Source organism: Paramormyrops kingsleyae, chromosome 24 (genome assembly GCF_048594095.1).
Source record: "Paramormyrops kingsleyae isolate MSU_618 chromosome 24, PKINGS_0.4, whole genome shotgun sequence".
Classification (NCBI taxonomy): domain Eukaryota; kingdom Metazoa; phylum Chordata; class Actinopteri; order Osteoglossiformes; family Mormyridae; genus Paramormyrops; species Paramormyrops kingsleyae.
Window position 1 is genome coordinate 13,411,866 of NC_132820.1, and position 224,209 is coordinate 13,636,074.

General features: G+C 48.0%; 24 protein-coding genes across 62 annotated transcripts; 11 read left to right on the plus strand and 13 right to left on the minus strand.

Moving 5' to 3' along the window:
- Positions 1–18,313: 18,313 nt before the first annotated feature.
- Positions 18,314–40,440, minus strand: LOC111850649 (forkhead box protein O1-A-like). Its single transcript, XM_023824768.2, has 3 exons — positions 38,796–40,440; positions 22,882–23,073; positions 18,314–22,668 (listed from the first exon to the last, which is right to left on the minus strand). Exons 1-3 carry the CDS (start codon positions 39,378–39,380, stop codon positions 21,517–21,519), a joined length of 1,929 nt encoding a protein of 642 aa, XP_023680536.2. The 5' UTR covers positions 39,381–40,440; the 3' UTR covers positions 18,314–21,516.
- Positions 40,441–43,501: 3,061 nt separating this feature from the next.
- Positions 43,502–48,867, minus strand: mrps31 (mitochondrial ribosomal protein S31). The gene is made up of 7 exons (XM_023824712.2): positions 48,686–48,867; positions 47,771–48,094; positions 46,830–46,988; positions 45,786–45,938; positions 45,429–45,496; positions 45,185–45,328; positions 43,502–44,555 (listed from the first exon to the last, which is right to left on the minus strand). The coding sequence occupies exons 1-7, from the start codon at positions 48,865–48,867 to the stop codon at positions 44,320–44,322; spliced, it is 1,266 nt and encodes a 421-aa protein (XP_023680480.2). The 3' UTR covers positions 43,502–44,319.
- An 18-nt stretch (positions 48,868–48,885) lies between these two features.
- Positions 48,886–54,382, plus strand: LOC111850630 (mitochondrial ornithine transporter 1-like). 17 transcript variants are annotated; one of them, XM_023824726.2, is made up of 8 exons: positions 48,886–48,963; positions 49,036–49,079; positions 51,144–51,249; positions 51,383–51,653; positions 51,981–52,118; positions 52,220–52,395; positions 52,562–52,720; positions 52,802–54,382. In XM_023824726.2, the coding sequence occupies exons 3-8, from the start codon at positions 51,195–51,197 to the stop codon at positions 52,921–52,923; spliced, it is 921 nt and encodes a 306-aa protein (XP_023680494.1). In that variant the 5' UTR covers positions 48,886–48,963; positions 49,036–49,079; positions 51,144–51,194; the 3' UTR covers positions 52,924–54,382. The 17 variants fall into 17 exon arrangements, 16 of the variants coding, with proteins under 16 accessions (XP_023680494.1, XP_023680485.1, XP_023680484.1 ...); XR_011985123.1 differs by having other exon boundaries at positions 48,915–49,079; positions 52,802–52,988; positions 53,069–54,382; XM_023824717.2 differs by adding an exon at positions 50,566–50,624 and having other exon boundaries at positions 48,915–49,234.
- Positions 54,383–54,525: 143 nt separating this feature from the next.
- Positions 54,526–57,066, minus strand: LOC111850632 (transmembrane 4 L6 family member 5-like). Of its 2 annotated transcripts, XM_023824735.2 has the most exons (6): positions 56,777–57,066; positions 56,272–56,628; positions 55,973–56,038; positions 55,673–55,806; positions 55,226–55,439; positions 54,526–54,860 (listed from the first exon to the last, which is right to left on the minus strand). In XM_023824735.2, exons 2-5 carry the CDS (start codon positions 56,464–56,466, stop codon positions 55,244–55,246), a joined length of 591 nt encoding a protein of 196 aa, XP_023680503.2. In that variant the 5' UTR covers positions 56,467–56,628; positions 56,777–57,066; the 3' UTR covers positions 54,526–54,860; positions 55,226–55,243. The 2 variants fall into 2 exon arrangements, with proteins under 2 accessions (XP_023680503.2, XP_023680502.2); XM_023824734.2 differs by lacking the exon at positions 56,777–57,066 and having other exon boundaries at positions 56,272–56,766.
- Positions 57,067–57,423: 357 nt separating this feature from the next.
- On the plus strand, positions 57,424–62,843 carry LOC111850631 (mannose-P-dolichol utilization defect 1 protein-like). Of its 3 annotated transcripts, none has more exons than XM_023824732.2 (7): positions 57,424–57,652; positions 59,342–59,407; positions 59,677–59,809; positions 60,276–60,361; positions 60,773–60,891; positions 60,978–61,088; positions 61,165–62,843. In XM_023824732.2, exons 1-7 carry the CDS (start codon positions 57,637–57,639, stop codon positions 61,285–61,287), a joined length of 654 nt encoding a protein of 217 aa, XP_023680500.2. In that variant the 5' UTR covers positions 57,424–57,636; the 3' UTR covers positions 61,288–62,843. The 3 variants fall into 3 exon arrangements, with proteins under 3 accessions (XP_023680500.2, XP_023680499.2, XP_023680498.2); XM_023824730.2 differs by lacking the exon at positions 57,424–57,652 and adding an exon at positions 57,882–58,162; XM_023824731.2 differs by lacking the exons at positions 57,424–57,652; positions 60,773–60,891 and adding an exon at positions 57,881–58,162.
- A 4,443-nt stretch (positions 62,844–67,286) lies between these two features.
- On the minus strand, positions 67,287–72,199 carry LOC111850598 (transcription factor Sox-19a-like). The gene is made up of 2 exons (XM_023824643.2): positions 69,199–72,199; positions 67,287–68,441 (listed from the first exon to the last, which is right to left on the minus strand). The coding sequence occupies exons 1-2, from the start codon at positions 69,825–69,827 to the stop codon at positions 68,195–68,197; spliced, it is 876 nt and encodes a 291-aa protein (XP_023680411.2). The 5' UTR covers positions 69,828–72,199; the 3' UTR covers positions 67,287–68,194.
- Positions 72,200–73,347: 1,148 nt separating this feature from the next.
- LOC111850651 (eukaryotic initiation factor 4A-I-like) lies at positions 73,348–80,024 on the minus strand. Its single transcript, XM_023824774.2, has 11 exons — positions 79,882–80,024; positions 78,713–78,761; positions 78,380–78,512; positions 77,983–78,122; positions 76,989–77,157; positions 76,758–76,867; positions 75,972–76,115; positions 75,408–75,545; positions 75,043–75,132; positions 74,635–74,714; positions 73,348–74,479 (listed from the first exon to the last, which is right to left on the minus strand). Exons 1-11 carry the CDS (start codon positions 79,902–79,904, stop codon positions 74,335–74,337), a joined length of 1,221 nt encoding a protein of 406 aa, XP_023680542.1. The 5' UTR covers positions 79,905–80,024; the 3' UTR covers positions 73,348–74,334.
- A 2,708-nt stretch (positions 80,025–82,732) lies between these two features.
- Positions 82,733–89,292, minus strand: LOC111850650 (sentrin-specific protease 3-like). Of its 3 annotated transcripts, none has more exons than XM_023824773.2 (11): positions 89,127–89,292; positions 88,133–88,654; positions 87,801–87,914; positions 87,447–87,558; positions 86,717–86,864; positions 86,419–86,466; positions 85,941–86,018; positions 85,710–85,847; positions 85,520–85,603; positions 84,656–84,706; positions 82,733–83,364 (listed from the first exon to the last, which is right to left on the minus strand). In XM_023824773.2, the coding sequence occupies exons 2-11, from the start codon at positions 88,608–88,610 to the stop codon at positions 83,254–83,256; spliced, it is 1,362 nt and encodes a 453-aa protein (XP_023680541.2). In that variant the 5' UTR covers positions 88,611–88,654; positions 89,127–89,292; the 3' UTR covers positions 82,733–83,253. The 3 variants fall into 3 exon arrangements, with proteins under 3 accessions (XP_023680541.2, XP_023680537.2, XP_023680540.2); XM_023824769.2 differs by having other exon boundaries at positions 87,801–87,965; XM_023824772.2 differs by lacking the exon at positions 89,127–89,292 and adding an exon at positions 88,839–88,951 and having other exon boundaries at positions 87,801–87,965.
- A 422-nt stretch (positions 89,293–89,714) lies between these two features.
- On the minus strand, positions 89,715–94,263 carry plscr3a (phospholipid scramblase 3a). Its single transcript, XM_023824779.2, has 7 exons — positions 94,120–94,263; positions 92,951–93,032; positions 92,500–92,542; positions 92,107–92,327; positions 91,267–91,428; positions 90,864–91,025; positions 89,715–90,668 (listed from the first exon to the last, which is right to left on the minus strand). Exons 2-7 carry the CDS (start codon positions 93,005–93,007, stop codon positions 90,606–90,608), a joined length of 708 nt encoding a protein of 235 aa, XP_023680547.2. The 5' UTR covers positions 93,008–93,032; positions 94,120–94,263; the 3' UTR covers positions 89,715–90,605.
- A 126-nt stretch (positions 94,264–94,389) lies between these two features.
- LOC111850653 (PHD finger protein 23B-like) lies at positions 94,390–100,421 on the minus strand. The gene is made up of 5 exons (XM_023824778.2): positions 99,295–100,421; positions 98,482–98,513; positions 97,799–97,891; positions 97,142–97,706; positions 94,390–96,663 (listed from the first exon to the last, which is right to left on the minus strand). Exons 1-5 carry the CDS (start codon positions 99,320–99,322, stop codon positions 96,461–96,463), a joined length of 921 nt encoding a protein of 306 aa, XP_023680546.2. The 5' UTR covers positions 99,323–100,421; the 3' UTR covers positions 94,390–96,460.
- A 57-nt stretch (positions 100,422–100,478) lies between these two features.
- Positions 100,479–105,564, plus strand: LOC111850652 (CTD nuclear envelope phosphatase 1A-like). Of its 3 annotated transcripts, none has more exons than XM_023824777.2 (9): positions 100,479–100,964; positions 101,239–101,575; positions 102,606–102,672; positions 103,006–103,124; positions 103,652–103,723; positions 104,244–104,360; positions 104,474–104,585; positions 104,722–104,806; positions 104,919–105,564. In XM_023824777.2, the coding sequence occupies exons 2-9, from the start codon at positions 101,243–101,245 to the stop codon at positions 104,977–104,979; spliced, it is 966 nt and encodes a 321-aa protein (XP_023680545.1). In that variant the 5' UTR covers positions 100,479–100,964; positions 101,239–101,242; the 3' UTR covers positions 104,980–105,564. The 3 variants fall into 3 exon arrangements, with proteins under 3 accessions (XP_023680545.1, XP_023680544.1, XP_023680543.1); XM_023824776.2 differs by having other exon boundaries at positions 100,479–100,959; XM_023824775.2 differs by having other exon boundaries at positions 100,479–101,575.
- A 6,679-nt stretch (positions 105,565–112,243) lies between these two features.
- On the plus strand, positions 112,244–114,508 carry LOC111850628 (gamma-aminobutyric acid receptor-associated protein). The gene is made up of 4 exons (XM_023824711.2): positions 112,244–112,484; positions 113,188–113,266; positions 113,623–113,741; positions 113,836–114,508. Exons 1-4 carry the CDS (start codon positions 112,395–112,397, stop codon positions 113,914–113,916), a joined length of 369 nt encoding a protein of 122 aa, XP_023680479.1. The 5' UTR covers positions 112,244–112,394; the 3' UTR covers positions 113,917–114,508.
- Positions 114,509–117,856: 3,348 nt separating this feature from the next.
- LOC111850625 (G protein pathway suppressor 2-like) lies at positions 117,857–123,417 on the plus strand. Of its 5 annotated transcripts, none has more exons than XM_023824707.2 (12): positions 117,860–118,368; positions 118,646–118,760; positions 118,980–119,089; positions 119,183–119,295; positions 119,881–119,960; positions 120,411–120,490; positions 120,576–120,735; positions 120,828–120,911; positions 121,161–121,237; positions 121,470–121,538; positions 121,630–121,713; positions 122,789–123,417. In XM_023824707.2, exons 2-12 carry the CDS (start codon positions 118,667–118,669, stop codon positions 122,879–122,881), a joined length of 1,044 nt encoding a protein of 347 aa, XP_023680475.1. In that variant the 5' UTR covers positions 117,860–118,368; positions 118,646–118,666; the 3' UTR covers positions 122,882–123,417. The 5 variants fall into 5 exon arrangements, with proteins under 5 accessions (XP_072562503.1, XP_072562504.1, XP_072562502.1 ...); XM_023824704.2 differs by having other exon boundaries at positions 117,861–118,368; positions 121,443–121,538; XM_072706402.1 differs by having other exon boundaries at positions 117,857–118,223; positions 121,161–121,538.
- Positions 123,418–125,000: 1,583 nt separating this feature from the next.
- LOC111850627 (eukaryotic translation initiation factor 5A-1-like) lies at positions 125,001–129,104 on the minus strand. The gene is made up of 6 exons (XM_023824708.2): positions 128,663–129,104; positions 127,079–127,253; positions 126,872–126,976; positions 126,607–126,738; positions 126,449–126,513; positions 125,001–125,637 (listed from the first exon to the last, which is right to left on the minus strand). Exons 2-5 carry the CDS (start codon positions 127,244–127,246, stop codon positions 126,451–126,453), a joined length of 468 nt encoding a protein of 155 aa, XP_023680476.1. The 5' UTR covers positions 127,247–127,253; positions 128,663–129,104; the 3' UTR covers positions 125,001–125,637; positions 126,449–126,450.
- A 2,637-nt stretch (positions 129,105–131,741) lies between these two features.
- On the plus strand, positions 131,742–144,108 carry tp53 (tumor protein p53). 5 transcript variants are annotated; one of them, XM_023824699.2, is made up of 11 exons: positions 131,742–132,201; positions 138,628–138,762; positions 139,058–139,100; positions 139,712–139,882; positions 141,971–142,157; positions 142,490–142,602; positions 142,775–142,884; positions 142,963–143,099; positions 143,400–143,494; positions 143,587–143,690; positions 143,787–144,108. In XM_023824699.2, exons 2-11 carry the CDS (start codon positions 138,668–138,670, stop codon positions 143,884–143,886), a joined length of 1,155 nt encoding a protein of 384 aa, XP_023680467.1. In that variant the 5' UTR covers positions 131,742–132,201; positions 138,628–138,667; the 3' UTR covers positions 143,887–144,108. The 5 variants fall into 5 exon arrangements, with proteins under 5 accessions (XP_023680467.1, XP_023680464.1, XP_023680465.1 ...); XM_023824696.2 differs by lacking the exon at positions 131,742–132,201 and adding an exon at positions 132,416–132,908; XM_023824697.2 differs by lacking the exon at positions 131,742–132,201 and adding an exon at positions 136,898–137,620.
- Positions 144,109–144,225: 117 nt separating this feature from the next.
- LOC111850624 (butyrophilin subfamily 3 member A1) lies at positions 144,226–151,950 on the minus strand. Its single transcript, XM_023824703.2, has 11 exons — positions 151,429–151,950; positions 150,743–150,795; positions 150,238–150,359; positions 149,949–150,029; positions 148,467–148,589; positions 148,213–148,341; positions 147,991–148,119; positions 147,067–147,118; positions 146,796–146,822; positions 146,678–146,704; positions 144,226–146,439 (listed from the first exon to the last, which is right to left on the minus strand). The coding sequence occupies exons 2-11, from the start codon at positions 150,786–150,788 to the stop codon at positions 145,907–145,909; spliced, it is 1,269 nt and encodes a 422-aa protein (XP_023680471.2). The 5' UTR covers positions 150,789–150,795; positions 151,429–151,950; the 3' UTR covers positions 144,226–145,906.
- Positions 151,951–156,249: 4,299 nt separating this feature from the next.
- On the minus strand, positions 156,250–162,500 carry LOC111850660 (macrophage-capping protein-like). The gene is made up of 9 exons (XM_023824792.2): positions 162,342–162,500; positions 160,223–160,416; positions 159,916–160,070; positions 159,551–159,712; positions 158,906–159,055; positions 158,414–158,500; positions 158,206–158,338; positions 157,376–157,467; positions 156,250–156,680 (listed from the first exon to the last, which is right to left on the minus strand). Exons 2-9 carry the CDS (start codon positions 160,413–160,415, stop codon positions 156,615–156,617), a joined length of 1,038 nt encoding a protein of 345 aa, XP_023680560.1. The 5' UTR covers position 160,416; positions 162,342–162,500; the 3' UTR covers positions 156,250–156,614.
- A 1,635-nt stretch (positions 162,501–164,135) lies between these two features.
- Positions 164,136–171,873, plus strand: LOC111850615 (sex hormone-binding globulin-like). 4 transcript variants are annotated; one of them, XM_023824672.2, is made up of 9 exons: positions 164,136–164,377; positions 166,833–166,995; positions 168,042–168,139; positions 168,868–169,057; positions 169,223–169,390; positions 169,574–169,733; positions 170,187–170,347; positions 170,880–171,087; positions 171,490–171,873. In XM_023824672.2, exons 2-9 carry the CDS (start codon positions 166,897–166,899, stop codon positions 171,645–171,647), a joined length of 1,242 nt encoding a protein of 413 aa, XP_023680440.2. In that variant the 5' UTR covers positions 164,136–164,377; positions 166,833–166,896; the 3' UTR covers positions 171,648–171,873. The 4 variants fall into 4 exon arrangements, with proteins under 4 accessions (XP_023680440.2, XP_023680439.2, XP_023680438.2 ...); XM_023824671.2 differs by lacking the exon at positions 164,136–164,377 and adding an exon at positions 166,282–166,726; XM_023824670.2 differs by lacking the exon at positions 164,136–164,377 and adding an exon at positions 166,283–166,362.
- Positions 171,874–176,045: 4,172 nt separating this feature from the next.
- Positions 176,046–178,930, plus strand: slc25a35 (solute carrier family 25 member 35). Of its 2 annotated transcripts, none has more exons than XM_023824661.2 (5): positions 176,046–176,677; positions 176,933–176,998; positions 177,111–177,263; positions 177,592–177,726; positions 177,979–178,930. In XM_023824661.2, exons 1-5 carry the CDS (start codon positions 176,306–176,308, stop codon positions 178,147–178,149), a joined length of 897 nt encoding a protein of 298 aa, XP_023680429.1. In that variant the 5' UTR covers positions 176,046–176,305; the 3' UTR covers positions 178,150–178,930. The 2 variants fall into 2 exon arrangements, with proteins under 2 accessions (XP_023680429.1, XP_023680430.2); XM_023824662.2 differs by having other exon boundaries at positions 177,603–177,726; positions 177,979–178,118.
- A 1,156-nt stretch (positions 178,931–180,086) lies between these two features.
- Positions 180,087–183,308, minus strand: rangrf (RAN guanine nucleotide release factor). 2 transcript variants are annotated; one of them, XM_023824652.2, is made up of 6 exons: positions 183,224–183,308; positions 182,768–182,871; positions 182,459–182,575; positions 182,146–182,308; positions 181,568–181,662; positions 180,087–181,191 (listed from the first exon to the last, which is right to left on the minus strand). In XM_023824652.2, the coding sequence occupies exons 2-6, from the start codon at positions 182,833–182,835 to the stop codon at positions 181,074–181,076; spliced, it is 561 nt and encodes a 186-aa protein (XP_023680420.1). In that variant the 5' UTR covers positions 182,836–182,871; positions 183,224–183,308; the 3' UTR covers positions 180,087–181,073. The 2 variants fall into 2 exon arrangements, with proteins under 2 accessions (XP_023680420.1, XP_023680421.1); XM_023824653.2 differs by having other exon boundaries at positions 183,180–183,266.
- Positions 183,309–185,938: 2,630 nt separating this feature from the next.
- grk1b (G protein-coupled receptor kinase 1 b) lies at positions 185,939–191,836 on the plus strand. The gene is made up of 7 exons (XM_023824764.2): positions 185,939–186,637; positions 188,771–188,898; positions 189,749–189,906; positions 190,007–190,090; positions 190,503–190,627; positions 191,029–191,230; positions 191,328–191,836. The coding sequence occupies exons 1-7, from the start codon at positions 185,939–185,941 to the stop codon at positions 191,609–191,611; spliced, it is 1,680 nt and encodes a 559-aa protein (XP_023680532.2). The 3' UTR covers positions 191,612–191,836.
- A 1,863-nt stretch (positions 191,837–193,699) lies between these two features.
- On the plus strand, positions 193,700–203,777 carry arhgef15a (Rho guanine nucleotide exchange factor (GEF) 15). The gene is made up of 16 exons (XM_072706505.1): positions 193,700–193,819; positions 194,542–194,941; positions 196,143–196,286; positions 196,411–196,447; positions 196,615–196,673; positions 196,903–197,108; positions 197,445–197,605; positions 198,049–198,201; positions 199,168–199,297; positions 200,145–200,219; positions 200,671–200,763; positions 200,917–201,071; positions 201,179–201,349; positions 201,448–201,530; positions 201,633–201,737; positions 203,277–203,777. Exons 2-16 carry the CDS (start codon positions 194,641–194,643, stop codon positions 203,531–203,533), a joined length of 2,130 nt encoding a protein of 709 aa, XP_072562606.1. The 5' UTR covers positions 193,700–193,819; positions 194,542–194,640; the 3' UTR covers positions 203,534–203,777.
- A 635-nt stretch (positions 203,778–204,412) lies between these two features.
- On the minus strand, positions 204,413–210,177 carry LOC111850655 (uncharacterized). Of its 3 annotated transcripts, none has more exons than XM_023824783.2 (18): positions 210,052–210,177; positions 209,514–209,566; positions 209,200–209,279; positions 208,984–209,108; positions 208,546–208,686; positions 208,348–208,416; positions 207,949–208,146; positions 207,745–207,841; positions 207,359–207,576; positions 206,916–207,069; positions 206,510–206,718; positions 206,311–206,428; positions 206,022–206,227; positions 205,814–205,931; positions 205,327–205,496; positions 205,051–205,148; positions 204,814–204,956; positions 204,413–204,606 (listed from the first exon to the last, which is right to left on the minus strand). In XM_023824783.2, the coding sequence occupies exons 3-18, from the start codon at positions 209,219–209,221 to the stop codon at positions 204,566–204,568; spliced, it is 2,127 nt and encodes a 708-aa protein (XP_023680551.2). In that variant the 5' UTR covers positions 209,222–209,279; positions 209,514–209,566; positions 210,052–210,177; the 3' UTR covers positions 204,413–204,565. The 3 variants fall into 3 exon arrangements, with proteins under 3 accessions (XP_023680551.2, XP_023680549.2, XP_023680550.2); XM_023824781.2 differs by having other exon boundaries at positions 209,200–209,289; XM_023824782.2 differs by lacking the exon at positions 210,052–210,177 and adding an exon at positions 209,646–209,847 and having other exon boundaries at positions 209,200–209,289.
- LOC111850656 (mitochondrial fission 1 protein-like) lies at positions 210,118–213,301 on the plus strand. The gene is made up of 5 exons (XM_023824784.2): positions 210,118–210,258; positions 210,578–210,710; positions 210,936–211,012; positions 211,314–211,419; positions 211,814–213,301. The coding sequence occupies exons 1-5, from the start codon at positions 210,214–210,216 to the stop codon at positions 211,909–211,911; spliced, it is 459 nt and encodes a 152-aa protein (XP_023680552.1). The 5' UTR covers positions 210,118–210,213; the 3' UTR covers positions 211,912–213,301.
- Positions 213,302–224,209: the final 10,908 nt, after the last annotated feature.

A 224,209-nucleotide genomic window follows, 5' to 3' on the forward strand; every position in this document is an offset into this window, starting at 1 on the left:
CTCCCAACGGCGTGCAGGGGTCCTGTCTGGTGGTCCCTGAAGACCGGCTTGGGAAACACTGACATAAGGTGCAATGTTTGGTGATTTATGCTAATTTAAATAAATTTTCAGAAACGACTGGCTCACAAAAGCCTCCCCAGGCTATAACAGCACAGTGGCTCCTTCTGGGGGCCATTCATGGCTCCCCCGGTCAGTTGGTTGACGCGTCCCGGTCCGCAAGTCACTCTCACCATGATCCCCTGTCACCAACACAGTCCCGCAGCTCTAATTTCCGGAGAGCTCTTGGAGGATTATGGCACGTAATCGGCTACAGTGTTTCGCGTAAACGTCACGTGACAGAGAACCGGCATGACGCTCCTCTCACAGAGGTCTGCATAGTGGTCTTGTGGGAGTCAGGACGTTCCCCAGTCACACAGAGCAACGATGACACGGCTGTCATTAGCCAGGACCCAAGGCCTGCGGCAGTCAATTAAATTGGCTTTGTTCCACTGTCGAGAGGGAGGGAAACACACTGAGAGTCACTCCTCAGTCTAAAACGGCAGGCTTCTTCAAGTCTGTGGGGCCACCTGAAATTGACTGGTTATTTTCAGCAATGGCAACATCATCACCCTTTCCTCCTATCGACAGTTAGCTTTCTTACACGGCAACATTTGACTGCAGGGGGAAAAGAGAGCGGGGCCAATGGGACAGTCTGGAATCCGGCATAGGTGCGGAAAAACCAGTACAGTGAGGGTGAAAATGAGAAATCAAATGAGCAACTCTTTAAGTGGTCTCTCAAGGAGGATGTTGTGCAGGGAAAATGAATTTACTTGTGGATCTCTGCACATGGGACAGCATCCCGTACATCTGGGTACCGCAGGCAGACCACTGTAAAGTTTCAAAGGCTGTAGGTTAATTAAGCCCCAAAGTTAGAGGGAGGGGACACTGTAAAGTATTACACTTGAACTGTCTTTGTGAAATGTTGCATAAGTGGGTCACAAAAACTGCATGTTATACAAGTCGTTTTGGATCTAAGTGCTTGTAAAACCAAACGGAATGATGTAATAGATAGAATTAATTGTCCCTGCTATGTCCATTACTCTTAATGCCTAGATGATGAAAGGATTGTTAAAAATAATAAAGAAATTCTGTTCCTCTCCCACGACAAACCATTAGCTAATTGCGTTACAATCTGATATTCTGCCCTAGGCTTTTCTGACAAACAAAACTGAAATTAGAACAGCGAGGACGCTGTCACGGGTTGCACTCAAAACAGAGAATAAACAAAATTACGGCGCTCTGCCACTTGGGATGGACGATTTAGCCGTTACTGATTTGGCCAATGTGGGATCAGTAGTGTTTCCAGCTGAGGAGAAAGAATTCAAGACCAGAACCCACTGCTGGCTGATCTGAAAAATCTTGAGAAAACTGAGTTATTTTATTCCCTGGGGATAATTAATTGAAGCGCTGTCGCTACGTTACAATCACGGAGTCCAGCGTCGCCAAAAACACCTTCCGTACGCGACCCATTTGAAATATAAGGCAACAACATCCCGAGCATGCAGCTACATCTCTAATAAAGGGTAAATACATCTCCTGCTCGAATAAAAGCAAATAATTCATTAAAATCACGGTACGTTTAAAATTGCTGCCCGTCCGGCTTAAATTAAAGGCACATTGCTGACGTCATCTATTTGCTGCGGACACGTCGAAAATCAAGCAAAGATAAATATGAAGGTAGATGCAAGCAATGATTTTTGTAATCGAAAAAATATGGTCCTCTCACTAAAATACTTAAAGTCGTATTTTTAGATGGAATATGGAAGAAGGCTGCTTTTGGGGGGTGGGGGGGGGGTGCGTGTCGCTCTCTCCCAGAATAGTTGGTACTGTATCTCCCCAGTTCCATCAGTCAGGGGTCCCCCCTCACTTTCGCCTGTAGTTCCGCCCCCCGCCACCACTTTTTTCAAAACTCCTGCAGCGGAGACGATGCTGGATCAGGGAAACCTGTGGGAGACTGCACGCTGATCTTCTCTAAATCCCGATAAGTGGAACGTTAACCTGCCCCCGAGTGTCACATGACATCAGCCCCTCCACCTTAATGTCTGTTATACGCAGCTCCATTCACAGGCACTTGAGCAAGTCTGGGAAAAACTAATAACCTTTAGCAGGGAATATAGCTTTTTATCTTCCTCCAGTTTTTTCTGGATGGCTGAAATAATGATGTAAGGATTCAATGCCTAAAAATACCCGTTTGTGAACCATATATAAAACTGCATAATTAATGGTATGGTCTCATACAGTTTTACATCCTTTCTGAGGAGGTTAAGGTAGCTATCAGATCTCTGACACATTAACGGGCTCCTATTTAAGCTTAATACAAGGCGTAAATAACATGAATGTTCCACCCGGGAACGTTAAACACTAAATGAGTGACTTGATATTCCGGGCGCTCCCCGCATCAGCGCTTTACACACCGCCGGCTGTTTTTTAAACGTTTATTTTAGCTCTGTGTGTTTTTTGTTTTTCGCCTCTGCTCTTCCTGGAAAAGGTTTTTCAGACGTAGCGGATCCGCCGTGCCTGCGCATCCAGCGGCCCCGATCGCGCACACAGATCCCGGTACCGCGTTAATTCTGTTTGCCTGTCGTCCTGGAAACGGGCCGAGGATCCACAACCGGGGCCCTCGGGCAACGAGCAGGGGATCGGCGGGATGCACTGAGCGTTTCACTCAACGGTACAGCATCAGCGCCCCTGGTACCAACTACGAGCCTGGGTTTTTTAACCACAATGCCACCTTCTGGTTTGATTTTATCCCAACACCACCTCTTTAACACGTTGAAGTGTGAGTTATGTGTCTTTAATGCCCGTTTTGTACAGCATGATTGTACAGATGTTATTAATTAAAGGCACGGAGCAAGTCTATAAAAAATAACCTAGCCAGGCATAGAGAAGCTTTTTGTCTTCATCGATTTTTTTGTGGATGGCCCAAATAATAATGTAAGGATATACAAAACTGCATAATTAAAGGTATGGTTCTACACAGTTCATTAATTAAACACAGTATTCTGCCATGGTCACTATGCAGAAAACTCAATAAAGTGTGTCGGCAAATAAGAAAATCTTCATCTTGGATTCTTGTATATAAAAATGTACTTTAATATTTTCTGTTGGGATTTAACATAAAATAAACATGCTACTGTTCGATTAACCAGAATAATAAATACTTTTCCTTTCACAGTGCACATCTTATTGACTTCGTAGGATAAGTGAGCCTTGCTGGATTAAAAAAAAATGATATAGTCTTACCATTAATCCCGCTAATTGCCACAGAGCTTTGGGAGTCCGCGCGGGTCTTATCATGTATGTACACTCAAGTGCCACATTTAAACAGCACAAATTTTAACTCAAACACGTTTACACACTTGGTGAGGGCCTTAATCGCCATCGTTGATGACACTCTTAAAACTTCCCCCAGAGTATAATGATGCACAGTTTGGTTTGACCTGAGACAGATTCGCTGATTCCCGCGATGTTCTGCACACTCGAACTGTCAGCCTGGGCTGCCGTTTCTGACTCATCTTCCGTACCCCTTTCATTACAACCTCCTGAGTTTCAGGGGTATAAAAGCACAGAACTCGTGCTAATAATGGTTTGCTAATTAAGGGCTTTTTCCCTCTTTCTTCAGGCTTTATTAAAAGGCAGAGAGAAAATGACGCTTTTAACGTCACCCACCCTTTATCATCTCTTGTCTCTCCCTTCCTGCCAGTTACTCACAGAAATCCTCCCAATTATGGCCCTTCATTTGGCCCAAGCACCTGACGGTCGATTCTAATCCGATTCCTCTCTTTCATTCTCCTAACCCACTTACTTATTGAAACGCCGTGTTTTTTTTAGACCTCGTCGTGACGCGAGGCTCTGAGACGCAGAATGAGTATCTGTCCTGGGGGGTGTGCGGCTGACCGGGTTCCCCACGCTGAGAACAACATGTCCTATACACAGCTGGCCAGAACCTTCCTCTCGAGCCCTCAAGGGGGCGCTTTCTGCCCCCGGGGCTGACATCAGGCTTGCCCGGGCCTGTCAGAGCTCCTCCCCCCCATTGCCACGAGGCCTGTTGCTTTCCAGACTTCACATGAGGTATAAAACAGGATAATTATTCCACTGGTCACGAATCCCCATTTAGCGTGCTCGCTAGTGCCCCCTGTGGGTACACTACACAATCTGTAACTTCCGCAGAGTGACACCCACGGCGACAGGTGGAGGAAGCTTCTTTTTCCCAGCATCTTCTCCGCTCTGTTGCACAGGCCACTGACACATAACGTTGCATACGATGTTCCCGCAACGCTGCATTACAGCGCATCCTCACCGCCCCTGCCTGCATCCACACCGCACGGCACGGCGCAACTCTGTCCACTCTACATCACATGTGATTAACGGTCTTTAGGAGACGCGTTGCAGGAGGGGGGGTGGCAGTGCGGGCGGGGATTACGCTAACGACTTCATTGCTGTTAATACACTCTGCGCGGTAATCACGGTAATTCACAGTCATTAAGGCTCGCTTGATAATTGTGGCAATCATCCCTGTGAGCTGCAGTATGAATAATAATTGTACTTGCAGGGCTCTCCGCGTGCATCCCAGAGAGTCTGAAGCTTAAATGGGGGGGGGGGGGGGCTGGAGGAGGACGGTTGCAGCTTCGGGGCCTCTCTGTCCCTCTGCCGCTCCACTGCCATAGGTGTGTTTGTGCGCTCTGTCTCCATAGTAACCCAGGCGTCGATGCGACCGCCCTCTCGAGCAGGAAGGGGGCGCCGGAGAGAGACGTGTCATCCTGATGTGTCGCTGTGATTTCGCTGGCTTCTCCACCTGTGGATTCCCCCCCCCCCCATGAGCACATTAACGACCGGCTTCAGCCATTACTCACGGCACCGCAAGGCTGCCTCTCCACGGCACGGATAAGGGCGTATTTTTCGGCCTGATAATGATCACCTCGCAATTTGTCGTCGATCCCTCCTGTCTCGTACGGAGCACACGGTTGGCACACGTGTGGAGCGTCCTCACACGGAACACGGAACGTGTGTCACTCACTCGGCTCAGATGACGAGACCCGTTCCCACCCTGGCTTCTGGCCCAGTCAGGAGACTTTCCTTTCGTTCTTGAATCTCAGGCAGACACTCCAATTCCCCCTTAAAATGATACCATTCGAATCCCGACATTCCAAAAAGCAACTGAGCACCTCATGGATAAGCGGTCCCAGTGCGTCCATGCCTGGCTGAGAAGGCCGTGAGGAGCAGAGGTACCCTCACCTCCAGAAAGGAGAACAACATATGGGCAAAAATAAAAACAGATCGCCCCCTAGTGGCCGGGGGGCGTCATACAGCCACTTTGGCATGCCTGCCTGCTGACAGACCCCCCAGGAGCACCAACGCAGCACCTTGGAGTGAGTCCCCGGGCTCCAGCACGTGTGTCAAACACGGGGTGGGGGGGGGGGAGGTTGCTTAGCTCACATGCTACTCGTAAACGTGCTGTCACCCAAGGCAACCCCACCGTTCGTGAGTCCTCACCTGCCTTCACAGATTAATCACATTTAAAAAGGCTTTACGGCTGTTATATTTCCTGCCTCCTTTCAGCAATGTTTATTCAGTCACATCTGGAGCCCCGTCAGTACGTAGCCTGCGTGCGAGGACCCCGGCGCCTCCGCATGGGGGTGGCTGGGATTATGCCGGAATGCTACTCTCGTTTTTTGCACACATCGGGGACTAAACCAGCATCCTGGATGGAATTCTGGGATCAGGCCATTCATGGAGGCTGTTCTTCCGTCCCCCGGATGGAGGGGGGAGGGGGGGGTGGAGGCGCTGTGGGACGTGCTTAGGGGGTAGGTGGGAGCGGGGGGCCACGTGCGGCAGGTGGTGGGAGCTGACTTGACAGCAATTAGATGCGCTAATCTTTGACGAGGCTCGCGGGAATATCGCCATTAGCAAGCCCCAAGGAGTCCGACTCCCCCGCCCCACTGCGCCAGTGCTTCTCTCATGCATCACTGCGGCTTCATTAGGCTCACTGCTTAACTAGCAGCAATGCGCCCCCCCCCCCCACCCCCAGACCCCCTCCCCTGTCCATCTCACCTCTCAGTCTCACATTCATTTATTTACATTTTACCAACAACCCCAATGAGATAAAACACCCCAGAGATGCAGACGTCCAAAGATGTGAGTTAAACTTCACGCCTGACCTCGAAACGTCTGACTGCTGCTTCTCTGGGTCCCCGGAGTCGCCGTTTTACACATTCTGGCTGCGTTTCGGGTACAACAGCACGGCTCCCAGCTGAGATTCTGGTTGGACTGTGTCACTGGCCCGCCTGCACATTCACACGCCCACCGCAGCAGAGTCAGAGAAAGGTCAAGTTCACCATGATCAGGAAGCACCAAATATGTCAAGCAGAAGATCCATAAAGCTGGTGCTGATCTCACTGGAGACACACCTGGAGGCCGTTAAAATCACCAGCGGAATGTGTCTGAAGAGGGGATTAAGCTGCTTGGTTTTCTTAGTTTTGCAGGAAAAAATATTGGCCGAGAACAATAAGAATGCTGCTTACGTCGCTAACAAGGAACGTAAATCGCTAAACACCTCTGACATGATCACGCCAGGCGTCCCAGACGAACACGTGAGGGAAATATCAGCCAGAGATACCACCAATCAGATCCCTCTCCCCACCTACAGCCATAAGCACGCAACGGGACATCTAAGCGTGTCACTTCCTGTCAGGGGATTCCGCCCGATTGTTTTGCTCCTTTCCTTTGTAACTGACTTACATCGACTTCCTTTTGTCGACGCCAGGTCGCCATGGCGACCAAACACACATTCCTCGTGCGGATTCAGTTCCACCATGTTATTTTAGCTGTCCAGGGCGGGGGCGCACAGGGTGTGGGGGGGGGGGGGGCTTACAGAATATGGCATAGTAATGGAGTTTGTTTTGGCACCTGCTCAGGTGACTTCATTGCACATACGCTCGAAAACACGAGGGCTTACGTGTTCCTCTAAATGTCATGAAGTTTCCGAACACCGTCCACTAATATGACAGCAACAACAATACAGCGCACTTTCTCCTGATGACTCACAGTGTGTGTTGCTCATTGCCACATCCCAGCTTTAAGTTTTACATCCCAGCCAGGACCCTACTCACGTGGGGGGGGGGGGCTCATCAGCCCAGGGTGGCCTAATCCTAACTGGTTAACTTGTGAATGCTTCCCAGTTGTCCTGTGGTCACCATAGCAGCAGAGCCAGGGGATAGTGGGTGTGATGATGTCAGACTGAGCTCCTGTTTGCGCCCCCTGTCTGCCTGTCATTGGTGTTGCTGCCCTTTTGCTTATGTTTTCCCCTGTCACTGTAATACCCCCCCCCCCCCCCACATTGCGCTCTCGCCCGCAATTGTCACTGCATAGCGACCTGATTGAAGGAGGGGCCCTCGCCACATCAGCATCCGGGAACCGGCGTTTCACATTTGTCCCTCCCTCCAAACTGGATTAACATCACCCCCCCCCCCCCCAGACCATCGTTAAACAGGCAGCACCCCCCCCCTCCCCCACCTGGGGCGTGAGCACCGGTGCCACTCGCCGCTTAGTGGCCCACTGCGCCTAATGGGCCACAGCGTCTCAGCATGGCGTGGGGGGGGTCTGTGAGGGGGGGGGCAGCATGCCATAATGCATGAGTCCGGTGGGGGCACAGGCACAGAGAATTAGCCAGGGAGCCTACTGAAGATCTTCTAATTTGCCCTGCCATGTGCGAAGGCATGTACGTCCGGCCTGGGGTCGGCACTGCTCATTACTCCCCTGGGGGGGGGGAGCAGCAGCGGGGAGATGGGGAGGGAGCTCAGACAAACAGTTAAAGGCACCGGAATGATGTTAAGCCCTGTTACCAGGGACATGTGAAAATGATGGACCGGACCCCCCCCCCCCATCCCAGCTGTAGGCTTGGAACCAAAGACAAGGGACCCAGAGGGATGGGTGGAGGAGACAGGTCATGTGACACTCTCACCCACAGCTGTACCTGACCATATGACACTGGGTTGTGATTTTGTCCACGATGCTTGAACCCACATCCTCTGCTGCCTTTCCTGGTGTCCCCGTGCTGGTGCCAATCCGTCCCAGTTTGGGGGGGTTTCACAAGGACCCCTGCACGCGTTCACAACGCCACAGCGCAGCAGAGACGCCCAGCTCTTGGAAACCTGATATTACATCCCTGGAAACGAGAGCTAATTAACGAGTTTACAGCCAAAAGCTCCAGCTCCCCCTTGCCCCCACTAAATGGCTTCCCTCTACACTCAGGTGCTCAATTTAAGCAAGATTAATTGACTGTGAAACAGGCAGCATCTGGTAATCTCTTTATTAGCCTGTGATCGTGAAGCGACGGTGACCAGCTATCACTCCATGGGCCCCGCCCCCCTTTCGGGAAACCATGGCAGCCCTCGGCAGTGCATTCTGGGTAAACTCACCTGCAGACTATTTTCATGTGATCAGAGATCATACCTTTGGGTCTGAGTAGTTCAAAATGAGCATAGAATGGCAGAAAACCATTTCAAAGCACAGATAGGTCAACCATAGCGCACACCCCCCACCCCACTGTGATGATGATGAGGAGGAGTGACCCACTTTACTGCTGGGAAGGTGCAGCCATGGGCTCTAAGCAAACAAGAGACGCTACAAAGCCACCGCATATCACGATGTCCGACACCCCCTTCTACTGTTCTTGTCGCCACGGTTACCCAGTGAGCCATCTCTCGCTAAGCCAGAGACTTTACCCTCAACTGGGGCCCGTTGTCACGGCAGCATCATCAGTATCAGCCAGCTGTCTCGGGCTCGCTCCCGCTTCAGCCTTCATGCGCTCAATTGCGTTTCCTTCCTCTAGTCATTTTGCTGCCAAAAAAAGGCAGATGTCTTGACCAACCAATCAAAAGAAAGACTATTGCTCAAACCAGTGACAGATGGATTACAGACCATTTGACTGGCTGCTGGTGTCAGAATGGAGAGTCCAGCTTTAAAGACAACCCCTCTTTGGATTGGCTGATTTAGGATATCTCAATGGATTTGATTGGTCAGACTTTGTCTATGTCAAAAGCATAGAGAGACTTATTATTATCCCTAAATTAATGAAAAGCACGAAGACCTAAACAATTGCAAAGATGTGACCGTGGGTCTCGTTCTCTGTGTTTGACCGCGTGATTCCTGGCCAATCACGGCACTCCCTCCCCATTAGGCATTAGGCAATCCGCTGGAATGTTGTGATCATTCCGAGAAACTGAAGGTGTTACCTCGGCCCCCCGCTATCAAATCTGGAGGAATAAACGGCAATAATTAAGGCTGAAATACGTGAGGTCACCCTGATTAATTAAAAACAGAAACAGCTCTTCATCCACTCTGCCTTTGGTGTGTTTATATTATAAAAGGACGGCAGTTTATGGCTGAAACAGGATGGAAGGGAATCTCACGGAGAGCAGAAAGAGTGAGAGGAGGATGGGGGCGAGGACAGAGATGAGGATGAAGACAGGGATGAGGATGAAGACAGGGATGAGGATGAAGACAGAGATGAGGATGAAGACGGGGATGAGGATGAAGACAGGGATGAGGATGAAGACAGAGATGAGGATGAAGACGGGGATGAGGATGTGATTATCTGCTCTGAACAATCACAGAGGTATCAACAACCCCCCCCATCTCGGCGTCAGTGGTCAGCTCACAGACAGGGCTCTTTCTCTTGTTTTCTGAAGGGTGTCAGATAAGTACGATCGAACAACAGCCCCCACCTCCACCCCTCCCCCAAGGCAATATGCTCCAAGCCCATGAAGAGAGAGAATGTCAGAGCATCACAGGGCACAGACACACACACACACAGACTGTGGGCCATTTAAAGACACCAAGTCAAACACCACATGTTGGAGTCAAACCCACAACACTGGAGTCGTGAGGCTACAAAAGCTTCCCACTGAGCCAGCGTGGCGCCCCCCTAGCGCCCCCTAGCGTCCAAAGTGTATTTAATTGCCTTCCACAGTGGAGTTCTATCTCTCTTGGATACTATTTACTTCTCAAAGATGCCCACAGACAGCGCACCAGAAGGTTGTTTGGACACGGCAGTTGCCATATTGAATTAAAAAGAGAAAGTTTATCTACTGCCATGGGAGAATCTTACTTTGAAGAAACTTCCCCATCCTCCTAATAAAGGCTGTGGCTTAAAGCAGCCACAGGTATGGATTATGCAGCAGACAGGGAGCTCAGCCTTCAAAGCCTGGAAGATCCTGGCGTGTTTGGGCAAGACCGCCATAGATCACGCCAGCCCCTCACATGCCCGCTTTCAGCTGGGGGGTCATATGACCACCCACCGCTAGCGTGTCAGAAGCAGCAGCCACGTTTCATTGATGAGGAATGACTCATGTGAGCCTCAGCGTAAACACTGGTCCCGAATCACCCTTATGGAGGGTTTGTTTATTGCAACTAATGTCAGTAAAAGCGAGCGGGATAGAATGACCCAGAGCCTGAGGATGGACAATGCAAGTCAGACACTCAGGATAGCAAGTCAGTCGGCTTTAATTCAGCCTTAATTAAATGTTAGCTCAGCTATAGCGTTCCTGCTGGGGCCCCAATCTTCATCCTCATCCTCATCTTCATCAATCTGTTTAACCATTCAAATCTGAATGCTGGAGGATCAATCAGCATTTTCAGAGGAAAATGGCCGCAGGGCAGCTCAGCAGGTTATGCTCGGGCCGGCCTGTGCTTCCCGGATTGTTTTGGGGAGCCTTTTGCGCATACTTCTTCAGTTCCAAGTTCCGTGTTGCGGTCGGGGGCCCGTGACGGCTCCAGCGTGACGGCCCAGAGGCGTCACGCGTTTCCGCTTCCTCCCCAAAACCCAGCAACCTCGTGCTCAAGGGAACCTCTTCAGGAAGCGCTGTGTCATCACTCAACGAGATGGCCAATTATGAAACAATGCGACGCCACTCTGGCGAATTCTCCCCAACACACCCATCCCCCCTCCCCCCCCCCCCCCGAACCCCTCTGCAAACTTTACAAACATGTAAACATGGCATGGGACAGCGATCAGACGCTATGTGAATATAAACCAGCTCCAGTGATGAGAGATGATGTCTCTTCTGAACTAAACAAGCTGCACAGTTGCTCCAGTCGGACGTAAGATGGGGAGAAGTGTTTATATGTGAAGGACATCGAACTGAACGTCACCGCTGTGCAGTTAGCGTCGTGCTATGAACCACACACATTAATGCAACATTACTCGTATGCAAGACCACTGCCTTTACTACGGACCTCAACCCAGCCGCTGTGCCAATGTGCTTTGGGGAGTTCCTTCTGGTTACCTAGGAAACTAAAAACTCTCTTTTTTTTGATGCATTTGATTACCGTGCTTAGTGATTCCAATTTTAATGTGATAAAACACGAACCTTTACTTTAGATGTTCTTTTTTTTAACCTGGGTCTTAAACCCCCAAAGCTGCCTTACCAAGTGGTAAGAGATGTCTGTTTAGATTGGGGGGGGGGTGGGGGGTTAATACTTCCTGTGGCTGGCGTGGTTTTTGAGACTTAAGCTGTGTGTTTGGGGTGACAGAGAAATCAGTACACAGACAACAGGGAACTTTTATGTGGAGGTGTTTGGTGTTTGGTTTGGTGTTTGGTGGAGCCGTCACACTCCAATATGGGAGAAGCAAGCCCACTGACCGTGAGGTTCTGACCATAAAACACTGACTGTGAAGCACTGACTGTGCAGCACTGATGGTAATGCACTGACTGTGAAGCACTGACTGTGCAGCACTGATGGTAATGCACTGACTGTGAAGCACTGACTGTGCAGCACTGATGGTAATGCACTGACTGTGAAGCACTGACTGTGCAGCACTGATGGTAATGCACTGACTGTGAAGCACTGACTGTGCAGCACTGATGGTAATGCACTGACTGTGAAGCACTGACTGTGCAGCACTGATGGTAATGCACTGATTGAAGCACTGAGCATGCTGGTGCCTCTTAAAGTTTTTGTCGACCTTGAAAAAAAATGCATGCAGAACTTACACAAAAAGAGAAAACCTGATCCTGCCTGTAGCTGCCACGAGACATCCGGAACATTCCTGTTCCTCAAAGAGACTTTAAATAAACAGCATGATCTGTACGTGCCCCCCAGAAAACCACAAAGAAAGGCTGGGAGGAGGCTGGCACGAGGTAGTGGGGAGGGGGGGTGGATTTCAATACATTTCCTTAAAAAACCAGCCAGCAAACTGCTACCAGAGGCACCAAAGATAAACGCTGTGTGCTCATGACGGGGGGGCGGGGGGATTTCAGAGCTCACACGGGGACAAGCGCACGCGAATTCCCACTGCTGGCCACCGCTCGCGTGCTTCCCCTTCCGGCGCCTTCTGTCCGGTGCGTTCTTCCCTCCTCCTCCCCGCCTCTCCCCTCTTCCGTCCCGCCGTTTCGAAACACCACCACCCCCCCCCCCCCCCCCCGCCCACCCCTGTGCCTGTGAGCATGCTCTGCCATTTCAGCATTACAAACATATAAAAAAGCCTCACCAATCACACAGGGTCACACAAGTTCACAACACGCTGATTCCTGCTGCTTTTCTATTCCCATTCCCAGGTAATCCATCTCCGGGGGGGGTGAGGTGGGGGGCTTGGACTCATGGCTGGGAGGCTGCCAGCAAACCGTCCCCCCCAGATTCGAGACGCATGTACGGCGCCTCTCCAGCAGACTGTTAAACTGCAGTAACAGGCTTGCACCGTGAAACAGGTTCGCATTAAAACCATCTGCGGGGCATCCAGAGTGATTCAGCGACTCCACAGGAAAGGCTAAGCATGCAGGGGAGCCTGCAGGACACAGACGGGGCATTGGCACGCCACCTACCCCCCCGCACCAAGAGAGCGAGGGCGTCCCGGGAAGGAGGGAGCAGCGCTGCTGTCTGCATGTCCTCAGCTAACCCTGGCCGAGGCAGCGAAAACTGCACAGGCCACCGCAAGCTGCCAAAATGAAAGCCAGATGTGGCTCTGTGGGTGGGAAGGAGGGAGGGAGAGGGAGGGAGAGGGAGCACAGGCAAACCCACAGCACACTCGGTACGCCCCTGTTCAAATGCTGGGGGGGGGGCACGGCTGCTTCCTGTATGCCCGCGTCCCGCATGTCCACTTCCGGAACGTTCAGTTCCTGCGTGTCCACGTTCCGAAATGCCCACTTCCCGTGTGTCAACTTCCTGAACGCTCACTTCCTGAGTGTCCACTTCCTGAATGTTCACTTTCTGCATGTCCATGTTCTGCAATGCCACTTCCCGCGTGTCAAATTCCTGAACGCTCACTTCCTGCATGCCCACTTCCTGTATACCCACTTTCTGCCTGTACAATACCTGAATGCTCACTTCCTGCATGCCCACTTCCTGTATACCCACTTTCTGCCTGTACAATACCTGAATGCTCACTTCCTGCATGCCCACTTCCTGTATACCCACTTTCTGCCTGTACAATACCTGAATGCTCACTTCCTGCATGCCCACTTCCTGTATACCCACTTTCTGCCTGTACAATACCTGAATGCTCACTTCCTGCATGCCCACTTCCTGTATACCCACTTTCTGCCTGTACAATACCTGAATGCTCAGTTCCTTCGTGTGTACATTCTGCAGTGCCAGCTTCCTGTGTGTAAACTCATTAAAGGCTCTCTTCCTGTATGTCTAGTTCCTGCATGTCCACTTCCTGTGCACCCACTTCCTGTGTGTCCACTTCCTGTGCACCCACTTCCTGTGTGTCCACTTCCTGTGCACCCACTTCCTGTGTGTCCACTTCCTGTGCACCCACTTCCTGTGTGTCCACTTCCTGCGTGTCCACTTCCTGTGCACCCACTTCCTGCGTGTCCACTTCCTGTGCACCCACTTCCTGTGTGTCCACTCCCTGTGTGTCCACTTTTTGTGTGAGAAAAAGCTGAGAGAGCTAGTGTGGCTCAACAGGGTGGCATCACACAGGAAGTTAAAGAGTGGCTTTTGCCAAACTGCACGCAAGCGGCATGCGTCACAGGAAGCACACCTCGCGTCCCACTACACACTCCAACTGCAGGTGAGAAGCCCAGTAAATCAGAGATTTTCAGTGGTTTCACACTCTTAGTGGAGCACAATGATCCCTCCAGTTAATCTAGTTTAACATGCCTCACAGTGGTGGGACGTATATCTATAGATGTATAGTGTAGTGTTGCAGCAGAACGTAAGACATTATAGAAGTTTCAGAGAGAATAGAAGTGCATATCTTTGTTTTATCCAGGCCATAATCCCAGCAGAACCCTCAGGCTGGGGCCTTCTCGTGTTGCCCATCATGCTCACCCATCCCCCCCCCCCCCCCCCCAACACCAACTTTCATAACCCCGCCCTGTTTCAGAATGACAGGCATGTCTGTTGGGACCATCACAGGCTCTGTGACACGCTCAGCAAAAAGCCCCGACATTCAGAGATGCCCTGGTTATAAGATCGCCGGGAGATCAGTGGTTTAGATATCAGGTAGGGAGGCGGTGTGGGGTGTTCTGACTAACCAGAATTTCAACCGAATTTCATGCCTTACACTGTATGTTATACATTTTTGATAGAAGGAACATTTTACACAGGCACACACACACACACACACACACACAGACACTGGCTGTATTCAGTGTCTTCCACGTCTGCCCCCCTCCCCACTGCCATCCTGATTATGTAGGCCACGCTGGGACCTCCCCTTACGTTTCCTCGCTATGTTCTCCTTCGCGGTGTTCTGCATTACCATGCCTTGGGGTTTCCCAGCATGCTGCGGTACTCAGAGCACTTCTGCCACTTCCCCACTCACACACACCACTCACGGGTATTTCTGCAGTACATCCTACCCAGCATGCTCTTCCCGCGTGTCTCACTCTCTCTCACCCCCCCCCCCCCACCCCGAGTCCACCCTGAGATGTTTGTTACCATGGTTGTGTCCCCCCAAAGCCCACCTGGGTCTCCCAGGGGAGGTGGGGGCAGGAGGGCTACCCTGGCTAGGGCTCTTACTCGCCTACCTCATCTTCCTCAACTCCTGCAGCTGCATCTCACAGACTGGTCATGTGACCAGGTGTAAATAACACTCATATTTACCATGTTTAATCCATGCCTGTCCTGGTACAGGCATATGGAAGTGGATTTACTGTCCGTCGAGGTTGTCGGAAATTCTGTCCTCTTAATGATGCGTCAGTAACTCCTTACACCCCAGGAAAGAGGTGAGAAGGTGCAACTAAGCAGAGAGCGGGTTGTGGAAGGGGCATCATAGTGCAGATGTCCTTAAATGGCACACACACCCCAAGATGAGCGTGTGCTGGGTTTAATTCACCTGCCTTGCTAACGAACATCCCCGTCCTCATGTGGAACGTGGCAACAACAGACGAATCAGGAGAGCGACACTTCTCTGCCAGGAAGCAGACTACCAGGGGACCGGACCACACATCCCCTGACCCCCAGCTCCAAGGCACGTATGTCCATATCACGAGGGATCGGATCCGAGTGGAATCGACACGGAAGAGAACCGGAAGGTGTTCATGAATCTCCGTGAGATGCGCTGTTTCCGTGATGATGCCCAAGCATTTTTGTGACACTCTGTGTCTCTGTAGCGCAGCCAATGCATTTTTGAGACACTGTGTTTTTGTAATGCAGCCAGTGTGTCTTTGAGACGTCATGTTTCTGTGACAGCCGGTGTGTCTTTGAGACGCCATGTTTCTGTGACACAGCCGGTGTGTCTTTGAGACGCCATGTTTCTGTGACAGCCGGTGTGTCTTTGAGACGCCATGTTTCTGTGACAGCCGGTGTGTCTTTGAGACGTCATGTTTCTGTGACAGCCGGTGTGTCTTTGAGAGGTCATGTTTCTGTGACAGCCGGTGTGTCTTTGAGACGTCATGTTTCTGTGACACAGCCGGTGTGTCTTTGAGACGTCATGTTTCTGTGACAGCCGGTGTGTCTTTGAGACGCCATGTTTCTGTGACAGCCGGTGTGTCTTTGAGACGTCATGTTTCTGTGACACAGCCGGTGTGTCTTTGAGACGCCATGTTTCTGTGACAGCCGGTGTGTCTTTGAGACGTCATGTTTCTGTGACAGCCGGTGTGTCTTTGAGACGCCATGTTTCTGTGACACAGCCGGTGTGTCTTTGAGACGCCATGTTTCTGTGACAGCCGGTATGTCTTTGAGACGCCATGTTTCTGTGACAGCCGGTGTGTCTTTGAGACGTCATGTTTCTGTGACACAGCCGGTGTGTCTTTGAGACGCCATGTTTCTGTGACAGCCGGTGTGTCTTTGAGACGTCATGTTTCTGTGACAGCCGGTGTGTCTTTGAGAGGTCATGCTTCTGTGACACGGCCGGTGTCTCTTTGAGACGCCATGTTTCTGTGACAGCCGGTGTGTCTTTGAGACGCCATGTTTCTGTGACACGGCCGGTGTGTCTTTGAGACGTCATGTTTCTGTGACACGGCCGGTGTGTCTTTGAGACGCCATGTTTCTGTGACACGGCCGGTGTGTCTTTGAGACGCCATGTTTCTGTGACACGGCCGGTGTGTCTTTGAGACGCCATGTTTCTGTGACACGGCCGGTGTGTCTTTCAGACGCCATGTTTCTGTGACACGGCCGGTGTGTCTTTGAGACGTCATGTTTCTGTGACACGGCCGGTGTGTCTTTGAGACGTCATGTTTCTGTGACACGGCCGGTGTGTCTTTGAGACGCCATGTTTCTGTGACACGGCCGGTGTGTCTTTGAGACGCCATGTTTCTGTGACAGCCAGTGTGTCTTTCAGACATCATGTTTCTGTGACACAGCCAGTGCATTTTCCCTTCTTTCCATCATTCGTGACATGTGCACAGAATCATAATCAGGTTTTGGGGTGGACTGATCTGAGCTTTGGAAAAACATTCTCAGGAGTGAACTCGTCATCCTCACACGACCCCACTGCAGCCCCCCTGATTCCCCCCACACTCAGTGAGCTGCATTCCCAGGCGGCTTGCCTGCGCTGGGGGCCCACCAGGGAGGGCTGCGATCCCCGCCACTCCCCAGTCTGCCTGTCCAGGCCAGGCCTGAGAATAAAACAACACTGTGGCTGCTTCCCAGAGTCTCCATCGGACAAAAATATCCCTTAAACACATCAACTTCTGACTCTGGCATTGTGAACGCTTCAGGTTTCTGTGGTTACATGATGCCCCCCACCTACTGTAGGTGTCAGGCAGGATGACCATGTGTGGCACGTTCTGATTGGGCGCCCTAAGGCCCACTTCTGATGTCTCGAGACCAGATGCCCCCCCCCCCACACACACACTGGGACTGGGCCCAAATGAGAAATTAGAGGATAACCCAGAGAACTAAAGAGAGGAATGTTGTGAAAGCTGCAATCACATTGTCCAAGACGGGACTGCAAATCACATGGGGGGAGCCATGGCAGGAGCTGGGGGAGGTGTGACCAGCATCTGTGTCGGGGTGGGAGATTCAAACCAGAAAGCAAGAAGATCTGTGGCAAGAAAGTGACAAAAAGGGTAACAGACAGAACTTCACAGTGGATATACTGAACTACTACCATGCATTTTTGAGTAATAAGCTCTAACTTGGATTTAAAGTGAAAAAGAACCAAAGGATGAAATGCGACAAAAATTATTCAGGAAGGTGAGTTTTGTGAGCAAGTCGAACCTCGTGCCTCAATGAAGGCTGACTGGCAAAGTTCAAAAGTTCAGCTAAAGGGTTTTTAATAGGGTGAACAAGGTGGGGGTGCTCTTTGGGTACGGGGTTCTGCTGTCAGAGCTTTGGGTTTTACACTAATGAGGTGCCCAGGTGCCGAGTGGGAGGCTGATGGTCTGTCTGCCCTACAACATCCTCCTCTGCTCACTGGCTGTAATGGATGGATGAGTGAAAGATTCAGCTGTAAGCATGTTTCAGGCAGAACACAAATCTGTAACCTGCCCCAGTGGGATGGAGGGAGGGGGCATCAGTGAGGGCAGGGGTGTCCTGGGGGAGTCACGGACACCCCCATCTTCAGAGCGATAATTACGTTGCCTTTTGCACAGAGCCCAGGAAATGTCTACAGAAACAATTGATCCGACCTCAGGGGGGGGGGGGGGGGGGGGGCATGGGCGCTTCATCTCACCCAGTTGTAACTGGCCCCCATCTCTGCCATCACCTCCGGGGATGTCCCCAGTGTGGGTGTGTCTGAAACGTCAACATCATTTTCATCATCACTGGAGCTCATGAGGGCTTCCTGACCAACCCTGGGACAAAGGCCAACCCCCCCCCCCCCCCCCCCCCAAAAACAGTGAAATGTATAACACACGACGATAATGAGACAGACACTGTAAGCCACATTTTCTATAACATCATTTATGTACACGTATAGCTGCATACAGCAATGGCAGGAAAGGGGATCCTAGCACACGTTTTACACCATTTCTGGGAGTGTGTGTGATTCGTGAGTGTGAGAGTCTCTGCTTTGAGAAATCTGTCAGGCACTTCCGAAGTTCCAGAATGTCCTAAAGCCTCCGTGTTGAGTCACCCGTCCGAGATTTCGCATCACTCTCGGGGGCGTGGCATTCTTCTCTACGGAGCGCCAAAGAGTCCAAAAGGAGCGAACAAGATCAAAAATGCCGACGTATCCTGGTACACAGGTGGGAAATGTATACAGTATACCACATGTAGGAACAGGCGTATTCCAACAAATTTACAGGCGGATAGCAAAGCTAGAATTACTCTCTGTACACGAGTTAAGAAACTTCTTTCTTCAATGCTCTCTATCAATGGAGAGGTACAGAATAGAAGTGAAGTATCTAAAGTTTTTGTTAAAAAGATTAATGTTGTTCCAGCAAGGAGGAAACTTGAGCACCTCTCACTGACATAAAGCAGTAACTTCATCTGTCATTTTGTGTAAACTAACGTAAATATAAAGAAAACAGTGTCAGTTAACCAAAAAAAAACAAAAAACACAGAACATTTAATCATGGTATCATCTCAAATCTAAATACTTCATCTTTTTCTCATATAATGATTTTTAAAAATTTGTGACGTTAAACATCCATGGTTCTATAGTACAGCATAAGCTTAAAACAAGAATGCATAGTTGGGATCATAAGCACAATTCACAAAAATAACAATCACCTACAGTTTTCTGAGAACATGGATCTGATTGGCTTACTGCAGTAACTACCTGCTGCTGACTGGCTTATTATAATTGACTGGCCACACCCACACTCAAGCCCCGCCCACCCACCGGCTAATGCGGGTCTTACTCTATAGGGATATAAGATTCACACACTAAATCTCTCGTTCCCAAGAGAAAGGGGCTTTTCCTAACAGTAAAAACCGTTAAACCTGCAAGGACATGATGGATAAGCAGATAAACGGCTATATTCACGTATCAAGCAGAAATATTAGCTGATACGAACAGTAACTGATCCCTTCAAAACGTGTCGGTTTACATACAGGTAATGAATGAGGAGTTATGTGTGTTGGGGGGGGGGGTTGGGCACACTGGGGGGATCCGTGTCCGTCCTGGATGAGGGGACCGGAATCGCGAAGCGGCGATATGTTTACCGGACTCTTTCTTATCCATGAGCATCACACATTATGTGTTATTTAGAAAAAAAATAATAAAAAGACACAGAACAAAAGTAACACTTGAAAAATGCGATATACAAGCTGCAATTAGATTAGGTAACACTTTCCGGTATTTAGCGTTCCAGGCACAAAACGCTGCCGCTGCCTCTCCATTCAGGACAAAGAGTCGGACTTTTAAATCCATTACGAGCCTCGCATTACCCTTGCCTGCACCCACATCCCATAATGCACGTTGTGTAAGCGCTACACCGCCCACCTGAAAGTCAGGGGGGAGACAGGAGTATGGAAAAGGAGCATTTCTCTGAGCTATACCGAAAATGACACCCCATCTACAATCGACTAAGAATGGGCCTTATGGTGAATAGCGAAAGGGGAGTCCGTCTTCATGTCTGCCTCTCCGCACTGATTTGTGTCACGAGTCGGGCAGCTGCTCTGAGAGGGAGCCCGTGAATCGCCGGGCAAGGGCCAGGAGCTAACTAGGGTCACGACCCCGCACCTCAAAAACCAATTCAGATGATCAACAGGTACGCCGACCAACCAGCTGCAGCTGGCCTGATCAAACCAACACTGCTTCAAAACCATTGCAGAAAACAGTGTATATTCATATATACACACCTCCCTCATATAGCCAGGACCTAAAGGGGCGAGGAAACAATTATTATTATCAAATCTAATGAAATCCCAAGAGAGGAAAAGGTTCTGAAAAGGATGGAAAACACAGCTGAATGACTGCGGCCTGGAGACGACGTCGTCCTGTCCGGTGTGGACCACAGGGGCAATCGAGGGCCATCCGGCAAGTTAGCCACACGAATGGCCTGTGTGGCACGAGGAACAGACTATGATTTCAAGCTCCTGATTTGCATACATTTTTATATTTGCACTGATATCTGAGCACCACCCATATAGTGCAACATCTCAGCCCCTCTGCTGTTCACAAGTCCGGTTCCTTAATGGCTGCGCCACCTACTGCTCTCTGACTGTTATGACTTACATATTGAGTATGCTTACATATTATATACAGAATTGCAAAATTAAATACAGAAAAAAAGAAAGGTAAATAAGAATTTGACATTTTTAGCAATTAAAAAATATATTCATTATATGCATATTTACAGTAAATGTAGCAAGTTATACACTGCGTGTGACAGACCTCCAAATGTCACAGCAAACATCAATCCTGTATAAACTTTAAATCAAATCCAGTTTTCTAAAAGAAGCAACTGCAATTAGTTTTTTTTTTTTTGCTCCAATTTCATAAACTCGCTGTACATGATAAAAAAAATATCCTGGATGCTGTACACCTTTTGTCAGTTAAAAATCGATAAATACGAGGGTCATGGAACAAACCATAATTAAGAAAATGAGGCAGTGACCTTGAGCTGGTGTGTGTCTGTGTGTGTCCGTTAATGAATGCCCACCTGCACCCGTGTATCTATCTGTGTGTCTGTGCATCTGCAGCTGAGCTCGTGATATCGGAGAGGCACTTGTTGCACGCCGAAAAGTGCTCTGTGGCATAAATAAACCCCCTGGTGATGCTGCCGGGTGGGAAAGGGGAGGGGGAGGGGCAGCTTTATCTCAAGTGGCCTGAATCATGCACGATGGGAAAGTCTCTCCCACTGCCAGATCGGACAGGAGTAGGATGGGGGGAATTTTTCCTTCTGTTTTGAACAAAGATGCATGTAGACTGTGGACCATGATCCACTTCCTGATGCACGTGACGTATTTATTCTTCTGGTTGCACCTGCACATTAAAGGGGCAGGCGCGTTAAAGGGGCAGGCGCGTTAAAGGGGCAGGCGCGTTAAAGGGGCAGGCGAGTTAAAAGGGCAGGTGAGTTAAAGGGGCGTGCGCCAAATCCCAGAGCCAGTTGAACATGAATAGACCCCTTACTAAGAATTACACTGTAGGGGGCACAACAGCTGACATACACGCAGCTGACATACTCGTGGCACCCGCTAGCCCGACACCCAGCTGTGCGTGGTGGTCTTGACGCCGTGCGGGAAGCCCTGCGGCGCCGCCATGCCGTCGAAGTTGAAATCCAGTGACTCGCCGTCCATGAGCGCGTCGTGCAGCACAGACTCCATGTCGCACTCGAAGCGCTCCACGAACATGCCGTCCAGGTCGCTGGGCAGCCTCTCGTGGGGGTGGGGATGCACATGGGGGTGGTGCTGGTGGTGCTGGTGGTGGGGAGGCAGCAGGCCTGGCCGGGCGTAGCCGTTACTGCCTACGCCGCTGTACCCAGCCAGCAGGCCTGCAGGGGGCGCCGTGTGGGGGTGGACCAGCTGGGGGTGCTGCTTCCTGTGGGCCAGTGGGTGGGGGTGGGGGTGGGGGCCACAGCCATTCAGGGCCACTGAGGTGGGGGGGCCCTGCCCATGAACAGTGTGAGGGTGGGGGTTCTGTACCTGGCTACCGTAGCCCGGATGGAGACGCCCCCCTCCGCTGGCGCCAGATGGCTGCGTCACCACTGTATCCACCGACGGGACGAGGTCGCCGCTTCGGGGGTCCCCATCCGCTGCCAGCAGCTCCTTGAGGAGCCCCGGCGAGCAGTACTGGTTCAGGAAGGAGCCGTAGGCCTGCTTAGGCTCCGCCAGCGCCGCCGCCTGGCCGTACAGGCACTTACGGTAGTCCTGTGTAGGCAGGGGTGCCCTGCTGGGGGTGCTGTAGACCGGGTAGCCAGAGGCAGCGGCCTGCATCATCGGCGAGGGGGAGGAATGGGCGGGGCCTCCGCCGGCACCCACCCCGACCCCTGGCGGTGCTTTGGGAGACACCAGGTTGAGGTTATCCAGCAGGTTATCCATGATGTCCTCGGAGCCATGGGGACCCAGCGAGCCCGTCACCTCCGACAGGCTGGGCAGCGTGGCACCCATCTTGGGCCCGGGACCGGCCGTGTAGCCCAGATGCACCTCGCCACCGTCGGCCAGCTCGTCCGGCTCGGCCAGGAAGGGCGAGAGGCGGCCGCTCAGCGTGCTGGCGTTGGAGCTGGTGCGCGGCCGGAAGGTGGTCCACGCCTCGAAGTCGTCGGCGCTGTGCGAGTTGGGGCTGCCGGGCCACTTGGAGAAGGGCGGGGCCGGGCTGTCGGGGCCCCCGTCACGGCCCTGGTGGGACACCTGTAGCAGGGAGGGTGGGGTTAGGCCTCGGGGTTGGCGGCATGACCACCGAGAGTGTGGAGCACCATGCGAGCACGCAAGCCCACAGGAAGGCGACGGCTAAGTAGGGTGTTAATGCCACAGAGCAAAGGATGCTGGGTAAGGAAGGGTGTGTTACAGGTGGAGGTGCGGGGGGAGGAAGGGAAGGGGACAGGAGATGGCGAAGGGGCGGACCTTCTTCTTGGCGGCGCGCCCGCGGCTCTTGGCAAACTTGCTGTTGTTGTCCATGGATGCGGCACGCCGGCGGGGCGACTTGCCGCTCTTGCCACCCTCTGGGTTCAGCATCCACCAGGAGCTCTTGCCCGTGCCCTCGTTCTGGACGCGCACGAAGCGGCTGTGCAGCGACAGGTTGTGCCGGATGGAGTTCTGGATGGGGAGGGGAGAGAAGCGACCCATCAGACCTGAAGAGACCCCGAACCAAAACCGAAGGCTGACGAGGCTGGATTTCAAAGCCGCTATTCTCGACAGGCCGACGACACTGGCGGCAAACGAAAACAGCGAGAGACAGCGAACGAGGAGGAAACCAAGGCCGCCAGGAAAGGATCTGCTCGTGAGACACGGTGGAAACGCTGCAGGCGACTCTCTAAAGTTGCTGAGAACACCACAAATAAAATCTGCTAGGGGCTAAAGTTCCCTGGCCTGTTTCCCCCACAGCACCCCCTAACCACCAGACCCCGCCACTTTCACGTGTCGCTTTTATCTCCACTCATTTATCCAGCTTTATCATACTCCTCAATCTCTTTCCTTTCTAGGGGTCAGGGAACGACCTTTTTCAAATTTCACCAGTTTTTCCACGTCCCCTGGGGAAAAAAACTGAAAAGCGTGAACTATTAACCCGTGAAGTGCGAACAGCTAGTCTGCAGCCTGCCAGCCCCGTGGGCAAAGCAGAAACTCTGACACACTGAGGAAAAACCCTCCCTTGTGGGACTGTCACTGGTATTTCTGTGCATCGCTGTGTTTGCAGATTGGTCGGTGAGATTCACCGTGTGTCCTTAAAGAAGTACACAATGCAATCCACACAAAACAAACACTGTCTTTAGAAATTTTCTCCTGTGTTAAATACTAGATCTCTTTGTTTTTGTGAGACAACTCCCCCCCCCCCCCACTTCCCACTGAGGTTCTCGCCTCACAATCAGGGCAGCCCAGCCCCACCCTTCCTAAATCTGTTATCTACAGTAAAAGCGCAGCCAGCGCTGTGTGGGTGTTTTTCTGTTACATCACTCTCACACATGGTGACCCCTCCCCTCGACCAATATCAGCCAATCAGCTATTACCGATGTAGGTCAGGGTGCTCCAAACCATGCCCCCTCCCATGAATTAATGGAGTGTCACACACTCGTAGATGGTGTCAGAAAAAGGAGAAAAGAAAAGAGAGGACAGAAGAAAGTGTGCATTTCAATATCTGCCCCCGACCTCCTTGCAAACACACACAGCACATGCCCCCCCCCCCCCCCCAATACATCTAAGGGCATAAAAATAGAAAGACATGGAAAGCAGCTCCACTGTAAAAAACAGCCTTCAAAACCAGGAAAGCAACTGACAAAACTGCTGCCCCTCCCATTCTGCAAAGATTGCAGGTTGGGGGTAATAAGGCGGGAACCCCACGTCGGATCGGGGGGGTAATAACGCGGGAACCCCACGTCGGATCGGGGGTAAAAACGCGGGAACCCCACGTCGGATCGGGGATAATAACGCGGGAACCCCACGTCGGATCGGGGGTAATAACGCGGGAACCCCACGTCGGATCGGGGGTAAAAACGCGGGAACCCCACGTCGGCACAGTGACTCATGGCCGGGACGCCTGGGCACTGAGTCACCCGCCTCCCCGAGGCTGACTCACTCACTCGCAGCTGGGTTCTTGGGTTCGTGGGGCTGGTCCGGTCCCACTATTCGGGTAGGACACTTCGGAAGCAGCAGCTGAGATTTAGCCGGTGCTGTGAGTCACCAGGGGGTGCTTGACCAATCAAGGTTAAGACCCAGGACACTTATAGGCTAAGATGTCAATTTAACAGTCCAACTGCATTGGAGGCAGAAGAGTCATCTTGCAGTGAGCGGTTAAGGGCTGGAGCTGAGGGACAGTAAGAATGCAGGGCGAGACCTCGAGCACCAGAGGGCACCGTCACGCCCTGGAGGTATCAAATACCCCCTCCACCGCTACCCCAAATCAGGCACATCCAGCTGAACCAGGCCATGCCGAGTGCAGCGTCACACACAGGCCAACCAGGGAACTGCAAAGGAGCAAGGATCAGCCAAGAAGGCCACAGCACCTCCTGCTGGTGGGCAGCACAATGATGCTCATCTTTAATGAGCACAGAGGACAAACATGGCCTCCAGGTGGCGCTGCTGAAAGCTGCCTGAACCAAACTGAACTGAATAAAGGTCGAAGAAAAGATCACTCCCCCATTCCCTCCACCAACAAGTGAAGTTAGGGGAAAGAAACATGGAAAGGAGGAGAGAGGGGAGGGGACAGAGAGAGAGAGAGAGAGAGAGAGGGAGAGAAGGAGGAACAGAGGAAAGTCATGATGGATGGAGGCTGGAGGAGAGGCAATGCTATAGGATGAGGACAGAGCTGGCTGACAGCACAGTGTAGAGCCCAATCATGCCCATCCTCCCTCCCCCGCAGCAGGGGGGGGGGGGTGGCAGGCAGGGCAGGGAGGAGGGTCCGTCTAGACTAGCTCTTTCCAGAGGGGGAAAACAGGAAAAAGTGACTATTTGAAAAAAAAATACATTAATTAAAAAAACAAAAAAGCACCAAGCAGGGAAATTCCCGATGTAGCGATGGGGGGGTGGGGGGGGGGTGAGCCGCGATGCTAGGGAAGGCGCAGAGCCAGACCGCCAGCAGGCCCTCGGGAAATGGCGGGGGGGGGAACGTACACATACCGCATTGAAAAATTCGAAACACACCTATACATCCCCGTCCAAAGGGAGCAGCACCCCCATCCCTCTGACCTCCCCCCCCTCACAGGGCCCCCTGCAGGGCTTCATACCCAGAATCCAGACCAGGCCCTCAGGCTCAGCCCCCCCACATTTTTGGTGCTTTTCCATCCCCACCTACTGACGCTCATCAGCTGCGAGACCGTGAGTCCTCCACAGGCACAGGGGGCAGCAGAGAGCACAGGTGTAGGAGGGACACATTAAGATACATAATCACAGTCCTTACACTGTACTAATGTCCCCTGAGTATGCAGTTCCCCCCCCTTACCAGTGGGTGGCGGCCACACAGCTTTGAAGCCCTTTGGTGACACCCTCCCTCCCCCCCCGAACATCCCCAGAGGTAGTATCTGGTGTGGGGGAGCTTGAGGCCATATTCACATCAAATTAGCCCCCCAACGTACGCCATAATGGTAAAGGGGGGGGGGGGATGGATCACTACCAGTATCCAAGGGCCAATGCCTTTCACTCTCTCTCTCTCTCTCTCTCTCTCCCACCCTCTCCCTCGGTGCCCTGCTCTCACCACCCAGCAGACTGAGGTGCAGGAAGAGCGTCCTGTGAGGGTGGCAGAGAAATCGGCTCTAAAACAAAAAAATCAGATACGGATTAAAAAAAAAGACAGAGAAAAGAAAAGAAAAAAACATGCAGACATAAAGTGCGCGGCGGGGGGATCAGTGTGTGTATCTTTATAGAAGAGATTGAGTTTGTAGGAGGAGAAGATCCTGGGACAGACGGAGCAACACTGCGAGCGACCAGGACAGGAGCAAGAAAGCAAAACCTGCCGTGCAGGAAGCAGGAAGACTGCAGCCGGAGCGGATGCATGCAGCACGGCACTGAAGTGACGGTGCAGCCTAGCCGCTCCCCCCCCTCGGATTTCTGTTTGACGAGTCGCGCCTGAGCATCTCGCTAAAAGGTCGCCCAAAACCACAAACGTGCACCTCTGCACCATCGCGGGGATCCCCGCCCCCCTGCCTCCCCACACCCCTCGACGTCCAAGTGAAAAGCTGATGCCACGGAGCGGGAGAGCGCTGGACTAAGCTTTACGCGCCTAAAGCAGTTCGGAAACACCGAACCGCGAGGAAGAGGAGGAGGATGGGCAGTGAATGAGGAGGGGCCAGGTAACGAGGAGGAGAAGGACGACGAGCAGCGAATGAGGAGGGGTGAGACAGCGAGGAAGAGGAGGGGCCGGACAGCGAGGAAGAGGAGAGGCTGGACAGCAAGGAAGAAGAGGGACTGGACAGGGAAGAGGAGGAGGGGGCGGACAGCGACTCATGGGCCCACACGGCCCCCTGGGGTGACGCACACATCCCGCAGGGCCACGCACTGCATTGCAATCGCCGTGGCGACAGGCCTCGTGAGTCAGAGCTGACGCGGCATGATGTTGGAGCAGCTCGGGCTGGACGAGGCAGAAACGCAGAAGGATGCAGACGTTGCCCATGCTGCTGGCTGCCACCATCGCCGTCACAGACCCCCTCTCTGAGACACACCCCGCGGGGGACCCCGGATTGAGCAGGACCCCCTCCCATCATAAGTGTACAGGTCCCCCTGTTTCTCACACCCCCTCCCCCACCCCGTGACCCCTCCCTGGACCTGGCAAATGGCCGGCACCATGCACACGCGACAGGGATCTACCGCCAAAACCGCAACCGATCGCTAAATCCTCAGGCCCCCCCAGGGAGGAGCAGCCGTAAACACAGCTGTGGGTGTGTGGCAGATGGGGCGTGCAGGGCCCTCCAACCGCCACAAACAGGAGGCTGGAAGTCTAAGGCATGCTGGGTAGGACAGGGGTCACCTCAGGTCTCCTGCAGGGGGCGTCTCTGCCCCCCCCCCACAGCGCGGCGGCTCCCTGCGGCCACGGCGACCTCTGACACGTACAACACTGCAGCTGGGAGGAGCGCAATCACGCACAGACACAGACACACACTGAGGACCCAGTGAGGAACACTGGAACGGTGAATCTTCACAGATACCAGCACAGATACAGTGTGGGTGCGGCAGGGGGGGGGGGGGTAACCGCGTCCCACAGCGAGCTTCCTGCAATGCCTTTATTGTTTTTCTACGCTTCACGCACCTGCGCAGGTCACATGACTCACAGAGAAGCCACACGAGCCAGTCAGCTAATTGCCCCTCCCCCCCAAGACGCATTCGGCTCAAGTTCCACATGTTTTGATAGGGTATGGCTACCAGCCGAGGTAGAATCATAGAAAATGAACAGAGGAAAAGAGATGGGGGGCAGTGCCATCTGTGTATTAAAAGAGGATAAAATCAAAACTCAACAATACGGCAACATCAAGACAGGTGCTTGCCAGCGCCCCCTAGGTGGCATCAGAGAACTGCAGGCTGCAGGCTCACTGACTCATGCTGATCTGCCATTTCTGTGGTGCTCCAGCATGCTAAGATCCAGGATGTGACCGTGCAGTTCAACCCTAGAAGACTGATTAGTGAGCAAATCTCGCCATTTACGTGGACAAAATGTAGACTTACAGACCCGCTAACCAGGTTAATTCCTTCCACACATTGTCCCACAGTACAGACACACAGACACACACAGATTATCATCATGGGGACTCTCCATTCATTTCTATGGGCAAAACCCTAATCCCAACATGGCAACCTTAACCATAAGAAACCAAACAAAAGACTTTCGGCATTTTTAGTTTTTTTTTCATGGCATTCACAGATGGCTGTATCTGTATAATGTAATCTATACATGGGCACGCACAGACACACACACACACACACACACACACGCGCAGAAACAGAGCAGTGACTGTGTCAGAGGGATTGAGGAAGTCTGATTGTCACCGTAACCCGGGGACGGGGTCGCGGGGGGGGGGACACAGACGCTGGCACGGACATGGCAGCGAATCAAAACGATCGGATCCCGCAGGGACAGGTGCTCACCCCCAAGTGGCCAGCAGGGGGAGCACAGGCCAGTTCCTCAGGTCAGCATGCCCAAGGGGCAGCCCTTTCAGAGGGCATGGATTCTGAGTGAATCCGGGTCAGCTGAAGCCGGTAAGGATGGCAGAAAGAGAATGAAACGGGCCATGGAGGGCTTAACCCTCCCCCCTCTTTTTTCTCTCTCCATCTCGCTCCCTCCATCCCTCTCTGCAGCTTTTCCCCGACTCGTGCCAAGCGGGCTGCGACCGTCGTAATGACCCCGGCTGCGTTTCAGCCCTCGCTGAGATTTGGCCGGGCCTGTGTATGTTCGATCCCGGGGTCATCGGCCAGGGGCCCACAGCTCGCGCTGTTAGCTGACTTCCTGCGTCATTGTGTCCGCGCAGGAAGTCCTGGCTGGTGCTGATAGTGATTCCCCCCCCACCTGCCAGCAGACTGGAGCCCCCACGTAAGCACTGCAGGGGAGGGGGGGGGGCGAGAAATTTTTTCACTTCCTAATCAAAAGACAAAAAAAAAAAAACATGCTGAAAAAATACATGGGGCTGTGGAAGCCATCCTGTGCCCCCACTGCACTGTGCTGCGATGCCGAGCTGGCTACTCTCCTGTTCCTGTATGTCGCCGCCCTGGAGGACAGGAGGAGAAGTTACAAATGAAAAGCAAAAATGAAAATGAAGCTGACTGAGACCAGAGCCACGTGCAAAAAGACCCAGACCACACGCAAATTAATGGGAATAACAGGGAGTTTTTGGAGGTGGGGGGCCGCCGTGTGATGAAAGAGATCACAGCCGTCCCGGGCACACAGAGCCGCCACCCGGCGACAGGAAGTACCTGTGGTGTGACCTTTCCCTCTCGCCCAATGAGGTAGGATGAGGTAGGGCACGTGGCTTCATCTGGGGGGGGGGGGGGTCTGGCCGTGCAAAGGGGGTCACGAGGCCACCGCTTCCGCACCTACAGAGTGCGGCCAGTCAGTCGGAGCGAGGCGCACACACGCAGAGACACACAGATTTATGTCACTGATTCTCAGCGGCAGGAAGTTGTCAGTGAGCCCAGGTGAGAGGCAGCAGGGCGGTGAGGAAGAGCCCCACCCAAGATGAAGATGGAGACAGGAAATGGGGGGGGGGGGGGTCCTATGTGGGTTACCCTAGATGCACTCTGGCTGCGAGTATCTGTGTACATGCAGGGCTGTGCTGAACCTCACACAGCGACAGGCACAAGCTGCCTCAGACCAGCTCGCCCGTGACCTCTGACCCCGAGTCCCACCCTTTCTGCCTTTCTGGTCCCCCCTTCATGATGCCGTCACCCCCCCCCCCCCAAATCTGCCCACACCCACCCCTGCTGGCACACCCCACGCCAAATGCAGGGACACAGAGGTAATAAATCAGCGAATCATCCATCCAACTATCCATCCAGATTCAGTTTTGTCTGCATACTTCCCTCCTCAGCCAGGTGCCGATGTAACAGCGGGTGACTCAGGATCCCACTGACATGGAGGCTACATGAACCCCGATAACGACAGACTGGGGGCGACAGCGCCGCTCCGTTTACGGCGTCGGGCCGCCTAAGTTCAGCTGAAGTATGAAGGAGATTAAAAACAAAACAGCCAGCAAAGGCGCCACCGCTATAATGTGGTAAAGATGCAGCTCGAAACAGACCGTTTTTAGGGTGTGAGGAGTGGCAGATTGCGTGGGAGAGATGAAGAGAGATAGAGAGGGAGAGAGAAAGAGAGAGAGAGAGAGAGAAAGAGAGAGAGAGACCCAGTGAACCAGGAGGGGCTGTTGCAGAATGTGGCCGTAACTACAGAAAGTCAGTAGTGGCAAAATTTCCCTCCACTTTTGCATCAGCGCAGCCTGAGAGTGACAACAGGAAGTGACATCACAGATCACTGCCAGCTCTATGTGCCAGCTCTAGGCCCCAGAGAAGTGTAATGGCTCAGAGACAAAGATGAGGAGATGGACGAAACCCTGATGAAAGCGAGGCAAAGCCTGGCGTGATTTCACAGATTTTTTCGCTACTATTGCAGAAATAACAGCGGTAAAAACACTTGGGAATCTATTTATGTAACACATGTGTAAGGTTATGTGAAGGAAAAGTCACACATTATCATGAATCAGATGGCATGTGGATTTTGTGCTTTTGCTAAGTTCTACTTTAACTAGCCTTTTTTTTTTTTTTTTACAAACCATAATTTTAAATTCAATTTACATCTGAATGATCAGTACATAAGCTCACCGTCTGTGTGCTGACAGACTGCATTAAGGAGTTAAGGAGGTAAGACTTCCTGCAGGTGCAGGCCCCGCCCATCCAGCAGGAGGCCCCGCCCACAGGGCGGATGGGGGCGTGGGGGCTCACAGGTCACAGTCCATTGAGAAAAACAGCGAGTTCCAGTAAGAAGTCGTTCGAAGGTGCCGCTGTCACGGCAACGGCCGGGTGTGGGGGGGGGGACAAACGGGCAGAACTCCCAGCTGGCTCGGGGGTAAACAGAGGGGGCACAGGAGGGCCACATGTAGAATCTGTAAACAAATGGGGGGTGGGGGCTGTCGTTGTTGAATCCCCCCCCCAGAGGTGCAGTGCCAACAGCAGGGTGTAACAGCACCCGTGTAACCATGGAAACACCGAAGGTCACACGCTTTGTGACACTAGGTATGGAGGCCGCAATCAAATGACCCCGCCGCCATCGGAACCAAACCCGCCGCCATCGGAACCAAACCCGCCGCCATCGGAACCGAACCCGCCGCCATCGGAACCGAACCCGCGGCCATCGGAACCGAACCCGCCGCCATCGGAACCGCACTCCCGGCCCCCTCCAGGTGACAGGAAGCAGAGTCACCATCAAGGGCGTTGAAGTTTCTAGGCTGATGTCCCAGACGGGGGGGGGGATCGCAGGGGGAACTCTACTGTACTGGCCATCAAACCCGGAAAAACAGCTGACAAGCATTGTGACCTCGCCCCCCCCAGGCTGCACAGCGCCCTCCGCACGGCAGCGTCTCCCCAGGCATGGGGAATCCCACTCCGTCTGCGCAGAGCCGAGACGGAAAGCGGCATGGCACTCCGCTCCGGGATCGTGGGCAGACGCGAGGCTGCCGGGCGGCGCATTCCTGCGGCGTGACTCCCCCCCCCCCCCCCATGCATGTGTGTGTGTGTGCGTGCGCTGTAATTCCCCGCCAGCCTGCCAGCCACTGTGGTTAATCATTCCAGGGCACAGATTGCGCAACCGCCCCAATGCTGCCAACAGCTGCGGTTACACGCTGCCATCCGCCATAGTGTGGGGGGGTGGGCACTCGAAACGTGGCTCAGAACAGTACTCACACCCCAGCGCCGGTGGCACCGTGCCCGTCCAAACACATGCCCCGCGTCCTGCCCCCTGTCAGTGGAGTGGGGCCCCCATCAGCGCCTGACACTGTGGGGGGGGGGGGTGCCCCCCTCTGGGCTTCCCTGTGTTTTACAGGGAGGGGACACTAGCAGACAGCTCTGTTTTCCAGCCGCAGGGCAGGAAGTTTATCATGGCTCACTTTGGGGGGGGGCGGGGGGGGGGTTGTTTTTACAGGAAAGAGCAAAAATAACCTCTGATTTTCCCCTGGGAGCCGACATGACACAATTTCAGCCCCCCCCCCCCCCACCCCATTTTCTATCTGTTTTTATCTGCAGATGGATGCATTTCTGACATGCCGAGGTGGCATGTCAGGCAGCACAAATTCCCTGTGGTTAGCGGTGGGGGGGGGGGGACTAGGCTGAGGCGGCGGGGGGAGGGAGCCGGCTGTAGCACCGGGCCGAGGACTGGGCCTTGAGGGACCCCCCATGCCTGCCGGGGACAGCCGGACCAGCAATAGCAGGGCTGCTTTGGCCGGGGGGGCCCAATGAAACCGGCAGGCGGCATTCATATCAGACGAGGGAATAAACCCCATGATGGTGGGGTAAGAAGGCCGATGCAGTCTAAGTGCAGGGCGTGGGGGCGGCAGAGCTGCAGAGCGGCCAGGCAGCTCACGCGTCACTTCTGGTCCCCCCCCCCCCCGCCGCCCTTGAAGGTTAATCCCAGGAAATGGCCCCCCCTACTCGTCGAATGTCACTGTAGCCGGTGTCGTGCTCATCGGGATCACAGGGTGTCGTATCCAACCGATGCCCCTCTGCTGGAGTCTTGGGAGGGGGGGAGATGACCGAGGCTAATTACTGATGCCGACCTACAATTCAGCCCCCCCCCCCCCAAGCCGGAGGTTCCCCTGGAGGGGCGGCAGCCTACCCCCCAGCCCCCATTACCCCCATTCTGGAAATGCCTTTCTGGGGAGATCAAGTGCATGTCAGCCAGTCTGAGCTGCCCCCTCCCCCCAAAAAAGCAGAAAAAGCGAAACACAACAGAAGCTGATGCTCTTGTCCAGCACTGAAGGGGGGGGGGGGGGGGGGTTGTCCGCTGCGGAAATGTGGGAGGCGGCGAATGCAGGAAGTGTGTTCACAGCCCTGGAATGGAGGATGTGTGATGTATTTCCCTGCTGCCCCCCCCCCCCAAAAAAAAGAGAGTGTTTTGGTCGGCCTCCTGTTATTGTCCAGTGGGCGAGGAGCCTCTCAACTAACTTTTGAGCATAAAAATAACCCACACCCTGCCCCCCCCCCACCTCATGGAAAGAGCGATGAGTTCTCAAAGAATTTAGGCACGCTGGCATGCCCCCCCTCCCCATGACGTCATATACCTCGTAAGCAAATGGCCTGCCCCCCCCCTTGCTGTTTACCAACACATACAAAGGTGCAGGCCTCACTCAACGGAGAGGCGACGTAATTGTGGGATTTTGTGTCTACAGCCGTTCCCTGCTTCAGGAAGGAGCAAAACAAAATGTTTCAATCAGAACCCCCCCTCTCCCGAGCCAAATTCAAGGGGGGGGGGCATATTTTAAACCGACCTTTTTGGATCTGGGCACAGTTTGTCCCCTCTTTCTCAGAGTATATGTGCATGTGTCCATCTGTCTCTCTCCGTCTGTGTGCGTGGAGCGGGGGAGGCGGGGGGGGTTAATAACAAGGCTCGGGTTGTATCCATGGATCACCGGACGCCCAACCCGCCCCCCCCCCCACCGCCCGCCACGGAGTTCCGCTGAATCACAGGCGGTGCAGACTTTGGCCCACAGCGTTCCCATTCCAGTAAACGTTTTTTTTTTCTTGTTACACAACTCTGTGAGAGTGTCGCCTCGGTTGAACTCAAAACACATACACATCGGCTCGCGCCGCAGCACGCGAGCTGGGGGGGGGGGCGGGGAGAGGGGGCAGGAGCACCAGGCCCACAGGCGCACTGATGAAAATAATACCCACCCCCCTCCTGGAGGCCAGCGTGCCAGACTGTGACGCTCTGCACTAGAATCCCGCCCATGGTACCGTGGTGAGTCTGCGAAATTCCACTTTGATCCCGGAAAGATCCCGGAAAGATCCAGGCAGATCTGAGCAGCTTTAGGAGGGGGGGAGCGGCCAGTGGGATATAGCCGGGATGCTTGGCGTTCCTGGGACAGCGTAGCTACACCCCACACACTGAAAAACACCCTCCCCCCCAACCACCAGACATACCACCCCTTATACTGCATGTACTGCTGGGCCAGATCAATAAGATGAAAGCTGAACCCAACTGGTCTGAGAAAGACAGACAGGCAGGGACAGAAACACAGACAGAGGGACAGACAGAACGACAGAGACAGACAGAGAAACACAGACAGAGAGACAGACAGAACGACAGAGACAGACAGGGAAACACAGACAGAGAGACAGACAGAACGACAGAGACTGACAAACACAGACAGAGGGAGAGACAGAACGACAGAGACAGATAGAGGAACACAGACAGAGAGACAGACAGAAAGACAAAGACACTGACAGACAGACAGCAAACCACCACAGTACGAGCCGAGACAGAAATCAACAGCCACGCATGACTAAGGGACCTAAACAAAGCCTGACCCAAGAGCGACCCAGAGGAGAAATGACAACAAATACGTGAGTCAGTGGAGTGGGAACGTGGTGCGGCACAGCGCAGCTGACCGGGGCGTGAGCTGAGACACACCCAGCAGTCCGGTGCGTCACACACGGCAACAAGCTGTTTACTGAGGGGGGGCGATGGCTGTCCCAATCCGGGGTCTGAACCGACAACCTCACGGTCCTGAGTCAATCCTGCATCCTGTCCTATGTCTCTGGGGGGGTCACACAGGCTGTCAAGTGGTACCTGGGAGGGGACAAGCTAGCTGTCACCCCCGGCTGGCCCATGTCACACCACTCTGCTCGCTCTCTAGCACCCCCTGCAGGGGATTTGAATTGGTCCTGATGCTCAAGAAATGTTTGTTTGGGGCCAGGGGGGCGACCCGCATATCGCTTGTCCCCAGAAGGCAGGAGAAGGATTGATCGGGGACTTCAAAGCCACCCCCCCCCCCCCCATCAGGTGACAGAGTTCATGGGGGGGAATCAAAGCTGATCTTTAAATATTTACCACAGACATGGGACATACACAAAGGACAGAAACAGAGGACAGACACGTACCAGTGCAGAGCCACCGTCACCATGAATCCAAACACGGCATCTCTGTGGATGTGAGCGGATCTGTGTGTGTGTGTGTGTGTGTGAATGAGTGTGTGTGTGTGTGTGTGAATGAGTGTGTGTGTGTACATGCTGTGCTGTGGATTTGTCCTTTTGGGTCCAAAACTGCTGAGCGAAAACCTTTTGCCAGCTCCGGGCTCTGTGGTGAACACCCACCTCACAATCCCCCCCAACCTGTCCAAGCACTGTATTCAAAAGCCCCCTCCCCCACTCGCCAGTGGCATGGTTCTCATGCTGCCGCGTGAGACTGATTACATCACCAGGATGACCCCCCCCCCCCCCCGCCAGGGAGGGAACCCCCTGCCTTGGTTACAGTCCTGGTTCCTGGGGCCATTACCTTCCAGTCAATTAGCCAGCAGGTTCAATCCGGCGGGGAAAACAGGCAGCACTGCCAGGGCCTCAACGATCAGGGGCAAAGTGCAGGAGCGGCACAGTGATTACTGCTAAGGCACAACCGCACACAGAATACACACACACCATACATACACCATACACACACCATACATACCATACACACACCATACACACACCATACACACACCATACACACACCATACATACCATACACACAGCATATACACGCAGACATCATACACACATACATAGCCAGGAAGAAGAAGGGCACCAGGACCCCCTGTGCCCTAAGCGAGGACGTCCTTTACCTTTAAGACATCCCTGTGACACACACACACACACACACAAAGCCTGCCCCCTCCAAGGCCAAGGAAAGAGGCAGTATGCCACCCAGGATGGGCACTGTGCCAATGAGGTCACCCTGGAACCAGTGGGAGGGAGCGGGGGGGGGGGGGGGGGGGGGGCGGGCACTAGCGACTAACACAGTCGCCCCCCCCCCCGCACGTGCTGGCCAGACCCAGACCTGCTTAGCAAGTTGTAAGACAGCAATCCAGCGCGGGCTCACATTACGGGTCACGTGACGGCGTCATGACGTCAGCGTATGCGGGGGGGCGCAGAGACTCCCTCTCACCTCCTGCCAAGGGCCAGGACAGGGAGGGAGGAGGGGGGGGGGGAGTGAAGGAATGGGGCATTTTACACCCGACACATGATCTGGGGCCAAGGGTCAAAGGCAGGCAGGCTCCTTCCTGTTGTCCCAGTAACCATGGAAACTGTGGGAACCCCGCCCCCCCCCCAAGACTTCCCTGGGAAGCCTCCGGCACCTGCAAGATTCACCGGCCTGATTACACCCCCCCCCCCACCCACATCCCCGTCGTCAAGGACGCTGGCACCTTGTTACCCACAGTGACAGACAGCGGAATCCCGCCCAACCCACTGGGGATGCAGACACTACCGGGACGGCAGAACATCCCACAACCGGCAGGAATGCAGCCCCGTGACGTCAGGCCGCGCGCGCAGACCGTGACACAGCGCCTTGCTAATTACCCATAATCCCACAGCTATTTTCAGACGCGGCTCGCTGTCACGCTCCCCCATCATGAGGAACGGCATCACAGGGGGAGTCGGGGGGGGAGGGGTCAAAAAGAACGTTGATGGAGGGAGACTTACCTGAGGAGGCAGCCAGTGCCCCCCAGGCCCTGTAATTGTCCTCTAAGTCACGAAGTCACCCAGACACCCAAGGGGCCAGTAGGGATCTTCAGGATACCTTTTAAATCCCGAAACGAGTGGTCATATGATTACAGGTGGCTGCGAATAAACCCCTGGCCTCTAACTCCTACCTGCCAATTAAAGCTCACCATGGAACACTCTGACCCCGCACTGCTAAGCACGGCGACCGGGATGCGCTGCAGCTTCGGCATTTTTCGGGCCGGAAGGTGGCGATAAAAGCCGAGCGCGCGTCGTGTTTAAACGCCGCCGCGTCCTCGTGAAGGGCGCGTGACTCAAAGCGAACTTTCGAAAAATGAGTGCGCCGTGGGACGGCGAGCGGCACGCGACGCCCTGCGCGTGGGAGGGGAGTCGCCCCCTTTCCGCCACGGGGGGCGCGCGGCTCCCACGGAACCAGCCGGCACCCGGCGCGCTAATCGAGCCTAATTGGTTTCATAATGGATTCCTGCCCACGTTTAAGTGTTTTCACTTCCACCCCAGACGTGTTTATCTCTATCCAAGCTGGCTGGAGTTCCTGCTCCATCAAAAATTTCAGCTACATATATTGTAATTGTTGCATCAATTCGGCAATAATCCAGCAGCGGAGACCGGGGGGCGTGTTAGGGCGCCGCAGGCAGGGTGCAGGCTGGGGACAGTGGCACTTCATCGCTCGCCCCGCTGGTTTTTCGCCGGCCGGAAAACCCCTTGTTCAAAAAACGCCAGGCAGCCGTCCCTCCCCAAATAATAATCTGATTGGGGGGGGGGGAAATCAGTATTTTCGGTTCTGAGCCACTTTTGCCAGATGCCAGTTTAATGAAACACATCCTCCGTACAAAGCCCGGCAATTCAAACCGGTTTAGCAGTTTTTTTTTTTTTTTTAGTAAACCACACACCGACATGAACACCCCACTTACGCGTCTAACCCCAACCCCGCTCCCCTCTGACACATCTGTGTTTCCGCTGAGATTCAAGTGCATGTACCTCCTTCATGCTCCCATCTTACACTTAACACGTTTAACTGCGCCGGCATCTTTAACAGTTCGCACGGCTGGGAGCCGGCCGTCCACACGGGACCTTAGGCGGGAACACAACGCACTCAATCCCCGCCTCCCTGCCTCCTGCTCCGGCGTTTAATGTTTAACCGTGTAAATAATACGGCAAATATAAACCCGCCGGTTCAGCGCCGAACTATGGCTCATTTAGTCCCCAGAGTCCGGCACCAAACCTTTTTAACTAAACCTACAACCTGAAATACTGAAGCTTTTATTGTGTAGCTTAAACATTTTGAAGCTATGTCTAAATCCCATATTCATTTTCACTCGTGGACATTTTTTGCAAAAAGTAGATAATGTGCGTTTTTTTCTTATTGCCATTACTTTCCAGACAAGAAGACGAGGCACTGAGCAGCGTTCAATGCACCCGTGAGGTCCCGTTATACAAGCGCTTCAGTTGGGTTTGTGGTCTCTTAAGCCTCCGGTGCCCAGCATGTGCCCACCGAACTGCACAGGGGAGCGAACCCCTCTACAGAAAGCAGAGAGAAAATAGTAAATTACACTTTTCGAGTGCTTACAGATAATGAGTAAATCGTAATCGATAGATCGGAGCGATCGTGCGCAATTACGCGGTATCTGCAGTGCACAGCTGCCCGTACCACATGGTCACCCCCCCATCTGTGTCCCAGTCCCAGACCACCCCCCTCATCCAAGCCCAAAGCCACTTATTTCAGCTGCAATAAGCTCAAGTCGAATCGTGTACGTGTCTGTTGAGTTTTGATATAAACACGCGCATGTTTCCAATACCATGCTTGCACATATATATAAATACGGCGTTTTAATGCAACAAAAAATAGATCATCACCTTTGCACACATGCAGAAAAAATATTAGGATGCGACCTGTTATCTGTGCTGTTTTGCAAATAAGCAGAAAAACCACAAATCCGATCCCCCAAAGAGCAGCATTTTCTAAAATAACTTGTTAACCAGGTGTCTGGCAGTGTTCACTTACGGCTGACACTTGTATGTTTTTTAGTCATCCGCATCTAAATCTGGGTGGTTAAAAATGCACTTAATAACGGGGGGAGGGGAGACTGGATGCAAATACTGAAGCTGTGAAGCGCACCGGCGGCCGTTAGATGAGCGGCTCTCACCTTCCAGCCGGCCGAGCTGTTGCTGTCCCCCTTGTCCTTAAAGTAAGGGACACTCTTCACCATCCAGTCGTAGATCTGCGACAGCGTGAGTCGCTTCTCCGGAGAGCTCTCGATGGCCTTGGTGATCAGGTCGGCGTATGACATATTTCCCCAGGCATTGCGGCGGGACGAGCTGCTCTTCCTCTGCGCGGCGGCAGCCACAGAGGAAGCCGAGCCGACTGGGGAGGACAGCACCGGCACCTGTTGCTGGTGCGGGACCTGGGGACCCTGGTGCTGCTGTTGATGCTGATGGGTGTGCTGGTGAATGCAGTTTTGCTCCTGGCACTGGTAATCATTGCACAAGGAGAGAGGCTTCTGCTCCGGGTAATCTTCGGTCTCTTCCAGCAAGCTGAGGTTGTTGATGTAATCGACGGTGCCCCCCGGCTCCTGCTTGACGGACGGGGCCGGTGAGGATGTGTTAGATCCGCCGGCCGGGTCAATGAACTCCGGCCGAGGAAGCGGCCAGGTGCAGGAACGGGGCCGCGAAAGTGGCTCGAACTCCGGGTCGATCTCGACGAGCTGCGGCTGCAGCGGGGCTTCTGCCATCTTAATAGCAAATGCAACGGACAGCCAGAAGTCGCATAGATCTCCGAAGTCGCACCAAAAAAAAAAACAAGCAATAAAGTAATAATAATAATAAAAAAGATCAGGGAAGGGAATAGGAAAGTTCGTCACTTCATAAACTTCTACATGGAGCTTTTAGTCACAGTACAAAATGAAACGACGCGCCGGTAAACTTCAGGACGCCTCAGCGGATCCCCCTGCGTCTTCCGGCAACCGCTCACTGGCGTTTGCCGGTCCCGGGTTCGGCGGTGCGCGGTCCGAATTGTGCGCGTCCCCCGCAGTGGCAGCGTGCCGAATGTCAGCCGGAGGCTCGGCACCGCGGGGTGACTGGGATCACCGCGAGCCGCGCGGCCCCGCCCCCACCCCTGACGGACAGGCGCGCCAGCCAATAGCGTGCGAGCATCTACAAGGTAAACACCGATGTTCCACTTTTCCACCCCCCCTTTTTTTCTTTCTTTCATTACTACTCTGACTGTCCCACATTTCTCAGATATTTTCTTTTGCCGCTAATAACTAACTTGTGTCGGGGCCGTAAGTGACTCTTTGAACGTCCGCGGGGGTTGTTTTGTCGGAAAGAGATGGAGCGGATGATTTAAAAGTTACAAAACTGGGAGGTGGGGGGTTTTCTAAACGAGAAGAAAAAAACCTGAAGCGTGCTAATACTGGTTGTGTAATATGTTAACCGTGTTAGTAAACACTCGCTAAAAAGTCTTTAAATGTTGAATCTAGGAATTCCAGAATAATTTGGATAATAAATGTAATTTAAAAAAAACTCAGTACTTTGTCTTCCAACAACGATCCTCCCCAGCGGAACATGCGTTATTCTTATTTTGAAGTGACACGTACAGCTATCGGAGGGACTGCGATTCAGTTTGTTCCCGTTCTCCAATAATGCTGATCGCCTGTAGTGTCAGTTTCAATCTGAATGTCTGCTTTAAAACGGAGAACACGGGAAGAAATGGGCCTGTCTTATTCCACATATTCCTGTAATTGACTGATAAATTTTAGGTATAAACGAAAGCTAATGGTGTGTGAAAGGACTGACACCGAAACAGCTGAGAGGAAATCAGGCGTTTTAAGACAATGGTCTAAAAGATTATTAACAGAAAAATGTCGACACGATTCCTGCAGTCTGTGTAATGTGTAATAGTTGCCATATTGTACCTGAGTTGTTAAGAAACGAAGCTCTTTAACTCTCCACACTCACCAAAAGTGGTGGAACGGTTTGTTTATACATGAGTTGAAATGACGGGATAAGACAGAGTAAGTGACACTTGGAAATAAATGGGATCAAAACCAAAATGCAAATACTTTTAGTTTGGGTGTCTGCCCGCAAGTATTTTATAGACAGTCTGCTTTCTGTGCCAGAAGAAGGTTGAGTTGGAAGGGTAATTTCTGACCATCCCACAGGCGTGTCTAGGTGTGGCGCTCCGAGTGACCCATTGTAGTTTGCGTGGACCGCAGTGTTTATTACTTGTGGACATTATGATTTTGGTGTGTACCTACAATATCTTTATAAGCGCTTATAGGGTTACCCTTAAATGCCGCCCCCCCCCTCCGGGAGTCTGGAGCAGGGACATCCAATGGAGAGGGATTTAAAAATGCGTCGCTTGTGGACAATTTTAGGAATTGTCTATAAAACTCACTGCCGAGCCAGACAGTCGTTGCATTATAGTCAAATTACTGCTACGGGAAAACAACTTTGCTTTCAGTTTTGTGCGGTCAGCCAGTACAGTGTATACCATTCTAATCCGCACTAGGCCGTTTTACTGGTTTGTTTTTAGACTACGACTCTATGGAAATTGTAGACCTATTTTTACCTTCACGTTCACCGGCATGAGTGACAGACCTTTCATGTAAAGCAAACTGTTCCGTGTAAGGCAAAGATAAACCGACTGTATAGTATTCAAAAAATCCTGAGTAACTTTTGCAAATGACAGGGTTGACTTTAACGCGTCCAGGGTGTAGGCTATTTTACGTTGCCTGGTTTAGTGTTAAGACGTTAGCTGCTTTGAAAAACGTATTTCACCGTTTCGAAACTGCAGCGAACACGTGACCAACAAATCCAATGCCAAGCATGAACCCATTAAAAAACTACAAAACAGGTAACTGCCTTGTTTTTTGGTTAATTGTGTTTAATCGTGCGCTCTTGGCAGCATTTTTTCAGTCTAATAAAAGACAGATGTATATACCATCTGAATCCAGCTAAGCAAGAAAAGCAAATAGGCCTAAGTCAATCTTTCATTTATTCCAAGTGCAACCAGCATATTTTAACTCATCCAAAATGAGGGAAAGACGCTACTTCTAACATTTCTAATATTATTTTACCCGCCTTAAAAAATCTTTACTCGCTGTGTGCGCTTGTTCCTATAAAAATCATCATCCGGCTCAGATTATATATAAACGCTCAGTCTGAAAGGCCCCATACAAGCCAGCGCGGGTGGGGTGGATGCGTGCTATCAATTAACACGAAGTTACCCCACCAAGCGCTGCTCTCAAGGTATCACCTCCTCCATCAGTTTGATGGAGATCCTATGGCTTTGATTGATAAATATTCCTTAAAACTATGGCAAAGCCAGCAACGAGTACGAGTTCGTCGGCTCATCTGCGAGCCGCGCAGCACCTGAGTCGTCACCGGCGCCGCCGGCTCTTCAGCGCCCCCTGGTTTAAAAAAAGCACATTGTACCAAAATACTCCGCGCTTCATCTCTATCGCCGCGGTGGCTGCGTCGTTTTGATATTTACGCTTAACGGGCGAACAGCGTTAGTCGTATATCACACGCCGTTTATTCTCGTGAAGGAATTTGCTGAGACTTCTTTAGGTCTTCTACTTTTATGCTCGGCGTCACAAAGCACCTTAGGTGAAGGAATAAAAAAGGAAGTTGTTGGCCAGGCAATATTACAAATGACCCGGCATGTTCCACAACTTACTACTATTACAAACTGTCTGCGAGGTTATTACGAGCAGATAAGAACACATGTCTAGACTGTCTAGAGAGCACTGTCTATGTTGTCATTGCGCATCAGCTCTGCAATTACTCCAGATCTCTTAATAAAAGCCTTCATCCGTAACAATTTCTGTCCATAGCGGCTCCCAAAGTCACCTTCATATTTTAGCAGTCGTCTGTGCACTCCAGACAAGTTTTACCGTGCCAGAGACTCGTTTGGTAACGTTGCCAAAAATACAATGTCAAAAACACGTGTTAACTGACCGGTGCGGAAGTGCTGATTATACCATCAATTCTTGGACACCACTGCCACCTTCTGGCAAATTTGTGAAACAATTACCTCGGGGGAAAATCCTGTTCAAATGTTTAATCACGTTTCACAGACCTCGATTAGTGACTTGTTGTTGATGCGGGTATCTCCGCATGTAGGGAGAGGAGATCGCAAACACAATGCGAGTTAATATAATAACTGGTGACTTCACACTAGAGTAGGAAGGCTTGGCGGACGCACAAGCGAGTTTTCTCGCTGTCAACAAAAAGCACTTAACCAATGCACCCTTTGAATGTGCAGGTATTTAATCTACCCTTTAAATACTCAGATTTGATGTTCTTTTCAGTTAAGTTGTTTTTCGGAAAACAGAGTCATCAGTGTGGAAATGGACAGAGAGGCCCTCTTACAGGTAAAAGGCGCATTAGGGGTAAGTAATGGCGCACGCGAGCATACCCGCTTCACGCTCCTGCATGGGCAATTTGCCGCTGCCATTGTATCCTCCCCAGCCACCGGCAGAAAACATCCATCAGCTGGCTAACGGTGCTGAGAAAAAAATCCCAACCGCTTTGCGCAAGAACTTATTCTTATTAAGAAGTTAGTGTCTGACTTTTTAAGTCTGATGTCCACCTCCCATTTCCGGTAATGGAAAAGTCACGCGATGTTTTTAGACACTCTAAAATGAAGTATTTATAACACAAATGTGACTGAATGCAAACATGCAACACTTTACCTGTTAGGCCTATCTGATGACAGTATCGTATCTGACATATCCGGCATATAAACCCCATAAAGAATGCCCACAACCTTTGCGCCATGTTGTACACTACAGAAAACACGCCCACGAACACTACAATAACATCTAAAAATCAGGTACTGCGTTCAAGGTACTTTGTATGTTTCGTATTTATTCGTTCTTGCTCCCCTTTATATGATTACAAGTTGGTGAAACACTACGAGATGAAGTTAAGTACTTTAACCTGGGAATAACACTCATCCACGCTATGAACGTTCATGTAACGATATTCGGTCAGTACAGCCAAAAGGCTAGTATTGAATATTGTTGTTTTAAGTTGACACGTTGCCACACATAGAAAGGATGAAGGCGATACATTTCACCGTCAACAGTCTCCGACAAGGCCACAAATATAAAACAAGCGGCAATGCCTCCTAATCAGACTGAAGTGTCAGTAATACATTGCAAAAGTGCTCAAACTTCTCGTCTCTCACTACTTTTCCCATGATTCAGTCTGGTGATATTTTATTCCTCCGTGTTTTCGCGGTTACATACAAACCTAATCCGCTTCCCAGGATGAAGTGACGTGGCCAGCCCGCTAGGGGGCAGTATAATACATCACACCCATTTTATTTACTTTCGGGGGGTTAAACCGGGCAGTGATTGGCAGCACATTATTATCTCTCTCTCTTTGGGTTTCCAAGCCTAATTCCACCCATCTGTAGTTAAAGGTTGCTGAGCAGATTTTTTTGTTTTTTGAGGGAGGGACCATTACCACAAATGGAACCAGAAGGAGGCTCTTTTGAGTGCTGGATGGTCTGTTTACTCTGCTTAATGAGCACATTACTTGGGTCTCTGTCAGGCTCTGAGGAATTAAGGCACCCATTCCTGTGCCGCTGTGTACATCCTGTAGATCTCTGGCATGGACCTGGGGCCCTCCGCCCTGGCAGGCCAATCCGCGGACTGGCACTCAGTTCTGCAAGGCCCCGGCCTCGCTCAGGATGTCCTCTTTGGCCCGGAAGTAATCGCGGAACCAGGCGATGTGTTGGACCTTCTGGTTCACCGTAACGTAGGGGTTCTTGGCCAGGCCCAACACTACCAGCTCCATGAAGTGGCGCACGGGGCCCCGCTTAGGGAAGCCGTCCTCAAGGTGGCGCTCCAGGAAGACATGCTCGTGGAAGGGCACGTGTGCCTCCTCCTCCAGGCCTGAAGGGGGCAGCAGATAGTATACTGGTTACAGAACTACACTAGAAGGCAAGTTGCTTCAGAGAAAAGGGCCGAGCTGCTTAAAATGAACATTGCTGTTTCTCAATATGCATACTTGACTGTACTTTTGTTCTTGGGTACCTGTTTTACATCATCATCCATTAGTAAAGATCAGTTCCAATACAAATAACAGAAGTACAGTGGATGGTAAAAAAATCCCTGGATGTTGGTCTTCATCCGGCCCAAATATGAAGGATGCACTGGGTTGCATCTTCACCAAATGATAATAACCCCTATGATTCACTGCATCTTAAGTTTGTTCTTGGAAGGCAAATTAGCCAGACCGCCCTGGCCAAGACCGCCCTTGCCAAGACCACAAGTACAGTCTTTGTGTTCTTGGTATTGAAAAACACCCCAATGTTTGACTCATTAGAAGAATGAGTAATTCAGGTCCAGAGAGTAAAAGTTCAGACCAAGATTTTGTTTCAATCAACCAGTTGAGCATAAAGAATCACAGTCACTGACTGGTTGAAACAAAATCCCGGCCTGGACTTTTACTCTCTGGGCCTGAATTACTCGACTCTGTGTACCATTGCCGTTTAGCCAGATCAAACTGGACTTAAACTCACCCGCCTCGTTGTCAATGGGGTACCTCCACAGCTTGCCCTCCTTCGTCCACTGGATCATCTCCTCGAACCCGTTCCGGGGCACCGCCTTCACGGCCGCCGCGATCGCATTAGCGAGCTCCAGGTCCCACAGGGTGAGGGTGGGGGCTGTGGGCGTGAGGAGAGGAGAAACACAGGGAGTCACAGGGCGCCCCGAGACAGGGGTGGGGAGGCATAGCGCAATCGCCCACGAGGCGGCCTCCATTACCGGCCACGGCGTCCTGCCCCGCCGTCTTACTGAAGATGTTCAGCCTCTTCCCTGTGAGCTGGCTCCTCCTATAGGTGGGAAGGACAAAACGAACACGAATAATATTACTCATCCACGTTCTGCATGGTCGGCACCAGTTTGCATGAATTCTCTTCTTTGGCGATACGGTTCCAGTGGCTGATCAATATTGCTGATGTAACTTTGACATTACACCACAGACTCAAAGATACATCAGCAATCAACTGAATCTTGGTCCGGACTCTTACTCTCTGGACTTGAATTACCCAAAACTGTCAGCAATGTACTTGGGGAGATTAAGAACCCCCTCCACACACAAATGGGGGCCCTACTTCTTACCTTTTCCTCTCTCCATCCGGCCCACCTCCCACACCCCTTGCCTGGGCGTGTCTCTGTGCCGCACCGTCATCCTCGTCATCATCAAGAGCGCGTCGCGCCCCCTGCTGGTTGGGGTGACCGCGTCGTCCCACTTTCATGTTAGCGATGATATTTCTGGAGAAGGACAAAAGGAGACAAATTGAGCCTCATTGGACTAATGCAGCCCTTTCCAACGTTGCTGAGGTTGTATTTTGAGAGGATCTGGCTGATCTGGACTGAAACTTCAGCTATGGCAGTTATACAGAACCAGTCAAAAGCCCGAACATGACGACTGCTGACCCTTTATTTTTCAACAAAAAATTACCCTAAGCATGATGGTGACACAAGTACTGTACTATTTTGTGAACAAGGAAAAAGACTGAGTGCTGTGACAGATGACCTGCCCCTGACCTAAACCCTACACAGCTGGTTTGGGATGGAGCTGGATCAAAAAGTAAGAGCAAGGTAGCCAACTTCTGCCAAGAACTTGCAGAAATTCCTTCAGGACTGTTGGAGAAGCATTCTAGGTGGCTATTCCCAGTTAGCTAGATAACTTAAGCCAAATGTGAAAACTGTCCAATAGGAAAAGAGGTGTGACATTCCTATTGGACAATACATTTGGCTTAAGTGTTCTGGCTAAAGAAGAAAATCTGCTTTGTGGTATACCCTCAGGTGGCTACATCTGGAAACTGGCTGAAAGAAAGCCAAGAGCCTGTAATGCTGTCATCGAAGCAAAAGAGAGCTATTTTGAAGAGTTTAAAATTTAAGGAAATTTTGAGATGCGGAACACTTCTCTTGGTTGGTGCAATATTTGACATATATTACTTCATTGCCTCCAGGACTTTTGCTAAAGATGAACAGCTAAAATAGAGACACATGCATTAAAAGCAGGTGTGTCCAAACTATTGACTAGAACTGTACATCAGGTACTAATTAAGTTAATAAAGGTAGCTGAAGGTCATTTACACCATAATAGCAAACACTAGTCACTCCTTAACTGCCACGCCACCTGCTAGCCGCACTCACCCAAGCGTGCGTCCGTCGGCCCTTTGGCCAGCCTGGGCCTGGACTACGGCCTCATGCTTCCTCAGCTGCTGCAGGAGCTCTGACTCCACCCGGCTGCCGTCGGGCAAGGAGGCGGCCGCTGCTGACGCCGCCGCGACCAGCGCTGGGTTCAGGGTGTCCCTGGAATGACAGTCAAGGTCAGCTGGGGTCAGCTGGGGCCACAGCCCTGCACCTGAATGCCAACAGGTCTCCAATTTTACCTTTACATTCACTTATCTGCGTTTTTATTCAAAGCCATGTGTAGCAGGAGAAAGGGTTATAATTTACAGCACCCTCCACAATTATTGGGACCCCTTGTAAAGATTTGTAAAAAAAAAAGGGTTAGAAAAAAATCCACACTGAAAAAAAATGAGAAAAAGCCGACCCCTGGCCTCTGTTACCTCATGTTTGCACCCCAGTTAATAAGATGTATTGGATTACAGCTTGAAGGTTCCTATGCACTCCAATCAACTCGAGGACCCTCAATTTACATGGGAAACATGCTTCAGTTACGTTACGTTCACTATAATTTCTAGGGATGCCAAAAATTGTGGCGCGTGTGTTTTTTGTTGAAAATCATGTTTTCTTGATGAAGAAGTTTTTCTTTGAATAAATTTAATTTCAATGGAAATTTAATTTCATCTCAGTGTGAGATGAAGCTACTGGAGGTGGGCTTTTTTCCAACCCTTTTACAAGGGGTGCCAATAATTGTGGAGGGTGCTGTATGTTCACTCCCAGGGATTTGAACCCACAACCTTTGAGTTGTTATAGCAATGCTCTGGTTGTTGAGCTACAGGACCTATATAAAAATCTAATTAATTTTTATCCAGCATCCTCTTCATGCCAAGCATGCAGGCATAAATATAAGTCTGCAGTACGTGTTCATGCCACAGGAGGGCGTGTAGAGCCCCCTTCCCAGTCACCTCTTGCCTCCCGCTGCTGTGGCCTCCTGGAACATGCTGATGGTGCTCTCCATCTCCCCAGGCCTCGGCTCCGGCCGCTTCTGCACTGGGCCTGGCGCCGCCGCCATTGGCCTGGCTCTCCTCTTGGTGGTCACCTGCACCTTCATATCCCCAAGAAGAGCCAGCAGCTTCTCCTTCCCTGACCTCCCTGTCTGAGGTGAGGTCTCCTCAGCTCTCTCCTCCTGTGCCTTCTCCTTTGTCTTGAGAGGAGGGGGCTCATCTTTGATTTCACTGCACAAGACAGACCCAGTGCTCAGGCCCCGGTACCCACAAGGGGCAGCAGCTCTGAAAGGACACAAAACATCGTAAAGGATTCGTAACCAGACAGAGTAGATGTGACGCAGTTTTCAAACACGGTTCATATTTCATTTTAATTTAGCGGTTCAAATGTTTAACATATATTAAGCAACACTACAAGGATTGCTTAATATACGCAAAGACGATAACTGAATGCAATTTAGAATTTATGAGTTTCACAGCCTTCTGATTTTGTAGAGACAATCTAATCCAGGTGCCCACTAGCAGATCAGCAAATAACTAATTATGAAAATTTCTTGAAAGTTATGTAAGAATAGCCTTACTTATAGTCAAAACGGCGTATTTTAGCATGCTACAGAATTATGATTTCATCGTGAACAATGGAGATATGCTATCAGAATGGAAACAACGCGACACCGCAGTAACAATCTCCATGTGGTTTATTTGTAGACCATGGTGAGCCCAGGAACCTGCGAATTCAGATTCTAGACTGTCGTTATTGCTTCACTTTTGTTTAAATTGCTCAAACACCATAAAAGAGAGTAGCTGCAGGTTGTTCGATAAAGCGAAGGTGAACGTGCAAACCTTCTCCGGAAAGACACAATATCATTCGTTTACCTGAAAATGCGAGGCGTCGCTGCTGAAATACACTTTGGGGAATATATACACGCATCCTGAGGAAAAACAACGGGTTGTTGAAAGTGGGATAAAGACAAAAATACTCTCCTGTACATCGCAAACGCATAAAGTGGTCTACAATGTCGTGCGGACACGCAAGTTACACATCCGTCGCAACACATAAGTACGTCCGACCAGAAGATCGTCTCTCCGCACTTGTGTTCCGCGTTTTCGTTAATAGTTTGATATTTGATATTAAAGAGTTTCGAGGTTTGAAAGTACGTTAATCCACACGAATCAGTTATTAAGTATTCTGAAAATATATGTAACGTCTATTTCTCATATTACAGAAGGCGTGGGACATTAATTAATCTGAACTCCTTTAGGTTATTGGGTGAGTTTTATAGACTGCGTATATGTTTTGCGTTTTCTTGAGTTATTCTTAGACATGCGAGAGTGAATTTATATGTCATAACTAAAAGACACAGACCTCCTGACTCCATAGGATCGCGAACACATTACAAAGACTGCTTAGGTCACTGAACGACGGTAAATTAGATTTTGAATTGCTTATTATCTTTGTTTGTTTGTTTGTTTGTTTTTGCTTGTTTATTTATTTTTGGATAATCGTGTGTAGTATTTGAGTGCTTATCTGAATCAGTGATTAATCAGCAATGTAACACGTTTATAGGAGTCACCATATTTACTTCTAATCATATAACAAGTTTAGCAGGTGCCATAAACTATCTAGACTGATATAACAATAATGTAAGAAGAAAATTAGAGGATGAACATACTGCCGTTTCTGTAATAAAACAGTCCGATGGCAAGGAATAACGTCGGTATCCAGATATCGGATTTGTCATGAAAATAGCCTACGTATACCCTATAACTATTTATGAAATTATCAACATAGATTATATGCTACATTAATGATATACATCAACATATTTTGACCATTTCATCAATCATCTTTCTATAATTTGATGACGTCATGCGGCTTGTTTTCACTGTCCTCTGATACACGTGGAGTAGGCTCACCAGTAGGTTTTCAGTAAATTTAACAGTACTTGTTCTGCGACAAAGAAAATAGATAGTAACTCCCTTTAGCTGACGGAGTTAAAGCGACCGCATGCATCCTGCCCTACTCCAGATGATGCGAGTTACCTTCGGAGTTCATCCTGGTAATCAATAGCCTGAAACTCCAACTTAAACTCTTTCCGATGCTTTCATGAAGGTTTAGGACTTGAGGTAAGTTGACTGAAAATGTGGAATTCTGAGGCAGCGCAGCCAGCAAAAAAAATGCCAGTTATATTTGTATCTCTGTAATTTAATCGGCATTCACCTAGCCATACTTTGTACTGATACACGCGCGACGTAACCCATTGTACTGAACTTTAAATAATTGATGATTGTAGACATACAACTGAAGCATAAAAGATAAATATTTAATTTGGTTACAAAATATGAATTCGATCACTATTGGAAGTAATGGACATTGATGAATTAGTTTAAGACAAGAAGGATGAATGGCTGGAAAGGGTTTGCTCTTGTCGTGAGTGATGTTGGTCTCGGAATTCCTCGCGCGAGCGCTCTGCGTGCCCGACTGGCGTGGCGCCGGCTAGGAGTGCTAGTTTAAACGGAAAGTGTCTCTTTTCTCTCCAGATAAGACACCAAGTTACAGACTAGCTTTATATTCGTACAAAATGTCAATATTGATATCTCAGCATGGGAAGAGATGTAGGGACATCTTGTGCAAACTGTCTAGAAGAGTCCTAGAAGAAGGAGTGGCGTAATTAAGCAACAGCATTAACTGGGAAAACATTAGTGAAATACTGATTGCTGAAATTGTCGAAATAAAGCATCTTATGTGGTCTAAGGAAATGAAACAATCAAAATGAATTAAACAAGGCATCGTCATCGAGAAGACATTAAGCCGGTCAGTGTAACTCGCCGACACGTTTCCAACTGGAGAACCGGTTCGGACGCGGACGCTCTTTGCAGTGACGTGTCGCGTTCTTACGTTCTCATTAACTCCGCCCCCGCATGCTTCTTTGTATCAAGTCTTTGTCCCAGTCATTGATACATTGTTGCTTCATATAAAAACGATTTATAAACGATACAAATTCATTGTTGAAATATATACAATATAAGGAAGGTGTAACACCCTTGTTCCTCGGCAGAGATTTCATACCCACTGAGAAGCACTAGGGGAAGTGAACGTTAATTGCTGAATACCTGATTCTGGTTCATTACCTGTTAATGCTTTTGATACTTCACATCAGGCTATAGCTATACACATGTATTTTGGAATGCAGATTTTCATAACTTAAAAATGCCTCAGTATTAGTAGTTATAATTAAGTGAGACAAGACGCCTTAGCAAGACCTGTATGCAGCCAATAAGAAGGTGCATAGGACCCTGTTACTTGACCTCTGACCTACCGTATTTTATCTAGTAGACAGAGACACGTAGACCCTTGGGAAGGAACCTGCTAGTCCCCGTTTCCATGGCGCCACACCCGGCCGTCCAGGCGGCTATTGACCTCTCCGCCGGAGCCATAGGTAACGTGACTCGAGTAACATCTTCACCTGGGCGTCTGTATCAGGACATCCGGCCGTTCAGAACCGCGCCGAGTTCTGCTCTGGCATAGGTGAGACCCGCAGTCCCGCTCACAGCGATCTCCCCTCGCCACAGGCGGTGCAGCTTGTGTGTTCAGCGGCCAGCCTCTGGACACGGCCAAGGTGAAGATGCAGACCTTTCCTTCGCTGTACCGTGGCTTCCTGCACTGCTTCCTGTCCACCTACAAGCAGGAGGGGCTGCGGGGGCTGTACCAGGGCACTGCTCCCGCACTCTTGGCCAACGTCGGCGAGAACGCTGTGCTCTTCATGGGCTACGGCGTCTGCCAGGAGGTGGTGCGGCTGGTGTGGAGGGGCGGGGCTGAGGGCGGGGCCAGCTCAGAGCTCAGGTGAGGGCCCCTCACCCTGGAATCAGCTTAATTAGCAGCATGAATTTCAGTTCTTAATGCTCCCTTTTTGGCATTTTAAGGTTCCTGGTACAGCTAGTGTGCTGGAAAGCTCAGTAAAATCTCTCTCTCGCCTCTTGTCCCCGTCGGTTTCTCTATCCTTCTTTTCCTTGTCTCTTCCTATCTCTATCTCTACCTATTCCACTTTCCCCTCCTGTCTTTCTCTGTTTTGCACTCTCTTGCTCTCTCCGTATCTATCTCTCTCTGTTTTTCTCCCTGTCTCTCCCTCTCTCTTGGTCTCTCTCTTTCTCTCTCTCTCTCCTCCACCAGCGATACCCAGAAGGCCTGTGCCGGCTCAGTTGCCTCCATCTTCTCCTCGCTGGTCCTGTGCCCCACGGAGCTGCTGAAATGCCGCCTGCAGGCCATGCACGAGATGGCAACCCTGGGCAAGGTCCCCACCAGGCAGAGGTGTGTTTGGGGACAGTGTGGCCGCCGTTCTCGAACACTCATCTTCCGGGGCTCATAGCTCGCAGCAGATTGAAACGTTCCCGCTGCTTTGTTGTTACCAGCACGCTGTGGTCTGTGGTGCGGGACGTGATGCGGAAAGACGGGCCCCTGGGCTTTTTCCAGGGCCTCACCAGTACCATCGCCAGGGAGGTGCCGGGATACTTTTGCTTCTTCGGGGCCTATGAGCTGAGCCGGACCTCATTCGCCCGTTACCTGGGCACGGGCAAGGATGACATTGGTACCCCTCTGACACACAGACACACACACTGCACTAGCTTCTGGATTCCACTTCATACATCACTGAGTCTGTCCAGGAGGGCAAATTATTATGGGAAGGCTGCGCTGAGATTATCTTTATTAATGGCATGTTTCTTGTTCCTTGTGCGTCACGTGTTCCTGGCCAGGTGTGGTTCCCATAATGCTCAGTGGCGGATGCGGGGGCTCCTGTCTCTGGCTGGTGGTGTACCCCATGGACTGTGTCAAATCCCGCATCCAGGTGCTGTCCATGACGGGCCGGCAGGCAGGTTTCCTCAAGACCCTGGTGGACATCGTCCGGGTCGAAGGTGAGGATCTGGCGGCGGGGCGGGTTGTGTGCATCAGCACCCCTGTATGGTTACTGACTCTTCCCCCCCCCATCTATCCAGGTGTCTGCGTGCTCTACTCCGGCCTCACGCCCACCCTGATCCGCACCTTCCCCGCCAACGGCACACTCTTCCTGGCCTACGAAGCCTGCCGCGGCCTGATGATGAGCCGCTTTGGCAACTGAGCGCGCCATACCTGCAGCTTCTTGATTGGCTGCCTGCCTGGCCTTCGTGCTCCGCCCCCTTGGACCTGGGTTCCAACTGAGCGCGCCATACCTGCTGCTTCTTGATTGGCTGCCTGCTTGGCCTTAGTGCTCCGCCCCCTTGGACCTGGGTTCCAACCTGCCGGCCATCCTGCTGATCCCCTGCCCACCCGCCCACATCTGGGTGTCCATCACCTCCACCCTGAACATTATTTAAGCCACCCTGTCTCAGAACGTGGCACTCGGAACATTCTGGAAACATGTCTGCCCACAGGAGGACTTTCATTTTGCAACTTCACTACCTCTTTGTGGAAGGGACGTCTGTGTGGATCAAGGGGTCTTCTGCAGAGGTTAGAATTTCTGGAAACATGGTTTGCAACCCAAACGATTTTTATTTAAACAGCAGGGTCAGCCCACAGCAAAACTGAGCAAAGTTCCTGTTTCATCTCATGAGCTTACTAGCTGGTAGTATTTATTCAGGGATATGTTTTATGGATGTGCATTAGTCAGTTTGAACTCACTCCAGTAATCCCCTACTTGAGCACTTTCATTTGGAAGAGTTGATGTCTAATGGCTTATAAATGAACTATAATTCTCACTGTAACAAGGTCAGACTCAGGACAGCTGTTTACATCTGAGCTAAGCAGCCCAGATCTCATCATCACACACCAGGTTCATCCATCTTCTGACCATTCATCCAGTACTGGGTGGTAGGGAGCCGATCCCAGGAAGTGCCGCCCATCAGAGGGACACCTGCAAACAGCACAGGCCGTGTAGATACACCAAGCCAGCTGACTGGGTGTCCTTAGGGTGTGGAAGGATGCTGGAGAACTTGGGAGGAACTCGCAGAATACAGGGAGCACAACGCTCACCCCACACAACCTGGGTAGAACATGCAAGCTCAACATGAGGAGAACACACAAACCCCAAACAACAGGTGGAGATCACGCAGACTCCCCACAACACGGGAAGAACATGCAAACTTCACACAACACTAGGAAACATACAATCTTCACACAACACGGGGAGAACATGCAAACTTCACACAACACTAGGAGAACACATTAACTCTACACAAGGAGAACTTGCAAAGCCCTCTCAACACGAAGAGAATGCGCAAACTCAACACAACACAGGGAGGAGAGAAGGTTACCCACAGCTCTGTCCACTTCAGATTTTATTTAAAAATGAGCTCCTAAGGATGAAAGAGGATGTTCCTCCTCCACGTTCAAATAACCAACCCCTCACTTCCCAGGGTGACTGCTGTGAGAGACGCCTTTTGCTGATAACCAAAATTTATCAACACACATCCTAGCATTAGTATTCGTTTCAGTGTAAAATGGATTCTCATGAAGGTGTTTCACCCTCCAATTCCTCCTTATTCTGCCATGGGGATTCGATTATTTACCCTTTTCTATCAGAATAAAGGTTACAGATTTTACAGGTGCTTTTCCCTCTTAATTTGTCATGTATAACATGCTTCAGATGTTAAATGTCTTTTAAAGTGATTCCTTTGGAGGGGGGTTAGGGTGAAGGCAGAACGTCTGTAAATGAGGGTTTCGAAATGACGAGCCGAGAGCAAGCCAACGATAAAACATGGTTTTATTCTGTAAACAAAAACAATGCATGAAACAACCATGACGCACGATGAGGTCACACCAGGCTGAGAGCAAGGTGGAGGAATGGTGATGGATGGATGGATGGAATCGTTTCTGCTGCTGGGGGGGTGAGTTAGTTCTAATGTGAGAGCATGACATCATGGCAAAGAAAGCTGTGCAGATATTAGACCGCTGAAGCAGAAAGCCATTAACTCCATTCCAGTAACACCCTTAAGTGGAGGTTTACTGAAGAAACCAGGGAACTTCTCTGGTCCTGAGTGGACGCTATGGAGGAGATACGTCCCACCGCAGAGCCAGGAGCTGAGGAGAGAAGATACAGGATCTCAGGGCGCGGATCATAGCCGGAGGGCCGGTTCCTCGCAAGCGCACAGCAACCCCCCTCCACCACCCTCTCTGTGCACGGATTTCCGTTTCATTTTAATGGCTTTACACCCATCGCTGTTACACATCAGTATGATGTGAACTTCAGCCACATCTATACACTAGTCATTTTCCTTCCTGGCTTCCTGATACACATGGAGATCTTACACAGCTGTTTCAATGATAGATGTGGTCACTTCCAGCTGGGTTTGGCTTTTGAACCGCTAGTTTGGGGGGGAAACCCTGCTGCCACAATACTCAGAATTCTCTCTCGGCGACACGTCGGAGCGCGTTTAGGAGCTTACGGATGCCTACGGGGCGCCTCACAGCACCCCTTTCCTCAGGCACGTCCCGAACAGGCACCCGAAAAGCCCGTTGACCATCTGGAAGCCGCAGAGCAGCAGCTCTAGGATGCTGGCCCCCAGGAGGATGGAGAAGAGCCCCAGGTTGAACTCCACCACGTTACTGGGCTCCCTGCACAAGCTCCAGAGATTCCTGTTGTTCAGGTAGCTGTCCTGCCTGGAGCGAAGGGAACAGCGAGAGAGGTGTGTGCTACAGCTTTACATTTATGTACTTATGTTGCTATAGAGACAGGTGATTTACGGGAGAAATTAAGGTTAGGTAATAAGGAGGCTATGTGTGTGCGTGCGAGTACTAATGTGTCAGTGTAAGTGTGTAACTGAGTGAAAGGCTGTCACATATTTTTCTTGTCTAGGCACCCTTGCCACCCCTCAACCAGACTCCGACCGTACCTGTCTTTGAAAGGCGTGCCCCACAGGATAAGTCCACGACAGGTGGGACCATTGACGATGCCGAGCACCGCCACGGTGAGACTGTAGAGGGCGCCAATCACCCCGATGGCGGCCAACGCGATGGACAGGAACATCTGCACGAAATGGGCGAGACGCCTTCAAAATGTCACGCATCAGCTATTAGGACGCAGCCGCGTGTGACGCGAGCGGGAGGGTCTGGTGGCGGCCGATTCAGCAAAAACACGGCAGGTCACTGGGGACAAGCAGGGTGGGGCTGAGCCCCGGCGGGAGCTTGCTCACCCCGCAGCGATTGGCGAACAGCCCCATGGTTCCAGTGCTGTGGATGTGGATCGCTGGGATCAGCACCTGGAATTAACGGAGCGGCGGAAATGACTATGGATACGAAAACCACAAAAACCACTCGCAGTCCTGTCTGTCTGGGCATCATCGGGCATGGACCCTGGGGACATGCCCCATCATTTATTTACTTTCTGCCACCGTTATTTTCAAATCTCTACAGAAAGTATTTTACTCCTCCCATAAGTGGCCAGTCTGAGTACCCTGCCCCCCCTCCCCCCCCACCTGAGAACGGGACTCACCAGGATGCCCCCTCCGACGAGACCCCCCATGTATTTCACTTCCTGGGTGATGCGGGGGCCGTAGCCATCTTTCTCCTCCGTCACATACTTGGTCTTCCCGTCGGGGAAGAAGAGGATAATGTTGCAGAGGATGGAGATGATGGCCAGGGGGATGAGCGCCCCCCCGATGCAGCGCGCACACTTCCCCGTGCACATGGTGGCAGGATCCGCTCGGCGGTCGGGCTCCGATCTTCCCCTGCGTTTCCACGCTCCGCTGTTCACTGCCAGTTAGGTTTCCCTGGATTTCCGAGCTCTACAGCCAGCGGTCCTACACCTCCTACAGACGGTCTGATCGTTTCTGTCGACTTCTACCACTGTCTGTGGCGGCGTATGAGGGTGAGAGGAGGGGAGGGGAGAGGAAGTGACACTCAGTTATTCAAGGGAGGGGCCCACATTCTGAAAACACAGAGAGCGACTTCAGTCCCGATGGTGGTAGAATGACTTGAAAATAAATGGGCAAACAGACCCGAATGTACGGCTCTGCTCCGTGCCAGCTGTCCTGGGTCGTGTCGTCACTTGTGAGCCTCCACTCCTCTCTTCTTCCGTCTTCCTGGTAATCAGGAATGTGGCCGGCAAGCATTTCCAGCACAATGACACCCATTTAGATCCAATTAGCCTCAAAATGGGGCCTTTTCTCCGCATAATTGCTCCACGCTGGCCCTGAACTCCCCCGAGACGATCCGGTTATCCTTAATGAAATCTGGCATTGTCGGCAGGGCATGCCAAACGCGGTCAACACATGCCCGACGTCTGCTCCTGCGCTGCATGGCAAAATGCCAGCCTCCCACTCACCTAGAGGGAAGGGTCTCGTTCCTCATGGACTCTGCCCTACCCTTCTGCCTGCTCAGTCTGCTGTAAACGCCTTTGGGTTCTCACAAAGCACTTTATAAATGAAATGCACCATTATAATTATTAGTCCATACATCAGATAACGGTAGAGATCTGGGAGAGGCTGCATTCATCACAGAGGAATGTTTCTGCAGAAGTTTGCAGGCGCCCTGCCTCTGCCCCCCTCCCCCCTCCATTGCTGGCTCTCTGGCTTCCTGTTTGTACAGAATGTAATCTCCCATGATCACCTGACCAAGGAAACCATCAACCCCACCCCCGCTCCAAATGTCTATTGTGACACCGAGGCTGCCACCCACACAGGGAAACAGCCAATCAGAATTGTCATACCCCCACCACTGAACCACTGATTCATGGGGTCCAGTTGTGTAACATTCTGTGGATCACTGTGAGGTCTCAACGGATAAATAATTTTCCTAGTTTGGTCTTCGTATTTGACCTTAACAACAGCATGATCAGACATCCAGACCCTGGCAGGACATGGCCAACTGTAATGGTAGCATCTGTTTTCTTTATGGGTTTTGTATAATAAACACCAACAGGGGAAACTACAGCCAGCTTGGTCCATCCAAAAGGCTACTTTAACACAGTCCAGCATAAGCTACATTTCTTCACAGTCGCATCTCACATATATCCTAAACATATTCGTACAGACCAGTCCCCACAACCCAGGACACGGTTTGTAGAGGTTCTGCTTATTTGACGTGTGTTTTCTTTTAAAAAGAAAAAAAATGGGTTGTACTTTTCCCCTCTGCAGTCCCTCCACCAAGTGTTTGCATTCGTAAAAGCTGGGATCTGCTTTCGCAAGGACTTTTATCTATTCCGTTACACTCATATGTTTGTCCATATCTTGTTTGTAACATAAAGCAGGTCTTTCGGTGTCCGATCTCTCAGCTGCGACGTGTTCCAGTCTCCTAAATGGATGCAATGAAATCGTTCCTGTTGGCCTACTTTATCCCCGAGAAATGCTACGATGAGTTTTTCGTAAGGCTGCAACTGTTTCACGGTGAGGTATTTAGTGAGCAAGTCGGGGGAAAATCGCTCGAAATCACTGCAATACTAATGTATTAAACTATTTACGATAGCGCTTTTTTAACTTGCGTGAGTCTGGGAGAAAAACGCGTGTTTTCCAAACTGTGTGAGATATAAAGAGTGGAAACGATGGGAATTACGTATTATTTTTGTTACAACCTTTGCTTTAAACCCCCAACGGTACTGCATGCTCGTGCCCGTGTTCAGTAGTAAGGCTTACATTTATTATTTTGTAGCCTTGGATCAGGTTTAGGAAATCATTAACCGGTATCAGTCCCTGAACTTCCCGGGAGGGGGGCTGACCTTCGATTGATCTGTACGCACAGCTGGGCGGAGTTCCGATAGTGTTTTACGGCGCATTCCTTGGGAATTGGCCGGAGTCGGTCGCCTTTCCCGTTCCCCCTGTTTGAATGTCATTAACTTTACTGACAGCAGGTAATACGGTTTCTACAGGCCGCGAAACCAAAACTGTCGGTCTCCAAGGGAGTGCTGCTAATAACGTGGAATGTAAATATCCCGCGGAAAAAAGGATGTTACGTAGGTCGCTCTCAAAGGCGCTATTCACACAGGTGATGGAAGTACACAGGGATGATCATTTGTAATTATTACATTTAATAAGGTGTCAATCATTTATTTCTATATAAATATTTATTGAATAGTATCATGCTTTTTATATGTAGTGCACTAAGAGAAAAGAGTACCAATTTGTACCTTTTTTGTTACTGGGGCTGATGTTTGAGGTATATGCCCGAGGTACAAACAACATTTATATACCCCCAATGGTACAAAAAAAAACTTTTCTGTACCTTAAAATGTACAATTACCTACAGCTAAGGGTACAATTTGGGGCTATACCATTAAGGGTATAGCCCCAGTAACATATAAGGTACAAATTGAAATTGGTACTCTCTTTTTTTTCTGAGACTGTGGCTAATCGACTGGGACATCCCAGTCCTGGTTTATTCACAGTGATTTACCTGAGAACATTTTTAATATAAAAATTAAATAATTTCATACTTATTTATGTAGTGGCTCATAGACTCACAAAAAAGTGTGTTTTCCTTGACAATATGGTGGCCATGCCTGGTCTCGGGGAAACTGGAGCGTAGTCGGTCGTGCAGAAGCCGACACAGTGTCTCCTTTGTCTCTGCAGTGCCGTGTCTGAGAATTGCCCTTCGGAAGACCCTGGGCATCTGGGTCATGCTCGGCTCTCTTACAGGTACACATCTCTCACTCGGACTGTCAATCATCCTTTTTCCCGCTCTTTTTGTGACACAGAGGGGACTGGCTGCGGGAAGCTTCTGACATACCTCTGAGAAATGCATACAGGGTGTCTTTTATCCGGCCTTGACGGCGGTATAAACTGTTCCCTCCTTGTATCGGGATTAAACGAGATCAATGTGAAATGTAGCCCGATGCGTAATTTTCCTGCCGTCTCACGTTAATCTCAACCTGCCCTCTCGTTTGCCATTCTTACTTGCCTCGCAGCAAAACTGCCCCAAATGTTCAAGGTTGTGGGGGCAAAAAGCAGCGAGGGCCTGAGTCTGCCGTCTTCCCTGGTGGAGCTGTATGCCGCAGCGGGCACCGTGGCCGTCCAAATTGGCCGAAACTTCCCCCTCGAGTGAGACACCAGCTTCACTGACACAGCAAGACTGGGGGGCGGGGGTTTCATGTGCAATTACACCCTGCTGTCTGTGCCAAATCCAGCCGTTTAACATTTTACTTCATTTTTATAATGCTTGGGGAAATGAGAGCTGGGGATCTCTTTCAGAGGAATTCCATACAGCAGCTTATCGCTCAAAAGGAGTTTTACAGCCCTCAGAGTCAGGATTTGATTGCACATTTGTCTTTTGATCTGTTCAGCTAATCTGTATCACCTAGTCCTGTCAGCCTTTGAAATCACCGTAAGCCGAATGTAGCTTCTGCTCCCTGCGGAAGTCACGACACATTAACCTTTTGTGGTCAATAAGTGGACAAACATATCTGTTAGCCCATTACACGATAATACTTTTCCCCATCAGATTGTTTTTGGTTGTCTTCACCGTAAAATGCTTTCCTTTACATGTTCTGTGTTGTATATTGGACAGCGCTTGGGGTGACAGTCTCTTCATCCTTGTCCAGATGGTGGTCATCACCTTTCTCATTCTCCACTACAGAGGGCACACAGTCAGAGGTAATACCTCCCCTTTCCTCAGTGTTTCCTTCTTTCCTCTCTCTTTCCTTGGTATTCCCTTCCTCAGTGTTCCCTTCCTTCCACTCGCTTTCCTCAGTGTTCCCTTCCTTTCCCTTTCTCTGTGTTCTCTTCCTTCTCCCCTTCCTTGATGTTCCCTTCCTCTGCCTTTCCTCAGTGCTCCCTTTCTTCCCTTCTCCTTCCTCTCCCCTTCCTCAATATTCCCTTTCTTCCTCTCCCCTTCCTCAGCGTTCCCTTCCTTCCCCTTCTGCTCCTCAGTGTTCTCTTCCTTCCCCTCCCATTCCTGTGTTCCCCTCCATCCTCTCTCCATCCTTTGTGTTCCCTTCCCTCCTGTGTTCTCTTCCTGTGAACTCGTGTGCATTTCTTTGATCACCTTCTTTGTGGTTACTGTAGGCTTGGCGTTCCTGCTTCTCTGCTGCTGCCTTCTTTGCGTCCTGCTTTTCTGCACACTCCCCAGGCTGGTGCTAACAGCGGTCCAGGTGTCCATTGCTCCCACCGTCATTGTATCCCGGGTACGTAACTGCCAGGGTCTGACGGCGTGAGTGACAGTGTGATCCATGTAATGATCTAATGGATCTCACTGGCTTTGTGTGCTCAGCTCCTGCAGGCGTGGACCTGCTTCCAGATTGGCCACACGGGGCAGCTCTCTGCTCTCTCCATCTTCCTGCGGTTTGCCGGCTCCCAGGCCCAGCTCATCTCCTCCGCCCTGGTGCGTGGAATGCTGCCAGGTACTTTTCCATGACGCCTAAGCCCCTACTGACGCGCCCACCTTTATCCCACCACAGGAGATGGGAGAGCTGACGAAGATCCTGCCCTACGCGATCATCTACTGCTCCGATGGTCTCCTGGCAGCTCAGATGTTGTGCTACTGGGGCCGTGGGCCAGGCCTGAAGAAGAAGGTGGAGTAGCTGAGAGCACAACTGTGTCTTCACAGACAGCATCCAGAACTTCTTCAAGGATCTACTCTGTACTGTGAGGGACATCACCCCAAGCATGCAGCTTTACCTGTTTCCTCTGAGGAGAACGCCCCCCTCCATCCACTCTTCCTCTTTTCTGCTCCTCACCAACTCAACCTTGACCATGAGGAATTCAGTAATGTGAGACATGTTGAGTGTCTTTCTGCAGGACTGGGCCATTCTAACCCCCTCTCCCCTCATTTAATGATGAAATGTTTTACCCCGTCTCATCCAGAGGCTGTTTGGTATTAATGCCAAAATAGTATTTGTTTGGGAGTCACCACATATTTGATCTTGAGTCATGCTGGGAGTCACCACTTACTTGAGACTGAGTCACGTTGGGAGTCACTCCAGCACCATATTTGATTCATGCAAGGAGTTATTAAGCTGCCAGTTGCTCAGCTGATGTAATATTGGTGGTACCTGAGGCTCTTTTCCCCCCACGGAGAGCAGCCCGCCCACTTATCAGAGTTCCCTCAGCGATGCAACGAAAGCAATGAAATGAGGCAATGATAATGCCCCCGTCTCCTGTGATTGGTATATTCCGTTCATCCGTGCTACTCACAGGCCTCAGAAACAGTTATTTTAACAGGAACCGTAGAGCAGCCCTTTCTCTGAGTTCTCATGTATATCCTGCTTATTGATGCTTCATATTTAGTCATCTTCATACCAGGTAATGCAGAAAAGAAGATGGCCACCAGGGGGCATTATCATCGTCAAACTGGTCTTGCAACTACAAGTTTTTCAGCAACTACCAGAGAAAACGCCTTTCTAGTGTACTTTGGATAAAAACCTACTGTAAGCGTCTGGCCTCTTAATCGACTTTGATCAAGATGCCTGTAGTCTCACAGATGGTGAATTTGGAGCCAAGATGCAATTCGTGTTATCACCAAAAGATGGAAGCCAAGCTCACTTAAAGCTGTGGTTCTCGCGCTTGGCTGCAGCGCCGCCTTGTGTACGCCTTTGTGGTTTCATCTGTTCCAATACGACTGATTTGGTGACCAACACACGGCCGGAGAGAGAACTTTTGTTTTCAACACAACTGAAAGATTATAGCGAATAGCGTAATTGTAATTGTGCAATTCGCTCAACAATTGGTAATTTATTATGAGCTAAATTAGATATGGATATTAAAAACTGCGTGGTTCTGAACCCCTAATACCACAGAATGAAACGTTTTCCTTTTGTTGTTAACTAACACAGTGAGTGAGTTGGGTGCTTTTTTGTTCTCCCTGTACCTCTGCAAAGTGTCGAACTCATTCTGTTTCAGATTCATTCTCTAAGCTTCCCTTCCCCCTCTCCTATAAATCATTTTTACGGACTGTGCCCCTACATTTACCCTTTCTGCGGACCCTCCTCCTTTCCCCTCTCTTTATTGGCAGGAAAGCGGTGGCACGCCACCCCGCCCCGCTGATTCTTCCCCAGGATCCCTGTCTCCCATGACAACCCGCTGCTTCAACCCGCACACTTGCATGTTTCCCATACATATTAAACTATGTCTTCCTTCATTGTTGCGTTCGGCACTCTGCACATCTCGGTTTATGAAAACATTTCACCATTTCGTTGTTATTTAGGCTACTTGGAAGACGCTTTCTGTCAACCACAAGTCGTATGCTGGACTTTCGTATTACAGCCCGATGTTTTTATAGAAGCAGTAAATAGGCCTACACCATCAGGTTCCTGGGGGACTTGAACCGATTTAAGCATGAACGTCATTAGTATCTTTAGAATCAAGTGAGATGTTAACAGTATGAGACAAACATATATTTTAATAATTAAGACTTGATATTTCGGCTCGGACTCTTCCTAACAGCAGAGGTGTTAAGTTCAGGTCCAGAAAGTACAAATCCAGACCAAGGTTTTGTTTCAGCCAATCAGTTCAGTACTCTGTGACTCTTATTACTCAGCTGGTTGGTTGAAACAAAACCTGGTCTGGATTTGTACTTCCCACCTCCGTCTAACAGAATAGAATTCGGTGATCAGTGGTCATTAACATACCACAGCACACAACAACAAGAACAACGACGAAATGTGTTATCTGCATTTAACTCATATGTGACATAGCAGGAGACAACTAATTCAGCGCCCGGGACAGTATCTTGCTCAAGATACCTCAGTGGTGCCGTACTGATCAGGGATTCGAACCTGAAATCTTTTAATTACAAGTGCACTTCCCTAACCATTAAGCCACCACTGCCCATCACTACCCAGATAGTCAGCCCCAACGCAGGATGCTCTTCTGGTGCAATCTGCCCCTATAGAAGTATCCCGAGCAAATTCCAGCACATTTCGTAATCGCTATCTGTCTGGCAATCTCTGGGCACCCACTTTCCGTCCCCTTCTTCTGGCACACTTAACGCTGTCGCCGTGAAGGACGCGAACCATGCGCACCACGCCCCCGCGGACATACACAAGTGACGTCACCGTGTCGCTGCGGAGGCGGGTCACGCATGCCTCACACGCAAACACCTTAAATAACTCATGTGCCGTGGTCGGTTTTCAAGGGTGCGTCCGAAATTGGGGTAATTATATATGATCAACTAGGGCAAGGTTTCTTAATCCTAATCATGGCAACCCACTTCGTGCACGTTATTTACCTTCCAGCTTCTTACCCTCGAGTAAACTGCTGCGTGGTTGAGTGACGGGATTCAAACGACGAAGTGGTTTAAAAGGAGGATTTCCCTGTCATCTTAAATCGTTCTTGGCCCAATATAATCGCGTAAACGCTCAACACATCTAAATTACCCTAAATATTATTTAATGACTTATTTAATGAAAAAAGCAGCTGTAACGTATAAGAATTTACCACTGATTCGTTGAAATTGCAATCTTTCTTTTAAGCAAAAATGTTAGACCTCGCTCTTACACGGAAGCTTTTCGTCGGACAGACTTGTAGAAGTTTATTAAACTAAGGCAAATTTGTATTTCACATTTGTATAACGTGTGTATAAGACAGCCGAGCCTCGTCCAGAGGGCAATGTATGACAGCGACCGATATTATACCCTCACATTAACAAGTACAAAACCAGTAGTAGTCTTGCATTCTTCTGATCTTGATACAAGAAACAAACATCTTGGCAGGAATGCGAAATACTTAGGCCTACAGTTTTAATAAAGAACAACTGAAATCTGTATTAAAATCTCCTGCTCCACCCGACTACCCGTCCACGTTATCAACTCATCACCCGGTTTACATGCCGGGGTCCTTAACCGTCCTACGAGTTGTCTGTCTGTCATGAAGGGCGTTTTTTTTTAAAAGGCAGCCCATGCTTAAATGACCTTTACCGGGAACTGCGATGGTGAAAGATTTGTCTGCAGCCTGTATTGCTTAAACGCACCACGGCCGCCCGACGGCAAGATTAGACCGCGACTTCACAGCAGATACGAATGTCTTTCCACGAACCCAGAGCAGCCCCTGGAAACTGACGAGCCGGGGATCGACCTCCTCACATCGGCACCCTATACCCCTAAAACAGGATTCAGGAGGAAACACGCAATAAAAATCCAGCAGCCTGGAAAATCTTCACCGGCCAGCAGTCCCGGGTACCTACGCCAGCTTTGCCCCAAGCTCAGAATAACTCCCAAAGCTGTGCTGCCTGCCTCTATTCTATGGCTCATAATTAATTAGGGATAATTAATTGACTGATTTGGGACAAGACACAAAAAGCAATAGTTTGTCATTCTTTGTAGATGTGCTTGCACTAATATAAAGTGATTTTGATTCATCATCGTGTTCCTTAAAGGATGCAGTTAAACAAATATTATGAAATCTAATTATTCTATAGTTCTTGGGCTGAGGGCCTATTTTTTCCTGTGAACAAAACATGCTTCATTAAACAAATAACATTAAATTAAGTGCAAAGTATTAGTATCGCGGGAAACCATGAATGGGATTGCTGGAATTGGGTTACCCCAACTGGGGGCCAGTCTGACAGGCCAGCCCTAGCTGGTTTTCTCCTCGTCAGTTTTATATAAATAGGGACAACTTTTGATTATGGGCAAAATCTATTCCCTATAATTCTTTTCTATAACTAAAAACAGGGTTTCTGATCCAGTCCATTTCGAGGGCAATTCTGCTGTACCCTTAAAGCAGGCAGATGTATCAGACAGCTGAGGATTCTCGCGATAAGATGCACCAGGCAGACTGAAATCTTCTGGAAGTATGACGAGTAAGTAAACAGCTGATTTCGACCTTAGAGTGGCATATACTTTATTAAGCTGCATAATGAAAGGGTCCGAGGAGTTGCAGTTGTACCCTAGAGTAACTAGGATTATAAATATTACTCCAAAACCAGGCAGGCACGCTTAGGATATGAGTGCAGTGCCTTCTCTTCCTTTCTGCACCGGTTCCCACTGGGATCTGTATCCTTCCTGTAGGTGGCGTTATCTTAAACCTGAAGCAGAGTTAGCCAGTGTCTGTAATGGCCTGTGGTGTTCGCCCTGCGATGGACTGACATCCCACCAGGAGTGTTTCCCGGCCCCTGGGACACGCTCCAGATGACCCCGGTGAGGATAAGCGCCCATGTTATCCACGCTGTAAATTTATCCACCCCGTTAAGTTAGAGGTGTTAGCCTAGCTGCTCCTGCCGACTTCCGGTGTGTCCGTTTGTCAACGTTAGCGCCCAACGCCAGCATAGAGGCCCCCGCTCACCATCACGTGACGCAGAGACGCAGGAGAGGCACGGCCACGACGCTGACGCCTGGATTGTGAAAGCGGCGGAGCTCGTAGGCTGCCGCGTGACGGCCGTGGAGGCGCGGTGGGCGGGCGGCGTCCTCCTTGCCCACGTCAGTGCTGCCGGCGTCTCGCTCTCTCACGCTCTGCCAGAAACGCACTCTCCTCACCCCAACGCCCACGGGCTGCTTTCTAACCGACTGTCAGGCACTGGCGCGTGTTTCCCTGTCATTTGTCAGGCTCTCCAACAACTCTCTACACGCGTGCCCCCCACCCCCCAGCTTCACAGTGGTAGCCAGCACCTGTCTCACTGACTCCTCTGACACAGATCTGGGATACCAGTGCCTGTGTTTACGATGTGCCCCAACCTCCCCCCCCACACACACCCCTGCAATGCTTCCCCCCATCTCCTGTCCTCCGATTAGCCTGCGCTGACTGCCCCATTTCCATGAGAATAGGGGTGAGCGGCTGAAGGGGGTTAAGCCCCGGCCAGAGTGGGAGGGGGCACAGCGACCCCTGAATGCAATGCTAATTTTCCGCTTGGTGGGGGGGCGTGATAAAGGGGAACAAAGCAGCCCCCGGGGGGAGGGGCCCGCCAGCCTGCACCTGTGAGCTGAAAGCCAGCAGACAATGCACCTCCCAAACAACCAGTTATTGCGGCTCACAGGACACCTACGCGCCCCCCCCCCCCACTCCGACATGTGGGTACAGCCTGTACCACCACTCCCAGAAACCTGTTGCTTCATTTTGTGTGTGGGAAGAAGGAAAACAAAAAATATTTCAGAAATTAGAAAATGTGCTCAGAAATTTAAGCTATTAGTATCATTCACTGCATTTTGCTGGTTTTGAAAGTGACATGAGGGCTGTTCACTGCATTTCTCTGGGTTCAAATGTGACACAAGGACCATTCACTATGATTCACTAGGTTCAGATGTAACCTGAGTGCCGTTCACTGTGTTTCACTGGGCTTGAATGTAACCCAAGTGCCCATTTATGGTTTCTCTGACTTCGAATGTCACCCAAGGGCCATTCACTGCATTTCAGTGGGCTTGAATGTGACCCGAGGGCTGTTCACTGCATTTCACTGGGTTTGAATGTGACCCAAGGGCCATTCACTGTGTTTGAGTTCGAGTTGGCCCAGGGACCATTCATCATGTTTCTCTGGGTTTCCTGTGACAGGTTCCCCTTCCCCCATCTCCATCAGTGAAGCAACCACTCTCCATTTTTGTAATAAAACACTATTAATCTTTCTTGTAAAATAACACAACATGGCACGCCATTTTTAAAAGCTCCACCGTAAACAGTTATTGTTTTTTTATTATTTCAAATACATTTCACAGTATTCAGTCCATTTTTGACATTTGGTAACATTTTAAACAAGTTAACAAAACAACATTAATTTGGGGAAAGCAGTGCTTTGGGTAATGGGGACTGATGACGATCTGACTGACAAGCCTGTCAGGCAGAACGAAGAAAATGGAAACTATTTCACACATTTAACATGTTTCACCTGAATCGCTGTCAGTGAATTCATGACATTTCTCTAAACAAATGTTTTTGGGTTCATTCTCTCCTGAAGTACTGTCTAATCATCCCTTCCTGTGTTTTTTCATTGCCTTAAGCGCACTTGCAGGATTTAAAAACATTACAATGTGACGGTTCATCCGAAGGCCAAAGAAACTAACCTTCAGCCTGTAATATATCCCAGTAGGAAACGGGTGATATTTTCAAAGGTTGTCATCTTGGCTTAAACACAGCAGATTAATGACATCTCGACATGACATCATCATCATCCCATGACATCATCAGTGAGGTTAGCTACAGCGTCGGGGGGGGGGGGAGAAGATCGAAAGCGGACTCATGAAAAAGCACTTGTACATTCAGTGATTTGGTCGACCCTTATCCCCCCAACAGCAACTCCGCAACTTAACCCATTTACACAGAAGTTCAAAGTCGAGCACCAAAATCAAAGGTTTCAACAGCAGGGTCAGAAATGGCACCTTGTTGGCTGAACCACTTCGCCACCTGCTGAACCATTGCACCAGGGGTGTGGACGTTCCTGAACAGACACCCCATCCGAGGCTTCCTTGGAGTCCGTAACAGCAACAAGGAGAAGATCACAGGGAAGTCCAAGCCCAGTTTAAGCGGGGTGGGGCGGGGGTCCGAGCAGTCTCCAGCAAATGGGCATCAGATGTGGGTGAGGGGCATGTTTCCCCCGAGATAGTGCTGGTGCATGCTGGGATAGCCTCTTTGGGCCGTGGGGTCATGCCCATCAGCCCCTGGCATGTACATGCTGATCATGTCCCTTAGGTCCCCCTGGGGGGTGCCGTGAGGCTGGGAAGGGGCCCCGCCAGGGGAGAGCGACGGCGGCTCCGTCTTCGCCATGGAAATCAGCTGACTGGGCTGCTGGGGGCTGGTGCCATAGGGCAGATTGCTGGGAAGGAAGAGACAGAGAGGGAGGGTTAGGGTATGGTGGCTAGGGGGGGGGAATGGATGCTTGGATACACAGGCTGAGCAGCTGTTACAATGCAAACAGACACGGGGAAGGGTTCGAAAGATCCACCCGCGGGGAGGATCTCAGCCAAAGCCCGGCTCATGGGCGCACTGGACTCACACGGGGGATGCATACAGAACAGCAGAATTTACAAGTTAGAAACAGCAGACTGAGACTGGACTTTTTAGCACAGAGAAAGATGAATTGACGCCGGTCCATTCAGGGATAATTACCGCTAAACCTTCCAAACACACGTCAAACAATCTCCTCTGTAAGTTTTTATCCAGTTACCCAAAACGTGGAGAGATACCGGACCGGCAACCAGACACGACCTTGATGCGTTTTCCTTATATGCCTCGGAATAAGTTTAACGGTGGATAATTTAAGTGTATTTAGAGCCTTAATTGATTCAGTGTCTGAATTGTATGTCATTTGAATTTTTGGTTCATACAAATAATGAAATAATACAGACAATGATTGAGCCACAAACTAAAATATTTTCGTTGTGGTGAATATAATAAAATTGCATTTGTTTAATTGCATACCTTCAAGGCTAAAATAAAATGAAAAATACGCCATATTTTTTTTCATTTATTTGCAGCACCATAGAGAAACTATCAGACGAATCAGATAAGAAATTAAAATATACTAAAAATATATCATTCTCCCGTGCGCTGTATTGACGCCGACTGCTCACCTGTAAGAGCTAGCGCCATTCATGTATGTCTGCGGGGTGGCCAGACTCGGGGGGTATTGCAGGGCCGACAGGTCGTAGCGCTGTAGCTGCTGGGGATACCCGACCGAGTCGCTCTGGAGAGCGGAGTAGCCTCCGGAGGACCCCCAGCCGTAACTCTCCAAAACGGTCTCAGCTCCCTGGCCGCTCGTCGCTGCCAGCAGGTTACCGGCGGAGAGCGGGAGACCCCCGACCGGGCTGTCCTTCTTCAGCAGCGGCTTGGTCTTGCGGCGGGGCTTGTACTTGTAGTCCGGATACTCTTTCATATGCAGGGCGCGGAGCCGCTTCGCCTCGTCTATGAAGGGCCGCTTCTCGCTCTCCTCTAGCAGTTTCCACTCCGCTCCCAGGCGCTTGCTGATCTCCGAGTTGTGCATTTTGGGATTCTCCTGCGCCATCTTCCGCCTCTGACCCCGCGACCACACCATGAAGGCGTTCATGGGCCGCTTGACCTTGTCCATCGGGTCGCTGGTCGGGCACTGCTTGGCCAATGAGCGGTTGGCCCCGTGGCCGGCGCAGGTCCCGCCGGACATGTCCGTGCCAGGCTCGGTGGAGGCACCCAGCGCCTGTAATTCGTGCTCCATCATACTGAACATATCTGATAGTTAAAAATAAACCAAAAACACAAACGAAAAGGCGGCAACGACGTATGGTTCGCCTATAAAATCAAATTTAAACCCTTTCAAGTAAAATTATTTATTTCAGAACTGCACATAAATGATAAACCAACAGACCCGCAATTATCTATGCATAACTATTTTGCCACCGCAAAACAATTTTTCAAAATCACTCAGAACAAAAAAAATGGTCTCATCAAGATAAAAAACGAGGCTGCTATGCAAGTCTGTAAACAAGGCTTCACTTGACATTAATACACCATTTCTGAGATTCTTGCGTTGGGTCCCAGTGCGGGGTGCAGCGCCCTGTTCACACAGCGGACTGGTTCCCTCCTCATTCTTGCTGTGGTTTATAGTGAAAGTTGCGCTCTGTACCAACCAGCCCGCCCTGGACTGCCTTCTTTACCCCCGCACATTTGCATCACTAAAGTCGGGGCGCGGTGAATTTATAAAGCGCTTGAGCGCAACAGAAGCGATGGGGGGGGAGGGGGGAATAAAGACACAAAAGTAACAACTGGAGTCTTTGTAGTCCCGCTCTGGAAAAGTTTGTGTGTAAATACGCTTAAGTAATCAGAACGATCCCAACCAAATATCAAACGATAGACCGAACTAAATAAAAGCAGTGACTTAAAATTCATCATCATTCTTTAATATGATTGTTTTGGTCAGTTTTGAAAATCATATTAATCTAGATTAGGCCTACATTTAAAATGTGTTTAATTTTCAACTTTAGACAGAATAATATGAAGTCCGCAGAGATTAAATTACATTTATATAGATTAGATTATATTTAAATGCAAGGGAAATGCAAGGGCTTCAAAATCCACCCTCATCGGTGACTACGGTATAATTAGGCAGCGTGCATTGGAATATTACATTTAAAAATATTGGTTCAAATCAAGAGTCCTTGCCCGGCACAATAAACGACATTGTAACGCTTTTTCCCGCCACATTTTATGTACAGTGCGTGTGTCTATTGTTGTTTATTGGGGGTTTGCTTTTGAAACAGTATTGCAACTTATTTGAACAGAAGCTAAACACAAGTATGTAAAAACAGGTGGTAGGCACGGCTAAATGTAGTTTGCCCTGAGAGGGAGGACACGCTGTCGCACCTGCTCCGTGTCTCACTCATTTACACCCGGAGCAGGTGGAGTAAAGCGGCTCTCGCCTGATCCCTAGTCAAGCAAGAAATGTTAGTTTCTATGACCAACACTTAGCACTTACAAGGCGAGCGACATACGCCCCACGAGGGCAGATGACGCGGATAAGCACAATGAACCAAAACCAGTTTCGTTACCGGTACCGAATACAGCATCAGCGCCTCGGAGATTCTCTCCAAAGAGCTCAAACAAGTCCTCTGACCTTACAGTTAACCCAATTTCTATATGATCTGCATGTTTTTGTCAAGGCCTACACTGATTTTTTATTTATGTTCCTCTGAAATCTTACCCAGAACACACAAACTGATATTTTCAAATGCTTCAACGACGAATACTAGCGGTATAATATTGATGTTGCCGGTGTTACACTAAGTGCTGTAATGTCTGAATCTTGGGAGTTATGAACTGTAGTGTTTTGTCTAGTTGGCGATGGATGCACGGTCCGTTTCCCCGTTTTCGGAGGGTGCATATAAGGTGCAAGTGTGCGACTGATAACTAGACCCCGAATTGTGCGCCTCCACTCTCCCGTTGCCGTTTCCAAGACGACCCTCCCCAGAATGCCTTTCAGGCGACCCCCCACTTCAACACCCTCCTCGATGCGCTCAGCTCTTTTCGGAGTTTAGCAAAACCATTCAAAACAGCATAACAAACACATATGGTGCATGCGAGTTAAAATCTTTCGAGCCGTACGGGAAATTACACCAATTCTCTAGATCAATTCATGTATTTGTCTGGTGTCATTCAACTATTCGTGGTGTCCATTTACATTTGGACAACTGCCCTGCCTGTTACTATCAAATACATCAGCTGTGTTAATATGTGCTAGTTACCAAAGCAGCGAAGGGTGTTGACAGATTTATACCGTTGGACCACAAATAATAAGGTGCAGAAACAGAATTATGATTACCCCATCTCTGATTCTACATTTAAGTGAATGATGACTAATTGTTAAAATTTCATAATCACAGAAATCGAATCACAACATTAAAAAACTAATGGAGCAGAGCTTTGCTTAGTGAGTTGAAATCCTTTGCAGACATTAAGAAACGACAACGCGGTGAAAACACAAGTGGTTCGTGTAGAAAGTCCCGACATCCCGGCGAAATGACTGAATACCTGAGTCGCCTTTGGAATCCCTACTGTTCTTCAAAGGTGAATAGCCCTAACAGTAGCCCCATCATCCGTCACGGGCCGGGAGGGGAAAAAGGACTGGCAGCTCTTTTACCAGAACTCCCACTTGTGTACAACCCCCTCCCCCCGCCCCCGCACCCGCACACAATCGGGTGAGCAAGTGCATCGCGGGGGTGGTTTGGTACCACTGCGGAGATCATGGTGTGGGGGAATTCGGACGGAAGATACTATACCGGAAAATCCAGAAGAAAATTAATTGGCTGCAATACATGAATGTAGACAGCCGGTCATGGGTGGTAACTGACCGACTAAAATTCACTGGCATCATTCCGAGCCTTCTTCGTGACAGGAGCAGAGATGGATGAGTTTTGGAGGAGAACGCGAGGAGGTTCACTTAATTTGAGCGGGTGACCTAAAGACACCCAACCGGCTTCAAGGCCCAGAGTACTAGGCTACAATAAAAACTCACAGTAGCCTCCATGCAGAATTGTCAGCTTGTTTGGAATTGATTTTTGGACAGTTAGTCTATTTACAGCTCAGAAATAACAGATTCACAATAATTAAAAGCAGTTGATGAAAACAATTACTTTTTATTGCTTGCTAAACTGACTTTGGTAATAGTTTTCAAAACAAGCTGATGTACTCTTCTACAAAGAAAAAGCGCTCTTCACGGTACCGGAGGTCACATTTGGTTGAGACAGAAATGCATCGCCCTCTGGCGGATGAGTGACCAAACCGCCCGGGTCAGGCTCATCTAACGAGAAAATTTGAATAGTTCTTACAAATTGTCATTTTGAAACTTTTTAGGAGTCAGCATTGCAGCTGGGCACTTACTGTGGGACCATTTAAGAAATCCGCGAAGAATCATTACATTTGAAAAGATACGTAATCTATCCGTTCCCCCATTATCTGTAACCGCTTGTCTCATGCAGGGTCGCGGGGATCCGGGTCCTATGCGAGAAGCAACGGGCGCAGGGTAGGGAATGAACCAGCAGGGGGCGACAACCCATCGCAGGATACATAATTTCATGACAAACTTAACTGAAGTGGCTCTTAAATCTGTTAAGCCCAAGGGTTAAATCACTTTTATATGATTAAAGCAGCCATATGTATTTTGAAGAGGCCAGTATAAGGGTTAATATTCAGACCTGTGCTTTGACACTGGCAGGAGGAGGGGGGGGATAATAATTACCACAGGACACTTAACATCAGTTAACAGTTTAAAAAGACTACAAGACTGCAATTTTATTTCAGACCAAATAAATACTACACAGAATCCAATGTAGAAAAAGGCATTTACATGGCTTCTGTTCTCTAAACAATCCATCAATTATAGAAGCATTGAAGGCTTGACTGTGCGCCCCCCCCTTGTGTACAGGTGTGGGAGTCGCCATGGGTTGATCACATGGAAGCTCACCATCCGCAGTAATGTCTGTATAACTCCATTCCCACCCCTCTTTCCACAAAACAAACATTGAGGTAGGTTACAAGGCACCCCAGTTCCGCAGCATGCGGTCATCACAGCGGTTTCTTGGCCCTAAAATTTCTAGCCACTCCAAGCCAATAAAACTCAACTGTTACTCTGACTACAGAGGACCAGGCCTGTGCCTGAACAGACTGGTAAAACTAAACCAGAACCATTAAAAAAAAAATCTGCTGTAAATATATGAAGCTGTCCATATGGGCCTGTTCGACATGCACCAAGTAACACCCAAACCACTCACATCCCTGAAACACAATGAGGCTTAGAAGAGCCAGAGGCAAACACCATTTGTGAAGGACATTGCTGACCATTACACGGCTCATCTCTGCCCAGCAAGGACAAAAACACTACATTTGGAATCATCTCATCTGTGGCGATTCTGCCTGGACCACAGTCAATGCTGCAGAAACTATGAACAAACATCTTTCAAGAACTTCATAAATCAGCTGACATTTTGGCTAGTGGTTCAAATTGCAGCTGGGGGGGGGGGGGTAATTCAGAAACACTGAAACTGGAGGGGTATCCAAATATCCAAGTGAGCAAAGCAGGACCGGTCCAGTCTGATAAGTTGCCAATCTGATTAAAACTGCTAGACATCAATGAGGTGATGAGAGGTACAAGACCCCCGTCCCCGATAAAGAGACAGGTCAGGCATAGTCCATCATCATTTAAGAGCACAGTTTATATGGAACTGGGGGGGAACCGGAGGACCTTAGATGAGGTCAGCCACATTCATGGGCATCTCCTCCACGGTGGTGTTGTAGAACGTCTCGATGTCTCGCAGGGTCCGCTTGTCTTCCTCCGTCACCATGTTGATGGCAACTCCTTTTCTGCCGAAACGGCCGCCGCGCCCAATCCTGGGGAGGACGAAACGGACCATGACCACGCAGTCTCCCGAAAGCCACCATTTTTCCCCCCAAAACCCCTAATTCAGTGCAAGAGCTCCAGGGCCCGTGTGAGAGCCTCAAGAACCTGAACTCCACCCACCCAAAGCTCTATAGAATCCACCTACCTGTGGATATAGTTCTCACGGTTGGTCGGCAGGTCGTAGTTGATCACCAGAGACACCTGCTGCACATCAATACCTCTCGCCTGTAGAGGGAACCAGAGTCACTATAGAACTATAACATCTCTATGGTCACCAGCATCATGCAGTTCCAGTAGATGTTGGCTGTTATGAAGTAGTCGGTTGGGACTGTAACCCCAGCCACTGTGGAGAACAGCTTCATTCATCTGCCAAAGGTCATATCTCCTACCACAGCACGGGGATGAAGCTGTGAGACCAGAGAAACTTTGGCCCAAACAACATATATCCTGAGCTCGTGAGGCTAAAAGTTACTGAAGCATCTTAAGGCTGAGGAGCACCTCATAGGAGCACCTCACAGGAGCACCTCACAAGCCAAGCTGAACACAAACTCACCAGCAAGTCAGTGGTGATGAGGACCCTGCTGGACCCCGAGCGAAACTCCCTCATGATCAGATCGCGCTCCTTCTGGTCCATGTCTCCATGCTGACGACGCAAGAACGACATGCAGCGATTACAGACTTGCACATCACAAGCGAGTATCCCGACAAGGAAACCACAGAGAGTCCCTGTAAGGCGGTCTGCGATTCAATCCAGGAACCGTCAGTCGACATCTCAAATTCCACAAGAGCTGACTGGAGCTACAAGCCTAAACCCATAACACGCCTCCAATAATGCACACTGCAGAGATCTGTCCATACAGCGATTAAACCAACGACCATAAGCCTGCAATCACAAAGGATACCAGTGCGGTGACTCACCAGGGCAGAGACGGTGAAATCCCTGGCGTGCATCTTCTCGGTGAGCCAGTCCACCTTGCGGCGCGTGTTGATGAAGATGACGGCCTGGGTGATGGTTAGGGTCTCGTACAGGTCACACAGGGTGTCCAGCTTCCACTCCTGACAAACGGGTGAAGGGAGAAACCTTACACCTACTAGCAGAAAGACCCCAAGAGGTATTCCTGTCACCAGCCCCCCCCCCCCCATCCCAACCACAGTAAAATTTAAGACCCATTTAAACATAAAGGGCTCAGACACCAAGCAGCCTTCTACAAAGGCAGCAGCTGCAGGTTTTAGAGGTGGTTTGTCGGCTATTAAATAGTAGTGGATCAAGGATGGGAGCCCAGCCACTGTGGAGAACAGCGCCCCCCATCTGCCAAAGCCTATATTTCCTACCACAGCACCAGGGTTGAGCTGCTAGGTCAGGGAGCTTTGGGCCAAACAACATTTCATATTCCCTCATCAGGATAGGAAACCATCACAGCAGACTGAATAAGACGCTCCCAAGCACAGGCACGGGGGCGGGGGGAAGCCATCAGCCCCTACCTCTTTCTCCACATTGATGTAGAACTGCCGGATGCCCTCCAGGGTCAGCTCCTCCTTCTTGACCAGGATGCGAATGGGCTCCCTCATGAACTTCTTTGTGACCTCCAGCACATCCTGGGGCATAGTGGCAGACAACAGCACCACCTGGTGGAGCAAGGAAGAACCGCAGGGTAGAACCGCTTTAGACAAATTCAACAGAAAACATCTGGAACAAATGGATGCCAGCTAGACATGCTGTGGTGCATTTGAAGCATATCCTGAGAGCAGCCGTCCAAGTCCAGCCTGGCCAGTAGGTAAGGCTCACTTGCAGAGTATCTATCCATTGAGACACGGCTTTTTTAGGCAGCGAACGCATGCTGTTAATGTGAATACAGATACAGTGCAGCCATTTTATTTTATTTATTTTTATTTTTTTTAAATACTGCACCATAATGGATATTTATTTCGTTACGCTTTGTTTTTCTTGAGATATTTGTGTTACACAGTACTAGGATGAACACACACACGACATTACATCACTAAACACTGTAGGAGACACTTGCAATCACTACAGAGACCTGAAGCATGGCTGGATGGATGCTGCCTTCGCCCAACATCAGTAGAACTATAGAATAACCAGCCTGGCAACAAATCACAATTCAAAGCCGACTACTGAATGTGCATCGCAGTCACACCATTTAAAATCCGAAATACCCCAAGTCAAATCATCGTAAAGCTAGGAGCACCTGTAGCACAGAGGCTAGACGACCAGTAATATTACTCCAAGGAAACCAAACTGGTCCCGACCTGCGTGTTGGTACCGAGCTTCTGGAAGATCTCGTAGATTTGGTCCTTGAAGCCTCTGCTCAACATCTCATCCGCTTCGTCCAGGACAAACAGCTTGATGTACTTTGCGGCTAGAGAGAGTGGGAGAGCAGCTCATCCAAGGGCCTTGCCTTCCCTGTGCTTTTGAGTCGGTCACCGAAGGGCCCCCGGAGAACCTCCGGGCATCTACAGCTGAAAGGCGGCTCTACTCACAGAGGAACTTGCGGTTGAGCATGTCGAAGACACGGCCCGGAGTCCCCACCACTATATGCGGTGCTTCGGCCTGGAGCTTCTGCACCTCGTTCCGCACGTTGGTGCCGCCGATGCAGGCGTGGCACGAGGCACCCATGTAGTCGCCGAGGGCCAGGATCACCTTCTGGATCTGATACAGGATGGGAGGACAAGTCAGGAGGATGGATTCCAGGTGACCAAACCAGTAACTCTCAACCTGGTCCACGAGGACCCTCAGACAGTCCATGTTTTTGCTCCCGTCCATGTTTCTGCAAGCTCAACCAAGCTGGGCAAGGGTCTTGAGGAACCCACCAAAAGGCTACAGAACCATGCTTGGGAACCTGGCACTTGAGGTGGGCCTGAAATCACATACTCGAATGCTATGCAGTAGGCGAAATATAGTACGCTACATCAGCAGTATGTCCCAATCTTCAGTACGGATGAGACAGCAGGTGAACGGTAGTCAGATGACATGCTACATTCTGCGAAACTCTGAAGTGCGCGACCGATAATGTAGCATATCTCACAAGGCCACTGGAACAACGAAGCACGTCGGTCGCTCAAAAAAAAAACAAAAAAAACCATGCCAGGCAGACAAAGTGCAGTGTCTGTACAAATGTCAGTAGAAAACATTACCCAATAGGGAAGTTGACCGCCCCCCCCCCCCATGAAAGTCATTAGACTCAAGTTAAAACATCTGAGTCAAACAAGATACGAGATGGCGAGTGCAGCGTGTCTGAATGCTTGCACTCTGCTCTCACGCATACACACGGTATACCCTGCACTAACGGCTGAGCATCAGGCTTCAGACCAAATTCAGTATGTCCTGTGCAAGTATGCAATTTCAGGTGCACCCTTACTTCTCCGTCCGTGGGAGTTCTTAACAAAATTACCGGGGGAGGAGATTTTCAATTTTCCAACGTGTGCCGCCTATTTAGGGGAAAAGCTTATGTTACTGGCGTCCCTAGCAACCTGCCTGCTGGGCGAGCTCTCTGGTGGGGGCCAGGACCAGGGCCTGGGTGCCACGGAGCTCGATGTCGAGCTGCTGCAGGATGGAGATGGCAAAGGTGGCAGTCTTTCCCGTGCCGGACTGGGCCTGCGCGATCACATCATAACCTGGAAACAAAAGGGATTTCAGGAAACATGCTAATCATGTATGCATCTACACAACATGCAAAAACTCACAACTGGACAGACTCAAACATCCGGCACATCTATTATTCATGGGAGTCTTTTTGGAACACTAACTATGTCCACGTCAAAATCCATGGGCGGGACCTCGACATGCTATCAGCCATTTTTAACCGCCCACTTCCTGCTCCGTGGTCACATGGGCACTGCCACTTCCTGTCCTCACCAGCAAACAGACGTACCCTTGATGCAAGGGAGGATGGCCCGCTGCTGGATGGCAGAGGGCTTCTCGAAACCGTAGGCGTAGATTCCCCGGAGCAGAGTCTCCCGCAGGTTCATGTCGTCAAAGCTGTCCACAATCTCGTTCCAGTTGCTCTGAGGGGATGAGTTATGGATTCAGTCAGACCTAAAACACTGCACCTTCAAGACTCACGGTGCACAGTGTGACTTTTCCCCACCCTGCATTTCCTTAAGTTGAATAACAAACTTTGCCCCAGAAAATCAACTGATGAAATGCCACTGGACAAACCGTCTACACTGGTGTACAACGTGACACATTAATCCTGGGGTCTCACCTCAATGACACCATCTGGCTCCATGCCTGCTGGGCCATCGTCCCCAGATCTGAAAAGGAACATTCACCCAGTAACCAATGTACCTGCAATACTACAGAGAAGCATCAAGTCTCATTCGCAAGACTAAAAATATGCTTAAAAAAGCCCTCGCGCCCACCGTTTGGCTCAGCCTCGTGCCGAATCAGCACAAATTATAAGGGTTTTTTAAAGGCCATCATTCAATTGCGGGACATCCCTGTCCCGCCTCACGGGCGACACGTTCCTGTCGCGAGATGGAGGGTGTGGGACGGACTTATGGAAAAGGGGAAGCAGGCGGGCAGCCATTCCTCCCTCCCGGCACGAAATGGGCGATTTATGGGGAAGCGCTACCTTAAAAATAACGCGAAAACAAAAAATCCGATCAACGCTACGGAACACGGGGGGTATCCTCACCGGCCTTGTATAATCACTCTAGTTTAACATGAGGATATTTACCAGGCAGGCACTATCCCAACATCCCAGCCTTTTGTTGCGGGTCAGCGGAATCTGCACTACCGACGGAACAGGATCTAACCGGACCTCCAACCAGCACCGCCCGGTTAAAACAGACCGTTATGCCGTATAGGTTAGACGCCGGAGCCTGGTGTGTGATCGGCACCGCTTTCCCCGCGTTTTCCCCCCCTTCACTCCCGGGTACAGGCGGGCCATGTGCTCATCGCACGATAATGAAAGAAAAAGGCGCCCCGTCTCCCTCCAGTTTTTAACACCTCCCATAAGCATAAGCGCTCCGGGTTTTAACAACAGGACTAGTCTACAGTATGAAGATAATCAGTTACAGAAGGACAGACCATCAAATACAGACACGATCAGCCCCGATTACAGCAAATCTACAAAAAATGCGAACAGATGGGATAACAGCAGTCCCCCACGAGCCTCTCCATTGCTATAAGAACGACTTTCGACGGATATCATGTAACGTACTGATTAAGTCCTACAGCTGTTTAAACGACCATTTCTATGCCATACCAGCTCGTAATGATTTCGCAACGCTTGAGCCGAGGCTCGCTTTCACGGTCATTTAGTTACTTTCCTTAGCTCCCCGGATAGTCTCTTAAAGCGATATACTGAAGAACGTCCATCGAGATCGAGCGAAATAAAACAAGACTGAGCCGATTCGCCGCATCGCTTACCTCTCTTCATAATAAGCCGACATTATCACAAAGGGCTAGTCTGCCGCGAAAACGTTTTAGACGCCTCAACGTGGTCAATCAAGCAGCCTTTTGATTGTAACGGCGAGCCGTCATTCCGCCTCGGGGGCAGCCGTTTTGACATTTCATTGGTTAGTGAATGCGTCACTTAGCCGTGAGGTTTCCGCCCCCTTATTCCTGATAAGGGCAATAAAGGTGGAGCGTCGCGCTTAAATCCCGCCCCAAAACGGCGCCCTAACCGCAATAATAGGATATATAAGGATTTCATTGGACGTCTCGCCAATGATGTAAGGCGACGAAAAAAAAACCGGAAATAGTAATAGAGACCACCCAATCGTGACGTCAAACATTCCGGTAAATCGGCTGAACGTCAGCTTCCGACGAATGTCCATGTTATTTTTCTTGCAGTTTTTTAAATAAATTAACAAAATCGAATTGTTGCAAATTATCGGCCTATGAGTATAAAATACTTGTAAAATACAGTTAAAACTTCCGAGGTACAATGACTGATGTTTAAAATCCATATTAACACACAATTGTAAAAAAAAAAAAAATCTGCGAAATTTTGGCTGCTTATCACTGACCACCAGGTTCTAATGAAATGTACCTCAAAAATGTTAATGTTTAAAAATAAACAATAGCTGGATGCAGGGGCGTAGATTTAGGGTGGACGGAGGGGATGTGTCCCCACCAATATCCTCCGACCATTGAAATGTCCCCACCAATAATTTAATCCACTTAAAAAAAAAAAACAATCGTGCTGTCAACATTAACTTAGACACGCAGAAAGGGATAAATCACGTTCTCTCCTTGAGTCCTCCCGCCCCCAAAACACATATGAACATTTTGATTGGCTGTGCATTTCCCTGCTATCATGTGAGAGGCTGTGGCTGCGTTCAGATACAAGCAGCGCCAAATGCAGTGGATTTTTTTCCCCGTGCAAGAAGGTGTGTTGGGTGACATGTGAGGCTGGCGGCAGCAAAAAAAAAGAAGCTGGACATAAGGAGCTTTTTTTCAAAGAAAAGTGTAAGTCACTTCAAGTTCGCTAGTGAATCCATCAAAGTCCATCAAAGTAACGACAACAGTTAACGTTAATGCTAGTGGGGTTTTTTTTTTACCGCTTTGACGCACATTCATTATAGCAGGGCAGGCTATAGTCTGTGAATACGGACTTAAAACTAACAGCAGATTAAACAGCTAAATGTAAAAGTATAAATATGATCCCTGTCAGTTCTCCTAATCTAATGACGACTATTTGTCAGAAATCAGTCTTGTGAAAGAAATTGATATGCTACATACTAATATTGCCATGGCTAGAGTAGAATTTTATTGACAGTTCACCAATAGACAATCCACTTCGCACAAATAGTTTTTAAAATGCATTCACTGACTTGGCAAACATTAATAATTTGATTCGAGACTCAGAAAAAGTGAAATAAAATGATTGCTGTTTAAATGGCATGTGTTTATCCTGTTTTGTCAAGTGACAGAACCTAAACAACTGTGCTGTGTATCAGACAGTGATGGAGAGAAGGGGTCACAGGTGATGTTGAACAATGACTTGATATTATTATACCTAGTCTTCCTGAGATTTAACATTGTTACCAATAATAGGCTGAGGCATTCTCTGTCAATGCTCATAAGGAATCCCTCAATGTTTTTTTATTAGGGGACAGAAGCAGATCAGCCATGTTGTAGTTTGAATCTGAATCTGAATGTTGATTATATATAACATATAATATGTGTGTGTGTGTATTATACATGTTGATTATACTAATATTTAACATTATGAGGAGTGATAGGCTGAGGATGTAAGTGATTCATTAGTGTTTTTGGCAAAAGTTTTGAACTGACATGTCTCACTTTTTTGTCACGCTATTTCATCAGGTGGCAATCCTGTCAGGTACTAGTGCAGTCAGAGGGGAAGAGTTAGAGTCAAAGGTGAGGCCTATTAAAGGCATTGTCCAGCCCCCAAAAAAACTTTACTCACTATTTACTCCTTAAGTGGTTCCATTCCTTTGACATTACACTATTCCTTAATTTAACTTAATGAATTGCATTTCGAGTGGATTAATATCAATCGAAGCATTGCTAGTATTAATGTAAAGTGATTTTGCATTTTGCAGCATATTAAAAAAACATGCATTCCGTGGACGGAGTTGGGGTGGCGGGGTTGGTGTGTGGGGCAGGGGATGGGGGGGGGGGGGGTGGAGTCATAGGTCCCCACCAATGTCCAGAGCAAATCTACGCCCTTGGCTGGATGTACATAAATTTACAAACGAGAGGAGGCCATTCGGCCCATCAAGCTCATTTGGGGAGAACTTAACTAATAGCTCAGAGTTGCTAAAATCTTATCTAGCTCTGATTTAAAGGAACCAAAGGTTTTAGCTTCCGCTACACTAGCAGGAAGACTATTCCATACTCTAACTAAACGCTGTGTAAAGAAGTGCTTTCTCAAATTCAGTTTAAAATGTTCTCCTGCTAATTTCCACCTATGACCATGAGTTCTAGTATTTAAATTAATATTAAAGTAGCCATTTGGCTGAACAGCATCCAGAATCTTATATTCCTGGATCATGTCCCCCCTTAGTCCCCTTTGCTTGAGGCTGAACAGATTCAGCTCAGCTAACCTCTCATCAGTTGGTAAATTTTTTTCGTGTCGATTTTATTTTCTATGAATCTACTAGATGACTGTTTTAACGGAAGGCAATCATGTCGCAAAGGATTAATTGCACAGACCTGATGGCAAGCTAAGAGAGAAAACATAAATCCATTACATTAAAAGAAACCAGAATTATTTTCAAATGGTTATGTCAAAGTAGAACTACTTGAACAAGTTTATTGCTTTTTTAATTCAATCATTTATTTGTAATCTTGTACTACAACATATAAGATAGAAAACAACAGATTATACTCCATTTTTACTATTTTTTCGTATATAACAATGTATAACTTACAGATACTTCAGCCATTTAAGAACACAGTATGTGACTGCTCAGGTCCACTTGAGAGTAAATTCTTGCTTAATGAAACAATCAGACTTCTTCCGCTACACACAGCTCATTAGCAAATGGTACTGACATGAAGCATGTGCATCTATGTGTCCATGAGCGACGCTGACAGCTCAGCGGTCTGTGCTGCCGGGAAACGGCTCATCCGCTGGATGCAGTTGCCCTCAGTCAATGAGGAAACGTCATAAAGGCAGAAAGGAAGGTGAGGGATATTTTTAACGAGGGGAGGAAATCTGCAGAATGGAGACCTCTGGCTGTGGATGGTGAAGGAGCACCAGGGTTGGTGGAGATCTCCTCCTCTGATTGTCTTCTGGCCCTCCCCTCAATACCTCCCCTTTCCGACTCATGGCAGCAGCTTACAGTGACACAGTTCTTTGTACATGAGCCTCCTCAACCTGGGCATGTCCTGCTGTCCGAAACTGAACAGCTGTCCCAGCGCCAGGCACTTACAGTACTGCAGGGGGCGACAAAGAGCCGGACAACAGGAGGGACAGGGTGAGTCACAGGAGGGGATTTTTAGTCTATTTTTATGCACTAGGCATATCTAAACGAGCAGCACATTTCCCTAAAAATGAAGGACTATAGCTAGTGTGCACTTACAAATAGACACCAAGCTAGTACCAGAGAGGACCCACTTTATTAGGGACACCCAGATAGTACCAGGGAGGACCCACTTTATTAGGGACACCCAGATAGTACCAGGGAGGACCCACTTTATTAGGGACACCCAGATAGTACCAGGGAGGACCCACTTTATTAGGGACACCCAGATAGTACCAGGGAGGACCCACTATATTAGGGACACCCAGATAGTACCAGGGAGGACCCACTTTATTAGGGACACCCAGATAGTACCAGGGAGGACCCACTTTATTAGGGACACCCAGATAGTACCAGGGAGGACCCACTTTATTAGGGCCATCCAGATATTACCAGGGAGGACCCACTTTATTAGGGACACCCAGATAGTACCAGAGAGGACCCACCTTATTAGGGACACCCAGATAGTACCAGGGAGGACCCACTTTATTAGGGACACGCAGATAGTACCAGACAGGACCCACTTTATTAGGGACACCCAGATAGTACCAGAGAGGACCCACTTTATTAGGGACACCCAGATAGTACCAGGGAGGACCCACTTTATTAGGGACACCCAGTTAGTACCGGGGTAGTACCCACCTTATTAGGGACACCCAGATAGTACCAGGGAGGACCCACTTTATTAGGGACACCCAGTTAGTACCGGGGTAGTACCCACCTTATTAGGGACACCCAAATAGTACTCCTAGTGTACTCAGTTGCAAGCTATGTGTTCAGAGAAGCTTTTCTGCACACCACTGTTGCACTGAGCTATTATTTTTGCACTTCCTGTTAGCTTTAAGCAATCTGGCCTGACATCATTTCAACCACTGAACTGCGCCTTTGTTCATCGCACCTTCTCTGCAAGCATGAGACTCTGTAGAGAGGAGGAAGCACCACATCTGGCACCGACAATCGTGCCATGATATAAAGCTTGACCTCTTGACCTCGTCTGCATGCCACACAAATTCAGTCTTAGCAACATAACTCCTTATAAGGAGACTGTTTACATCTGTAAGCCGGTAATACCTAATAAATCTCAGAATGTATGTGTTTCAACAATATGCATTGAGTAGTGCGCTCTTATTTTGTCGTTTTTAACATTTGTTATTAATTCACTCCACTAAAGAGTCTTTACCGGGGGTGGGTGCATGGGTGCTCACCTGGAGAACGAAGGCCCCGCAGTCGCTGTCATTGTTCTGCCGGGAAACGTTCTGGAAGAGCAGAGACAGCCGGCAGCTTCAAACCAGCGACCCAGGCACCAAGATCCCTACACTGACTGGCGCCACTGGGCCTGTGGTCAGCCTCTCGCTCGGGTTACCAGTTAAAGACCAGGCCGTTTATGCGCTTTATGGGTCGGACCATGAGTCCAATCCCTGACCCTGGGATCTGAACCAGCGACCTTCTGACCACAGGTACAGCATCCGAACCCGCAGAGCTATAGAACTGTGCCGAAGTTTTAAGCAGTCAAAGGAAATGTTTAAGGCTATTTATCTGGGTAGTAAGGGTTTGCTCTGAACAAAAAACAATTTAGAACATATGAGAATTAAGAGTAACAACAAAAATGAACAAAAATTTCCTCTGCTCTCCAAAAAGTCACTGGTATCTTGTGGATGGCTAGATGAACACTGCTTCAGTTCCCAAACCTCTCCTCAGGGGCACCTCAGCCATTCCATGGATTCCTTACATTTCACTTCCAGCTCCATGAATTAACTAACTGAATTAGTTTTAAAAAGTAAATGAGTTATTGATTCGTCATATGAGATGTGCTAGTGGTTGAGTGGAAAAATACATGGGTGTATTATATGTTTGCTGGAAATACTGGGTGACTTTAGGAGAGGTTTTCAAATAGGTAACACTCTTTGACAGACCTGATATCATACTTTTACACATGAAGATCATCGGAACATCATTTTCATAAAACTTTCACACAGTTCTGCACATACCGCTCCTGTGTTAACGGGGTAGAAGTTCACACAGCATTCTCTCACTCACTCCCGTACGCAGCTGACCGTAGCTGAACCCACCATTTTGAATAAGCCCTTCCAGCCATGGACGAAGCCCCACCTCCCCTTCCTGACGGCCTCGGCCTGCAGGTACTTGGCGATGTGCTGAGAATGGAGGGGACAGAGTCTGATGGAGGCAGAAGGCGATGAGCAAACGAGCACGGCACGATGGAGAGGAGCGTGACGGAGAGACGGCTTGGCGGGGCCTCACCTTGGGACAGCGTCGGTTCAGGGTGCGCTGGGAGTCGAAGTATGTGACGGTGCGGTGAGGGACGTCCACGCAGACCAGAGACCAGTGCACCTCCAGGTGGATGGGCATCAGCAGCAGATCCTTCCGGAAGATGTCCACCTGTCAGGGCGGGAAATGGATGTTCAAAGTGGGTGTCTGCGGCACCAGGCAGCCATGGGGGTGGGGGCTACTGGAGCGAGGAGGTGCACTTACGTTTTTTGTCCACCGCTTGACCCCATCGTAGCCGTTTGTTCTCAGCTTGTCATAAAAGAAACTGTTGAAGAAATGAACCTGCAGTGGGTGGGGGGGGGTTTAAAGAGGAGTGAGAGATTGTGTCACCAAGGAAGCATATACAGGGGCGGGGCCAGCTGAAAACTGATTGGCCCCTAGAGTAGCCCCTCCTCTGTCACTCACCGATTTGAATCATATCATTGGCTAATGACAAGGTTGGCCTCTCTGTATGAATTATGGCCACCACCCTAGAAATCCTGGAATGGACCCTGAACAACTGTGGGGGGGGAGGTTGCACAAAAAAAAAGAGGAACCCCATTCTAGGACTGGAACTCACAACCATGTGGCCAATAGTGCAGGTGTTTAACCTCAGCCCTTCTCGATGCACTGATATAACCCGCAAGCATCAGTATTAACTCGGAATTAACACAGGCAGCTCGTGCACATATGTGGGTGGCACCTTCTCGGGCGTCGAGTCCATCACCAGGTCACCGTACATGTTCATGACCTGAGGACGACAGACGGCAGATTAACAGCACAAACCTAGCTGGCTCAACTCCCCGATAGGCCAGCAGGGGGTGCTCTATAGGTAGGTTGGCAAACTTAACTTACACAAGTTCCTTAATCTACACTACTCTGTTAAAATAACCAGCTGCGATCGACTGCTGTGTCTACAGCTGGTGAAATTGTTCAAACTGGGACCTCAGGATGACTGGAAGTAAAGCTGAGGCAGGACAGGTTCCTGTCCCCATGCCCACCTGATCGTTCAGCCAGTTCTGACCATACAGGGTGCTGAGGTCATCCATGGTGAGCACGTGACGTTTGTAGGTGACCTGGAACCCTCGGACCATGGCCGTACCGGACAGGCGCTGGTAGGACTGAATCACATGCTGCACTGCCACCTTCCTTTGGGCGAGGGGAACGCAACACGTGACCTGACCGTGATCTTAAACACACTGTCAAGAAGCCCGTTCAAGCTGGCGAGAGGGACCGAGACATCCATTCTGATACAACCCTTCTGTAATGACAATGCCATAAATAATTTCTCACCACATATTATAAGATTTAACTTTGGGCCATACTCAATGATCCACTTTTCAAAATATCTGCAAATCTGGAACCTTTCTTCCGGAATGCTACTGGAAAGCAGTGATGGTCAAATGAAGCTTCGTGAACCGCTTGCTGTATTTTTTTTACGCCATTAGATGGCGCTCTTGCTCTGCTTTGGGGTTTGCATTGAGCCCTTTTTTGAAGCGAGAGCACCATCCAGTGGGGTAAAGAAATACAGCAAGTGGTTCATGAAGCTTCATTTGTCACCACTACTGGAAAGTCTGCACAATCCTCAGGCAGCAGGCGATTAATGGCACAGGCACTTTACCCTTTAGTGTGTTACCCTGTCACACATGTGACCAGATGTACACCAAATCCCAAATCACATTAGAAAAACGCAGCTGCAGAAGTCCACCACAAGGGGGCGTGAATACGGACCTGTGAGGCTGCGAGAAGCTCTCGCTGAATATCTCCTGCAGCTTCTCCACCACCTCGTCCACGTGGATGGGGATCAGGCTCCCATACTGCTGCAGGAACTCGTTCAGGAGGCCTGATGCCGGGTGTGGAAGGGAGGGGGTTAGGGTTCCATGAGCGCTCAGGGCGCTGTCAAACTACCAAATCCTGACATCTACCGTTATTTATGGGAACACATCTATCCATTCCCTGATTATAATATGGCTACAAAGTTTCCACCCAGCACATTTCCTATAAGTGTCACTCTGCATGTAAAACAACATCCACATGCTGTCAGGGACAGAGGAACATGCCAACAGGCGGCGTCTCCATGGTTACCTTGGACACAGGCAACGTGTTTGTCCGTCAGCTGATTTTGAGGGAAGTCCCTGTCCCGCGGGGGGCTCTGGAAATCAGGGGGTGACACATGCCCCTTGGAGCCCTCTGGAGAGTCTGCACACCATGGCAGGTTAGCGAAGCCGTTGACATCAGAGGGCCATTTATCTGGGGGGTAGGTCACCTAGTGATTAAGAAACTGGAACTGAACTAGTTCTATTAACAGGAATTAATCCTACAACTACTGAGCTGAATTAGCAGGAACACATTTCATTATAATTACAGACACAGCATTTAAAGGGGAAGAACAGGCGTAAAGACACCAATTCACTGACCGCATAACTGACTGTCCCCGTTCAGCAGCGCCTCCTCTGGTTCCCCAAGTCTGGCTCTCTGGCGCCCCCTGGCCCGGCGCCGAGCTGCTGTCCTCGCCCTCTGGGCTCGCCGGCGCCACATTCTCCACTGCAGGGCCAGACGCGAGCGCAGGGCTGCGTACCTGAGCAACCGCTGCCTGCCCTGAAAATGATGCAGGGGCACCTGCCAACCCTCCTCCTCCTCAACAGTGAGGTTAACACCTTCATCTTCCTCAACATCTCCATCCTGCTCTTCCTCATCCTCCGCCTCCTCCGTGCTTGCGGCTGTCCAGACCTCCTCCTGCTCTAGCCGACCTAGTCTGAGCTGCAAGGAACTGGGGACAGCGCAGGTGGGGCCGAGGGCCAGGAGGTGCCCCCCTTTGACGTCCTCCTGTCTCTGCCTCAGGGTCAGCTCACTCCGCCAGCGGTCCTGCGCTAAGCTGCCGCCACTGTCCCTCATCGTCCAGGCGAAGCCCGGAGCCAGCGCCCATTCAGTCTCCCACCCTAAAACGAAGATGTGCACAAAGCATTAATTCGGCCACTTCCACACAACTTACAGCTCACAAGTAACACAGCATTAAAAGCGACCTTGCACCTAAACATGCTTTGCTTATATCAGAATGGTTACGGATATATTATACATCAAACAGCAAGATGCGGTCGGACGGTATCTGCCATATCAAACCACCTGTATCGTCAGCGGACAACAGATTAAAGAGATTTCACGCAAGAGTTGTGCAATAAAAGCGCGTTTCCGCTGCCACTGGCAGCGAGGGGAGCACGTCAGCAGTCGGACCCGTACCCGATAAATGAAAAAGGCGAGAGCGGTCGTACTGATCATCACAGTGTGCAGCATGGAAATGAGCTGAGTAATTAACAGGTACACAGCACCACTGGGGATCCCCCCAGGAGTATATGAGTGTGTGCATAGCTATTCGTGTGTGTGTGAAGGGGGGCATTTACATCGCAGACTCACCGTTAAACTGTAAACTCCCGCAAGATATATTTCCCTTTCACGCTGCTTTATTTCCCGCGTCTAGTCATCGGTGCCTAGACATATATTAAGTGATTTTAAATCCTCTTTTTCAATGAACGGTCGGCGCTTCCTTACTACGAAGGCGGCCACGCCGCTGACGTCAACCGGGGGGGGGGTAAACCCGCACAGCGTCACTAGCGGGGTGCAGAAATGGGGGGGATAGCGCGGAAGAGACATTCTGGCCTTGAAAAAAATGGATATAGACTCATTTAAATAACACCAAAAAATAACAGGGGAATGTAAAGATCCGACAAAATGAGGTGAATCCTGTTTCTGAATCCTTTCTTCTGTGACTACCAGAGTACCGCGAAAATCGAACCGTATATGAACGACATACAGTAGCCTATATATGTGGCATGTGGGCACACGTGATAGTTTGGTTTTTTTCCTTTGAGTGAATCAAGTCGCTAAATTACCTTTGTGGCTCGTTAAAATACCACCGATTTTGTTTCATTTATAAAATAAGTAAAATATATTCCCATGTATCTATTCACTTTTGGACGCTTAAAAAACACTACACAGGTATTTTTGGTAAAGGGAAAATATATTTTATGCCTTAACTTGAAATTCAATATAAAAATACAAAATAACTGTTTCATCATGTACTACATTTACATGCAATATAATTACTACATATTGAAGTGTATCTTGGAATAGCCCGTATTTGCAATAGCTCTCTCGTGCCGACCCCGCCCTGATTCAGAACGCAAAGCCCAAGTGCTGTCGGTCAGTAGTAGACAAATAGCAAGTTGGAATCATGGATTTAAATCCGATGCAATTAAGACATCGCGTGCGTTACAACTATTCCTGCTTCTTCCATTTTCATCCATTCCGAAGTATCCAGCCCAATGCAATGTGAAATGTGACAAGCTGCCCCACAGCCAGAAACAGATATCGCGGTGGGTATACCGTGTCTCTCGTGTATTTTGCAGACCGGACCGTAGCGGTAGATTTTGCATGCGACCGGGAGCCTGAAGCAAATTTCGGGGGAAGGGTTTGGACTCCTTGTTAAAAATTAGTTGTCAAAAAGGAAATGTAGGAAAAATTAAGTGCGATATAAAACATGTATGAAATTGCTATATAAATTTCTACTAAATATGTTTGGTTATACGTGTAACACTGCTATAATATAAGGGGTAATATTTAATAATGCTTTTGGTAGGCATCCTTGTTAAGCAGTTATGTATAATCAATGGATGAATGGATGGACGGGTGGATCTTTGGTAATGGTGAATTTCATACCACGATATCCTGCCATACTGACCTGCACACGGATTGAAGGTAGAAATACAGTGTTTTAAATGAATGAGCAGTGGAAGCACAACATGTGGATGTAACACCCAGCTGACTGTCTACCACAATAATGCCGCTTCTGCACTTCCTGTTACTTCACGGCCAGACTCCTCCAGCGGCTGGCGCTCAAGAGAAGAGACACGAGCACAAGTTGTCTCCATCTCCAGCTGTCTCGAAGTACATGAAGTCCTGGAGGGAGATGACAAGAGACCTGCTGAATCTCTCACAGAACTGCGTGATCGATCGATGTGGAGCCCAACAATGAGAAAAAAAAAACGGCATTTTTAAAAAGCAAAACAATCGTAGAGCAACAGAACTGCAGTATTTAATGCTGGACTGAGGATGATGAAGATGAAGATGACGACTCCGGCTAAGGTGACTCACGATGAGGAAACAGGCCCCCACCAGCACGGCCTTCATCCTGACGTCGAGGTCCATTGGGAACTGGATGCCGAAGTTGTCGGCATCTGTGAGGATCTCCTTCAGCAGGCCGCCCCACTGCTTGGTGATTCGCCCGACCACCTCCTGGCCGTCTTTCCCCTTTAGCTGTCGGGGCAGTGGGCCGGTGTGAGTGGAATCGGATGCAAACGCCCAACAACGGTGGATGATGGAACCAAGACTACCTACCTCACCATACGTCACCTCAGACAAAAGCTAAAAGCTGAACGAACAAACATAAGAGGGCGGATCTGGAAATGCAGCTGGATTTGACTGGAACAGGCACTGGGGACAGTGGTCGAGAGTTCCCCTGCATCCTGCCGTTTGCGTGCAAATGTCAGTCTCTCACCTCAAATTTGACGTCGCCGCAGCAGTTACAGAGCAGGCATGGACCATCCAGCTTGAGAACGGTCTCCCTGGAAGGCCCCAGGATGGAGAATTTGGGCAGGATGGGGTGCCAGTCCTGGACCACATAGCCCAACACTGTGCCAAGGGGCGACTGTACCTCCAGCTGGCACACAGACACGGGTGTGAATCAGCACGTCACCATGTCACACGAGGTAAATACAAAGCCTTTCCAACCCCATTAGCTGGTAAGGTTAGAGAACCACGCCCCCCCAAAAATGATCTTTCAAATCTGCTGAGAAATGAGAGTTATCATCCCGGAAGGAAAACCTGCTGTGTCTGCACTTTGTCATGATCGGCTGTAAGAAGGTATATCTGAGATACTTAAAGCTTAAACAGGATGAGTTTTGAGTGTTGCCAGAAAGAATGACTGGAACAGATATGCAGAGAACAGGCTCGGATATGCAGTGGATTGCCGAGAGATGCAAACATGTGCGCGCACACACACGTACACGCACGCACACACTTTTCCTGGATTTCTGGGAATAATGCCTGTTCCACACTACTCTGAATTTCCTCTTTTGGTCATTACTGGAGACCATCCGACTTCCTAAATCCCAGCCTCAAAGCCTCAGGTCAACAAAAAACACGCAGGCATTTCCTGTGACGCCAGTCCCAACATACGATTCACATAAAGAGGAGCCTGCTGTTCCTTACTGGTACTCATTTCACACTCCAGAGGACCCATTTTGGGAACACATGGTAGAGTGGGACATTCTAGCATTCTCTTTTCACCATTCGCAGCAGGCAACGTGGTCAGACGCCCCATGCAGGGTCCTCGCACCTCCTGCAGGCAGCAGGGGAAGCAGCAGCTGCTGCAGCGCCAAGGCCGCACCAGGTGCATGACCTCCTGGTCCATGTTGTCCTTGATCATCAGGTTGAAGCGGCGCAGCGGGCCGCACATGTTGCGGATGCAGCAGTTGGTGTCCTCCAGCGCCTTGTAGATGGTCTGGCCCATGATGTTCTTGATCTCATATTGGTTGTTGGTCTCAAAGCCGCAGAGGACTGGACCACAGCAGGGGAAGGCGGGGGGGGGGGGGGGGGAGATGTGGAAATGAATGGAGGAATGGAAAGAGGGAGGGGCAAATGGCAGCAAGAAGAAAGGATGGAGGAGAGAAGCAGGGCACAGAAAATGCTACTGTTTGAGTTCCGCAGCGCGTTAGAGCCTCATCCATACCTTCCAGTAGCTCCTTTTTCTGGTGAATCAAGATCTGGTCGATCTGCAAGCACAGAGGACACAGTCGACACAAAGGCGCAGCAAGATTGATGAGCAGGCAAACCTGACACCCCGTGGGCCACTAAAGATGACATCACTAAAATGTCTGGAGTTAAGGGCCTTGCATAACGCTGGCCATGGGCTTTGAACCCACAACCCTCCGACAAGGGACCAGATTCCTAATCTGCCGAGCCGCATGCACCACCCCACATATGTAGTCCAGTTTGGCCACATCTCAGGTGGCAGGTAGCACCTATACTTATGAACCCGACTGCGAACACTAACTGCTGGTGTGTGACCTTGCTTACAGCTGTTTGTAACGTTAGCTTGCTTGCAACAAACCAACCCGGAACTGGTTTTGCTGACTATGTACAGCAGAAGAGCTGGGTGTCTGAGCACAGTTTGAACACACCTGAGTCAGGTACTCCAGTCCAGGGGGAACTCCTACGAGAGTGCCGGTCTGCTCCATCACAGGCTGGGTGCAATTAAACAGGCTAAAGACGGAGAACGACGTCTCAAAGAGAAACAAAGTGCCAAAAGCGCATAGTGATAACGATATTTATGTGATACACAACATTCATTAAAGCTCATACGTTTGTGTCACTGATCTTAAAAATTATAAACATTGTTAATCAGAAGAAAATAATCTAGAAACTGGAAAAAGAAAAAAAAAAACAGATGGATGAACATGCGCTTGTTCGGCCCAGTGTTTAAACAGACAAGTTAATTTAGGTCAGCACCTAGAATAGACCTACATTAGGGATTACCTCAGAATTACACGAGTGGTGTATAGTTTACCTGTAATACGCATCACATTGTCAATGCTGCTCCCCCTACTGGTCCAAGTATCACAATACCCGTGACAATAATAGACCTACTGGACTTCTTGAGAATGCGATAGAATGCGATACTGATATTTAAATGCAAGCCATATTATGACATCTCTCTGGGCTACTAATAAAATACGTTGAAAGGACAGTGAAAGAACACTAAAGAGGATGGGAGTTTATAGTTTATTGTTAAATGTCTCTTTTCGTGGGAAGGGAGACATTTCGGAGAGTCTCCGTTAATCACTGGAATTTACTGGGTACAATCTCCGCCACAACAAAGCAGGAATTAAAAACACGCCTTAAAAGTGCAACGTGAAGTTGGTAAACAATCACTTTTGCACGTTGAACGACTGAAACAGTGAACCCACCGAACGCAAAATGCAGTTTTTAATGAAAGTGACCGCGCACTAGATAGCGGAGTGCTAAAACTGACATTATTACATCTCCGTTAGGAGACGCGAGAGTCCTGGTGGTCGGCTCCGCCTGCTTTCCTGAAAAGCTCGTTTTTGTACTTATCAGACCATTTCCCAAAAATGCAACAGGTTAAACAAACGCCGCCATATGAAAATCATATAAAATACATCTTTACCATCTACTTTTCCGCACTATAAATAGTATAGAAAGGCATATTAAGTTTATTGTAAATTGTGCGTGGGGGTTAATGCTTTATTTTTCCACTCCCTGTTCTGTTGCTTCTGTGTTGAGACTTACCATTAAAACTTTGGTGCAAAACGCGAAAACGGTAACTTACCTTAGCAAAAGAGGTAAGTTTCTCGTCTGGAGGGTACCAGCGTTCAAAGTGGGTAGCGTCCTTTTTTACGAATTTACTGTAAGTCCCACCTCCTCCCTCGTTAAGTCTGACTACGAAGTTTCTCATATTCGGATTCCTAAAATTCTTAAAGCCAAACGCCCCCTTCTGGACAATAAGGCCAACTGGTAAGAAGGATAATTGACTTGAATTAAACACTTCATACTTCCAATAGATGAGGCGTGTACCAAACAAAGCAAACGCAAACTCCTCGAAAAGAAAGCAAAGTCTTTATTTCTCAAGCTACAGTTACTAAAGAAACAATATATGATGCCAAAAATATAGCATTTACTTGGCTTTCTTCCGCTCTTTTACATTTATGACATATTTACAAATATTGGAAGGACTTAAAGTAAATGTACCAAAACGAGGGATGTTCAGTGTGGCGGGCAAGGGCACGACTCTCCCCAAAACTCCCATAGCGACATAACCCAAACGAAAAGGAAGGTATAACCAGCAGCGTCAACTTTTCTATACACAAAATAATTTAAAAGAAAAAAAAAAGGCTTTCAAAAGTTAGATACATAAACTAATAATAATGGTGATTCTAAACTGTTTCCGGAGCAGTCAACTCTTTTTACAGGACAAAGAAAAGCAAAAACTGAGAACCATTAAATTACAATTGCAACGCCTCCCTTCTCTGCGGTCCGGTATCTTCAACGCGTTTCAAAGACACAACCAGCCTTGACCACAAAGCACCCATAACTGCGAAACGCTGAAACAATCTTAAAATGTGCCACGATGCATCAAGAAAGTGTTTAAGCCTGTATTTGAAATCATAAAAATATTCACGCTCTCCCAGTTTTGTATGTTTATATAAGTATAGGCCTATTTGTTAAAATGTGAAGAGACGAGTTTTTGAGGAAGCAGGGGAGAACCGCGTTTAGTTTACCTGTAGTATGCGTCACCTTGTCAATGCTGCTCCCTCTAGTGGACGAAAGCAGCAGCTGTTTCCAGACGCTCCACTGACGACATGTACAAGCCATTTTGTGCTTACGTGCCGCTCTTCTGAGAGTAGGCAATCGGTGAGGACTACAGGGGGGAAACCCCCGAACTTCTACGGCCAGGATTGACCCACGAGCTCATTCAACTCACATCAACACATTTCAGCTGATTCTCTTCACAACAGCAAACTCCTAATTATGGTTAATACCAGCAAGCTCAACTAAACATCAAAGCTGCACTTACGGAGACATGGAGACTAACTTAGGTTTGTAGAGGAAAGGAAGATAGCATCTCATGATACCAACAATTATAACAGCGATTATGAAAGGGGGTCTCTTTTAGGAGTGCCAGTACACTCAGCCCCACATTAATACTAAAGAAATTTTACATGAATTTCAATCATGGGATTTATGGGAGAAGCTCAGTTACTGTCCTCCAATGTTAGGATACGATACCTGAGACCAGGCTGTCTGACACAAAAGCAGATTCTTTTTTAATTAAAAACGTACAATACAAACCCCATCAGCAGGGCAGTTTGGCTGTCTGCAGCTTTGCAGAAACCCATCGAATGCATTTTTGTACAATCAAAAAATATTGATGGTTTCTGCTTGCCCAGGGACAGAGACTGTTAGAGTGATGCGACGAGTCCCGGGATCCTGCACTGCAGCCCGGGACACCAAACAAGAACATCGTCCTGGCATAGAACCAGGGTCACATCCCACCAGCTTACAGCTGCAAATTACTCATTTATTCGCTTCCAACAGGTCCGATTCATCCCATACGGAACCTAGAGAATAACTCATTTGCTAAGAACTGGGACGAGGCATGAGGTCAGAAACTGCAAACTGAGCTGAGCCTGTTGCATCATGGGAACTGTAGTCAGACATCCATGCAGCCTCAGTAACAGACAAAGAGATCAGTAGGATAGTTGAGGATATGGCTTTTGGTTACTGCTTTACATGTCTCCATAAGAGTATGTGGCGTCTGTTCATCGCGTCAGTGTAACAGCTGAGTCGATACACTAGCATTAGCGCCAAGTCCAAACTCCCTGCCGGACCACCCGGATGGGCATTGATCATAGTCTTTTCGATACTTCAGGTAACACTGACTACACAGGGCAGATTATCATCATCCTGGGGTATCCCAGCAGTGCTCCAGAGCTCCCCCTGCAGGGGAGTCACCTTGTATTCCCACAGAGAGGACAGGGCTTCAGGAAAGTACCACGTACAGGTGACCAAAGGATAGTTTCTCAGAAACGGGGTCAGGGTGGGCAGGCGTCGTGGATGTGTGACCCATCTCAGAGCGCGGAGGAAGGGACGGCAGGGGGCCCCCGACCCGCTCAGGGGTCCTTCCTGTGAGCCGGACGCCGGTCCTGGCGGCAGTCCCTGCACTTGTGGCAGTAGAAGACGTCCGGCACGTTGGACTTGCGGATCTTGGCGCAGGAGAGGTGCACCCAGACCGCGCACTGGTTACACTCGATCATAGGCCTCCCGGCGAAGGGCTTCCCGCAGTAACAGGTAATCAGGTCCCACGAGTCGTCGCCTGGGGACCGGAGGAGCACTGTCAGCATCGCAGTGAAAAATCCCTCCCCACACCACTAAACCACCTTGAAATCACACATAAGCAGTGCAGCGCACCCTGCTGGCTCAACTGAGAAGCTTGCCGTTCCACACCATTGTACACAGACACACATGCAGCAGACATTTTCCATTTTATTTATTTATAAGACACTTTTAATCAAAGTGTCATACTTCTTTTATGAGAAAGCAGGGTCATCCAGTCCCTGGAACAATTGAGGCTTAAGAGCCCTGCTCAGGGGCCCAACAGTGAGATCCCTCCACCAGTCCTAGGATTTGAACCAATGTCCTTTTCAATTGCAATATATTGAGCCACACATGCCCAGGTTGCACTAATTTTCTGGTAAAAATTTGAATGAATGAAATCCTGACACTCGGGCAAAACCTAATGTCCGCCTGGCATTTCCTGACCCTCCCAGCCCACCAATCCCGGCGACACTCACCCGACTCCACCATAATGTCCTCGTCGGCGATCCACGTCTCTCCTTCGCTCGAGCTCATCTCCGCCTCTCGGGTCGACTCCTCCTCCAGCATCCCCTTGAGATCCGGCCGCGGCAGCTGCATGCTCTGATCCGACGCGTCTTCCCCTGTGTCCAGCTCCTCTCTGTGAGTGGGGCCTGTCTCTGAGTCAGTCTCACTCTTCACTGAACTCTTCAGCTTCTTGGGGCCCTTGAGCAGCTTAGGGCTCTTGCTGCGCTTGATGCGCGCTCTCTTCTCGCCGCCCAGGGACAGCTTCTTCAGCTTCCTGTCCTTCTTGTGCTCCGCCTTGCTGCCCGGCCGGCCCTCGAACAGGGAGTCCTTCAAGCGCATCTTGTCTAGCGCAGTGCCCTCCGAGTGTGGCCGGTGATGGGGGGCTTTGCCCTTGTTGGCACGTGCCTTCCGCACGAACGTGTGGATGGTGCGCATGTCCGAGCCTGCGCCCCCTCCGCCAACTGCCCCGACACCCCCCTCGCCCGAGGCTCCGGAGCTGTGTGGGGAGCTGGAGGATGCTGGGGACCACGGCCTTTCCTGGAGGGGGGGGGGGGGGGGGATTGACACGGTCAAACAGAGCTTCAGCCACACCTGTCCCTGAGACACAGTCATCGAAACAGGAAACGCACCTCTTTGGTGGAGGGAATGTAGCCAGCATAAGCCAGGACGAAGCTGCAGAAGTTGTTGAAATCCTCTACAGTCCTTTTCCTCCTCTCCTGAGGCTGAGGAGACATCCAAATGTTACATTCATACACATCCATCTCTGAAGGAGGCCAGCACTGCTCTGTCCACTGTCTAAGGCAGCAATTAGTTGATCTCATACATTATTCATGAGCTCAGCGTCAGAGATGACGTCATTCGGTGCACCTCGTCACCGAGGACCAATTTATGTGTACAGTTAGGATCGGCTGTGTGTGCAGCGGCTCACCAGTTACAGATTAACTCGGCCGATAACCGGCCCGTATTTTGCAATGAGGTTCAGCTACACCAACCGTGCATATTTAGCAGGGATAACTAGTGGAAAAGTTATTTTTGTTCAGGATTATGTGGCAGCAAATTCACACGGCTTTACACACAGCACGGACATAGCATAGCTATTAACAGAACTTCCAAATATCACTCGGGCCTGAAATAATATGCGGTTTAAGTCTTTACGACGGGTAAAATCATGCATTTGTCAGCGGCATCACCGATGACTAAAGCTATCAACCACAAGATTATGCTTCATGCGCAGTGAAAAAAAAAACGCATGCAAATTGCGAGGTGAGAGTGACGGGGCCGGCCGAGAACCCCGGCCCGGCGGCTCACTCACCGGGGACTCCGCCTTGCACTTCCGTATCGTGTCTGTGGAAAAAGCAGAAAAAGACAGTGAGCTCCAGGGCACCCAACGCGTCGCGGTCGGCACACGGCCTCCCCCCCTCCACCAGGCAAACACAGGAAATCAAAGCGCCGGCTCCTGTACGTTTCGACAACGTGCGGCCCAAACGCCAAAAGACTCGGCTACGGTCAGGCTGCAGCGAGATTAGTTGGTGCAGCTAACTAGCTGGTTAATTAAGGTTACTTCGAAACACCCCCCCCCCCCCGACTATTCTTTAACCACACATTAGAGATCACTGCCCAGTCAGCCTGATAAAATAAAAACGCTGCCTTTGCTCGGCTTTCTACAGACGGACGAGTCGTACCGGTGCCATCTGGATAAATGGCTGCGCTAGAGCCGCTTGTAAAAGCAGCAAATCAGCCCGGCCATACGTCCATCCAGGGTGACATTAGCTACACGGGTAAAGAGGCAGGCTGCGAGGGGAAGCCCCCCTACACAGCCACCCATGACCGATAAAGTTTCTTTTTAAATAGAACAAGCACTTATTGCAGCCTCTCTTCCCTCCCCCATTCGGCTAGCCCCTCCATCTCCTGCCGGCTCCCCCACCCAGCCTCGCCGCCGGCACCACCGACGTTTGCAACCGCGCCCGGTGGACGCGATCGGCGGGGTCTCCTGACGGCTTAGCCGTCCGAGTCGAGGCGGCTTTCGCTTGCGAGCCACCCTTTAAAACGCGCCGATTCGCCCCCTGCTCCGGCACTATCCTGGCTATCATGTGATTCTGACGGGCGGAGAGCAAAGTGGCGGCACCTTGATGCTCGGCCATAATCCCAAGCATTGTCACCCGGGGGGCCTCTCGGTCGGCAGCGGTCTGCGTCGTGCTCTTCTCCCCGGCACTACGGAGCCGCAGCTCCGGCCAGGGAAGCAGGCGGCCGCTCTAGGGCGACACAGCGGCCCTTTGTCTTCAACCAGTCCGGAGAAAGGAAAAGCGCAGTTCGGGGGGCACCACCGCCACCCCCCGCCGCCGTCGCCCTCGCTCCGAAATAACTGTCAGACAGTCGGTCCCGGTAAGTCCTCGGAGACAGTTAGCCAGCTAGCTTAGCGCGGTCTCCCCGCTTCGAGCGTCGTCGTCGGGCCGGTTGCTGTAAACTCCTTAAGGTGGTTCTAAGACGTTTTTTTCCCTGCAGCGGCGTTGCTGAAAGACCCTGAAGCAAATATGTTTAAACAAACATAAATTCTCCTTTTTCTTCTTCAGCACACAGAGAAAGTTCTCAAATTCGCCTCCCCTCAGAGCCCTGCGTGCTCACGTCTCTATAGCGTCACCATGACCAGTGACTATGGGCACCGGCTCCACGAGCGCCCCCTACGTTCTCCACAGGAACGTCGCTATTAGTTCTGAGTCCTATGGGTAATGTAGTCTTCCTGGGTTTCGCTTATCAAGCGTCAGGTACCGTAGCTAAAACCCACGAAAACTCTTCAAATACTTCCGAAAAAAGCTTTTTTGTCAGTTGTCTTTGTTTATTTTATTGGTTCCTCCTCCAAATCCTGATCGACTGATCTCAGATAACCTCCATCAATAAACTGTGATGTAATATTAAAAGTCTGAAAAAAGAATTCGTCATCAGTCTTAGCAACAATTTTATGAATACTGATTCATAAAATTTACTTTTAAAATATAAAACTGTTACTTTTGTTTATCACTGTTAACCAAAATTATTGAATTAAATTAGGTAACTGATACTGTACTATTGAATAATTCCTTTACACCCAAACTTCAATTTTCCTATAGGCCAATCTGTAGAATTTAAAATTGTCTTTAAGTCAGTCACTATCCCATGTACACGTTGGCATAGAATCTGTGTTTTTCTGTTGTTTAAATGCAATTGGTTTGTTATAGATCTACACATAGCATAAGTAGCTATTCAGCATGATTATTCAAGTCGGATCTGATCCAGAGATCGCTGTCAGTGTCTATGACATGACACTATGAGGAATGCACGATGTATCTAAATAATGGTGCGTTAAATCATGCACTTATAATTATATATAAAACTTTTTCAACTGATAAAACTGTTCAAACGATTTAGAATAAGTTATATTTACTATTAACGCTATATTTTGACATCAACAACTGGTGAAAGTTATTGCCCACCAGACTATATCTATCTGACTGAGCTCTAAATAACGGAAGTCGTTGCAGAAAAATAGTTAGGTAAAGCTTAAAACTATTCATTCAAATGACTAATAGCAGAAAAGCATGTCTCAGTCCTTAATGTAACCGCAAATAAAAATATACAGCATTCGCTATATTTTGGTCTACATGAGATGACTTTAAATACAAATGAAAAAAGGGAAAAGCAGCAAAGTTGAGCAGAGTACGGCGGTCGAATTGAGAACAGATCCAGCGACCGAGGGGAAAAAATTCCAGTTTTTCCCTTCGCGGAAGTGACGTAAGAACGGCAATGGCGACTCGCAGTAAGGTTCTGAATTCACTGATAACTGAAATGCACTCTTGGTGTCGTTGTACTTTTTGGTAGTGTTTGTCATTTGTCCGCGGTAGCGTGCAAAAATGAGAAGTTTCTGAGGTTAAAATAAGCCAGTCTTAAAGAGTACTAGAGTCTAGACCACATAGGGTCAGCAGCCTAGGAATACCGGTCTGCAACTTGGTTGACTGCCTGCTTTTTGCACATTGCATTTTTAATGTCAAATTTATAATTTGCCATTTTTTCGTATTTTATATTTTAATTTTAATAGGTGAATGCGACATCGAAGAACTGATCTCACACTAGCAAGCCAGTTAACAAGACAGAGCAGTTTGCTTGCTTGGTTCTCATTCGGACAGGCTAATCGCATACGACTCTGTGGTACTTTGTGGTGGTCCTGGGAGGGTGGTCCCCTTTGGGGACTGGCTTCACGCCTGTGTGGAATATACCTTCTCTCCCCGCTTCTCCGATCCCTTTCGTTGTCCCTTTTCTACGTCGTCGACATGCTGAAGACCCGGCAGTGTTTACTCTGGATCCGCACTTTCCTCGGAGTCACGTCCAGAATATGGGGCTTCATATTGTGCATTCTCAGGAAGCACCTCCGCACGGTGAGCGAACAAATCGACACGAGAAAAAAAAGTCCTGTTTTTATTTTTTTATTAAAGAATAGCAACATGCATAATAGGCGCATGTACAAAGTAACAGGCATGCTTAGAGTAACTGATGACGCGTGCCCTAAAAAGGTCTTCACAGAAATCTTGATATAAATTAGTCTTATCAATATAAGGAAATCATACACAGCTGGCAAATTAACTTCTGTTGTTTTAGTATGCACGGATGTGGTGTTCCTGATTGTTTGGTTCAGATGTGCAGCAAGCTGGGGGAAAACAAAAATGTGGAATTGTCTGGTGGTGCACGAGCACTGGGCTGAGAAACACTGCTCTCACATTTAAGTGAGACACCCACTTGTTAGTAGGCTGACAGCTTGCTTAGCAACAAACGACTGTTTGTTTGGAAAGGAAAAGGCTCAATTTGGACACACTGTAACAGACGTATCTGATGTCATTGCATGTGACAGCAGGTCCTATTAGAACATAAGAACTATACAAACGAGAGGAGGCCATTCGGCCCATCAAGCTCGCTTGGGGAGAACTTAACTAATATATTGGTCGAACACATTGTCCGATTTTGCACCCATGATTTATATAGAGTTAGATATGTATCTATTCTAAGATAATATATATATAGAGTCATGGTTTAACATTGTCATGCTGTGGAACAACATTATAGCTGGTAAAGTGCACATTACTGAAATACCGAGATGATCGAAAAGTCAAACTCTTATCAACAAGAAATGCCACTGTTTATTAACTGCCTGAAGCTTATACTATGAAGGCTGAATTTATTAACATGCAAAGAGTCTTCTGACAGGTTAAAAGTATTTATTTACATGTTTGCCTGATAGTATCGAGGCACGAGAATCGTGTAGGTTGGCATTATCGCGTTGCTCATGTAAAGATCCCCAAGATATCGGCATCAAGCTGGTGAGAATGCAAAACTCAAGGTACCCGAAGTAATGGCCTGTATTGCTGTCATCTTCCCCCCCCCGCCCCGATTCCTGTGTCCCCCCTGCTGCAGATCATCCAGTATCAGACAGTGCGTTACGACCTCTTACCCCTGTCGTCCATCTCCAGAAGCCGGCTCAGTAAGTATATGCTTCCCTCCTGGGGTCCTGGAGGCTCTGGCCCACACCAGGCCTGTAGACGTGGTGGGGGAGGGCGTGGCTCAGGCGGTTAGGTGGCCGTGCATGTGATCAGAAGGTTGTTGGGTCTAATTAAATGTAATGGTAAAAGGCGGTATGACTGGTCTACGCAGGTGACTTGCGGAAGGGAACAGTTTCAGTAGGTTGGTATCCCATCTGGGGGCCTGTGTGAATTACCCTGAAATATCCAGCTGCATAAATAGGTATGGTTATTACATTCGGTAAATTATCAAGTAGCCAGTGCATTTGATTAGGAGGGGGCTCTACACCTTTCAGATGCAGTTAAGAGGAAGGTTCTGGTGCTGGACCTGGATGAGACGCTAATCCACTCGCACCACGACGGCGTCCTGAGGCCCAGTGTGCGGCCCGGCACCCCGCCGGACTTCATCCTCAAAGTGAGCCTGCTTTTCCACCCCCCTCTTGTCTGACACGTGCGACTTCCTGTGTCTTTACGTCCTCGCCTCATTCAGCACCTTTCATGCATATAGATCAGGGGTGTCAAACTCCAGTCCTGGGGGGCCAGAGCCCTGCACATTTTTGGGTTTCCCCTCATTTAACACACCTGATTCAACTCCTTGGGCTAATTACCACACAGCATTTGAGCTGAATCATTTGTCGTGGAACAGGGATAGAACTAAGCTACATAGAGCTCTGGCCCCCCAGGACTGGAGTTTGACACCCCTGGTATAGATGCTCCCTTAGGATGCCTGAAAGGGTTAACAGTTGGGACTGCTTTGTTTTTAAAGGTTTACAACACTGAAAACAGTATGTAACCCTGGGACCTGCAGTATTACCCACAATGCACCTTGATCCTCGGCACCAAAGCACACTTTCACAACTGAGCATGCTCAGCGAGTGTTCCTGTGCCGTGGGGGGTAGGATGGCGTCCGTGACATGTTGTTTCTGTCCCCTTCTCTTCCAGGTGGTGATAGATAAGCACCCGGTCAGGTTCTTTGTGCATAAAAGGCCACACGTGGACTTCTTCCTGGAAGTGGTGAGTGGAAATCGCTGCTCTTTTATCTGGAGGTCAGGTGACAGCGTGGCATTTCAGCGTGGCTGGGGCACCGTTTGTGTAATCAGAAGGTTGCTGGTTCAGATCCCAGGGTTCACCATTGGCCCTTTGAGTAACGCCCCCCAGGTGCATGAGGGATCCTGACCCTCCTTTCTCAAAAAAAAAAGCCAAATGTCAGTATCTGCTGTAGCCTCTGGGTTTGACCCTTTTGTGCTGCCCTGCTGATCTGTGACCCTCCCACCCACCGTCAGTGGCGATCGCCGGGTCTCCACCATCCATCGGTCCTAGTATCGGTTGTAATGCGATAAAATGTGGGTTCTGTTGCCAGCATCTTTAACCATCAGTCCTGGGGTGACAGTGTAACTCCCGGGGGCCACCGTGACCCCATGACACAGTGACTCTGACAACTCAAAATGCACCTCAGAACACCTTGACTGAGAAACAGCAGAAAGGCCTCCCCCGTTTCTCTCTTAGGATTCACCGATCCTGTCCTCCCCCGCAGGTGAGTCAGTGGTACGAGCTGGTGGTGTTTACCGCCAGCATGGAGATCTACGGCTCCGCCGTGGCCGACAGACTTGATAACAACAGGAGCATCCTGAAGCGCAGATACTACCGGCAGGTAACTCCTGGCGCCCCCCCCCGCTCCGCCGGCTGTCTGACTCACTGCCCTGTCACACTTTTTGACTCACTGTTGCACTGTCACGTGGAGGATCTCACCTTTCCTTTCCGCAGCACTGTACACTCGACCTGGGCAGTTACATCAAAGACCTCTCTGTGGTACACAGTGACCTCTCCAGCATAGTCATCCTGGACAACTCGCCAGGAGCCTACAGGGGCCACCCAGGTGAGTGTCAGCAAGCTGCCCCGCCCCCCCGATGGCCTGCAGGTGAACTGCAGATGCTGTGCGTACGCCGCCTTCGTCTGTACTCAGAATGTCGCCGTTTACCTCACTTCCTGTTTGACTCCGGTTTGCCTTGCAGACAATGCAATACCCATAAAGTCATGGTTCAGTGACCCCAGTGACACTGCACTTCTCAACCTGCTGCCCATGCTGGACGCACTACGGTAAGTGTCAGGATTTGAATTCCAGCTCCCACAATGCACCTGGGCCGAGAATGACATGCCAGTATGTTTCTCTTGACAAAAAGTCATTACAACCTCCCTCTCATTCTCTCAGGTTCACTGCAGACGTCCGCTCCGTCCTCAGCAGAAACCTCCACCAGCATCGACTCTGGTGATTGGCCCAGTGGGGCTTCTTATGGCCCAATCATGTTTTTTTGGTTTTCTTTTTTCCATTTTTTTTGAAGCCCTCCCCATTGACTGCCGACGGATTCTCCCACACTCCCCCCCACACCTCTGAAAAGTGTAGTGTCTTTGCCCTCCCCCCCTGCCCTGGTGGGGCGCAGGCGCAGGCCCAGAGAGACGAGGCCCCGGGAGATGAACACTGCCGCTGGCATTTTCGGGGGATTCTGGGAGCACCGGCAGCGGACGCTGGGACAGACGGAGCCCCCGGTTTTATACGTTTCTGTAGCGGAGTCTTGTCTGTGAAGCCCCTGCCGTTGCCGTCTTGGGCTCCCGATGTGTTGGTGCGCGCGGGGGTTCGCTGGCTGTTTTCGCTCGGAAAATGCTGTCAGCACACAGAACTCCTGTCAAGCCAGCCCGTGAGGCCGTCCCCTTCCCCCCACAAGCCCCCACCTCAGTACTTCTTGATCATTTGCACCTGATTTCTGCATCTCGTTCTTTAGAAATCAGTTAAAGCACAGCATAGGCGTCTCTCTATCTCTCTCCCCACTTCCCTTACTCCAACTCCCCCCCCCCCCCCCCCCCCCGTCCCCTAAATGTGTCTCACTCGTGTCGGCAAGCTCGGCCGGATTGCTGGGAGGTCCCCGGCTTACTGCGGTGAGGCCATTCGTGTCGCTGGTCAGGCTGAATGTTTTTGGGGAGATCTCCAATTTTTTTCTTCAACTGCAGTCCAAGTCTCTGGATGTCTGTAGTTGCTAAAAACTTGTATTAAGTTCCAGACGGCATTTAAAAAAAACAACTTTCTGATAATATTACTTTCTTGCTATTTTTAAGGGACTGCTCTGACAATACACCAAGGCTGAATGAGCAGGAACAAGACATGTCAAAATAACATGAGTGTGTGAGTAGTGGGAGTGCCGTTTAGCCTCAGTAATCAGCAGACTTTGTGTACACGGAATGACACATGATTGAATAATGTGATCAGCTTTGTGTTTCCTTTTCATAAGTTAAGAAAGAGAACAAGACGTGCGTTTTTTCTTACCAAGAACATGTTTTAAAACGTGTCCCCTTCCTGCCTGTACGCACTCCCCAGGCAATCGAGAGTTTACCAACCAAGAAGCTTCTCCTGTCAGTCACGCTCTGGGTCTGTGTGTGCTGTTAAAAATAAAACACTAGCGACTGTTGCTGTCTTATCTGCTGCTTTTATTCTCTTGTGGCTTCATAATGGGTTTTCTTCTTGCTGCCTGCCAGGGATCAACCTCCAAAAGTGTGTTTGTTTTTGTTATTTATTGAGAGATCTTATTTCTGTTTAGGTTTTATGTGATGGATCAGCGGTGTATTGAGTTGAATGCCTGTTTGTTCAGGCAGCCCGCAGAAATGTGGTTTCCTGCTTTGCGTCTGTTCAGTCGGTACTTCAGGGGGAATTCAGCTCAATAATGAGAGTCTGTTCCTAAACGGAGAATGTCCTGAAGTGGTGACAAATGCCGGTTGAAAATATAATTGGCTCTTTGACGATACATTGCCAGGTGAAATACGTAGTCCAACATGGTACCTATACCTGGGTAACGGATACCCTGATCCCCCTGACAGCGCCTAACCATGTCTGGTGAAGGTCAGTTCGTATTTCACTTTTCTAAGTGGGCTTTCGCTTGCGGATGAGGGGACTTGACGTAATTTTCATCATCGGGGGTTGGCTGCAGATGGCTACACGCACATTGGCCGCAGCTAAAATTCTGGGTGTTTTTCAATACCAAGAACACAAAGATCGTATTTGTGGTCTTGGCAAGGGCAGTCTTGCTAACTTGCCTCCCAAGAACAAACTTGAGATGCAGTGAATCTTGGGATTGTTCTCATTTGGTGAGGGTGCAACAGATGTATCCTTGATATTTATAGAGGAGCAAGACCAACATCTGGGGATTTTCACCGTCCTCTGTACTTCTGTTCTTGAGTATTTGGACTGGGCACGCATATTGAGATTCACCCTTTTATGTCTACAGTGGAAACCTTGCGCTTCGACAGCGCACGTGCTAGATTGATTTGGTATTTCCATTAGGTGGCAGATCTGACTTTTGCAGAGCAGCGGTCAACAACGAAGAAGTTGAGGAAGAATAGTTGTTGTAGTTGTTATGGTGAGCAGGTGCATGAGGAGGGTCGGAGGTACCCGCATATCTGACTTTTCATACTGTCCAGACATTAAACCGAGGTATACGGTATTTTAAAAAGCAGCAGTATTCCGGCATTTTCAAATACTGCTGTCAGCGATAAAATCCCCTGGGAGGCTGGGGGCTTCCGGCTAATTTTGTTGTAAGGGTTTCAGAATACCCTTTATTACCGTGATAGCACCGAGGAGAGGTTTGGGAACAGGAGAGGTTTGGGAACAGAAGCCGTGTTCGTCTAGCCGGCCAAGAAATTTTCAGTAAGGGTTCAGTCCCAAAAAGGCAGCTGGCAGGAGGAAGTGACGTCACAGGCACCCGTCAAGGCAGGTAGCGGCAGCTGCCACTTCTTAGCGGCAGCTGCCACTCCGTTACAGGCACCCGTCAAGGCAGGTAGCGGCAGCTGCCACTTCTCAGCGGCAGCTGCCACTCCGTCACAGGCAGCCGTCAAGGCAGGTAGCGGCAGCTGCCACTAAGGCGCTTGGCAGCTGCCAGTTCTTAGTGGCAGCTGCCACTTCTGTCCGTCGCTAGTGGCGCTTAACAGTGGCAGGTCCCGTTCGAATACAGTGCCTGCCGGGGTACAGAGACAGCCACCGCCGCTCGTGGAAGTAAACCCGAGATGCTGTGCACGGCTACGATAAACTGGAATACGGAAATAAATTGAGGACTTGTTTAATCTTTGTATGACTACGAATTATATTATTGTTGCTGACTGTACATCTCTTTAAGATAATATTTGAGAAAGCAATGATTGTACTGTCGCTAGTGGCGCTAAACAGTGACAGGAGCCGTTCGGGAACAGTGCCTGCCAGTAGTGGCAGGTCTAGTGGCAGCTCTAGTGGCAGGTCTAGTGGCAGCTCTAGTGGCAGGTGCCGTTCAGATACAGCAGAGAGGCACCTACCTGCCACTCCTGGAAGTAGCCTAAACCAGAGATTCTGTACATCGGCTAAATGATCAAAAGCAATGATTGTACTGTCGCTAGTGGTGCTAAACAGTGACAGGAGCCGTTCGGGAACAGTGCCTGCCGGTAGTGGCAGGTCTAGTGGCAGGTCACGTGGCAGGTCTAGTGGCAGCTCTAGTGGCAGGTGCGTTCAGATACAGTAGAGAGGCACCTACCCGCCAATCCTTCTTTCTAAAGAATTTATATTAGGAATAACATTCAATAACTTTGCTCCTATCAACTGTACTACCACCAAAATCACTACACACTTCTACAGTCTCATTATGGTCATTTTACAGGACTTAGTTTGGGGGAAAAATCATTATTATTAAATAAAATGCAATAACTTTGCTCCTATCAATTGTAGCGCCACCAAAATTACTATATACTTTTGCAATTTAATTATGGTAAAGGGTAAATGGGGACATTTCCCCAAACTAAGTGTTGTAGTACGACCATGATGACACTGTAGAGTTCTGTAGTGATTTTGGTGACACTACACTTAACTGTCACAAAGTTACTGAAAGTTATTCCTAATAAAAATAATTTAAAAAAATCATTAAAAACAGACTAAGGTACATTTCCCCAAACTAAGTCCTGTAAAATGACCATAATGAGACTGTAGAAGTGTGTAGTGATTTTGGTGGTAGTACAGTTGATAGGAGCAAAGTTATTGAATGTTATTCCTAATATAAATTCTTTAGAAATAGACTTAGGTACATTTCACCAAACTAAGGGGTGTAGTATGACCATGATAACATTCCAAAAGCCTTTAGTGATTTTGGTGGCTCTTCACTCTTTGGAAGCGAAGTTATTGACATTATCCGTTGTCGATTTGTACTTTGTAGACGGTCCCTAAGCTCTCCTCAGACAGCGGACTGCTCATAGGGAGCAATGTTATCCGTATTTCTGTAAATACATATTGTTTGGACGAAAATCCGGTTGTAGCTCATTGTCTACCTTACCACTGTTAAATAGACCCGTATATTGTGTTGTAAGAACGTTTTGTTTAAGATTTATTGAGCCGCGAAGTTCGAATCTGCCAATATCGTTCCAACTTTACCGAACTATTGCAGTTGATCATTTAGCCGATGTACAGAATCTCTGGTTTAAGCTACTTCCAGGATTGGCGGGTAGGTGCCTCTCTACTGTATCTGAACGCACCTGCCACTAGAGCTGCCACTAGACCTGCCACGTGACCTGCCACTAGACCTGCCACTACCGGCAGGCACTGTTCCCGAACGGCTCCTGTCACTGTTTAGCACCACTAGCGACAGTACAATCATTGCTTTTGATCATTTAGCCGATGTACAGAATCTCTGGTTTAGGCTACTTCCAGGAGTGGCAGGTAGGTGCCTCTCTGCTGTATCTGAACGGCACCTGCCACTAGAGCTGCCACTAGACCTGCCACTAGAGCTGCCACTAGACCTGCCACTACCGGCAGGCACTGTTCCCGAACGGCTACTGTCACTATTTAGCGCCACTAGCGACAGTACAATCATTGTTTTCTCAAATATTATCTTAAAGAGATGTACAGTCAGCAACAATAATATAATTCGTAGTCATATAAAGATTAAACAAGTCCTCAATTTATTTCCGTATCCCAGTTTATCCTAGCCGATTCACAGAATCTCTGGTTTACTTCCATGAGCGGTTGGTAGGTGCCTCTCTACTGTATCTGAACGGCACCTGCCACTAGAGCTGCCACGTGACCTGCCACTAGACCTGCCACTACCGGCAGGCACTGTTCCCGAACGGCTCCTGTCACTGTTTAGCGCCACTAGCGACAGCACAATCATTGCTTTTGATCATTTGGCCGATGTACAGAATCTCTGGTTTAGGCTACTTCCAGGAGTGGCGGGTAGGTACCTCTCTACTGTATCTGAACGGCACCTGCCACGTGACCTGCCACTAGAGCTGCCACTAGACCTGCCACTACTGGCAGGCACTGTTCCCGAACGGCTCCTGTCACTGTTTAGCGCCACTAGCGACAGTACAATCATTGCTTTCTCAAATATTATCTTAAAGAGATGTACAGTCAGCAACAATAATATAATTCGTAGTCATACAAAGATTAAACAAGTCCTCAATTTATTTCCGTATTCCAGTTTATCGTAGCCGTGCACAGCATCTCGGGTTTACTTCCACGAGCGGCGGTGGCTGTCTCTGTACCCCGGAAGGCACTGTATTCGAACGGGACCTGCCACTGTTAAGCGCCACTAGCGACGGACAGAAGTGGCAGCTGCCACTAAGAACTGGCAGCTGCCAAGCTCCTTAGTGGCAGCTGCCGCTACCTGCCTTGGCGGGTGCCTGTGACGTCACTTCCTCCTGCCAGCTGCCGTTACAAGACTGAACCCCCTCAGGAAATTTTTACTAGTTTTTATTACGTAACTCTTAACTTGCATGTTCTAATTAATGTCAAACTGCTTTTGTTCTGAACAAATGTGCACTTACTACCCAGATAAATAGCTTTAGACATGTCTTTTCACTGCCTAACACTTTTGCACCGTACTGTACATCTTTAAGTTTATGTGTTTAACATGCCCATGCATATTCTAATTATTGCACCAAACAAATCAAACCTTCCTGGTGTCTAAGTCCCAGGATCCAGAATCCTTGGTGCTAAAACAGATATCCATCCAAGCGGTTTTGAATGTTTACTTGGTATTCCCTTCATTTTCTGAGCCAAACGTCAGTGAATTAATGCTTGAAAACCAGTATTTCGAACTGATTGCTGCTACGATATATTTCAGGCACACAGGAATAATTTAAAAGGTCACATTGTATGGGATTCCCTTTAATAGACCTGTACATGTAACACTAATCCGTAAAAGTCCCTTAATGTACACTGGTTGGTGTCTATTTCGAAGAGTATTCCTCTTCAAAGGATATACGTCTAATTCATTAATATCGATCGTCGTTTAATAACTCTGGCATGTTCTCTCTCTTCCACACCTAATCCTGAGATGTTAATATGAGGACGGAGGGTCCAAGGTTTCCGTGAACCTTGTGCCAATTGCTGAGCAGTCTGAACTTTCCGTGCCGTGTTTTTGTTCTATCACTGTTATACATTAAAGCGGCTCGGTTGGAGGCGGGGCAGCTGCTGTGCAGTCAACTTTAAAACTGGGTTAATTAATGTGTTAAGAGGAAAATGCCTACAGTGGTCTCCCGGGATTGGTGATTAAGCTCAATTTTGGGCATGGCTTAATGTAGGTCTAGCTGATGACCGTTTTCCTTTTCGTCGTGTGGCTCACTTGCACGTCTATAGTCCACATTGTAATAGTTGTTCTGATCATTCGGGCCCCGAGTATTTTAACCCCGATGCCAATTAATCTTCCTTTAAGAAAAAAAGTCAAGCCCTAGGTAAACATCACTTGGCCCCTGATCTTTTCGATAGCTAGAAATTATTATTGTTGTTATCATTATTATTTCATTGTTTATCTACATCGAATATACATCAAAAAGCTGCGGAAGCTCGTGTATAACTTTTAAAATTACATCGAATTACTGTTTCCCCATCGCCCCCGAACAGGACAAACATTTACACGATGGGTGGACGATATATTGCTGGTTCTCATTGCGTCAGAATTAATTCAACTTTATGTTGATGATTCTCACTGTCCATGGTGCTGACTTCGAATGTCTGAAAAGTTTCTCCTAGAACATCGGCTACCACTAACATACTGTGTGTGTGTGTGTGTGTATATATATATATATATATATATGTGTGTGTGTATGTATATATATATATATATGTATGTATATATATATGTGTGTGTGTGTGTGTGTGTGTGTATATATATTTATTATTATTATTTTTCCATAACAGCGCATTTTATTTGACATTGTCACCCTGTCGTCAGGCAGATTTACACGGCGATACCTGGGCTAAAGATCCAGAAAGCGCCTGTAAGATGATGGGCGATATACTTTAATACTGATGTAGTTGAGATCGCCCCTTGCCGCATCCCCCGCTTTGCCCCACACACGCTACATGTACGCGCACAGCCGCAAGCAGCCCGCAAGCCGGCCGGTCCAGCGACCTTCTCCTCGCTCTTTCCGCGGGGCCGGCCGCAAGTGGCAGTAGCCGGGGCGCTTACGCCAAATACGTTAGCGACTGGGAGGCGTCCACATGCTTTCGCGCATACAGTTTCGTGGATACGGAGGGCCGCCCTAGCGTGCGATCCTGTATCCTTCCGCCGCAGCAGGAGCGCCGCTGCCGTAGGACTTTAGCCGGACTGACAGCTGCCCCCGGAGCCCTACGTCAGGCTCGCCTAGTACCAGGGACCCCTTCCCTCCTAGCACCCCTACACAAAACATGAAGTTTCTGTACAAAGAAGAGCATCCGTTTGAGAAGAGGCGGTCGGAAGGGGAGAAAATACGGAAGAAATACCCGGACAGGGTGCCAGTGAGTAGCTAACGGACGATAGCCGTTCACCGGCAACGGCGGCTGCCCGGGCGCTTTCGGGGTAAAACACCAGTACTGACAACAACACCACAAGATGTGGGGATTAAGTCTAGTTAGTTATATGCCGGGGTTAACGATGTACGGAGAGTCTGCCGCTGATAAGCTCGGTAAACAAGCTGGTTAGCACGCCAGGCTGTTTAGCTGGGCGCAGCTTTGACCCACCATTAGCGCGGGGTTAAAACAAAACAAACAAAGGCAAGGTGTTAAATAATGATTCGGTAAAGAGGTGAAGTAGAGCAGGGGTTTATAGTGACACATCAGGACTGACACAGCTCTGCTAAACGCCCAGCCCCCGTCTTCGTGGTAATGGCCATCCTGTCAGCTGGCTTTTCGGTCCCGACCTGCTCCATCAAAAATGTCCGTCGAGCTGCATATTTTAACGCATCGATTATTCGGAAAGGAGGACTGCACGGGGGGTGGGGGGTGATGGTGTTTTGGCACAAGTTCCCTTAGGTGGGCGACCTTGACTCTAATTTCATGTTTTCGTTTTTTTTTCTTATGGGTCCATTAAAAGTCACCGCCAGTCATACTGGATTACTGCGTGATCTTAATTTGTATAAATAATCAGGGATAAAAGGTCAGGGACGTTAGGGACACTGTTCAGTAGGTCTGACCCATCAGATTGTGACCTCTCTAATTCCAGGTGATCGTGGAGAAAGCGCCGAAAGCCAGAATAGGGGATCTGGACAAAAAGAAGTACCTCGTCCCCTCTGATCTCACAGGTGACCAGTGGTTCCTCGGGCAATGAAACAACACTAATTATTACCACAGCAGTTGTTAGCTCACAGTCTTCCGTAAACACACATATTTCTTTGTAATTTTTGTGTAATGCTGCATCTGCTTACAAACTGAGTGTTATTTCCATTCTGCTTTAGAAACCGTACAGAAAAAAACATCAGAATTTCTGAAGTCCTTGACGTAATGTTACATTAAAGACCAAAAGTGTGGTTTAATCTCTAAAGTTACAATTTATTTCAGAAGCGAGCAATGCTTAGCATTGGCTAAGCCCCATGTCTGTGCAGTGGATTTAAGTATAGCCCAAACACTGTGCCCCTGTTCCCTGTCTTTGTGGAAAAAGTGGGTCAGTTCTACTTTCTGATTCGGAAGCGGATCCACTTGCGTGCAGAGGATGCGCTCTTCTTCTTCGTCAACAACGTGATTCCCCCCACCTCAGCCACCATGGGGCTGCTGTACCAGGTGTGTGCTCGCTCTACCTGAAGCGGAGGCGGTAGCCTTTAGGAGAGACCTTGCTGCTTCTTCTCTAAAGGCCCCATCTCTCTTTCTCCTACAGGAACATCATGAGGAGGACTTTTTCCTGTACATTGCATACAGCGATGAAAGTGTTTATGGAGGGACGCTGAGGGAAATGTAATGGGCCATTAACACAAACACTCTTACGCAGCTCTCCATCTTACTCTCTCCCTCCTTTCAGCACCGGCTCCTGCCTCATTTCTGAATCTCTAATTTAAGCCTTTATTGTCTCCGTTCTCTTTCATACTGTTTTCCTTCTGCTCTCTGAACAGAAAAAATAGCAGGGATTCGCTTGTCAGTTTCTCAGTCTCTTCGGTTACCATCGAATGGCCGAGATCAGCATTGACTGTCGGATTGTTTGCGTGCAATTAAAGCTTAATTCCCAGTGAGCTTAGAGAAGCCTCACTGGGAATTCTTAGCAGCTCTTCATCGTAGGTGAATGCAGCATGTGAAAAAGAACTTAATATATAGCTGTTTTGTGTTAGTCTGAGTATAAATTAATTGCAGGAAATTTCAGTCTGAACATAATTTTACGTGTCAGCTTTCAGTGATATGTAATTATTAGTTATAGCTTTTGATTGTTTAATTGCTGAGCTCATTGGACTCATGCAGCTTTTTTTCCTTTGGTTTTATTTTCTGTTGGATTTATTTGTAATCTGAATGCTGTATACAGCAATGTTACCTACAAGCATAAAACCTGATAAATGACCACATCTTTGTTGCCTTTTTTGCCTTGTGATGGCATGTGATATCAGGGACACATAAATGATCATGGTGAGAGTTGGGTATGAGGTGTAATTTACGCTGTCTGTCAGATTCAAGCACATTCGGTGATTCACAAGCAGGCTGTGGCCTCATGTATTCTACAATATAGAAACAATGCCAAGTGTTTTGGCTGATTTTTATGTTCATGGGAGTTTTACTTACACAAAAATGTTCTGAGGGCAGAACGAAGAATGATTGGTTCATAGAGATAACCAATCAGATTGTAGAGGAGATGGGTTCAAGCAACTAGAGGAGGCAGGACCAACCAATCAGATGTCTTGGTCCCGCCTCCTCTAGTTGCCTTTAAGTAGAACTCTCATGAGTGCTTTTTATACATGCGTCACTGTGGTTTTTTGACAAATGTGAAGTAGACAAAGCTGCCATGTGTTTTGAACAGACTGAGTCAGAGTTAGATATTGTAACTTTCGTAGCCAAGGACATGTACTTGCAAGCAGAAGGTAAGAGGTTCAGTTCTCTGGGGGAGCTTTTCTGCTCTTGATAATGCAGAAAATGAGCCCTGAATACAAAGTTTTTGCACCCTGAGTATGATGTATATTTGTGAAATTCTCTATAGTCCTAAATGCTTTGTCCTTCCATATGGATAAGTCCTGATATCAATGAACTGATCTCCTGGAACATGTCATACGTGTGACAGACATCACACTAAAGCTGTACTCTGTCTTAGTATCTGTCAGTCTTAGTATCTGTCAGTCTTAGTATCTGTCAGTCTTAGTTTACATCTAGGGGTATTGGCAAAAAAATGCCATTTTATACTGCTTTGACAGCTTGGTTCAGGTTTAATCCACTGAGGTTTCAGTCTTCAGGTGTCGCTCAGGCTCACTACGCCATGTGGTCGCATTTCTCAGAGTTGTTAAGGAACCGCGCTCATGATTCGGACGTGGATAGAGATGAATGCAGTGATACGTGATGTTGATGTGTCACCTCACACTGCTAGCCCCTCTCAAACCGCACAAGCTTCACGCTAAGGTCACGCACGGGCGCCGGGCGCCACTTCTGCTCTTTCGCGGTCCCGGCCTTCCACGCCAGACCTCCCGCCATTCCCTGGTGTTTTCCATGTCTTGAGTTCGGAGCTCGTCTGAATTGCAGTGTGGTGTTTCCACATCCAACACACATGAGATCATTCACTGAGCAACACTTCTGCCAGCCACAGGGTCTCCGGGGGAAGGGGTATGTTTCTTGACAAGACGGAAGTAAATCAGAATTCTCGTCGTTGGGCTGTGATGTGGTTCCCACTGGGCTCTTCCTCTTTTTTTGTTTTTGTTTTCCCTATGCCTGACTGCTATACTACTAGCACCAGAATGAATACTGTCCAATTTGTCCTTCATAGTAGCCTTTTTGTCTTGCGTCCTGTAGATGTGGTTTCTAGGTGGACCACGGTCCGGCCTCTCGTCTGCCCGGGCTCTTTGTTGGCTTGTGTGGAAGGCTGAAGGCCCACTTTGACATGTTAGGCCAGCCCAAGATGAGGCATGCAATACTCACATAAATTCACGATCCTCTACAAGTTAGTACAGATGCTCTCTGGGTTACGAAGGTACGTGTTACCATATTTCGACTTGACAGGTATAATTATTCATGACAGGTATGATTATTAAGTAAATTACGAGATATCCAACACTTTATTATAAAATAGGCTTTGTGTTAATAATTTTGCCGAACTGTAGGTTAATGTAAGTGTTTAAAGAATGTTTAAGGTAGGCTAGGCTATGATGTTTGTTAGGTAGGTATACTGTTTTAAAATGCATTTTCATTTACCATATTTTTTTACTGGAATGTAACCCCATTGTAACCCCTGGAGTGTCTCCATATGTGTTGTACATTGAAAAGATTTAGAAATTTTTAAGCCGTCTAAGTTGTGAGTTGAATTCCTGCCCCAGTTCTGTGTCACCTTACATTGGATAAGCATTTATGGGAAATGGATGGATTTTAAGAAATGTGTCTCCTCCTTCAGTTGCCTTTGAGTTTTCCAAACACTCTTTCATCCGTTGCCCCCCATTTCTGTCGTCGTCCTTTTTTGTCAGTTCAGATGCTGCATTTATGTTCTTTTGTGTTACAGCACTCTGCTTAGTGTGCAGAGTTCAGCTGTGACACCGGGCAGATAGATGTTTATCGCCTGGCCCAAAAGCCTTTCCGCTGTTGCTTTCTCTGGGTCATTAGCGCGGTCGACTTCCTTAAATGCACCAAGATATTTTATTGTGAGTCTTTACTGTTCAACTCTGCCTTGCTTCTTAGAATGGAGGTCTGTGTCGTCCTCCGAAGTGCTTGGCTGCCAGAAGTAGGGACTGATTTCCAAAATGTGGAAGTAAATCCTCCCCCTTTTCGTGCCTCTCGCTGCTCAAACCTCAAAACTGCGAAGTTTCCCCCATGAGATTCTCTCATTTGTGTACAATACGCAGGGTCCGATGGGTATGATATTACTTTCCTGCAGATTGGAAAGTTCAGGAAAAAGATACAAATTTGTATCAGCACATTTTCTCCCTTTACTTGATCTATGTGTTAACCACTTCCTGTGAAATACAGGCCAACACATCCAGGTCCCACCGCTACCAAACTTTTAATCCCACAAACTAATCTTGCTTACCGATCTCCTTATCTCCCACCCTCAACTTATCTGTAAAATATAATTGTCATGTGCCGTATTTTCCTGTTCCAGACCTATTCAATTTTCTATCTAGTACTATATTTTCTTCATTGTTTTAAATGACGTTTGCAAAATTCACAGAACTGATGACCACCAAATTCACACCATGGTACACTTGAATATAGATACCACTTTGAATTTCTTGTTTTTTTTTTTAAAGCAGCTTAACAGACATTTCCCTTCACAGCTGGGATAGATGATAGAATGATCAAAAATGTACCATTCCCAAATTATCTTTTCATAAACAACTACAGGAGGTTGATAAAAGAAACGGCAAATGATACATTACTACCAGGGACCTGATATGGGGTATGACCACCCTTTGCCTTCAAAACAGTCTCAGTCACTCTTGGAAAGCTGATGTCCAGAACTGTGTGTGATGTGATATTATGGGAAAAAAGACTCCACTTCTTTAAGGGGTGAAGGAAATGTGCATCAAACTGCAATCCTGAAATTCTCACATATATTGAGTTTTTTTTTTGTCTGATGCACTTGCAATTTATACACAGGCTGTTTGGCTTCTTGCTAACTATCAGACCTTTTCCATAGCTGATACAGCCAATTCTCACTCCACTTAATGCGTCTTTTTAGCTTAGGCAGTAGTGTTTGTATTAGTGATTTTGTTTCACTAACTGAAAATGGTCATAGTTGATTAAAAAAAAAGTCACAAAACATGGATGGGTAATTAACAGAGTTTACATATCACCGAGAATCATCTGAACGTGAATCGCCCTATTCAAGGAGTTTAACAATGCTATATGACTTACGATCTTTTTAATGACTGAGATCTTACAATAATTATCACACGTTCGTTGTAACTATTGTGATAGGTGATGCATGCCATCTAATCAGATGTTTTAAAAAGCTTGACTGCTCCAGCAGCCCAGCTCTAACAACCACCTACCACGCTGCGCTACGGCCGTGACGCACTTCCGATTCCTTAACCGGAAATTATTCCCGCCCCCTGTGCAACACCAAAACACTTCCGCACAGTTTTCAGGCAAGTGCGTTTCTCTTGTCCTTATCACCATTGCATTTAGTACTTTAGTGTAATAATATTTCACCAGATCGACATCAAAGAAACTCAGGAAACAATATTAGCTCGGGCACAGAGTGACGTATATTAGAGAACTTTCCACCGCTATTATTGTAAGTAGGAGTGTGTTGTCAACTAGCTGCATAGTTTATACTGCGCATACAGAAGCTGCATTTTAAATCGCTGTTTTAATGTGTACATCGTGTTTAAAATAATAACCTAACAATTTACATATTATATAGATGATGTTTTCTCCAATCCCGTTTACGGTAGCGGTTACTATTAACGATGACGGTGTATTGTAAACTTGTGAAAAGTACTTTTCCAAGTTGCACTCTTGAAGTCGACATCTTGTTTACTGCGCTTGTTCCGGGTTTGGCGCGGCGACAGGTTCACCCGGCGCTCTGCAACATGCCCGCCCTGCTGGAGAGACCGAAGCTGTCCAACGCCATGGCCCGGGCGCTGCACAAGCATATTATGAGAGAGAGGGAACGCAAGAGGCAGGGTGAGGCAGCCGTGAAAATGAAGTAAAGTTAAGCAGTGAAATGTTAAACAATGCTAGCGGCCCATATATTTATATAGTTTTAGTCCTTTAAAAAAAAAATCGTTTTGTGCAAAAGAAAGCACTTGCCGGTTATAGCCATCCATCGCTTTACTCTGCGTCCGGCTGGCAGTAGCGATTCATTGAGCCCCCTCACCTTCATGTTTTCATGCACTGCCACAGAGGAGGAGGAGGTGGATAAGATGATGGAACAGAAACTGAAGGAAGAGGAAGAGAGGAAGAGGAAAAAAGAAATGGAGGAGAGGATGTCCCTAGAGGAGACTAAGGAGCAGGTGTGACGTGTTTGATTGGTATACAACCTCCTTCCCCCGAGTTGCATTCTGTGCCATCCTCTCTACCACCACCTATCTGCCCTCACCTCCCAGATCATGAAGATGGAGGAAAAGCTACAGGGCCTGCAGGAGGAGAAGCACCAGCTGTTCCTGCAGCTGAAGAAGGTGCTCCACGAGGAGGAGAAGCGGCGTAGGAAGGAGCAGAGGTGAGGAGAGGGCCGTGACCCAGACACATGCCTTGGTCTAAGGAGGCTGCTCAGATACACACACACAAACACGCGCGGGTCAGGACTCACGGGGCATTTTTGTTCTGAAATGGGAGTAAAATGTATTTATTCTACTTGAAATAATTTACATCTGGCTTCACGTTTTTTTTTTGTACTTTTCTAATTGCTGTAAAAAAAGAGATGAGATTGAGCAGCTTTTTCTGAAAGAAGTACAACTGTGGACAGGAGACGGAGGATAAGGTTGGAGTGTATGATCGCTTTTCCCGTCAGACCTTTTAAATGTGACAGGGCAGCATCTGTAAGGAAGTGCCAGGACATAGACAGCCATTGTGGTGAGTGCGGGTGGGGGGTGAGGGGAGGGGCATATCGCCTGCAAAGTCAACTGCAGGACCCTCATCAGTCACTGGCAAAAGTTTCAGAAGGATCTGCAGTCGGGTCAACGACCCTGTTTCCATCAGTGTGCCCCTCGCGCTCCCAAAATGAGCTCTTAGCTACTGTCCCCCCCCCCCCCACCCCACCCCAGTGTTCATTTGTAAAGATCCTGCCCCCCTTTCGTCCCCACAGTGACATGACGACGCTGACCCCGACCACCTACCAGCCCAGCATGGCTATGCACTCAGGGCAGCACCTTCTCAGCATCCAAGGCGAGCTGGATGCCCCGCCCTATCCCGTACTATTCTCAGACCGTCACCATGGTTACACTCAGCTTCTCAGACCGTCACCATGGTTACACTCAGCTTCTCAGACCGTCACCATGGTCACACTCAGCTTCTCAGACCGTCACCATGGTTACACTCAGCTTCTCAGACCGTCACCATGGTCACACTCAGCTTCTCAGACCGTCACCATGGTCACACTCAGCTTCTCAGACCGTCACCATGGTTACACTCAGCTTCTCAGACCGTCACCATGGTCACACTCAGCTTCTCAGACCGTCACCATGGTTACACTCAGCTTCTCAGGCCTGGATATTTATTTGTATCGCTTATACTGCAGTTGTGTGTGTCTGTCAGCCGACTCATTGCTGTGGTGTCATCATTTCATTCGATGCCCTTACCCATTTTCCCATCCTCCTATCACCTTCTCCGTTTTAGGCAGCTCAGCCAATCACGGCCGCTCGGCCGCTCTGCTTGGGGACCGCAGTAAGCAGCTGTTCCAGTCATCGGTTCTTCCTGTGAGTAGGGGAGGGACGAGGCGTACATGTTCACTGTGAGCGTCCGTCACTGGGCCCCGTCAGCTGACAGGGGTGTCCCTTCCAGGCCCAGGCTGGCTTCGGCGCCAGCAGCTCAGAGCATGGCCAGTACCCATCCGGACAGGCGGCACACGGGCCGTACGGGGTGAGCCAGACCCAGCACGTGCCTTCCTACGCCCCTGGGCAGTCCGTCCCCGCCAGCTACACCGGAGGCTCCCAGCTCAGAGGTGCACGCATGTCTTGCCACTTGTCCCTGTGATTCCTGCCGAGAGGGTGGCAGTGTGTCGCCCTCTGACGCTCTCTCCCCTCACCTGGGCAGGTGCCGCGGCCTTCCAGGCTGTGCAGTATCTCCCTCACCAGCCGCAGGCCTACGCCATGCATGGCCACTTCCCCTCACAGTCGGGTACGCCTGTCTGTCTGTGTCTGTCTGTCTGTGTCTGTCTGTCTGTGTCTGTCTCTCTGTGTCTGTCTGTCTGTCTGTCTGTCACAAGTGAAGAATAGATAGAAAAAAATGCTGGACAGTCTCAGCTGTCTTTCTCTCATGCCTACTTCCTGATGTTAACAGGAGCAGGCATTTAGGGGCAGCTGGTCCCCCCCCCCCCCCCCCCCACAGTACCCCGCCGGTCCCTCTCTGACCCTCCTCTCTTCACAGGCTTCATCCCCAGTGCCAGCATCCCCCTGCAGAAGCAGCTGGAACATGCCAACCAGCAGTCCGGCTTCACCGACTCGGTCAGGACATTCCCTCTCTCTCTCTCTCTCTCTCTCTCTCTCCCTCCTTGTCTGTCTCTCTCTTTCTCCATCTCCCTCCCTGTCTCTCTCTCTCTCTATCTCTCTAACCTTCCTGGTTGTGTCAGTCGTGGGTCCTCAGTGCCAGGTATCGGTGACTTTGCTGCGTGCGTGTGTGTGCGTGCGTGTGTTTGTGTGTGTGTCACAGAGTACCCTGCGGCCCCTGCACCCACAGGCCCTCCACCCCAGCACTGCAGGCCTGATGCCCAGCGGCTCCATCGCGGTGCAGATCCCTCCAGCAAAGGTCAGCCGGCAGTCTGACGCACACACACTCATTCTCACTCACACCGTGGTCGCTAACACGTCCCCTCCTCCTCTACCGTGTCCCGTGACAGTCCAGCCTGCCTTACGCCCACCCCCCACGCCCAGCCTCCCCCGGGGGTTTCAGTCACGGGACACCCCCCCAGCAAACGCACTCGGTGAGTCTGCCGGTCCTCCCCCACCCCCCGCCCCGGACCGAATCAGGTTCGCTGCCACATTCCGTTGCACTTGAACTGAAGGGAAATAATATATATCAGTGAAGTTTTATCATCCAGCCTGTATGTCACACTTGTTTACATTGCATCTTAAAAAATAATGTTTAAATCCTGCAATTCTTACTTATTCTGCTGGGGGGCACTAGAGTACTGAATTAATATAATATATCAGAATTGCAGGGCTAGAAAACACAGCAGCTTGCTAGGACAGCTGGTGACAGAGGGGATTAATGGATGCCCGGTGTCACTGAAGAAGCAGTGGCGTGTTTTTAAGCACTCTGATGGGGGATAGCGAGTGTGGGCGGGCTCAGGGTTACGGTGTGGCTCAGCAGGTCAGGGTGCGGTACCTGTGATCAGAAGGTCGCTGGTTCAAATCCCAGAGTGACCTCCCTGTTCGGTCCTTGAGAATGGCCCTTCAAGTTGCTACAGGGACTGGCTGACTGCGCTGTATGATCCACAGTTGTATTTTGATTTGGACACAAGCGCCTACTAGATACATTTTGTAAATGTAATCCTAAAGGTGTCAAAAACCTGTACATGCCAAGCCGGCTGGAAAGCGTCCCAGGCCGCCTCATGGAGCTGGCGTAGAGGAGACGGTAAGGTCAGCCAGTCCCTGGAGCAATTGGGGTTAAGGGCCTTGGTCAAGAGCCCAGTCTTGGCATCAGTATGCTGACTGCAGGATTTGAACCAGCAACCTACTGAGTCCCAACCCAATGAGCTGCCCCCCCCCAACAATTTTTCCCCCTCAGTGCATAATTCCATATATGTCATTTTATAGTTATTCTAAAGTGTAGAGAAGAGTACAGATAAACCTTTCTATGGAAAGGTGTTTCCAAACTTTTGACTGGCACTGTAGATCAGCCCACTTGAGATTGGATTTGGCACAATATGGCTCATGCAAAGAAGTAGGTCTGACACTGCACAACATAGGAATGGCGCACCTTATATATCTGTACGCATGCTAGCAGGATTAGTCATGATGACGCTTCCAGCAATTCACTCTGCTTCCCTGCGATAGGCTACTTTCCAGGGTTCACCTCAGCCTGCACCTCGCCACGCCTACCTCTCCCACAGCCAATCAGCACAGAGGTTCTATCACCACAGCAAGTAATCAATTGACCTATGAGGGAGAAGGCAGCCGAGCCGTCGTCCATCTACAGAGGGCGTGGCTGAACGGCCGATTGGCAGAGTTAAAGTGCCGCTTTCCATGTTTCCGCTTCAAGCAGTGATGAGGGCTAAGGGTGACAATGGACGGAGGTCTGATCTGAGGTCAGATCCCTGCTCAGCTTTCTTGTATGAAGTTCACAAGTTCCATGTTGGCTGGTGTGTAAATACTAATAGTACATATTGCTGTATTTTTAGGATTTTAAAGATGAGAACACTTAAGTTTTCTGAAAATTGGCAAGGATTTCTTAACTTTTGTGTGTAAATAGAAATCTATAGAATGTATGACTTTCTTCCATGCAGTTACACGGTAACATCACTGAGCAACCTGTCAGAGGCTTTATTTGGAATATAATCTACATTTTGTATTATGTGAATTCAGACTCCACTAGACAACAGACTCCACTGGTAAAGTTTGTTTATTTTCAGTCTGAGATTAAACAGATGTGCATCCTACAAAAATAAAAGAATCGCGTAACAAAAGCAGGGCTGCAGTGTGTGCTTGGCTCCTCGGGGTGGGGGGCGGGGGGGCGTCGTCACAGTGACCTCTGCTCCGGGCTTCCCGAGACGGTCTGCGGAGACTGCCCGCCTGACAGGAGCGAGGCTTCGGAAACAGGGACGTCCCCTCCCCCATCCGGCAACGCCCATCGTTTCCCCGGGTTACCAGTCCTGCCACTACGTATCTTTGAAGTTTTAGTACTTACTTAACAAACGTGATTGCGATGCAAGTGAATTAAAGATGCTTGTGGGGAACGGGAGGAGATGTTTCACTTGTGTAGCAACAATACATAAGATGAGCTCAAGTTACCTTCTGATCCTTTATCGCCCAATCTTAGCGTTACTTTGCGATACTAGACGGGCTACCTCAATGTCCACTTATGGCATTTGGAGTTATATTCTATACAAATCTCTATATCTGCATCCATAGGAGGAAGTGGTTGTAATGTCCTTTTATCTGTGGTCCTGTAGAACACACCAGCAGCATAAAGCCCAGCCAGTGGACCTCCTTTGGCTGTCTGGACCACAACAGAACCATGCAGCATGTGAAGGGTTAACATTTCCAGATTTCAGCACAACACAGCGGATCACTGACACCTTGCAGTTTAGTTCCATAATATTGATGTCACATCAATTTAAAAAAAAAAACAAAAAACAAAACATTTTCTAGATTTGCAATCAAAAGAGTCAGATATGCTGATATCTGAACAGTTGATGCTCGTCACCAAAGTGGCAGCAGCAGGTGGCAGAAGAAGCTTCCGGAAGGTGTGACCGGCTCCTGGCACCTTTAGGTGGCGGTTTTGGCGCCAGGTTGTCCTCAGGTTATACGTAAACTAAACGGATCACCATGGAAAGCTGAGCAAAGTTGTTAACTTAGCGCAGAGTTAACAACTATAAATGCAGGTGATATGGGTGGGGCCGCAATGTAACGTGTGGAGCTGCTCCGGGCATGGCGAGCAAGCAAACACATATATAGCGTTATAATCACACAATAAATACGCAGTTGACCTGCTGTGACGCTGAAGCATGTGAGATCTTGTCTAAGACTGGAAACAAGACTGAAAGATTTTGCACCCAGACAGGACACCCTTCGGGCGTGAACCTGAGTCAGGTGCTGCCGTTCACGGAGAGGCCACGTTACATACAGCCCCATGCCAGAGGGGCAGCGAGGAGATCACACGGTCACAGATACTGTCACACTAACAGCAAGTCTTGGCAAATGACACCCTCCAGTCCATTATCCCTGTACTAATGTTACGCTGCACGACCCATTTTGTCATCACGAAACGTGACAAAAATCCCCGAAGGTAACGCCGTCTGCGCATCTACACTCTGAGACGCACCATGATTTTAAATTTTTTTATTTTTTTTGCTCTGCCTCAGACGGAGGTCAATGAGCATCGTCTGCACCATCTAAGCAGCGAACAGCCAATCAATAAGCTGCAATGCTGCAGCCAAGCCAGAAACCTGCCAATCACGGTGTGGGGTGTGTTTCTGGGGGGGGGGCGGGGTTAGCAGTGGGCACGGTCAGACATGCTGACTCAGAAAAACGAAGCTTCACTGCAGTGCAATGTGGGATGCTGTGATCAGCGTTTTAATTTCCTTACTGAGGAATTCTCAAAACTTAATTTTCAATGTATTGTCGCTGGTATTCATACAAAAACTGATTTTTTTTTTTTTAAACAACATTTTTGCTAAACAAAGACCAGCCCAGGTGCATCTGACTTACAATGTATGGCTAACTGATGGTAGTCCTTATGTACTCCTACCCTTAATACTCACTGTGATACTCGCAATCCCTAAAACAGGTATTAGATACACGAGATAGAAGGGGCTACAGGAGGATCCGGAAAGTAACACAGATTAATAATATTAAACACGGAAGAGAGGCTGACAGAAGATGTAAAAGCCCTTAAAACCAGCCAGGAAACATTTGCATTCGCCAAGGTGGCACATTTTGAAAACTTTGATCCCCTTCATGCCCGTATTTGGTGAATTACATGAATAGATGCTCTACATTACGGTATATATGCATATATTTTCTGTTTACAGCTTCCAATTGTATTCTGAATATATTTCCTACGTTTTTTTTTTTTTTTTTACCTAAAAGGTAGAAGGCAGAGTGAGATAGAGAGAGTGAGGAGATGATGAAGAGGAGGACTCATTCCCTCTCTTCTCATCTGGTCCGGGCATCTTCACCGCACCCTAAAGACAGTCGGGGGACAGTGGGTTAGGAGGGAGGAACGGATCAGGCTGGGCGACTTCACCGACCAAACCGGCTAGACAGAGCCCAGCCACCTGATCACGGAAATGTCACCGTAGATACTACGGGGGGGTGGGGAATGTGGGTTTTTAGAGTTTCCCCCCCCATCATAAATACAAATCTGCAAAGACCAGATGGAAAGCACAGACCGTCTTCTGCCCCAATGTGGGATGTTTGTAAATATTTACTGTTACTAAACCCAATGACCCATTAGCATGAGCGGGGCCGGGCCTTTCAGGTCCAGAAACTTCAAATCCAGACCAAGATTTTGTTTCTACCAACCAGTTGAGCACAGAGAGTCACAGAGTAGTTGACTGGTTGGTAGAATCAAAATCTTGGTCTGGATTTGAAGGTTCTGGACCCGAAATGCCCAACACTGAGCATGAAGTGGTTCATTTCGTACATCGTCTCAGCTTGGTTTTCTTGATTCATCACGGGCCTGAAGGAGCTGTGCGTTTGTAGTTATCAAAACGCCGACAGTCTATACAGGAGAACATATCAGGCCGGAAAACAGGAGACAGGAACGGCTGCACTTATCCAGAGGTGATAATTTCAGATCCAGAAAGTAAAAATCCAGACCAAGATTTTATTTCAACCAACCAGTTGAGTACCCTGTCACTGACTCTTTATGCTCAACTGTTTGGTTGAAAGTAAATCATGGTCTGGATTTTTACTTTCTGGACCTGAAATTGCTACCTCTGCACTTTCCCTGAAGCCCCGGTGGAGGCGTGAAGAGGCCGGCCGCTGCCTCACCTTTACTTGAGCACGGACTTGACGGCCACGGCGTACTCCTCATTCATGGCGGAAAGGACGCTGATCTGCCAGGGGTGTAACGAGAGGCCGGTGAGGTTCGGGGAAAGGAGGACAGAGGGGGAGCAGGAGCTAAGGGCCCCTGTCGCAACTGAACTGACCAGGATCTCCTCGCCGGCATCAAACTTGGCCTCGATCTCCTTGCCCAGGTCTCCTTCAGGCATCTTGAGGTCCTCCCGCACCTCGCCGTTGTCCTGGAGCAGAGACAGGTAGCCGTCCTGGATGCCGATCAGCTAAGGGTGAGAGTGGAACACCAAACAGTCAGGTGGAAGGAGGAAGAAACAAGCCCCCCACACACACACACACACACACACACACACACACACACACACACACACACCATTCCCTTCATAACCAAGAACGCACCTGGTACTCCATCCTCTTGATGTTGGGCACATCCATGTTGTGTGTAGAGGGACAGATGTCCTCATACTTCTTGCCAGAGAAGATGTCAATTCCGACCATGTGGACCTGTCCAAAGAAACCACGTGCTGAAGACGCAGGAGATCACGGACAATTTCCGAGCAGCGACACGACTGCGACGCGACAACATGGGCATCTGGCCCGGCCCACCTTGGCATGACCGTGCTTGCCCGTCTTGGAGGTGGACATCTCCACGATCTTGCACGGCCGGCCCTTCAGCAGGACGTAGCCGTTCTTGCGCAGGGCAGAGCACTGCATGGGGAAGGTGGTGGACGCCCCGGCATCGCCCGTCTGAAAGTCCAGATCTGCGTCGGCCATGTCGACGCTGGGAAACAGCACAAGGAGGCGTCAACATGTGAATGGTGAGGACCAGGCCGAGGACCACAAGGGAACCACGCCTCGCTGCAGCCCCCTGGCCCTCAATTAAGCTTTCATCTGCCAGACTGTGGAATTAAAACAAAACCCTCATTTTCATCACGAGAACCTAGAATTTAAAATAACAGAACACCACAAAGCACGAGTACCGACTCCATTGGTCACTATGTGCTGCTGTTCACAGGAATTCATGCACAATGCAGAGGGAGGGCAGGCTAACTCAGGCAGGGCACAGGAGCACCACACGGGGGCGCTCCGTCATCCCAGTGCCAGATTCACAACGGGCCCTGGGCACGAATTAGCATGTCACTGCAAGTCCTCACAATACTAAAGCTCTGTGATCTCGTGGGTAGGAGGGAAATCAAATAAGCAGGGAAATGCAAGAGAAAGGCGTGTAGAAGCGGGTGGGACGGACCATAAAGATACGAATCAAAATATTAATAATATTAGAAAAATAGAATGAGAAAATATAAAATATACACAATTACATATATTACAAACTAGAACTATTGTAAGTATTAAAGGTAAAGCTGTTAAAAGAGGATAACTGAACATTATGCAAAACGACGGCTGATCTTAGTGCCCGCGGCGTTAGTTACAATTAACCGGTTATTCGGCTTACTCACGTGTCTTAACTACCTTAACCCTTGTAAACCCCACTAATACACGTCTGATCATGTGCCAGAAACACCGGGCACATAAAGTCAGCTTCACCATGGCGCTTTAAGGAGATCCAACGGGAGGAAATCATTTTAATCCACGGCCGGTCCCGGGCCATCTGCGGAAATTACGGGAAAACACACGCAGGATGCCCCCCGAGGATCCCTGAGCGACCGGCTCGTATCCACAAGCGCATCTTGTGGGAGGAGACAGCAGCTTATTTACCGGACATCCCCCCCCAGCACCTCCCCTTAAACCGGACCTGGACCGAGGCCCGCCGGCGTGGCCGGATAGCGCCGATGCGGGATAATGACCACATTTTACACGGAACATGCATTACAGTATGCGTGCAAAGTAGAAAATGCACTTTCATTATATGCATACGTATGCAATCATTCTACAGCAGTTAATTGTTTTTTGCATGAGTGTGAATGACTGGCTGGGGATAGGCAGACAGATTTATAACTGCGATCAGTAGGATTCAGGGCCGCTCGGCCTCACAGGGAGACTAACACCCGTAAATGCGTAATCTGCTGTAAGCTCCACCAAGCGAAATGCGCCCACGTTACAAATTAATGCACATCTGTATCTTCTATTTTTGCTGGTCAATGCAATGACATGACAGTTTAAAGTATCCAAGCGTGGCTGGGGGGGCTCACGATCGGCTGCGTCTGCCGTGGTTTTAATAAAAACACTCACCTCGGCCACTCTCCTCTCAGTTAAACGCGTCTCCGGCCGGTCAGCCCCGCTTCGCACGACTACAAATCCAGTTTCCTCCTCTTTGCCCCCGCACACCCAGCCGTCCCTCCTCGCCTCACTGCGTCTATCCAGTAGTGCCTCCTGCCTCTTTCTTCCCAGCGCCTCTCCCGTCGCTTTTCCGGCGGCGTTGCGCGTTATTTAGCGGCGCGCCGGTGCCGCGCATCCGAACGCAGAGGCGCGCACTCTGGCTGGCCCTTACAGTCGAGGAGGCCAGAAATCCGCACCGGCCCGAGGTTTAGCACCACCAGCTCGTCGCTCTTTCTTTAGCTCCCCTAACATTAAGCGCCCACAGATCCCGAAAGGAAGGATTTTTCCCCCCACTGTAACACTTAACCCCAACTGCGCAGCCGCGTTCACCCCTCCATCCCGACACTCATTGGATGGCGGGAGCGCGCCTGGGATACCGGGCACGAGCCTTTGCACCGCTTTCACTCCTTCATTATATGCCTAATTCCCAGTCACCGTCTGTATTAGAAAGGTGTTTTTTACTCTCTCAGCGGGGAGTGCTCTTCCGGGGGATTTTACCCATTGTGGCTTGATCTGGTCGGTGCGGGACCGGCGCGTTCGCGGAGGGGGTACCATTCATTCGGCACCGGCCCACGCCGAGCGCTTACAAAACGGGGGATTTTTCACTCGCGGTCCTGTGAAGTGAAGTCAGTGGTTTATTTAAAGCAACCGTAGCTTATATAAGGTCGCGTTTTCAGATGGCGTGCTCCATATTGATCTGTTAACTATTAAAAAATAGTGAACGTCACAGATGCAAAATGGTGAGTTTATGAAAGGTGTCAGTCCAATATTAAGGTGAAGAGAGCGAAGTGTGAAGTAACATTTAAAAATGAGGCCATTAGTGGAGCCTGCAGGCCGGTTAAATATAGTCCCGTGAAACAGGACTCTAAGTGCAATCTGATGGCCGGTGCACCATTAGCCGAAGAGGCACTCGGCCTTTTATACTGTAGCGCAGGCAGCACAGCGATCTGGCCCCAGACCAGCGATGAGGTGAAATGTACGGCTGTAGCAGCGGGAATAGGCGCACTAAGCAGTCGGCGGGGGACAGGGTACAGACAGAGGTGGATCCGGTGACCTTGATTTAAAGAAAGATTTTTTTAACAAAAAATATCTGCATGCTATACTGACAGATTTAATATCACTGTGTGGGGATGAATTATTCTTTTCCTAGTTTTATGAATCGAAACATTTTATTATTATATAGTAGATACACGTTTATGTGATAGCCTTATTTATTGATTTAACACAACTCAAAGTATTATTCAGAATAAGAAGCGTCTGAAATGACCGGGTCGCAGTGAAATTTTACAGACACCAACCCTTAAATAAGGACAACAACCAGTATAGAGTATGCCTGTATAATCCAGAAATTGCACATAACAGACAAATCAATATGTTAATGACGGTGATTTACAACAGTACAATAGTGCAAAAAAAAAAATCACCAAGCAAGTGGCAGACCATCACTGCGCCTCCTGGTCGAGCAGGGAGAGGGTAAATTCACACTGCCGCCAGCAACCAGACTGGCTTTTGGACCGTCCCGTGGTACGTGACTGGAGGTGCCTGCAAGGGAATACGAGTCCAGCAAATCTTTAAAAACACACCCACTCTGGAGAGTGGCGTGCTTTTTTTTCGGAAAGCGGCAACGTTATGGAAGTATAACTGCAAATATGATGACGGGCATTGTCTGCCTTTCACGTGGAGTGACTCGAGGACCCGCTGGCCGGACGGCGTGCCGGTTCGCGTTGGAGAAACCTGCATACGCACCGGCCCTTCGTGGATAATATTGGCCACCCCTGCTGTGGAGCATAGCGTCGTTGTCGCTTGTATGTCTATCGCACAATTGCGCCCTCTGTCTTGGAACCAGGTGAAGCATCCTGGTGTTCAACACTCAGAAGCAGCCCATTGGCTGTCCTCTGAAAACACCGGGGGAACGTGGCCGATTGGATGAGACGGTTTGTGAGTACAGTGCAGCGCCTGTTTATTCAGGATTGAGCAAGTCTGTGGTTCTGTGGAAAATACCTACTTTTCCTCACAGGGAGATTGAGCTGACTCCTAGCAATGCCTCTGATGGGTGATGTCACTCTTTGTGATGCTCGATCAGGGCTGCCCAACTCCAGTCCTGGGGGGCCGGAGCCCTGTGTAGCTTAGCTATTTCCCTGTTCCACCATAAATGATTCAGCTCAAGAGCTGTGTGGTAATTAGCACAAGGAGTTGAATCAGATGTGTTATATGAGGGGAAACCCAAAAATGTGCAGGGATCTGGCCCCCCAGGACTGGATTTGGGCACCCCTGTGCTAGATTCTGAAAGTCTCTTTGGAACAGGAGGGAATGTGTGTCAGGGTAATGTAACTGGCCAGCTCAGTGAATCTTATTTTCAGAGTCACATGAAGCAATCTGATGTGTTGGGTCATATTATTTCTGAGAATGAAGTGTGCTGTGATTAAAAAAATATTAAACATGTTGCACTAAACTAAAACAGTATGAGGCTTCAAAAGAGTGAAGAATCTCTTAATTTTTACTAATCTCTCATCCCTCTTTCTCTCTCCCTCCCCTCCCTCCCCATCAGTTACCTATTTGGTTCATGTAGAAGGAAAGTGAAACTCTGTGGTCTATCAGGAGTGGACGCTATTGGTGGATCGTGTGCAGAAACTCTCTCCAAACGCTGGTGGCGTCTTGCGCTGGCAGCTGCAGTCGGGGCTGCTTTCCCGCCCAGTGAAGTTCCTCAAATTTTCCCTTTGGCGCCCTTTTGTTTGTCAGCCCAGTTCCGCATATAGCGAAGATGGAGCATGTCAAGGCTGTGTCCCGCTTTTCAGAAACAGAGCCAGTTTTTTTCAGGCACCACCCATGTCATAGTGAGAGAGTGTCAGCCAGTTCGGAAGTGTACCGCCCTCTCATCTCTGTGAACAGTTCTGTGCTTTCAGTCTGACTGTCACATCTTCTGTCATAACTTTAAAGCTACATGGATGGGGTAATATAAGGGGAGGGGTGATATTGTAAATAAAGGGGAGGGGGGGATCCGAAGTGAGAGATAGAACCATGCCCAAATAGCCCGATCAGTTGTGCTGGTTCACATCAACTAGGGGGTGGGGAAGTACTGCAGTCATGTGACACAGAGAGCGAGAGCTCAGGGTGACGAAATGCAGAAAAATGAGAGAATGAATGAGGTTATGTGGGATATACACACTCAAGACGGGAGGGAAAATTGACAGAATTAGTGCAAAACGAAACGCAGAGATAACAAGAGATTGACCACAAGTCACCAACCGAGAGCGTCTGACGATATATCAGTCGGTGGTAGGACGCCGGACGGAAGCAGAGTGCGCTATGTCAGCCAGTACGGTGCGAGGGAGAGGAGAAGAGCCAAAGAGAGAGAGAGAGAGAGAGAGAGAGAGAGCGAGAGAGAGAGTGGGAGGACGCAGCAGCCTGAGCCCGCTGAATAAAACTTATCTGCCACTTCCGTGATACTGATGGTGCGTACTTTTAAATAAATTAAGAGACAATAAAAAAATAATAACTAGACTGACGAGAGACAGAAAAAAGACAGACCTGAGGATATGAAAGAGATCGTCTGTCGGATGTGGAGAGTTTTGCTGCTGAACTTACCGGCCAGCCTAAATGAATCATTGAATCGGCATCTGAATTTGAGATGGAGGACCGCTCTGCTTGTTGGTATTGGTGGTTTGTTTGTTCGTTTATATCGTGTTACCTCGCTTTTCAGGAATTAACACCCCTTTTAAGTTTTACTGGTGTGTAAACAACTGTTGTTTCATTCAGTCCACATGGACTGCCTCTTAGCTGTACTGTGACTTCAGTTTGTTTGATAGCTAATGCTACACAGACACCCCTGCTCTGTCCCCAGCCACAGTGTTCCTGGGGTACCACAAAAATCGTCTAATTTTCGAAATACCACTAATTCGTTTGTTCGTTTCTATTGGTCGGCGTTGGCAAGTTTTGTCCTGACGTTTCTCCCTCTAATTTGGTAGCCCCTTAAAGTGATATGGTATGGCCTCCCCCTTCCGGTTTTGCTTAAGATATTGGGGTAGTCGCTTCATTTTGACCACCTGAAATTCTGAACCATGGATTCGGATGCGGCACCGTCCAGCTTGTTCTCGTCCGACCTGGTTTTCGAACCCTGTTGCAGAAATGTCTTTGGGGTTTGTAACATCATTGATGACAGGTGGGTGCCTCCATTTTAGAAACAGGGCTGTATTCCTATACAGCTCACCCTCTCCTGCTACATGTGCATTTAGAAAGTTCGACGTGAATCGATTTTCAAACGCATCCCCTTGAATTTTTACCGCGATTCCCTGGAAATTAAGATCAAATTTTCTTGGAATAGTGCAGGACACCCGACTCATGTTTTGGCAAACAGACATGTGCTTCAGTTGTGGAAGTTCGGAACTTAAAATAATTCCTGGCATTTTATTTTTCCTATTTTGTAGTTATTTTTATTGCGGAAAAATGGCTCAATTTAAAAATGATATATGCCTATTAGTTGGTCTGCGAGGCCTAAGTAGCAATGAAGTAAGTAAGCTCTGTCAGGAGAGCCATTTTATACTTCAGCTTCTGAGTGAGAAGCACCTCAGCTGCAAATTCGCCATTATGTGTTTTCCCGTTCTAAGCGTAGTTGTAGAATCATTAATTTAATTTTATTTAATTTAATTATTATGTATTTTTTGAGACATACCATTATTTTCTTGCACCTTAACAAAATATGACCTTAATCATCTTAGGTTAATTCACGTTTTTACTATTTTTTTTTCCATCCCATTAATTTAATTTGTATTTCATAATAAAATGTTCAATATTGTGAAGAATTCAAGATGCATTTGAAACCTTATGCATCACGTGTAGCATTTGTACAATCTGGCGGTCTCTTTTCCCTTTATAGTTTAAGGTTTGATGGGCCGGAATGAACGCCGTGGCATTTTGTTTGTATTGTAGTTTGCTCCGAAACGACGGGCCAATTGTGGATTTTTTTATGACAAGAAATACAGTAAAACTTACACAAGATACAATTTCTCAGCCCGGATACTGTGGCCTTTTCGTTTGATTCTCAGAAACTTCCTTGGCATCCAATAATAACACCTTATTTAAAATGTTTAGATATACTTACATACACAAATATTTCATATATATATAATACATATATATGTGCGTGTGTGGGGAAATATATATATATAATATAAATATATGTTGCCTGCATTTGAAAATCTCTGAGGTTTTATCCTGAATGTTAATCTAAAGATATCTAGGTCACTGTGTGTCTGACCCCTGTGTATTATAAGAGACAATCTTACACGTATATCCCGCCATTTTGTGGCTGCTTGATCTCATATGTTGGGGCTTTATTTTTCTAATGTAATACATACACCACGATGATCATGCCGTTTAGTTTAGCTGTGTTTTTTCTGCTCAGTAAAGGAGTTTAGCATTAAAATTTCGTATTTCTGAGCTGCTATACAGTTGGCTTTGCAGCGCTTCACTCTACCCGAGGCTGTCAAAGGGACACACACTGAGATAAACCAGCAAAAAGGAAGAAATTAATCATTGGAGAAACTTTTTAAATATTCCTCACACCTGTATGATGTTATATGTCCCGTATGTTGTTATAATGTCTAAAACATTCAATTATGATCATTTCTGCTAAAGAAGTCACCATAATTTATAGTTATAATTATCTGCGTATATAAGTGGTAATTGTTATGGTAATTGCATTATGGTAATGATTCACTTTCTCATTTCCAGGATTGCCAATTGTAACGAATCTGGCGTGACTTTTCAGGCTAACCCTCACGCAAGAAATCTTGCGGGAAATCTATATTATTTTTTATAAACTTAAAATTAGCAATATCAAATGTGTTTGGGGCAGTTTGCAAACCCTATAGACTATTTACAAGGTAATGAAACTTCTACACACATGTAAATGGGTGCGCAGACTTGTCTCGAATTGAAAATCTCACTAGAGCCAGCTGACCAAAATTGGCAAATCTGCATTTCCGAACATACTCTCACATTAAAATACGCCTGTATTCCCTGGGCCAGAGTCACCCTTCAGCTACTCCTGTGCATCCCGGTTTGGGGCAGGTCTTTGGAATCAGTTACATTTGAAAAAGCTCGTAACAACTTCACTGTTTGTAAAACAAAGTCACAACCTCTGCGGATTACGCGTGTAAGAGCAGCGGCTTCTTATTGGCAAATCTCGCCCTGTTTATATTAACGAGCATTGGTTTTGCACTGAACTGGGAGGGATATAATGAGAACAATTCTAAGATTAGTAGATAATTTAGGCTTTTATGCGATTTACGGGGTTATGTGGTTTGCGGCAGTTTATACGGTAATCTAATGAGGATTCTTGCATGATTAGAGATCGGTTGAGTAGTGGCAGTACCTGTTATACTGTAATAACCTATTAAAAAAACCGTGTTGTGTGTAGTAACATGTTATTTGTGAAGCTATAATGTATCTAGCGTAGTTTCATAAACTTATGCTAAGTTTCCTATGTATTTCTCTCTGAATTTCTACCTCTGAGATTTAAAATATGTTTGTAAATGTAAATTTTAAATTTCAACACCCATGGTTCAGTTTACTTACCATGACCCTTTGGCCTCTTCGCGCGGCTGTCCAAAATGAACTAGTTCTTTTGTCACCGTAATATCCATTTCATTGTTTTATGTAGTCTTACGAACGACTAGTAAAATACGAGTAACGGATTTTGCCACCTCGATATAAGTGAACAACAATGAAAGTTATATTTATAACAATCAGAACATGTTCGCGAGCAGGAGATAAAGGTGTTATTTGAAAAATGCAACAAAATAAACTTCAAATACTGATTATCAACGCTGATATTCTGTTACATAATATTGAGTTTTTGCAGTGAACGAGGAGTTCGATATTTTACTTAATTTGGAAAGAAGTTACGTAATTATAATACTGCCAGAATGTCGATGAAAGCCTTACATTCGTTTTACTATGAATTTCGCATCATAACTGTAGTTTCAAGGGGAATCCGGCTATACGGGAGAATTTTTATAACAGTCAATATGGAAGTAATACCCTCGAACAGTCCCTAAAGTAGTAAATTGTGGTTAGACCTGGGAAACGTTTCATGTGGCTGCGACGCGTGCAAAAACAAGAGGGGCAACTCGATATAGGCTACTATATACGACAGAATAAAATACCTTCTTGCGTGGTAACTCCATTTCCCAATCCATACGTGTTATATAGGCCTAAGCAATTTATTTATTTCTCATTGCAGCTTAAGCCGACTGTTTGAAGCGCACCAAAGATAAGACAATTATTTAATACTATATATAAAAAATCAGTCTTCTTAAACTGCAATGAGAAATAAATAAATTGCTTACGCTTACTTAGGCCATGGGAATGAAAGTTATAGATTTGCGTCCACTGTCCGCATGTCTTGACAGCCACCGCTAAAAATGTTCATTATTGGCAAAAATGTTCATTATTTCCACAAAAAAATCAAACTGTTACACAAAATGTCTTTCCCATTAAAAATGACGCTGTATGATGCTTTTCACGACATGTCTACTCACTCTTGTCGTTGATTTATTCTTAGTCTTGCTCTGAGAAGCGCGCGCCCTGAACAAACGATCACGCCTGCGCTGCGATGTGGTCGCCAATACACGGCATATAATATGCTATTGGAACTGAAGCTGTCTGTTACTATTGCGGTGGAGAGGCGACAGGGGAAAATGTCGAGACGTACCCTCTTTGCGATGGATGCAGTGCCCTAGGCCTACCCCGGGAGCCTGGACTGTTTACCCAAGAGACCAAATAAATAATACTTTAATTGAATATCTATGGTTCATAGTTCTTTATTTTTTTCTATTTTACATAAGATTTTATGATACCAGTACACCAGGGGGCAAAACTCGAGGTAAAATGTAAATGCTAAGTAAAATAATGAAAACTAAAATAATGAATAATGAAAAAAAACCGCATCACTTTTTTGGATTGCCTGGACGCAAATGTATAACTTTCATTCCCATGGCCTTATATATAAACACACACACACACACACACACACACATATATATATATATATATAAAAGCAAGCCTAAGCAATTTATTTCTCATTGCAGCTGGCGGATATATATACATTTTATTTTTATATATTTTTTTTTACCGTTTCCTTTTTATTTGCCATTTGAGGATAATCTGTGAATGAAGTCGTATTAACAGAAGGAACAGCTGCAATGACATCCTTAAATTATTCCATTAACAAAATAAACAGCGCTGACTTCTGTCGAGTTTTCCAACATATGTTATTCTGGTTTCGGAATCTGGTAATGCGTTTTATACCATCGATCATCTGTAACGAATGAATCACTTGTGTGTGACAAGTGGTACGTGAAGATCAACGGGGATTTTTTTGTTGGGCGCAGGTTTCCTTGGTTTTATTTCTGCATCATATTTACTGTCCGACATCTTCGAGACCAGTGCTTTCATTCACTAGTGAAGTTAGATGCAGCAGTTAACCTCCTCACCACTGAGGACGCTGTGTTATTAACTGCAGCCTATCGCTTGCCGCGCGCGGGATTGAACGTATTTTTCAGGATTTACGACTAAGCGGTTTTGTCGTGCGCGCGTTCTCTAGAACGTACGGCAGGCGCGTTTTGAATTCGAAACCAAATTATTTGATTGGTTTGGCATCTGATTGGAAGCCGCATATATCCATGTGATCTATTTGCATAACCACGCCCACATTTCCGGCTTGTTTTCGGGGAATCCCCGAAGCATGGTTGGGTTTTTCATTGAAAAGGAAAAAAAATATATCAATTCACTTACAAACCTAAAACCACCGTCTTTGGCCCGTCCTCCAGCGAGTGGGGTAGACGCATAAGTGGGCTAGTTGCAGAATTGGTAAGATCTGCTAAATTATTATTTGTACATGAAAATTGATGACCGTGGTTCTTTTTTTCTTCTTCATCTGGGCCTTTAGAGACGGGATATAATATCTGCAAATAGGTGTTGAATATAACATATAAGTGGTCACATATAACACACAAAGTAGTTCCTATACGAATGCAGTTCATTTGTTGATTCGCGTTCTGACTGGTTATGGTTAGCTGTACTGAGTCAGTCGCTTGGCCCATACGGAAGAGACAGACGTTGTTCCCACGTACAGCTGGCCGCTCCATTGTTGGTCCGGCGTTTTGCTTGCGGTCTTTCGGCTGATCCTCCGAGCGTTTCCTCTCCGCTTTTGCGATTCTCTAGAAGCGCCGTCCGGCAGCTGCGGGGGCTTCATCAGCTTCGGCGGGGCTGTGTTGGTACGAAAAAAATGGCATGAGCGTGTTACTTTCGTTTTGGCATAGTTACAGCCACTTTATTTGGTTGGTTAAAACATTGCAGTTTATACATGTTATCCACCAACCATTTATTATAGTTTTTAATAATCTTAATTGTAAATTTTTAGAGAAAAGGTATGCAGGCCATTGCTATGTGCGGGCTGAATGTAAATTCAACTTGACTTTGAAGTCTGATTAGCGCGCTAGGTGATGTTCTGTCAGTCTTATTTTAAATAAACAGTAGACCATGTTTAAAACTTACTTTCGTTTCACGGCATTTTCGTAAATAATAACGCCAAGCGATTTTTGTTGTTGTTGAGGGGAACTGGGGGGTAGGGATTTCACGTTATGACTTGTTTGCAGTTTGAGGTTACACACGGGATGTCGCTGCACCAACTTATCAGATGAAGTCTTTTAAGTTATTGATGAAATTCGCGAATGTCATTTGAAAAACAATGCCAGTAACATGTGGCATGCACGTAAACACGTTTATTGTAAGCCAATGTTCCGTTTGCGGTCATGCAAAATGTGTTGTTCTTGTATTAGAGCTAACATTTATATTGGTGATTCCTCCTCCCCCAGATTTGCTTTGCCCCTCTGCCCTTCGTGCTTTTGCAAGCAAATGAGCGCTGCAGACAGAGAAGCGGGAGATAACATGGCCGAGCAGGACGACAACCTGCAGTTTAGCCAGACTTTCCAGGACCTGTGGAACCTCATGTAAGTGTGAGAGTTCCCAAACACCCGCATCGGGGCCTATAAGCCGCACCGCATCGAGCCTTAACCACTAGAAGACGCCACTGAGAATCATCCTGCAAGCTATACCAGTGTTTTGTTTGACCCTATATTATTAGGGGCGTGCATGCCCGTGGATGGGATTCAAGGGTTTTATTTGTCACGTGCAAGGTGTACAAGGCTAATATCTAAGGAGCAAATATTACTGATGCTGTTTCTTTGAATAGCGGACCTGATGATTATTTTGCATTCACGCGGTTAATGTTTACTGACATTTTAGGCCGGCGCCGAATGAGAGCGAGAATTGGGAAGACATTGGACATGTAAGTCTGCTCCGCGCCAGTCCGGGGCCTCCCACCTCATCACGAGGGCTACGCTTCTGCGTCACCTGGAAAAGCAGCTGGCATAATCTATAAAAGCTCCCTGTGCCCTATTCTAATTTTCAGAAGCCTGACAATGTGTCTGCGGCTTACACTACTGGGTGCCCTAGTCCCCCTCCCCCTCAACAGGCAGACACTGGTTGGCCCTGGGAGCATTTTGGAAACCGGAATGTGGGGGTGGATGGGGATCTATAGCCTCCTGAACAGCGTGGGTGGGAGGATATGATGTCCAGCAGGAAACTTGGCCCGATAATGATCTTTCCACCCACAACTTTTTATCTGGAGTCCTTAACAGGGTTGAGGTGGAAACAGCCCAATCAAATTAAGCTGGAGCGCTTTCGCTAATGCTAACGCATAACGGAGATGCTGCTAGGCTTACTCTGTATGTGCTCGGGTACTTGTGTTCAGCTACATGTATATCTTGATAAACAGTCCACCCTTAAAATCTGAACGTGGAGCCAGAAGTATTTACTCTATGAGGGGATCTATGTCAGGTTACTGTTTGTTTGTCTTCGTTTTCTGTTTATTTGTTATTTCTCCCTGCCGACGTGTAGCTGATCGATGCTAGCCTTTTTGAGGCTACACCCCCCCAGCCCTCGGTGTCGCCCCCCGAATGCGGGGCGCCCCCCTCCTCCACGGTCCCCACCACCACCGACTACCCCGGGAGCCTGGACTTCCAGCTGCGTTTCACTCAGTCCAGTACGACTAAGTCGGTCACCAGCACGGTGAGTTGCCATGGCGGCGCATCGTGCCCCTACCAGTACCACGTCGTCATCTGATCTATGCACCTCCGCCCAGGCTGATGCCATCCGCCCTTTAATTTCCCGCGGCTGTAAAATCCCGACCCATCCCTCTGTTTCGCACTGGTAGCTCCGGCTTCTCGCTTAGAGACGGGCAGAAATCATGGCCCTGGCCACGGAGAGTCAAACGCGCGCTGTAAACCAAACCCAGTTCTTTAGCTGATCCGATCTGTTTAAGTACCTTTAATCAAGTTTAAAAAAAATCTCTCTAAAGTTCATCCCAGTTATCTGTATGTAATCCAACCAGCGCAATTTTTATTTTAAATATTTAGTGAAATTTAAGAGCAGCAGTAAAGCAAAATCGATTTTTTTTTTCTTTCTGTAAACTATCATAGAAAATTGCATAATTAGCTTGTTTGCAGGTAATGATTAGTTATTTTTGAATTTTAGTCTTTTTAAGCAATTTTCAGGAGAGGTTTAGCACACTTAGCCCCTTCAGAATCTCGCCGTGTCTCACCCGCGGTTTCTCGGGTGTCCATGCCTTGATGAAGCCGTACCTCTGGTTGATGGGGATCCCCGTGGTGAACCTAGACCCCGCTTGGTTTCCTATTGTTCCCGGCTGGTGCGGTCGATCCTGGGGGGGGATCCTGCTCGGGTGGGGGCCCAGAGACCATCCAGGGCTGGATCGGCGTGCTGGAAGGGAGCTTCAAGGATCCGTAAGGGCGTCTCGGCCTCTCGTGTCACTGCCGGTGAGGACAAGCTCGCAGTGGCGGAGTGAGGTGACCCTCGGGCCTGTCTGCTGCCCCCCCCCAGCATTTTGGTACGACCGGCTGGTGCTTGTGGGTAACGGACATGATGAGGCATGCCCTCCGGCTGTCTCCGCTCTGCTTTTCTTCCTGGCTGGGAGAGGGTTAACGTGGCCCCGCCCACAGGTGACATGCGCTTAGTTCTCATTCGCCAGTTAAAATTTCTGCTACGTTTCAGTGTAAGTTTCGTTTCTCCCAACCCCATGTAGAGTTGATTATTAGTTGGTGGTTAGTAAGTTCCCCCACAATGACACTGGACTCTGCATTATAAAGCCTTACACAGGCTGTCCCACACATGGTTAAGCTTGAGTCATCCAGTGAGTGATGTGGAGGGGTTGGATTAGAGTACTAGGCTTGGAGGGGGGTTGACAGTTAAACTGCAGTGCTGCCAAGGTGCCGGTGTTTTATGCCGAGTGATTTCATATTTGTATAGGATCCCTGTTTATGGGTGGGATGGGGGTTGCAGATGGAGGTGAAGTGTGAATGTGGCCAAAATGTTAACTTCTCAGGGTAGAACTGAGCAGGATCACTAGTAGCAGAATAGTTGTGAATTATCAAAGGTCGTTGATAAATTAAAAGGAAAAAGAAAAAAAAAGATTCAACGTGGCTCATGGCACTGCCCAGGCTGTGATTGGACATGTGGGTTCTGGAGGACGCAGACGGCTGTGGGTGGAGCCCCATGTGGTTCGACCATGAAGCTGGTGATACTCGTTTAAGCGCTGTGCTGGGAGCCGGAGAAGGCGTTTGCCCGCTCGCCCGCCCGCGCCTAAACTGCCAGTCGGACGGGCATGTTCAGACTTGCTCTTCAGTCTGTGGTGGGGGAGGGGACTGGCCGCTCTGCTCACAGCCTGGGGGGGGGGAGGATTGTGCGGAGTGGCGATGTAGGTGAGCTTTCTGGATGGGTTTGCCAGATGAGGAGACGTGGCGACGTCTGGCAGCCGCTGAGGGGACTTCCACACTTGTGACTTTTGCCCTGAGAGCTACGTTTGCTTTCTCTTCTGACCCGAAACGCTGTGAGATCGTCGCTCTGTATGGCCACGGGGGGGTGGGGTGGGGTCTGTGTGTGTGTGGGGGTGGGGGGGGGGGATGTGTTAATTCTCTCTGGAACTTGCAATGGAGAATGAGAACGTGGCATTTATGCGGGGCAAAATGTCGGCGTTGATGTTTTTAATTTCCAGCAGCTGTGAATGCTTCATTAATCATGCAGTGGGTTGTTCCGGATCCCGCCGGCGTTTCCGCTGACCCGCTCGTTCCTGTCCCCCTCCAGTACTCCTCCATCCTGAACAAGCTCTACTGCCAGCTGGCCAAGACGTGCCCAGTACAAATGCTGGTGAGCCAGCCGCCCCCGCCCGGCTCCATCCTGCGGGCCACCGCCGTCTACAAGAAATCGGAGCACGTGGCCGAGGTGGTGCGCCGCTGTCCGCACCATGAACGCATCCCCGAAAACAACGAAGGTGAGAGCACCCCCTGCTGGTCGTATCCCTCTACAACAAAACAAGTCGACTCCAGCCGACTTTGGTCTGTCATCGGTTTTGCTCGTTAATTGGTCTGTTTAAAAAATAAAATCGGGGTATATGTGGGTTTGGGGTGTCATGATTGGCTCTTGTGTCCTTATTCCGTTTTTATGTTTATGCTTGGCTTTTAGTGTGCATTAATTATTAAACGATGAAGTCCGTACTTCCGTTCTCCGGCGAGCTCACTTACCGAGTTCCCCTCGTCCCTGCATTGCGACACCAGCTCGCGCCAAGCCAATCAGGATGCCCCGCTGACGTTCCCTCTTTCTCAGGCCCCGCCCCCAAAGGTCACCTGATCCGAGTCGAGGGCAGCCAGAGGGCTCAGTACATCGACGACAGCAACACCCTCCGGCACAGTGTTGTGGTCCCCTACGAGCCGCCCCAGGTACGCATGCGCTTTGGGGATGCGACCCTGTATCCCCTGGGTTCGGCTGCTGTACCTTAATGTAATGCATCCTTCACAAAATTTCACTCTAGGTAAATCACTATTAATGATCATCGTGGATTGCGCGAGTTGCCATGGTAACTAATGGATGCCTTCCTCCCCCCCCCCCCAGGTGGGCTCTGAGTGCACCACCATCCTGTACAACTACATGTGCAACAGCAGCTGCATGGGGGGCATGAACCGCCGACCCATCCTCACCATCATCACGCTGGAGAGCCCTGAGTCCGTACCCCCAGTCATCTCTCGCTTCCTGATTGCGTACCCCCCCCCCACTCACTCACCATAAACCTGTCATTGCAGTGGCCGGCTGCTGGGACGTCGCAGCTTTGAGGTGCGTGTCTGCGCCTGCCCCGGCCGCGACCGGAAGACCGAGGAGGAGAACAACTCCAAGCTGCAGGAGAAGTCGACGTCCAAGACCAGCGGAGGCACCAAGCGCGGTGAGTGCGGCTGAAGCTCCCTGATGGTCATTCTTGGGAACAACCTGCATTGCGCTCAGAGATCCCTTCAGGCTGCATGGTTTTTAGCTCTTGTGATGGTTACGAAAACCTGAAGTCTTGGTCTCTTGCGCCACCTACTGGCCAAGACATGTAACTACGAGTCCTGTCAGTAGCAAGAGGGCACTTGGAAGCCGTCGGGGCTAGGTATTTATGTTAAATGTCCCTAAAAATGGTGGTTCCTCTGCATCGTCGTGGTAACCGTAACCTCGTCATGGTGACAAGTTCGCGGCACTCTTGCAGCCCTTAAGGAACCATCCCAGACCGGCCCCCGGCCTGAACCCAGCAAGAAGACCAAGTCCAGCTCCAGCACCGATGAGGAGACCTACACACTGCAGGTGAGTAGATCGGGGGCACCGGTGGGTTTTTGGGTCCGCGCTTGTGCCAGATGACCACGTGCTAACCCCGCCCCCCCCTTGTTTTTTGCCAGATCCGTGGTAAAGAGCGTTACGAGATGCTGAAGATGATCAACCAGAGCCTGGAGCTGGGAGATCTGGTGCCCCTTGCGGACCAGGAGAAGTACAGGCAGAAGCTGTGAGTGCCGTGTGTTCTGGGTCTCTGAGCTAAGACCCCCGTTTCTGTGCAATCCCAGAATTCCCTGTAAAGATGTGCCCCCCCCACCCCCACCAGGCAATCCAAGGTGGGCAAGCGTGAGAAGGAGCGCGAAGCCCCGGAGCCGAAGAGGGGGAAGAAGCTCCTGGTGAAGGAGGAGAAGAGCGACTCGGACTGAGCGGCAGGAATCTGGCCTCTGCTCCCATTGAGTCCATAGATTCTGAGTGGTCCTGGTCCTGGATCTGTACTTAATAACCACACAACGGCACAGACTTTGATATGCTTGTAGACTTTTTTATTTTATTTTAAAAAACAAAACAAAAAAAAAAACTTGTAGCCTTTATTTTTTTTATCACTTTTAAATGATACAAGCTAAATAAACTTTTTATACAAATTCCCACACCTGCTGGTCTGAATAACATACAACACTGCCAAAGCCCGGCTTAGTAAACGGGACAGCCTGCTCCGCTTATGGCTAACAGTCAATTCTGCTGGTTTTTTAATACAAGATGCGGACGGTTGCTAAAGGAGGGGGAGATGTTTTCGCTTCGAACGTCTAGGTCAGGGATGTCCTGGGGTGCCAGAGCCCTTTGTAGCTTTAGTTCATAATCTCTTCTACAACAAATGATTCAGCTCAAGTGCTGTGTGGTAATTAGCACAAGGCCCCCCAGGACTGCAGTTTGACACCAGTTGTCTAAGTAGATGTCAATCTGCATTTTTAATAAGGGATCTGGGAATTAATTTTATTAGGATACTAGCATTTCAAGTTTACTGCACGACATGTTGACCGTAGGGGTTGTGGTCAAATGCCCTGCAGCCAGCTGACTTCTCTAAATTGCCCATTGTTTGTGTCCATGATGCTGTTTGGGATATTCCACCCCCCCCCCCCCACCAGCATAAGCAGTGAGATGATGGATGGATGGATTATGCATCAAATCTATTGAATTACGGGAGCATTCAGCGAACAAAAGTTGCATTAATTGTCGTTACATTGATTACAGATCTAGAAAGCACATTTTCATGCTCATTCGCACGGGGACCTTAACTAGGTGCAGATGAGCCTTTGGTGGCACGCAGGTTCAAAGTTTATCATGGGGAATGTTATCGGGCTGGACGGCGGACGGCCCGCGTGGCATAAAGACGTCAAAGATAAGATAAGAACCAGGAAGGGAATGACCTGGCATCTGCACGCCGATCGCCGGCTCTCTCAAACCCGGCTCACGTCATCAGACTTGGGGGCTGGGAGGTGGTCGCACCCTCAGTGACCTATTGCGTGGCATCAGGGGGGCTGGCAGAATTTTTTCCTTGATCGTCATTTATCCTGCTGCCACGAACAGCTGTGTCTGATACTGCAGTCTCTCCTACAGAAAGCTTGTTTTTCATCAAGTCTGTTAAGTCTCTGTGCCCATGATCAGAAGGTCGGCAGTTCGAGTCCCAGCCTTGGCACACCAGTCACATGTCTGTGGGCACTTGAGCGAGGCCTTTAACCCCCAGCTTCAGGGGCTCTGCATGTTGGCTAACCCTGCGCAATGACCCCCCCCCCCCCCCAAGCTATGGAGAGCAAGATGGAGTCAGCGAAGAGAAGCATTTCGATGTATCTGTACTTGTACAAATGGAAGAAAAGGGATTTAACATCATTTGACATTTACATTGTGAATAATTGAAAATCAATTGTCATGGTGCATAAGCAGGGATTAACGTGTCATGATCTGAGGTCAGAGCCCAGCTGGGGGCCAGTCGCATAATCACACTTTCGACCCACATGCTGTATGCTTGGACTACGGTCTGAGATGAAACAACAGTAAAAGAAGTTGCCGACAATCTAACATATATGAGATCGACATTAACATATGTGACCATACACGGTTTATGTGGAGCGGCTAGTCGCTTGTATTCTTTTAATATATTTCTGTCGGCCATCGTTTCAGTTCGGCTTCGTTTGTGATCGCTCCGGGTGTGTTGGCGACAGAACTCTCCGCAGGTCCACACACCCACCCCCCCGCCGGGGACATTCAGGCACACAATGGGCCACTGTGAGTCCAGGGCATGCTGGGAAAAAAGCAGCTGGGGATTCTGCTTTGCCAAGGTGATCACTTTTCATGCGAATCCTTTGTCTGGTTTGGGGTGGGGGGTGAGCTCGGCCTGTAATTCCCAGTTTCTGAGTTGAGTGACGCTGGGGGTGGGAGGGCAGGGCTCCACTAGGGGTCGCCAGTGGCTGTCGGGCAAGAGACGGTGATGAGGGTGCGTCCGTCCAGCGGGGCGAAGAGCGGGTAGAGGGTCTCGCGGAAGGTGTCGATGAACGTGTAGATGTGCGACTTGGCGCTGGCATTGTAGAAAGAGATCTGGCCCTCCTCGTAGTCCAGGTAGACGCCGATACGGCGGGGCGCCATGTCGGGCGGCAGAGGCGTCTCCGGCGCCGTGCAAGCGTAGAACTGCCGCGTGCTCTTCCACAGCGTCCAGAATCCAGCAGAGGGCACCATGGGGAAGCGGCTGTTCCGCTTGGATGAGCCCGTGGTCAGGCCCAGGCGCCAGTAGCCATTGTTGGCCAGGTCCACCTCCCAGTAATGGCGGCCGTACGAGAAGCCTTCCCAGCCGAGGACGCAGGGCCAGCCGTCGAAGCGCTGGGTGCTGAAGGGCAGCTCTGCTGCTGACAGACCCTCCTGCACCCGTTTGCGGTCGTCCGACAGCTGGAGCCAGGGGTGGTTGGTCATGGGGTCCAGGGTAACCTCCTCTGCGGGGTGGAAGAGGCATTAGAGAAGGGGGTGACTGGCATGGGTGGAGCTTGGTTTTAGCCCCGCCCACATATTCAGCTAAAAATACTTAGCAAAGCTATATAAAGGCATTCAGAGTGACACCTACTCTTAACCAGGAAAAGTAGCTTGAAGATGGACAAGCTGCTTTAGATCAATGTTTTTAACAAAAACCTGATGGAGACCCTTTACTGCCCAGTCAGCGGAGGATTTAATTACCTGCCGCACTGCAGATCCAGCTCCAAACTGTAGGGGGCATTGGGGAGAGATGGGGCAGTAAATCAGTGTAACACAATCCATAGCATCATTTGGAAATAAAGAGGAGGAGGCGGATTACCTGAATTTGGAATGTAATTCCGTGTCCCTGTGAAAACATGCAGGACCAGAGCTCAGGTTAAACACGGTGTGTCTTACTTCCACGGCAGGACCTCATAAACCTCCCTGTCTCACGCCACACCCGGCCACTCGGCAGCCATCCCAGGCCGTCCAAGGTCCGGGCAGATATGGGGGAAGGCGCCCCCCGCTACCCTGACCCAGTCACACACCATGCACACAAAATGCTGCTCAAGCCTGCATGTCCCGGGGTGGAGGGGGACGGAGATACTCACCAACTTTCCAGGTGCGCTGTTTGGTCAGGAGCCAGAGGTTGGGGATAGATGCCTGCGTGGAGGGGGGGGGGTGGGCAAGAGACACATCAATACGCAGAGTGAAGGCAGGAGCCCAGCTGCGGTCAAGTCAGGACACCGCGGTCCTCAATCGCTCAAATATCACGGGCAATATAAGCCAATGACGGTTCTTCAGATAAAAGTCACCGCTGAATAATCAAGGTAATAACTGAGGTCATTTCAGACCACATTTTAATGATCTTGTCTGTGTTTTGCAGAGCTGGACTGCACCGGCTGCTTGAAACAGAATCTTGGTCTGGATTTTTACTTTCTGGACCTGAAATGTCTGCCTCTGTTCTTTTGTGGCCCGGTTTATGATTTTGGAAAGTACCCTTTCGGGGCTCCATTATTAGGGGTTAAATAAGCTGATCCCTTCAGCAGGGTTAAACTGTATTTTCTATGAAATCGTTAATATGTATCACACCGTATAAAAATTCAGGAAATACATTTCAAATGATCAGTTCCATGGTAGACGTTTAGACCATGAGGAAGACAATGTTGAGATTGGATGAATGCCCATTAAACATTCAATATCCTTTCACCAAGCCTCCAGACCTGAATCAAATTCTGAAAGTAAATTGTTACAATGTTTCCTTGTTGCTACATGACTGTCATTGTTACGTGACATCATCATGACTGTCGTTTACTTTTTTAACATCACGCGAACCGATTAAATAACCAATAAACATTAAGTTGAACTTGTTTATGGAGGAATGTGATAATCCCAACAGTGAGAGGGTTCAAAAGCTCAGTCTTCCTTTTTGCTGATAAATCCCTGTGTATGTGTATATGTCTGTGTCTCCATGGATACAATGGAACACAGAAAACAGACAGCGGTGATGTAAATGGTGGGCGGGGGCCCATTACCTTACTGTCCTCCTTCAGCAGGCACCAGGTGATGAACTCCAGGAAGGGAAGAACGCTCATCAACCTCCTCTTCCTCACTTCCAGGTGACGGAGCAGCTTAGCCAGTTCCTCCTGCGGGATGCCGCAGTTCTGCAGGGACAGACGTGTCACCCCCCTGCCATGATAATGTGGACCACTCCATACAGCAGCAAGCCACGCCCACACATCCGAACGATCCCTGACCTCCGACACGGTCTGCAGCTCCTTTGCCCACTCCATGATCCTCTGCTGCAGGGGCGCCACCTTCTCCTTGCTGGACTCCTGCTTCTCCTTTCCTTCCTCCTCATCCTCCTCAGAGCACGGGGAGATCATCTGTGGGCGAGTAGGGTCAGTGTCACGCTGGGGTACCTCACGGAACATTCTCAGAAACCCTCCGTAACTTTGCTTGCCTTGGCCCCTCCCACCATCATCTTGGACACACCCCCTGCACCACTCACCATGTCCACCTGCTTCAGCTCCTTCGCCCACTGGAGGATGAGCCGTCTGCACTCTTCCAGGCTGTGCGTGGTGCCTGGGTCCGCTTGCGCCGCTCTGCTGGTGCTCTCGGCCACTGCGCCACCCTGCTGGAACATGGCATTTGCATCCCGTGTGTTAACCCATCCCCCCCACCCCCCCGGCCTTCATGCCAATCACCGACCGGACCTACGTGACCTGAAGCATTGTTGTAAATAATATGATAAGCAGTGTCAGGCAAGACCTGGCTGTGGTATCAGCACACGAGCTGCCCATTGACCTCACAGCCTCAGCCTGTAGGTGTCTATAAAACCCAATTAACACCCATAAAATCTTCCTCTCCTTCCTTGGACTTTGTCCCCAGTCCACTGACTGGAAACTGTGGATGGGCTCATCATTACTGTCATCTCAGCTCTGCTCCTGCACAACAAAGTAACAATGCTCCTATACTGTGGTCCTGGTGATGGTCTGGCTGAACTTATTCATTAATAAGTTAGGGGTTAAGATTAGGGAAAAGGCAGTGAAATTGAATTTAGAATGAAAAGGGGGGTAGCAATATCCATAAAGTAAAACTGGAGAGAAAGGTTAGGTTTAGTGTTAGGTATAGGGACTGGATTAAAAAATTATATCCAGTACAGTTTGGGCCAGAAGAGGACAAGAGTAGAGTTAATTAATTGAAAGGTTAATTTTACAACACAGAAGTGAATCAGAATGTATACAACTGCAATTCAATGAGTAAGAGGTTAAGATTAGGCTAAAAGAGAGAAAGGTTAAATTTAGGACAGAGACAGGGGATGCGTAAATGAGGAGCGAAAGTTATTGTATAGATTTAGGGAAATCATTGGAGGAAATCTTCAGTTAGATTTAGACTAAGAAGAGGGGAACGAACAAACTTTCAGGGGGTTAAAAACGGTTCAGTTTACGATGAGGGAGGGAGTAAGAATGTATGTAGAATACTGGAAAATAGATTTCAAATTAAATTCAAGGAAATTAGAGGAAGTGGAGAACTATCAGTCAGACTGAAATGGGGAAGAGAATTAAAGGTTAGGTTTAGGGTTAGGTTTAGGGGCCGAAGTAAATAGAATACATGATTGCGTTTAGGCCAGAGAAAAAAATATGGAAACGGTTCCAAAACGGTAAAGAAGGTTAAGCTTAGCATGAAGAGGAGAGTAAGAGATGTCATGCTCCAGCTACACTTCAACCAGGCGAGGAGGTCTTCATCTAAGGGGGACTGCATCTCTACGGGCCTTCATTTTACCTGGACACCAACACGCTAATCAAACTAAAAATGATCTTGATTGGACCAGGTCCCTCCCTAAGTGCTCACAGAGTGGGAGAGCTGGAAAGCCTCTACTGCTCCCAGTAGGATAGGTATGGAGAATGGTTCTCACATGCCCCCACTTTCCATCGCGCACCTTGCTCCTCATGGTCACTCTCCCTGACCCACACCAATCCGGACAGTCTACCTTGCAGAGTTGGTCCACTTGTTCCTTCCACTGGTTGATGAACTTTACACAGTCCTGAAGACTGCGCAGGTTCCTCAGTCCCTGAGGAAGTTCGGGGGGGGGGGGAGGGGGGTCAAAGTTGAGGTTCAAATATGAGCACCACTCCCTTCAAACCAAGTAATCCTCCCTTAATACTCCTCCATAAACTTTCCAGTCATCCATCCTTTTATTGATCCACCCATCAGGCCCCCTCCGCCTTGAAGGTTCCCTTGGACCGCCCCTCACCACTCAACCCCCCCTGCTAACATACGTTTGCTCTGGAGGCGGAGTTATTCTTGAAGGTGGTGGGCGCCGAGCTGTGGGCCTGGGTGTCCTCTTCCGGAAGGGTCCAGCGCACGGCCCCGATCGAGGCGCTCTGGGAGGTGTCAAACTCTAGGGAGCGAACGCACAAAGAGCTGGAATATGTGACTGATCACGGGGGCACAAATTAATTTATGGTGGCATGTGTTGGGGAGACTGAGCGTGGCAGGGGGGCAGTGGCCCCGAGGTGGCCCGGACCCCCCTACACCACCAGTCATCAGTATCAGGGGCCACTTCTTTGGCTCTGTGCGTGAACCTGTGACCCCCACCTCAAATGTAATGGCTTCTTGTTCAGAAACTGGCATCTTTTGTAAAATGTGATACTTCAACTCTGATAATGATCAATTTAAACATCAACTGGATGTAAATTTTGAATTCATACAGCCGGTTGCTATGTACAAAAGTGCAAAGCTGATCCATGAACTCCTTCCCAAAGGTGGAGGGATTGGACTCACTGACGCTCCTCTCCTTCCGTATACCCTTCAGGTTGGTCAGCTCCATCTTCTTCCTTTAAATAAAGTTTAGCAACTTATATTGATCGGAATCTCATCAGACTCCATCCATCTATCATCAAACGTCTAAATACAGTCAGTCGCACTGGGGCCTGGAGTCTATCCCAGGTAGTCCAGGACTCAAGGCACACCCTGTACTTATTGCCAGTCCAGAGCAGGACACACACACACACACACACACACACACACACACACACACACACATACGTATATCCAGTCGTATGCTACAGGCGATTTTAGGGAAACCTTCTAACTGGTGCAACAGGAGCAAACTGGAATAAATCTACGCTATAATCTGCATTGATTTGAGCTCAACCTGAAATACGTAATAGCCTATATATACAAATCAGGTTATACTTAAGTTAGAGTTAAAAAAAAGAATGCATATCAAAATTATATATGGAACCGAACAATATATTTTCAAAATACTCAACCTTTCGCAACATCAAAAAAAAGCATCACAGAATGATCCAATATATATCTTACAGCTACATCACATACGTGTGAATTCAAGGACAAAGTATGCACAAATCCCATCAATTTGTTTTTTTTTTTTATTGTACTTAATTTATACTCAAGAAATAAATATTGCTAGTTATGAATATTTGAGAGTGACTGTATAGTCTCACCCTGTGCAAACGTGGGATGAAGGCGGTTAAGGTCTGTCATGAAGATCTGGACCAAATGTACCGGCAGCTTCTCACTCCTGCCCATTTCAGGTCGCGCGTATCGCGGAGACCTTTGGACGCAGCTGCAGAGCTGCGTTTCAAAGCGACGCGCAGCTTGATGTTGATTTGCGCCCTGGCTGCGTTCCTTCAGGCTGCAGATGAGCTCACAGTAACAACACGCAATAAAACGGCAACACCCTGCTTGTAGCTTGGACCTAACCCCGTATTTACAGAACCACACAAAGGAAAGACAACGTTCATGGCTATTTATCAGTGCTCAAGTTCATATTTGATCATAAAAGCATGATTGCATATTACAATATTCGCAAACGCAAACCAGCTGTAACACAATAAAAAGAACCAAGAATTTCGTTCCAGTTTTCCAAAAATTCACTAAGACACTCATGTGGAGCCGCAGGGTAAACAGCCGACAGACTCAGCAGAATTCCCACTGTACTGTTTAGCTACTGCGCCGGTCAGAAACAAAATAATTTGGCAAGTTTTAAATTGAGCTGGTCTGAACCTGAATCATTTCACATCATTAAAATTTTACAGCAATGCTTCTGAATGTTAACCAATGAGTTTTCTCACACACACGCACGCACGCACGCACTCACTCAGACATACACAGGTTTGTAATTATATCTTTGTGGGGACTCTCCATTCATTTCCCAACATGACGACCTTAACCCCTACCCAGCCCTAACTTTAACCGTAAATAACCAAACAAAACACAAGACTTTTGGCATTTTTAGTTTTTTGATTGAATTCACAGATCAATATAGTCAAAATAACAGGTTTTTATTACATTGTAGGAGACATTTGGTCTGTTTACTGGAAGTGCCTCAAATGATGGACGTTAGGGAGAAACCAGGCAGGGCTGAAAAAGTCAGACTGCTTGAACAGTTCAATATGCTATTCATTATTTATTTTCTTCTTGAAATGTAATTAATACATTTATCGGGATAGTAATAGTTGAACTGTGGGCCCATTTTGTCTCTGTTCCCCAAGAACAGAGACAAAATGGGCTGTTTTCATGCATAAAACTCCCGGGCTGAACATTAGTCCGTCCCACCCCCTGGCTGCTGATGTCTCATACGATGGCTAGCGAAGCTGCAGTTCCCAAATTTTTCCTCCTGAACTTTGTAAAATTTCACAGTTCAGTTATGTTAGTAATCAAGTCAACAAGTACCTGGGTATATTGGATGGTTACTGAAGGCACTTTGACAGACATACTATTGTAGTTTTACACCAGCATGAACATCGTTTGAACGATTTTGCAGTACTCCAGGTCTACATATTGAACAACGGCGGCGTCTCTACATTAGGGGCTGCCAGGCCCCACCAGATGTCGCTGTTGAGCAGTGCCTGACATAATCAGCAATTCAGTCTAACAATATATATTTTTTCTTCACAATTAACTAATGTCGTTGTGCATTTATTACATATACAATGGTAGCACTGTCATGCATTCCAAATATCTCGCTGTATTTGCTGTCCCTAACCGTCTCTCTTTGCTGTCCATGGGGCCGGTCTGTCGGCGTTTGTTTAAGCAAGTGAGCAGCTGCAAACTGTATGCGCATGTTCAACACGCTTTCAATAATGGGGGGGGGGGGGGCAATAAAATGTCACGCTAATCGATTTGACCTACGTCAAGACTTTGTTATTTGTTATATCCACCATCAGCTAGCTGTTATTTTAGCTGCCACAGGCAGGGTAATAAAATAACTGAAGGGTTAATTGGTTGTTAATGATAATGCCACTCGTTAATAATGCCACTCGTTAATAATGCCACTCGTTGATAATGCCACTCATTAATAATGCCACTCATTAATAATGCCACTCGTTCATAATGCCACTCGTTCATAATGCCACTCGTTGATAATGCCACTCGTTGATAATGCCACTCATTCATAATGCCACTCATTAATAATACCACTCATTCATAATGCCACTCGTTAATAATGCCACTCATTAATAATGCCACTCATTGATAATACCACTCGTTCATAATGCCACTCGTTCATAATACCACTCGTTCATAATGCCACTCGTTCATAATGCCACTCGTTGATAATGCCACTCGTTGATAATGCCACTCATTCATAATGCCACTCGTTCATAATACCACTCGTTCATAATGCCACTCGTTCATAATGCCACTCGTTGATAATGCCACTCGTTGATAATGCCACTCATTCATAATGCCACTCATTCATAATGCCACTCATTAATAATACCACTCATTCATAATGCCACTCGTTAATAATGCCACTCGTTGATAATGCCACTCGTTGATAATGCCACTCATTCATAATGCCACTCGTTGATAATGCCACTCGTTGATAATACCACTCGTTGATAATGCCACTCGTTCATAATGCCACTCGTTCATAATGCCACTCGTTCATAATGCCACTCGTTGATAATGCCACTCATTAATAAAGCCACTCATTCATAATGCCACTCATTCATAATGCCACTCATTAATAAAGCCACTCATTCATAATGCCACTCGTTCATAATGCCACTCGTTCATAATGCCACTCATATCTCTGTCTCCACCTCTGCTTATTCCTGCCCTGTTACATTAATGTTCTTGTGATGTAACTGATGAGGTGCATTTGTATTAGGAATCACTGAACAAATACTGTGCATGTTAGTCCTTATCGTGTCCCACCAGGTTTTTTGTGTCAGAGACGCTACTACTGAACATAACGATTTAATGCTAAAAGAAGTAGCTATTTGATTTACTAATTTAAAGCCTAAAGGTTGATTTATATTTCTACATAGAATCTATGCCATAGGTAGCCTAGTATGCTGGAGTCTGACGCCTGTACCTACATTTCTGGGGAGGTGCTCGTCCGGCTGCAGTGTAGGGTACACAGCTTCCTACAGCATGCATTCTAACCAGAAGTACATCAGCCTTAAGCCCAACACAACCTGCCTTACTGGCCTCTGTCAGGCAGTATCTCATCTTATCAGCAAAGCATTATTACTTATCAGCAAAATAACAAAGTCATATATATAGAAGAGAGATATTGGGACTTATTATTAAGTGCCCAGCTGTTAATTGAATTTCCACAATGAATGCAGATACTGAGGTGAAAGGAAGAGCTGGGGGGCTGGCGGTGAGCGGGGAGGAGGAACAAGGAGGAGGCCCAGCCACGAGGGGGAGATGAAGAGCTGGGGGGCTGGCGGTGAGCGGGGAGGGGGAACAAGGAGGAGGCCCAGCCATGAGGGGGAGATGAAGAGCTGGGGGGCTGGCGGTGAGCGGGGAGGAAGAGCGAGGAGGAGGCCCAGCCATGAGAGGGAGATGAAGAGCTGGGGGGCTGGCGGTGAGCGGGGAGGGGGAACAAGGAGGAGGCCCAGCCATGAGGGGGAGATGAAGAGCTGGGGGGCTGGCGGTGAGCGGGGAGGAGGAGGCCCAGCCAGGAGGGGGAGATGGGGGGATGAAGAGCTGGGGGGTGTGTGATGAGCAGGGTGGAGGAGTGAGGAGGAGGCTCAGCCAGGAGGGGGAGATGAAGAGCTAGGTGGTGGGTGGTATGGAGAGAGCAGGAGGAGTGAGGAGGAGGCCTAGAGAGGAGGGGGGATGCAGATCTGGTGGGTAGTTGGTAAGCAACAAGGAGGCCCGGCTGGGTGGGGAGACGTAGTGCCATGGGGGGGGGGGGGGGGGGGGCGGTAAGCAGGGAGCAGGAAGAGGAAAACTGGCTGTGCGAGATCAGCTCATCAGCACACAGATCAGTCTGTCAGCTATCAAAGGTACAGAGATCATGCCGTGTCACCATTTCTCGTGAAAACCAGATGGAAGGAGTGAAGAAGCACCTGAGGAGTATGAAGACCTCCTTATCGCTGTGGGGAGCAGTGATCGCTTATCACGTCATTGCTGTAGCTGTACAGCAGGGGGCAGCGCCCTTAGCCAGCACACAGGGAGCATGGGAGCAGGTCACAGCCAAGCCTGCCCTCGTAACAGCAGTTATGGGCAACACTGCTGCTTCCCACCACTGTCACTGGGGATTGAATCCCATCTCCGCACCGTGTGTGCACTTTACACGCTCGCCCTCTATCACGCACGTCTCGATCACTCCCACAGTTTATGTGTGTGTGCCCTGCGACTGACTGGCATCCCATCCATGGTGTGGCCCTTGCCTTGGGCACTGTGCTTTCTGGAACATCTCCAGGGTCCCATGACTAGGATAAGAGATAAAATGAAACTTGCAAAACAGTGATGTTCTGGAAGCTTCTGTTGGAAATCCATTTACAAAGAAACAAGTGCCAACAAACAGCGGAATCACCCTGGCAAAGTGTCACTGCTTTGCCAGACAGTTTGCATCTGATATCACCCGATCTGGAATCTTCTAAACCACTGCTTATCTGTACGCCCAACGCCCTCAGGTTTCCTAGAATTGCACCGTGCTATAAACACACACCTGGATAAGGCCCCTCACTCCAGAGTGACAGCAGTTTCCAGGTGTGTTTGGAATGACAGTGGGCTTGGCGCCCTGTAGCAGAGAGCAGACTGCTGGGTGATAAATATCTGACCAAAACATCCAGCATGACACATTCAGCTTTATTAGTAATAAACATTGGCAGCCACATATGCATAAATGCCTGAGAAAATATGGCATATGATGATTATTTAAAAGCCTAATCAATTCTACCGCATTATTGTCAGTTATAATCCACCTTCCCTGCCCTTAACTGTGGAAGATATTCTGCTGCAATACATCTTTATGTAACATTAACATTAAAAGCTCAAAAATAATAGCCAGGAATGGTTGATTGGTGTCAATATATTTGTTTAATGTTTGTTGTTGCACACAAATACACACTGAAATCAAGTCACAGCTGAAGTTGCTGAGTGTGAAATGTCTCAATTTCACAAACAAAAGAGGGCGCTATAAAACAACTTCCAGTATTACGGTGGCTTCCAGGTGACAGTTTAGTTGTATCCAGAGGTGACATTTTAGTGATTTGTATTTGCCTGGCTTTGGTTTGGTTTGTTTTGCTTTGCTTTGGTTTGCTTTGGTTTGGTTTGGTTTGTTTTGCTTTGGTTTGCTTTGGTTTGTTTTGCTTTGCTTTGGTTTGCCTTGCTTTGGTTTGCTTTGGCCCATGGCACAGGCTGTCAGAATAACCAGCACCAGAGTTTAATTCCACGTCTTGAAAAACTGCTTGAAGATGATGGTCTCTTTGCCTTGAGGAAGAATCTCAACCTGCAGCATGGGGCCCAGACAAGGTGACAGGGTGAGCATTTGAAGCCTTCGGGCAAATTAAAGACTCTTCAACCGTGATTAAATACACACGTTCACCGACGGTCATCCAGCAAGTGCTGTTTGCTGGCTGCTACAAACAAACAATCAACGTTAATGTAGCTTATGGCTTTTACTGCCTCACTAGAGCCTGTTGAAATGTCCGATTTATTTTTAATGATATAAAATGTCGGCTCATTTTCAAAGGAAATGACATCGCCATACCCATCCATGCACTTTCCAAGCCCCATATGCAGTACAGGAACTAATGCACATCCCTGGCATCACAGGGTACGAGGCAGACAGTGCTCTGCCCAAGACGCCAGTCCACGGCAGGATACACACGCAATCACGCACATACAGACCGTCTGCTTTTTTTTTTGCCGCGATCCCCACGACACGGAGAGAACATGCAAACTCCGAGCACACATTTAGCTTGCCAGCTAAATCCCTTTAACATGATGAAAGGTGGGTTGACAAAAAGTCATAGTGCATTATGGGATTGAAGTCTATCCCAGAACTTTGTAGTCATAGTGCATTCTGAGATTGAAGCCAGAGAGCGGTACGAGGGGAATCTGTGCTGCTCGTTTCACCGTGAGCCCCGTAACGCGATGCACACTGACAGCGCTGCCGTGAAAGCCGGTGTAACTGTGGGCTACCTGGGTCTTCATTCTGGGATATTTCATCTGCTCAATGAAGTTGTCAGCCATTTTCAACGCTTCTTTCTTCTCTGCCTCATTGGCTCCACTCCCTGTCAATCAATACACAAGCATTCAATTAAAATGGTGCACAATGGGCAAATGAAAATACTGGCACGTCAGATTAAAGATGAATCTCAATATGCGTACTTGACCGTACTTGTGTTCTTGTGCACCCGTTATGTCATGTTCAATTGCCGAAGAACTGTTCAAATACTAAGAACACAAGTACTCCAGGGCGGTGAAAATCCCTGGATATTGGTCCAACCCTCCCCCAAATATCAAGGATACATCAATTGCAAAATGATTCATTGTTCCCCAAGTTTATTCTTGGTAGGCAAGTTAGCAAGACTGGTCTTTGCATTCTTGGTATTGAGATTCATCCTAGCTTGATCATCACTGCTTCTCTGCATTTTCATGTTTTAACATAACAGCATTCCTTCTTAAAAGTAACATGCTGTTTAACCTTTTGAGGAGGAGGTTTGACAGAAGCTGATATGATCAACATGTCCAACTACATGAACCGGTAATTTTAGATTTTTGACTAAACGACTATATATCCACAAAGAAGACCAGCTGGAGATCGTCCATCTGCATTTCCTATTAGCTGAGCTGTAGAGATACAACCAACCCCCTTCTACTCCCCCTCCCCCCCAACCCTCCATGCTCAGTCTAACCCAGTGTTTAGCGATTCCCAATCCACAGATGGTCCGTGTTTTTGTTCCCTCCCAGCTCCTGTAAAAACGTGGATTGTCTGCATTGGGACTGTGAGTCGGTCTAACCCCACTCACCCTTCCAGACGAAGATCTTGCCATTGGCCCCGTTGTCCAGAATGAAGCAGTCATCACGCACCAGCAGCTTCTTATCGAAGGGGCTTTTCTCGGACACCTGGGTCATCTTCATCGACCCCGTGGCGTCAGAGACCTGTGGGGAAGGTCACAGCTACTCTCTGATACAATAAAAAAAAAAAAATCTCCCTAATATTAGCTAAAGGCAAACCTTATAGAGGGAGGCGACATTCGAGACGTCTGCTTGGGTGTCTTCCTCCGGCGTACTCTCTTTCAGCTGTGGCATTGGGCCCAGCACCTGTCAATCACACGATGGAGGCGGGACACTCTTTCAGTTAAGGTGGGACTATATTATAATCGAAGGCACAGAACACACTGGTTAGGTGGCATCTGCATCGTGGCTGTGCTGCGCATCCACACGTTTGTCCCTCCCCACTTTGCTGCTACTGTAAGCCCTGAGTTTTCCTTTGATAATGGCCATCAATAACAGAATGCTTGGTTTCAGTTCGTCCATCCATCCATCCATCTTCTGTAAATGCTTGTCCTATGCAGGGTTGCAGAGGTCTGGAGCCTATCCCAGAGGCTATGGATGCAAGGCAGGGAACAACCCATCGCAGGGCACACTCACCGCTCTAACCTGCATGCGTACAAATCACGGATCCCAGAAGCATGGAACTGAGAAGATCAGGATAGTTCCTCCTACCTTCAGCATCTCAGGTGGTTCCTCTCCCTCATTCACGTCCGTGATGTGGGCCTTGCCGTGCCTATCGATGTCCCGGATCAGCGTAGCAATCTCCCGGACCTTCTGCTTCTCAAACAGATTGGCTTGGGAGCCAATCCATACTATGATGGTCTAGGCCATACAGAAACACAAGCACACACTCACGGTCTGATTCGCATTCTCGTCTACTGGCCATGCAGGGGCCTTCAGTTTAATCTTGTTATATTTTAGCCATTCTGTCAATTTGCTTAGATTAGCAGGTCATGTGTGCGATGGATTCGTTTCACAGGGATATTCTCACATTGACAGTTGATTGTGGGGAGTATCCATGGTAACTGGAGCACATAGTCAGCCCATGTAAATGTTTGTAAGTACTTGGTAATTCTCCATAAAAGGGAGAACAATGAACACTCAAACAGAGGAGCTCTTACACAAGAGGCCCTTCAGGCCTCAGCAAACCAGTTTGCTAGAATGTGGCTTCTGGGACATGACCAGGCCCATCCTGGACCTCTTTCTGAGTGCCAGAGGAACCGAGAGCATGTGAGCCAGCACATTCACAATGTGCTTACTCAGCGCCCTGACGTCTGACCGTGATGGCCGACTGCGATTGGCGGAGCCGGTCCTCACCTCGCCTAGATCCAGGATGAAGCAGTCACCTCTGTTAAAACTCTCCCAGCTCATCTTCACCTCCTTGGCCCGGATGTTCTTCTTCCCCTTGATCTGGTACAGCCGTTGGACGGGGCCGGCACTGGCCGTGGCCTTACGGAACGCTGTCTCCACACCGCCCTCCTGTGGCCATTTGAGAGAAGTGCAGAAGTTAGAGCATCTTAGAACTGTGGTTCAGGCTGTCGGCTTTAGGGGTGACATGCTGCTCCTGTTACAGCTGCTCAGGGCAGGTGGACCTGGAAGCAGACACGATTTCGTGATCTTCGCCTGTGGAAATGGGGGGGGGGGGGGGGGGGGGGAGCGGATCCTGCCCTCTGGACCTTTACCTTGTAGCTCACGCCTTTGGGGAAGAGGTGCATAAACTCCTGGGATTCGTAGCCCTGGACCTGCCGGTGCTGGATGGGGCTCCCCCCCAGGAAGGTGTCCAGCTGGGTTGCCAGAAGAGCACAGGCACCCTGCTCATCACGAGTGGACTTTTCTCCTGCGCGACAGTGAGTGTGAGATCAGAGGAGGGTGTTAGCTCCCTCTGCTGGTGCCTCTGTGAATGTCATGCTTAATTGCAGCATCGATGATTCATTTGTTAAGTGAATTAATCCCCCTGCCACCCCTGTCGCCCTGGGTGCCTTTACGCACCGATCCACATGTGGATGTCCATGCCATCATCGCCGCGGTTACTGAGCACCAAGTAGGAGTCCCCGTTATAAAAGGCGCCCAGCTCTGAGGCCGGCAATGGGATGGGCTTCATCTTCTCCACTCGCCAGGCCCTCAGGCCCTTCTCCCGCACCTCGGGGCCAAACTGGCCCGGCATTGCCTTGAAGGGGAGCATCCTGAAAGCAGGAGATGCATGGTGAGATCTTCCATCCATCTCTGTGTCACTCTTTAAAATGCTTAGCTTGAGCAGCAGACAAAGGTCAAAGGTCAGCAGTACAAAACAGCTTGGAATGTACGTGGAGCAGACATGACAGGTGAGCGGCGAGAAGCGCGCGTCCACACAGTCCGCTGGTTCCCCTGCCACCAGGTCCAAACCCCTGAAGCATGTGACGGTGTAGAAACGCAGGTGTTTGGTGGTAGAGTTGTGCTGTACGCAGCCTAACGAATACGGATCGTTTTTTAAATCCCCTCCATCTTAAGCAGCTGGCAGCACATCGGAGAAAAGCGCAAAAGCCTTTCCAGGTTACGGAGAGAAACCTCAGGCAGTGGGAACATGACTCATGCTGGAAAATAGCAAAGAAAAGCAGACTGTGATTCATAGGAAATTACGGCACGGGGTTTCCCTGGTATGTCAGCAGGGAGCTCAGAACCCCTGTTGGTACTGTGCACTTTTTTCTGAGACGGCTGAGAAGATCTGACAGAAACTATTTAAGACGGAGCCTCTGCTTTGGGGAGATTTATAAGTTTTGAATTTTCATGCTATGATCTGCAGAAATGCAGGGGTGTCCCTTGGAGAGCAAATGCTGTGATGATGAGCTCCTTGTAAGCCCAGCCCAGCCCAGCCCAAAAAGCAGCAGCAGGAAGGCGACTGAGAGCTGCGGCACACCAGCTCCCAGCCACAAGGCTCACAAGCTCATCACGATATCCGCCCTCGTTTGCCCTCATTACACCCCACGCCGTTACTCACAGCAGCTCGGACCCACAACAGCCTTAATCCAGCGGGGCTAAATACGAACTAAACTTGCGATGGTAAAATCTGCAGCCTGAAGCTCCTGACGGGACTCTTGCTGCACCCCTCATCCAGAACTCTGCCCTCTCTGTCCTTGTTCTGGTTGGCGAGATTCGTCAGCCTTTAATCATGCCATCCGCCCCATGAAGATCTGTTGCCTGATATTCACTAATGAGCGCCTGACCGGGCCTCTCCTCTGTGGCCTGTTCTGAATGATAACAATTAACGAGTCTGATTTAATTAAATGCAGCCCAGCACTGCCTTAGTGGTGTGACCTCAGTCTTACTCCTTACATGTTATTTATTTGCGCTCCATTCACTATTCGCCATTCCAGCACCTTCTGTCCCTGTCAAGCCCGGCTGCAGTTACTGTAAAATGACATTAACCATGTAAACACGTGCTACTCAACTGACTCTCAATTTCCTGTCAAATCAGAAATGTAACAGGAAATGCAAAGTTATCCAAAGAGCATGGAAAGTGCCCCATAAAGCAAGAGTTCTCAGTTAGCTGGGTTAACCTTCAAGCTTAAGTTAACCCAGCTAACTGAGAAATCTTGCTTTGTTGAACACCCCTCTGGTCTTTTGTCATGTGACCACCATGCTGTGCCGTGACAAGCAAATAGATGAGCAAGTGAACTGGTTCTGAGTGACTCTTAGGACTGACCTGAGAGTTTGAGTGGAGCAAGAACTAACACTCAGTAATTATCCCCCCCACCCCCAGACCAAACGCTACATGAATAACTTTAACAACAAGAACTGAAGGAAGACAAAAATAAAACAGGGAAATTGGAGAAACTTTCATTCCTGTCATTTAAAATGTAAGTCACTTTAGTCGCTACACCCCCTGCTGCCAGGCATGCACACTGCCACATGTAGTACTTGCAAAGGGTGTTGAAAAGTGTTTTTTAAAAACGGCAGATTATAGAGGACAGGATAACAGTGAGGATGCATCACAGCTTTGGCAGCCGCTCTGCAAAACTGCTTCCAAATATGTGAAAAAAACAGAAGCAGGATTGAGAAGTTTACAGTCTCGACTAAGCGTAAAACAATCCAGGAGGAAGAGGAAGAGACACAAACTGCAGAGCATTCCTACCTCGTCAGTCGTGGGGCTCTGGCTGGACACGGTCAGAATCTGCTGATACTGTCGCGGGAGCTTTTTTTTCTTCTTACTTTTGAAGGCAACTGACTTCCTGTGGAAACGTTTCGCAGTCATGGGCCGCCCCCCCCAGCCGCGCTGAGATGCAGAGAGCAAGAGGAGGAGAGAGAGAGAGGGAGGGGGGGGGAGGAGGGAGCCAGGCTTTTGTTTCGGGCTTGAGAAGGGCGTTCTCCACTGGCAGGAACGGCCTGTTTGCTAGGAGATACACCCCCCTCCTTTGATTAACCGGAATATACAGACCAGTTGCATACATCTCACCCACTCCCTGACTCTAGGGAAAAGGTGGGGGTGCATATTAGGAGGGTGCAAAAGAAGAGGGCGGGGCCCCAAAGAGGTCCCAGGGGCCAACAGAGAGTCCTGCCGGGTCAGGCAGTGAATTTGAGTGCGCAGCTGGGGCAAACGAGGCAGACGGGGGCTGGGGTCACCGATGTGTCACGGCAGAACAGAGATGGGACACTTCCCTGTTCTCTTATCTGCCATCTGTTCTTTTAGCCACCAACTGGGCGGGGCCTATAATTGCCGGCTGGGCGGGGCCTGTAGCTGCCGGCTGGGCGGGGCCTGTAGCTGGCAGTTGCGTCAGGCTTCTCTCTGGGGTGCCCAAGTTCCTGCAGATGCTCGTTTTCAGACCAGGTGGTGTGATCACACCCCAGGCACATTTTCTGTTTTTTCCCCACCCAGCTTCTGCATCCCCATGCCCCAGTCAGAAAGAGCTGGCCAAAACCAGTAAGGAAACTTTTCACATTTTTTAAGTAAAAATTTATCATTCTAGTTTGTATCCATTTCAAATGTTATGTTCATTTCTAATATAACAACATTGTGTAATAACATTCAGACGTGTATTAGTTGAATTGTAAGTATCATTAGAGTAAGTTACGGTCTTTCTGGTCGGGGTTAAAGCTGGTGGCTTCATGCCAGTGTCTGGCCGCGCCGTCTGGACGATCCAGCCAAAGCACCTGGCCGCAGAGCCACCCCGATGACGCCGTCTCTCGGATCCGACCTTGGTTTCAGGACAACTTCCTTAATCACCCACCGACAGGAGCGATTGTGCAACCGGCAGCACAGGAAACATGCTGCTACATGAGCGTGCATTGCAGGGGGAGGACGGCGCCCCACCAAGACGTGGGGGAGGACCTCCAATGTTCTTCACCATTGTGGTTTCAGAAAGGTTGGCATGTCAGTGTCTGCGTGCCCAGGGGGGGAGGGGGGGTCGCTTGATTTCCCAACCGCACAGACGATGAGGGGGGTCATCTCGATCTCATCGTTTAGAGTGACATTCAGAAAACAGCAAAGGCTCATTATCCCCTGGTGTCACACTGAAGAAAAGCCCTTCTTACCCAGAATTACATCTGCATTCAGACAATTAACGAGGCAAGTGATCTAATCTAATTTAACTAAATCACTTTGGATAAAAGAGACTGATACCAATTATGCAAACAAGCACAGAGCCTCACTAATCAGGTGTAGTGAGAGGTCACTTCTAGCTGATTTCATAATTTTTTTTATTGACGTACAGTAGCAGGTGATTATATCCAAAGCAACGTTTTTTTTTTTTTTTTAAAAAAAGTGTACGATCACTTTGCCAACCATGGGATTTTAACCAGCAGCCACAAACATAGTGTCACAAGCTGTTAAGACACACATCTTTAAGAATGTCACCAGCACAGCAAAAAGAAACTGTGAATGAACCAAAGAAAAGAGACACAAACCCAAACAAACGTGCACAAACACACACGCACACAGCCGTTAGCCACACCCTCCTCTCGGCTCCCGACACATTTCAGTTTCTCGTCGAGTCCCGCGTTGGAGACGCCTCGGTGTTTCACACCAGCTGCAGACGCGAAAGCGGGCACGCGCCCTGCCCAGCGTAAGACATGCTCAGCGTGAAAGGGGCTCGACTCGTACCTACAAGCGCCAAGCACAAGTACTGATTCCCACACGGTGAGATCCTCCGCAGGATCATCGAGAGGAACCAGGTAGCGGAGAACGACCGCGGTTGTGGTTAACGATTGTACCGCATGAGGGACGGAAAACTGAGAAAAGGAATAGAAAGCGAGGATAATGAGGAACACAGACTGCACATCGCGAGGTGTCGGCGCATACCGTTTGCTACAATCCCTGCAAATTATTTCAGAAATTAATTTAATCACAGCCCGAGCTTCTTTTATGACAGGGTGACGTGTAGACGTATGTCGGCATCACATTCTCATCGCAAGCAGACCGTTATAAGTCTGTAAGCTCTGCTGAGCCGGCCCTGTCTCCAAATCACCCTGAAAACAACCTTTGGCTAAATTTCTCTAGCTTATATATGGGGAAAAGGCTCCATCAAGAAAAGCACGGTGTTCATACAGTGTATACTCCTGAACAAGGTGTGGCTGTGCCCCCCCCCCTAGGGGTGGGAGGGAGTCAGGTAACAAAGTTTCACAGTCACTAATTCAGAGCATTAGTAGTTTCACCCGTCAACTGCTTCCCCTTTATGTCCTTATATGGGTGCTTTCCTGTTCCTTCTGTGATGCATTAAGGTGTTCCCAGCTATCTCCTTACCAGTATACAGACAGTCCCAGGAGCAACTGAGTAGGGCCTTGTTCAAGGGCCCAGCAATGAAATCACTCTACTGACCCTGAGATTTGAATCCACCCTGACTTTCCAATCACAGACACAGCACGTTACCCCACTGAGTCACACAGCGCCCCCCATCTCACAAGAGGTTGCACTACATGCCCCGTTTCAGCTGTCCAGTATGTCTTGGCACTGAAGGTGCTTCTACACAGCATTGGGTAACACTTTATAATAGTTCCGTAGTTAACAGGTAAATATACAGGAAGTAAGCAGCAACAAAGGAGTAGTGCTTCATTAACACCTAAATTGGTACTATTAACTACTAAGGAGTTATGCTTAATTACTCAATAGGTAATAGTGAACTAATTATTATAGTAGTTCGCTATTACTTCATTAGGAACTATTGAGTATTGCTGGTCTCTGGGAATTATGTACTAACTTTGGATTATTTCTAATAACTACTAGTTCATTACTCATCAAATGAACAGTGGGTTTTTTTGGACTAACAAGAACTTACAGGCTACTGTTCTCAATGGTTTTTGTCATTTTTTTTCCTTTTGGAATAACAGGCTTGTTTCTTCCTATTTGTTTGTATGACATACAACTTATTCTACAAAATATTACTGCCTAAAATATGTATACAGTGCCTACATTTTAATTATTTACCTCACTTCAGTCCGTGTGCCAGTGCTCTTCAAACTGTGCTTTGAAGTCCAACTGAAGGGATGGTCAATCAGAGACTCGTGTTTTGCCACATGATGTGCTCCACCACATATTGTTGATATTTTCTAAACATTAAGAAATTAATGTATGCATTTTAAATAAGCAATGAAGTCTTACTAATCTATTGAACAATCATATCCATTACAAAGTCACGTAACGTGGACCAGCGTCTGTATATGCCAGCCTGTGGAGATGGTGTGGAGGTAAATTTGCAAGCATTACCACAGAAAACATCAGACAGAGTAGCTCTGCGGAGGAAACCAAACTCATAACAAGTTATTTTAGGCTGAATCACTATATCTGTTGCCATGGGTTAGTCGGGTGGGTAGCCTGAATGCTGTTGCTAAGCAAATAAAAAACATCAAACACTTGACTCACGCAACCACCAGCCCAGCAAATATCCAAGATCAGCTTGTACAATCAGATTGTAACTAGAGGAGGTGGGACCAAAACATCTGATTGGTTGGTCCTCCTCTAGTTGCTTGGACACACCTCCTCTACAATCTGATTAGTTATCTTTCTGAACCAATCATTTTTATTTCTGCCCTCAGTACAATTTTTGTGTAAGTAAAACTCCCACAAACCCTTTGGACACCATAAACTGCAGGGCAAAGATGGAGATTGGAAGAAAAAGGGGTTTCACAGGAGAATCAATGAAGGTCACCCTCCAGAAAACAAGGTACAGCTCCACCAGTCAGCCGGAGCTATCGGGGCCTGAACCACAGCCAGGTTCAGGCTAAAATCCACCCCCCTCTGGACAGCGACCCTGCAAACAGTCAGCGACTCCTCACTTGGCACTAGTACCGCTCCGCATACGAGGACCAATGGGGATGACTCTTTGTCAGGCTGATTGGAACCTGCTTTGCTGATTGGTGTTTGTAAAAACACTTTAAAAGTGATCATCTAAAGTCGACTGTGACACTCCTAGAGGGGGAAAGGGCAACGTCAGCGGTCGGCTCCATGCTCGTGCTGCTGCTGTTGACAGACACCCTGTAACACCGCTGCAATCTTTCTGTATTTTGGAGAAAAGGCAAGGGTCAGAGGTAGGAGTTCGGAGCTGGGCCTCAGTGCTCTCAGCTTGGGGTAGCAAAAACGCACACCCAGAGAGGGAGTCATGCCGATCCATTGTTTTTTTAACCGTATGCACAGGAAGATCTCCAGAGAACTGAAAGGGATCCTGCAGCGTGAGGACAGCAGCAGAACATCTCCACCGATGGCTCTTAAAGTGGCTCTGCTAGGCTGCGTGGGTGTCGTCTGGCTGCTGAGGTTGGGGGTGCAGGGGGCAGATGCTGGAGATGGACGCAAAGGAATGGTGAGTTACCCCGCATAGACTGACCGAACCCGACTCCAGTAATATCCAGTGATACGAATTAAATTTTCAACTGAGCGAAAGTCCACTGTGATGGAATAGCTGGAAATGATCGGTACGCGTTAAAAGCCAGGCGGTGTCACTTTGCCTACTGTGCTCTCTTATGACACCGCTGCTTGACTGGGACACAGGTCAGGCGTTACAGTGGGCAGAAGGTCTTCACAGAGCATGATGAAATATGGCAGGAAACCATAACCCACAGCGGGGGCCAGCTTAAAGGGAATTAAGTTCAGCTTGGTCGGGCTACAGTGCAGCAATCATGTCATCCACCCGCTGACTGAGCTAACACCATAGATGGAGCAACATTTAGCGGCAAAGAGCTTCTCTCGTCAGGTCCTCCTCATGATGATGCCAGTAGGAAGTCCAAATTGCTTCAGAGAGGAAGGGAAGGAGATGCCAAATCCTGCTAATATCACTAAAGCTGTTGTAACACTATTTTTAGCGTTAATGCTAATGCTGTCGCTAACGCTATCGCTAACGCTATCGCTAACGCTATCGCTAACGCTATCGCTAATGCTGTTCTTAAAGCTATCGCTAATGTTAATACTGCGGCTAATACTGTTGTTGACGCTATCGCTAATGCTACTGTTAACACAGCATTGGCCTCTTGAGTGGGGAATAGCCTGCTTTAACATGCAAAGCAGTGGGCGTCTGTTAGAGAGCCGCTATGTTTATGGCCTGAAGGTTTCAGACTTTGCACCCCCCGGGAGGGTCGGAGGGTCGTTCCGTAAACAGCAAATGTTTGCATTTGGTTTGTCCTCCAGCTACATGGTGTTACATCCGCTCGCCATAGCCGTGCTGCCATGTAGGTACAGCGAGCCTTAAAAACGCCCATGGCGGATGGATAAAAAGGGCATTTGTGCAAAAGTTTGCATCCGTGTGCGTGCGCATGCACTGAGAGGCAGGTGGGGATTTGGTCACATTCCCGTGCTCCGGCATTTGGATCTGACCCCATGGGCTTTCGGTCTCTGCCTCTGTGTGATGGGCAGGAGCCGGTGCCTGGAGAGAGACTGATTCACCTGGGAGGGAGATGTGGCTCCTTGTGTCCCCTCATACACACCAATGTCAACCTTACCGGCGCTGGCAGGTAAGCCTCAGCCCGTCCTACACTCATCTTGTGGAGGGGGGGGTACAATGAAAAGGGGTAGAATCCTGAAGGCTGTCACTGCATCTTTCTATCAAGCGTACAAAATTTTTAAAAAAGCGTATTTTCTCAATGGGCGGCGCGGTGGCACAGTGGTTTGCGCTGTTGCCTCACAGCAGGAAGGTCTTGGGGTCGGTCCCCGGGTCGGGCGCAGGACCTTTCTGTGTGGAGTTCATGCTCTCCCCGTGTTCGTGTGGGTTTCCGCCGGTTTCCTCTGGTTTCCTCCCACCATGCAAAAGTGTGCAGGATAGGTAGATTGGTGACTCTAAGTTGGCCCCGTAATTGTGTGTGTGTGTGTGTGTGCGCCCTACAGTGTGTTGGCCCAGGGTTGGTTCCCGCCTGCGCCCCTTGTTCCCAGGATAGGCTCTGGTCCCCCCTGTGACCCCAGTTGGGATTACGCAGCTACGGTGATGGATGGATAGATATTTCCTGAAACTGTACAATAATTATGGCTGCTACTCATGTATATTCATGCAATTCTTGAAACTACTAAAATCATAGTTGCATCACATACATGCATTTGGGGAAACTGGGCATACAATTGACAGCACTCACGGCCAATGAAAACGGGGGGACACTTGAAGAGATGTCACATGGTGGAACTACTGGAATATTCCATCCAATGGCAGCTAGCTCTCCGCTCCTGATCTTTGTTCACGTTATTTTTTTAGTGCCAGGTCCATTTTTGAGTTCAGAACCCTGGACCCCGAGGGGCTGGTATTTTACGGGGACACACAAGGGGGCGCCGACTGGTTTGTGCTGGTGCTACGAGGGGGCGTGCCCGAAATGCAGATCAAGAAGGCGGACATCCTGAGCATGGTGTCAGGGGGCCCCAGGTTAAACGACGGAAAGTGGCATCAGGTAGGGTCTGGGGGCCATCGAGACACATAACTGATTCTGTCCTCCTTCCTCTCTGTCTTCTCCTCTTCTCATTTTCCTGGGTCCAAACTACAAACCAGTTCTCAGCTAACCAACTAACTAACTCAGCTGTTATAGCTCAAAATGGCCACTTTTGCCACTGAACAGCTGGAGGTTCGCAGTGAGGGGAAGATTGTGGTTCTGGAGGTGGACCAGCAGGTGGCGCTGATGGTAGGGTTGGACTCCCCAATGACCAGGGTGCAAGGCGACATGACGGGGCAGATACGCATTTCCCTGGGCATGATGCTGAGGCAAGAGAAAGAGCTTTTTGAACCGGTCAGTCACACTCGCCCTTTGCTGTCACATGTCACTACGACTGCCAATCAGATCGTCCGGCTGTAGATGGGGCCTCAGTGGTTATGTCCACTTTGTGGATTCAGGAAGGATTTTTGCAGATCCCTGCATTCTGCTGTATGCTGATCTCTCTCATGCTCTTTCTGGATCTTTCCATGGCCCCAGCTGGTGCTGGCGATGGATGGTTGCATTCGACGGGGTATCTGGCTGAACCTCAGTGATCCGTGGGTGGCGGACCTTGACCCAAATGCTTACTCCTGTTTTCCCGACATCCAGCCAGGAAGCTACTTTTCGGGTGAAGGCTTGGTGGTGTTCAACACCTCTGGTGAGACACACTTCAGTTTAAATCCCACAAACTGCAGTAAAATGCAGCCCATGATTACTCTGACTTAGAAGCAGGTGGAGAGTAAAATGCTATCGGTAAAATTATTGGTAAATTATTACTGGTAAAATTACATATCTGCAAGGGAAATGTGGCTTGTAGAACTTCAAGCAGAACAACTTTGGAGAACAAAGAAGTGCTTCTCAACCTGATCTTCAGCGACCATGTTTTAGCTCCCTGCTAAACAATCCACATTTTTGCTCCCTCCCGGCTGAGGGGGAGCAAAAACATGGATTGTCTGGGGGTCCCCATTTAAAGAATGCAGTGTGACCATTTAATCCTGACTTGTTAGTCCTTACACAAAGACTAAGTTCCTCCGTAACGTTCGGCTGCTAAAATGTGTTTGCCCAGCCTTGCCCTGGTCCATCAATCCATCCTTTCCTCCCTCCTCCCCAGACTCCCTCTCTCTTCCTCCACTCCCATTCCCATCACAGAGCAGGGACAACATAATTGTAGAATTGGAAGGACACGTGGAGGATTGGACTGGGTCTTTCCTGAACATCCAAACCCAAAACCACGAGTCCCTGATCATCGCTACTGTCAGAAATCAGACAAAGGTACATATAGATTCAAACACTCACCCATCCACACACACACACACACACACACACACACAGAGTCTTTACATTATCTTATGCTAGTGTTTCTTAACCCAGTCCTCAGGAACCTCCAGACTGTCCACATTTTCTTCTTACCTCTGGGGAAACATCAGTCATATTGGTTTAGTATTTGGTTGCACCTTTGTTGGCATATCACAGACCACAGAATTCCCTCATGATCCACCATGGCAACACATTGCTACAACTCCTCATTTAATCTACAATGTAGATCACCTGGGTACATTATACTTATAACACATCTCAAAACAATACAATGCCAGTCAGACAATAGCGTTTCCACTTTGAACCAGCAGGGGCGCCATAATGTTCAAGCTCTACAGTAAAAGTGATGTTTCTGGGTCTGATGAATTATGTTGTCCTTACACCCATGTTTTGAAATATTAAACTTGCGGTTACTTAGTAACTGAGTAAGTGGAGATTCTCGTAGAAAATGACGTCCATCATAGTATGAATTCTGCTCCTCTTACAGCAACTGGAAATAAATGTGGACACACTGACTCACATTATGCCGCTGGTCCCGGGTGAGAATTCTCTGACCCTGAACCTCTCAAGGCACCAGATCAAGGTCCACTACGGAACCACAGATTTCACAATAAAACAAACACCCCCGGGCGATCCACGGGATTGGCTGGCGGAGTGGGACAAAGGATTGTTCCTGGCTTTCGGGGGGGTGATGGGTAAGAACTCACTGAGGTCATTTAGTCACTTATTAATCTTTAATAATTAGCTGGGGTCTCATAATAACCCTTAGGGATACATCGGGACCTCCTCACCAGTTAATTCTGAGTCTGGATACATATAGCGAACTGAGTGGCTGCAGAGACCTCAGCGGCCATTAGGGGGCGCCCCTATCCGATCAGCCTGTCTGATGACTGATGACAGCTAGGTTAATCAAATGTTGCTTAGGGTCCTGAAATGAGAAATGAGTTGAGGTGGCTCTGAGGATACATGTGGTCTCATTAGATCAGTGCCATATTTGGTGGGGGGGGGGGGTTAGTATGCATCGATTAACAGGCTTAAGGAAGAGTATGTGTACAGGATGGCTGCATTTTTACAGAATTACTGACTATCGCCTCTAGGTGGCTCCCTCCACAGCGGCTCCCTCCACAGCGGCTCTGACTACTTACACGGCTGTATAGGCAAGATTAAAGTCCAGAACCAGGAAGTGGATCTGGACCGGGCCCTGTACAAACACGCCTCCGTCACATCCCACAGCTGCCCCGTCTCCCCGCTCTGACGCGTGCCCACCCACAGAGGGGCGGCCTCCGGGTCAAACACAAAGGCAATAAGTTCATCTTTTCCAAACTAAATAAAAAAAAATTAAGGAATAAAGAAGACAATATTTCTCAGCTTGATACTGAACATCTCAAAAGTGTACTAAAAAAAGTTCTGAAATGATTTACCTTAATAATAAACAATAGTCATATTAGACCAAATATATATTTGTAGAAATAATAAACCAAATAAAGTTCATACTTTTTTAAATTGTCAAAAGTCTCTCTTCACTTCCATTATGCCTAAGCGACTAACTTGGGGCGCAATGAATTATGGGATTGTTCTCATTTGGTGAGGATATCTTTGATATTTGGTGGGGGGGGCAAGAACAATGTCCGGGGATTTTTACCGTCCTCTGTGCTTCTGTTCTTGAGTTTTGGACCTGGTCTTCAGAAACGGAAGAACAAAAGCTCAGTCAAGCACGCATACTGAATAACACACATAGTTTGCATAAGCCTGTGGAAGATGGATGGTAATAACTAGTTGAGCAGAAAGACTCACCGTCACAGAGTACTCAACTGTGTGTAATGGATTTGTTTTGTGAGTAAAGTCCCCAACACATTTTTATAAATTATACGATCAAATATCTTAGTTTCATCAGAATATAAAAAGTGTTATATTTGCTGTTTGATATGGTATTGAGCTTTCTGACAGATTTTTTTGACATTGACAAACCCCGTGCTTAAAAAACATTACGACACATGTAATGTCATACCTCCTGTTGTACAAAAACCACCCATTTCAGCAGAGGGGGCCCTAGGCAAACACTCCATGGGCGCCTCCAACTCCACCTCCCCCTTCATGGTAAAGTTTATGACCAGTGTAAATTCATAATATCAACAAAGACAATTTAATAAACACAAGACCGTTACTTTCACTTTTGTGAAAAATGTAATACACAAATAAAGCCGATTTGTCATTGCAATTTACCCTGTAATCGGCCGCCCTCGGAGGCCCCCCTCCCACCTCGGGGCCCCAGGCCAGTGCCTGCCCTGCCTGTCCTCTCGCTGCACTTCTGGTTGTCGGAGAATGTCTGGTTGACATTCTCATGGCATTTCCATACCAGCCATGAGGGGGCGCCATGGAACAGTTGCCCGCAGTTATCAACAGTATCTCTGAAATGGGTTGCCTGTCCTGTCGCTGTTCCTCTGCATTCCAGCATGACAAAACTACAAAGCAGTGTTCTTCAAATTATGATCAGATGCTTGTATCGAGGGATGCCAAAGTCACATGATCAAATGACACTCGCTGGAACCTTTGCAATGCTGCAGTGCTTGTTCAACCAAAGGGACCCAGTGGACACTGCCCTGGTAAGTTTAAAAATTAATGTTACCCCACTGAAATCTGAAGAGTATCACTCAATAAGAGGTTATAGATGTGCTCAATGCTTTCCAGCTGGCCATAAAAGAAATAAAACAGCATTTTCCAAAATTAAGAAACACGGTCAAAGAAAAACCGTGAAACTCCTCTCTCCTGAAAGCCACTATACCTCTCTCCCTCCCCTCCCCGACCGTATCAGTGCGTAAACCTCTTAAAGCGACAGACATCCCTTTAAGCTCAAAGTCAATCGACTTTTGACTATTTAAAAATATTTGTATACTGTACATTTATTAATGATAACTAATATAACGTTTGCCGTATTCAGTACTCCAAAAAAGTTACTGTAAAGGAAGTAAAGCATAGTACAGAACCAAATGTTTTTTTTATCCATTTTTCACTCTGTCCACCTTTATTCTCTACAATCTTATCAGGACTAGGTATAAATAAGTCAATTCCTGGTGTGAACTTTTCAAGATGCATTCTGGAGCTCAGCATCTGGGACGTTAATTACCGTGTAATAGCTTTGGCCCTGGGAGTTTCAAATTTCCACTCACAAACTTAATTAAATATTAAGAATTAAACAATTGTATTTGTGTTCAGAACAATTATAACAGCAGTAATTTTTTAGACAAAATCTCTGTTACCCATATCGTGTTCAGCCCACATTTACCCCACATGGGTTTGCCCAGATCCTGCCCATATGGCCCATGTCTTTCCCATATGGGAAATACTACCTGGGAAGTGCGATTAAATATATGCAGTTAGGAGCCATTTAGCTCCTACACAGTGCTACAGCCAGGGGCGCTGCTAGAGATTTTGGGCCCCATGAAAGCATATCATATTAGGCCCCCCAGTCCAAACCAATCCAGTTATTTTCCTAATTTTTTAGGGCCCCTGTCACTCAGGGGCCCTTGGAATCGTCCTAGCTTTCCTCCCCCTTACGGCACCCCTAGCTACAGCCTTTATGTAAAATAGTGTATTATTCGAAAGGACTGGCAGTTCAGCACTAGTTAATGTTTATTATATTTTGCAGAGAATCTGTGGGGCTATTAGACAGCCATGTGGAGGAAACCAGGCAGGTTAGAAATGCCACAGCTGATGCAACTGTTGAGGTTCAGTGCTACCTCAATGACCAAATTATCCACTTCAGTACTGTCCGTCCTACTCCTTACAATGTAGCACTGCAGTTTTGATGCAGTCCAGCATCGTCAGTGCCATGTGAACATATTTTTTCAAAGGCTGGGGAGGTTGTTTGTAAGAAAAGGAACAGACTGAACCCCAAGACTGTGGAACAAATACTCTTCTTGAATAAAAATCTTTAACTAGCCCCCCCTCCCATGTACGACTGCCTGCCTTGCCTGTCCAGCCCCTACGCCTCTCCTCTTATACAAAGGGTGGGTTCATGAGTATATGTGCTGACATATCCCATTTCAACATCAGCGTGGCAACCTGAACTAACCAGTATGTACCAAATTAATAGGTGAAGCGTCATTGGAAGAAATACAATAGTTCATAAGTTTTTTTTTTTTTATCGTTTTGTTATTTAATGGATTTAATTAAATCGCATCCTACGTGTTATGCTTACATTGATATAGCCTAACAAATACAAGATACAACGATAGGCTAATGAACAGAACTCCCTTTAACACTTAAAGCATGAGAATGTGCGCGTGAACATATTACCGTACTATATGTTGTAAAATAATGCTTGTATATTATTTATTTTGAAATTGATGTGAGGGACTGACCCTTCAGCGAATGAACGTAACCGTACACTTTGTACACTTTGTGGTGTAAGCGCTCCTGGAGAACAGTCTTGGACCCCATGCATATTAATATCTATAAGAGCATAAACATGTAAACACGCAGTCCCTCCTATATCCCTAATTACATTTATATGTAATCGTGACTGAACGTCGGTGAAATGGCCGAACCTGCACAAACAGAATGTTTAATTTTCATATAAACTCAAATGACCCGGATATCGGAAAATCTGGTTAAATGAGAAAAACTGGTCCCTGAGCCAGCTGACAGACACAATGCAATCTCTAACCTCATTGTCTGGTGCCTCTGTGAGTCTTTTAAATCTGTCCGCGTGAATGAAGAGTTTTTTTGGACTTTTAAAAGAACATGGAGACAAAGGGGACTTTGTGGAGTGTCGATGCCGAGCCTTTTCACTGTGAAATTACTCCCGCCGTAATGTAGGTCACAGACCCGCAGTGCGGCCCGTGTCTTGAAATATCAAAAATGATACGTTTCCCCGATATTCTCTCGTTGCTCTTTAGAAAGCAAAAAATGTTGTGGAACCGGTTGTGGTACTTTCTATTAATAACAGCTAACTAAGAAATTAGTGTATCTCCTTGGCTGGCAGGGGTGGTTCACGGGGGCCGGTATTCCAGCCCGGAGTAGCCTCTGAGTCCGGCGTTCAGCTCCAATCATGAGTCATGCATATTAATGTCTCCCTGCAATAGCAACTCGAATGACACAGCAGGTGTACACTGGAAATACAATGGGGAAAATGACACGCCCGAAATCTAGTACCGTCAGAACAAAACGGAACTGAAATATCTGGAGGCATCTGCAGTAAATAATTTTGTGTCCTATAATTTTACTTTTTGTATTTTAATTGCCATAATTGTCGCCACAAAGGCTTCATGATATGGATACGCGTTCTGTAGATAGCACAGCAAAATCAAACCACATACATACGCATTGCCTAAATGTCAAAGAGTTGCTGAGATAATTTAGATCTTCCGAGACAGTGAAATCTTTATGGGAATTCTTTTTTACGTATTAACTTTTAACATATGGTATGTACTATCCGATTCTTTTCTTTTTATTGTCAGATTCACTACAATGACATTCGAGCGTTTTTACGTCACAGGATAATACCAGCCAATTAAATCGCACATCGACCGCGTCAAAGCTGGGCTTCGTACTGTTATCCAATCACAGGCCGGTACTGGGCGTCAAATCGGAGAGCGCCTGATAAAGGCAGGGGCTCGGTCAAGCGTTTTCATTGGACAAGCCGACCGGCGGATCGGCCGGAGGTGTTCCGCGGTTATATCCGCACACAAAAGCACGCTGGACCTCCACGATGCGACAGACATATAGGCCGAGGTGACACATAAGGACGGATTTTGGGGGAGTTCTTGCTAAAATAAGAACGAGTATGACGAAGTGAAGAGTTACTTCTCAGCGAAAGTCACATAGAGGAACCGCCCCCGGCAGTCCCTGATGAGCAGACCTGGAAACGCCGGCAGATACATCGGCAATACCGCTGCCTTCTGACACGAGATCATGGATTTCATCCTGAGCGGGGTCGCGGCTTGCGGAGCCTGCCTTTTCACCAACCCGCTGGAGGTGGTGAAGACGCGGATGCAGCTCCAAGGGGAGCTGAAAAGCCGGGGATCGTACCAGGTCTACTACCGCAACGTGTTTCACGCTTTCTACACCATCGGCAAGGTGGACGGGATTGCGGGACTCCAGAAAGGACTCGTCCCGGGACTCGTTTATCAGTTCTTCATGAACGGTGTCCGCCTCGGCTCTTACGCGATCATGGAGGCGTCGGGCTACATCCATACGAACGGCAGGGTCAGCACGATCAAAAGCACCGTGGCCGGTGCTGTTGCTGGCGTGGTGGGTGCCGTGATAGGCAGCCCCATATATTTGGTGAGTACGGAGCGTTTATAGCGTAGTACTGACTGCACGAGAGCCGGGTCATCGCATTCTCCACCTGAAGTATGATGTCAAACTTCTTTTTGGGGATGATGCAATTGTTGAGGCAGTAGCCATAGATACCGAAGTTAGATGGAAAACCATAGATCACCAACTCTTAACAAAAGCCATCCACTAGGGATTACACTTTGAAGATGCCTATAATATGCATTTTAGTTATACCTATTTTGTTGTTATTGTTCTTGGCAGGTAAAAACTCATCTTCAAAGTCAGTCTACCTCCTCCATCGCAGTTGGACACCAGTACAAACATCGGGTGAGTTTTTGCATGTAATTTTTCACAAATGATGTGCTGTCCTGTCCTGTCATTAGCCGTGTCGTTCCCAGCTCACCTTACGCATTACAACACACCAAAACCTCTCTTTCAGGGGATGATCCACGCCCTGGTGGTCATTCACAAGGAACACGGCATTCTGGGACTGTGGAGGGGCTCTAGCGCAGCTGTGCCCAGGGTGAGCGTGGGATCAGCCGCTCAACTTTCCACCTTCTCCGCCTCCAAGCAGTTTGTTTCTGATATGCAGGTGAGTGCCGCCCCCAGTGAAGCCCATCACTGTACCCAGTACATCATGTGTTTGAATACAAATGTTCTCACTGTAAGTTACTAAAACAGAAAATTTAACTAGTTTAATTTTTTACTATCTTGATGCCCTAACTAAGCAATTCTAGCCCCCATTAATCAAATTGTCACCCTATATGAACTGTATGAGAACTTAACCTCTATGTTTAGGCTGCTTGTTGCTATAGAGACAGAACTAGTCCAGGATCCATGAGACCGCAGGACCCAGGTTCCTGCATGCGAGGTCCCACACGGACGCCCCAGTGAGCCGTGTGTCTAATTGAGGAATGTAGGTGTTTTCCAGGGACAGCTGGCTAGAGGCTCTGAGTGCAGGCATGGTCAGCAGTGTGGTGGTGGTCTTGGCCATGACCCCCTTCGACGTGGTCAGCACCCGTCTCTACAACCAGCCCGTGGACCATATGGGCAAGGTGACCCTTTACCTTTGACCTCATTTCCTGTTACACCTCTAATACTTACTGCTATCCTTGACTGGAATATTCCTGTTCCATGCTATGTTTATGCTAAGATTATGTTGCATAAAGAAAACGAACCACAGGGGGCGCTGTAGCGGCCAGCTGCTCAGGCAGCCCTGTGCTTCCTCGGAGGTACAGGGAGCTGGTGCCTGGACGTCCGGATGTCGGCACATGATCTGGTGACTGACACCATGGTGTCGCCCACAGGGCCTGATGTATAGAGGGTTCGTCGACTGTTTCTCCAAGACGCTGAAGAAGGAGGGGCTGATAGGCCTGTACAAGGGGCTGGGAGCCTCCTACTTTCGGCTGGGGCCTCACACCATCCTGTCCCTCCTCTTCTGGGACGAGCTGAGGAAGCTGTACTGCCCCCACAGCTAGCGGCCAAGAGGGAAATCGGCTCACCTTTAAGCTGCTCGTTTTCGGGAACCAGTCTGCAGTTTTCCACTCTTGGCAAAGAACCGGGTCAGAGTTCATGGAGCTGAGACCACACCAATAATGTCCAGAAATATACCCCCCCCCCCACGTAACTGATGCAGGTCATCTGTCCTGAACCCAAGCCAATGAGACACCCCAGGGCCCACCCACTCCGATGCTTCCATCCAGTAGCTGTGTGGAAATTACACGCCGTTACCCGGTGGTGTGTCATGTTTGCACTGCTCAACACAACCTATATATATATATATATATAGACGTTTTTATAGATGTTTTTAATCTGGGGCTGGTGTCAAGTTAATAAGAAATGGTTTCTACATATGTAGTCTGCGCACAGTGTCCAGACCCGACAGGTTTACGTTTTATCACATTGCCGCAGTTTTAAAATGCTTTTAACATTCATGACATCATCCAGCCTGTCCATAGTGTGCAGATAGAGTTTAGGAACATACTCATCCAGAGTTTATTAAAAATAACAGCAACCATCCTGAATTAGGGTAAAAAACACATTTTTAAGTTTTCTACTGTAATGTGAGGTCACTCATTGCCTTCCATATGGAGGAAATTTAGTTTGTTTATGCACTTGAGATAAAATTCTAATTTGTGTTTAACAAAAATCATTATTAATCATTACTTTGATTTACTAAAATAGTCACAAACTGTGATAGTCTTTAACTGGATTGTAATAACTTATTTAACTTATTAAAAATTTAATTTTTACAACAAAGGTGTCGTGTCATCATTTTATGGACATGAACGAGCAGTCATCATTTGCAGATCATGGACACGCCAGTTTTACAATCAGCACCGGGGCTAGGAATCGGGAAATGATCATAGTTACGCTGGGAAACTCCCCTTTTAAACAACTCAGTGTCTACATTAGCATACAGGGTGTCTGTGTTTATAATCTGAGAAAGCTCCGCAGAAACAGGGCCTAACACTTTTTAAATGGAGTTTTATAAATATCAAACTAAAGAGATGCCTTTGTTAGAATAATAATAATGATTGATCCCTGTAGGGAAATTGTGTTTATGCCTCCCTCAACTTACTCTTTGTAGAATAAGCTGTCCGCAAAGGGCAGCCACCAGGGGCCTGTACTACGAAGTGGGGTTATTGGCTTATTGGGGTAACTTGTCAGATTTAAGGTGGTCTGGGTGAAATGTAAGTGAACGAATATGAAGTCCATTTTAACTGTGGTACCTTAAATCCAAGGCCACTGTTGGGGTGCCCAGGGAGATGGGGGTTAAGGGCCTTGCTCAAGAATGTGCTGAGGTTGGGTTTGAACCGGTAACCTTCTGATAACAGCACACAGGCTTAGCCCACTGAGCCACACGCTGCCCTCAAACACACAAGGTGGCTCACGTGACATGGTAGTCTGATTACATCACAGCCTGTGAAGAAAGGCTTGAATGACTTCCAAGGCAACCCTAAAAATAAAATTATGTCAGGCTGACAAACCCTCGTGGTTTGACAGGTGTCACGATCAGCTCCGAACGATCCTCGTGTGTGCCACGCCCTGTCATTACCTCATGTCAATTCCTGATTGTTCCCACCTGTGTCTAGTTAATTCCAGCCTGTCCTGTGCACTTAGTCCGCGTCCGAGTCCAGTCCCGTCAGATCTGTCATTGACATTTGTGGAAGTCTGTGCCCTGTCTGTCCGTCTGCCCTCAATAAATCCCTTTGCCTCGGATTTACGTCTCCTGGACGCCCTGCTCGTTCGCCCTTCTCCCGATTCACAACAACAGGGACCTCAGAATTATTTTCCAGGATTTCACTGCTCAGGTGAAACAGCCTCAGTGAGCCAAACCTCGGCTTTAAAGACTCCTGAACGGCTCGTCTTCGTCTTTGCGAGTCTCATACTGAAGGGAGAGTCATCGAAAATATTTTTTTTTTCACAAAAAACAGGTTTATTTACGAGGTAACGGGCATACCCGTTTATTTTAATGGGGCGGAAGCCAACATGTTCAGGTACTGTCAACTCAGTAGAGCGAAATAAAAACAGAACGCTTGGGGTGACAATTAGCATCAAAAGGCAGTAACGGTGGCAATGTCCATCTGACAGGAAATGACATCACCAGGAACAAGGAAAAAAACAGGAATAAGATGTAAAGGATATAAAATTCTGTGAGATCTGAAGAAAAAACAGCACACAAGATGTCACCTGCCCGCTGACACAAGTCCTTCCTCGTCACACTTTGCGACTTCCAAGGCAGTAGAAAACATTTTAAACATTAACACAACCTGAACAGCAGGGGGAGCTACTGCATTTTGAAACCAACAGTGGGCGGGATTTCTCTGCAATGTCAATTACCAAGGGCGTAACCCCATTGGTCACTGCACTGATTCTGGCTCGCAGCAGTCCAACCCACTGTGGGCTTCCTAGGCAAATTCTAAATGTGTCGTTTTTCTGAGGAATATTCTATAACTGAGTAAAACACTGAAAGCAGAATACTCACTCATTAGAACGACTGCTTCCCCTAACACATTCATCTTGAATACTGCCAACCAAAAATATGGAAAATCTACAAAACTTCTGCTCCCCCTGGAGTCCAAGAGAAGTATTGCAGGTTAAGCCAATGTTGTATCCTGTCCTTGTTGACCTCTGATACAGTGGGACACTAGTGGACATCTTCACACTTTCACTCAAGTCTGAAGCTGAATTTAAAAGTCTCTGGTTAGCGGGTACAATAGCAGTTCCCTTCCTGGGATTTTGAGCATCAAGCTTTGGGTTCCGGCTTACATCCCTAAAAGGCAACAGCGCGGAGTCACTGGTGGTTTAAAACGTGGTGAAGTTCATGGACGAATAGCATGGTGAAGCTGGGGCACAGATGGGGGTGATGGGCTGCACTCAGACGTTCCTGGATGATCTCCTACCCAAACACCCCAGCATCCAGGATCTTCAAGGACCAGAGCAGCTGCTGAAAGTCCTCCGTGGTCCATGGGGCCGCGGCTCCAGGCTCCGCCACTCCTGCGCTGCTGCTTAAGGTACTGGGGGGGGTGCAGGGGGAGCAGACGAGGTGTGTGTGTGGGTGGGGGGGGGGGAATCATATCAGTTCCCTAGCAACTGCTTACACTCAACACATTTGGGTCAGATTTAATGTTGTTCGTATTTATGCTGCTGTATCTATTTACTGAAGAGAATCAGATCAAGAGCCCTGCTCTACACTGCCACCTGCTGTTCTGTGAGAAAGACTGCGGGGCTTTAAGTAGGAGAGGACTTCCATTGGTCACTCAGTTAACCTGTGTTTTCAATCTCTGCACTGCCAGATAATCCCTTATCACAATGTAATCCAGCGGGCTCCTATCCACAGGGTGAATGAACCTGACTGGTCCAGTTGGGCCCAGTCAAACACACACGGCTCACCTGATGATAATGGGATCATTGAAGGTCACCAAGATGTCGGTGGCGAACTGCGGGAGCCGGAAGAGGCCCAGGTGGATGTTCACTGTGTTTCTGGCCTGGGGAGGCAGAAAAAATGAGAGAGAAGATAAGTGACCAACACTGGTGACAGGGAGGAGACAGATTTAATGCTGAACATATGACTGGGCAGCATTTTTAAAAAGTCAGAGTTTTTTTATGGATATAAACTAAAATTCTCATTCTGTACATAGTCAGCCTTTCCATGACGATGTGGACATGCCTTAACAGAAGGGAGATGCGCAGGGGTGTATACGGGAACATCTGAAAGCTGATTGGTCCCTGGAGTGCCCCTCCCCTGTCATTCACTGATTCAAAACATATCATTGGCTAATGATAAGGTTGACCCTTCTGTATCAATTATACAATTATATATCTCTTATGCTCCTCAACAAAAAAATCCTGGAATTGCCCCTGGACATAAACATGATTAGACTGTGCATAAAGCAGATGGACATCCCACTACCCCAAGCCACAGTCAGACACTCCCTCTAACCAGCCGGGATGCATGCGGTCCCACTGACCTCCTCATTGAACTTGGAGACCTGCTGAGTCCCCAACAGCAGCCAGGCAGAGCTGCACTCCGACATCGCCAGGATATCTTTAGGGATGACCTGCACGCCCCTCACCTGAGAGGCACCATGGGCTGCCGCTTCATTACTGCCCGCCAAATCCTCGAAGTAATACCTGAGGTTAAATTCTAGGTTATCCCCAGCCACGCGAACCGACACACCAGCCACGCCCACCGAAACACCAGCCACGCCTATTAGCACCCTAGCTACACAATGCCATTCTGACTGGAGCACGACTTCAGAGGTGGGTGTGTATGTCCTGTACCTGGCCGCATCGCCATCCGCTACGAGGCCCTGATACTCCAACAGCTCTACGATGAAACTCTGGTCCGTACTGCTGTGGGCAAACACCTCCTGGTTGTCTGGGATCTCCCTCAGCTCACTGTTCGAAAACCAAAACCCCATCCGTAACAAACACCGGTCAGGCATATAGTTCTCCATCAAACCCAAAACAGAACAAAAACATCTTTTTCACCTGTGATGGCTTCTGTCAGTGCATCGTTTTAACTTTATATAGTTATTTTGGCGTAGCAAAGGTGAGGGACGTGACTCCCACCAACAGAGAAGAGCGTACCTGATGTCGCGGGCGCTGTGCGGTACGGTGGCGGACAGCGCGCCCCCGAAAAGCATGCGCGCCCCCATTCCGTGGGTAAGTTAAGGTAACGCGACCTGTGAATGCTGACAGGAAAGCATTCTGATGGTCATAGTGTTTAATCTTCATTAAAAACCACTAAAACACGTGTCTTCCGTAAACAGTCACAGCATTAAGTTTATTCTCAGTTTCAGTTCCACGTGTAGAATAAAGAAAAGAAGTAAAATGAGTGTGCTATACCTAACGAATACAAAACAAACACTAGCATGTCTTAGTGCGAAACACGTGCCTCATACACGGGTTTCTTATTTTGACTGTCAAGAAAAGTGGCGATTAAACGGATTATCCTATTTAATACTAGTGAGTAATAAAGCAGAAAGTTTAAGGTACAGACCCTGTATTAATAAGAAGAGCCCACCGAACCATTAACATACAAACCTCTTGCGCTAAGCCGCGCTTCTTCCCTAAATTTATTCGCGATGTGAATGTGGCGACTGCGTATCGCACACCGCCACCTACCGTGCAGGAGGGGAACAACGCCGCGCAACTATACAAGTTACTACCTATATAATTAAATTCTGCCAAGTTTGGTCAGTTGGCTGGCCTGAGAGTTTCAATTCGAGACAAGTCTGCACACACATGCACATATATGTAAGAGTTTTATTACCTTGTAGGATTTGCAAAGTAACGTAACGCTTTTGGTATAGCTAAATTATAATGGATTTTTGTAATAGAATAATATAGATTTGCTGTAAAATTTCTTGCCTGAGAGTGAGAGTCTGAAAGCGTGAGTGTCACGCCAGATGCGTGGAAGATGGTAACCCTGTGCGTGTTCAAGAATGCCGCAGCGATTCACAGGACTCCTTCATATAATACAGGTTGCTAAAGCAGTAACGTTAAAGTTAGCCACTAATTAGAAATGCCTGAATTTCGGGTAAGATGGCATTAGCACTGGTGTGCCACACAAGTGGGGTCGGGCTGTCGGTTTTTTTTCCCCTGGCCCAGAGATAACAGGGGTTTGGGGGGCTAGAGGACACAAAGACTGGGGCGGGACGTTGGAGGGAGCTGAGGAGTCGCAGCATCCATCAGTACCATCCCGTTTATTCCTCAGGCTTCCGTAAGGTTCACTCTAACAGACCCTGAGCAATAATGATGCCATATATGTAGTTTAATACGTCATCAGCTGGGATTCCCTCTGTTTAACAAACCCTTTAGAAGACAAAGTATGAATATACTGTATATACTGTATAAATGATGTAGAAATGGGTTGCCACACTTATGTCAAGGGCCTTGAGGTGACTGTGAAGTGAAAGGCGCTATATAAAAATAGATTGAATACAGAGAAAGTGAGAACTCATTCAAAATCTAAAAAATATATAATATATTATAGTGTACTATAGTCTCTTACATTAGTTGCAGTTTTTGCTTTTAAATTGTAGGCTACAGTTTGGATTACTTTGACTAAGTAAACTAAAAATTTTAGGGGGGGGGGGGGGAGAGAAGAGAGAGACAGACAAAGATCGAAGAGAGCAGGAGAGAGGGAGGTAGAAGCACTGGTGAAGGGATGAGCCCTCAGGCGTATTTTGCAGGGAGCGCCGCTAGGATCGAAACTGTGAACAAAATAAGGGCAACCTGGGAAGCGGATCTGGGGAAGACGAGAGGGAAGAAGACGATCCAGTTCGGGTTTCTCTTTAGGAAGCAAAGTAAGTGTGATTTCATACAATGGATGATCCTCTTAGACAGCCACAGTGCCACTGTACAGACAGTACAAAGATTAAGTTAAAGGTTGATAATCTGTATAATCGGATCCTCTAAAAAATAGACACTGGCACATCGTCGCTTTTAGGCTATTTTAGACCCGCCCGTTAATTTAGTTTTTAACGGAATTACGGATCCCCTAAAATTGAATCTCCCAAAACGATTAACTTCCCACCTCTCCACACTGGAATCATAACACTGTAACCAAAAACTATTTTTTGCACATTCCTGATCATTCAGTTTCATTGCCCATTTGCATGACTGAATATATCAATTTGCATGACTGAATATATCAATGATATTTTTAAACTGTGTTTTTTAACTAACCACGACCAACGACCGCAGTGTATGACCCATGTATCATATAGCTGAAGATGACAAATAGATACATTAATTCTGTCCTGATTTTGACTTTGATAATGTTGCACCAGACTGCATTTTTAATCTGAGGAACCAGGGTTTAAGTCTCTGTCCCAGCTCTGTGTGTGGAGTTTGCATGTGTCGTCATGGAGGTTCCTCTAGGTTCTCCAGTTTCTCCCCACAGTCCAAAACATGCTATGATGAATTGCCAATATTTGGGTTAGGCTGCGTTCCCGCGTTGCCCATCGGTGTGAATGTGTGCATGAACGGTTTGCATGCCCGGTGGGTCGGCAGCCCATCCTGCAGGGTTTTTCCTGCCTTCTGTGGCAAGTGGGTATAGAAGATGGATGGAGTTCACAGTGACCACAATACTTACACAAGTGTTTCAGAAGGTTCTCTGTGTTTATCCTGAATTATAACAGGTGTATAATATTACTGAAAAGCAATTTCACTATTTTGGAGGGGGGTGATAATTGGACATGTATGTAATGCCACCAACTAATTGTCCAGTCATCACTTATTACATTAAATATGACTGGGTTTGAGAGTCTGGCCTCATCAAGTATAGCCAGGAACCTGTAAGAGAGTAAGGCGGGTTTGAGAGTGTGGTCTCACCGAGTATAGCCAGGAGCCTGTAAGGGAGTAAGGCGGGTTTGAGAGTGTGGTCTCACCGAGTATAGCCAGGAACCTGTAAGGGAGTAAGGTGGGTTTGAGAATGTGGTCTCACCGAGTATAGTCAAGACAAACAAGTAATGGACATCCTTTGGCGAGTGTAACATCTTTCTGAACCAAAGAATGTAATTAAATCCCTTTTTACTGAAACAGGCAAAAAAGAATGTGACGGCTAAAGAAAAACAAGAAAACAGGCATTTGATTTGACCAGGAGGATTTTGAGTAACGCCAGAGGCTATAAAGAGACGACAGGCTTGGAAGGTGCTGGACATCACGGCTGCTTTGTCTTGAGTGCATCTTTGGTCTGTTGATAAAAATGTTTCAGGTTCCTCTTGCCCTCCCCCGGCAGGCGGTAAGCCGGCCATGGACTTCGGGGGCCTGGAAACCGTGGTGGCCAACTCGGCATATGTGTCGGCTCGCGGGAGCATGGACGCCACCGCCGCCACCGCCGTGCGCGACAAGAGGATGCGCGCCAGACTCAAGCTGCCCCATATCAAGCAGTGCGAGGACCTGAAGGCCACTCTGGACATGACGTTCTGCAGTATCTGCGTCCAGCAGCCCATTGGAAGGCGCCTCTTCCAGCAGTACCTGGATGACAGCGAAGTCCACAAGGCCGCCGGCGACCTCTGGAAGGACATTGAGGACTACAGCATCTCACAGGAGAGGGACCGTGTGCAAAAGGCCCAGAAAATCGTCAACAAGTACTACGGCTCTGCCTCCAACACCTTCTGCAGCTTCCTGGAGGAAAAAGCCATCACCCGGGTCAAGGAGGACTACAGAAACATCCGTGGCGATCTGTTCAAGGAGAGTGAGGAGCAACTCTTGAACCACCTGGAGGCCCAGGCCCTTCAGGGCTTCATAGAGAGCATGTTCTTCTTACGCTACGTGCAGTTCAAATGGCTGGAGAGCCAGACCGTCACCGAGGAGTGGTTTATGGATTTCCGGATGCTTGGAAAAGGGGGATTTGGGGAGGTATATGCCTGCCAGATGAAGGCTACAGGTAAGATGTACGCCAACAAGAAGCTCAACAAGAAAAGGCTGAAGAAGCGGAAGGGCTACGAGGTGAGGAGGCATCTCTCTTTATCTGACCGTGGCTTTGTTCCTTTGAGCATGACGTTGACTGTTTACCATGTTGATAGGGTCTTTCCAAGCTGCTTCCTGTGGCTCCCATCGTTTAGGTGTTAGATCTCACTGCAGGTGGGCATCAGACCTAATCTTAAAGCCATGCTTTGCTGCGTTTCCATCTTACCTTGTTTAAGGTTCAAATTGAGAAACCTTTAGTATAAGGGAAGGATATATACGTGAAATAACAATGACAGTAAACCATAATGAACACTCAAGTTCCCAGACTGAAGGAGATTTGCTGTTACTGCCATTAAAAATACTCTGGCTAATAATGGATGACATCAAGTCTTTATTTTGGTTGGATTATACTGTATAATTCATAATGATTCTTGAAAGCCAAGTTATCTGAGGACTTGAGTGAGATTCTCTCATACCTTACGATTCCCCACTTACAGGAACCTCCGGCTCAGGTCCCTTCTGATGGCTTTTTGTGTGCTTCCCCGGGGCAGCATGTGTTCTGGAAGCTTCCCTGTTCCAGTTTGATTCACGAGCCAAACCAATTGATAATAAGGGGATTATGTAAGACGTTTATAATTAAAGAGCCGAACTGCACTCAGCCCATATAGACCTCTCTAGACTCAGGCCAGGCCAGGCCAATGGGCCAAGGCATAAATTCAGGCATGACTAATCGATCTGTGGGACAGGAAAAATTAAGGCAAATAAAGCCGAATGTAGAGTGGCATGGGGTTGGGAGAGGATTGGGTTTTAAAGACAGACCAAGAAGGGGGGGAACAAGATGTAAGACAAGTCATCAGACTTTATTGTCATTTCAAAATGTGCAGGCGTACAATGAAACAAATTAGCTATGAAACACAGAAGGAAGTGAGGTTGTCGGGGTGATCTCAGTGCAGGGAATTAGCGCGCTGAAATCAGGGTGTTCTTTCTCAGCGCAAAGAAGCTTTTGGGTCTGATATGCACCACAAAGCTTCTCAGTCGCACCGAGAGCAACAGAACTGATGTCCAAACCAATCGTGCTCCTGTCTGTCAAAGACTTAGCAGGTAACAGAGATTAACCTCCTGCTCAACGGCTGCCAGATGGAGCTGCCCAAGGACAGCTGAGAGAGAAGATGCCAGCTCCCAGTGAATTCCCAGGCAGAACATTCCAGGCTGTTTTAAGTGTCAATATTGCTACTTATTGAGTGCAGACTCATCCTAAGGTGGACGATACCTGCTCCATCGCAGGATACCCAACCCAAACACCGTCGGCATCTTAGGGGATTATATTCATCCAAACATGTGCGTTTGATCTGCACAGACATGAAACCCTGGACATGAATTATGTACGAGGTCACACAGCGTGTCTCCATGTGAATATGCACTTATTCATTTCAAACATTCTAGCTTAATTCTGTTAGTAAATGCCAACTTGGGTGGCTGGGAGGATCAGGAGATCAGGAAGTGACCTCGTCAGTGAGAAAGGGGTGCGCCCAGATCCCAGGAGGCGTCCTGCTTTGCGACCTTAAGTTAGTTAACCTTAATCGGCTCACTAACGCTTCCGGCTGTACAGAAATGGGTCGACATTAATCACAGTGGTTCGGAACTCTGGGCCATGAGCTATCAAGTCAGAATGTGTGTCTCATTGCTGACTGTGGTTCACAAGTCAGTTTGTAAAGACGGAAACTGTTTTCATTCATGTTAAAGATTCTCCTCTGTTGTGGATCAGTGGGCAGCAATGTTCCCTTATACCCCCACGCTTGTGGGTTTGAATCCAGTCGCTGTGCATGCGGTTGAACCCGAAGGTTCTTTTTACAAGCCATGTCATACTGCCAAGATACCTCCCATCTCAAATGCACTAAAAACTGACCAAAAACAGTTACTGTCCAGTTAGTAATTGGAATTTCATCGCCTCATGCAGAGAGGGGGATTACCAGCTAATACTCACCCAGCCGTGTGCATCTCAAATGATTCAGGAGTTTCTCTAGGCGCATTTATAACTGAAGCTTGTTTCTGGGGGGAATCCAGGCAGACTTATTGGTTAATGGAGTGACATTTCTAGCAGATGATTGGTTGATCCGCACCCTGTCCCCTCCCCTTTTCCCCACCTGCCCCAATCCCTCATCGTTCTGCTAGGGTGCCATAGTGGAGAAGAGAATTCTGGAGAAAGTGCACAGTCGCTTCATAGTGACGCTAGCCTACGCCTTTCAGACCAAGCAGGAGCTCTGCCTGGTGATGACCATCATGAACGGGGGAGACCTCAGGTAGACGCGAGAAGGCATCTGTGTTACTTTAAGTAGCTCCAAAGCAGCCATATTGTCATCTGCTTGTGAGGCAGTCCGCTAGTAGGTTAGCCACATGCTAGCTCAACATTACAACTATTAATTCTTTTAATTATTAAGAAATTAAAATGAACTAGATCTTGTTCAAAGGCGTGGATCAGAATTCGTCAGTTGCCCTGCGCCCCTGCAAACTGACTGAAATGTGATGCTTGAAATGCAGACCAAAAGACACAGCAGCAGAAAAGTGCGGTGGTCTGCCAGAAGGTGAACTGGATGTTACGCGATCCAGCCAGTCACCGCACATTCTAAAATAAAACCAGTCACTGAAAACACAAAATCCATCAAGTAGCCCCTGATCCTGGTAGTCTGTGGTAACCATAAGATGTAGACGGGCTTTTCGAAGCTTCATAAATGATCAAACTGAGATAGCCTGCGTGATAAGATTGCCCAGCCACAGCTTATGGGGCCCTAAGCTTTGAGCTCAGAAATATCGCCCCCCGGTGGCTACTGTGCCCAGTGATCAGCAGACAGATCTAATGAATGTAGAGCCGCATCCAGCTGTAATGCTGGCCTTAATCTTACTTGAGAAGAACCACCTGAAGGTTAGCTTCACACTGAGCTATTCTTCAAGACATTACATCTACAAAGGAACAAAGTCTTAGAAACCAGTAGACCAATCAAACACCTCCAGAATGATCATAGTGACATCTTAACTGGCTCAGAGCAGCACCGTGCAAACATCACAGAGTCACGCGTGCCCATACTCATTTGGCCGATTATTAACCCTGACGCCCAAGTGTCCCTCAGAGCTCTGGTTTCCTCACGTGAGCAGGTATCACATGTACAACGTGGATGAGAAGAACCCAGGCTTTAGTGAGACCAGGGCCTGCTTCTACACAGCGCAGATCATCTGCGGCCTGGAGCACCTGCACCAGCACAGGATCGTCTACAGGGACCTGAAGCCGGAGAACGTGCTGCTGGACGACGCAGGTAGCACCTAGTCTGTGGCCTCTGATGGCTTTTGCTTCCTGCTGGTGTCTGTACTGACTGCATTAGCCTTAGCGGCGTGATGTTCCCATTTCACTTCCAGGTCACGTGCGCCTCTCTGACCTGGGCCTGGCGATTGAGCTGCCACCAGACAAAGATAAAACAAAGGGTTATGCAGGCACACCAGGTCAGTGGGACAACAATCACGTGTGCATTTAATCATCCAACATTACGTACCATCGAACATAGACACTGACCACCAGGCATCATAACAATAGCAACGTTAGCATTAGCTTAAGTTAGCAATAGCCTCTTGGGGAACCAGTAGGATGTTAACAATAGTGATGTTAGCATTAGCTTAAGTTAGCAATAGCCTCTTGGGGAACCAGTAGGATGTTAACAATAACAGCATTAGCATTAACATTAGCCTATGGGTTGTCATTTGTATTTCAGCATAGCAACAGAAGTTTCAGTTAGCATTAGCCTTAAGGACGGTAAGCTCCAGGTCCACCATAACGGAGGCGATAGCATTGTCGCGCACAGTGTGACGACTAGTGCCACCCTGTGGTTGTATCAACACCTGGTGGGTCTGTCCCCAGGCTTCATGGCTCCCGAGCTGCTGCAAAACAAAGAGTATGATTACAGCGTGGACTATTTCACTCTGGGGGTGACGCTGTTCGAGATGATCGCCGCCAAGGGACCCTTCCGGAGGCGGGGCGACAAGGTAAACTCCCTGGGGCCAACAAAGTGACCTCTCCAGCTTTCATATGTACTTACATATGCATCCAATAGGTGGCGCGATGGTTAAGCAATCAATCTAAAATGACCTATAATATAGTTGTTCAGTTAGCAAAACATTATGAGTAGTTAAGATTGACCGGCTGAATAGTGCAACTTCTCAGATATTAGCCAGTGGGTTTAGACTTTATTACGCCACATCCTTAACTACATGAAAGATCAGCAACACATCCAGGCAGATTAAAGAGTAAAACGGTGATCTTTGTATGTGACTGTCTAAAAAAGTTTCAGGTAGCAGCTAAAATACACTTGTCCGCTCCAACATTGGGGAACGTTCTGCCTGGCATTTGATGGCCCTCACATGGGCGGTCATCCAACACCTCCCAGGTGGACAACGACGAAGTGACCAGGCGCATCCTGTCAGACCCAGTCTCCTACCCAGATGCCTTCAGCAGCGAGTCCAAGGACCTCTGCGAGGGTCTGCTGGAGAAGGACCCAGAGAAGCGTCTTGGCTTCAAGAACAACAGTTGCAAAGTGCTGAAAGACCAGCCCTTCTTTGCGGAGATCAGCTGGGGCCGGCTAGAAGCAGGTGTAGCGTGTCTTTGTGCTAAAACATGCAAACATATGGATGAATTCTTTCGTGAAGGAAGTGCTGTCATTTAATCATTTTTAATGTGCTCCTCCAGGTTTGCTGACACCTCCCTTCATCCCAGACCCCAAGATGGTGTATGCCAAGGACATCGAAGACGTGGGAGCCTTCAGCACTGTCAAGGGCGTGATGCTGGACCAGAAGGACGTCGACTTCTACAACGAGTTTGCCTCGGGGAGCACCCCCATCCCCTGGCAGGAGGAGATGATCGAGACGGGCGTGTTCGGCGAGCTCAACATCTGGGCAGAGAAGGGCAAGCTACCCAGCGACTTGGACCCCGATTTCGTGGAGGTTAAGGGCGGAGCTTGTGTGATGCTCTGAAAGGATTGGGGACCTCGAAAGAAAGGAGAGCAAAGATAAACATGTGCGATCGACAAGTGATGCTAACGGGTTTGATGCAACTTGGCTTTACTCCTTCATGATCCATGTAATTAACTCTCTTTAAAAACTGTAACCATGTAACTCTCTTTAAAAACTGGGGTTAAAGAGACCCCTGCTGAATAAACTTGGCTGGACCAGCTTAGGCTGGTTAATCAATTTATGATAGTGGACCAGTGTATGGTATGTTTTTGCATTATGGTTTGGTGATTTAGCTGGTCATTACAGCTTATTATGGTCATTTTACTGGGACAGCCCACAGTAGTACACTCTCAGAAAAGAAAAAAAAAAGAGTACCAATTTGTGCCTTTACTTGTCGCTGGGTTGTACCCTTAAGGGTCTGCCAATTGTACAATAACCTATAGCTGCAGGTAGTTGTACATTTTAAGGCACAGAACGGGACTATGAGGAACATTCTTGTACCATTGATGGTTCATTAACGTTGTTTGTACCTGAGGGATGTTCCTCAGAGTCCATTTTTGTACATTTAAAGGTACAATTCGTTACAGCTATAGGGTAAAATTTGCAGACCCTCACTGGTACAGCCCCAGTGACAAGCAAAGGTACAAATTCGTACTGGTTTTTCTGACTAGTGGAGTGAGAGCTAACAGGGTGAGGAGAAACAGGAGATACTAATCACGTTGTTTTGGACCTTTGGAGGCAGGATTGGAATCTACGAAGTAGCAGGTGCATCTATCTGCAGTAAAAGTGGATAGTAGGATAATGAAGTGTGTTTTCAGATGAACGGCATTTCCAAAATATATCCAGAGCTCTTCTGGTGCGCCTAAATAATAGTCTGGTTATCACACAAGTTATCTTGGAAAAGAAATGTGTGTTGGTGTTAATATTTAATATTTATAAATGTAATTATTTTTCCCGCGACCCTGCCAGGATAGGCGGTTAAAAGAGAGTTGGGTGTTTTTATTTTGCGGGAAACTGAATATGTAAACGTCGATCCTTGATGTTTTTGAAACTTATTCAAATCTTTGAAGATGCTACCAATTAAGGACGAGTGGTGTATCTCATAGCGTCTTTTCACCTGTTCTGTTGTTTTTGGAAGAAAAGCGAACGCAAAATGGACTGATAACTTATCACAAAAGCTTCTTCAGATGTAGGTCAAGCAATTATTTCTTTCCACTTCACCATTCGATTCAAATGGTCTTATTCAAAGACTGAAATGTAAAGCTGAAATAGACGGGAAACCTCGTTGATGTTTGCTGGCGGATTCCTGGGGAGTCATTTCTGATACTGACATTTATCTGAATTGAGACGTTGAGAAGTAAATGTAAATGCAAGTGTTCTGATTAAATCAAGTTTTCGATTAGGCCTAAATAAAAGATATACGAAACACAGATGCAATTATTTTTGTAGATGTTTAACTAGAGATAAGTTTATATATTTTTGGACTTAGTACAGATCTACATCACAAACCATGTGCTCGTATAAATTACCCAATAAAAACACAAGTATAGGAACGTAATTTGTCGGGTGGTGATTTTACATCGCAGTCAAAAATTAGTAGGTGACGTGAAATTTCTATTTTTTGCGGAATTCTTTCCGTCAACATTTTACCAACTGGGATAACTGCAAGATAAAATTACCAATAAAACCTGTGTTTTCCTCACAGTGACTCTTGGTTGCACGAGATATAGACTCAATTAAGATGACCAACTTACTAAGCCAATAAACGTAATTCACCTTTGCAGATCGGTCAAATAACCTTTCAATAAATACAGCTGGCGCAAATTTATCGCCCTGTACTGGATGACTGTACAAAAAACATAAACCATAAAATCAGTGTCGTTTCAAGGAAGGGCACCTCGAAAGCCGAGTGGAGATCTGTAGCCTGCCATTACATAAAACAGAACTTCACTAAAACCCAAATAACTCACATACATGTCTGTAGACTGTGTTCATTTCTTTTCTCCCTCCATGCTGCAAAGAGAGGGATGAAAGGGGGAAAGTAGAAAGTCGCACGATCAGGATGCAACTCTGAGAGAGAGAACGGGAACCAAAAGCTTAGGCTTGTCAGCTCTCCATCCCCGCCGAGCGCTAATTTCTGCTGTGATCGTGCCACGGATAAATGCGGCAGAGGACCGAATTCGTTACCTGAAGTTAATCACTGCAAAATTTTGATTTATCAACGCATCGGTAAGGAGATCAGAGACCATCCATATAAGCATTAGAATAACACCTCAATACTTGAACGGTGAAATATTAAAATGCGCGTAAAATGTTGACCGTGGTGTTAGTAGAGATATGCATGTCACCGTCATACGTGGGAAGAACATTGGGAATTTTCACAAAACAGCGGTCAAAAGTTGGTATGGCAATAGCAGCTACTTTGGCGCTTTATGTAGCGTATGTCCAGATATTTTGAGCATATTGTTGAGGCTACTGCATGTTTTCTACATTAAAACCTTGTCAGGTGAACAGGATCATACTGGACGGCACTTTGTTGGCAAAATGTATTAAATGTCTGTTATAGGCCTGAATTATGCGCAAAGTCTATTTCATAGCACGGATGTTGACATCAGAAAATCGATTTAATGACTTTACGTGGTCTAAATCAGAACTCCAAATGAAAGTGTCACTGAACCTTAAAAAACAACTTCTTCCAAAAGAAGAACAGGGAAACGGTTACTGGCAAAGTGAGAAGTAGGATGCGGTGTATTATAATGACTATAATGAGAGGCTGGCCGCGTTATTATCTCTTACAGAAAGCAGTGTGTTTTTCTCACGTAAAATGGGCATCATACTGTGGGAATGGCAATGCTATAAAAACGTTATGGAGGATGGATGGATGGATTTTGAATGTAATTTTAATGAATTTCTTCGGTTTCTCCCAATTTCTTTATCACTTCCTTTCACAGAGCCCATAACATACTCCCAGTAGCTATTACTCCGTATCCCAAGGCCCTTGGTCCACGTATAGGAAAGGGACATAATACCTTCAGATAACACTGAAGGCAATGTCCCACTCTGGGGATCCTCCCGCAGAGAAATGTTCTCTCAGGCACAAGCCCCAAGACCCGCTGAAACCGGACCATTGCTATCACCGGTATCCCCTTCCGCTGACCCAAATGGGCCTGCAGGGGTACGTGAGGAGTATAATTTGCCATTTCAACTGCCAGATCTGTGCCGAAGAGCCCCACCAGACGAGCACCTTTGTCTCCGGACACCAGGCGGCCTGTCACGCTGGACGGATTTCGACAAAGATCGATCTCGACAAGCCAGCCAGGAGAACGGACCAGAATAAATACAAACATGCAGGTAGATCCCTGATGTCATTTACTTTTAAGCAGCAGAGTATTTCGTCCATCAATTACGATTAGCCTATCACTTTCGTAAAGTCTAATAAATAATTTCCGTAAATAAAAAGAACTGGACATGTTTTCATTCACACATTTTACCATTTTAATGCTTAGTTATAAAGCTTCTGAACTACTTTAAAATATTACATTTTAAATCAGATCAGTGTGCAATTAGGGGTGTAGTGAAAAACCAATTTGAATCATAAATCCGGTCCAAGTGTCTAAGATAGGCTACTACTGAGTCGATTCAAAACCGCCAAATCGACTTAAATTTAAGAGAAAAATAGACAAAAGAGTTAACACCGTAACAAATCGATATACTCTTTCCTGACACTATTACGGCATATATATATATATATATATATATATATATATATATTTTATATTCAGGTTCAGTTACCTACAGTCTATTTTTCTGCAATGTGAAATAGACTCAACATGAGTTGTTGAAGACGTGTTTACTTTAAAAATAATAGCACATTTCCACTGCAGTGGCAATGTATGGAATCGCTACATGTTTAAATGTAAAGCATATCGTTTTAGATTGTATCGCTTGAAATCTGCATGCACGAAAACGCCTGGTGGCCACAGGTAAAAAGGAAGCTGACACAACTAGAAAGTACCAGAAAGAAGTGCGTCCCGATGCAGGCGGGCGGATTCGCGTCTTCGGTTCCGCCTATCAGAGAAGCTGAATCGCTTTTTACATTTTAAAGGAAAACCACGTCCATACCGGGAAAGCAACATCTCCTCTGAGTTAATGACTGAGAGTGCGCCGGTCTGGGACTTAGCAGGATCGCACAAGTGCAGATCATAATTTTCTGAGGTATTTCAAGGGCGAATGAACTTCATTAGTGAACTAATTCAGATTTTTCTCTCAGTTGTGAGATTAATCGATCAATCAATCAATTAATCATTTATTAATTAACAATTAATTTGTTAACTGTTTAATAGGAGTACCTACTGTGTTCAGGGTCCCACTAGAGTCAGTTGGACTAAATTCTTCTGTTGAATACATGCATGGTGTAAATTATGAGTGGGTTGTAACCCCCCCCAATAATCAGAACCCCCCCCCAATGTTCAATCCAAATTTAAGCCCGCGGCTGAATGTCAAGAAGAATAGCAACAAAATCAGTTCTCTGGTGTCATGAATCTGCTTGCAGGAACCCCGAGCTCAATCCCTGAGCCACAGTCCAACTCCACAGGCACTGATGATGCCCCCCCGCCCCTACCGCCACGCTTACCTCCTCGGTTGCCACTTCTTGAGGATGAATCCAGAAGCTGTAGTTCCACCCCTCAACCCCAAGGTGGCTCTTTGAGACTTCATCAGGCTCTGTCAGTGCACACCCTGCACTGTAAATAAGTCAAATCTTGTTGTATTTGAATTCCTTTGTATAAAAGTGTCTGACTATTGATGCTCAATTTCCCCAGATGAAGAACAGGAGGCAGACTTGGTGAAAGTGAGAAGGTAAACTACTTTTTTAATCGCAAATGTCTCACACACCAGGACAGACCCAAGCCATCTTTCAGTTAGCTGCACGTACACTTCCGTCATAGTAGAAGTCACGTGATCACCAAGTGGACATTGATTGGCTGACGTGGTCGGCTTAATCCCTCCCATTTTCTCTGTCCCAGACCAGCTGGCAGGAGCCTTAAACGGATGTCCACTGATTGGGAATCTCAGCTTCAGTATGGTAGCATCACTCAGCTTCTTTTCCTTTATAGGCTCTGATATCACCAGAGCCTGTTACTCTCACAGTTTTAAAAAAGCATCTTTATATTGCAAATCTTAGTGCCTGTTGCATCATAAGGATAATTTAAGTCTCTCTCTGTATTATTTACGAAAAACAGGGTGATGCTGATCATCTGAGCAGTGTTTTATCCCTTGTTTATTTACGTGTCCTTCTTTTAATGTTCCCCCAGAGCCTTTGTACCAGACCTACCGCACTGCGGCTATCACAGAGGAGATCGAGCGGCAGACAGTATGCTCTCCCAGTGGACCAGGTGCCGACAAGCCCTGCCAGCGGTGGTCCAGGGACGATGGGAAAACGCTGTGGCAGGAGCTGCCCACCGTGCGGAAAAGTGGCGTCCTCATGCATCTCAGCCCGGGGGAGTGCAAGCACCAGGAGGTGAGGGGTTTGAGGAGCATAAGGGGTGGGGCAAAGATACAGTGCTAGGTAATTGGCTACTTGGTAGTGATGGACACTGGCTGTCATGCTTGATGGCCAGTTGCCTTTTTGTGAGACAAATGACTATTGGATGATATTGATATGAAATAATTAAAAACCCGAAAAATTTGCGTAAAATGAAATTGATTCAGTAAATATGTATCACACCATATAATTAAATAAAGGTATAGAATTACCACCTGTATAAATCCTTTTGGATAAACTTAAACCAACATTGAGGCTGGTTTTTGCAGGAATGATGTTTAATGCCCCCCACCCCGTGTCCGCCCCCCACAGAGCATGTTTGAGGTGCTGACGTCGGAGGCCTCGTACCTGCGCTCCCTCCGTGTCCTCATCGAGCACTTCATGGAGTCCCGTGACCTGGTCGAGACGCTCGTCATCCGTGACAAGAAGACACTCTTCTCCAACATTGTGCGCGTGCGGGAGGTCAGCAAGAGGTGAGGGCATGGGAATCGGGGGCTGTGATTGGCTGAGGTTTGTGGCAGGGGGCGGGGCCTTCAGACTGACCACTCACACGCAGAAGGCGAAGGTGAAGGGTCAGCCTTGCTAACCATGATGCCATTATTGTCAAAAACCATTCAGCTACTTCCTCAAGCAGCAAAACTGCCCACACCCATAAGAGGGACGCTTCATCGTCCAAATTGGACGTTATGTTTATGGTTAATGTGTTTATGACGTATTTCCACAAGTATCAGGACCTTCATGAATAAAAGCTTCACATCCTGCTCTGCCTTCACTCCATCTCTGAATTCTCCTTCCAAACTGCCCTCCCAAACTTCCACTGGCCACTGCAATCCACACTGCATCTCCTCTGTACCTGCCCTCTCTCTCTGGCCCACCCCCCCCCGTTTTTTAACTGGTCCCCCTGGTCTGCACAAAGGTTCTTGAAGGACCTGGAGGAGCGTGTGGACGAGGGTCCGGTGATCACCGACATCTGTGACATCATCCACCAGCACGCCCTGCACAGCTTCCCGGTCTACGTGGACTATGTCCGCAACCAGGCATACCAGGAGAAGATCTACACCAGCCTGCTGTAAGAAAAACACCACCCCCCCCCCCCCCAGGGGACCCGCTTATAAGGAACCCTTAACAATAATAATAATATAATTTGCTGCTCAGGGATGTATGCTATTTAGTACTGTTGTTTCCCGGAACTCAAACCACACATTTCTGAGGGGCCAAAGAGGTTTGGGGGCCCTGTTTGCAGCACACTGCACTGGGGAGGGGGAAGCCCAAAATGACAAGGCCCCCAGAAAGAACAAAGCTGTCCCTGGTGGTTCTAACCTTCTGAAGTCTGAGGCCCGTCAGCCACTTTTCTAGGGAGTTTGACATATCTTAACATTTTTATATATTTAATCTGTCTAAAGAATACATTTATCCCAAAGTGTTACATAAGCTTATATCCAACACTAACTCCGGCACCTATAATCTGAGAGCATTAAGTATGTTGTTAATGTATTTTTTGTTTAAACTGACTGCAAACATACACTCTTCAAAACCATATTATTATTATTATAAGGATGTGGAAACCTTAGGTCCTCCTAACAAGTAAGCAGTTTCTCCTGAATTAATTTCAGTAGCTTAAGACGAATGGCATGGTTCGGAAAGACTATCCGTATCCAAAAGAAGAAAGGCAGCATCTTTCAACATGAAGTCTGCTTTCGCTTCCCCATGCGTTTCTGAGAGACGAGCTTAACGCCACTCCACCTCTGACAGCCTATATATTTATACCATCCACTTCATCTTCTTAACTAATCATGTTAGAAAATGCTTACATTAGAAACTTAAGATGGCTGTAAGAACATTGGTTGCACATTTATCTTTTACTTTCATGTTCTTTTCAGCTTTTCTTGTATGTGGTGTTTTCCTGGCTTCAGGCAAAGCTGCTGCTTTGAGGAAGCATCTGCACTCACACTTCCACTAATCAGATCCACTGCCAAGTCCTGCTGACATCCTCGGTCAGCTGACCCCCTTTACCTCTGACCCCTTTGCCCCATAGGCAGAGGAATGCTCAGTTTGCTGCAGTGATGTCACGGCTGCAGGAGTCTCCGTGCTGCCAGCGTCTGCCCTTCGTTTCATTCCTGCTGTTACCCTTCCAGCGAATCACACGGATCAAGATGCTGACCGAGGTAGGTGGCCCCGTCCACCCATACCAAGCCCCTTCCAGCTATACCAAGCTCCTTCCACCCATACCAAGCTCCTTCCAACTATACCAAGCCCCTTCCAGCTATACCAAGCCAAACTCATCCATAACAATCCCTGAATAGCCATTGCACCACTCTGGAAATGCTATGCCCCGCCCAGCCTCTCTAGGCCCCGCTCAGCCATGCTATGCCCCGCCCAGCCTCTCCAGGCTCCGCCCAGCCATGTTAGCTATGCTAAGCCCCGCCCAGCTATGTCAGATACAGCCCAGCCATGCTAGGCCCCGCCCAGCTATGTCAGATACAACCCAGCCATGTTATGCCCCGCCCAGCCTCTCCAGGCTCCGCTCAGCCATGCTATGCCCCGCCCAGCCTCTCCAGGCTCCGCCCAGCCATGTTAGCCATGCTAGGCCCCGCCCAGCTATGTCAGATACAGCCCAGCCATGCTAGGCCCCGCCCAGCTATGTCAGATACAGCCCAGTCATTCTAGGCCCCGCCCAGCTACTCCAGGCCCCGCCTCTCTAGGCCCCACCCAGCTATGTCAGATACAGCCCAGCCATGCTAGGCCCCGCCCAGCTACTCCAGGCCCCGCCCAGGCTCTCAGCCACTCCTACTCATACCCTAAATCAGAGGCCTGTTACTGAAAACAAACCTCCAAAAGGCCACAAACTGCAGCTAACAGAAATGGCAAATATTGCTAGTAGTCAACAGAGAACTAAAAACTGTTGAGCTTCATAAATCAAGGTTCCCTTGTTGATTGCTGTGAATGGTAAGGCTCCTGGATATGTGATGTGAGAATCAGTGGCCCAGATGTCTGTGTCTGTTCTGTTTCCAGAACATTCTGAAGAGGACCAAGGAAGGATCGAAGCAGGAGCGGACGGCTTCCGAAGCGCTTGCCTGTGTGTCTAAAGTAAGACTGCCCCCCTTCTCTCCCTGTCTTTGAATGTGAGTGATGTGTGTCATGTGACTCGGTGTGTCATGTGACCTGGAGCTCCATGCCTCGCCTTTCCCAAGGCAGTCACATCAATAAGCTGGCAAAGTACAACCACGTCAAACTTAGCTAGACTGGAAATTAACCAGAGAACATGATCAGTGTGTTGACAGCCACCCATCAGCTGCCCACTTCCCCGACCTTATTTGGTTTGGTTCACAAAGCTCTCATGGTCTGATCCAAGTAAACAAAGTGTATTCTGGGTAGTTATAGTCCTTTCATTTTCTGTGTACCATGGGCAGGAGTCATTTTCTCATAAAAAAAAACCCCACAAGATGCAATGGCACAGACTTGGTGTACAGAACTGAAACCTTAAGACAGTAAGATCAGGCTGTCCGGTCAACACCCCTTCCTGTGCCCCCCCCCCCAGATTGTGAAGGAGTGCAACACACAGGTGGGCAAGATGAAGCAGATGGAGGAGCTGATACATATGGCCCGGTGTCTGGATTTCAACAAGCTCAGGGTGAGGTGCAATTCCCTTTTCCAACTAGAGGGGGTGCTGTGCCCCATGAGAACCACGCTATAGGTGGAGTTCAGTGTCGTATTCAGAACTAATTCCCTATAAGGTGGTCTTTAAGGGAAGTGCTTATTGTGTTCTCTCCCCCCCTGCACACAGGCTGTTCCTGTCATCTCTCAGGCCCGCTACCTTGAGAAACGGGGGGAACTGCAGGAGCTGGCCAAAGGGGGCACCATCTTCAGCCTCCGCTCCAAGTTTGTCTCCATATGCCTGTTCCTGTTCAATGACCTCCTGATCATCACCAACAAGAGGAGGTCAGTCAGCCTCCTGTATCCGCCTCTACTCCTGTAGGCGTATTTCTGTCTTATTAAGAAGCGAAAGAGGTCGATTGTCCATGTCGAGTTTCACATCTCACCCACAGCAACAGCACCGACCGCTACAGCGTGATCGACCACGCCCACCGCTCACTGGTCCAGGTCCAGCCAGTCAACAAAGACCACCATCGCTCGATGCTAAAAAAGAGTTTTTGCCTCATACTGCTGGAGAACCACAAGGGTCAGACGACCAAGCGCTTGATGAAGGCTCCTACGGAGTGAGTAGAGCTGTGTGGGCTTCCTGCTACTCGAGGCATACCACCAATGCAGCTTCCTCTACGTCACTTCCTGTGTCACTTCCTGCTGCTCTATGCAGGTCAGACATGCACAGGTGGATGGCGGCATTTCCGAACCCCACGACCCCAAAACAGGAAGAGGAGGTCATATATGAGGACTGGGGTGAGTAGTCAAGGGGGGCTTACCATTACAGTCGGGCACACCCCTTCCGCTATACTGCACGATCCGTTCCTGTATATGTACAGTGTATGTGTCGTGTCCCAGACTGCCCACAGGTGCAGTGCGTGGACCAGTACACGGCCCAGCAGGCCGACGAGCTGAACCTCGAACCCACTGACATCATCAACGTCCTACGGAAGACCAACGAAGGTGAGCGGAGCAGGGGCCGGTTCGTCAGTTCCAAGGGCCCCCTGCACCCCCCTCAGTTATTTCAAGAGTTAAAAAAAAAAAAAAAAACAGCTAATGTGTGGAGACACAAGGTCTTAGGCAGCCAGCCAGTTAGCAGAATACACTGCTTCTGCATCTAAGGAACACCTTTAGTGTAGTGACCGTTCGTGGCCAACAGGGGGCCCTACCCAAACATGGGTTGAATGGAGGAAGCCAAAGGGGGTATTTTCCGTACGTCGCTTAAATCATCCGAAATCAGATGCCTCATCCTGGATGAGTTAATGCCAGTGAGATTCATCTGGGATAAGTCGGTTTTTCAAGCACAGCTGTGTAGTAGATTAGTCTGGCTGGATCCGTTCATCAGAGATGATTGCGCGCCCGCGCTGCTTGAAAAGCCCATATATCTAGAGTCTAGAAAACATGATCAGCAAGTCTTTGATAGGCTGCAACAAAATGACGAAAGGAAGAGCGCACCTTTTCACACAAGCGGAGCAGGACCTCGTATTAGAAGGATATGAAGAATTTCAAGAACTTGTGCACAAGTGGAAACACGGCAAAAGCAGAACAAACCAGAAGACTCCTGGCAAAAAGTGGCCGACAAAGTAAACGCGGAAGTAGTGTTCATTGTACTTACTGGATGCAGCGTTTCGTTTCCTATGGGTCAGAATAATTAATACAGTAAAATATCGTTATAACGGACTTCAAGGGACCTGGCAAAACAGTCTGTTATATCCGAAGTACGTTATATCCAGAGTTGCTGTACGGCCGGAACACAACTACAGGACACCATTTACTCATGCCACACCCCAGCAGACACACTTGTGGTATAGATTATTATATTGTACTATGAGAATGAGACACAGGTTATAGTACAAGAATATACTTCAAACTGGTAAATATTGGTAACTAAAGAATTGACATAATCTATATACACACATACATACATACATACATACATACATATACACACACTTATATGTACGTATACATACACACAAAGTTTGACTGAATATAAGGTGCTAATAAATCTTGGAGGTGCAATATTCCCCCTCGGCTAAAGCGGTATCTTTCTAAAATAATTTCTTCCGGGAGCAATAAAGGACCTTGCCGATCGCCCAAAACCCTCTCTATATGAAATTCTCCTTATAATTTGCGCACAGATATCAATTGGTTGCTCATCCATGAATGGCGAGGCCATGACTGATTGGATTTCAACGCACGGACACTGATTAAGTGTGTGAGCTAATCCTTGTTTACACAGAACAAACCTGCTCCGAGCAGGTTTGAGGATTTGGATGTGTTGCTATGACAACACATCCAGCAAGAGTTTCGAAAAACCGACTGATTCAGGATCATGCCAAATTGTCAACAATTACATCCAGCTAAACGAGTAATCCACGTACGAAAAATACCCCCCAGTTCTGGAAACATCCAGCATAAACAAACAAGGGCCTTGTTTAGAAATCTGGTTGCTTTGCACTCCTCCCTGTCTCATTCCCCGCTGCCGTGTCTCGGTGACAGGATGGTACGAGGGCATCCGCCTCTCTGACGGCGAGTCCGGCTGGTTCCCCTCGGCAAACGTGCAGGAAATCACGAACGAGCACGTGCGGCGGCGTAACCTGCGCGAGCAGTACCGGGTGGCGCAGGCCAGGGTGCAAGGAGCTACCCTGCAAAGACACAACTGTGGGAACCAGGAAGGAGGGGCAGAGCAGAGGATTCATGAAGCCACAGTGCCTGCTGGACTCCCGGTACCGGCTCTGAGAGCCTCGGAGTCATAACCGATTTCACAGGAAACGTCTGGAGTTTGGGATCGAGCAGCGGAACCTTCAGACCGAAACTGAAGTCTCGGATTACAACACAAAGTGACGTATAAATGAGGAAACCGTCTGTATCCGAGGCTGGATTTCCTCTCAGCCTGCAGGAAGGCCTAAACTCTCTCACTCACAGCCCACAAACCATGGATGTGCGGCAGCTACCCCGACAGGCCAAGCGGCAGCTGAGCCGCTCAACGTGGGTTGGGCCACTTGGTCTTTACAGCTAGGGGGCGTGCTTCTTCCAACTATACCCTCCACAGCTGGCAATTACTACAATATTTTTATACAGAGCCTTTCCCGATGTGGTTGTCCCAAACCACCTAATAAAATTGTCATTTACAAACTGAAATCTCAAAAATTCAGTACGCTGAATTGATTCTCAATTTTTAAAAGGAATTAAAGAATTTCCCCACTTAAGACTTTTAAAACCAGAAATACCTAGTATGCATATCTGTAAAACCGCTTGGAGACACCTTTAAAATCTGTTACCTTAGTTCTTTATTTTAACTACAGATGTCCTATCCCACACGGAGTGTCTAGGTGGTTTAGAGGTCAAGCGCCATAGCAACAGCAACCTGTTCATGCAAAGATGCGGAGATGAAACAGTGGTATTCGCTCACCCAGATAATGATCAGCCAAAAACTTTCCATTTTAAAGCAACATGTTTCATTCAATTCGTCCTTGTGCCCCCATTACAAGACTATATATTAAAATGCAATTAACTATTCTTATATTAAATAATAAAAAAAAAAAAAAAAAACACTGTACTAAGTGGTGAACAGGAAAAGCGTCACAGCTGGTTCATCAGCACCTAGCGGACAAGAAAAGGCAAAATGGAACATGTGCCGTAAATACAGGAATATATACACCCACACTTTATTAGAGATGTTTACATACATGATCATATAAGCTGGCAGAACACAGCCAATAGGTCACCCTCAGGCAGGGGACCTGCCCCCAATTCCCCCCACCCCTCAAACCCCAGGGCCACCAGTGTCACCTCCAAAGCCCACACCAAGGGGTGCAGGAGACGTTGCCTACGTGAGAAGCAGATGCACCAATATTAGAGTCAATATCGGCACGTGATAAAATGAGTCAACCAACTGTTTATCAACGGAGCAAAACAGCTTGATATACAGGCATGATTTTATAAATGTATTTAAAATCTGCAATACAATTAATGAGCATTTCTACTGAGCATCAAGTGCCAAGGAGGCTGAAGCTCCACTACCTCCCAGTCTCACCTCGGATAAAAGACAGCCACCGGGATTGGCCCTTCAAGGACCTGCGGGGCCGTGTCAGGGGCGAGATCTGGGCGCCCGCACGGGATTTGTAGATCAACATTTCCCGGGTACCATTTATGGGGTAGTGGCATCCAATTGGTTGTCTAGAAAACCAGAAGATGGACCAAATTGTATGGAGCTGAATGGAAATGGAGGACCGTCATCCTACACAGGTACAAAGGAGCACCGAGCCCTCACCTGTAGCGGTACGATAGGTGAGCGAATTGGTTGGGTGCAGGTTGGCCTTTTGGGGAAAACCGGACTTCGTTCATGAACACCAGGTTATTTCCCTCAATCTGGAGCATAAAAGTAAGACTCAGCATAAGCTATGAAACCATACCAATCATATCAACAGTGTGGATGGCCAACAAAACCATCCGAGAACCATTTATTGTCAACAGCAGGTTGGATGACGGTCAGGTCAGTTCCTGACTAACCCCTTTTGGGGATTTTATGTTGTGAAAGTTAACTCACGCTCACTGTGGTGCCACAGGAGTTCAGCCTGAAGCTGAAGAGGGCCCGCGAGTGGTCGCTGTCCTGCGGCTTGCAGGACGGGTCCAGCAGGCTGGTGTGCCGGGGGTCCACCGGAGGGAAGGTACCTGCTGTATCCACCAGAACCACCATCCGCCCATCTGGGAGGCACACTGTAGGGGGGAGGAGCGACAGAAGTCAGCTTCAGGGGAAGCATAGGACCCCACCTTCTGATACAATGGAAAAGTTCACTGAGCGTTTAATGGGCTAAAGGGTAGGATATTAGTCACCAGATTATTACATCTGCTAAACATCATGGAGAGTGCCATCTACAGGGCACCAACAGAACTACACCCAGGACACCATGGCCAGTTTATACCCTCCACAAAGACGAAATCAGGGAAAAAAAAATTCCATGAGCTTTCAGATTGACCCTTAGTTGCGATTAACAGTAAATGGTCGGGGGGGCAGGGGCACACCAGAATTTTACCCATGAGCTCCCTGAGGGGGAAGGTACAGCGCTGGATGTAGGAATGTTCCGCGATGCCGGTGTCCACATCCATCACGCTTACCACCAGGCTGGCCACCAGCCCCCGGAGGCTGAGGTCCTGTCAGAGGGGAGGAGTCAGCCACCGCTGTCCGTGCACATGCGTGACAAACAGGAAGTACAAGCGGTGATCCAGCTCAGCGCTGCCCACCTCATAGGCCATGCCCGGCCCAAAAAGCGGCACCTCCACACCAAGGTACCCTGGCCCACTCTCCAGCCAGTACCCCCCCTTATCCACCAGCTCGGGCTCCAACCTATGGCTTCCGATGTACAGCCACCACTGGGTCTCCAAGTTCCCATAATGCAGCTGCAGCCTTATGCTGGCATCAGTGCACTGGGCTTTAATCTTGGGGAAGACTGGAGGGAAGAAAAGGTCGAGAACCAGCAGCATTACCAAGGTGGGGATTCGAGAGTCGGCTTGAGCAGACGACTGCACTCACCAACGTCCTGCAGCTCACAGACCACGGAGGCGGGATGGGAGAAGGTCTCCCCGTGGGGAATCAGGAGCAGGGTGAAGTTCACCTGGAGCGTGTACCTCCTGTACCTGTTTCCCAAGTACTAGAGGAGGAGGAGGAGGAGGAGGACTAGTAGTCAAGAGCCCAGAATAGAAGAGAGCAGCTGAATGTGGAAGAGGCTCACCTTCTGCAGGACAAGGTGGTGAGAAAATGGCACCTGCAGCAGGTAGGAGTGACTGCCGTTGGGCAAAGGGACGTGGGATATGAGAAGGCCGAACTCCTCCGCATCCAGAATGGGAACGACGTGGCCCCCAACAGTCAGGTGGGTGAGGGACACATCAGGGGGGAATGCCCCCAGGCTGACTGAGAACACCCCCTCCGCAGGGACAGTGACTACAGGCACATAAAAAGATGGAATAAAAATCACTGCCTGGTTTTGGGGAAATGAAAATAAGCCTGAAAGTGCAACTGTCAAGCTTAGTCGAAAAGATGACTGTTGCCCCCTGCAGGGCTAATGTAAGCACTGCATCATAGAACGAAAATGTAAATGATTGCATTTATATTTTTTGGGGGGGGGTGGGGGTGCTTACGGTTCATAATGCTGGGGGTCCGAGGGACGGCCGGTGTCCACAGGGGCCGGAAGGAGCGGTGCTGGGTCAGGTCCCATTGGGCATCCCTCCACTGGTGCATGTAGAACAGGTCTATGGAGTATGACTGGGAGTACTGGCCATGCATTACGTGACTCTGGAGGAAAGGTCATGTGACAGAAAATACATAACATATATTACAGGGCACACAAGACCCAATTAGAATCCAGAGGAAGCAACGGATCATTGTGACAGGTCTTAAAGCATGCTCTTATACATTACAATTATTTTAAATGATTAATCAGAATCACAAAGTAGCAGCAGGTTGATTCATAATGATCTCGGCCATCGTCGTGGAAACCATTGACAGTAACCATGGGGACGGCCGTCTACTGTCCCCATATCATGCGCGACAGAAGGCCTTACGTGGTATCAGGGTAAGTCACCTTCAGGGAACCCCCGTCGGCGCCGAAAGGAATCCCGATCACCACAACCCCGTCCCCAACACTGAGGCGGTAACCCCTCTGCTGGAGTTCACAGTCGCTCAGGAAACTCCCGGCCACGCCCACCGCCGCCCCCTTGTCCTCAAATGGGACCTGCACCAGGGGGGGCAGGAGCTGGGGGAAGCGCCACAGGATGTAGGAGCCGTCAAGCTCACCTTTGTCTGGAAAGAGGGGAGGAGCAAGGAGGAATACAGATCATTCATGCGGCCATCGGTACCACCTCAATAAACAGGACCCAAGCCACTAACAAACATTACTGTGCTACACAAAACATTCTCCCATCTCCCAGAACACCCATTGAGAAGAGCGCCCCCAGGTGGTGAACTTACGCATGCCACACGCCAGCGAGGTGTCCACCATGACCAGAGTCCACTGGTGCCTGTAGAACACTGTGGCACTGATCACCTCCAGAATGACGCCTTTCTCCTGAAAGTGCGTGAACAGCAGAAGATCCGTAAAGTGTGCATCCGGCGGAGTCCCGAGCAACACTATACAGGACAGCATTCCAGAACCGGGCTGGAGCCGGGAGCCACCTGCATGACGTAGGCGTGGGGAGCGGAGTAGGCGCAGCGCAGGATGATGCGCGTGCCTGTGGCGTTGACATGGTAACCCATGAGCTGCGCCTCCTTCAGGGAGAGCGTCTCCTCCCTCATGGCGGACAATGCGGATGGATTCTCCGCAGGGACACTGAACACAACCCGCCACTCCTTCGTCCCCCCCTCTTCTGAACCCTGGTGCGAGGATGAGAACACACTGTCAGGCGTGTGCTGTAAATACAGGAATATATGCACCCACAGTTTAATAAAGATGCACAAACATTATCAAATATTTACATACATCATCATCATACAAGATGGCAGAGCCAGCAGGTCACACATATCAACAGGGATACTACTGTCATCCACCCACAACTCCGCACCCAAAGGACGCACCAAGGGGGGCGGGGTCATCCACTCTAGACCCCTCTGCTCAAGAGGGGGGGTGGGCTTCCTGGCAGACACCTGAGGGGAGCGAGCAGAATCAGCGACCCTCAAACGCTTCATGGTGGTCAAGGTGTTTTGGTAAGCCATTTAACAGTTTTTTTTTTTTGGGGGGGGGGGGGGGGGTTCTACGTAAAAAGGACACCCCACCTCCATGTAGTTTTCTTCACAGACGATCTCACGGGGACTCCAGTGTGGCAGGGGGCAGGTTAACAGGAAGGGGTACGCGCTCTCGCTTCCGTCCGGCTCGGTGTTCATGAACCACACCAGCAGCTGCGGCCCTGTGACATCCTGCAGGCACGAGAGAATGTGTGGAAGAGTCCATGTGGCAAAAAATGGAGGCATCAACAAAACACCACCGAATCCACATATCCTATTCAGGGTCGCGGGGGGTCCGGAGCCAATCCCGGAGGCTATGGGCACAAGACAGGGAACAACCCATGATAGGGTGCCATCCCATCGCAGGACACTCACACATGCACACCTATGGACAATTTAGTAACGCGCAAACTCCATGAATGATTGGAAGAGCAAATGGCCATTTAACCTAAAGCTAAAGCAAGTGCTCGTGTCCCGTAAGAACGTCACCTGACTGTCAACGTCGCAGGCCAGGTAGGAGGCGCGCAGCACCAGGTCTCCCCCGGGGTTCAGCAACACGGTGTAGCCACACTGGGCAGCCCTGCGGCCCGATACGGGATGGACGCCGCTGGCCCCTGGGGTGGCAGGAAGAAGGGACGAGCAAATAGCGGAGGGATCGGGGTGTATACGCTAATCCAGCGACGAGGAAAACGGCAACACTCTCACCTTCGATGTCAAATCGGAACATGCTTCCCAGGAAGCCGGACTTGACCACCAGGCAGAAATGCCGATCCAGACACTCTGTTCTGAACATCCCTTACCGGAAGAACAAGATCACGGATATGCAAATATAAAAACACCCATGCATCGACAAATTAGAAGAAAAACGCGACCACATGTTGGGTTTAATTCTACGTTATATTTGGAACAAGCGCTTTGACCGATTGTTTTTTGCGCAAAGAAATATTTAAAGATTTTAAGACCATGATAAAATTGAAATTAATCGTTTATGAGTGATATGGAATGAAAATAGACCTTACCGACAGGCGCTTGATGTGGTACACCGAAAGACAGCAAGCTTTGCAACAAAATTCTAGAAAACAAATAAAGGGTTTTAATAAATAATGATGAATTCACGGATCCTTAGAGAAACTTTAATAAAAATAGCTAACCTTAGAATTATTTGGGAAACCGTGCACGCAGCTGGCTTTAACATGATTTTCTGATGTTTAGACTTTTTTGCACTTTGAGAATAACCGATTGGAAAATGTTCCACTTTCCTGCCAGTCTTCAAGCACACATGCTAGGACGGGCTCTCGTCTGCTCGGCATTTTGACTGCGCAGAATTAACGACTGGCAGCTAATTAGTTAATTGCCTGGTCACGTGACTTAGGGAGTCTGTCTCTTCGACGTTTTACGTGTCTTGGTTGAAAATGCTTTATTAAAAAAAATATAATAATAAATCAGCATATAGTAAGAAATTGACCTAAATGTCATGTCAAAGTGTAATCCGGCTGCGTTCACGGAATTTAAAAAGCGACCCAGCGCTGTCTGTAGCCCAGGATCCCAGTTCTGGACCTGGAGACTTGCTGAACCCGGCGAGGAAGCGTCGCTGTCCGCCTCTCACCCCAGGACATCGGGCGGCGGTGTGAATATTTGTTTTGCATGAATCATCTCGGAAAACCCCGCTGAAGAAGAACGAGGAGGCGGACAGCTGAGCAGCACAGTATTTCCGGAAACATGGAGGCCGTTATCGGGGAAGTTGTTGCCCCTGAGGATCTTATAGTGAGTTTTTGCTATTTTATAAACAACTGTTAACATCAGAGACGATGGGGCGGCTGTCAAACACGTCGCGTATCTTCCCCGGTAGATCAGAGGGTTGTTTTGGGCGACGTTAAATTAAGACCCCGGCTTTGCGGAATTGCGTTTATTTTGATCCCGTTTTGCCCATGTTACCCCACAGACTTTCAGGCTGCTGTGTCGTTGCAGTGGTTTATTCGCTGTTCAAAGCGTTGGGAAGCCCACAAACTTGCGATCGCGACTGGCCAGGGAAACGCACTGCAGTGTTTTGATAACTTTCCCCACAAATTTGATGTTCCTTCAGAAATTCGAAAAGAAGTACAACGCAGAACTGGTGGAAGGTGGTGTCTCCAGCGTCACGCAGTTTGAGTACGCCTGGTGTTTGATCCGGAGCAAGTACTCCGACGACATTAAGAAGGGAATCGTGTTGCTGAATGGTAGGCGGTCAAAGCAGCGCCGGAATAAGCCAGAGAGGAGTTTTTATGTAATTACTTTGAACCGTAGGGGTATTACCGGGTAATATTTAATCACAGTTTTATGCCTATACAGTGTACATACTTTTACAAAAATCTTTACTAGATCTCTTCCAACGTTATTTATTCCTGATGTTCCTAAGCTTGAACAAAATGTTATGCGTGCGTGTGATTCTGTCCGTTTAACAGAGCTGGTCCACACCGGGACGAAAGACGAGCAGAGGGACTACCTGTTCTACTTGGCCGTTGGGTGCTACAAGCTTAAGGTGTGTCCTTTTCACTGAACCTGCAGTGCCCCGCCACAGCCTTAGGTGGTGCTGTTGCTTAAGCGCCTATACATGGCACCGGGCTCTCTCATTAGCTGAGAAAGATGGGCTGTGGTTTTGCCCAGCACCAGTATCTTGGATTTTCCCTTTTTTGTTTATATAAAACCCAGTTTTAGACCTGGGCTCTTTATAAAGGGACTTTTTGACTTTTAAATGATAGAAGTTACATGTATTGGTATGTGTTTTTTTTTAGTGTGTTATCTTTCTTCAAGATCTCTCTGTGTCCCCTTCTTCCTTTTAGGAGTACCAGAAGGGCCTAAAGTACATCCGAAACCTGTTGAAAAGCGAGCCTGGGAACACCCAGGCCCTGGACCTGGAGAAGTTTATCGACAAGGCGATGAAGAAGGGTGAGGATGAGTAGGCCTGGGAATCTCTTCTTAATATTGTGGGCAAAGTGGCCAAGGGGTGGTCTAGGATGATATATTTTAGGTGGAGGGCATAAGAGGGGTCATAACTCGTATAGAGGGCCCAACCTTATTAGCCAATGATATGTTTTCAATTAGTGAGTGACAGGGGATGGGCACTCCAGGGGCCAATTAGCTTACAGTGTGGGAATGTGGCTCCGCCCCTGATGGCCAATATCAGATGTACTTAAGAGGATGTTGACGTGAAACGGACAGTGAGCTGGCGAAATGCGGAAAACCACGCGGCGATTGTGTTAATGTGGCGTATAGATCGCAGTGTGATGTACCTGGATAGAGGACATGGCGGCTGAGCTTGTGCATGTTCTGCCCTCTGCAGATGGGCTGATCGGCATGGCCATCGTCGGGGGCCTGGGCCTGGGCCTCGCCGGCTTGGCGGCGGGACTCATCGGTCTGGCCGTGGCAAAGAAGGTCTAATTAGCACCCCCAGCCCCCGAACAACCTAGATGCCCAGACAGTGGCATGAAGCCTAACCAGGAGCTCCACTGTATCAATGCTATGCTGCCTCTTTAAAAAGAGTGAAAACGGTGTCATTAATTTATTTAGGTGTGATGTGAGAGGAAGGTAAGTTTCTCTTAAAGAACCGCCATGTTTATCGTGTTTTTTGCCCAAACTAACAGTTCTCAGCTGCACATAACCTTCCAGTGTTTTCTGGGGGATGCCCTGTAGAATAACACGCTGTCTGCAGCTCTTCCTGTATTTATTTTTGATTATTTGTTTGTCGAATGGCTCTTGTGGGCATGGCCCCGTGATTCGTGACTAGCAGAGTATTCGTTAGAAGGTTAGAGATCGCTGGCAGCCATGACTGTGCACATAGATGGAGGATTTAGTAAGTTTGCGGTTTCCTGGATAAATTGTTACGAATTCAGATCAAGGCTTACTTAACCTCTGGAGTTTAAAGTGAGAATCTATCTCATTGTTATATTGCCTAAGATTCCTTATGTATGTTTTAATGCTGTGAGGACTGTTCCATACTGTCACTGGGAATAAGGTTTTCCTCAAGGCTGAAGTGTTCTGTTTGTTCGGTAAGTTTTGTACAGGTAAAATGACTAAAGTGATCCTGCCCATAGAGGGCAGTGTTGGCATCCCCTGAAAAAATACATCGTTCGATTCTCTAACAGATAGCAAGTGTATGTTATGTAACACTTGACAGTTTTATTGAGAGATTTCATTTGTTAGTGATTAGTGACGTGAACTTTGGCTTCATAAGCCGCGGTGGTTGAGATTATGGTGCATCACTGATTAGTTTAACTCCCTTGTAATTGAACGGTTCCTGCTGGGTTACAGTCTGCAGTTATGCCAGTGCCTGATTCCTGACTGCCGGTTGCTTCACCGTCTGTGTTCAGTATGCGCCAAATGCCAAAAAAACTGTAATGATTACAATATTCAATAAAACCTGCAGGAGTATGGTTCTGGGGTAAATTGACTGTTTGCTCGAAATAGCAGTAATATGAACTTCTACCCATATGTTTAACACAACCATTTAATACGCCGGTTAACCAAACAGTTTGTCAAACTAAGGGGAAAACTCGGTAGCCTATTCTTTTCCCTAAAAGCTATTCCAAAGAAACGTTTTGTTAAAGGGAGGGGCTGTGTTAAAGTGCTTCCTGTCCATTTTATTGTTTTAAAGAGACTGTTTTAAGTTATACGACGGCAGCTTGACCACTGTGCACTGGTCCCAGGTCAGCACTGAGGTTCTTTGTTATAAACCGTGTTTTCTTATCTGCGCTGTCAAGGAATATACTTAAATACGTGCTAAATACATTGCTGCTTGCCGACTGTGGAATTAAAAACAGTTCTAATGAAACAGATACTCGTGTGTAAGTCCTTTAAGTTATTGCGTAACTGCTGCTGGCTGTACGCCTTAGGCGATTTTATCGGGTGTGCAGGTGCGCCCTCTGCTGGTCAGATGAAAATGCTATTTGAACATTACGTTCGATGAAATCCAATGTGTAATAATAATTTATTGTGAATGTACTTACTATTTTTATGTGTATCTGAGTTTGACATATGAATAACTGGGCTCTCTCACCATTCACCCCTTGGCAGAAAAGCCTAGAGTTGCTTATGCGGTCCAGGCTCGTGAGTTTCACAGAGGCACAATGAAAAAGCTGTTTATAATCCCTTTTTATTTTACGCATCTGATGCTACTGGTATCCTCTGACCCCCAGTAATGTTTACTGAAGGCTTGCACAACAGTGCTGCTCATGGCTGTATGGGTTTTGCATATTTCCACTGTCTTAATGTTGACTGAAGGTTGCATTAATTTGGCACTTTTTTACAAGGCCAATGGGGAGCCGCTTCAACCACCCCCCACTGTGTAGCCCCCACCTGGATGATGACAGCAGCCAATCCACACCAGTACACTCACCACACTGTAGCTAAGGTGGTGAAGGGGCAGGAGAGAATTCACCAGTTGGATATAGGGGATGATTGGAGGCCAGATATGAAAGGGCCACAGTGGGCAATTATAGCCAGGTCATCAGAGGAATATTTTATTACATCAGAAAGTTTCGACTTTCATTCTACATCTCATCCAAAGGATGGCAAGCTGTCCCCGTCACTGGGGACACAGACCAGAGGATGGGCTAACCTGCCGGTCACACCAACACCTCTCCCAGCAGCAGCCCAGCTTTCCTCGTGGGTCTCCCATCCAAGTACTGGCCAAGCCCAAACCTGCTTGGCTTCAGGTGGCTCACCTAGGCTGAACTGCAGGCAGTATGGCTGCTGGCCTGATGGCTGTAGGTGTGTTTCCATTGCACGCTGCAGGGTTATATAAAGCTTACATGCGCTGGTGATAAGCGTTCAAGGTCAATTTACATTAATTACTCATGATTGTCTCAAGAACTAATCATGACTAAACTATTGGAGAATTATCATAAATGAAAGTAATACCTTAAGAACATAAGAAATTTACAAACGAGAGGAGGCCATTCGGCCCATCAAGCTTGTTTGGGGAGAACTTAACTAATAGCTCAGAGTTGTTAAAATCTTATCTAGCTCTGATTTAAAGGAACCCAGGGTTTTAGCTTCCGCTACACTAGCAGGAAGACTATTCCATACTCTAACTACACGCTGTGTAAAGAAGTGCTTCCTCAAATTTGTTTTAAAATGTTCTCCCGCTAATTTCCACGAAATTTCCTAATTTCCCTTGTTTTGGTTTGTTTTAATATGCTGGACCATCTGGAGCTTGAATCCAGACAAACAGTATTAATAAAAGTATTAGTAGTATTATAAAAGTATTAATTAAAGATGGGAGGTCACATGTGCTTTGTACTTTTTCTCCCGTTTCCCTACCATGGAATTCCCACGGTTCCCTCCGTTTTGGTCCATAATACCTGATGAGCATCGCTGCCTCCCTCGCTCTGCTCCTCTCCCTCGCTCTGCTCCTCTCCCTCGCTCCGCTCCTCTCCCGTCACCAACCATCCTCCGTCTCCCGAACTCTGGCGCTCGCACTTGGAGGAGCGTCTGGTCGCTACTGGTGCTGGCGCTCTGCCCATTCTCACCACCCCCACCCTAGTTAACCTGTAGTGCCCCCCTCCCCCTCCATCAAAGCCTCCTCCGTCATGCTTATCTCACCGACTCATGCCTGGGACAGCCTGAGCTCATTTGGTCTGGGTCAGGCTTTGATAGATGACCCTGGTTTCTTCACTGTTTTGCTTCAGAAATCAGTTTTATTGCTGTTTTTTTTTTTTTGTTTTGTTGACGCATACCGCTTGTCGTATTTTAGCATTTAGCTTTTGTTACTTCTATTCCTCACTTGCAGAACACAGCAGCCTGTCTTCTCCAGGTGCTTCTGCAATAAAATATTTTTGCGAATACTAGAGATGAAGCATAACTGGCCAACTATGCCCGTGTTTCCCAACTCAGTCCTCGGGGAACTCCGGACAGTCCACGTTTTTGCTCCCTCCCAGCCAATCAGGGACACCGAATACCTGGTACAGGTGGGAGCTGAGAGGAAGCAAAAACGTGGACTGTCTGGGGTTCCCCGAGGACTGGGTTGGGAAACACTGTACTATACTTATGTGGACAGCAGGGTGGCCAGCTGTAGTCAGCGGAGATTTTCAATTTGAGACAAGTCTGCACACACATTAACATGTATGTGAAGGTTTTATTACCGTGTAAGTAATCTGCATTATTTGCAAACTGCCCTCATGCTTTTGACATAGCTAATTTTCGGTTTATAATGGAATGATGTAGATTTGCTGTAAGATTTCCAGTGCGAGTGTGAGAATCTGAAAGCATGAGTGTTACGTCAGATGGGTGAGAGCTGGCCGCCCTGGAACTGTGCAGCGGTTCACATGACAGGGTAAGTGGTCACTCTAATTAACCCATGTCTCTGTGGAAGGTCACAAGCTGCAAGGTCTTTCACCAGGAGGAATCGCTGATAAGACATGTGAGAATGACACAGGGAAATGACAATTCTAGTGTTAACACGCTGCAAATTGTTAAAACACTTTAATCAAATGACAACACATTTGCTGGACCTTTACAAGGGTAACTCTCTCAGAAATTGTGCAATCATGTCTGGGTTTCCGTTTGCATCTCTGAACTTTGCCTTGAGGTCAGCACTGTAAGTCTGTAAGCTCCATCTGAAGCTTATCGCAGTATGGTTAAAATGTTCTGAAAATGTTTAAAAAGTACTGATACACAAACTGCAGTGATTTAAAGTTCTATAATGAAAAACAAATATAATTAGCAGCACTACTCACTTGTTGTGCATAAACATGGAAATAACATATATAGCCAATAGATCTACCTATGTACTATGCAAACGTATGAAAACATTATCTTGTAGCGGGTTCATAAACAATCAGAATTCTCAGGGCAGATGTGCTCTTATTCTGAAGGCTTGTTCAACTTCCGGTTGCTGTTTTTGGTTATCTTGGCGGCAACCGGATCTTGCTCTATTCTTGTTTGTTTTGTTGTTAATAAAAAGTGCTTCGTCCCTTTCACGGACTAAACATCTGCCTCCTGCCTTTTTCCTCTCGCCACAATCTCATAAGAGTTCAACTGATTATTCATGAACAAATATGAATAATGCTGTGACATCATAGTTAAACTGGAAAATCCATAAAGAAGAAGGAAGCTGGTCTAAATTGTTCTGTTTCAAGAATATATATATATATATAAATACAAACGTACCCGGAATTCTTTCTTAGTAAATGCGGATTCAACTGTCTCTGTGGCTACAGCAAAAAGTGTCATCTGCGTCATACCGCTGACAACGTGTAGCGTTCTTACAAGAGGGGGTAACACTGGCAGCTTCAGTTTACCTTACAAACTATTAGCAAGTTAGACAAATGATGATATTCCGAAGTTCCAACATCATGCGTTGAGCTACAAGTTAACTTACGGCATTCGCCATGAAGTAGTGCGTAGCGCTCGCTTGCGTCTGGGAGACTGTTGCTACTTTTGGTTGATGGTGGAGAACTTTTTCGAAGCGTGGTAAAGAACCACGGTTTTAATGATAATTAAAATCTGAAATGGTAATAATAAGTTTCAGGAATTTTACCGTGAAACCGGTACAGTTTTACCTAGTACAATGTAAAGATTGATTTGTGGGCCTGATTAAATAGTAAAATAAAAATGTCATGGGTCATGTGACACCGGTCATTTGATACCCCTTCACTACAGTATTTGGCGTCGCCGACAGGTCAAAACATGCTAATGATTTTAGCCCCTATTTTAGGTTCTGTGCCCCCCCGAATACTCACCGTTAACGAATTAACTGCTGGGGGCCGTCGGTTCACGTCAAACTCTAAGCTGTGTTTAAACAACAGCGGGTTATTGACTTTGATTTAATACGTTTCATTCTATTGCATCGTATTGGCAAAAAAAATTGAAAGGCTCTTTTTAAATGGACAGTTTTATATAAAAAAAATATATCACGTGACAGGTGGTAACTTGAAGAGGAGAATCCATTGACCTTGGCTGATGCACAGGATGTAGTTAAAACGATGTCGTGTCCACACCCCCAGCGTGTACGAGATTTTAAACCATAAAAATGCTTCATATAACAAGAAGGCACAATAAACTCTATATCTGGGACATCCAACTACATCTAAGAAAATACAAAACTACTACTACATTCTGCTGTTACTATTGCGGAGAGACTACACTATAAACTGATATCAAGCATAAAAGGACCTAATTAAAGGTGTGTTATACAGATTATTACCTTCACTTTCAGCTCTGTATCGCAGCTGGCATGACTTTCTTCAAAGGCAGAAAACAAACACTGCGTGACTGCCACAATATTTCACCGAAACCGATTTATTTCACCGAAATGTTTTCATTGCGCAAACTATATTGTTGCTCGCTAAATAAGGTTCAAAGTCTATACTCGCTGGGTCTGTGCAGTGAAATTAGTGCCTGTTTACTGGTTGAGGATCAGATCGAAACACTGGTACAGCTGCTGAACAGTAATTCCAGCTTTGTGCAAAATTGGGTCATTGCTTTGTGCATCTTTGAGGCAGAAATTCTTATAATTATGTAAGGAGCCTTCAGTTTAGTCCTTATCCTTGTTTCTGAATTATGTAGCCATAACTTTTGGGGTCACCATGGTACAATACAGAGAAGGATTCCCCAATTCCAGTCCTGGAAGGACAGAATCCAACAGATTTCCCTGCTCAAACATTCCTTAATGGGCTAATTACCAGGTTTAGTTGTAGTAAGTAGCTGATTAAGATGTCTGAGCAGGAAAAAATGTAAACAGTGTAAATATCAGGTTCTGGCTCCCCAGGACTGGAATTGGGGAAGCCTGGTCTCACATCTCAGCCAGCCCAGCTCTCGCTGCAGCATTTGCTGATGCATCATCCTATTTAAACAGCATTATTATCAGTAATATAGTGACTCAGTGGGTGGTGCTGTTGGCATAGACCTCCTGCGTTGGGGGTTGGAGTTCTGCTTCTGCTTTGCATGCGGAGTTTGCGTGATCTCCGATTGTTGTGTGGGTTCTGTCTACAGGCCAAAGACACGCCTTTAGGCTGACTCCTGATGGGTTCCAGGTGACCCTGACCAGGATAACCTGCCAGAAGGTGGATGGATCATCACCAGCTTGTCTTTGTACCTATCCCAGGAAAATCAATTAAACTTAAACCCTACTTCTGTGAAGGACAGAGGTCATTCCTGCAGTTTTACAGTTTTTCTTAATTGCTCTGGCACATTTCTCAAATCACACCACGGCTTAGCTGCAGAAGATCATAAGTCACCCAAAAGGCCCAGTGCTTGAAGTGGGAAAAAATAAGTGCAGGAACTCTAATTTTCCGACATTTGACATTTGTGCGGTGAAAAAAAAATCAAGTCTTTAGGATGTGTTGGTTCACAAACTATTTTAATTTAATCATTCTTCCAAGCAATAACCTATAGGCATAGGCTACTTTTTTCTAATTCACAAATGGAATACTGAAAAACCATTAAAACAACATGAACCAGACCAGTGTGATACTTGTAGGCCTAACAATAGACCAGGGCTAAAGCTGATGCGATTGGTTGGGACTCAGTGGATGCATATGATAGGGCACTGTCGTGGCTCGTGGGTAATGTAGTCTTTTATCGGTCTTGTGATATTGTCTATTCTCGGGCCACTGTCGCTGCGTCGGATCAGTTTCAGTAAGTACCGGAACGCAGAAAAAAGTGGCGGAACCCAAAAGACGAAAATACAGAAGTTCCGGAACTGCGTTCCGCTGCGTTCCGGCCCACTTCAAGCACTGCTCATGCCTCTAAAGCAAACAATTCTATCAATGAATTAGTCGGTGCCACTAAAATGAAAAGGACCTCCAGCATTGTTTTAACCATGAGAGTCAAAATGCTTAGTGATATTGTCAAAATGTCAGTGTAAGTATGTACTTGAGCTCCTCAGTTCTGAAAGACATATTTGCTTTTGAGATATTTTAATTATTTGCTTTAGAGAGAAGAGTTATTGCCTTTTGCAGCTTAATCATAATGGTTCGCTATTTGCATAAACTGTTTTGATAAATGCTCCAATCGTCGTGAGATTGTTACATATGTTTCATGAAATGTGGGGAAGCAATCAAGGAAAAAACTGTAAGAATATTTCTGGGAAGACATGACTCATAACATACTTCAAAAGAACAAGGAAACACGCAAAGCCGTTTTTATGGGGTGCTTGTATGGTTCTGAGGAGATGAAACGTCATTAAAGGTAAAGAAAGCCAGGAGGTAAACTAAAGGAAGAACAGAGGGATCGATTCTTACCTATATATGGCAGTGAAGGGAGTTTGAGGAATGCCGGCGTTATGCCTTTAAGCAAACTGTTATCAAAATGGTCTGAGTATAAATAATTCAATCAGTGTGAGCTTATTTGGGAAAGTGTTTATAAGACCTCCTAATATAATGCTCTGCTTTCCATTCGTGTGTTTGGCGTATATTAGGAGGCCAGTCATGGCTACAGGGGTCTATCGCGGCCCTCATACTAATTCCTCAGGCAGGCCGCTATGATGTAACAGTTGCTGTGAATGAGCCCTTTTCCAGAGAAGGAGGCTCTGCCAGTCGCTTTGTGGGAAGTTGTGTTGCCAGGAGGCTTCGCTCCCAGACGACTCTATGGGCTGCTTCTGCCTGTGTCCTTCTTCCACTGCGCTAAGACTGACAGAGAGATCAATGGACGGATGGAGAGATGGATGGATTCGGCTCAGTAGGTCGGGATGCTGTGATTGTGATCGGAAGGTCACCGGTTCATATCCCATAGCTGTCAGAGTGATGTCACCGTTGGGCCCTTAACCCCCAATTGCTCCACAGACGGGCAGACCCTGCTTTCTCAGAAAAATAAGGAAAAAATGCCACTTTGGATAAAAGCATTTGCTAAATAAGTAAAAAATGTAGATGGTTGCTTTATTAATGCTGAGGGGAAAATGCAGGTTGACAGTAGCACGACACACATTTAGACAGCGGAGGTTGATAGTTCAGGTCCAGAAAGTACAAATCTAGTCCAAGGTTTTGTTTCAACCAACTGAGACTCTTTATGCTGAGCTGGTTGGTTGAGACAAAATCTTGGTCTGGATTTGTACTTTCTGGAGCTGAACTATCCACTGTTAGACAGTAAAAAAGACAGGAGGCGTGCATTTAACTTGACTTTCAGCGACAGCGTTGAGCAGCCCAATTTTACATTCCATTGACTAATGCCTTCAAGGGTCCTACTGTAGGACCCCCCCCTAGACTCAAACCCACATCCATCTCCTTAACCAGCAGAGAGACGCTGAGTCACCAGACTCTCCCAGGGTTCACAAAGCTCCTCTTGGCTGGGGGACGGTGACGCGAGGGTGCAAGGAAAATGCAACATTGAAGTGGAATCACCTGGGTAACAAAACGCTGAACAAACAAGCTTTCAATAAAGAAATAACCCCCCCCTCTCAGAACAGGCTTTGATTGGGTCGCGGTGGTTCTGCCAAGTCTGCAGCTGAGTGCCCCACAACCCAGTGGGCCAGAAGCATTTGCAGTCCGATTGCGCGCTAAAGTCACAAACGCTTCTCTCTAAACACACCGGGGGGGGGGCAACGGGGGGCTACATTCAAAAGCCTCTTGTTTCTGTGCGCACCAAACTCAAAGAAATGTTTTATGCAAATTTGTTTGCTTTTTGCAAATTATGCTGTAAGCAAAGCCATAAGCAGAGGTGTAAGGTTCAGGTCCAGAGAGTACAAATCCACACCAAGATTTTGTTTCAACCAACCAGGTGAGACTGTGTGTCTGTGACTCTTTATGCTGAAATGGTTGGTTGAAACAAAATCTTGGTCTGGATTTATACTTTCTGAACCTGAGCTTTACACCGTTGGCCATAAACAATACTACCGAGAAAATCAATAGGAGCAAAGCACTTAACCTTAGAAAGCTTGTCTGAATCTAGCCCCAGATCATGCCTTAACAATCCAATATGCCATTAACGTCCTACACACTGTTACCTCGACTGGGCATTTTTCTGTGTTTTGCCATGTTTTCGTGCCACATAGAGCCTTTTTTATTATGTGACGAACATTTTTTACTGCATGCCAAACATATGGATACATCAGGACTGTTCAGTAAGGATGGAAAGCAGGAGAAACAATGGGGCCAGTTTAGGACACACTGAAGAAAAGAAGGCCATCTCTGAATCGTCAGATGGAGGAAGGTGCCCTCACGCACACGACCATGCTCTCTGAACTTGCTTAAACACCCCTGCAGTCCCTCCAGTTCACCACAGGGAGGCTACACGACTGTACAGAAGCTGCAAGAGCCTCACTTTATAGACAGACATTTTTGTATGTAAATGCTTTACCTTTCCTTGTTCATGCCTTTTCCATCTCATCATGGTTTTACTCCAGTAGCCCTTCATTATATAGTCACATAGATTATATGTTACATAGCCCCTCATTATACAGTCACATAGATTATATGGTATGTAGCCCTTCATCATATAGTCACATAGATTATATGTTACGTAGCCCCTCATTATACAGTCACATAGATTATATGGCATGTAGCCCTTCATTATATAATTACATGGATTATGTTATGTAGCCCTTCATTATATAGTCACATAGATTATGTTATGTAGCCCTTCATTATATAATTACATAGATTATGTTATGTAGCCCCTCATTATAAAGTCACATAGATTATATGACATGTAGATCTTCATTGTATAGCCACATAGATTATATGGTATGTAGCCCTTCATTATATAGTTATATAGATTATATGGCATGTAGCCCTTCATTGTATAGTCATACTCTGCCTTCTCCCATGTGTTTCTGGCTCAGACTGGTTCACCTCAGCTACTCCAAGGATCCTCCAAGGAATCTCACTGGAGGTGCTGGGCAGCTGTAAGCATGGCTGCTAGGTAACGCCACAGGAAGCACTGTTGCCTCACACCTCTAGGACCAGGATTGAAGTCTCCGCAAGGGTTCCTTACGTATGGAGCTTGCATGTTCTCCCCATGCAGTTGTGGTTTCCTCTGGGTACTCTGATTTCCCCCCGCAGTGCAAAAGTATGCTGAGGCTAACTGGGGCCACCAAACTGCCAGTTACTAAATTGCCCATAGGTGTGCATGTGTGAATGAATGGTGTGTGAGTGTGCCCTGCAATGGGTTAATGCCCCATCCGGGGTTGTTCCCTGTCTTGCGCCTGTAGGCTCTGGACCCTTCGCTACCTTGACTAAGACAAATGATTACAGAAAATGGATGGATGGGTTATGTGTAGCACATTACACAGAGGAGTGGAAAATATCACCACACTGTACAGCAGATTACAGGGTTTTAAACTGCAGTGTCAGTGTACAGTAAAGTCAATCTGAGGACAATGGAGTAAAGCAGGGGTCAGAGAGGACACCTATCAGACTACTGCAGCTGAAAATGCCTTAGAAGGGAAAGATCAATGTCCACCACTTTGAAGTGCACTAATAATTGCACTGTCCTTGTATTAACTCTTATATAAAAAAAATCCCTAACCTTAACGAACCTCTGTAACGACTCCTGAGAAACGGCAGTCATCTGGAAAATCAGTAGCTGACTAAAGCGCAGTATAGTATTCTCCCATTTCAGGATGTCCCAGCCCTGCTGTATATGAAATGATACATATACATATAAAAATCATTCATTACTCATTTACAAAATAACATTCCATTTCCTATTTAATTCAGTGGATACCAACATATCACAACATAGCAGCAAAAAACTACCCAAGTTAACGCCCAAAATAGTGTCTCAAAAAGAAAAAAGAGAGAAATTTCTCTTCATTTACTTTGAGTATTTTTCCAGGTGCCCTGTGCTTCACGAGATTAACTCCAGCTTCGGCGCAGCCCAGTACGGGACAAGCGTTATGGGAGATGGATGATACATGGATAGACGGAATAATATTTTAATCAACAGAAATAATTGTTCAAACAGTCTAAATTCAGCTTTAGTCTCAAGTAGAACCGATTCGATTAATAAAGGTGTTTACTCCTTGTTTCCATTATATATGTACTGCCTTTTGACACATTAATGAATGTGGCCCAATTTTAACACACTTTTCTTTCGTTCAAGAGACAGTTAAGTACCTTGTAGAAATATTCCTTTAGGTTTAAACTCATCTCATATATAAAACTCTGTCCCCTTTAAATATGGCATGTATTTATATGCATGTGAATACTCTGGCTGTACATTTTTCTGCTTAATATAATTATAAATATCTTAACTCATTAAGTGTGCTTTTGGATGTGTTTTTGTATACTTTGTACAATCAAAACTCGTTTTATTGTTAATTTTGTCGGGGCACAAGAAAGTAAACAGTCTTATCGAAACGCAGCGCCTGACTAACATACACAAAGATTACCGATCACCTTCAACCACATTTATGAATGCGAATATATAAGGCCATAAACTCAAACAGACAAAATTTCACACTAGAGTTACAGTGCAGAAGCTAGAGTACTGGTGAGGGACCTCACGGTACCTGTATAAGCTCTGGCAGATCACGTGTCAGGCGGCGTGTACGGCGGATGCAACGTGTCTATTTGCCCGTTTGCGGACAAACGCCTGATAAACCCCATACTGATTATCACCTTGACACCAGTTGATAAATGCAAATGAAGCATAAAATGAAAGATCGAAAGCGCAAACCGCTTACAAGTGTTTTGCTACAATTAAGCCAATACGCGACGTTTCCAAAAAAAATACACAATAACTAATGTAAAGTGCCTTATTGTATAATCTATATGTAATGCTGCATGTAACAAATTGCTTC

What these genes read in the sequence shown, in the direction of transcription:
- LOC111850632 (XM_023824735.2), bottom strand. Translation starts at nt 56,466, where the DNA reads ATGTGCACGGGGAAGTGTGCGCGCTGCATCGGGGGGGCGCTCATCCCC. An exon ending in TCGTCGGAGGGGGCATCCTG is followed by an intron (nt 56,039 to 56,271) that starts GTGAGTCCCGTT and finishes CGTTAATTCCAG; the next exon opens with GTGCTGATCCCAGCGATCCA. An exon ending in TGTTCGCCAATCGCTGCGGG is followed by an intron (nt 55,807 to 55,972) that starts GTGAGCAAGCTC and finishes CATTTCGTGCAG; the next exon opens with ATGTTCCTGTCCATCGCGTT.
- rangrf (XM_023824652.2), bottom strand. Translation starts at nt 182,835, where the DNA reads ATGGGGGCGCGCATGCTTTTCGGGGGCGCGCTGTCCGCCACCGTACCG. An exon ending in GCGGATGGCGATGCGGCCAG is followed by an intron (nt 182,309 to 182,458) that starts GTACAGGACATA and finishes ATTTAACCTCAG; the next exon opens with GTATTACTTCGAGGATTTGG. An exon ending in AATGATCCCATTATCATCAG is followed by an intron (nt 181,192 to 181,567) that starts GTGAGCCGTGTG and finishes CACCCCCCCCAG; the next exon opens with TACCTTAAGCAGCAGCGCAG.
- grk1b (XM_023824764.2), top strand. Translation starts at nt 185,939, where the DNA reads ATGGACTTCGGGGGCCTGGAAACCGTGGTGGCCAACTCGGCATATGTG. An exon ending in AGAAGCGGAAGGGCTACGAG is followed by an intron (nt 186,638 to 188,770) that starts GTGAGGAGGCAT and finishes TCGTTCTGCTAG; the next exon opens with GGTGCCATAGTGGAGAAGAG. An exon ending in CTGGGGCCGGCTAGAAGCAG is followed by an intron (nt 191,231 to 191,327) that starts GTGTAGCGTGTC and finishes GTGCTCCTCCAG; the next exon opens with GTTTGCTGACACCTCCCTTC.
- LOC111850627 (XM_023824708.2), bottom strand. Translation starts at nt 127,246, where the DNA reads ATGGCCGACGCAGATCTGGACTTTCAGACGGGCGATGCCGGGGCGTCC. An exon ending in GCAAGCACGGTCATGCCAAG is followed by an intron (nt 126,977 to 127,078) that starts GTGGGCCGGGCC and finishes TTCTTTGGACAG; the next exon opens with GTCCACATGGTCGGAATTGA. An exon ending in TCAAGAGGATGGAGTACCAG is followed by an intron (nt 126,739 to 126,871) that starts GTGCGTTCTTGG and finishes TCTCACCCTTAG; the next exon opens with CTGATCGGCATCCAGGACGG.
- LOC111850650 (XM_023824769.2), bottom strand. Translation starts at nt 88,610, where the DNA reads ATGAGGGACAGTGGCGGCAGCTTAGCGCAGGACCGCTGGCGGAGTGAG. An exon ending in ACACGTTGCCTGTGTCCAAG is followed by an intron (nt 87,559 to 87,800) that starts GTAACCATGGAG and finishes ACCCGGCATCAG; the next exon opens with GCCTCCTGAACGAGTTCCTG. An exon ending in AGAACTGGCTGAACGATCAG is followed by an intron (nt 86,467 to 86,716) that starts GTGGGCATGGGG and finishes TGTCGTCCTCAG; the next exon opens with GTCATGAACATGTACGGTGA.
- LOC111850624 (XM_023824703.2), bottom strand. Translation starts at nt 150,788, where the DNA reads ATGGAGCTGACCAACCTGAAGGGTATACGGAAGGAGAGGAGCGTCA. An exon ending in AGCTGCAGACCGTGTCGGAG is followed by an intron (nt 148,120 to 148,212) that starts GTCAGGGATCGT and finishes CTGTCCCTGCAG; the next exon opens with AACTGCGGCATCCCGCAGGA. An exon ending in GAATTACATTCCAAATTCAG is followed by an intron (nt 146,705 to 146,795) that starts GTAATCCGCCTC and finishes TGCCCCCTACAG; the next exon opens with TTTGGAGCTGGATCTGCAGT.
- tp53 (XM_023824696.2), top strand. Translation starts at nt 132,808, where the DNA reads ATGGATTCGGATGCGGCACCGTCCAGCTTGTTCTCGTCCGACCTGGTT. An exon ending in TCCCCTACGAGCCGCCCCAG is followed by an intron (nt 142,603 to 142,774) that starts GTACGCATGCGC and finishes CCCCCCCCCCAG; the next exon opens with GTGGGCTCTGAGTGCACCAC. An exon ending in AGGAGACCTACACACTGCAG is followed by an intron (nt 143,495 to 143,586) that starts GTGAGTAGATCG and finishes GTTTTTTGCCAG; the next exon opens with ATCCGTGGTAAAGAGCGTTA.
- arhgef15a (XM_072706505.1), top strand. Translation starts at nt 194,641, where the DNA reads ATGTCCCACTCTGGGGATCCTCCCGCAGAGAAATGTTCTCTCAGGCAC. An exon ending in GTGCGGGAGGTCAGCAAGAG is followed by an intron (nt 197,606 to 198,048) that starts GTGAGGGCATGG and finishes GTCTGCACAAAG; the next exon opens with GTTCTTGAAGGACCTGGAGG. An exon ending in AAGATCTACACCAGCCTGCT is followed by an intron (nt 198,202 to 199,167) that starts GTAAGAAAAACA and finishes TTTGCCCCATAG; the next exon opens with GCAGAGGAATGCTCAGTTTG.
- LOC111850651 (XM_023824774.2), bottom strand. Translation starts at nt 79,904, where the DNA reads ATGTCGGCTTATTATGAAGAGAG. An exon ending in CCAGAGAGCTCGCCCAGCAG is followed by an intron (nt 77,158 to 77,982) that starts GCAGGTTGCTAG and finishes ATCCTGTATCAG; the next exon opens with ATCCAGAAGGTGATCCTGGC. An exon ending in TCATCACCACTGACTTGCTG is followed by an intron (nt 74,715 to 75,042) that starts GTGAGTTTGTGT and finishes TTCCCTCTACAG; the next exon opens with GCGAGAGGTATTGATGTGCA.
- LOC111850630 (XM_023824726.2), top strand. Translation starts at nt 51,195, where the DNA reads ATGGCGCCACACCCGGCCGTCCAGGCGGCTATTGACCTCTCCGCCGGA. An exon ending in GGGGCCAGCTCAGAGCTCAG is followed by an intron (nt 51,654 to 51,980) that starts GTGAGGGCCCCT and finishes CTCCTCCACCAG; the next exon opens with CGATACCCAGAAGGCCTGTG. An exon ending in CACGGGCAAGGATGACATTG is followed by an intron (nt 52,396 to 52,561) that starts GTACCCCTCTGA and finishes GTTCCTGGCCAG; the next exon opens with GTGTGGTTCCCATAATGCTC.
- LOC111850628 (XM_023824711.2), top strand. Translation starts at nt 112,395, where the DNA reads ATGAAGTTTCTGTACAAAGAAGAGCATCCGTTTGAGAAGAGGCGGTCG. An exon ending in AATACCCGGACAGGGTGCCA is followed by an intron (nt 112,485 to 113,187) that starts GTGAGTAGCTAA and finishes CTCTAATTCCAG; the next exon opens with GTGATCGTGGAGAAAGCGCC. An exon ending in CGTCCCCTCTGATCTCACAG is followed by an intron (nt 113,267 to 113,622) that starts GTGACCAGTGGT and finishes TTGTGGAAAAAG; the next exon opens with TGGGTCAGTTCTACTTTCTG.
- LOC111850625 (XM_072706402.1), top strand. Translation starts at nt 118,667, where the DNA reads ATGCCCGCCCTGCTGGAGAGACCGAAGCTGTCCAACGCCATGGCCCGG. An exon ending in TAGAGGAGACTAAGGAGCAG is followed by an intron (nt 119,090 to 119,182) that starts GTGTGACGTGTT and finishes CTCACCTCCCAG; the next exon opens with ATCATGAAGATGGAGGAAAA. An exon ending in CGGCGTAGGAAGGAGCAGAG is followed by an intron (nt 119,296 to 119,880) that starts GTGAGGAGAGGG and finishes TCGTCCCCACAG; the next exon opens with TGACATGACGACGCTGACCC.
- plscr3a (XM_023824779.2), bottom strand. Translation starts at nt 93,007, where the DNA reads ATGGAGCAGACCGGCACTCTCGTAGGAGTTCCCCCTGGACTGGAGTAC. An exon ending in GCGGCGACGTCAAATTTGAG is followed by an intron (nt 91,026 to 91,266) that starts GTGAGAGACTGA and finishes CTGCCCCGACAG; the next exon opens with CTAAAGGGGAAAGACGGCCA. An exon ending in TGGGGGCCTGTTTCCTCATC is followed by an intron (nt 90,669 to 90,863) that starts GTGAGTCACCTT and finishes ATCTCCCTCCAG; the next exon opens with GACTTCATGTACTTCGAGAC.
- LOC111850656 (XM_023824784.2), top strand. Translation starts at nt 210,214, where the DNA reads ATGGAGGCCGTTATCGGGGAAGTTGTTGCCCCTGAGGATCTTATA. An exon ending in TTGGGTGCTACAAGCTTAAG is followed by an intron (nt 211,013 to 211,313) that starts GTGTGTCCTTTT and finishes TCTTCCTTTTAG; the next exon opens with GAGTACCAGAAGGGCCTAAA. An exon ending in CGACAAGGCGATGAAGAAGG is followed by an intron (nt 211,420 to 211,813) that starts GTGAGGATGAGT and finishes TGCCCTCTGCAG; the next exon opens with ATGGGCTGATCGGCATGGCC.
- LOC111850631 (XM_023824730.2), top strand. Translation starts at nt 58,075, where the DNA reads ATGGATGCAATGAAATCGTTCCTGTTGGCCTACTTTATCCCCGAGAAA. An exon ending in GGCCGAAACTTCCCCCTCGA is followed by an intron (nt 59,810 to 60,275) that starts GTGAGACACCAG and finishes TATATTGGACAG; the next exon opens with CGCTTGGGGTGACAGTCTCT. An exon ending in CAGAGGGCACACAGTCAGAG is followed by an intron (nt 60,362 to 60,772) that starts GTAATACCTCCC and finishes TGGTTACTGTAG; the next exon opens with GCTTGGCGTTCCTGCTTCTC.
- LOC111850615 (XM_023824670.2), top strand. Translation starts at nt 166,298, where the DNA reads ATGGAGATTGGAAGAAAAAGGGGTTTCACAGGAGAATCAATGAAGGTC. An exon ending in GTCACCCTCCAGAAAACAAG is followed by an intron (nt 166,363 to 166,832) that starts GTACAGCTCCAC and finishes CCGTATGCACAG; the next exon opens with GAAGATCTCCAGAGAACTGA. An exon ending in GAGATGGACGCAAAGGAATG is followed by an intron (nt 166,996 to 168,041) that starts GTGAGTTACCCC and finishes TGTGATGGGCAG; the next exon opens with GAGCCGGTGCCTGGAGAGAG.
- LOC111850649 (XM_023824768.2), bottom strand. Translation starts at nt 39,380, where the DNA reads ATGGCAGAAGCCCCGCTGCAGCCGCAGCTCGTCGAGATCGACCCGGAG. An exon ending in ACAGCTCGGCCGGCTGGAAG is followed by an intron (nt 23,074 to 38,795) that starts GTGAGAGCCGCT and finishes CTCCCCATCCAG; the next exon opens with AACTCCATCCGGCACAACCT. An exon ending in GGCGCGCCGCCAAGAAGAAG is followed by an intron (nt 22,669 to 22,881) that starts GTCCGCCCCTTC and finishes TCCCTGCTACAG; the next exon opens with GTGTCCCACCAGGGCCGTGA.
- slc25a35 (XM_023824661.2), top strand. Translation starts at nt 176,306, where the DNA reads ATGGATTTCATCCTGAGCGGGGTCGCGGCTTGCGGAGCCTGCCTTTTC. An exon ending in AGTTTGTTTCTGATATGCAG is followed by an intron (nt 177,264 to 177,591) that starts GTGAGTGCCGCC and finishes TGAGGAATGTAG; the next exon opens with GTGTTTTCCAGGGACAGCTG. An exon ending in CCGTGGACCATATGGGCAAG is followed by an intron (nt 177,727 to 177,978) that starts GTGACCCTTTAC and finishes TGTCGCCCACAG; the next exon opens with GGCCTGATGTATAGAGGGTT.
- LOC111850652 (XM_023824775.2), top strand. Translation starts at nt 101,243, where the DNA reads ATGCGACATCGAAGAACTGATCTCACACTAGCAAGCCAGTTAACAAGA. An exon ending in TCAGGAAGCACCTCCGCACG is followed by an intron (nt 101,576 to 102,605) that starts GTGAGCGAACAA and finishes CCCCTGCTGCAG; the next exon opens with ATCATCCAGTATCAGACAGT. An exon ending in AGCCTACAGGGGCCACCCAG is followed by an intron (nt 104,586 to 104,721) that starts GTGAGTGTCAGC and finishes TTTGCCTTGCAG; the next exon opens with ACAATGCAATACCCATAAAG.
- mrps31 (XM_023824712.2), bottom strand. Translation starts at nt 48,867, where the DNA reads ATGTGTTGCGACGGATGTGTAACTTGCGTGTCCGCACGACATTGTAGA. An exon ending in GGGGCAGGACGCCGTGGCCG is followed by an intron (nt 45,329 to 45,428) that starts GTAATGGAGGCC and finishes TCACGCCCACAG; the next exon opens with CCCCCACCCTCACCCTGTGG. An exon ending in CCCCATTGACAACGAGGCGG is followed by an intron (nt 44,556 to 45,184) that starts GTGAGTTTAAGT and finishes TGCCCCCTTCAG; the next exon opens with GCCTGGAGGAGGAGGCACAC.
- LOC111850655 (XM_023824781.2), bottom strand. Translation starts at nt 210,140, where the DNA reads ATGCAAAACAAATATTCACACCGCCGCCCGATGTCCTGGGGTGAGAGG. An exon ending in CCTGCGACGTTGACAGTCAG is followed by an intron (nt 208,687 to 208,983) that starts GTGACGTTCTTA and finishes TCGTGCCTGCAG; the next exon opens with GATGTCACAGGGCCGCAGCT. An exon ending in CCTGTGGCACCACAGTGAGC is followed by an intron (nt 205,149 to 205,326) that starts GTGAGTTAACTT and finishes TTTATGCTCCAG; the next exon opens with ATTGAGGGAAATAACCTGGT.
- LOC111850653 (XM_023824778.2), bottom strand. Translation starts at nt 99,322, where the DNA reads ATGCTTGGGATTATGGCCGAGCATCAAG. An exon ending in AGTGCAAGGCGGAGTCCCCG is followed by an intron (nt 97,892 to 98,481) that starts GTGAGTGAGCCG and finishes ATGTCTCCTCAG; the next exon opens with CCTCAGGAGAGGAGGAAAAG. An exon ending in ACATTCCCTCCACCAAAGAG is followed by an intron (nt 97,707 to 97,798) that starts GTGCGTTTCCTG and finishes CCCCCCCTCCAG; the next exon opens with GAAAGGCCGTGGTCCCCAGC.
- LOC111850660 (XM_023824792.2), bottom strand. Translation starts at nt 160,415, where the DNA reads ATGCTCCCCTTCAAGGCAATGCCGGGCCAGTTTGGCCCCGAGGTGCGG. An exon ending in GGACATCCACATGTGGATCG is followed by an intron (nt 160,071 to 160,222) that starts GTGCGTAAAGGC and finishes ACTGTCGCGCAG; the next exon opens with GAGAAAAGTCCACTCGTGAT. An exon ending in CCAAAGGCGTGAGCTACAAG is followed by an intron (nt 159,713 to 159,915) that starts GTAAAGGTCCAG and finishes AAATGGCCACAG; the next exon opens with GAGGGCGGTGTGGAGACAGC.
- LOC111850598 (XM_023824643.2), bottom strand. Translation starts at nt 69,827, where the DNA reads ATGTTCAGTATGATGGAGCACGAATTACAGGCGCTGGGTGCCTCCACC. An exon ending in AATGGCGCTAGCTCTTACAG is followed by an intron (nt 68,442 to 69,198) that starts GTGAGCAGTCGG and finishes CTTCCTTCCCAG; the next exon opens with CAATCTGCCCTATGGCACCA.